Source organism: Lithobates pipiens, unplaced genomic scaffold (assembly GCF_037356315.1).
Source record: "Lithobates pipiens isolate NorthernLeopardFrog02 unplaced genomic scaffold, aLitPip1_a1.2 Scaffold_8, whole genome shotgun sequence".
NCBI lineage: Eukaryota > Metazoa > Chordata > Amphibia > Anura > Ranidae > Lithobates > Lithobates pipiens.
This window is the reverse complement of record NW_027507903.1, coordinates 258,604,735-258,853,465: the sequence shown is the minus strand read 5'-3', so window position 1 is coordinate 258,853,465 and position 248,731 is coordinate 258,604,735. Positions and strand designations below refer to the sequence as shown.

General features: G+C 44.4%; 1 protein-coding gene across 2 annotated transcripts; it reads right to left on the bottom strand.

The window, feature by feature from the left end:
- Positions 1-10,278: 10,278 nt before the first annotated feature.
- Positions 10,279-188,766, bottom strand: POC1B (POC1 centriolar protein B). Of its 2 annotated transcripts, none has more exons than XM_077471074.1 (12): positions 188,638-188,766; positions 183,231-183,315; positions 175,203-175,374; positions 169,431-169,610; positions 161,039-161,146; positions 159,255-159,370; positions 151,991-152,124; positions 143,558-143,626; positions 127,672-127,824; positions 95,347-95,433; positions 17,747-17,923; positions 10,279-14,742 (listed from the first exon to the last, which is right to left on the bottom strand). In XM_077471074.1, the coding sequence occupies exons 1-12, from the start codon at positions 188,650-188,652 to the stop codon at positions 14,638-14,640; spliced, it is 1,401 nt and encodes a 466-aa protein (XP_077327200.1). In that variant the 5' UTR covers positions 188,653-188,766; the 3' UTR covers positions 10,279-14,637. The 2 variants fall into 2 exon arrangements, with proteins under 2 accessions (XP_077327200.1, XP_077327201.1); XM_077471075.1 differs by lacking the exon at positions 188,638-188,766 and adding an exon at positions 184,113-186,756.
- Between the last annotated feature and the right edge of the window lie 59,965 nt (positions 188,767-248,731).

Here is a 248,731-nt window from a genome sequence, read left to right as displayed (position 1 = left end):
CTGGGCCTGAGCACACAACATCCAACTTATTATCTGCAATAACATTCGATATATGTAATGCCTTATTAGCAGAGCGAGTGTTCAGGAGCACTGGTCTGGCCTTCCTTGGAGTGCAATGAAGTCAGGGAATTACTAGTGAATGTAGGCTTTTGAGGTCGGCACCAGTGCAGGATGGTCTTGCAGCCCTGCATTGATAAGAAGGGATTGAGGCAGCACAGGCATTTAACCACTTAACAACTGGCCCATAGCCGAATGACAGCTACAGGGCGGTTGCTTAACTCTGGGAGGACGTACTATGACGTCCTCCCAGAATTTCGCTCTCGCACGGCCCCTGGGGCACGCGCTCGAGAACATCCGTTCGCGGTCATTTACCACGTGATCGCTCCGTAAACAAACATCCCAATCGGTACAGTGTGAGAGGGGAGAGATCGGTGACAGCAGCGCTGTGGGCTAGATCTGTAGTGTCCACAGCGCTGCTCAGTGACAATTAATACTACAATACTCTGCAATACCCAGCCAACAGTCTGCAATACCCATCAATACCCTGCCAATACTCTGCGATATACTGCAATACCCAGCCATACTCGGCGATAACCTGCAATACTCGGTGATACCCAGCCAAGCTCAGCCATACACAGCCTCTGTATGTGGCCAGGCTGTGGAATTCTCACACATGTAGTATTGTCGTACTCAGGAGCAGTAGGAGAATCTATTTTGGGATGTCCTTTTTGGTATGTACATGCTATGTGTTAGAAATATTGTATAAATGGACAACTTTGTTTTAAAAAAAAAAATGCATTTTAACCACTTCTCGCCTGCCGGCCTTCATATGACGTCCTTGACTTTGTGCGGGGATATCCGAATGATGCCTGCAGCTATAGGCATCATTCAGATATCAGCTTTTTCAGCCAGCGATTCCCTACATCATAAGAATGATCATAGTGTCTGTTTCGCTGCTTGATCGTTCTTACGGGAGGCGAGAAGGGACGTCCCCTTCCCTCCCACCACCCTCCAGTGCTTCTACTGACTCACCGCTACAATCGAAGCCTGAATCGTTTTTTGTTTTTTTTTATTTCAGGCTTCCCAGTCTAGAGGTGAGATGTGGGGTCTTATTGACCCTATATCTCAATGTAAAGAGGACCTGTCATGCCATATTCCTATTACAAGGGATGTTTACATTCCTTGTAATAGGAATAAAAGTGATCAAAAAAAATATGTTTGGGGGAAAAGAGTGTCAAACTAAAATTAAATTAAAGTAAAATGAACAAGAAAAAAAAAAAATGAAAGCGCCCCTGTCCCCATGTGCTCGCAGAAGAAGCGAACGCATACGTAAGTCCCACCCACATATGAAAACGGTGTTCAAAACACACACGTGAGGTATCGCTGTGAACATTAGAGCGAGAGCAATAATTTTGGCCCTAGGCCTCCTCTAATTCAAAACATGTAACCAGTAAAAAAAAAAAATTGAAAGCGTCGCTTATGGGGATTATTAAGTTGCGAAGTTTGGTGCCATTCCACGAGTGTGTGCAATTTTGAAGGGTGACAGGTTAGGTATCTATTTACTCGGCATAACTTCATCTTTCACATTATGCAAAAACATTGGGCTAACTTTATGGTTTAGTTTTTTTTTTAAAAGCACAAAATTTTTATTTTTTCCAAAAAAAATGCGTTTGAAAAAAAGTTGCAACGACCGCCATTGTATTTTCTAGGGTCTTTGCTAAAAAATCAAATATGTTTTGGGGTTCTATGTAATTTTCTAGCAAATAAATTATGATTTTTGATACTGGTTGCACCCCCTAGGGGTTGTGACTTTTAGGGTTGGCGACATTGGTTGTGAGTCCTTCTATTTACGCCTGTATCTCATTTTAGCCTCCGTAGCGCGGCCTGGGATCTGTAAGATCTGAGCACCTTTAAATTATGATTTTTATATGTAGGAGAGAAATGTCAGAATTGGCCTGGGTGCTCCAGAACACCTGATGTAAAAGTCTCACACATGTGGTATCGCCATACTCGGGAGTAATAGCAGAATGTGTTTTGGGGCGTAATTTGTGGTATGCGTATGCTGTGTGTGAGAAATAACCTGATAATATGACAATTTTGTGAAAAAAAAAATCTTGCAATTTTGCAATGAATTGTGGGGAAAAATGATAACTTCAAAAACCTCACCATGCCTCTTACTAAATACCTCGGAATGTCTTCTTTCCAAAAAGGGGTAATTTGGGGGGGATTTGTACTTTTCTGGCATGTTAGGGTCTCAAGAAATGAGATAGACGATCAGTACATCGGGTGTGATCAATTTTCAGATATTGGCACCATAGCTTGTGGACTCTATAACTTTCACACAGACCAAATAATATACACCAATTTGTACTTATTTTTTACCAAAGATAAGTAGTAGTATACATTTTGGCCAAAATTTATGAAGAAAAATTACTAATTTGCTAAATTTTATAACACAAACAAAGAAAAATTCATTATTTTTTTTAATTGTTACAGAATTTTCTGCCTTTTTTCTTTTATAGCACAAAAAATAAAAAACCCAGCTGTGATTAAATACCACAAAAAGAAAGCTCTATTTGTGTGGAAAAAAAAGGACAAAATGCCATATAGGTACAGTGTTGCATGACTGGGTAATTGTCATTCAAAATGTGAGAGCACCGAAAGCTGAAAATTGCTCTGGTTATTAAAGCGGGAGTCCACCGGGACTCCGCGTTTTTTTTTTTTTTTTTAAAAGCCAGCAGCTACAAATACTGCAGCTGCTGACTTTTAAATAGTGACACTTACCTGTCCAGCGCGCCCGCGATGTCGGCACCCGAAGCCGATCGCTCGCTCGTGCTGCCGCCATCTTGGGTATGGGAATCAGGAAATGGAGCCTTTCGGCTTCATTTCCCGGTTCCCTACTGCGCATGCGCGAGCCGCGCGGCGCAATCCGGACGGTCCCAGCTGCCTCTGGGAGCTGTGTGTTTCCCAGCAGGCAGCGGGGCACTTGCTGAAGGGGGCGGGCGCTTGCGGAAAGGGGCGTAACGTACGCCCCTTTCCGCAGAGAGCTAGCCCGGAAGTGGGTGCAGTTACCTGGATTATCCAGGTAACTGCACCCCCCTCCCCCCTGAAAGGTGCCGATTGTGGCGCCGGAGGGGGGGGGGGATTCCGATGAGCGGAGGTCCATTTTAGGGTGGACCTCCGCTTTAAGGGGGTTTAAGTGCCCAGTGGTCAAGTGGTTAAAAGGGAGGAGATGGTGTCCTGTGCCACGATGCATGTATCACTTTGGTTGTAAAATGGCAATATTCCGGCAGAGAGTCAAGAAATTGTTCTGTCTGAGTTGAAGTGCAGTGCTTCTGAGCAACAGGACTAAGAAATCCGGGTAGAGTAGAGGAAAAAATGTCCAGGATATTCACAGTGCAGGTCAAGGCAAGAGGTTCAGTGATCCAGGGAAGATTCAGAGATGAGTCAGCAGCAAGCTGGGGAGGATTGTGAAACTGGGAGCACTTACAGAGAAACAATCCTTCAGAATCAAGAAATATGAGAACTCAATCCAGGGAGTTTGAATTTCAGAATTTAAAGTCAGCAAAAAAGTTGAAAAGAGAAAAAAATGTTATTGGTCTGAGCAGCGGCAGCCAAACGCGTCAATCTTCCCTCCGCAACCAGGAGAGCTCCTTCCTCCTTAGAAGTCAGATTATTAATAGAGGGAACAGACCCCAAAAGGGAGCACACAGCAATGTACTAACGTTTGTCATGGTGTGCTGCCAAATATAGTACATGAACCGTTTCTTGACGGCACACTGCAATACATTTTACTGCACAGCCAAACACTGTCCTGTTCTTTAGAAATTGCGATGGGGTGCCATTCAGAATAAATGGCACCTTATCGCTCCAGTGCAATTAACGCGTGTTGCAGTACTACAAGTGTTGCTGCAAAAACATGGCATGAACAGGCCCTTAAAGCAAGAAACATGTAATTCTATATACATATTTTTTTTTGTTATTACACTTTTCACATGTATTAGTAAAAAGGACTATAGTTCCCTATAGTTCCCTTTTAAAGCAAACCTAACAAAGTGTTTGCATTGAAAATGCTAGCTATTTATTTTATTATTTGGAAAATCATAAGCTCTAAACAATTCTGCAACCAATTTTGTTACTAGAAGCCTGGTTTCCCTGGCTTCAGGTTTAAAGCTGGCCATACGCGGCTTGAATTCTGTCTGATTCTTGCTGAATAGGGCACAATTTGAGCTATCGTTGGAACTGTAGGCATCACCTGGCTCAACAAAAGTTGAGTGAAAGGATGCTGCGGCTGCTTGAATACAATAGATGGCAAGGGATATTCCTCTACCTCTTGAGCGTAAATAGGGGAATCAAATGATTTTCTCTCCCAGACTTAAAGCAGAGCTCCACCCAAAAGGGGAAGCTCTGCTTGCTAGCTCCCCCCCCCCCCCGCCACATTCAGCACCTTTCAGGGGGTGCAGGTACCTGTCTTTTAGCCCATTCCCCCCTCCTTGGGCCACTCACAAAGCGCAGCCTGCTTTGTGCATGTACAGTAGGGCATCGGTTTCCTGTACAAGGAATGGCGGCAGAAGCACCCCAGAGCCGATTGAAAAATCAGCAGGGGTGCCAAAATCGCTGGATACCTGGACAGGTAAGTGTCTTAATATTAAAAGTGAGCAGTTACAGTATTTGTAGCTGCTGATTTAATTTTTTTGGTGCTGGGACTGAAGCTCCTCTTTAACCACTTGCCGCCCGCCATATAGCAAAATTACGGCGGCAAAGTCGTTTCAACATCCTGACTGGACATCATATGACATCTTCAGGATATTAAGCTGCTGCACACCCCGGGGTGTGTGTATCGTGGCGATCGTTGTTGCAATGTGTCAGTCTAACACACCACAATTCCGATATAGGTAAAGAGTCTCTGAGGGAGACTCTTTACCACATGATCAGCCGTGTCCAATCACGACTGATCGCAATGTAAACAGGAAGAGCCGTTGATCGGCTTTTCCTCACTCGCATCTGTCAGACGCGAGTAAAGGAGAACCGATCGGCTGCTCCTCTGACAAGGGGGTCTGTGCTGATCAATTATCAGCGCAGCCCCCCTCCCCCCCAAGGATACCCACACTGGACCACCAGGGATGCTCACCTCCAGGAATGCCACCCTAGACCACCAGGGATGCAAATTAGTGCCCACAATGGGCATCACTGATTGGCAGGCATTGCTTGGCATCCATCAGTACCATAGATTACATCAGTGTCACCCATCAGTGCCCATCCATACCTATCTGTGCCACGTCATTGGTGTCTGTCAGTGCAGCCTCATCAGTGCTCATCAGTGGAGAAGAAAACTTACTTATTTAAAGTTTTGTAACAAACAAAAAAATACTTTTTTTTTCAAAATTTTCTGTCTTTTTTTAAATTTGTTTAGCAGAAAATAAAAATCCCAGAGGTGATCAAATACCACCAAAAGAAAGCTCTATTTGTGGTAACAAAATTATAAAAAATTAGTTTGAGTACAGTGTAGCATGACCGCTCAATTGTCACTCTAAGTGCGAAAGTGCTGAAAGCTGAAAATTGGTCTGGGCAGGAAGGTGTATAAGTGCCCAGTATTGAAGTGGTTAATGAGAGAAAACAAAGGATGCATGGCTAGCCTTAGACCCATCAGCTGCCAACTGCCTATCCAACGACAGCACCAATACTGTACCAATACTGGACAATGAGGTGTATGTGTATGATGGTTAGCTAATGGAAGAGAGAAGCTGGGTACACACCGCTCCCAGACTGTCTGCAATTCTCAGGATCTCAAAGTACTGTTGCGGAAACAAGACCGGGGGCCTGCCAGGGTCCGCAATCTAAGAAGTCGATACAAACGAAGAAAGAAAGCAGCACATCCAGTAATGAAAAAAAGATTAAAAACATGACACAGGGATCCACAATGTTTAGCAGATGCGTTTCACACAAAGTGCTTAATCATTACTACAATGATTAAGCACTCGTCTGCTGAACATTGTGGATCCCTCGTGTGTCATGTTTTTAATCTTTTGATTCTACAATAAACAACATGTTTCATTACTGGATGCGCCGCTGTCTTTCTTCATTTGTATGATGGTTAGCTGTCAGCATACAAAAATCCCTGTGCTAATTAAAAGAGCTAAGTTGTTTCGGGGTAACACATGTCTATGTCTAAGGTCATATTTGGAAGTAACCTCTTTCAAACAGGACCTCAAAGTGGTTAGATACACAACTTTGGGGGTCTAAAGTCTAGGACAGCAGCTGTTTGTGAGAACTGCAGCCAACAGTCCTGTTCTCCCAGCTGTTATACCTGGAGAATGTTCCACAGCAGGTTTAAACAGTACATGAATTCTCAGACACAAGAGGCTCTTGCACAAGATTAGGGGCTAATAATGACCATATAACCGTTTTAGTCTTAAAGCAGAATATATTAACTGCAATACAATATTTTTGTACACATGGAAAGATTCAATATAAATGTAGATACAAAGGGAAAAAGATGACAAAAAACTTTAATGTAACTGTAAAATCCTTTTCTGGGAGTACAGTACAAGACACAGGTCTTTCATCATACCAGATGGGACATCTCAAAGTAGTAATTGAACTAACAGGCCAGTTCCAGTGATGACCTTGACATCCACTACATCAGAGTATTCTGGGCTCTGGAAGACACACACATGGGATAATTTCCGCAAAAGGAAGGACTTGTTTCAGGTCGACAGAATGTTGTATGGTAGATGCCTAGAATGCCACTGAGCATACAGGATGTCCTCTAAAGAGGCCACCATGAAGCCCAAGACCTACTTGGATGCTATCACTGAGGGATTCGCAGTAGACCAAAGGGCCCAAGCTTGCTTCCCTAGAGAGAAAGGTTTTCCCTGTGGAAGGAACACCCCAGCAGAACAAGGCTTTAGCCATAAGAGTATTAATATTCATACAGACAGAAATACAATAAGCGATAATTAACAGCGCATCACTCATGCAGTTCAAACAGTAGAGTAAGGCTGCTGGAAACAAGTTAAATTAGTGTTGAAAGGGAGCACTATCTTTCATACCTCTGGGGTTCTTAGCCAAACGTCCAGACCATAAATTGAATGTCTGGTACACCACCATGGCAACCCCAATTGGTTGTGCTGCTTGCCCAGATAGGTGAAACTGGAGCCTTAAGCAAAGTCTCAGACCGCTTATCAACAGGATCCCTGAAAGTAGGTAAAGTTTACTGAGGCAAAGATAGCCAAGTCTACCTTGGGAAAAAAACTAATTTTCTGAGAATTCCAGGTGCAAGGGATATTTTTGTGCAAAGTGCTTAGAAAGATCATAAACGTTTTTGGGATGTTTGCAATACTAGTACAAAACATCCTTGACTAAGGTAAGAACCATAAAGTCATTAGGAGTTTTTTTTCTGTTTTCTAAAGCCCATGTTGGTCACTTTAGGACCCTCATGCACTGCAGAGGCGAACTTAAGACATTTGTGGACATCCTAAATAAACACCAAAATGGTATATTTCAGTTTTGGCAATACCATGGCAGAAGAACGAGTCAGAGGAAGAATCTGCCAGTCGAGTTCCTCCACTCCAAACTTGCTCATCCATGTCTTTATGGACCTTGTTTGTGCACTAGTGCGCAGTCATGTTGGAACAGGAAGGGGGTCATTCGCAAACTGTTCCCACAAAGTTGGTTGCATTAATGTCCAAAATGTCTTCATATGCTGACGCCTGAAGCGTTCCCTTCACTGGCACTAAGGGGCCAAGCCCAACCCCTAAAAAACAACCCTACACTATAAGCCCCTCTCCGCACACTCCTAAATCTTGTGGACAGCCTTCCCAGAAGAACTGAAGCTGTTATAGCTATATATTGGGCCAACTCAACATTGAACCCTACGGGCTAAGACTGGGATGCCATTAAAGTTCATGTAAAGGCAGGTGTCACAATACTTTTGGTAATATAGTGTATAACTTTCATATGGAAGGGAGTTAATGCTTTATATACAAGTGCATTCATATCTAGCTTTTTCAAGCATTGTTCAAGGAAAAATGTATAAATACCACTACTGAACTGCTTCAGAATTGCAAAGCATCTCCAACATGACTATTCCAACAGATCAAATCCCAATCATAACACTACATGCTTGGAGTTTGCTTGTTCTTTCTGTGCTTGCATGGGTTTCCTCCAGGTACTCTGGTGTCCTCACACATTCCAAAGACATGTTGGTAGGTTATTAAGCTCCTGTCTAAATTGGCCCTAGTATGTAGCAATACTGTAAGCTCCTTGGGACTGATAATGTACGACATGCAAATTGTCCGTGCTATATACAGTGCCTTGCAAAAGTATTCACATCCCTTGGCATTTTTAGTTTTTTTTATTATTGTGAAGCAAACAAACAGGACAAAATAACAGAAAAATTCAATGTGCATCACCCACCTAAAGTCAATACTTTGTAGAGCCACCTATTGCGGCCATCGCAGCTCCAAGTTGTTTTGGATAAGTCTCTATGAGCTTGCCACATCTTACCACTAGGATTTTTGCCCATTCCTCCTTGCAATATTGCTCCAGCTCCTTCAAGTTGGATGGTTTGCGCTTGTGAACAGCAATCTAAGTCTGACCACAGATTTTCTATTGGATTTAGGTCTGGGCTTTGACTAGGACATTCCAACACATTTACATGTTTCCCCTTAAACCACTCAAGTGTTGCTTTAGCAGTGTGCTTGGGGTCATTGTCCTGCTGAAAGGTGAACCTCTGTCCTAGCCTCAAATCACACAGAGAGGTACAGGTTTTGCTCAAGAAAATCCCTGTATTAAGGGGATTTTCTTGAGCAAAACCTGTACCTCTCTGTGTGCACATAAACTCTGACCAGTTTCCCAGTCCCAACTGCTGAAAAATATCCCCACAGCATGATGCTGCCACCACAATGTTTCCCTGTGGGGATGGCGTTCTTTGGGTGATGTTATGTGTTGGATTTGCGCCAGACATAGCGTTTTCTTTGATGGCCAAAAAGTAAAATTTTAGTCTAATCAGACCAGAGCACCTTCCTCCATACATTTTAGGAGTCTCCCACGTGCCTTTTCGCAAACTCAAAATGTGTCATTTTGTTTTTTGCTGAAAATAATGGCTTTCTTCTGGCCATAAAGCCCAACTCTATGGAGCGTATGGCTTATTGTCATCCTCCAGTTTCTGCTGTGGAACTCTGCAGCTCCTCCAGGGTTACCTTAGGTCTGTGCTGCCTCTCTGATTAATGCCCTCCTTGCCCGGTCCGTGAGTTCTAGTGTGCAGCCGTCTCTTGGCAGGTTTGCTGTTGTGCCATGTTCTTTCCATTTGGTTATGATAGATTTGATGGTGCTCCTAGGGATTAAAGAGTTGGATTTTTTTTATAACCTAACCCTGACTTGTACTTCTGAACAACATTGTCCCTTACTTGTTTGGAGAGTTCCTTGGTCTTCATGGCAGTGTTTGGTTAGGGGTGTCTCTTGCTTAGGTGTTGCAGTCTCTGGGGCCTTTCAAAAAATATGTGCATATGTGATGACAGATCATGTGACACTTAAGATTACACACAGGTGGACATAATTTCACCAATTATGTGACTTCTGAAGGTAATTGGTTGCACCAGAGCTTTTTATGGGCTTCATAACAAATGGGGTGAATACATACGCACATTTCAGTTTTTTATTTCTGAAAAATAGGTTTTGTGTATTTTTCTAATTTTACTTCACCAACTTAGACTATTGTGTTCTGATCAATCACATATAATTCAGATTAAAAAAACATTGAATTAAAGGCTGTAATGTAACAAAATAGGTATAAAGCTAAGGGGGGGGGGGGGGGTGAATACGTTTGCAAGGTACTGTAAATACCAATAATAAAAATAATAATCTTTTTCATTGCCAGGGTAGCTGTCCTCTCTGGTGGTCAACTCATAGACGCAGCTAATGCTTGAGCTTGAAAACTGTTGGAAATGATTGCTAAATCTATAAAATGTGTTTGGTCTGCCATGGTGACCTTTGTAAGTAGTTAATCAAAAAAGACTGTACTAAGTACTGTGTCAAGTAAATTTGCACGGTTAATCTGTTCTCATCTTTGATGTTCTTTTTTTTTTTTGTGCATGAACAAAAAAATTAAGACTTTTACGGCTGGTTGACAGCAGAAAAAGAATGTCTGCTTATGTGGTTTGTTATTTTTGACAGAAGAAAAAAAAAAAACTGACGACCTACAGCTGAAGCAAAAAGAGCAAGAAAAATTACTTCCTTTCCTTTTGCATACATTTTCACGATTATAAATTCTACAGATTTTTAGAGATCCATCTCATTTTATTTAAATGCATAATTCCAAACAAAAACACACATAAAAAATAATTGTGAAGTTCATCACTTTTTGTGTTTAGCCATTTCATTTGAACACTGGCAAACAACCAACAGCATCTAACGAACAAAGATACAGTTCAATTTACATATTTCAGATACATATACACCATTCAGCCATAGCACTATGACCAATGACAGGTAAAGTAAATACCATAAATTATCTTGTTACAATGGCATCTAAAAGTGGGTGGCATGTATATACAAGGCAGCAAATTAACATGTCCCCTAATCTGATGTGTTAAAAACAGAAAAATTGGTGAGGATAGACGACTGGGTAAGAACAACCCCAAAACTGCAGCTCATGGGATGTTCCTGCTCTGGAGTGGCAAGTACCTACCAAAAGTGGATCAAGGAAGGAAATGCAGCAAAAAAGGCAGTAGGGTCATGAATGCCTAAGACTCACTGATGCATGCGGGGGGGGGGGGGGGGGGGGCGAAGGCTGGCTGATGTACTCTGATCCAAAAGAAATTATATTGCAGAGCAAATTGCTGAAAATTTTAATAATGGGTTCTGATATAAAGGTGTCAAAACACACAGTGCATCACAGTTCATATGGGTCTGCATAGCTGTAGACTAGTCAGGGTGCCCATGCCGACCCATGTCCATGCCCAAAAATGCATACAATGGGCATGTGAGCATAATAACTGAACCATGGAAGAATGGAAGAAGGTGGCCTGCTCTACACCATGCGGATGGCTGGCTGAGGCTGCATTGCCGACTTGGGGAAGAGATGGCACCATGAAAAGAAAACAAGTTGACAGAGGTTTAAAGAATCTGCTACTGACAAGGTGGTATCAAATACTACAGCATATCTTCGGAGGTCTAATGGAATCCATGCTGATTGGTGTGTATTATATATATATGATATATAGTGAGTGTACAGCTTGTATACCATTAATGTCTAAACCGCTGACAACAAAAGTGAGGACATCCCTAAGTGAACGTGTCCAAATTGGCCCCAATTAGCCATTTTCCCTGCCCAGCGTCATGTTACAAGGTCTTAGGTGTGAATGGGGAGCAGGTGCATTAAATTTGGTGTTATCGCTCTCACTCTCTCATACTGGTCAACATGGCACCTCGTGGCAAAAATCTGAAGATCTGAAAAAAAGGATTGTTGCTCTACATAAAGATGGCCTAGGCTATAAGAAGATTGCCAAGACCCTGAAACTGAGCTGCAGCACGGTGGCCAAGACCATACAGCGGTTTAACAGGACAGGTTCCACTCAGAATAGGTTTTGTCATGGTTGACCAAAGAAGTTGGGTGCACATGCTCAGCATCATATCCAGAGGTTGTCTTTGGGAAATAGATGTATGAGTGTTGCCAGCATTGCTGCAGAGGGTGAAGGAATGGGGAGTCAGCCTGTCAGTGCTCAGACCATATGCCATACACTGCATCAAATTGGTCTGCATGGCTGTTGTCCCAGAAGGAAGCCTCTTCTAAAGATGATGCACCAGAAAGCCTGCAGTTTGCTGAAGACAAGCAGACTAAGGAAATGAATTGCTGGAACCATGTCCTGTGGTCGGATGAGACCAAGATAAAACTTATTTGGTTCAGATGGTGTGAAGCATGTGTGTTGGCAACCAGCTGAGGAGTACAAAGACAAGTGTGTCTTGCCTACAGTCAAGCATGGTAGTGGGAGTGTCATAGTCTGGGGCTGCCAGCACTGGGGAGCTACAGTTCATTGAGGGAACCATGAATGCTAACATGTACTGTGACATACTGAAGCAGAGCATGATCCCCTCCCCTTGGAGACTGGGCCACAGGGCAGTATTCCAACATGATAATGACCCCAAACACACCTCCAAGACTACCACTGTCTTGCTAAAGAAGCTGAGAGTAAAGGTGATGGACTGGCAAAGCATGTCCCTATTGAGCATCGGTGGGACAAAAGGAAGGTGGAGGACCGCAAGGTTGCTAACATCCACCAGCTCCATGATGTCGTCATGGAGGAGTCGAAGAGGACAGTGGCAACCTGTGAAGCTTCCAATTCGGACATTTTCACTAAGGGGTGTACTCACTGTTATTGCCAGCGGTTTAGACATTTTTGGCTGTGTGTTGAGTTATTTTAAGCGAACAGCACATCTACAGATATTCAAGCTGTACACTCACTACTTTACATTGTAGCAAAGTGTAATTTCTTCAGTGTTGTCACATGAAAAGATAGAATAAAATATTTACAAAAATTGGAGGTGAGGGGTGTACTTCACTTTTGTGAGATACTATATACCTTATTACAGACAAATGAAGCACATTATGCAACATTTGTAAAAACCAGACTGACAGGCGAATAAAAATGAACCAGCTAAAATCTTGCTTTCACAAAAATGTACAAGAAATGGGTTATTACAATTTTATTATCAAGTTGTATAGATGAATATTAAATGTGTGTTCTCAACAAAACTTGGTTGTTTTGTGCAAATGTACAATTGCAATTGCACACCATTCAAAAATGTACATTAATACGTCCTTTAGTTTTAAGTGTGTGCTCTTCATAACTATAACTGCATACAGCTACAAATAGTAGGGAATGATAGATTATATTTTGTGTAACATGTAATAAAGGATCTAAATCAGTGATTCTCAACCAGGGTTCCTCCAAAGGTTGCTAGGGGTTCCTTCAGCATTGGGCAATTTCTGCCTCTCAGATAAGTTCCCACTGACACCATTGATCTTTTTAGCTATCTGTAAGGAGGTAATTCTTCCCAATGACTACAAGTTTAAGGACCATTCTTCCCACTGACCATCACACTAATGTATCACGAGTTGTAGATTTCTAATTTTTAGCAGGGGTTCCCCAAGACTGGAGAACTATTTCAAGGGTTCCTCTGTGTTGAAAAGGTTGAGAAAGGCTGATCTAAACTATAAAGCCAAACTCTAAAAAAAAAAAAAAAAAATCTGAAACTTCTCCCTTGCATTGAGGCAGCACCTGCACTACAAAGGTCCACTGCTCATTTATTCCAGGGTGCTTCCCTATGCTCCAGCAGAGGACTGTCTAATGCAGGACTATGGACGTTAGATCTTAGACTGCTAGAGCATGGGGGAGATGATGATGCGGGACCAGTCTAGCAGTGTGGTGGAGCAGAGGGCCGGATAAATGAATCTACTTTTCATTGCTCCCTAGATCTAAAAGAGCCAATAACTATTGCATTATGGGTGCAGCTCCACTGCAAGGGAGATTTTTCAAATATCCTGGAATATGGCTTCAAGCCACTTTGTTCTTTTTTATATGGTGTTTCCCCAATAGTCATAAAATACTTCAAGGACCTTACAGACATATATTGTCACATCATATCATGCCAATATTAACTGCCTTTGCCAATTTTATTCCAATTTTTTTTTTTTTATTGTAACCCCGGGGGATGTCACATACACCCTTTCTTTACTACCCTATCATGTCCTTAGGCCACACAGAAAGCTACATAGGATGCTAACAAAATTGTTATGCCAAAAAAGTCTAAGGATAAATCTGTGCTCAAAAGATGGTAGCAAAGAACCGTATGGAAAGCCACTGTGCTGATGTACGGAGGACTGGCAGTGCAATTTAAAGTGTCACTAAACCCACATCTTAAAAAATGATCAATAAATGCTAAAATTACATGCTGTTCATACTTAGTTACTATGGGATTGTTTTTTTGTATTCTGCAAAAAAAAGAAAACTGGTTGATTCTGCTGTTCTGTATCCACCTTCTGTTTAATTGTCATGTGACAATTGTATATCAATTAGGAAAAATGTACTTTGATTTTTTTTTTTATAAAATAATTACAGTGCCATCATCCACACTAACAGTGAATATGGTTTTCGTTTTGGGAAATTGCTTATACAATTAAATTTTATAATGCCAATTAAATCGAAGTAGTTTTGAACAACTTTCATCCACTTATCGAACGAAAAAAACTGATTCATACAGGGATTCTGTTCTCTCTCTCAAAGTTACCAGTACATGCAACTTTTTGCCCTGAATTGCTAAAGTTCAGGTTCACCCAGTGACTCATTGCAGTGACTGATTGCTATGAATTATCATATTTAAAACTCTTTATACAATAAGTGTGTTAATGTACCTGGGTCATAACTTATTTGCCATCATTTTGCAAGAAATTATTTCTATTCATCTTTGGCAGCAATAGTAAAAAAATAAAAATAAAAAAAATAAAAATAAAGCGCATACCCAGTCTAAATTTCATTAAAAAAGGCACAAATATAAAACTAAAATATAATAAATACAAATTAAATATTTTATTTACAGCGGAGGAGCCAGAGAGTGAGATTAGTAGAGTGTTCTACTTCACTCCGTATCTGAAACTTGCAATGTGATATTCTGCGGATTTTCTAGGCATTCTTTCAGTTTATCTTCTGTCAATGTCAATCGACGCTCCAAGATGGAAACAGTCTGTAAAACAAAGCATATGATGTTATTCTGTACAATTGTCACTAATGGTTTCTTTCTTGTCTTTGTGAATTTTAAAAACCTTTTAAAAAACCTCTTTTAGGACTTTAACGGCAACAAACCTAATCAGTGAAAAAAAAATCTTTGCTTTTATTAACAATAAAATAACACACATACACACCTTCATGCTACAGATGTCCCCTGCTATCTAAGCCTAAGAACTGAGGGATCACAAGACCACTGATCACTCGAGTGATGACTGTCAGTCACTGCTATCTGCTCTGCCCCTTCTACATTCACTGGAGCACCAGGCTGAAGAAGGGGTGGGTGTAGCTGGCTTTGGGTCAATCAGGCAGCTGGTGGATCCCGGCATATATTCAGGATCTTTCTAAAACATGGAATGACTCCATGATGTATTTACACTCTTGTGACCCACAAAAGTATAGCCATAATAGCTTTGGCCATACTTCTCTTTGAATTAATGCAATTCTCTGATTGCAGGAAGTGGGGTGGTGGCATCACGCTATCTACCTTGTCCACTCAGAGAACACTTTGCTCTCATTCACAAAGTGCAAAGCATTCTCTAAATGGCACTCGTGCCAAGTAGCTCAACCACTTGGGTTCAGAATTCTTCAGGCCAGCAGTTCATTGCAAGACCTGGAAGCTTGGATGCAAATGAAGATCACTGGGTAGCAGTAATTTCCAGACTCCAGGAGCATCAAGCCAGGTATGGTAAATACATAGTAACTATGTAAAAAATATACTGGAATCCTTCTTTAGGCTGGGTTCACACTGCTGCGGTGACGAGATCGGATGTGATTCGCACCGCACTGCAGTGCAAATCACATCCGATCTCTGTGCGATGCGAGTTCAGCCATACAGATAGTATGGCTGAATTTGCATCACTCCCGGCCCAAACACGCACAGGACCCTTTTTTTGGTCCGCAGCAGAATCGGATCGCATGGGTGTTCACACCATGCGATCCGATTCCTGTCCGAGTTTGCAGATCGCACTGCAATATGCAAACTGACCTGGGGGTATCATTAACTTTTCACTGACACTCCCAGCAGTTCGCATAGGGCAGTGTGAACTGCCGCCGGGAGGCATGCGATGTGGGAACCCGCAGCAGTGTGAACCCAGCCTTAAAGTAGCAGGAAAGGCTAACTATAAAGCAACATTTAAGAAGTCCCTCCCCCTTTCCCCCCATGGCTCTGCATGGACACTTATCACAAATTTCTGTGTAAATACCTTACATTTTATATATACATTCTAGTACTTTAGTGGTTAATGTCGAAACTTTAGCAAAAGTGTAAATTTGGACAATGTCAAAGATCTTTAAAAACAAAAAAGTGCTGAAGCACAGGCTTCATAGTTTAAAAATAGGTGGTGATGCTGACCGTTTGATCTTACAGTATAAGATTAGGTGCACTAAAAAGTATATAAAGTACACCTTTACTAAAATGCAGGAATTACTACAGAAGAGCTGCTACTATATACAAATATTTAGTTATAGCCAAAAAGGTTTCCTTAGCTGCTCGTAGATGTAGAATTTTTATTTATTTTCTGCTGTTTATCTTGCTGACACTAGTATCTTGTATGTGTCACCTTCTGGTATTAATGTTGTGCTGGTAATACATCCTTACAGGTCTTCAAGTGTTTATTTTAGGACTTTCAAGGCCTACGTTTAACCACTTCATCCCGGACTATTTTGCTGGCTTAAGACCAGACCACTTTTTGCAATTTGGCACTGTGTCGCTTTAACTGACAATTGCGCGGCCGTGCGACGTGGCTCCCAAACAAAATTGACGTCCTTTTTTTCCCACAAATAGAGATTTCTTTTGGTGGTATTTGATCACCCCTGCTGTTTTTATTTTTTGCGCTATAAACAAAAATAGAGCGACAATTTTGAAAAAAAAAAAAAAAAACGCATAATTTTTTACTTTTTGTTATAATAAATATCCCCCAAAAATATATATTAAAAAAAAATTTCCCTCAGTTTAGGCCGATACGTATTTTTCTACATATTTTTGGTAAAAAAAAAAAAAAATCGCAATAAGCGATTATTGATTGGTTTGCGCAAAAGTTATAGCGTCTACAAAATAGGGGATAGTTTTATGGCATTTTTATTAATAATTTTTTTTTTTTTGTTACTAGTAATGGCGGCGATCAGCGATTTTTATTGTGACTGCGACATTATGGCGGACACATCGGACATTTTTGGGACCATTTATACAGCAATCACTGCTATACAAATGCAGTGATTCCTGTGTAAATGACACTGGCAGTGAAGGGGTTAACCAGTGGGTGGCAGTGTAGGGGTTAAGTGTTCCTAGGGGCGTGTTACTAACTGTTGGGGGCTGGGCTTTCTTTTGGTGAACACTGATCTCAGCTCCAATCACATGGAGCAGAGATCAGCGTCACTTTTTGCTAGGCAGAACTGGGAGGTGCCGTTTATCTCCTAGTTCAGCCGCCCCGTGAGACGTCAGTGGGACCCACGACCGGACTCACGGGGGTCCCGACCGGCACGCGAGCGCGCCGCCAGCAGCAGGCTCGCGATGGCAGGGCGGCAAATTTAAAGGGACGTACAGGTACGCCCATTTGCCTGCCCGTGCCATTCTGCGGACGTACATCGGCGTGCGCCGGTCGGGAAGTGGTTAATATACAGTGTGTATTTCTTCATATTTCTTTCACAGTAAACGCAATAACGCTGTTGTGCAAGTACTGGACATAAGGGAAGTAGAGACCTTGTTCACAGCAACCCATTTTTTTTTTACAGCTATACTGTAGATTTTCGAGTAAAAGTTTCGTTCAGGCAGAAGGATCAAGGAGTTCATACTTGATATATGAATGAACAACAGCATGGTGTGTACACAAACTTATACAATTCTTACAAAAAAAGCACAGAGATAATCTGTATAAAAATAGGTCAAAAGGGAAAAGCTTGTATTAGAATGACAGGTGTGACAAATCCCATCCGCCTATCTTAGGAGTAACAGATACGCTCACCTGAGTCAACACATTCAGTTGATCTAGTATGTGTTCCAAAGTGCTAGTCAGTGAAGGGTGGGGAACTAATTGTTCATCTGTCAGAGGCCTTCCTGCATGACCATGTTTCTTCATGCTGGTGCTTGGTAATGATAAAGGCACAGCTTCACTTCTTTGATGATTGTTACAATCTTGTTCCTGTACAAGGATACAGAAATATCAAAAAGAGACACAGTAAATATAAATATTATTTTGGAACTCTTGTGAACGTGCCAGTGATGTGGTGCAGGGATATAGCCACATAGAAACTGTATTGCTTACAGTTAGGCTGATCAGGAGTCTTCTGACCAGTTTCAGGTCCGAATCCAGACAAAAATTTGCACTTAAATCATTAAGTCTTTGCCCTGCTGTAAGACCCAAGACCTTTGACTGAGACCCAACTTTCTGACACTGGGCCCTACACATTGCACCCCCAGAATGCTTTGGTAGTCTTCAGATTTCATAAAGCCATGCACAAGATCAAGACATCCAGAGCCTGAAGCAGCATAGCAACCCCAAAACATCAGTGAACCTCCACCACGTTTGACTGTAAGGACTGTATTCTTTTCTTTAAAAGGCCCAATTTCTATTTCTGAAAACAGTAGAATGATGTGCTTTACTAACAAGCTGTAATTTTGTTTCGTCTGTCCACAGCACATTTTCCCAAATGGATTTTGGCTTCCTTAAGTTTTGACAAACTCTGATCATTTTTTCTCCTTTGTCCATGTCCAGGGAGATTGACTACAGTGCCATGGACTGTAAAAGTCTTGACAATGTTGCACACAGTGGACACAGGAGCATTAAGATCTCTGGAGATGGACTTGTAACCTTGAGATTGTCCATGCTTTTCCACAATTTCTATTCTCTAAACCTCAGATAATTATTTTCTGCTCTTTCTCTATGTTCCGAGTGGCACTCAGACATACAATAGAAAGATTGAGTCAATTTTTCACAATTTTAACTGGTTGCCGGTGTGATTCTATATGGTCAGCACCTATTAACTGATACAGGCGAGTTTAATTACAAATTGCAGGAGCATCACAAACTTAGAATGCAATTATTTCTTATAATTTTGAGACGGTGTCAATAATGGTTTTGTCTTTGTAATTTGTAATGGCAACAATTTTCTGGGCTAAGTGGTGCATTATCTGACAGAAATGCAGTGATGCCAATATTTTTGGGCATGACTGTATGCCAGTCCTGCCAGGCCACTGGATTCTAAAGACTCAGTCACGTTACTAAAATGAACTGCTAAACTACATAATGCAGGACAGCACTGTTGATCTGCGCCCTAAAGGAACACAGTAACTCTTTACTGGAAATCTAAAATGTCAATTTTATTTTTATTGTACATTGCCAGATCAATTACAATAGAATACTTTATATTTACATACTTAGAAGGTTCTTAAATGTCTCATGAAGAGTTCAGTGGAGGGCATTTCTCTGAACACAGAAATAAAATCTTATTTTGCTTATCAGAAAATCAATTACACAAAATGACACATCAGTGGAGGAAGTACACATTTATAAGATAAAAAAAAGGAAGAAAGATATGATAAAAAAACATGTATACATACATACTCATAAAATTTCCCATCAAAGAAAAAAAAAAAACACTAGATCTTTGTCATCTAGGTGCAATCTATAATCCTAATTTAACAGTTGTTTCTGTAACCCCACCTATACTCAAAGCATGGCAAAAATGGTACTCCAACCAATAATTGTTCTTTTGAATACACTGTTAAAACCTCTGCCAGGTTTTGTTGCTGTACAGTATATTCCCTACTGGGATGGATCCCCCCCCACAGGAACAAAGACAACAATATAACCCCATTTCTTTTAGGCCCACTGGACGTTTGTCCAGCTCTTTTAACCGCTAGGAGAAAAGCAGCAACAAAAAAAAAAAACACACCTTAAGCTACGTTTAGCCATGCTGAGCACTTGAGTGTTCATTAAATTTCATTGTCCAGAATATTAAATTAAATTAGCATAGAGTGTGTTTAGAAGCAAAAGAAAAAAAAGTGAAATGTCTGTAAAACAGGAGTTTTTGAGCTGCAGCATGAATAAGGCATTAGAGGGGATACAAGTTAGAACCTCTGTTTTTATTGGTTTTTATTGATGTTTGTTTGATCAGACTTTGGTTCAAGCAGCCAAAGTGTTTAAGAGAATAAGCAAGATTACATTTATTAGGCACCAGAGCCAAATTCCACATTGTGTGGGGATAATAAAAAGAACTATAACAAAGCCATATGCAAACAAGTTGGATTCAGTAGCTGGGTAGCATAGCACTGGTACACTGAAAATAGTTAATAAAGGGGAACCAGTGTTTTGTGGACCTTTTTACTTTACTATATTTTGTTAATCCAGGGCTTAACAAATCCCAGGCGCCAGATCACCATGGTGGGTATGAATTGCATCCTGATGCCTGGGCTTTTGTCATCCCATTCACTGTTGGGATCAGGCACCAATAAGACCTTCCTAACAGCCTTTTCACTGCTGTCGTCCCCTATGAACATATCTGTCTTGTGTAACATCATCCACTGCCGCGCTGCCCATGGTCAGCGGTGTGCATCTCTGCACACTTGAAACATTCATATACAGCCCTGTAAGCTGTGTAGAAGCATAATCTTTGCAAGGGCTCCTTGCCATTGGTTAGCATCTTCATGTGACAGCACTGATCAAGGAGTGTCTGCTCTTTCTTAAGACACAAAAGAAGAGACTCTTATTGGTCAGCACTGTCACATTACAATGTTAACAAATGGTCAAGAGCCCTTGGAAAGATTATGTTTCTACACAGCTTCTAGTGTTTTGTACTGTATGGATGTTTCGAGTGTATGGAGATGCACACCGGCCACCCTGGTCAATGTTACAAAAGACAGATTTTTTTTTTTTAGTTTTTTTTCCTTGGGAGAGGTTTGTTGTTTTTAGGTGTGAAGGTGGAGATACCCATTTAAATATAAAAACAAAAGAAAAGAAGAGTGGTGGGGGGGGGGGGGGATTTGAGAAGAGTGGGGAGGGGGGGTTTGTGAAGGGGAAATTTGTGAAGAGGTAAAAGCGGTGGTTGGGGGTCAGCGATCTGCATAATATTGAGTTACCCCCATAACAGAGGTTTCTATTGTCATCATTCTTTATGGCTAGCTAATAATCTTGATGCATCGGCATTACATTGGGGTTATTGGTTGGCCACTCTGCTGTAATAACTTACAAAGGTATTACAGCAGAGTGTTAGGTAAGGATGGGCAAATTTCTTGCATTGCCCCAGGCAATGACCACCTACGCTTTGATAGAAGAAAACTGCCTACATTTTTTTTTAGTTGGCTGAATTAAGTGGAAGGGTGGAAAAGAGAGAATTGGGAGCAAGATGAGCCAAAGAAACCTGGAAGATGGTGGATATAGACTAGCTCCTGAAAAAGAAAAAAAAATATGTTTAATGGACTACTATCAGGATGCAGACTACATGGCTTGCTTGCCCTGCTTCCATGCCTTCTACGATGTCTGAAAATTGTTGTTCACAAACAGAAGATGCCCAATGTACAGACTTCATATTAAGAAATCCTGTAGCCATGGCTGTATATCTGCAGTAGTAGATCTTCTAGGCACATCATGCTGACTAATCTGTAACTGGTGGCTTCATTCATTTGCCACTGACAGTGATCAGGTGAAAAAAAACCTGGCCGGCTGGTTGTATTGAAGTTAATTGATGGACGGACTTCAGTACAATCAGCCTGCCCATAGACAAATTGAAATGTGATCAGCCTATGGCCAGCTTAAAGTGGTTGTAAAGGCAGAAGTTTTTTATATATTAATTCTCTGCATTAAGATAAAGAGCCTTCCTGTGTGCAGCAACCCCCCAAATTACCTAAATAAAAATATAATTGCGCTACCAATATATCAAAGTGAAAATGTAGCAGCCAGCATCAACAACAATACAATTGTGAAAAGAAAACAAAAAAATAAAAATGCAGCGCTATATAGATTGGTAAAAAAGAGTAAACTGCGCTATTCGAAAACCCCCCCCCCCCCTATAAGCAGCAACTCTAATCGTAATACTACGATAATAAGCTATATAAAAATGGTGAGCTGTGCTAAAAAAACAAACAAAAAACTGTTCTAAATAAATAAATTCATACAGTTAAAAACATAAGTGATCAATGACAAAAAGTGAAATTAAATTAAGTGAATGTGAATATTGGATAATGCATAGTTTGAATCATATAAATATTATAAATGAATCATATGATTAATGTATGCATAGAAAAAACACAGATAGTGATCACTTGTGTCAAATCACGGTAAAACCCTACCTAGTAAGACCTATCAAGGATCTTCAAATGCAGAAGGATGAATAACACAGAATATATATATCTCCCTCGTATAATCAAACATATAACACCATAATAAAAACAAAATTTAATTTCATTTAGGGTAAAAATAAACAGGAAAAAGAAAAGAAATTAGTCCATTAAAGTCCCAAAAAGTGATGTTAATCAGCAAATAGTGTTAATTCTTTCAAAGTGGGAATGGAGAACTGACACCCACGTCACTTCGTGTGAACAGCGATCCAAGAGAAGCACCTCCACCAGTAAGGAGAAAAGAGGCCGCTTACCAGAACTTGAGAGCTCAGTGTTACGCGAGATCAGAGAGGGCATATAAGTAAAGGATCTGGCTGAACCATCACAGGAACCACTTCCGGGTCTGGCGTAAACGCGGTGACGTGCACTGGTTTTAATCTTTGCTTTTTCCATATGAATTGTGGCATTATCGCTTTACTGTTTGGAATTTACATTGAGGACAGTCCGGTGTGGTTTCTGTGATGGTTCAGCCAGACACATTTTCTACATGAAAAAAATCCTTTTAAATCCCCAGAGATGGTAACTTTTAACGGCGGATCTAATAACTTCTTAACGATCCTATCACCAATATTGGGAGCTCTTCTATAGATAAACCTGGGAGCAGTTGGTAAAACCGTGCCCAGGTATTTGTCCCTCCCCAAAATATGCCAATGCTTAGCAAAAATAGATTCTATGTCCCTATATTGGTGGTGAAAACCTGATAAGAATTTGAACTGGTGTTGTGTCTGATCACTACTTCTTATCTGGTCTTGCAAGCATGCATCCCTAGGGATATTCCCCACTTCCTCTATTATTTTATCAAGGCGGGTGCAATTATATCCCTTCTGCAGAAATCTCTCCTTCAATACACCAGATTGGGTCACAAAGTCCATATCTGTGGTGCAGTTGCGGCGGACTCTCAGAAACTGGCCTTTCGGGATATTTCTTATCCACGAGGGGTGATGTCCACTCCTCGTGGACAGGTAACTATTCCGGTCCGTAGTTTTAAAAAATACTGTCGTACTCAAATGATCCCTATCTCTTTTTATAGTGAGATCCAAAAAATTTACAGAAATTGGACTAATATTGAAGTCCAATCTTATATTATTAAGGTTGGAGTTCAATTTTTCCGCGAACATTTTGACAGTCAGCTCAGTGCCCAGCCAAATAAACAAGACATCATCAATAAATCTCCGGTAGAAGATCAACTGTTGTGGTCTATTTGAGAAGACAGCCCTATCTTCCCACTCTGCCATAAAAAGGTTGGCAAGGCTCGGGGCATATTTGGCCCCCATTGCCACGCCAACCTTCTGCGAGTAGAAGACTCCCCCATACCAAAAGTAATTATGGGACATGCAGAAGTCTAAAGCATGGCCCACAAACACCTTTTGAGCATGAGGGATATCGTCCCTCCTGCTTAAAGCCCAATTAAGGGCCAGCAGTGCATCCTGATGCTGGATGATGGTATACAGACTTGCCACATCCGCTGTTGCCAAAAAAACTTCAGCGTCAGGAGGGATTTGTATCTCGTTTAGAGCTTTTAGAAGGTCTGTGGTATCCCTTAGGTAGGCCCTTGTGTTTCTAACGCTAGGTTGGAGGACTCTATCCAGATACTCCCCCAGTCTTGCCGTGACTGAACCTATACCATTAACTATCGGCCGTGGAGGAGGGGTAATTTGGTCCTTATGTATTTTTGGTAGGGTGTAAATGACCGGTATCCTACACGCACTTGGGACCAGATATTTAGTTTCTTTATTGTTTAGAACCCCTTTACCATAGCCCCATTGGATAAGAGCCTCCAATTGGTTTTTGTAGCTATCAGTAGGGTCTACATCCAATTTCCTATATGTAGTGGTGTCGCTCAATAATGTCTTTAACTGGTTATCGTAGAAAGATCTATCCAAAATAACCACCCCCCCCCTCTCCCTTATCAGCAGGGCGTACAATAATGTCTTTTTTGTCCTCCAAGGACTTAATCCCATCCTTAAAATGACGAGCATTAACCCCTTTCTTCAGAGGTAGTGCATCCAGATCATCAAGTACCACATTTTTAAAAACTTCCACAAAATGATTACTAGGGATCTGAGGGTTGAACAAGGAGCGATTTTTTAAACCACTATCACTAGGGGTGTCAATTGAACTAATAGTAGAGCCTCTCTTGGAAGGGTGCATGAGAAAATGTTTTTTGATATTTAGAGTGCGCACATACTTCTGTACGTCCATATAAACATCAAAATTTATTCAACATTCTTCTCGGTGCACACTTCAGGCCCGTCTTTAGAATGTTTAATTCTTTGGTTTCTAATTGCACCTTACTTAAATTGAACACACCTCCATCTACATGTCCCTCATCCTTTTTCTTGGATTGTTTGTATTGTTTTCGTTTTCCCGCACGACATCCTCTCCGTTTTTGCCCATTGGCCCGCTGTATTGCGGAGGTATATTCCTCTGTCCCATATGTGTCCCTGTACCTCGACCTCTTGGGGTCCCTCCTCCACACCCTCCTCTCCCCCTCTGATTTAGAAAAGGTGGAGGAGGGGGATGGTAGGGTGGGTACATATTCTCATTGTACCTTCTCTCCGCATCCTCATGTCCCAGTGGTGCAAACCTATTGTACACTGGTAGCGAAAAACCCCTGTTGTTATCTAGTACATCTTGTGGCCATCTTTGATCTCTGAAAGGTGGGTAAGATGTTGGATGTGGATACCCCATCATCTGCGGAAGAGGTTGTTGCGAGCCATACTGTACTGGGGGAAAGACTCCTTCTCTTTCAATCTGTACTCTCCTAGGTGAAGGGTATCCGCCTTGAGATATTGGTCCCCTTTGATGGGTGACCCCATCTCTAGGTTTGACACTTTGAGATATAGGTGTTTTGTTAATGGTTTTAGTACCAGTCTTGCCCCTTCCCCCTTTAGTTTTAATGCTCTGTTTAGAGTCCTCATCTCCCCTATTAATAATCTCGGGATTCCCTTGATCATTTCTCTCAATATGAATATCGAGCTGGATGTCAATAGCTTCATCAATAACTCAGGACAATATTTTGTATTGAGGGGGTTGGCCGATTCGGTTTCCTTTTTCTTTCTCTTGCTTGGAGGGCAGTATTGTGAATATGACCTGACTATAAGCAATTTGAATTCTAACTAGGAAGATATCGCCCGCACGCATCTTGGGGAATAGTTGGATCTTATTCATTTTCATTTTTCTTTTTATCTCTATTTGCCTGTTCTAAAATGATTCTTTCTAGGATTAGATGTGTATTTGGAGGTACACTGGGACACCAATTATTAGAGTTTGGGGTCGTCTATAATGAGTGTTGTTTGACCATGTATCTCATGTTGAAATGAGTAGATGGGTTTGAGAAAAGCAGTTTATATGATAGTTAGTATTCTTACTTTTATCTTTATTTTTACTTTTCCAATTAGTGTGTCTATAGATTAGGAGAAGTTTTTTATATATATATTTTTTATATTGCTTTTTATATTGTTATGTGAACTCCTGGGCATTGGTCGCATAAGTAAGTTGTTCAATAATAAGGGTGACATTGAGCATCCTCTTTAAAGTAGTGGGGGTAAATATACATTGCTTGTAAATCCTCTGTATGTTCTCCTCCCCTGCCCGATTATATTATTTTAACATTATATTATTTTATTCTATGGTATCTTATAGTTATTACTTGCCCACATAAACACTTAAAGTCTGTGTGCACACTCATTCTGTTGCATATACACATTATTGCATGAGGGGTCAGCCTCACCATAGATGTTCAGTACTGTTTGTGGAGTTGAGGGTATCGTTAGGGTGCTATACTCAGCTTAATGGCGTGTGCATTGATATTGTTTTATTTGGGAGTATTGAAGCACTTTGCTATTAAGCAGGATTGGTTGTGACTATGTTACTTCCCTTGTTTGATTCACCGGTAATTCTGACAGGAGTGGGGCGCCGATGAGGAGGAAACCATATTCTTCTCGCCAAGACACTGTATAGTGTTTGGCGCCTGCGCAATCTACTAGTGACTCCTGGGTGCAGCAAGATGGCGCGGGTGTAGTGGGCGGTCTGTGGGAAGTACGCTAGCGCTAGGTTTACAGTGATTGGCGCGTGCGCAGTTCACGAGTGATCCCTGGGTGTAGCATGATGGCGCGGGTGGAGCGGGCGGTCCGGGGATGTACGCTAGGGTAAGCGTGATGACGGCGGCGCCCAGGTTCAGCCAATCAGTTGGCGGAGTGAACGGGCTTCCCCGGAAGTCCGCGCATGCGCGTGGACGAAATAAAACCATCCACTACTACGGGAAGGAAGCGAATGAAGAGGAAAACAATCAGAAGGGCAGGTTGGTGGGCCTCTCTGAATATGTGTGGTGTTTCACTTTCCTGATCTGGCTGAGAGCAATGTGTGGGGGAGTCATGAGTGTTTCTGCACACAGAGATGGGGAGGAGCTGGGGAGGAACTAATTATGAACCACCCACCGCAAGAGCCCAATAACCAATTGGAGGGTATAGGGGGGAGTGGTCACCTTTACTGGGAGGGACTGGTCGCTTGGGATTTTAAATAAAAGGGGGGTTGTTACAGTTGGATAGCCAAACCCATGAGGAAGTCTATTGGACGAAACATGTCGGGGCGTGGCTATACGGCGACCAGCACACACAGTAAAAGGCTAGAGAGAAGGCGGAGGAAGGAGAACACACAAGTTGAAGGACTGGATATCATTATTTGGCGCTGCTTTCAAATTGGGTTGTCTGCTGTCAGGTACCACACAGATACCTTGTTTAGAGACGGTGCTTTTTGATATGAACTTAGCTTGCTTCCAGTGTGCTCACCAATGCCTATGAGTGAAGGATCTCCTAATTGACCAGTGGAATGTCTATCTGAAGTGCCTGCTTTTAATTGGATCCATGCGAGTGTGATTTTAATCGAGTGTTTTATTGAGATTAAAAATAGTTTTGCAATTTTGCACTATGGGAAGTTTCTTTTGTCTCCCTGAGGTAACTCTGAGATATTAATTGATCACCCTCTGCTGCGAAGTTTTCACAAGAATTGGCTGGAGAAATAGTCATCATCTGTATACATTATAAGCGTTTTTTGCCTGACACGAGAGTGCTGGGCAATACTGCTGGTGAGTGTTCTAAACAAGGGGGGCACGAACACCAAGGGTGCGGTGGAGGCTTTGCGGTTTATGGACACTTGGGTACAGAACGTTCACTTGAAAAGGAGTTTTAGAACTATTGCTACCATCACAGTTATTGCTCCTCAATAATTGTGTCTGATTGAAGATCAATCTTTAAATTTATTTTGGAACTGCACATTTCCATTAGAGCACTATTTGTAGTATAAAAATTATTGTGTTTATTTGCTTTATTTATGTTTTGCCACATATTCACTGTATCACTTTTATGCGATTTTTTGATTGCGATTTTTTTTGCTATTTAATCACAATTTACTTTATTGTTTATTGGACTTATTTATGCACATGTGTTTATAATTTTCACGCTGCGCAGTTTTGGGCATTGCAGTACACTGCTATTTAACAGTGTTTATCCTTTGTAGTGCCACAAGGTGATTTTTGCATTGTGAGTGTTAGTTTTGCTTTTTTCACCTTCTGAGAGATACACTTATGTTTTTAACTGTATGAATTTATTTATTTAGAACACTTTTTTGGGGGGTTTTTTAGCGCAGCTCACCATTTTTATATAGCGCTATATAGATAAACTCACTAATAACAGTGAATAAAATACAAAATATACAAATAGTGAAAATATTTTGGAATTGGCCTGGCGCAGCCTAAACCAAAAAGAGCGACAACAATGAAGTAATCAGAAAAATTAAAATCAGTGACAATAAAAATCTGTAAAGTCCATACTAGTGAATCACATGGATGAAAATATAATGTTTTATATCCTGAACAAAGGGACAAACACTATATGGGCAATATTGTCCCTTCAACAATAGGTAACAGATCCTCCGTGGAAGATAGCCAAAACTCATAGAAGGAACTTCAAATATATAGGATGGTATAAATATGCAGACACCTCTCAACCGACATTTAAGCAAAAAACTTATTTCAAGGAGATTTTCAGGTGCACAGACTAATTCAAAAGAAAGTAATGGGTACCCTTACCCTAAGGCAGTGTTTCTCAAATCCAGTCCTCAGGCCCCCCCAACAGGTCATGTTTTCAGGTTTTCCATTATTTTTCACAGGTGATTTGATCAGTTTCACTGCCTTAGCAATTACCACAGTCGTTTCATCTGAGGGAAATCCTGAAAACATGACCTGTTGGGGGGGCCTGAGGACTGGATTTGAGAAACACTGCCCTAAGGTGTGGACCCACACACCTTGGTGATGGATCAATCAAGCATGAGGATTTATTCAGTGGCAGTCGGTCCTCCAACAAAGGTTATGGAACGCCAGAAGACACTCAATACTCTGTACAACCAGGATGTCCAGTACAAAATATCACTGTCTTGAACTCAGAGAGGAGTGCAGTCATCCACACACAGGTTGGTGTATCGAGAGAGAAAAAGATAAAGAAAAAAGCCTCCACATAGAGCAGATCACTCTGGTAAAAAAAAAGGTGATTTACTTAAAATAAAAAGATAAAAAAAAATGTTGTGGTACAAAACATCAGTGAAGATGCGTACAGACAAAATGGTTTTTAAAAAAAGCGTGGTAGATCCAGCCAGCAGGCTATGTACCCAACATGTTTTGCACAATTGTGCATCAACTGGGGCATAAGCCTTTGTTGGAGGACCGACTGCCACTGAATAAAACCTCATGCTTGATTGATCCATCACCAAGGTGTGTGGGTCCACACCTTGGGGTAAGTGTACCCATTACCTTCTTTTGAATTCGTTTGTGCACCTGAAAATCTCCTTGAAAAAAGTTTTTTGCTTAAATGTCGGTTGAGAGGTGTCTGCATCTTTATACCATCCTACATATTTGAAGTTCCTTCTTTCCACGGAGGATTTGTTACCTATTGTTGAAGGGACGATATTGCCCTAATACTTACCTGAGGTCCCTCTAGTTCCAGCAATGTTTTAGGATTGTCTCAGCTGCCCAGGACTCCCCTCATTGGCTGAGACAGCAACACAGCGCTGATTTTTGCTACACTGTGCCAGGTTCTGCTCCAAGTGGTAGGTTATTCTGTAGATCAGCCATTCTCAACCAGGGTTCCATGCAACCCTGGGGTTTCTCCAGAGGTTGCTAGGAGTTTCTTAAGCTGTGGCTGATGAACCACCCATTTGATGATGCCTACAGAGTTTAAGATTCAGCATCACTTAGCAAAGCCTGCAGCATGACACCAAATATCTTTTTAGCTGTCTTTAATGGTGGCATTGTGAACGCCACTTTAAGGGGGACATTCTTCCTATTGACCACCAATATAAGAAGCATTGTTCCTATTGAGCCCTGATGATTTGGTTTTAGTAAGGATTCCTTGAGACATGAAAATTATTTTTGGGGTAACTCTAAATTTTGCGGCCGAAGCAAGCATCCAAAGATGCGCTCACATCAAACTTGTAAAATTTAGTGAAAGTGTGAGGTCCCTGCCTTACACACCTGGGAAACAGACGCTTGATGTCGGAAAGGCTGGGAGGCACCAATTTCCCTGGTCGAATGCGCCGTGACAGGAAAGGGAGGCGCCCGTGCCCTTAAGGCATAAGCCTGAACCACGATCTGTCTAATCCACCAAGAATTGGTGGCCGACAAGACCACCAGGCCCTTCTTCGGACCAGCCACCGATACAAACAGCGAGTCCGACCTCCGAAAAGGAGCCGTAGCAGACACCCGCAGAGCACGGACCACGTCAAAGGAATGCAAAGCAACCTCTTTGGGGTGTAATGGCCAAGGACACAAGGACGGAAGCACAATGTCCTCATTTAGATGAAAGGCTGAAACAACCTTTGGAAGAAATGAAGGCTGCAAGCGCAGCACCGCCTTATCCTTGTGGAGGACCAAGTAGGGAGACTTGTATGACAAAGCCGCCAACTCAGAAACCCTCCTGGCAGATGTAATAGCCACTAGAAAGACTACTTTCTGAGAGAGTGTCAATAAGGGGATCTCAATGTTTTCAAATGGTGGTTTCTGAAGCACCAAGAGCACCAGATTCCAATCCCACGGAGGCAGCGGTGATCGAACCGGAGGGGCCACATGTCGAACCCCCCAAACAAATGTACTTACCAATGAATGAGTTGCCAGGGGTCGCTGAAAAAAAAGACAACCAAAGCTGATATCTGCCCCTTAATGGTGCTTAAGGCGAGTTTCTGATCCACTCCTCGCTTCAAAAACAGCAGGATCCTGGAAACTGTGTATGTGTGCGGACGCCACCACATCTCCTCACACATGGAGATGTAGGGCTTCCACGTACGATGATAAATCTTCCGAGAAGATGACTTCCGTGCCCTCAGCATAGTCGAGATTACTGAAGATTACTGAAGATTACTGAGAATCCAACAGACCTCAGTCCCTTAGCTCCTGGCTTTCAACAGCCATGCCGTTAAAGCCAATGGTAAAGCAAGATTAAGTATTGGACCTTGCAACAGGAGGTCCTTTCGCATCGGCAGCCATCAAGGAGCATCCACCACCATTCGTGCTATGTCGGCGTACCACAGAGGCCAAGGCCAATCTGGGGCAATCGGATCAACGGAATCCCTTTGGCCTCCACTCTGTGAAGCAGACGTGGTAGAAGTTTGAGTGGGGGGAAGGCATAAATCAGCAGATAATGCCTCCATGGAGCCATTAACGCATCTGCCGCGTCCGCCCAGGGATCTTTTGACCTGGCCACAAACCTCTGTACCTTCCGATTGAGTCGAGAATCCAGGAGATCCACATCTGGCGTTCCCCACCTTAGGCAAAGGAGCCAAAATACATCCGGATGAAGCGACCATTCCCCTTGATCCAGCATCTGACGTCTTCGTTTTCTACGCCTGGAATGTACACGGCCGACAGAGCCGGCATGCACCGCTCTGCCCACCGCAGGATGTGAGAGACCACCAGTGCTGCAGCCGAGCTCCTTATTCCTCCTTGATTGACATACGCCACCACAGTGGCGTTGTCTGACTGGATTCTGATCAGACAGCCCTGCAGCCTCTGTTACCATGTGGAGAGGCACCGTCTGATCACCCGAAGCTCCAGCACATTGATCGACAGGCGGGATTCTTCCCGCATCCAGCGACCCTAGGCCGACTGTACGCTCCAAACTCCCCCCTCAACCGGTCAGGCTGGTGTCCGTTGTGATCACCGTCCAATGAAGAGGAAGGAACAACTTCCCAGACCGAAGGGCCGATGACCTCAGGCACCAGAGCAGGGAATCCCTGACTAGCTTGCTCACCCAAATTTGACAATCCAGGGACAACAGAGATCTGTCCCATTTGGACAGGATCTCCTTTTGCAAGACTCAAGTGTGGAATTGAGCCTACGGTACCACCTCGAAAGTGGATATCACGAGATCCAGGACTCGCATGCAAAAACATAGCGACGTCCAAATGCGGGACATCAACAACTTCACCGCAGCTTGAACAGTCTGCAGCTTGTTCGAAGGGACAAAGACTCTCATCTCTGAGGAGTCCAGAAGCAAGCCCGGGTACTCCAGGCGTTGAGTCGGCACCAACACAGACATCAGAAGGTTCAGTACCCAACCAAACTCCCAAAGAGTTTGCATGGTGATTGCCACATCCTCCCTTAATTCTAAGGCGGAAGCTTCTCTCCGAAGGAGGTCGTCCAGGTAACCCACGATTGCGATCCCTTGATGCCTTAGCAAAGTTAGAATTGGGGCTAGCACCTTGGTGAAGACTCTCTGTGCCGAGGCCAGGTCAAAAGGGATAGCTACAAATTGTTAGTGCTCTTCCCCGACCGCAAATCACAGAAACCTCTGATGCTTGATGCATATGGGGAACCTTTGTACTTTCACAAAGCTGTTGAGGGCCTTGAGATCCAGGACCGGACGGACCCCTTCCTTCTTCGGGACTACAGATTGTATCCCTGAAACCTTTTCGGCATTGGTACAGGCACTAGCCCCCACGCAGCAGCAGGTCCTGTACTGCCCTGAACAGGGCTTCCCAACGAGTCGGAAGAAGATGAAAGTTGGCGAGAGTCGAGAGTCGGGTGGGGGCAAACCTTCATGCAGCAACAGATTTACTCGCAGGTTTGTTTGGCTTGCGAAACCAGGGACGCTTTTGTCCCTCAGCGGGCATCTTGTTGGACTGGGACCGCTTACCTGCCAACCCGGGCAGACGAAAAATCTGCTTCTGATCGGAACAGGGGGGCCCTTGCCTACGGCGTGGCACCTTACCATTCCTGGACTGTGGGAGTAATGTACTCTTACCCCCAGTATCATTCCCAATAATGCCATCCAATGAGGCTCCAAATAGCCTCTATCCCTGTAAGGGCAAATCCGCCAGTGCTTTCTTAGATGCCTGGTCCGCAGACCAGCATTTCAGCCAAATCAGGCAATGTAGCACTACTGCTGATACTGAAGCTCTAGATAGCAAGGGGGCCGTATCCAAGGCCACATCACAGACATACTTAAGGCCCTGCACCAACTGGTCCGCCAGCTCCATGCAGACCGGGGAAGCCTGTTGCTTCTTCAACTCACGGTGCAACAATTTAGCCCATTCAGTAAGTGTCTGACACCAGGGCCGTGGCTAACACTGGCTGCAATGCTAACCCCACCACCATAAACATGGACCGGTCAACCCCCTCGGCCCCCGTTGGGTTCCCAGGGAGGGGGGGTCAACAATCGGAGGAGATTTCTTTTCTTCTTCAGGAAACTCTTCTCAAAGGGGTAACGCACCACCATGCATCTCAGGACTGAAAAGGTCCACTGCGGGCTTTCCCACTCCTTGTAAATAAACGTATCAAAATAAGTTAGGTAAGAGAACGCCGGCTTGTGGGACCCCAAAGGGATCGAAACTTCTGTAGATGTCTCAGCCGTATCCTCCATCTTTAGGGTATCCCACACCGCTGTGATAAGTGCTCCTACAAGTGCTTTTTCCTGCGCTGAACCGGACACGTAGTCATTCTCACTGTCTGAATGGTCCTGGTCCGCATCTTCTGACATGTCAGAACAGGGGCTGCCTACAACAGCGGGACCTGAGTCTGAATCAAAGCTTTCCTCAGAAGACTGTGGGGGTGTTTACCCCCCTTGCGCCCACACACTGCTTCCACCCTGGCAACGAAGGACTCCAGGTCCGCCGACAGAGCATCCATAGGCACCACAGGTGCAGGGGAATCGGTTGCCATAACAGGGATGTCTGGGAAAGAAGCACCATGCTGACCCACACTCGCCTGCCACCACTTAGGGACCTAAGGCAAGTCACACAAAATGCCCACCCTCCTAGCTGCCGCAGACTGAGGGGCCCCCCCGCAGGACTTACCACCCTGACCCAGGTGCTGTGCTGCTGCTGTCTGCTCCCCCCCGTGTCAGCCACGAGGTGTTCAGTGCAAAAAGCGAGCTGTTCTAGAAGGAAACAAGCACCCAGCGCTAGAGGCAAAATAAGCTGAGGCTACTAGAAAATGGCCGCCTCAGCAAAAAACGTCTGAGGGAGCCGGGAACGTGGCCGCCGAACTTCCAGAAAGTGGCCGAAAGGGAAAAACTGGCTGTGGCTACAGAAAAATGGCAGCGGTCCGTGCAGCGGCCTCCCCACATGACGTACACACCAAAACACCCCACAACGGCCCAGAAACTGGGAAGAGGACAAGTGGACCCCCAACACCCAGCGCAACCCCCTGCCAGGACTCGGAGCCCACAGGAGGATCCCTGGCCACGTACGTTCACCGCACCCCCATGTGCCCAGTCACACAGCAGCCCATAGAATGGGCGTTACTGTGCAGTTTTGCCGTTTTCAACATGTTCTGCCTAGTCCTCTCCTGAAGGGGCGATATAACCTCTAAGGTCAAAATGAAGATGCTGCGTCCGTCAATGAATGAAAGAGAAATGCTCGTTTACATTAGCAATTCCTCGTTCTTTCTCTCCGTGAGACGATCACAGGTATCCTTGTGGATATCGAGTCTGCGGGACCCGTGGTTGGACTCATGGAGCGTGCGCACCTAATGTCCAAGCCTTGCGAGATTACGTACACTAACATGATTTTGCGCAGCGGAGCCAATCTGCCACAGTAAAACCGTGGTCTGCGAGCAGTTATACTCATTCACAGTAGGGACCAAAACAGTGATATGATGCTTCTAGGGGATAAGGGGGTATGTCTCTGAAAATCTTCTGAAGACATTACTAATTAACTATGGCTTTTATTTGTGCCATGTCGTGTATTAAACTTTTTTGTAGGCTTCGACTTCACACCCATTACTCCTGCTATTCCTCGAAAACCACAACCTCAGAGGTGCATGGAGTATGCAGATTATACTAGCATACGACAGATTATGCAAAATTACCCCAATTTTATTTGGAGGGTGGCACTATTAAAAACGGAACTCAGAGGAACGCAACTGCGTCTAAGCACCACAAAATGAAGACACAATCTAATTAATTTTTCATTTTCAAAGTAAATTCACCCTTGCATCCATGTCTCCGTGCTTCATTTTGTAAAGAAATCACTTTGCGTTTCTAGCTGTGGCCATCTTAAGGACGGATGATTCATGTAGCATTTACTTCCTGGAATACATTTACCCTGCGCTCAGGCTTCAAGGCAGAAGGGTGTGCAAAGAAAGCCTCTGTTCTGTTTCTCCAGATGAAAAAAAAAAATGCCCATGAAGATTCCTGGGATGTACGACATAATTTTGGCCTAGGCCAGAAACCAATTGAAGAAATGTATACAACAAAAGTTTAAAACAAGTAAATATAATATATAGTGATGCACTGAAATTTCGGCCGCCGAAACATATCGGGCGAAAATGCCCTTTTCAGCAATTTGCCGAAAGAGAAAAATGGCCGATAATGGAGCCGAAAATGGGGTGTGGCCTGGGTGGGGGCGGGGCTCTGCCCCCCGCCCCTGGTGATGCCCATCGTGGGGGGTGTATAGCGCAGGAGAGCCGCCTCCGCCGCCTATTTGATCACAGCGTCGGGAACATCACAGCTTTCATTTCAATAGCTGTGTGTTCCCGGCCGCGCGCCGTCACACGCAGCCCCTCCCCCTTGTCCGGGCACTTAGATAGACAGATCATCCGCAGGATTGGATGGATGATCTGTCTATCAAAGTGCCCGGACAAGGGGGAGGGGCTGCGTGTGACGGCGCGCGGCCGGGAACACACAGCTATTGAAATGAAAGCTGTGATGTTCCCGGCGCTGTGATCAAACAGGCGGCGGAGGCGGCTCTCTTCCCTGCACAGGCTGGCTGCAAAATGACACACAGGCTGCAATGGGACACAATGGCTACAAAATGGCACACAGGCTGCAATGGCACACACTGGCTGCAATGGGCTGCAATGGGACACACTGGCTGCAATGGGCAGCAATGGGACACACTGGCTGCAATGAGGCACACTGGCTGCAATGGGGCACACTGGCTGCAATGGGGCACACTGGCTGCAATGGGGCACACTGGCTGCAATAGGGGACACTGGCTGCAATGGGGGACACTGGCCTGCAATGGGGGATGCCTCCTGTACCACGTCCTCTGTCTCTGACCATCTCCTGTACCATGTCCCCAGTCTGACCATCTTCTTTACCATGTCCCCAGTCTCTGACCATCTCCTGTACCACGTCCTCTGTCTCTGACTATCTCCTATACCATGCATGCAGTCTCTGACCACCTCCTGTACCATGTCGCCGGTCTCTGACCACCTCCTGTACCATGTCGCCGGTCTCTGACCACCTCCTGTACCATGTCGCCGGTCTCTGACCACCTCCTGTACCATGTCGCCGGTCTCTGACCACCTCCTGTACCATGTCGCCGGTCTCTGACCACCTCCTGTACCATGTCGCCAGTCTCTGACCACCTCCTGTACCATGTCGCCAGTCTCTGACCACCTACTGTACCATGTCGCCAGTCTCTGACCACCTCCTGTACCATGTCGCCAGTCTCTGACCACCTCCTGTACCATGTCGCCAGTCTCTGACCACCTCCTGTACCATGTCGCCAGTCTCTGACCATCTCCTGTACCATGTCCCCAGTCCCTGACCATCTCCTGTACCATGTCCCCAGTCTCTGACCACCTCTTGTACCATGTCCCCAGTCTCTGACCACCTCCTGTACCATGTCCCCAGTCTCTGACCACCTCCTGTACCATGTCCCCAGTCTCTGACCACCTCCTGTACCATGTCCCCAGTCTCTGACCACCTCCTGTATAAAAATATTTTTTAAAAACAGTCATTTTCGGTATCAGTGCTGTTTCGGTATCGGTTTTTGGCCTAGTGTATTTTTCATTTTCGGTATCGGTTTCGGCACCAAAAAATCCATTCGGTGCATCCCTAAAAATTTTCCTTCCTATCCATTTACGAATGCTAGCAGCATATGAATTTAAATAGTTATTGACTTTAGAATTTAGCACCTCTTTAATGTTTGCCTTGTGACCCGAAAAAAGGGCTAGAATCATCACTGTCATTCCATTTACAATAATTTACATTAATAATAATAATTAATAATTTCCATTTACAATAATAATAAAATATAATACATAATTTCAATCTATTATGTTGATTACAAATACTCTCCTTTGTTCAAGTTTGTCTAAGCCACAGATGCACACAATTCCAGTGACAAGAAACAAAAACTTGGTAGAGCCTAAAAGACGCTGATTACAAAGAACTTATTTACCAGTTAATATGGGAAACAAGTTTTTGCATGTGCTACATAACAGTACACCACATCCTGGATGTGCAATAGTGTCACCCCAAACCACATCCCCTTACTATTAGTTAGTTCTGCCACAGAGATAACAAAAGGCTGTTGCGCTTCCTCTCAGAAGAAAATAGCTTGTGCTAAAATAATCATAAGGGTCTGAGCACTGCAAAATGTTTCTGCTTCATGGCTCTAAGCCATTTATTGTTACACACAGTATAGCATGCAAGCCCACCAATCATACTAACAATTTCACAAGATGTGCACTAGAAAGGGGACTCCAGTCTTTTTCACATGTATATGTATGTGATCAACATAATGAGAAATAATTCATCTATGTAGTTTCATTTTTGAAAGCGTTGTCTCAGAAAATAGTCCATGAAAATATCTGCCCATGTGACCAACCACATTTGCAGATGATATAGGCTCCACAGGGCAGCACAATTGTGTTTTACTGTTACTACAAAGTGCAAACAACCTTTCATTGAATTATATACTACAAGTAGTTGATGTGATTTTCTAAAAGCAACTTTTCAGCAAGGATGGTAAAGTGTAAGTTCAGCTTTATTAAAAAAAGAAAAAGCACACTAAGCTGTCCCTTATGGGTATAGCAGCATAGTGTTCTAAAACCCATCTACCAGCCAGGGCTCCCTTTCTGTTTAAACAAAAGTCCACAACTGCATTTAGAAGAAGCTTCTAAAATCTTCCACAGTCAGTGATCATCTGGGGCATGTGTTGGCACCAGAGCGCCATCCTTATCTTTTGGACTGCAAATGTGCACTGTGTACTGGCTCCTGTCTGCACATGTGCACTCGCTCCTGTCCACACATGCACACTGCGCCTGTCTGCACATGTGTACTCGCTCCTGTCTACACATGCACATTGCGCCTGTCCGCACATGTGCACTGTGTACTCGCTCCTGTCCACACATGCACATTGCGCCTGTCCGCACATGTGTACTGTGTACTGGCTCCTGTCCACACATGCACATTGCGCCTGTCTGCACATGTGCACTGTGTACTCGCTCCTGTCCACACATGCACATTGCGCCTGTCCGCACATGTGCACTCGCTCCTGTCCACACATGCACATTGCGCCTGTCCGCACATGTGCACTGTGTACTCGCTCCTGTCCACACATGCACATTGCGCCTGTCCGCACATGTGCACTGTGTACTCGCTCCTGTCCACACATGCACATTGCGCCTGTCTGCACATGCACACTGTGTACTGTGCAACGCCCCAGTGTGAAAGTAGCCAAAGGGAGCTCTGGCTAGTAGGTAGGTTTAGCACACTACACTATTCTACCCATACTGGACAGCTTTTTTGTAGCCCAGAACGCTCATTAGGGAAAAAAAAGGGGTATATGTTTTTGTTTGTTTTTTCATCTATACACAAACGTTTTGCCTTTCCTTTCTATTTAAACTGAATGGGTTATTTTACAAGGTGAGGGCTTTACAATCACTTTAATTTCCTGCTCATTGGAAAACCAATTTTCAAGACAGATTAATGTACCTAGACTAGCTGTATTTAAAAACATATAATAAACATTTTAATGAAATAAATAATTGAATAGAGATCTGTTTATTTCCCTGGAGTTCGGCCTTAACCTATGAAATACAAAGTATGCACTATGGATTCTATTGAATACATATATAGCAAGATGAACACAGGGACAATCTGTGTCCCATTGGGGAGATTTCCCATCACTTCCTGTCCCATAGCCAAAAGAGGAAGTGAGAGGAAATGCCTCCAAAGTGAGGGAATACCTGATTGCCACCTGGCTCACCAGAACTAATGTCCCCATTGGAAGATTTCCTCTCTATTACTGTTTTGAGGACAACCCAAAATTTGGTAAACAGGACAAATAGAGAGTGGGAATCTCTCTAACGGGGGCAAAGACAGCAATAAAAACCTGATAGGTGTTAACCCTCTCCACTCGATCCAACACTAAAAACAAACCTTTACTTATACTTTAGAATGTAATATATGCAATACATTTTAACCACCTCAATACAGTGCAGTTACACCCCCTTCCTGACCAGACCAATTTTCAGCTTTCAGCGCTCTCACAGTTTGAATGACAATTACTCAGTCATGCAACACTGTACCCATGTGAAACTTGCGTCCTTTTTTCCCCACAAATAGAGCTTTCTTTTAGTGGTATTTAATAACTAGTGAGCTTTTTATTTTTTGTGCTATAAATAAAATAAAACGTAAATTTTGTGAATAAAATGCCTTTTTCTTTATTTTTGTCATAAATTTTTGCTAATTAGTAATTTTTCTTCATACATTTTAGCCAAAATTTATACTGCTACATATCTTTGGTAAAAATAACCCACATTAGTATATATTATTTGGTTTTTGTGAAAGTTATAGAGTCTACAAACTATGGTGCCAATCGCTGAAAATTGATCACATCAGATCAGGCCTTCAGTACATCAGGTAAATCTCATTTCTTGAGACACTAACAAGTCAGGAAAGTACAAATACCCCCCAAATGACCCCTTTTTACAAAGTAGACATTCCAAGTATAGTAAGTAGCATGGTGAGTTTTTTTAAGTTGTCATTTTTTCCCACAATTCTTTGCAAAATGAAGATTTTTTTTATTATTCTTTTTTTTTTACAAAATTGTCATATTATCAGGTTATTTCTCACACACAACATATGCATACAACAAATTACACCCCAAAATACATTCTGCTACTCTTCCCGAGTACGGCGATACCACATGTGTGAGACTTTTACACAGTCTGGCCACATACAGAGCACCAACATTGATGTAGTACCTTGAGACGTTCTACGAGCAAAAATGACGCATCTCATTTCTCAACCACCTATTACACTTTTGAAGGCCATTGAGTACCAGGACAATGGAATTGCCCCATTTTGGAAAGCAAACACCCCAACGTATAATCTGTGAGGCATAATGAGTCTTTTGAATGGTTAAATTTTTTCCAGAAGTTTTTGGAATATGTGGAAAAAAATTAAAACGTATTTATTTTTACACAAAATTGTCAATTTATGAGATATTTCTAACACATAGCATGTATATAGCAAAAATTACACCCTAAGGCTGGGTTCACACTGCTACGGGGGGAGATCCGGATGTGATTCGCACCGCAGATAGTATGGCTGAATTCGCATCGCTCCCGCAGCAAACTCGCACGGGACCCTTTTTTTGGTCCGCAACAGAATCGGATCGCATGGGGGTTCACACCATGCGATCCGATTCCTGTGCGAGTCGGCAGATCACACTGCGATATGCGGACGGATCTGGGGGTGTCATTAACATATCATTGACACTCCCAGCCGTCCGCATAGGGCAGTGTGAACTGCCGGCGGGAGTCATGCGATGCGGGAAAACGCCGCGGATTCGCGGCGTTCCCGCATCGCAGCGGTGTGAACCCGGCCTTAAACACATTCTGCTACTCCTCCCGAGTATGGCGATACCACGTGTAGGACTTTTACACAGCCTGGCCACATAGAGAGGCCGAACATTGAAGTAGTACGTTCAGGCGTTCTAGTAGCATAAATGACACATCTTATTTCATTCCTACCTATCACACTTTTGAAGGTCCTGGACCACCAGGACAGTGAAATTACCCACAAAATGACCTCATTTTGGAAAGCAAACATCCCAACATATATTCTATGAGACATGGGCTGCAAATAGGTACTGGGGTACTCTGATGGGCTGGAGATAGGTACTCGGGTACTCTGATGGCCTGGGGACAGGTACTCGGGTACTCTGATGGCCTGGTGACAAGTACTCGGGTACTCTGATGGCCTGGTGACAGGTACTCGGGTACTCTGATGGCCTGGTGACAGGTACTCGGGTACTCTAATGGCCTGGTGACAGGTACTCGGGTACTCTGATGGCCTGGTGACAGGTACTCGGGTACTCTGATGGCCTGGTGACAGGTACTCGGGTACTCTGATGGCCTGGTGACAGGTACTCTGATGGCTTGGTGACTGGTATTTGGGTACTCTGAAGGGCAGTGACAGGTACTCATATGGACTGTGACAGGTACTCGGGTATTTAGATGAACTGTGACAGGTACTTGGGTACTCAGATGAACTGTGACAGGTACTCGGGTACTCAGATGGACTGGGACAGGTACTCGGTAACTCAGATGGACTGGGACAGCTACTCGAGTACCCTGATGGACTGTGACAGGTACTCGGGTACCCTGATGGACTGTGACAGGTACTCGGGTACCCTGATGGACTGCGACAGGTACTCGGGTACTTTGATGGGCTGCGACAGGTACTCGGGTACTTTGATGGGCTGCGACAGGTACTCGGGTACTTTGATGGGCTGTGACAGGTACTCGGGTACACTGTTAAACCGTGACAGGTACTCGGGTACCATGATGGACTGACAGGTACTCGGGTACTCAGATGAACTGTGACAGGTACTCGGGTACTCAGATGAACTGTGACAGGTACTCGGGTACTCAGATGAACTGACAGGTACTATGAGGGGTGGTGACAGGTCCTCTTTATTGGGGGGGGCGCAATCAGTGTGATTGGTGTACACTAGGCTGTAATGAGATGTTACCGCAATCTCCTCCTCACACACGATCGGTGTGTGAGGAGGAGATGTACTCGGGTACTCAGATGAACTGTGACAGGTACTCGGATACCCTGATGGACTGTGACAGGTACTCGGATACTCAGATGGACTGTGACAGGTACTCGGGTACCCTGATGTGCCGTGATAGGTACTCGGGTACTCTGATGGGCCGGGACAGGTACTCGGGTACTCTGATGGGCCGTGACAGGTACTCGGGTACTCTGATGGGCTGGGACAAGTACTCGGATGGACTGGGACAGGTACTCAAATACTCTGATGGACTGTGACAGGTACTCAAATACTCTGATGGACTGTGACAGGTACTCAAATACTCTGATGGACTGTGACAGGTACTCAAATACTCTGATGGACTGTGACAGGTACTCTGATGGACTGTGATTGACAGATACTATGAGGGGTGGTGACAGGTCCTCTTTATTGGGGGGGGCGCAATCAGTGTGATTGGTGTACACTAGGTGGTAATGAGATGTTACCGCAATCTCCTCCTCACACACGATCGGTGTGTGAGGAGGAGAACAACCCGGTAACATCTCGTTACCGCGATTTGTTTACATTTTAGTGATCGGCTGTGATCCTTTCACAGCCGATCACGTGGGTAAACAGCCGGCCAATGGCTGTTTACCAGCGTCGGTGACCAGCAGTGTTCCCGGGGAACACGCCGCCACCGACGTGCACGCACAGCGCGCTCGCAATTGCGCGCATGCGCCGTGCACAGCCGGGGTGTGACCATCTGTGATCGCCCGTGACTTCATCACGGCCGATCACATGGTAAACAGCCATAACCAATGGCTGTTCACCCCCTTCGGTGGCGAGCGGCGTCTCCGTGACACGCCGCCACCGAAGAAACAGGGATGCGTGCGCCCGATCACGTGCATTCCCTGTTTAAACGGGAGGCCGTCATATGACGGCCTCCCGCCACAATAGGTGCGCCGCCTGGCCGTCATTTGACGGCCGGCGGTCAGCATCTAGTTAATGAGATGGTTCCTTATTATTAATATTCATCGATTTTTATACAGCGGTGGGAGCCATTGGCTAGCAGAGAGGGAGCAGGGGCAAGGCAGAGCTGTGCTGCGTGTCAATGGCCACAAAGTGCGGGGTCCAGGAGCAAGCACACAAGCGGCTTGCTATGGGGGCACTTGTGGGGCGAGGGGGGGGGGCAAGGAGCACCAGCGGGGGGGACCGGAGGAGGATCAGGGCTGCTCTGTGAAAAATCAGTGTACAGAGCAGGTCAGTATAACATGTTTGTAGATTTGTTTTTGATAATCTGACCAGGTATACAAATGAATAAGTAACTTAGCAGCCATTTGGTCCAACCTAAGAGCCGGACACATTTGTGCTATATACATATATCGGTAAAAATGGAGTGCATTCCGACACCAGAGGCTTCAATATAATTATACACATGAAAATTGCCTATAGAGCCTCTCATTGTGTCTCCAGAGCTGCTTCCTGTTCAGAAAAATACTAATGTCTGAGCTGAATGTAATACATTCAGTAAAGAAATAAAAAGAGCAGGGGAGAGAAATGCATTACCTCAGTGTTCATCTGGGTCATATCTCATATAGCTAAAATATATTACATAAACCTAAGCTTTTAAGATGGGTCTCATCATTTTAGATGATCAGTAATGAGTCATTAAAATAGATACTTGCATTGTGAAATAACAGGAAAAACGTAGGTTAAACTACATAACCCTGGTAGTAAAAAGCAGAATAAAAACTCTCATTTCTTTTAAATGAAAAATTTCTGTACTTCCTTTTAGCTACACAGCAGAATAAGACTCCATGCATACAGGACACTCAAAAAAGTTGTTCTTGACATCAGATTACTGGCAGGAAAACATTGCTTTAAAAACATGATTTTATCAGCATTTTGCATTGGCGTCAATGCGCCTTTAGCCATGCTAGCTTTTAGCTGCGTTTCTCTGCCTCTATTCAAAATCAATGGTTTCCTATGGGAGCTGTGGGTGCTTTGGGGTGGGGGTTCCCCTTTAAAATCCTCAGCACACAAGTTGCACCACAAGTCGGTAAGTAGTGTTTCGACTTCTTGTGCGACTTCTATTCAACGCAATGGGCTTCCATAGGGAACCATTGATTTTGAATAGAGGCAGAGAAACGCCTGACGAGGTCTAACGCTCTGTTTAAAACAGCTTTTACCAGAGTCTGGCGTTTTTAGGACTGCTCTTGAATGCAATTTTAGGGCGCTCTGACAACAGCCCATAAACGCCTCTGCTGATAAACATCCAAAAACGTCCATGGACACATAGGATAACAGAGGAGAATTTATGGGGTGCAATGCCAAGCTACTGCTAACAAAGCAAACAGAATATTGGCATTTATTAAAAAGGGGATTAACTCCAGAGATAAAACAATAATTCTCCTGCTCTACAAGACTCTGGTCCGGCTGCACCTAGAGTATACTGTCCAGTTCTGGGCACCAGTCTTCAGGAAGGATACAAAGCTAATAAAGGATCTGGAGGATATTAGTTATGAGGAAAGGTTGCAAGCACTGAACTTATTCTCTCTGGAGAAGAGAAGCTTGAGAAGGGATATGATTTAAATGTATAAATACCATACTGGTGACCCCACAATAGGAATAAAACGTTTTCATGGAAGGGAGTTTAACAAGACATGTGGCCACTCATTAAAATTAGAAGAAAAGAGGTTTAACCTTAAACTATGTAGGGGGTTCTTTACTGTAAGAGTGGCAAAGATGTGGAATTCCCATCCACAGGTGGTGGTCTCGGGGGGGGGGGGGGGGGGGACATTGATAGTTTCAAGAAACTATTAGATAAGCACCTGAACGACCACAACATACAGGGATATACTGCAATACTGACATATAATCACACACATAGGTTGGACTTGATGGATTTGTGTCTTTTTTCGACCTCGCCTATTATGTAACTATGTAAGGTCAGATGTTTCTTGTAGTTGGTCACCAGGTTTGCACACATCTCAGAAGGGATTTTGTCCCACGCCTCTGCAGTTCCCCTCCAAATTATTGAGGTTTTGAGGCAGACATTTGGTAAATCGAACCTTTTGCTCCCTCCACATATTTTCTATGGGATTAGGGTCTGGAGACTGGCTAGGCCACTCCAGCACCCTAATGTGCTTCTTCTTGAGCCACTCCTTTGTTGCCTTGGCCATGTGTTTTGGTCATTGTCATGCTGGAATACCCATCCACAACCCATTTTCAATGTCCTGGGTGAGGGAAGGTGGCTCTCACCCAAGATTTGATGGTGCATGGCCCAGTCCATCGTCCCTTTGATGTGGTGAAGTTTTCCTGTCCCCTTAGCAGAAAAATACCCCCAAATCATAATGATTCCGCCTCCATGGTTTGACGGTGGGCAGTGTTTCTCAACCTTTTTACCGTGGAGGAACCCTTGGCAAAAAGTCTGAGAGCAAAAAAAAAAAAAAAATATTCAGATCTACAGCTCGCAGAACATTGGCTCTGATCAGCGAGCTGTAGATATAACCACACTCATTGTAGAAATACCTTTAACCATTTGCCGACTAGCCCCCATCATTTTACTGCGGCAGGTCGGCACAATCTGACGAACCGTCGTAGCTATATGTCGGCTGGCGGGATCGCAATAGCAGGCACACACGCACCTGCTGCACAGCGGGGCTTCCGATGCTCATGGCCAATGGTCGCGATGATGCGAGACACAGTACAGGGACGAGGCACTTCCCTGTTCTGAGAGGAGTGACAGATCATGTGTTCCAATTAGCTAGGAACCACGGTCCGTCACTTCCTCTAGTCAGTCCCCTCCCTCTTCAATTAGAATCACCTCCTAGGGAACACAGTTAACCCCTTGATCGCCCCCTAGTGTTAACCCCTTCACTGCCAGCGACATTTTTACAGTAATCAGTGCATTTTTATAGCACTGATGGCTGTATAAATGCCAATGGTCCCAAAAATTTGTCAAAATTGTCCGATGAGTGCACCATAACGTCGCAGTCACAATAAAAATCGCAGACTGCCGCCATTATTATAAAAAAAAAAAAAAAATGCTATAAATGCCTTGAGGCGATTCAGTTCGCATTGTGCGCTATACAAGTATTTCATTCATTCATTCATAAATCTATCCCCTATTTTGTAGACACTATAACTTTTGCGCAAACCAATCTATATACGCTTGTTGCTATTTTTTTTTTAACCAAAAACATGTAGAAGAATACATATCGGCCTAAAAATTTTTTTTTTTAAAAAAGTAAAGAAAATGGGAATATTTATTATAGCAAAAGGTACAATATTGTTTGTTTTTTTTCAAAATTATCGCTCTTTTTTGTTTATAGTGCAAAAACTAAAAACCGCAAAGGCGATCAAATGCCGCCAAAAGAAAGCTCTATTTGTGGGAAAAAAAGGACATCAATTTTGTTTGGGTGCAGCGTTGCATGACCGTGCATTTGTCAGTTAAAGCGACGCAGTGCCGAAACACAAAAAATGGCCCGGTCATTCAGCAGCCAAATCTTCCGGGGAGGAAGTGATTTAGACATAGAATAAAAATTGGAACTTACCTGACAACAACATTTTAGTGTGAACAAAGCACATAGAAATCAAATGTTTTCTTTATGTCCTTGCAGAGACCTACGTTAGAACAAGCCCAAAATATTCTAAGCAAGTCAAATTTGCACATATTTTCCATCATTTTCTTTGCACATGCTGTGAACCAGGTCTTACTGAACTTGAACACAACTCCCAAATATTGTGATCCATAAATAGGACAGCAGACTACAGGAACATTTAGGCTTTGTCCACAACATACATGCATAAGAATTGATGGAAGATGGTGCAGTGATTTGACCTGCATAGAATACTTTGGTCTTGTTCACATCATGTGCAGAGATATGCATTTTCCTAATATAGGTCTCTGCCAGGACAAAGAAAATAATGGACTCTACTATAACACACTATGTGCCTGGGTCACACCACAATGTTGGTATAATTTGAATATTTTTCTCTGCAGAAAAATGCATACATGCTGCATATTTCTGTGCACATGATACCAAGTACTGTCAATGTGCATTGATACCTGATGCCTCCTCCTTACCCTGTGAGGGTGGTGCCAGGAGTGCTGACAGTGGGAGCACATGACTGAATGTTGCTGGAGGCGAGATTCTGTGTATGGTAGCGGCTGAATGCAGACGGCAAGGGCCTGTGGCTGGATCAGGCTAAATGTAGCAGGAGATGAGATCATAATAGCATTATGTACAATTATGGCATAACAAAAATATTATAATCTCACCTCCTGCTAGTCAGCCTAATCCAGCTGTGTGCCCCAACTCTCTCTGCCCCCCCCCCCCCCCCCAACTGCCTGCATTCAGTGCTGTTATACACAGGATGTCACCTCCTGTTCTTGGCTCCCCCCACAGTCTGCATTCACCCCTTCTGTACACAGGAACTCAGCTTCCAATCCAGCCATGTGCTCCTTTTCTCTGCTCCCCCTCCACAGCGCGCATTACCGATACCATTCGGACTGATCTCACGTTTTGATCTTGGCTCCCTTCATGGCTCCTACTCGGGGCTCCCCGTCTCCATGCTTTCTATTCTCGGCTCCAGGCCTACATGCTCGGAATTCGCATCTCCCGCTCTCTGCATGTTTCCTGCCTCCGCTCTATGAGTCGGAACTACAGAGAGGGCATCAGGTATCAATGCGCTCACTATCAGCGCACATTTGGAACACTGGAAACAACATTGGGCGGAAATACATCCGCTACAATGTTGAATTGTGGCAGAACCCCTGGGGACTTCTTGTAGATCCCTGGTTGAGAAACACAGATGGTGGGGATGGTGTTCTTGGGGTCATAGGCAGCATTCCTCCTCCTCTACACATAGTAAGTTGAGTTGATGGAAAAGCACTCGATTTTGGTCTCATCTGACCACAACACTTTCACCCAGTTCTCCTCTGAATCATTCAGATGAAAACTTCAGACAGGCCTGTGCATGTGGTTTCTGGAGCAGGGGGACCTTGCGGGCAATGCAGGATTTCAGACCACCCATGATTCCACAAGCTTCTCCCATGTAGTTCTGGGCCGATTCTCTGAGAACCATTCTCATGATCATTGAAAATCCATGAGGTGAGATCATGCATGGAGCCCCAGAATGAGGGAGATTGACAGTTATTTTGTGTTTCTTCTATTTGCGAATAATCGCACCAACTTTTGTGCTCCTAATCTCAACTTGTTACCAGGGAGCCAGAAATCTTGCTGCTTGATCGGGGATCAAATACTTATGTCACTCATTAAAATGCAAATCCATTTATAACTTTTTTGAAATGTGTTTTCTGGATTATTTTTTTTTGTCATTGTCTCTCACTGGTAAAATAAACCTACTACTAAAATTATAGACTGATCATTTCTTTGTCAGTGGGCAAACAAACCAAATTACAATGGGGATACCCACATTGCATTGCACTCTCCCCCCTCCTTGAAGACCATGTAATGAACCTACCACACATTACCCTACAAAGCAACATTGCCAGTGTACACCTGAACCACACTGCATCTGACCACTACAAACCAAAAATGCTATTTAACCACTTCAGTACCGGGCACTTTTACCCCCTTGTGTCCAGGCCAATTTTCAGGTTTCAGTGCTGCCGCTCTTTGAATGACAATTGCTGTTATAACATTTTGAAAATAAGCAATTTTTCTTCTTCACTGATTTGCACTGAAAAGGCTGCACTGATAACCTGTAATGATGATCAATGCCCTGATTATCAGTGTAAACAATGTACACACAGTGCCCTGTAAGACTTGAGGATTATCAGAGATTATTGAGATTTATGTAAGGTATTACATTTTTTGTCATTCGCATTATGCTTGCCCTGATTTCATTTACTTTCCTCACAGTGGACCCTCATGGTCTTCTCCTCTGGGGGTGGTTATAATAACTTTATTGACAAGTTTAGCATCATAACAACAATAGTATTACTTACAATGTCCTTCGACCACTTGCAGTGTGTTTACTCTACACTTCAGTTTATTATTTTTATTGTTTATTATTATTTTTTTTCATTATTTTTTCTTTAAATGTAGTTTTATTTTTCTTTCCATTTCTTTTTTTTTTTTTTTTACACAAATTTTACCATTTCTATTTTTCTTTCATTTTTTCCTGTTATTTTACTTTTCAAATTATTGTTCGTTCATTTTATTCATGTCATTATTCACACTGTTTCCCTCTCACTTTTCATTTCTCATGTTGACTACCATTCGTGTAATTTTATATTCTTTAGCATTTGCATTGTCCAAATTACCAGTTTTTTTTTTTTTTTAGTTATTGTCGCCACATTGATCTGCCAGTTTATTATCATATCTGTGCCATGTTTTGTATTTATGTCTTGCTGTGGTGTCTTGTGTCCCCCCCTCCGCTGGTCCCTCTAGTCCCACAAGTGTTGTTGCACGCTTCTCCCTATATGAATCATTAGCCTGTAGTATCACCCCAGGCCTACAGAAGGAGCAGACAGCTCCAAGCACATAGCCAGTTTCTATCCAGTATTCCAGCAACTCTGTCCTCTCCTGGTGACGTCACGTCCCCCCAAGCATTCCAGGCTGGTTTGGTGTGGGCTCCCTACACACCACAGGAACTTTCATTCCCCTCCACTGCTTCCCAGGGAACCTGAACCCAGCAGACCATGCGGGAGTAAGGACTCAGAACCTTCTGGCGGTCAAGCCAGCTCACAATAAGCCTTCCTTTATTTTACTTGTTGTAAATGTTTTTAACCGTTTTAAATGTAAACCCCTTGTGATACTGCACTTAGGTGGTGCCTCCCCCTTCCCACCTTCATTTTTAATATTCAAATCAAACTCACTCATACATATTTCTGTGCTTTATTTTGCCTGAGAAATCACTTTGAAAAACACCACAAAAGTAGTGCAGGAACCTTTTAAAAGTTGCTGCAACTTTAAGCCACATAGATCCACATGGTTGCCATTGAAAACAATAGGATGCGACCCGTCATTGTCATGTTGACGCTGTGTGTCCAAAGTCGCATGTGACTGAAGCCTTACTGCAGGGGTAGGCAACCTCAGGACTCCAGCTGTGGTGAAACTACAAATCCCATCATGCCTCAGCCTCTAGTCATGCCTGATATTGTCAGGGTCTTGCAATGTCTCATGGGACGTGTAGTTTCACCACAGCTGGAGGGCCGAGGTTGCCTACCCCTGCCTTACTGCCTACTTAAAAGCTGGAATGGGTCCTTGTCCAGACTGTATACCTAATCTGCAGTCTAGTGTACTGAGAAGTCAGGAGATCAGTCTTAACTATTAGCTGGGGTTTACCAATAGCATATCCAGGTAAAACCCAAAAGATAAACTGCAAAATCTTTTACATGTGTTTACTTGAATTTGCACTTTAATCATCACTGAGCACCTCTGACTCACCTGCTATTTGCTGCAAGGCAAGCGGGGCATAGCTGAAACATGCAGGGTTCAATAAGACAGTGTTATCAGCCTACATTTGATGCAGGTACTCATATACAAATACAGGCATGCTGCTTGTACATTAAACACTGTACTGTGCCATGTCCGTTTTCCTTTTCTTTCTAGAGACAGAGCTTTGGGTAGGAAGGAAGTATCATGAAAGGGGTAAAAGAGAGGCAGTAACATTAGACAACAGTGAAATGAGAGATCACAGGAGGAAGTCTAAATTAGACATACAATCCGCAAATACTTCTAGGTTGAACTAGGTGGTCTTTTTTCAACTCGACTAACTATGCAACTTTTGCCCATTGAAGAGGTAAACTACAACCTATCAATCACTTTTAAAGCAGAACTTCATTCTCTCAAACATTGACTATTTTTGATAATCCTTACACTTTAGTAAATAGGTGGGAAAGTATATCATATTTATTGCTTTTATACCGTTTTGTTTTTTCATTTTCTTCAGCTACTTCCTGGTCTCCAGGCCCAGACAAATGATATCCTATTTCCCAGGAGTCTTCAGGAGGGGAAGTAGGGTTTTCTCAGCAAGTGATTTGTCATGGAATAAATCAGAGAGATGGATGGATGAGCCAGTTTGTTTTGAATATTAAAAATTAATCAAATGGTGTTTTTGGCTTATGGTGCTTAGAAGCAGTGTAGTTCTGCTTAAAGTGTTTGTAAACCCTTACTTATACCCAATGAAGTGACTAGCCTCAGGTGATACAAAGAGATGAAACAAATCCTCCTGCATAAGTTGTACCTGTCTATCTCAAGTATTCTCCTCTCTACATCTCTTCAAAGTCTAGAATGTATAAAGCTTGTCTGAGATGTCCGGGTAAAAAAGGCTTGGAGAGCAGAAATTACACTATGCAGAGCTCAGTGAGGAGAGCTCTGAGAGCCGATTGGAGGGAAGGGACACTCCCCCCTCCACACAGCAACAGAGAAGAGGCTGTCAATCAGCTGGAGCTCCCTCCCCTGGCACCTTTTTTTCTTTTGGTGTCAGAAAAACTTGTCAGAAGTGATTCATGCTGATAAGCAGAGAAACAAAGCAGCAGAAAGAAGTTACACTCCTTACACCTACACACACTATAGAAGGATTGCTGGGCTCATATTTCATGTCTGAGGTTTACAGCCACTTTATCCAAGTTTTAACCACTTAAGGACCGCCTCCTGTACATATACGTCGGTACTTTGAAGAGGGATATCTCGGTAACGGCAGCAGCTGCTGCCACAACCAAGATATCCCTCTTTACAGGAGGCAGCCCTGTGTGCGATAACGGTGGTCTCCGCAGCGGGTTCGCCACGAGATCACCGTTATCGGCGGCAGGAGATGTGCCACCCCCCTCCTGCGCCCTCCGCCACTTACCGGAGCCGTCGGTAGCGGCGGAGGCGATCGGGTCCTATCGATGGCTGGGTATGGAGACAAGCGAGGCTAAGATGGCCCCCACTCGTCTCTATACCATAGGAGGGCAGAAGCGACGTCAAAACGTTACTTCCGCCCATACCTCTTATGAGGTACATTTTTTTTCAATGTCATTTTTTCAAATTACATTTTATTTTTATTGCATTTAAGTCCAAATTTGAGATCTGAGGACTTTTTGACCCCAGATCTCAGATTTAAGAGGACCTGTCATACTTTTTTCTATTACAAGGGTAATAGGAATAAAAGCGATCCATTTATTTATTTTTTTAAAACAGTGTAAAAATAAAATCAAGTAAAATAAATAAGAAATATTTTTTTTAAAACACCCCGCCCCGACGAGCTTGCGCGCAGAAGTGAACGCATACGTGAGTAGCGCCCACATATGAAAATGGCGGTCAAACCTCACATGTGAGGTATCGATGCGATCAGTAGAGCGAGAGCAATAATTCTAGCCCTAGACCTCTGTAATGCAAAACATGCAACCTGTAGAATTTTTTAATTGTCGCTTATGGAGATTGAGGTTAAAAGTTTGACGCTATTCCACGAGCGGGCGCAATTTTGAAGCATGACATGTTGGGTACCAATTTACTCAGTGTAACATTATCTTTCACAATATAAAAAAAAATGGGCTAATTTTACTGCTGTCTTATTTTTTTTATTCAAAAAAGTGATTTTTTTTTTCCAAAAAAATTGTAAGACTGCTGGGCAAATACGGTGTGAAAAAAAAGTATCACAATGACCGCCATTTTATTCTCTAGGGTGTTAGAAAAAAAAAACTATAATGTTTGGGGGTTCTAAGTAATTTTCTAGCAAAAAAAAAAAAAAAAAAAAAAAACAGTTTTAAACACGTAAACACCAAATCTGAAAAAGAGGCTTGGTCCTTAAGGGGTTAAAATTTTTCTTTGAAATGAAAGCAAACATTCCTAAATCAATCCTAATAAAGTATATGTCACCTCAAGAACAAAAACTCTAATATAATGCAACTAAAGCCCCACACACACACTATCAGATTTCCTGCTGATTTTTGTCTTCAGATTTACCAAAACCATGCAGTGCAAGGTCCTGCCTGATTGCTTACAAATTGAAACTCCTAAGGTTTGACCTCATATTATATGGTTTTGGCAAATCTGAAGGAAAAAAATCTGCAGACAATCTGATAGCGTATATGGGGCTTTGCAGTCCTTATAGGTAGTGGCTGTATTCGTTTTTTAGCTTTAAATTTAATTTCAGGTAATTCTATTGCGCCGCCAATTTACGCAGCATTTTACACATATATATTGTACAGTCACATCAGTCCATGACCTCAAGGAGCTTACAATCTAAGGTCCCTAACCCACATTCGTACATCCATTTACTAGGGCCAATTTAGACAGGAGACAATTAACCTACCACCATGTCTTTGAAGTGTGGGGGAAAACCCACACAGGCACAGGAAAAATAGGCAAACTCCAGGCAGGTAGCACTGTGGTTGGGATTCGAACCAACAACCTCAGTGCTTTCAAGCAAAGAACATTTTCAGCAAGGACAGAAAATACCTGTCAGAAATGCAGTGATCTTATCACTTACATCAAATATATTCCTTCCTAGCTATCTTCAGTAAACTACCCCCACTGCTCTCCCATGTAATGGAGATGAAGAGATAAGGACATGTTTGTATTTAAGATTATGACAGCAGTCCAGGGTGAGGACCATAGATAGAGTTTAGGGGTGATGTGGCCACTCAGGAAACTTGAAGTCTGTTATTCACAGGATGGCCAGGTGAAAATAAAGCAAAAGAAGCTTAAACAAAGAAGACCAATGCAGCCGCCACAGAAAATATTGGTAAGCTGTAATATAGTCTTTTTTTTATTTTGGGTTTAGATATCTATTAAGCTGGAAAAAAAAAACACAAACCTCAACTAAACCTATTAACATAACTCCAAAATACATTACTATTGAGTAAAGCAATGTGAGCTGACTGAAGCAATTGAAAGGCTGCAGATTTCTAAAGGTGAGAAATTCCCTAACAGACAGCCAAGTCTAAATTTAACAGGCCAGGAAGGATAACACTCCAACACTTACATAAATTACAAAAACACTGAAGCACACAGTAAGTGCTAAAAATAACATTGTGAGGTGTGTGGCATAAGTAGCGCAGCCGTGTAATGGGAACTGCTTTTTACACTCTTTGCACATTTAATTAAGCTCTAGGCCAGAACAGAAAGTATGGAAAAAAGGTAAAACTGCACAACATTGATTATCAGTTATGGTCATACCCATAAACACAGCGACATCAACTATGCATGTAAGAACTAAAAATATAATTTAATTCTGTGCAAAGGGAAGAAAATCCTAATTTGCTAGATGAGGCATGAGAACATACTATTAGCCCATTTTCACATCGAATCAGAAAACCATACAACGTGTTGCCTGTCTGGCCTAAACTGTTCCATCAGCTCTTCTTGTGATTGTAATTTATTTACAAAAACTGGATTTAGATCTACTTTCTAAAGTATTTTATTTTCATCCAGAGGAAATGCTTTGTCTACTGCATGTGACTACCTTACTGCCAACTGACAAAATCCTCAGAAATGGAAAGAGTTGTTATGCATGGAGCAAACATCCAGGGCATGTGTCCTGCATCTCCTGCCGACGCTCTGGGTGCCAACGTCATGACCACCCACCACTACAACCGCCATACTACCTGCCAGGGCTGTAGATTTAAGAGCCGAGGTAAGCTGCCCCTAGGTTCCTGCTGTGGAGGGGTAGCATTTACTTGCTTGTTGAGGGATGGGGAATTAGGGCAATATTGATCTGGGAGGAATTTGTGCTCGGAGAGAACATTGGATAAAGATTTCAACTGGGAAGAGAGATTTGAGAGTGTTGAGAGGATATGTATGCTGAGAGGGAGGATTTAACCAGAAGGGATGAGATTTGAACTGGAAGGGGGAATGTTTGCATTTTTGTGCTTGGGTGGAGGGTTAAACATGCAGGTTAGTGGTTTTTTTTTGGTGTTGCTGTAAGCAGGAGGGTGGAAGGTTTTTTGGGGGGGGAATTTTTGCACTGTCCTGACCCCTATAATCTATACATTAGGTACTCCTTGACCCCTGAACTACATGAATTACACATCCTTTCACTCTCTAATATTACCAATAAATGTGGATACCTTGTAGTGTCTGCAAGAATGTGTGTTTATCTTCAGATTAGTGCCTTTGTGCCTGGACAGAACCCTAGGCCGCCGGCTGTATTTTTTGGCTTTAATTTGTCTCAATATCCTTGGCACAGGGATTAAAGCCCTCCTATATTAAAATTCTTGACTTCTCTCAAGATGTATCTTTCGTCATTTACCAAACCCTCTATTGGCCATTGAATTTCTGGAATTTGAAAACTGAATGGCACAGGGATAAGTCTTAGCTGAAGGAGGGGACAGGACTTAATTTTATCTTGAAAAATAGAATGGGCCTTCGATCCAGGGTCTTCATTGACGCAGAAGAAATTATTTGAAAGGAAGTTGCCAGTAATTACATTTTGGTGAAATGGAAGAAAAACGATAGGTTTAGCTATATATATATATATATATATATATATATATATATATATATATATATATATATATATATATATTTTTTTTTTTATTATTTATTTATTTATTTATTTTTTTTAGTGCACTGTGCTTCTATTCAGTAGTAACACACTCACTGACAATGCTTCATTGCATTCTCAATGTGAGTCTATTGTAACGGATTTATATATTCTGCAAGGATAACAATAGTTCCATATACACCCACTACTAGGAGGAAAATATCTAAAATTGGTAAATACCATTGTGAACATGGAAACATGGCAAGCAAAAATGGTAAGTCATTATTAAAAATTAATATCAAGAAAACATTACAACAATCACTAAACCTTGCCTACGTAATAAATTAGTACAAGCTGCAGTCACTCGTGCCAGCAAGAACAGTTAAAAACGAATTCTGATTGACTGGAAAAGGGTTTGTTCTTTGCTTTATGGAATAAACCTGCAAAGGTTTACTCACTGAAAACATAGTATACTTTACCTTCAAGTATTTATCGGGTTTATTTCAAATAAAGAAGACCAATGTGCAAAATGTGTTGTAAGCTATGCTGCAGGTAGTACAGGTTGGTGTTATTTGTGCATTAGTCTTTTTTCTACTAACAAAATAAATTGATCTTTGCACTGGCAACCATAAAAGACTACATTTTGGGTAAATTACAAAACTGATCACAGGGCAAAAAAGGGTTGCACTGTGTCTCTCAGGTTCTATGGGAACCAGATGTAACTGCAAATTCTGATTATATTGGTATTTGGCCTTTTATTATGTCCTTTCCCAGGACTGATCTGAACAGATCTATTAGTATGTTTTTTAGGCTGATTGGAATGGTAGGTTAAGGGTTAATTTATTCCCCTTTCACACAGGTGTTCCGTTCCTCCACTTTTCCTCCGTCCATCAACAGAAGAAAAATGGTCACCCATGTACTTCTATGGGAAAGTGGATGTTCGTGTTCATCTCTTGACACCTTCGTAACATGCGTTAACAAGCCCTATTTTTCTTCCATTTGAATAACGGAAGAGGACCTAAATGGATGTCAACGGACAAATTGTTCATTTTTTGCATCTGTTAGGAGCTGGCACCCTAACCTGACATCATTACAGGTTCCGCACTTTGGAACACAAGCTGACTCTCGTGAGCAGACCTGCAGCGAGGACACACTAAACAAGCGAATTGTATTGGTGCTGAGAACTGGGCACCTTAAAATGTGAGTGTACATTGTTATATTTTGTGGATAACCTTCTCCTTTTAAATAAATACTACACCATGAGAATCTTCATTTTTTTCTGGTGTGCATTGCCTATCCCATTGAGAGCTACAAAAAGCATTCCTGGAGATGGAGTAGAGTAGTGGATGCAATACTATCTGGAGAGAGCATATGTAAACTTTTGGATTATGCACTTTTGACCTTACCTTTAATTAGGAGGTCATTATATTGTGGCGATTGCATTGGAGTGGCACATGTGGTAGAAAACACTGTCAGATAAGAAGTGGAGGAATATCCATTTGTGTTAAGAACACTTTTTCACACACTGGTGGATGGGACTTTATTGATTCATTTGTATTTATTCTTTTGGTTTTGTTTATCTTAAAGTGATTGTAAAGTCCTTTTTCTTTTTTAGTTAAACATAACAAACATAGTATACTTACGTGCTCTGTGCAGTGGTTTGCGCAGAGCAGTCCCAATCCTCCTATTCTTGGATCCCTCTTCGATGCTCCTGGCCCTTCTGTCCTGTTGAGTGCCCACACAGCAAGCAGCTTGCTATGGGGCCATCCAGGCCGAACCACAGCTCCATGTCCATTCAGAGATGGAGTCGTGGCCTGGCCCCCTCTCTCCTCATTGGCGGACTGACTTTAATTGACAGCAGCAGAAGCCAATGGCGCTGTGCTGCTGTCTCAATGAGGGGAGTCCGGGCAGATGAGACACTCCTGCAACATCGCTGGATCTAGATGGGGCTCAGGTAAGTATTAGGGGGGCTGTTGCACACAGAAGGCTTATCATCTTAATGCATAGAGTACATAAAGATAAAAAAAACTTCTGCCTTTACAATCCCTTTAAGCTTTTTTTGGTGGTAAATCAAGAAGTTGCTTATTGATATATATTTTTATATAAAAAAATCTTAAGGTTTATGTGGAATTTTCTTTAAGTTGATAGTGCCAAACCTTACTTGTATTGTTGTAAATACTAATAACTATGTAGTGTGGGTCTCTTATGTGCTGTATCCAATCCAATACTGGCAAAATATAAAGCCTTGGTTGGGGGGGGAGGGGATGTCTTCAGCTTTCAATAGCTGAAATGCAGTTGGTGATAGATCAGAGATGTCCAAATCAATGCAGAGTACACACAATGAGAAAATCAGATGAAAAATACCTCTTTCTAAACGATCGTACGATAATCTGATCGCTAGTAAGCAGCTTTCAAGAGCCGATCACAATAGTCCAGCCAAAATTATCTTTAGAGGCAAACGCAAAAAAAATTCTTGTACGATACCAGAACAAACTATTTTTATTTTGCGTTGTCTGAAAATAATTGGAAGACCAAGACCACGCATGCTTGGAAATGAAAATACATCACTTCCGATGTTTTATTCTGTCGTACAAGAATTTTCGTAACTTTAGTAACCTATTGGTTTTTTGATAGGAGACTAGCATGCAAAATATAAAATAAAATGATCATATGTCAGATATATGTTTATTTAAACTTTTACCTCCAGCCTGGCTCATTCAAGTAAACAAAACAGGCGTTACAGGGGCAATAAGCTTCAGAGTTTAAGTAAACAAAAACAAGAGTCCTTAACAGGTGACTAAGAACCAAAAAATGATAATGGTTTTTGCCAGCGTAAACAATTAACAAAAGTTACATAACAAAGTGGTTGCATATTTTCGAAGGCGCAGAAAACAAGCTCTGGTATTTTCCATGGTGCCAGATTCAGATGGCGCATGTTCTAGGTCAGCAGGAGGCTCATTATGAATTGACAGTTCGAGCTACCAAAGCACTTTTTGTAAGTGGCACATGAATAATTTCCTGTGTGAAAGCCCTCCTGTTAGAGATGCATTCCTTAGGGTATATTTCTTATAAGAGGATGTTACTCTTCCCCAGGAAGAGAGGAAGGAACCAGTTGTTGCTGGATGTGTGGGATGATAGCTGTCGGGCATTTTTTGCATGCCTCAGTATCAGCTGTGTGAGAGTGATGGCTTGAGCTCAAGTTCCCAGCCCAGTGAGGAAAATCAAATGATGGCTGTAAAGACAGGGTCACGGTTTACAAGTACAGTGATCTCAGGAAGCTCAGAGACAGAAATAACACCTGGAACGTCTAAACCTCCAACTGCCAGGAAATTGCTCATTTAATCTCAGACCAGCACAAAGAAATAAATCATGTTGACATAAACATTACTTAAGCCTTTTACTGACATCTATGCTTTGTTGCCTTGCTACCAGTGCTCAATAAGAAAATAACATCTATATAATGTGGGTTGTGCAAGATGGAGGAAAGCTACACACCCTGCTTTTGACCTGCCAACATGATCCCCGATTAGCTTCTAAAACAATGGACATCTGCAGGCTTCCAAAAGGAAAACAGTTAAAATCCTGGCGTGTTTTCTAAATGTTAGCAAGCTGGGATTTTTTTTTTTGCAGATTTGGAAAATTGTTAGACCCCTTCAAAGCCAGAGGATTTAGGGGCCTTCAAGATGACATGGTTTTGTATATTCTGTTGGGGCTTTCCTTAGACGGCATGTTTAATCACTGTGTTTATTAGAGTGGGTATTAAGAATATAAAAGCTATAAAAAGACAAAAATCATTACTAAAAATGCACACCTTTGTATTTTTTTTCTTACACTTTCCCAGATTTAACTGGAAACCTGAAATCAAATATCAGTATTACCTATGCTCTATTTATGTAGTTAAATGTATCCTAGGTAAAATGACAAAGTAAGGAAGTATTTAACTGCCTTCTTTAGTACTCCCTACGGGGTAAAGTCAGAATCTGAGGGCAAAGAAACACATTTTCAGAATCCACAAATGTAAGGAATGAATGAAAAAACTTTAGACTACTACACATTGCTGGGATTTGGATGGACTGACAGATTAAATCCCCTTTCACAAGGGGGAGGGGGGGGCCGATTGGATCCGCCTGTCAGTTTTTTTTTTTTAGACAGACCCAAATCGGGCCATCCATTGCCCTCTATGGAGCGACATCAAATCCTGTCCACTAAAAGGAGGATCCGTTCCCCATCTGTCTGACAGATTGGATGGCAGACAGATGTAACCGGACCGCCCAAAAAGAAAAAGGGGTCGTGGCTGTGTAAGCGGAGCGGACACAAATCTGTCAGCCACCTGCTCAATGGGGATGAGCGGATTGATCCCCCGTTGAGCGGGTGGATTCACTGGCAGAGAGTACCAGTGTGAAAGGAGCCTAAAGCGTATCTTCCAGCTTTTCTTCCTTTACTTTCAAGAGGTGATCCTGCTAGTAAAACACTTCCTGTCCCCAGCAGGGTCCTTAAGTAAAATGGCTACATTAGATTTATTTTCATGCTTTTCTTCCTTAAATCCCTTGCTAACATCTGGTGTTTTGGGATCTCGTACAGAATCACACTGCAATAGTGGCAAAATGCACCATGTGTATTTGAGTGTCATTCATTTTTAAATGCAGTGCGGTTCTGCAGCGATTCTCACATCAATCGTGCTGCCTGAAGCTTGTTGTTCAAAAACAAACAGGAGCTTCTGTTGGGCAACAGGCTTTGCCACTACTACTCACACAACAATCACAGTAAAACCGCATGCAGTTAGGTACTATTGAAAATGAATGGCCCCTGAACACAGATGGTGTGTTTTGCCCTATTGCAGTGCGATTTGGGTTCACGGGGAGAATTGCAGATTCTGAATTGCAGATTCTGCCCAAAATTCTAGATGTGAATGGGGCCTTACCTTAATCCTGCCAGTAACACCCACGCAGGGACAGGAAGTGTATGTTCATACCTCCAGTGTATCTATGAAAGGAGGTGAGGTATAGCCACCCAGGCTGGACTTTTGTCTGCCCTGTGTTCATCTCCATTACATGAGGACTAAGGAAAGTAGTAGTTTACACAAAGATACCACTGCTTCCAGTTCAGGCCACAGGAAATGACAAGGGCATTTCTGGCAACATCAACAGGTATGTTCTTTGTTTGAAACATTAAGCTCATGCGGCCCCCAAATCTAAGGACTGGAAACTGCAACAACAACACGTATTTTGGTTTAGTTCAATCAGAACCTAACTGTATCTGGGCACCACAAACCAAAAATGCTATTTAATTCATTCATTATTTTTTTCATTCTATTCAAAGCCAGCTCACTCATCCATGTCTCTATTTTGTTGCTAAATCACTTGAAAAACACACCTTAGCATTTTTAGATATGACCATTTTGAGCAAGGGCAGAGGATTCCTGTGAATCAATTAACTACATCTACCTGCCTGTCGGCTGGCGGCTTGTAGTTCTCAATGAACTACCAGGGCACTGATGATAGCTCTAGATCGTTTAATGAGCTTCCCATCATTCAGTAACTGCTTGCCTGTATGGGAGGTATGGTTAGACGGTTACACTGACAGTCTGCAGGAACCTGGTATTACACCCACGACCTGCTGATCATGGGTACAATCCATAATAGGCTCCTAAGAAAAATAATACATTCATATTTTAACTTGCAAAAAATGTGCATTTATTATTTTTTGTAAAAGGTGAATTTATCCTTTAAAGTGGTTCTGCACCTAAAAAAAAAATATTAAAAGCCAGCAGCTACTAATATTGCAGCTGCTGACTTTTAATAAAATCACACTTACCTTTCCCAGGGTCCAGCGATGCCGGTGGCAGATGACGAACGACCGCTCCTCTCGCTGCTGCCCCCGCCGCCATCCTCTGTCAGGGAATCGGGAAGGGAAGCATCGTGGCTTCACTGCCCGGTTCCCTACTGCGCATGCGCGAGTCGCGCTGCGCGTCTCTTCTTGTCCCCGCTGTGTCCTGGGAACTGTGCGTTTCCCAGAACACAACGGGGGGGGGCGTCTGCGGGGGTCTGCCCGGAAGTGGGTGCAGATACCTGGATTATCCAGGTAACTGCACCCCCCTCACCCCTGAAAGGTGCCGATTGTGGCACCGGAGGGGGGGGGGGGGGATCAGATTAGCGGAACTTCCCCTTTAGGGTGAAGAACCGCTTTAAGCCTTACACATATTCTATGTTCGTGTTTGCACAAACAACAGCAGGCAAAATCATGCATTTAAGCTACTTTTCAGGTTTTACAGCATTCTTCGTGCTTAGAAAGGTGTTCTTGAGCAAAATAGGATAGTAAATATAAAAACTATGCCAACAACTTCCAAGAACATTAATTTTACAAGTCTGCTTGTATAAATTCCTAAAGTGTCACAACATGCGGTAGTATGCAAGAGTTTTATGCAGGTGTGAAGAAATGCTGTAAAGTAAGAATGCTTTCAAAAATATATATTTTAATTGTTTATTTTTAACATTTTACAAAATGCAAAGTGAACAGAATTTTTTTTTAAATTAAATCAATATATGGTGTGACTGCCCTTTGGCTTCAAACCATCATCGATTTTTACGCTTGCACACGTTGTACACTTGCACATCCAATTTTGTAGGATAAGAGTCAGGTGTATGATTAATAAAAAAAAATGGATAAAAAAAATAAAAAACCTGCACTAATAAATTACCTCATAAATAAAAAGTTTAAGCAGCAAACCTCCTGTGAGACATATACACAGTACACAAAATCTAAAAAAATATATAGGTTCGCGCTAATCAAACAAATGTAATAAATTCTGATTAAAAAATAATAAACCGTCCACAAGTGTTGTGATATTATGTTCTAAACTCCTAGTGTCGATCTCCACCATCCACCACCTTGTAGTGATCTTAAACATCAATGCCTCCAACAACAGCTGAAAAACTCACTTACCAGCTCCTATGGACCCCTCATCAAAGGGGTCGTTTGAACTTGTGGCTTTGGCCCAGCCAAAGTCGGTCTCCAGATTCAGTTACTCTCCTACACAGTATCACACCTTGGCACTGTGTTACATGTGAGGATTTCTCCAAAAAAACATGGTGTAAAATCCTTTTATAATTTATTAGAATATAAAATGTTGTACTTACAGCATCAGCTTATTACATGTGCCGGCCAACACACTAAAAGTAAGGGGGCATGTAATCAGCTGATGCTGTAAATGCAATATTTTATATTCTAATACATTTTAAAAGATTTTACACAATGTGGAGCATTCTGGTAACACAGTGCCAATGGGGTGATCCTGTGTAGGAGAATAACCAGATCTGGAGAAAGGCCTTGGCTGGGCTAAAGCCACAAGTTCAAACGACCCTTTGTAATGAGGGGTCCACAGGAGGCACTGATATTTAACCACTTAAGTACCGAGCCTCTTTCTGAGATTTCTTATTCAGTTAAACTTTTTTTTTTTTGCTAGAAAAGTGCTTAGAACCCCCAAACATAATTTTTTTCCTAACACCCTAGAGAATAAAATGGCATTAGTTGCAATACTTTCTGTCACACAGTATTTGCACAGCGGTCTTATGAGCACGATTTTTTTGGAAAAAAAAGACACTTTTTTTTAATAAAAAAAAAAAGAAACAACAATATAGTTAGTCCAATTTTTTATATATATTGTGAAAGATGTTGTTACACCGAGTAAATTGATAACCAACTTGTCATGCTTGAAAATTGCACCCGCTCGTGGAATGGCGACAAACTTTTACCCTTGAAAATCTCCATATGCGACGTTTAAAAAATTCTACAGGTTGCAGGTGACGTGCTTCCGCCCTGCAGTGATATGGAGATGGGAACCTGCCTTCCGAACTACAGAGGGGTCAAGAGGAGGCGTTCCAGGAGGCGGAGACAGTACAGGAATCACTGCCTGTTGGCAACGTACTATGGGATACGTAGTCCTTTGAATTTTAAAGGATAAGTTAATCTTAACAAAAAAATAAATATAATTGCAAATTTTTTTGCAAGTAAAAAAAAAAATAGGATTTTTGTACTCACTGTAAAATCCTTTTCTCTGAAGTTAATTGATGGACACAGCTCCTTTAAATCTTGACTGTAGGGTTATCACGCCACCTTCAGGAGAGGACTAGGCAGAACATGTAACACATTTAAAAACAGCAAGACTGCATAGCTCCACCCAGGGGGCGGTCCCGCTGGCTATAACCCCTCAGCCTGCTTCCTGCAGCTCAATAGGTCAACAAGCAGTACAACGTAAAATAGGAGGGGTGGGTGCTGTGTCCATCAATGAATTTCAGAGAAAAGGATTTTACAGTGAGTACAAAAATCGTATTTTCTCTTTCGTTCATTGACGGACACAGCTCCTTTAAATCTTGACCATAGGGACGTCCCCAAGCAGTGTCAAAACGAGGGGTGGTAATAGCAAAAAATAACTTCACCCACAACCAGAGGAATGCCTTAACGGAAGCGTTGCCATCTGAAACGGCTGCACCAGAACTTGCAACCAACGTATGCATCAAAAATGCGTTTACAACAAAATCTTAACTTTCATTAAAAAAGAAAAAAGTGTAAATTGCCAAAGCAAGCGTCTGAAGATGCGCTTACATCAACTTTGTAGAATTTTGTGAAAGTGTGAACAGACGACCAAGTTGCCGCCTTACACACCTGGGAGACAGACGCTTGATGTCGGAAAGCCCAGGAGGTTCCAATTGCCCTGGTGGAATGGGTCATGACAGGAAAGGGGGGCATCTGCCCCTTCAAAGGCGTAAGCCTGGACCACGATCGGTTTGATTCATGGGTAAATGGTGGTCGACGAGACCGCCACAGCTTTTTTCGGACCAGCAACTAAAACAGAGTCTGACTTCCGGAAGGGAGCCGTAGCAGATATACCCTCAGAGCCTGGACCACATCCAGGGAATGTAAGGCAACTTCTTTTAGATGTGTCGGCTTAGGACAAAGGGATGGTAATACAATGTCCTCATTGAGATGGAATGCCGAAACCACTTTATGAAGAAAAAAGGGTTGTGGACGTAGCACTGCCTTATCCTTGTGGATAACCAGATAGGGTGACTTGCAAGACAAGGCCGCCAACTCAGAAACCCTCCTGGCAGATGAAATAGCCACTAAAAAGTCAACTTTCTCAAAAAGAGTCAATAAGGGAATCTCCCTGATGTTCTCAAACGGTGGTTTCTGAAGCACTGATAGCACCAGGTTCAGATCCCACAGAGGTAGGGGTGGTCGAACAAGAGGGACTACATGCCAAACCCCTTGTACAAAGGTGCTTACCAATGAGTGAGATGGCAAGGGGCGCTGGGGAAAAAAAAAAGACAGCCAAGGCTGATATCTGTCCCTTGATGGTGCTTAAGGCAAGTTTCTGATCCACTCCTCATTGTAAAAACAGCAGGATGCTGGAAACCAAATAAGTGCGGACGCCACCCCATCTCCTCGCACAAGGAGATGTAGCTTTCCACGTACAATGTTAAATCTTCCGAGAAGATTTCCGTGCCCTCAGCATAGTGGAAATTACTGAGTCCGACAGACCGCGGTCCTTTAGTACCTGGTTTTTAACAGCCATGCCGTTAAAACCAGCTACGGTAAAGCATAATGGAGTATCGGGCCTTGCGATAGGAGGTCTTTTCGCATTGGCAACCGCCACCAGGCGTACTAGGTCGGCATACCAGGGATGCCGAGGCCAATCAGTATTACTGAAATCCCCTCAGCCTCCACTCTGCATAGCAGATGTGGTAACAGTTTGAGTGGAGGAAAGGCATAAATCAGCTGATACTGCTCCCATGGAGCCACCAACGTGTCTGACACGTCCACCCAGGTGTCTCTTGTCCTGGACACAAACCTCTGCACTTTTCGATTGAGCCAAAAGGCCAAGAGATCCACGTCTGGTGTGCCCCACCGCAGGCAAAGAAGCCTGAATACCTCCGGATGCAACAACCATTCTCCTGGGTCCAGCATCTGGCTGACACGTGTTGCTCTGCCCACTGGAGGATGTGAGCGACCTCCCGTGCTGCAACTGAGCTTCTTGTTCCTTCTTGATGGTTGACATATGCCACCGCTGTAGCGTTGTCCGACTGGATCCTGATCGGACGCCCCTGTACCTTGTTGACCATGTGCAGAGGCATAGCCTGATCGCCCGAAGTTCGAGCACATTGATTGGCAGCTGGGATTCTTCCCGCGACCAAAGGCCCTGGGCCAACTGTACCCCCAGCACTCCACCCTAACCGGTCAGGCTGGCGTCTGTTGTGATCACCGTCCAATGGAGAGGAAGGAACGATCTCCCGGACCGAAGGACCGGAGACCTCAGGCATCAGAGAAGAGAATCCCTGACTAACTGGCTCACTCGAATCTGACGATCCAGGGATAATGGAGATTTGTCCTATTTGGACAGGATCTCCCCCTGCAAGACTCGAGTGTGAAATTGGGCGTATGGTACCGCCTCAAAAGGAGGCTACCATGAGGCCCAGAACTCGCATGCAGAAGCGCAGCGACGACCACCTACAGTTCATCAACAACTTCATCGTGGCTCGAAGAGTCTGCAGCTTGTCTGAAGGGAGAAAAACTCTCGCTTCCATGGAGTCCAGCAATAAGCCCAGGTACTCCAGGCCTTGAGTTGGCATGAGTACCGACTTTATCAGGTTCAGCACCCAACCAAACTCCTGTAGAGTTTGCATGGTCATCACCACATCCTCCCTTAATTCTGAGGCGGAAGCTGCTCTCAGAAGGAGGTCATCTAGGTCAGTGTTTCTCAACTGCAGTCCTCAAGGCGCCCCAACAGATCATGTTTTCAGGCTTTCCATTTTGCACCGGTGATTAAAGTTTCACTGCCTTAGTAATTACCACAGCCATTTAATCTGAGGGAAATCCTGAAAACATGACCTGTTGGTGCGCCTTGAGGACTGGAGTTGAGAAACACTGATCTAGGTAACCCACGATTGCGATCCCACGTTGCCTTAACAGTGCCAGAATTGGAGCTAACATTTTGGAAAAGACTCAGGGTGCCGACGTCAGGCCAAAAGGGAGAGCTACAAATTGGTAGTGCTCTTCCCCAACTGCAAATCGCAGAAAGCCGATACCTGAGGTATATGCAAGTTTGCGTCCTGGATATCCAGAGACACCAGGAAGTCCCCCTGATGGAGCGCAGCAACCACGGAGCGAACTGATTCCATTTTGAACTTTTGTACTTTCACAAAGCAGTTGAGGGCTTTCAGGTCCAGGATTGGACGTACCCCTTCCTTTTTGGGGACTACAGATTGGAGTAGAATCCCTGAAACCTTTCCAGCTTCGGAACAGGCACCATCACCCTGCGCCTGAGCAGGTCCTTTACTGCCCCTAACAGGGCTTCCTGGTGAGCCGGGAGTAAAGGTATGCAGGAGGAAAAAAATCTGTTTGGTGAACAAAGAAATTCTAATCTTGTAGCCCAATGAAACCAATTTGCAGACCCATTGGTTGGACAGCAGTGAGGTCCACTAAGCTGCAAACTCCCGAATGCGACCCCCCATCCGAGTGTCAGGTGGGGGCAAACCTTCATGCGGTAGCATTTTTGCTCACAGGCTTGTTTGGCTTGCGAAACCAGGGACGTTTTTGGCCTCCAGCAGACGCCCTGTCGGACTGGGATCGCTTACCTGTCTTCCCGGGTGGGCGAAAAAGCCGTTTCTGAGCAGAAAAGGAGGGCCCTTGGCTACGGCGTGGCTCCTTACCCTTCCTGGACTGTGGGGGTAACGTGCTCTTCCCACCTGTAACATTCTTAATAATGTCATTCAGTAAAGCTCCAAATAGCCTCTCACCAAGGAAGTGCAAATCCGCCAGAGCTTTTTTAGATGCCTGGTCCGCAGACCAGCACTTTAGCCAAATCAGGCACCGTAGCACCACTGCTAATACTGATGTTCTAAAGAGCAGGGGAACTGTATCCAGGGCTGCATCACAGACATACTTAAGGCCATGCACTAACTGGTCTGCTAATTCTACACAGACCGGGTAGACTGTTGCTTCTCCAATTCACGGTGCAATAACTCTGCCCACTCAGTAAGCATCTGCGACACCAAGGCCGTGGCCAGTACAGGTCGTAACGCTGACCTCACTACCGTAAACATGGACCGGACCACTGCCTCATCTCTCCTGTCAGTAGGGTCCTTGAATGCAGGAGTCCCTTCTACCGCAATCGTGGTTACTTTATTTAACCTGGACACCGGGGAGTCAACGACCGGAGGAGCCGTCCATTTTTTTTAAGGAGGTTCTACTCAAAGGGGTAACACACCGCCATTCCTCTTGGGACTGAAAAGGCCCATTGCAGGCTTCCCCATTCCTTATAGATGACCTTATCAAAGGCAGGGGACTTTTTTTTACCCCTCTTGCGCCCACACGCTGCCTCCACCATGGCAACAAACGTTTCCAGGACCACCGACAAAGCGCCCATAGGCACTGCATTATTTGCAGGTGAGCCGGTTGCAATTACAGGGATGTCTGGGGAAGAAGCGCCAGCTTCTGACACCATGCTGACCCACCTCGTCTGCCACACCTGGGGACTTAGGACAAGGTACACAATCCCACCCTCCTAGCTGCTCACAGACTGAGGGGCCCTACCGCAGGACTCACCACCCTGACCAAGTGCTACGCCATGCTGCCGCTGACCACTGTGTTCTGTGTCTAGTCACAGGTGCCCAGAGAGAAAAAACGCGCTGTTCTGAGGTAAAATTACCCAGCACTGGAGGCAAAACTGCGCTGAGACTACAAGAAAATGGCCCCCGGACCTCTATAAGACGGCTGGCAGCCATGCTCTGCAAAGAAACTACAGGAAAATGGCTGTGGCCGCCGGTAACTGGCGGCAGTACAATCTGAGGTAATTTTTACACATGCACCTCACAGCAGAGAAAAAGGGGGCAGAAGACAAAACTGACCCAAACAGCCAGTGCAGCCCCTGCCAGGTTCAGAGCCCCCTGGCCCATGTACATACACCGCACCTCATACCCAGTCATGCAACGGGCCCCGCAGGGGGAGGAGGGGGAAAGGGATAGGGAGAAAGGAAAGGGACAGCGAAAGACCCCCTAATCGATCTCCGAGGGAATGCCCAGCTTCTCTATCCTGCCGAGGCAGGGAGACCTGTACTTACCCGTCCAGGCGGAATAGCTGGACGCATTCCACAACAGACCCATCTCCCGACCAGTACGGGGTGGCTGCTGGCCACGGCACACTGTGACACAGACAGCAGTAGCCTGGTCATTTGTGTGCCCCGGAGCATATAGCTCACTGGCTGCCCCTGGAGCAGAAGGGGCATGTCGTGGCCGACCCAGCACGTAGCTAGGGCCTGCTCGCGCTCAATGGCCAGGCTGGGGAGACTACGAGGATCTACATTATCCAGCTCGTCACCCAGCTGGCTGTTGACAAAAGATCATAGCATCAAAAATCAAAAATTCCCCGGACCAATGGTCCTTCGTTATAGCCAGAGGGACCGCCCCTTGGCCGGACTATGCCATCTTGCTATTTTTACATGTGTTACATGTTCTGCCTAGTCCTCTCCTGAAGGTGGCGTGATAACCCTACGGTCAAGATTTAAAGGAGCTGTGTCCGTCAATGAACGAAAGAAAATGTTAGGAGCCTGTAAAGCATTGCACCCACAATCAGCAGATTGTGAATCTGTCTGCCTACACCTCCAACATAGGCAGGCAGTTACAGGAAGAATCAATAGACTACCAGGCACTCAACAGGACCCTGGGAGTTCATGAGAGCTACAAGCCGACAGCCACAAAGGCTGTCGGAACTTGTAGTTTTCATTCACAGAACACTGAGCGGAGGCTTGGGCATCTGTAACATGTTACACCATGAATAAAGGTGCATCATGTAACAGGTTACAAAAGGAATACTTGCTCATTAAAGTAAACAGCAGAGAAGAAGCTGGAAAGCATGCAGGGAATCCAAGATGCTGTGGAAAGAGATGGGCAGCTGACAGGCACCACAAGTTATATTGGTTTGTCAAAATAACTATTGTTTGTATTGCTGTTAATTTTTCTCCTCTGAGTTTGCTTCTTAACCACCCTTCCTAACCAGACCAATTTTCAGCTTTCAGTGCTCTCACAATTTGAATGACAAGTACTCAGTCGGGCAACATGCTACCCATATGAATTGTTTGTCCTTTTCACACAAATATAGCATTCTTTTGGTGGTATTTGATCACCTTTTTTTTAATTTTTATTTATTTTTTGCGCTATAAATGAAAAAAATAAATAAAAATTTTGTAAAAAAAAAGCAATTTTTTTGTTTGGTTATAAAATTTATAAAATTTGTATTTTTTTCATACATTTTGGCCAAATTTTATATGGCCACATATCTTTGGTAAAAATAACCCAAATTAGTTTATATTATTTAGTCCGTGTGAAAGTTATAGTCTACAAGGTATGGTGCCAATCACTGAAAATTGATCTCATCTGATTACACCTGATGGCCTATCATTTCTTATGACACCGACAAGGCAGAAAAGTACAAAAAAACAAAAAACAAATGACCCCTTTTTGGAAAGTAGACAATCCATGGTAAGTAAGAGGCATTGTGAGATTTTTGAAGTTGTATTTTTTTTCCCACAATTTTTTGCAAAATGAAGATATTTTTTTTTCTTTTTGTTATTCCACAGAATTGTCATATTAAAGTGGTTGTAAACCCTCCCCTACAACTTTGTCCCATGTGAATCAGCATAAAAAAACCCTAATGAACACTGCTTGTAGATATCTCCTTACTTGCTTAGTATTGTTGTAATCCTTTTTGTTCTTTAAAATGTCACTGAGCATGCCCAGATCTCCCCTGATTTACGGCACACTCTCTAGGTCTTATCTATCTGTTATCAAGACTTCCTATGGCACATCACTAAACTCCCAAGCAGGCTGCTAATCACTCAGAGCTTCCTTATACACACCATGTGACCTCACATACAGTGTAAAACAGGGAATGGGACAGCATTAGCGCAGTCTTATCAGCTGAAGCTGATAGGACTCATACAGGCAAACACTAGGTAATCAGCACAAGTAAATACTATGAAATAAACAAGTCAGCTATGAACAGGGAAGCAGGGTTGCCATAGAAACGTTGGACTGAAAAAGGAGGCTTGGTTAACAGTACAGGAAGTGCTCAATGTAAGGGCGGAAATACACTCCACTGTGGACTCAGAAAACAATACTTAAGATGGTGCTGCCTAATCCCTGGAAACAGTAAGTAATATGCAATTTGGGCTGGATTACAGTGGCTATAGTTTGATAAATACTTATTATAATGGACTAAATGAAAAAAAGCATCAGAGTTGGAGAGTTTACTTCCTCTTTATTTCTCTCACACAGGATATGCATACCACAAATTACACCCCAAAACACATTCTACTACTCCTCCTGAGTATGGTGATACCACACGTGTGAGATTTGTACACAGCCTGGCCACATACAGAGGCCCAACATGCAGGGAGCACCGTCAGGCATTCTAGGGACATAAATTACACATTTCATTTTTTGACTACCTCTTACAATTTTGAAGGCCCTGGAGCACCAGGACAACGGAAACATCCACAAAATGACCCCATTTTGGAAACTAAACACCCCAACAAATATTCTATAAGGCATAATGAGTCTTTTGAACATGTTTTTTCCACACGTTTTTTGAAACCGTGGACAGAAAATGAAAGTGTGGGCAGAAAATGAAAACGCTTTTTTTTCACAGAAAGTTGTCCTTTTATAGAATCTTTCTAACACATAGCATGTACATAGCAAAAATGGCACCCCAAAATATATTCTGCTATTCTTCCTAAGAATGGCGATACCACATATGGGAGACTTTTTCACAGCCTGGCCACAGAGGCCCAACATGCAGGGCGCACCATCATGGACATACATTTTAAATCCAATTACACTTTTGTCAGACACTGCTGGGCACTATTGTGGCAAGGATGCAGCATGGATGAGAACAGATGTGGCATGGATGAGCATGAATGAGCACGGTGGTGGCATGGATGAGCCAGGGATGGATGGAGCACGGATGAGCCAGGGATGGATGGAGCACGGAAGAGCCAGGGATGGATGGAGCACGGAAGAGCCAGGGATGGATGGAGCACGGAAGAGCCAGGGATGGATGGAGCACGGAAGAGCCAGGGATGGATGGAGCACGGAAGAGCCAGGGATGGATGGAGCACGGAAGAGCCAGGGATGGATGGAGCACGGAAGAGCCAGGGATGGATGGAGCACGGAAGAGCCAGGGATGGATGGAGCACGGAAGAGCCAGGGATGGATGGAGCACGGAAGAGCCAGGGATGGATGGAGCACGGAAGAGCCAGGGATGGATGGAGCACGGAAGAGCCAGGGATGGATGGAGCACGGAAGAGCCAGGGATGGATGGAGCACGGAAGAGCCAGGGATGGATGGAGCACGGAAGAGCCAGGGATGGATGGAGCACGGAAGAGCCAGGGATGGATGGAGCACGGAAGAGCCAAGGATGGATGGAGCACGGAAGAGCCAGGGACGGATGGAGCACGTAGGAGCCAGGGATGGATGGAGCACAGAGGAGCCAGGGATGGATGGAGCATGGAGGAGCCAGGGATGGATGGAGCACGGAGGAGCCAGGGATGGATGGAGCACGGAGGAGCCAGGGATGGATGAAGTATAGATGGGCACATATGAGGCATGGATGAGCCAAGGATAGATGAATGGATGTAGCATGAGTGGGCACAGATCAGCACTCCAGAGACAGCCCACAGCACTGCTGCACCCGGCTCTCCCCTCTCATCGCACACTATCAATTGGTGCTGGGGAGGAGCTGCACCGGACAAGCTCAGGTTTGTTGACAAGTGATCGCTCCCAGTCACGTGATAAAGGGCTGCTGTCAGTGGCCCTTTACCCAGTTCCGTGGCGCGTTGGGTCCGGAGGACCCGACGGTCATGGACATTCCCGGGTGATTGCTTCAGGGGGGAGCACGATTCTGTAAGGACGTCCTCCCAGAATAAGCCGACCCCCCTGTAGCCGTCTTTCGGCTATGGCCCGGTCGGCATGTGGCTAAACTCACTTATGGCCGTGCTGCCAGACTTCCATTATGTTGGTGCCCCCCTGTGCCTGCCAGCACCTATGGAGTCCTACAGGAGTTTACTCTATGACCATGCTCCTGTTTGGAAATACTTACATGCAGCCAATTACAACATGCCATAAGGGCAGCACAAGAGGGGCACATACCCAAGCCACAACTCTTCACAGCAATGATTGACAGCTCGGGAGCTCTGTGACTGGCTAAATGTAACACTGAAATTACAAACAAGCGTTCTCTTGGGAGGAGACTGCTGCAGGACAGAGGGCATCAACATAACGGGAGGAGAAAAAAAATAAAAATAAGTCCATGGAAGTTTCATAACTAGAATGTCAATTAGCAACAAAAATTAATTTTATATCACTTTAACGTCAACACTTTTCAAGTCACTGATGCATGCAACACATGAAGTTAGAATGAAGAAATTAGTATGATGTGCATATTTCAGTCAGAAGCTATTGAAGCCATTGGATCATGACAGCCAGGTATCAAGCAACTTAAGGAAGAGGTCAGCAAAGATTGTGTATGTTTCTTTCAGCACAAGTTTCCTTTGAGAGACAAAATAGCTGCACTTTCCCTCTAGTGACCAGTCTACAAAATATAAATATATATAATATTAATAAAAAGTGGATTTTTTTTATAAAAAAACAAAAATATATTTTTAAAAAGGTAAAAACTTGGCACTGGAGTATAACGCAAAATGCCCACATAAAAATGCAATATCCTTTTCCAGGATGGAGAGAGAGAGACTGTGTTTTGAATCTGGGTCAGGGTGAGTGATCCAGGGAGGCTGGATAACTCATCAGGCAGAACCTCTAGTACCTCCCCCTACTTGTGGAACCTTGGAGTGGCTTCCAAAAGAATGGGAGGGAGGTTAGGAAGAGCTTCCTGGAGTACTGACGAGGGCCCCAACAAGTCCCTGGCCAAATGGGCTGGCAGGGGAAGGCACCTCTTAAATACAGGGGCAGTGGGGGGCAGTGCGAAATTCAGATGGAAGCTGGACATGGAGTGCTAAGGAGGCTGTCAGAGGCCCTTGAGGGTAGCCCCCAGCTTTGGGGGGGGGGGGGGGGGGGGGTAGGGGAGGATCCTCTTAAAACACATGGAGGAATCCTGTCCAGAGGCACGGGAGCAAGAGTGAGGACAGCAGGAGCCGGTGAGCACATCCAGGAGATCTCCAGGGAGAAGACAGCCAAGTGGCTAGTGAGTGTGGCAGTCTGGTGGACTGTGGGGATATGTTAGCCTGGAGGGTTAGTAAAAGGGGCAGCAAGTGATGTGCTGGAGGAAGAGGCCTGTACATAGAGAGTGTATATAATTGAAGTGTCCCCAAAGAGACTTTTTTTTCAGTCAAGTGGGCATCCAATAATAATCCCATCCCCATCAATGTTCAATACCCCTAATAAACTAAACAAAGTTACTGGACTGTTTCCCTGACCCGAGTATGCCTAGGTGAGCGATCCATATTTACCAGCGGCTCCTATGTGGGGTGCTCTACATTTGCATTCCCTTAGACTTCAAGAACTAAATGTATGTATCACTTGTATAACACCTACTAAAGGTTACATAAGCAAATAGTGACACAGTGTTAAAGCTTATCTGCAATCTAAAATTTGTAAACGGAGGTCTAGAAGAATTTAATTAAGACTAACTCCCTTCTGCAGAGAATGACTCACTTGTGGGTGTTCCTGTAATATAAACAGCTTAGGAAAATAATCTTAATATAGCCACCTCAATCCACGGGACAGAGATGATTTATGTTGCCGCAGAAATTATTAGCGTGTGTTTTGTACATTACGATGGCCATACACTGTTATTAAGATGGGAAGATTGTTTAACTGCCTGTTCTTGTTAGGACATGGGAGATGGCTGCGATTATCTCTGCCATCCTGGCTACAAAAAAAAGTGATACATACAGTTAAGGCTATATGTATTTGGACACAGGCACAGTTTTAGTTTTTTCAGATATTTACCAAAACATATTCAAGCTATAGTTATATAATGGATATGGGCTAAAAGTGAGGGTATGTACATCCAAATTGGAGGAGGGTTTAAAAATGACAGCTCAAGAATAGCCATCCCCTCTTTTTCAAAGGGACCAAAAGTAATTGGACAATTGAATCAAAAGCGGTTTCATGGCGAGGTGTGGGCTACTCCTCCATTATTTCTTCACCAATTAAGCAGGTAAAATGATCTGGAGTTTATTCTAAGCATGGCATTTGCATTTGGAATCTATTGCTGTGAACCTACATCATGCGTTCAAAGGAGCTGTCCATGCAAGTGAAACAAGCCATTGTAAGGGCTTCAAAAAACAAAAAATCCATCAGAGAGACAGCAGCAACATTAAGAGTGGCCAAATCAACAGTTTAGTACAAGCTGAGGAAAGAAGAAATCATTGTTGAGCTCAGCGACATAAAAGGCCTGGACATCCACGGAAGACAACAGTTTGGATGATCACAGTATCCTCTTTATGTTAAGAGAAACCCATTCACAACATCCAGATAGGTAGAGTACACTCTCCAGGAGGTGGGCGTATCATTGTCAAGTCTACAATCAAGAGAAGACTTCACGAGAGCAAACCATTCATAAGCATGAAGAATAGAAAAGCCAGATTAGACCTTGCAAAAAAAAAAAAAAAAAAAAAACATCTAAAAAAGTCAGACCAGTTCTGGAAAAGCATTCTTTGGACGGATGAAACCAAGTTTAATCTGTACCAGAATGACGGGAAGAACAAAAAAAAACGGTCAGCCCAGATTCAGCCAAATGCAGCAGTTGATTGGACGGTGCTTCATAGTACAGATGGACAATGATACAAAACACACTGCAAAAACAATCCAGGAGCTTTTGAAGGAAAAGAAGTGGAATATTCTGCAATGGCCGAGTTAATCGCCTGATCTCAACCCAATTGAGCATGCATTTCACTTGCTGAAGGCAAAACTAAAGGCAGAAAGACCCAAACAACTGAAGACAGCTGCAATTAGAGACTGGCAAAGCATCAGAAAGGAGGAAAACCCAGTCTTTGGCAATGTCCATGGGTCCCAGACTTCAGGGAGTCAATGCCAGTAAAGGATTCTCAACAAAATATATTACAAAGTTAAATTTTATTCATGTTCAATTACATTTGAGCCCCTGAAAATGAATTAAAGCTGAAAGTCTGCATTTCAAATTCATTTAGATTGTTTCATTTTAATTTTAGTTTGGTGGCATACAGAGACAAAATTATGAAAATTGTGCCAAATATATATGGACCAGACTATATATTCAGATCCCTTTCTTCTTTTCTTCCACACAAGAATTCACACAGGGGCTCCCAGCATTCAAAACATGCTCATTAAGGAGAAACTATTCATAACAAAATGATGTTAGGTTGCCATTACTGATGACTCATTCTGCAAATTTTATTTGCCTGGCTGCCATGTTGACCCCGCCTGGTTTCATTATTACTTAACCACTTCAATACCAAGCAGTTTCGCCCCTTCCTGCCCAGACCAATTTGTATCATTTTATTCCCAGAAATAGAGCTTTCTTTTGGTGGTATTTGGTCACTGCTGGGGGTTTTATTTTTTGCGCAACAAATAAAAAAAAAAGACTGAAAATGTTGAAAGTTTTTTTCTTTGTTTCAGCTATAAAATTTTGTAAATAAGTATGTTTTCGCCTTCACTGATGGGCACTGATGAAGTGGCACTGGTATGCAGCAGTACTGGTATGCAGCACTGATAGGTGGCACTGATGGGCATCACAGGAGACATCTTGCAGGCATTTGTAGTTGGCACTGACTGGCACCATTTCTGGGCATTGATTGGCATCTTTTAGGGCACTGTGTGGCATCCCTGGTCATCCATGTGTGGCATCCCTGGTGGTCCAGTGTGGGCATCCGCAGGGGGGCTGCACGATAAACAATCAGCGCAGACCCCATCAGGAGAGCTGCCAATCGGCTCTCCTCTACTTACATCCAGGGCAGCCATCAGAAATTGTGGGGCCCCTTACACAGCTTTAGGCCTGCCCCCAACATTCCCCAGGGTCCTGCCCACTGGCCGTCCCATCGAATCAGCCCACTAGCCATCCCACCAAGTCCTTCAGTGCCTCAGCCCCATTCACATCTGTACGCTCTCAGTCCCCCCTCACACCTGTATGCTCTCAGTCTCCCCTCACACCTGTACGCTGTCAGTCCCCCTCACACCTGTACGCTCTCAGTCCCCCCCTCAAACCTGTACGCTCCTAGCCCCCCCTCACACCTGTACACTCTCAGTCCCCCCCTCAAACCTGTATGCTCCTAGCCCCCCCTCACACCTGTACTCTCTCAGCCCCTCCCTCAAACCTGTACGCTCTCAGTCCCCCCTCACACCTGTACGCTTTCAGCCCCTCCTCACACCTGTACGCTCTCAGTCCCCCCCTCAAACCTGTACATGACAGAGCAGCAACCTTCCGACACACACACAGGAGCATCCAAAGAGGTCCTCTGCACCTGACCCTGCCTTTTCATATCCCTGCCAGTCAGCCGGGCCCATCCAGATACTGGGGTCCCTTACAAGTGTATGGGCTGTACCGCCTAATGGTGGCCCTGCTTGCGTATGTCAGACACGAGTGAGGATATGCCAATAAACAGCTGTTCCTGTTTACACTTTAAGCCAAAATGAACGAACTGAGTTTTTAATTATATGTGCACATGCTACAGCCATATTGGCTGTAGGAGATGGAGGTGCAGCATCGAGTCCTGCTGAAAGCAGCCTGTCAAAGTCTATGGGGCAGGCTGCGGCTGGACAGGGCTGAAGGTTGTATTGAGTGATACCAGCATTAAAGTGGTTGTAAACCCTGTACACCACTTTAACCTACAGGTAAGCTTATAATAAGGCTTACCTTTAGGTACCGTAAACATCTCCTAACCTTGCACTGTGTAGGAGATATTCACTGTATCCGCATGTGCCGACGTCAGCGGCACATGCGCACTGAAGAAACGGTTCGCTCATGCCGTTTCTTCAGGAGCCATGTCGTGATCAGTGGCTCCCGAACACATGTGTGGAAGTGACGTCATCGGGGGTCTGGCCAATCCCAGTGCTGGAGCCCACGAAGTCAGAAATAACTCCGGGAAACACGTCGCTGGTCATATCGGTGTATGGGGACCGCTGCAACAGCTTCGATCGAAGGCAAGTATTTCATAATGAGATAGTATGCGCATAGAGTTTACAACCACTTTAATGAACTTGTGCATTTTAAGAATGAAGCCAGAAGCAGAAGATTGCTTATGTTTTATAAGGTTCTATTGCAGCAGTCAAGTGGGGATGTACAGCATTAAAGGGCAACTCCACTTATTTGTGAAAAAAAATAAAAAAATATATAGCAATTAAAAAATATATATATAGAACATACAATGGCTACACAAGCCTAATTGTAATTTAAGGTTATTAAAAATTAAATTTCTCTTTCAATCTACAGCTACTGCAAATTTATGTAAAATTCAAGATAATATGGAAAACCAGAGGCATTCTGTACACTGTTGGCATACAAAACTTCCCCAGAAATGTAATTTCCTGCTTGTGGGATTGGCTCAGTGAACTGCACTATTATTTATTACAGGAACTTGTATAGTGCTGTCAATTTATGCAGCGCTTTACATATATACTGTACATTTACATCAGTCCCTGCCCTCAAAAGAGCTTACAATCGAAGGTCCCTATCTCATTCATACATATAGTAGGGAAAATAATTATTTTAACCCCTGCAGATTTTGTGAGTTTGTCCACTTACAAAGAAATGAGGGTTCTATCATTTTTATCATAGGTGTATTTTAAACGATAGAGAATATCAAAACAGAAATCCAAAAGAAAAAACAAATACAAATGTTATAAATTGAGTTGCAGTTCAGTGAGTAAAAGTATTTGATACCCAAGCAAAACATGGCTTAGTGTGCTTGGTGGAGAAACCCCTGTTGGCAAACAGAAGACATTTCTTGTAGTTGGTTACCAGTTTTGCACACACCTCAGGAGGGATTTTGGTCCACTCTTATTTATAGACCTTCTCTAAACCCTTAAGGTTTTTTGGCTGTCAATTGGCAACTCGAAGTTTAAGCTCCTTCCATAAATTTTCTATAGGATTAAGGTCTGGAGACTGGCTAGACCACTCTGACTTCAATGTGCTTCTTCTTGAGTTACCCCTTTGCTGCCTTGGAGGTATGTTTTGGGTCATGGTCACACTGGAAGACCCATCCAAGATTTTACAATACATGGCCCCATCCATAGGCCTATCAATGCAGCAAAGTCGACCTATAGCTTTAGCAGAGAAACAGCCCCAAAGCATTGTTTCCACCTCTGTGCTTGACTGTAGGAATGGTGTTCTTAGGGTCATAGTCTGCATTTTTCTTACTTAATTTTGGTCTCATCTGACCAGAGCACTTTCTCCCAATCCTTCTCTGAATCATTTAGATGTTCATTGTCAAACTTCGGACAGGCCTTCTTGAAGATGGGGACCTTGTGGGCACTGCAGAATTTCAATTCATGGCAACGTATTGTGTTACCAATGGTTTGTTTGGTAACTATGGTCCTAACTGCCTTGAGATCATTCACAAGTTTCCCCCGTTTAGTTCTGGGCTGATCCCACACTTTTCTCATGATCATCCTTACCCCATTATGTGAAATCCTGCATTGAGTTCCAGACCGAGGATGATTGATGGTTATTTTGTATTTCTTCTATTTGCGAATAATCGTGCCAACATTTGTCTCCTTTTCACCAAGCTTGTTGATGGTCTTGTAGTCCATTCCGGTTTTGTAGCCCATTTCAGCCGTGTGCAGGTCTACAATCTTGTTCCTGAGGCCCTTTGACAGCACTTTCGTCTTGCCCATGATGGTGAGGTTTGATTTGAAGAAAGAACGATTCTGTAGACAGGTGTCTTTTATATACACATAACAAGATGTTGTTCAGAGCAACTTCTTAAATTGACAGGACTAATCTGTGTACCACACAAGGACATACTGTAGCCAGTCTGTGGGAGCCAAAATTATTGTTGGCTGGAAGGGATCGAATACTTATTTTACTCACTGAACTGCAACTACACTTCATAACATTTGTATCGTGATTTTTCAGGATTTTTGGTTGATATTCTGAAGAGGAGGAGAGCAGGGGGGGGGGGGGGGGGAATTTGTATGAAGCACAAGGTAGCAACAAAATTAATTGGTGAATATGTAGGAATTTTATTGGTTGTGGCGATAATACATACATAAAATGCTGGTACATAGATCTAGTATTGGTGTAAAAAAAAAAAATTGTGTTTGGACATATTAATAACGCTGATCGAAGGTTTTAAGGCTCTCTACACACTGGATCACACGCGGTTGGGGTTCTCCTTCCCCCACGCTTCCTATGAATACAGGAGTACCTCGTTATCTCCATGCCTGCCCTGGTTGTAGCCTGTATGGGTTGCCTCTCCTGAGCTACCCACCACAGCTCCCGGCCACCCTACTACCAATTTACGTATCTGAATCTGTGCTTTACTCCTGATGAGTGGTTCAAAAACCACGAAACGCGTAGAGTTACCAATTGCTGTGTTTCTACCAACATTTATCTGAATTTCAGGCTATTAATGTACTAGCTTTATTCACAAGCCTAGGGAGGCAACAGGTCCTGCAGGCTTTACGGTGACAATTTTACCTAATTCTGTTCTTGGTGAACTCTGGAATTTTATTGTTGTTTTATTATGAGCTATCAATGTTATTAATATGCCCAAATACGAACTTAATTTTTTGACACCAATACTATATCTACAGTGGTGTGAAAAAGTGTTTGCCCCTTCCTCATTTCCTGTTCCTTTGCATGTTTGTCACACTTAAGTGTTTCGGAACATCAAACCAATTTAAACAATAGTCAAGGACAACACAAGTAAACACAAAATGCAATTTGTAAATGAAGGTGTTTATTATTAAAGGTGAAAAAAAATCCAAACCATCATGGCCCTGTGTGAAAAAGTGATTGCCCCCTAAACCTAATAACTGGTTGGGCCACCCTTAGCAGCAACAACTGCAACCAAGCGTTTGCGATAACGTGCAATGAGGCTTTTACAGCGTCCTGGAGGAATTTTGGCCCACTCATCTTTGCAGAATTGTCCTAATTCAGTTACATTAGAGGGTTTTCGAGCATGAACGGCCTTTTTAAGGTCATACCACGACATCTCAATAGGATTCAGGTCAGGACTTTGGCTAGGCCACTCCAAAGTCTTCATTTTGTTTTTCTTCAGCCATTCGGTGGTGGACTTGCTGGTGTGTTTAGGATCATTGTCCTGCTGCAGAACCCAAGTTCGTTTCAGCTTGAGTACACGAACAGATGGTCGGACATTCTCCTTCAGGATCTCTTGGTAGACAGCAGAATTCATAGTTCCTTTTATCACGGCAAGTCTTCCAGGTCCTGAAGCAGCAAAACAGCCCCAGACCATCACACTACCACCACCATATTTTACTGTTGGTATAATGTTCTTTTTATGAAATGCAGTGTTCCTTCTACGCCAGATATACTTGGACACACACCTTCCAAAGAGTTCCACTTTTGTCTCATCGGTCCACAGAATGTTGTCCCAAAAGTCTTGGGGATCATCAAGATGTGTTGTGGAGAAATTGAGATGAGCTTTGATGTTCTTTTTGCTCAGCAGTGGTTTTCTCCTTGGAACTCTGCCACGCAGGCCATTTTTGCCCAGTCTTTTCCTGATGGTGGAGGCATGAACGCTGACCTTAACTGAGGCAAGTGAGGCCTGCAGTCCCTTGGACGTTGTTGTGGGGTCTTTTGTGACCTCTTGGATGAGTCGTCGCTGCGCTCTTGGGGTAATTTTGGGCGGCCGGCCACTCCTGGGAAGGTTCACCACTGTTCCATGTCTTCGCCATTTGTGGATAATGGCTCTCACTGTGGTTCGCTGGATTCCCAAAGCTTTGTAAATGGCTTTATAACCCTTTCCAGACTGATAGATCTCAATTACTTTCTTTCTCAATTGTTCCTGAATTTCTTTGGGTCTCGGCATGATGTGTAGCTTTTAAGGATCTTCTGGTGGACCTTACTGTGTCAAGCAGCTCCTATTTAAGTGATGCCTTGATTGTGAACAGGTGTGGCAATAATCAGGCCTGGGTGTGGCTAGAGAAATTGAACTCAGGTGTGGACAACCACAGTTATAGTATGTTTTAACAAGGGGGGCAATCACTTTTTCACACAGGGCCATGATGGTTTGGATTTTTTTTCACCTTTAATAATAAACACCTTCATTTACAAATTGCATTTTGTGTTTACTTGTGTTGTCCTTGCCTATTGTTTAAATTGGTTTGATGTTCCGAAACACTTAAGTGTGACAAACATGCAAAGGAACAGGAAATGAGGAAGGGGGCAAACACTTTTTCACACCACTGTATGTACCAGCATTTTATGTATGTATTATCTCCACAACCAATAAAATTCCTACATATTCACCAATTAATTCTGTTGCTACCTTGTTCGTCATACAAAGTCCCACCCCCTCCCCCCCCTGCTCTCCTCCTCTTCAAATTAATTGGGATGGAAACGCATGACCTTACCAGACCATGGTTTCATCTGAAGTCCCCAGAGATGGAATTACAAGACCTTACCGGGACATGGCTTCGTCAAAGTCCCTAACAACCCTCATTTTGTCACTGGTTGATATTCTGTCCATCATTTAAAATACACCTATGATAAAAATTATAAACCCTTCATTTCTTTGCAAGTGGGCAAACTTACAAAATCTACAGGGGATGAAATCATTATTTTCCTCACTGTACATACACTAGGGCCATTTTAGACAGGAGCATTTTAAACCTACCAGCATCTTTGGCGTGCGGGAGTACCTGCAGGAAAACCATGAAGGCACAGGGAAAACATGCAACTCCAAGTAGGTAGTGCTGTGGTTGAGATTCAAACCAGCGACCTTAGTGCTGCTAGGCAGAAGTGTTAACCACTTAGCCACTGTGCTGCCCACTAAGGTACAAGTTCTAGGCATCTGCCCAAAGGCAGAGGATGACTACAACCTGTACAACAAAAATCAATTTTTTTTTGGTGAGATGCTCCCAAAAGGTTAATCACCTCTAAAGGGATGCCAACACTGCAACTTTCCTCATTTGAAAACAAAGTTTATCAGCTGAATAATGAAAAAGCTACCCCCATTCAAAGTCACTATGCACATTAACATAATAAAACAAAAAGCTTTTTCTTCAGGGCATAAACAGGAAGGATATACATAATTCACTCAGAGGGAATAATAATCTCAACAAAAGTAGTTACTATTAAAAGCAGCCCAGTCTTTGTAAATAGGCTGGCAATGCACTATTATTATTATGCATTATTTTTTTTATTTTTTTAAGTGTAGTGCAAAACATGCAGTGGGTGGGTTTGTTTCCCACCACAGTAACAGCGTGTTCAATTGCATGCTACCGCAACACACCTATGTGAGGAGGGCTTAAACTTTGGAAGGTCAATTCATAGATAACATACTACAAGTGGAAATCTCAGCCTGTTGGGCAGGGTCCATCCGAGATTAGAACCATTAGTGGGCAGAGTGAATGTTGGTGATTGATTAACTTGGGTACAACCAGCCTATCGGATTTTACATCCAAATACTTCAAGCGGCTATTATAGCTGTTATACAGTTATTTTCTACCCGTGGTTGCAGGAAAGAATAATTGATCTGTCTATGGCCAGCTTTAGGAACATACTGTGGAGAGAAAAAAAAAAAAAAAGAAAAAAAAAGAAGGAAATTCTGTATTCTAACATGCAAATTTGAATACTGTATTAAAAAAAAATATTTAATTGAATACCTATTGCCAGAATTGATGCAATATTAAAAGTACATTTATTTTTACCATCAACATTCAGGACAGATTAGCCAGCATTTGATATATCAGCATGCATAAATTCAGTGTAATAAACTGCAAATGCATTCCATTTAGCACTATGGTAACATGAGGATTGTATGGCTGCCCTCTTTTGGGTACTGACACTCTCAGAAATATGTTTCTCTGAGATTTATGGATTGGCTCAAGGATTATTATCTCATAAGAGCATTCTTGCGGATGTTGTAATTGGATTAACTTCATAAATGCAAAAGGATATCAAGTCATCAGCAAATAAATCTAATGGCCGAGGCAGGGACAACACATTCTGCTCCTGAACATTCTCAGGGGGATTGGGCTCACATTTTGAAACCCTAGTTAATGGACACCATAAACCTGGCACTGATAAGACACAACACCCTTTTGATGAGACAACTGTTTTGACTGCACATACATCTCTTGAAACCAGGCGCCTTGTGGCTACAAATTCACATACATGGGATGCAACAAGCAATGTAGATGCTTTTAGATTACTCTTATATGTCCCACTGACACACACTTCTGGCAGGGCAGAACACCTGATATTTCTCGGCTTTGAGCATGTCTTTGGAGTGTGGGAGGAAACCGGGGTACCTGGAGGAAACCCACGCAAGCACAAAGAGAACATACAAATTCCATACAGGTAGTGTCATGGCTGAGATTCAAACTAAGGACCCTAGAGCTGCAATACAGGAGTGCTAATTATTAAGACACTATGCTGCTTCTCGTGTTGCTGCCCCCATTTCTCTAACTGTGCAACTACCCTGTCCACACCACTTCCAGCCATACTTCTGTTCACATTCTGTCATGAGTTTTTATTAATTCCTGTATTATGGTTCCTTTAGCACAAGCAGCAGTGCATTGGGGCTCCTACAGTGCCTTGAAAAGTATTCATACCCCTTGACATTTTCCACATTTTGTCATGTTAAAACCAAAAATGTAAAATGTATTTTATTGGGTATTTATGTGATAGACCAACACAAAATGGCACATAATTGTGAAATGTAAGGAAATTAATAATTGTTCTTCAATAGTTTTTTTTTTTTTGTGTATGAAAAAGTGTGGCATGGCAATACTTTGTAGAACCACCTTTCACTGCAATTACAGCTGCAAGTCTTTTTGGGGATGTGTCTACCAGCTTTGCACATCCAAGTAGTGCCATTTTTGTTCAGTCTTCTTTTCAGAATAGCTCAAGCTCTGTCAGATTGTATGGAGAGCGTCTGAACAGCAATTTTCAATCTTGCCACAGATTCTCAATTGGATTTAGGTCTGGACTTTGACTGGGCCATTTTAACACATGAATATGCTTTGATCTAAACCATTTAATTGTAGCTCTAGCTGTATGTTTAGGGTCGTTGCCCTGCTGGAAACTGAACCTCCACCCCAGTCTCAAATCTTTTCCAGAGTCCAACGGCTTTTTTCTAAGATTGCCCTTTGTCTCTATCCATCTTCCCATCAACTCTGGTCAGCTTCCCTGCTTCAAGACAAGCCTCCCCACAACATGATGTTGGTGTGTTCAGGGAGATGTGCAGTGTTCGTTTTCTGCCACACATAGCGCTTTGCTTTTAGGCCAAAATTTTCAATTTTGGTCTCATCTGATCAGAGCTCCTTTTTCCACATATTTGCTCCCACATGGCTTCTCGCAAACTGCAAAAGGGACTTCTTATGGCTTTGTTTCAACAATGGATTTATTTTTGCCCCTCTTCCATAAAAGGCCAGATTTGTGGAGTGCACGACTAATAGTTGTCCTGTGGACAGATTCTCCCACCTGAGCTGTGGATCTCTGCAGCTCCTCCAGAGTTACCATGGGTCTCTTGGCTGCTTCTCTGATTAATTCTCTCCTTGCCCGGCCTGTCAGTTTAGGTGGACGGCTATGTCTTGGTAGGTTTGGAGTTGTGCCATATAGTTCCCTTTTTCAGAAGGTGGACTGAACAGAGCTCCGTGAGATATTCAAAGCTTGGGATAATTTTTTTATAACCTAACCCTGCTTTAAAGTTCTCCACAACTTTATTCCTGACTTGCCTGGTGTGTTCCTTGGCCTTCATGCCGCCGTTTGTTCACTAAGGTTCTCTAAAAAATATCGGAGGGCTTCACAGAACAGCTGTATTTATACTGAGATTAAATTACACACAGGTGGACTCTATTTACTAATTAGGTATCTTCTAGCAATTGGTTCCACTAGATTTTAGTTGGGGATATCAGAGTAAATGGGGCTGAATACCACACTTTCAAGAAATTTGTAAAAAAATTTGAAAACCATTTATCATGTTCCTCCCACTTCCCAATTATGGATATATGGAAAGGACCTGTACTCTGGAATCTGTCTAAATTCTTTAGTCAATCACCAAGTAACTGCTAACATGTTTCGGTGAAGATCCTTGTTCACAAGTCCTGGAGTGAAGTTACCAGTATCCGACACGCATATTTGCAGGTTTTCAGTTAGAGCGGTGCTACCCTGTGTGTATACTTCCCAATTATGTGCCACTTTGTGTTGGTCTATCATAAAATACATTTTTGTTTTTGGTTCCAACATGACAAAATGTGGAATATTTAAACGGGTGTGAATACTTTTTCAAGGACCTATACCTCTTAACCCATCCTTGTTTTGCAAGCAATTCATTGTGTAGTCCACTGGGTCTATACCTTCCTTCACATCAATGCGTGTCTTACCAAAACAGTGGATCAAAGTTTAATGCCCAACTTCGGGCAAAACATTTTTTTTCGATGCAGTGAGGCTGTGCCTGCACTACATGGGTGAGCAGAAAACTGTATACTCACTCGATCTCCCGCTCCAGCAGCAAACGGCACTCCGCCACGATCCAGAGGAGGACTGTTTCTGTCGGGCATGACAAAGTCAGGAACAGTCCACCTCATAAGACAGCTTGGGAGAGGGCTGAAGCCGCATGGACCGGTCTTGTGCTGGAAGGATCAGGCAAGTATATGTCCGCTCTCCTCTCCCTTAAAAAAAAAAAAAAGAGCAGTTAACCCGTACAGTGCGGCATAGTCCATTGCATGGGAGGGGGAAAAAACATTTGCCCGGAGGTCAGCTTTAATAACTGCTAACCTAGACTAGTAGCTTTCTCATCCTCCTTTACCTTTCCAGGTTCCCTTCACTTCATGTATATTACCATGCATTAAAAAACACCAGGAAAATACTTGATGCATACCTGTTTAATAAGTAAAATATTGCTAAACATTGATGCAATCATTTCTTAAAGACGCGTTTACACAAAACAGGTCAGCAGACTGAGTTGCTGAGGTGTCTAGTGATTCTCAGATGCTGGCGCATAGCTAATAAGATTTAGTATCCAATGCCCTAGATCCAACATCAGCACAGCAGATGGGTACAGTGAGACAAAGATTTTGTTACACATATAAGGGAAAGAGCAACCATTGCAAGCGATAAACGTGGATTGGAGTACATCCTTGGTCTCAAAAGCTGCTTTTGCCCCTTTAGCAGAAATGACTTCTTGTTGGGGCTTTGCCACCCACCAGGTTTCTGACACTGGTTCAGTGAAATTTCTGACCACTTTTCGATGCAATTCCCTTGCATGAATTGCACATTTCAAAATCCTACCATACCATTTTAATGGGATTCAAATCAGTGATTTGACTAGTCCAATCCATAACACCCTCCATTTCTTCATGTGAGAAATTCCTGGATAGATTTGCTTCAGGTAAATATTGATTTAAAAGATCAATTTTCAGTTCAGCTTTAACTTTCGGTTAGACGGCCTCACAGTCTCCACGCTTTGAGAGCATGCAAAATCCATAGCAACCACAAACCATAAATATTTCTACCAACACACAGTTGGCACAAGGCTCTTCTAAAATATTCTCTTTGGCTTTCACCATCTACTGGCTGCCAAATGAGGAATGAACGTACATGCACCTTCATTGGGTCAAATTCTATGAATTTTTTTTTAAATAAATACACTCCCCAACTGTTGCAAGAGTTACCTGCAGATCCCCCAATGAAATTTTGGGGTTCCTTATGCCTAACTTCAGCATCAAACAGTCAGCTCTTGGGCTGAATCTGCTGAGCTTGCCAGTCCTGGATAAATTAGCAATCATTTGAAATCTATGCTACTTGTAAACCTTTTCCATAAAGTGGAATTAATGACTTGAAATAATTTGCTGATCTATTTAAATCCCTAGAAAGACTTAAGCCGCGTACACACGGGCGGACTGTCTGGCCAACTTAGTCAGTCGAAAAACATTTCAGCGGACAGTCCGCTCGTGTGTGGGCTTCAGCGGACTTTTTCAGCGTGCAGTCTGGCGGACTAAGTATTTCGGAATTTCCGAAATACTGTCCGTCATACTTTGGTTTCAGCGGACAATCCGCTCGTGAGTAGGCTAGTTCGACGGACTAAGTATGGCGCATGCTCAGAAAGGATTTACACGGCGAAAGGTTGCATTGCTGTGTATTGGACTTCCTATTTCTAGTCCCGTCGTACGTGCTGTACACGTCATCGCGCAAGCTTTCGACGGACTGTTTGTGCATCCGTGTGTGGTCAAGTCCGTTCATTCGAAAGTAGGATGGACTGTCCGTCGGATTGTCTGACGGACTAAGTTGGCCATACAGTCCGCCCGTGTGTACGCGGCTTGATATTTCCTTCTTTCTGAGGTCTTTAAATAGCTCTTTTTATCTTGGCATGACACTATGCAAAGAGAACACCAGACCCTACGCATATAAGAATTCTACCTGTACACTCCTTATGGAGGTTTTATTCCCCAACACCTAATCTTGAACAACCAATTGGAATTTCAAGGATTTGATGTGGTGGCAAACGTAGGAGTGTACTTACTAATCCTAGGTAATAAATCTGCATGTTTGCCAATGTAGATTATGAGAATGAATATACCATGTCAATTGTATGTGTCATTTATGTATGATAATGTTCATCTTTAGGCATTTTTTTAATAAAGAGATCTAATAATTTGTCTGTTCCGACACAGTATGCTAAAGTCAACAATTTTCTTGTGTACTTACTATTTCAAAATGAGCAGCTTGTAATGTTTTAAAATTATGCAAGTCTCATTGTACCCTAAACACCCATTAGGGGTTTACAAAGGCCCAAGCAATTGAATGTAGACATTTTCTTGAACAGATGTAAGCTCCTGTTAAGGTACAGTATAATTTCAACTTATGCCTTCATGACATGCTAACAGATATGCAAAGCAAGCAACTAAAGGTGCAAGCACACAATTTTCAGAGCTCCTTAGGAGTCCCGTTGCCCGGGGTGCACAAATATGCAAACAGGAACTTCAGTTATTAAAGCCAAGGTTGGTCCCACATCCATCACTTAACCATGCCTTACCATCAGTCTATCTCTATGATAAAATGCCTTACTAATCAAAAGTGAAGCAGCAGAGCCACCAGCAATATCAGAACATATGCAGGGCGCAACCTAGCCTTAAAGTGTTACTAGACCCAGGACCATGCATTTGTTATATCTGATCTCCCACAGTACACAGAACATAGAAACGCAATTATTTTTGTAAATATAAACTGCCCAAAACCTTTTTTTATCAGCAGTATATAGTAGTCTTGTAAATTCTATCAGTGCCTGGTTAAAGCTTGTAGGAGGAGTTTTCCCACTGCACTGGCTGTCATATCAGGATGCATGACCCCTGACCCTCTGGACAGTGCTGATTGGCCCTGTGCTAATCACATGCACTCTCCCAAGAAAAAAAAACAAAAACTCTCTAGCAATACCTACCAAACTGAGCATGTGCAGCCCGACTCCACTAACTCTGTCTAATCCGGACATATTCTGGAGTCAGTGGAAGAAGGGATGGATCAGAGAAGAGAGGCTCAAACAGCCTTTTTACACAATGCGGAGGATTAACCCCCCTTAACTGTTGTGTGTTTAGTAACACTTTAACCACTTCCAGACCGGACCAATTTGCTGGTCAAAGACCAGACCACTTTTTGCGATTCGGCACTGCGTCGCTTTAACTGACAATTGCGCGGTCGTGCGACGTGGCTCCCAAACAAAATTAACATCCTTTTTTTCCCACAAATAGAGCTTTCTTTTGGTGGTATTTGATCACCCCTGCGGTTTTTATTTTTTGCGCTATAAACAAAAATAGAGCGATAATTTTGAAAAAAACGCATTATTTTTTACTTTTTGTAATAATAAATATCCCCCAAAAATATATAAAAAAACATTTTTTTCCCTCAGTTTAGGCCGATACCTATTCTTCTACATATTTTTGGTAAAAAAAATCGCAATAAGCGATTATTGATTGGTTTGCGCAAAAGTTATAGCGTTTACAAAATAGGGATAGTTTTATAGCATTTTTATTAATAATTTTTTATTATTTTTTTTTACTAGTAATGGCGGCGATCTGCGATTTTTATTGTGACTGCGACATTGTGGGGGACCCATCGGACATTTTTGACACATTTTTGGGACCATTGTCATTTATACAGTAATCACTGCTATATAAATGCAGTGATTCCTGTGTAAATGACACTGGCAGTGAAAGGGTTAACCAGTGGGTGGCAGTGTAGGGGTTAAGTGTTCCTAGGGGTGTGTTACTAACTGTGGGGGGGTTGGGCTTTCATTTAGTGTACACTGATCTCTGCTCCAATCACATGGAGCAGAGATCAGCGTCACTAGTTGCTAGGCAGAATGGAAAAATGTTGTTTATACAGCATTTCCTCCATTCGGCCGCTCCGTGAGACGATCGCGGGAATACCCGCGGCGATCGAGTCCGCGGGTCCCGCGACCGGACTCACGGGGGTCCCGACCAGTGCGGGAGCGCGCCGCTGGCGGCGCGCTCCCGATGGCACGGCGGCAACGAATATTGGACGTACATGTACGCCAATATGCCTGCCCGTGCCATTCTGTCGACGTACATCGTCGTGCGCTGGTCGGGAAGTGGTTAAGGGAATTTGTACAAGCTATGCGATAGTAAGAGAAACCTATCTTTTTTTTTCTTCTTAGTATAAAAATGTATGCCCATCAAATGCTTACAACTAGAGTCAGAATTTTTCAAGAATTGAAAGGGTTACACACACAGCATTCAAATTCAAAAATACCACACCATGTCCGACTGAAGAAAAAAAAAATGTCCCAGTTTCCTTGATGTTATACTCTTTGCTCTTTAACCACTTGCCGACCAGCCGCTGTCATACTGTGGCAGGTCGGCACAATCCTGCCAGCTGTCCTAGCTGTACGTCGGCTCCTTAAAGCAGGATAGCAGGCACTCGCTGCACAGCAGGGTGCCGATGCTCATGGTCAGCGGTCGCAATGACCGCAAACCATGGGCGATCGTGAGCACGAGAGGCACAACAGGGGCATGTGTGCACACAAATTCCTGTTCTGCGAGTAGAGGAGTGGCAGATTGTGAGTTCCTAATAGCTGGGAACCCCGATCTGTCATCTCCTATAGTCAGTCCGCTCCCCCCCCAGTTAGAAAACACACCCAGGGAACAGTTAATCCCTTCATCGCCCCCTAGTGTTAACACCCTTCCCTGCCAGTGTCATTTACACAGTAATCAGTGCATTTTTATAGCACTGATCGCTGTATAATTGTCAATGGTTTCAAAAATGTGTCAAAAGTATCTGCCATAATGTCGCAGTCCCAATATAAAAAAAAAAAACAACGCAGATCGCCGCCATTGCTAGTAAAAAACAAAATAAAAGTGCCATAAATCTATCCCCTATTTTGTAGACGCTATAACTTTTGCGCAAATGAATCAATATATGCTTATTGCGATATTTTTTTACCAAGAATATATAGAAAAATGCATATCGCCCTAAACTGAATAAAATATTTTCTTTTTAAAAAAAGAAAATTAGGGGTAGTTATTTTAGCAAAAAGTACAAAATATTGTTTGAGTGTTTTTTCAAAACTGTTGCTTTTTGTTTATAGTGCAAAAAATAAAAAAAAACTGAAATTATCAAATACCACCAAAAGAAAGCTCTATTAGTACGAAAAAAAGGACGTCAATTTCTTTTGGGTACAGCGTTGCACGACCGCGCAATTGTCAATTAAAGCAACACAATGCTGAATCCTAAACAAATGGTCTGGTCATTGAGCAGCCAAATCTTCCAGGGCTGAAGTGGTTAATCCTGTATATGTGCTGTGCTTTGTACTAACATAATGTAATGGGAGAGTAAAACACACACACAGCATGTAGCTGAGTCAGTTACAGTGTTTGAATATGGCTTTGCTATTGTAAGAAAAGTAGGTGAAAATGTTAATTGGTTATATTTAGTAATATCTGTGGTTCTTCATTTTGAAACCTTATCCCTTTTATTTGGAACAGAATTCTTGTAGTGATGACTACACCTAGACTTCAAAGAAAACTAAAGTCATCAAACTGGAGATAGATTTTGAAAGGTCGCATGGCTACCCTGCAGGCTGCCAATTAGGCATGAGATCGGATTGCAGACCGGACAATTAGGAGAAAAGAACTAGGTTGACATCAGTTTGCTTTACCCTTTTAATGAAAGCCAAATGAATACTGTTCATACAATAGTAGATTTCCAAATGAACATTTGCATGAAAATTTTCATCAGTACATTAGATAATGCTATCTGACTTGAAGAACGTCATTCCAAAGTATATCAAAATCTTACTTTAACATTTTGGAAAGCATGGACTTTACAGAATGAAAACCAAATTCACTGTTAGAAATTTAGCAGCTAAAGAAAATTTTCCATCCCGCTCCTTAAAATTTGCTTGTCATTGTGGTCGAAAACAAATGCCAACGTTAGAAAGTCAAACAAATGCCAACGTTAGAAAGTCAAACAAATGCCAACGTTAGAAAGTCAAACAAATGTGCTAAAAACAAAAAATTTCAGAAATTCTATTAGTGTATGGACAGCTTTAAAAAAAACATAACTGGAGACTTATTTTAAATATAGCATTAAACACACCCAAAAAAAAAACCTGTAAAACAGCCGCAGTCTATCTGTTTTGGTATGTTACTATGAAACAGCGAAGCAAATAAATCCCTTATTATGTAACATTTCATTTGTTAAAGGTCTATGGACAAGGATTATTACATTACTACACCAGACTGGCCAATACATCTGGGATTTGAATTGTGTCAGCCATGGGCTCCTGCAGAAATATACTCTCTAAATGAATCTGCAAAAGACAAGCCTTAACTATGACAGGTTCCCATGAGAGAAGGATCAGGCTCTGATGAGTAGAGCGATGTCACTTTGAAAATAACTATTTTCAGCTGTACTGTGCATAGAACCAGTGGAGAATAACTGTAGGGAAACCAACACTAGTGCTGTTGCTATTAATAACAGGCCTGCGGAAGTCTAGCTTTTCACTGCCTTACTTTCCATAGCTGGAATCTTAAGGCAGATACAATGTCCATACTGTAGCAAACCATGTCTTTAGTACATCATAAAAAGACAATGGTCTATAACGCATCTAAGCTTATGTTATTTTTATAGCAATAACCCAGAATGCAATGGGAGTGCTGTTCAATCCAGTGCTAGAAGCTACTTTTAGGAATCCAAAATATGTGCTTTGAGCAAAAATAAGAAAAAATTCCCAGGACCAATGGTCCCACCGGGAGCCAGGTCCTTTTCCTACACTAGGCATAAAAAAACTGAGCTGCTGGATGTAGTGTGAGGGGTTATAGCCAGTAGGACCGCACCCTGGGCGGTACTGTGCAGTTTTGCTGTTTTTAACACGTTCCGCCTAGTCCTCTCCTAAAGGGGCAATATAACCCTAAGGTCAAGATGAAGATACTGTGTCTGTCAATGAACGAAAGAGAAATAGTTTTTTTTGGAGTACATTACACAACACAGGCTTGAAGCCATACAGCTGAAGCTAGTACCAGCAGAGACAAGAACATTCACCTGCTAAAACTTCACGAATGTGTTAACAAAAGACTAGGTGGTGGCTTTTCAAATTTGGGAAACAGACACCTGGTGCTGAAAAGCCCAAGATGCACCAAATGAACACGTCAAATGAACGTTAACATGTAAAGAAGGACTCCTAGCCTTCAAGGCCTAAGCCTTAGTGATAACCTGCCTAATGCACCTATAATTGGCAGAACAAGAAGCAGGACAGTCCATGCAAGAGCCCACAGGTGAGGCAGAGAGATAAACTTGCACTGCAAGTACTATATATAAATAGTGTAGAGAGACCATTGGGATGCTTGGAGCAGGATAAAGAAAAGGCAGGACAATGTCCTGATTATGGTGGAAAGAGAAAGCCACCTTAAGCAGAAAGGAAGTCCAAGGCCTTAAAACCGCCAAAAAGTTACATCTGTCCCTTAATTCAAGAATATGGGTGGAGAGTCTGAACTCCCTTGATGACAATGTCCCTTGGACCATTTCCTTCCCTAAGACACCTCTCCAGCCTGGCAGGCTAGCACCCGTATACGAGACCCTATAAAGCAGGGGTCTCAAACTAGCAGCCCTCCAGCTGTTGCAAGGCTGACAGTTACAAGCATGGTCCCCCCACAGGCAGAGGCATGATGGGACTTGTAGTTTCACAACAGCTGGAGGGCTGTGAGTTTGAGAGCCCTGCTATAAAGTAATGGGAGAAGGGACTAACATAATTCCAGCACAGGGCTGGTCAGCCCACAGAGATATTCTGGCCTTGAGACATAGGTGCATGGATCTGTTGAGAGATTGAGGGAGCTTGTTTCACACATTTAGCAAATTGAGCTGTAGAGGTGTGGAATGAAACTGGACAAACATTGCTTCAAACAAAGCCACAATTAGGCTTAGTAACCCTCAAGCAAAATCTGACTGCTGGATGCTTTTTGGAGTGCAAGTTTCACACATGAGTTTAGAGGGCCAACACTAATTCCAGGGAAGAACCACCTACACATGTCTGCACCAAGTTGGATCCAACTCAGACATTTGTAGGGTTAAATCCACCCAAAGCTCTGAAATGTCCACTGCACATTGACTGCCAGGGCTGGGATGGAGTGATCCTTTAAGACAGGGGTCTCAAACTGGCGGCCATCCAGCTGTTGCAAAACTACAAATCCCATCATGCCTCTGAGTGTGGGAGTCATGCTTAAAACTGAAAGCCTTGCAAAGCCTCATGGGACTTGTAGTTTTGCAACAGCTGGAGGGCCACCAGTTTGAGACCCCTGCTTTAAGAGAAGGTCATCTAGATATCTAATAATATGGATTCCCTGACAACATAGCACTGTGAGCTCCAAAGCAAGCACCTTGGTGAGAGCCAGTCAAGGGGCAAGGGCCACAAACTGGAAATGCTGCTTGCCCACTGCAAATTGCAAGAACCTCTGATGAGGGGGGAAATGGTAATATGCATCATTGAGGTCTATAGATGCTATAAGTTTACTTTGTTGCAGAAATGCAATTACAGACTGGGCCAATTCCACAAAAAAATATTGAACCCACATCAAGGCATTGAGGACCTTCAAGTTGGAATTCTAAACAGGTTTGAAATAAAGCCTTGAAACCCTTCCACGGAAGGAACAATCAATCACTTCCAAAGAGTGAAGTTGCTACAAGGCAGTCTGAAAAGCCCACAAGCTCGGACAGGTAGGTAGATTTTAGGGACATAAAATGAGGAGGTGGAAGGGAGTAAACTCCAGCCTGTACCTCTGGGTCACACCATCCCGAACCCAAAGATCTGAATTGCCTTGAGCCCAAGTGGTCAAAAAGTCCAGTAGACTTCCCCCCCCCCCACCTCTTGTAAAAGAAACGCTGTCACCTCGCTTATGCAGGGCAAAGTGATAATAATTGTAGACCAAGAACGTTTTTATAGACCAAAAGATGAACAAAACCTCTGTTTATGAAAATAATAGCTACAGATTGATTTCATTTTTTTTTACATTAGGGCCTTGCTTCCAGTTTTTCACTGATGTGCACAATACCACAACACATGACATTACAAGTATTAGCACACTGCACATTCATTTTGAATAGCACTACAACAACACACTAAGGCAACACAGCTCTAACACACATGAATTACAATGCACCACTAAGCAAAGTAGCAGGCTACCATGAGTTGGTGTAGGAAAAATGCTGAATGACTATTGCTAGACTGTTGCATTGGCAGCCTATTCATTTTAATTTAGTGACTGTAAAGCTGTTTTTCTTTTGTTTTGTTTTTTACAAAAAAGTCATATTTATCCGTGCTATGCGGTGGTTTTGCACAGAGCAGTCCGATCCTCCTCTTTTTGGGTCCGCTGCCAGCGCTCCCAGTTCCTCTTCTTCTTGGCGTGCCACCATAGGAAGCCGTCTCCTACAGTGACACACCAGCAGGCTTGATCCTGAGTCACACTGTCTGCATCCATTGACACAGGCGGTGCAGCTCGGCCACGCCCCCTCATCACATGATTTGAATGATAGCAGAACGAGTCAATGGCTCCCGCTGCTTTCAATCAAGAGAGTGCTGGATTGAGAATGAGCTCATATAAGTACAAGGGGGAGGGGGGTTCAGGATGCACAAACAAGGTTTCTTTTTTTCCCTAATGCATAGAATGCATTAAGGTGAAAACCTTCTACACATACAACCGGTTTAAAGCTGTAATGCAACCAGCAAAAGCAAATTTGAGTTTCATAAAGGCAGAAACTGATTGTTTTATCACAAGTTAAAAAAAATCTAACTCAATCATGTTTGAATATAGACTGTCATGATGTAACCATTTTCAGTACCTGCTGTTTGGAAGATGGTTTGTGCTTTACATCGATAATTGCAGGATGTACATTTTGTGTATTTGGTACTTCAAACACTGAATTAATCTGAAAAAAGGAAATGGAAAAAAAAAAAAAAACAGGAAAAAGTTCTTGTTAAAAGATAAATATTTCACATAAGAAACGTTAGGCACACACAAACATTTTGGGCACTTGTGGGAAAAGCTGTAAAATGAGGATGCTTTCAAAAATAATAAAATGATCAAACTTTATTCTTAACCACCTTCAAAATCATATCAATATTTAGTGTGTCCATCATTTGCCTTTAAAGTAGTTGTAAAACACAGTAAACATACATTTAAATTAATAAAATGTATGCACTTGTTTTCCATCTTGCAAATGCAGGGCACATGATCTCTGTTTATTTCAGAGCGATTCACAGACGTGCCGGTGGGTGTGCACGCAGCTGGGCATTCACATCATTGTAGGAAGTAAGGCTCACCACCTGTATCAAGTGTTTCCATGGTAATGAATGCAATCTTACCCCACGGCAGAACGTCACTTCCCCCTTTCCCCAGCCACTTCACAAAGAGGAGGAGGATCGGCTGGGGAAGGCTCCTTCGATCAAAGAAAGAGGGAGGAGTGAGGCTTGGATTTACATGGACCACGGAAGATACGGGCACCCTGTGTGCTTGCACAGGGTGCCTGTATCTAACAGCAGGATGACAGGGGACGTAAACGGACCACGCTAGCATGGGTCAGCTGCCATGCTTAGCGTGGTCAATTACCAGAAAGATGGGAACTGGCAGGATCAACCAGGTATTATAGAAGCACTATGGGCAAAAATGAAATGGCAATATTAAAGAGACAGCATTTTTTTTACTTTATCTCTAAGTTTACAAACACTTAAAAACAGTTCTCCTAGGGCTCATTCTGACATGTGGCAGCCCTTGCTGCCTCTCTAAGAAAAAATCCACGGTGGATCACTTTTCATAGGGCTTTGACAGGTGGAAGGGAGGTGATATGTCACCTCACCGCTTGGTTTAACTCTAAAAAGGCTGAACCACCACATGACAACCTTGTGCCTTCTATACAGTTGCTGCAAGGCCCTATACACGGGGATGGTATTGACTAGGCTGGACAAGAGGAGAAGGAATTCTTCAGGTGTAAAAAAAAAAAAATTTAAAAAAAAATGCACATTTACAGGCATTCCCATTAACCACTTCTCTCCTTCATGTAAAAATCATAATTTTTTTTGCTAGAAAATTACTCAGAACCCCCAAACTTTATATATGTTTTTTAGCAGACACTCTAGGGAATAAAACGGCAGTCATTGCAACTTTTTATCTCATACAGTATCTGCGCAAACGCTTTTTTTTTGGAAGAAAAAAAAAAGGGTTTCATGAATTAAAAAAACAACAAAAGCGTAAAGTTGGCCCAATTTTTCTGTATAATGTGAAAGATGATGTTACGCCGAGTAAACATGTCAAGCTTTTAAATTACGCACAATCATAGAATGGCGCCAAACTTCATTACTTAAAAATCTCCATAGGTGACCTAAATTTTTTTTACAGGTTACCAGTTTAGAGATACAGAGGAGGGCTAGTGCTAGACTTGTTGTACGTGCTCTAACGCACGGGGCAATACCTCACATGTGTGGTTTGAGTGGCGATTACATATGTGGGCGGGACTTACTTTTTCGTTCCCTTCTGAGCGCGAGCTACCGGGGACAGGGGAGTTTTAAAACATTTTTTTTTTTTTTGGATCACTTTTATTCCTATTACAAGGAATGTAGACACCCCTTGTAATAGGAATCTATGTGACAGGTCTTCTTTATGGAGAGATGTGGGGTCAATAAGACAGAATATCACTTGAACATGTCATCATCATGTGGCTTTGCAGTTCTGCAACCAACACTACACAGTTCACAGGAGAAACCATACAGGAGCCCCTGCTGCCCGATGCATTATGAAGAATTTACCTTCTTCATCAGAGGAAGGTCTGGGGCTGCATTTCTGCACAGGGAGTTGAATATGTGGTCAATTACTGGCTCCTCAATGCTAAAAATGATAGTCAGATACTAGAGTTGCATGATTCTGGATAAAATGAGAATCACAATTTTTTGCTTAGAAGATCACAATTCCCTAACAATTCTCAATTCTTCACAATATACAAAGAAACTGGGCTAAACCTACTGTTTTTAGTTTTTTTGTTTTGTTTTTTCCCCACAAACTTGCATTTGAAAGACTGCTACGCAAATAGTGTGACAAAAAATATTACAAAAACCACCATTCTCTAGAGTCTAAGGTCTCTGCTAAATCTATCAATTTTCTAGCAAAAAAAAATAAAAAATGAATTAACTTGGAAGCAATAAGTGTCAGAAAAAGGCTTAGGCCGCGTACACACGCGGGGACTGTTCGCCCAACTTTGTCTGTCAAACAGTTTCGGCAAACAGTCCGCTCAAAATTAGCATGGACGGACATGGCCACACACGACGGACGAACAGTTTGCTGAAACCGTGTGCGATGACGTGAACGGCACGTACGACGGGACGAAAAATACGACGTCCTATACACTGCATTATAACTTTCGGCGTGTAAATCCTTTCTGAGCATGCGCGGAACTTAGTTTGACGAACAAGCCTACACACGAGCGGACTGTTCGCTGAAACAAGGTTTCAGCGGACAGTTTTTCGGAAATTCCGAAAAACCTTGTTCGTCAAACTGTCCGCTGAAACTGTCCGCTGAAAGCCCACACACGAGCGGACTGTCAGCCGAAACACTGTTCAGCGGACAAAGTTGGGCGAACAGTCCGCCCGTGTGTACGCGGCCTTAGTCTTTAAAGTGGACCTTCAGTAATTTTTTCAACTTTCCATCTATTAAATCTTTTGCCCTTGTTTTAAGTTTGGATAGTTGAAAAAAAAAAAAAGTGCCAGTAAATACCTTATACAGTCCACTTCCTGTTTGGTAAAAAGCCTAGGCTTATGACATCATGCACAGCGCTCTCTCTCACTTTTGAGAGATTGCCAGGAAGGGAGGGGGGGTGAGTCATAAGAGGACCAATGAGAGCTGCAGAGCTGGAGGTGTGCCTGTGTGTGTAAATGCAGGAAGTGAACAGGCAGCAGCTTCAGCTGCCCACAGTTAAAATGGTTGCAGCACAGACTAAAATGGTTGCAGCATATTTGGTAAGTACAGAATCACAGTATATATAAAATATGCAAAGTGGTTGGAGGGAAGCTTCAGAATGGCAAAGATGTTTTTATTACAAATTATTTGAGCAGACTGCAGTTCCTCTTTAAGTGGTTAAACTGCCTTCATTTACAGACCAAAGTTCACCCTTTGATCCAAAAGAACCAAATGATAAGTTTTTTTTTTTTATCTCAGCGCTGAGCAATGTTGTGATAACTTTTCCTAGCCCTCTTTTTCTTTTTTGACAATTTAAAGAATGGCTCTGCCTTGTTACATGAATCGTGGAAATTACGGATTAAGATCATGAGGGGGGGTTGAATCGAGATCACGATTTTTTTAATTTTTTTTTTTAACTATTAATCCTGTAACCCTAGCAGATACTTATTGATTACGCGGTAACATCAAGGATGAGCTTCATTCTGCAGCAGGACAAATACCTCAAGCATACAGCCACATAAGAAACTGTCTTTAGTGAAAAGAACAAGAAGTCCTTGAAATGATGGTTTAGCCCCCACAGAGCTCTGATTTTTAACATCACTAAATCTGTCAGGAAGAGAGAACTGAGACAGCCTTAATCAACAGACGTTCTTCTAGATGTTTTGAAAAACCTGCCCATTGAGATCCTAAAAAAAAATTTACAAGTATCTTGTAAAAGGGTGGACCCACCAAATACTGACTTGATTTAGATTTTTAATTGACACACTTTGAAGGCCATTACTCGATAAATAGACTACTACATTCATTTTCCAAAGAATCCTCACTTTTCTTTTACAGGTTCCTAAAGGTAGATTTAGACATGCATATAAATCTCTCTTGCCTCTGAATCCTGATCCGCGCTTGGATCGCACTCCAGAGGCTACTGACCAGCGGTGAGGAAGCAATGCCTCCTGACCACCTGTTTTAACCACCCTTTTTTTTTTATTTTTTATGACAAGTGCACTGCAACCGCATGCAATGTACATAGTTAAGGGCATTTGTGGCACTTCCCCATGGACTTGAATGTATAGCTTTTGGGGGCTTGCCATCCACTGATCGCTATGTCAGGTCTACTTGTCCGCAGGTGTGGAGCGAGCCATCGCGGCCGCGGCACATAAACACCCCCATCTCGGCAGGCAGCAAAAATGCAGCTTAACCACACTTTTTCCGCTCCCCCAACCGTAAGTCTAAAGAGACCTAAAGCTTTTGCAGAGTACTGCATATTTAGTCATATGAAAGAGAAGATATCATATATTTCACATGCTGCTACAGGTGAGATCAGTCTCCACACGCCACAATTGCATCGTAAATGCTGGCTCATCTCCATCACAGCAATAAACTGCATCAGAAACAGGAATGCCACACACAAAATTGTAACATGATCTTCCTTTATTAGTGAGCAAGAACAAGTTTCCTGCATGATAGTTTAAGAATTCTTGCCTCAGCTAACTAGTTTACTAACTGAATAATCCCATAGTAGGTCTTGATTTCAAGAAGGTTTTTTTTTTGCTTAGGATGTGACATGTTACATACAAATAAATACATTTAAAACATTTTCAGCTCTCCAGGAACTTGATTCACCTGTCGGGCAACAAAATATTGAAAGGAGATGCACTGCATCTGGTGAGTCACAGACAATTTTAACAATAGACAAAATGGAGATTATATGTGATCGTGGTTATGGGTACTTGTAGACATTGGATGGTGGTCATTTACTAGAGGTAGTTTCCAGCAGTAAGGATGACAAACTGGTTATCTTCTGTCAGTCTGGTCATTTACCAATGACCTGACTTATCTAGGAACACTTTTAGGCTGGATTCACACCTATGGCATTTTTTGTGCTTTTTGCATTTTGCAGATTTGCACTACAGATCGTGTTCCATAGGAAACCATGTTAAATGGACTGTAGTGCAAATCTGCAAAAAGCCCTAAAACTGCATAGGTGTGAATCCAGCCTTATGCAGTCATGAAAGCAAGCCTAATCATGCAAACAAAGTATTTTAAAAATGCAAAAACAAATATACTGCATTATATTGACATATAAACCTACGTATAATACATATTTATTAGCTGCTACAGTTAAAATGTATTCTAGCACATGGCCATGTGTGTCCCCTAAAAGCATGTATATATAGTCTACTCTATATCATATAATGCAATAAGGAGTTTTAATATTTATCAGTTAATAAAATCTCCTTACATGAGCACAATAGGGATGCAAAATACAAATGTCAATCACCATGTAATACATTTCAGTGCTGTATAACATTTAGGGTCCAGATAACAGCCTTAAATGGTTATTTCAGCAGCCAACTGAGCAGCTTTTTTGTGCACACTATAGAGGAGGGATTGTTCTCATTCTGCCAAGTGCATTACTGGCTGAAATCTGAACAGTTTTCATGAATCAAGACAGGATACATAGGTTTATTGAAGTTTTCACATTGAGAATAAAATCTGAAACCTTTTCAGAAAACAAACAGTGACATCTACTGTTCAGTTATGTGCGTTACAACACTTAGATCACAGAAAATTAAAGGCTCATTCTATAACACCTCTCAAATAGCAAAAAAGGATATGAAAATAAAAATGCATCAGAAATACTATCAATTCTATCTACAAAAATTAGTCTAAATGGTGGCTATGGGGAAGTTCAGTTTCCTTTTTTTGTGTTGCAAACCTAAACATTTATTTTTTCCGATGTGCAAAATATAAATTTTTGTACTTTTGTAAAATCATTTTCGAAGATTCCATTGCAAGGACACATTGTTTCACCTTTTGGGTATGCTGCCATTTTGAGGAGTATTAGACACTGAAAAAAAAACTCTAGACCAGACCGGGATATCCCTTCCAATTAAAAGCATACCTCAGTCTTGTGGCAAAGCATATAAAGAGCATGATCTTTAACCTTAAGAATGTCCAAAAGCAGTCCAACGAGGGGTGAGCAACAGAAGCAATAAATGTCAACAAGCTGAGGAAGTGGGGACTGCCTGCAGCTCAGATCTCGCAATAACTGAGGCTGAAATGTCCACCTGGTAGACTTAAGAGAAGGTGTGAACAGAAGATCAGGTGGCAGCCTTGCAAGTCTGAGAAACTGTTGCTTGATGCCGAAAAACTTAAAGTGGTATTGAACCCAGAAATAAAACATGTAACATATTACAGCTTGCCAATTCTTAAATGTTGTGGCTGCAAAGACTAAAAAAAGGAAAAAACGAAAGCAGCCACCACATCTAAGAATCAAGCTGCAAAAAAATAAATTTGTGGTTATAAGTTTAATATGACTTTAGTAAGCATTCACATATTTAAGCTCTTGTACACACGGTCGGAGATTCCGACAACCAAATCCATCGAAGTAATTCCGACGGATTAATTCCGGAAGAGGTCCCGAAGTGATGTTGCATACACACGGTTGGACTAAGTTGTCGGAAAATACGATTGTACATAACGTGATGATGTTATTTCGTTAAGACGGGACTACGTTCAGGCTAGTAGCCAAAAGCTTTGGTCTAGGAATGTGATCTGAGCATGTGTGGCACTTTGTCCGTCGGAGTAGGCTACACATGATTGGAGTATGTCCGATCGGAGCATTTTGTCGGAAAATGTTACCGGCAAGTTGGAAAAGTTGGTCCGTCGGATATTCCGGCAGAAACAGTCCGATGGAGACCACACACAGTCGGAATATCTGACAAAACGGTCCGATAGGACACATTCCGTCTGAATCTCCGACCGTGTGTACAAGGGTTAAGAGTGTCTCTTATCAAAACAGGTGGAAACTGATGTCAGACGATAACCTTGAATAATAGCTTGACAGAGCCACCCAAAAATAGTGTAATGAGATGCTGAAGCATCTATCATGGGTTCAGAGATGAATATGAGGAACCAATCTTCTGATAGAAGGATTAGCTGAGACACTCTCACAGTCAAAACCACATCCAGGCAATGAAGAGAAAGTTGCTTTGGGTGAACTGGAACTGAATATAGGGACTGAAAAATGATGTCCTGAACATGGTCCCTAGAAGAATATGGCTGCCTCGTCAAATACCTTGCAGAGATGATGGCAACAAGGAGAGGAAACGAGCCATACGCTTGTCCAGACCCAGCCAAGACTCACCCAAGTTTGCCTTTAATGTCCAGAGACAGACCTTGCATAAACTAGCTTTCCTTGCTTTTATCATAGGAATAGTCGACTGTCTCTTAAAGCTTCAACGGCCCTGGCAGTAAAGCCATCAACCATGAAGATCGTGACATGCGTTGGGCCAGTAGAAAGCAATAAGGATTACTGGAATATCCCCCATCTCTATTGTGAAGCAGATGAAAACTGGAGTTAGGCTTACCGGTAACTCCATTTACAGTAGTCTTCCAGGATAGCCCTTGAGATGTGGAGTCACTCATTACCATCAAGAGTTAAAAGGCAGTCCTCCAGGACCTCAACTCAGACTACTTTTGAACGGAAGGATGGAACTTATAAGAACACAGTAGAAAAAACCATAACATTTTAATAGGCCGGGAATCCCACTGTCCTGGCAGACTACTGGAAATACTTACCAGTAAGCCTAACACCAATTTTCACCCAGTCTTCTTCCAGGACAGCCCATGAGACGATAAGCAAAAATGTAACAGCCTACCACCGACTGGGGGACCTTCCTACCAAAACGCCTGGTCTTGACTAGATAATAAGTCAAAATGGTAATGCTTTACAAAAAGGTGGAAAATGTGGACCAAGTCGCCCTACAAATCTGCTCAGGTGTTGCACCGCCTCTCTCTTTTTAAGAGGTAGATAAAGCCCTAGTAGAGAGAGCATTAACAAAAGGTGGAGATGCTTGTATGCTCCGGTAGGCTTTGCATATGGCCTGTCTGATCCATCTGGTTAGAAAAGACTGAGGCTTGTACAGTCTTGTGGTTACCGGAAATGCACAAAATCATTAACGATTAGGGAAACAGCCATTAAGCTACAGACTCGTGGTATTATACCCCGTTGCGCTTGAGCAGGTTGTACCCTCAAGTCTCCCCTAGCGGTTTTAGAGGTTGCACAAACCTAGGAACTTTTCAGCACATATTTTGGGACTGTCCTAAATTGCTGCCCATCTGGAGGGAGGTATTGGGTATGATTGATAAAGTGTTGGGGTATTCGGTTACTTTAACTCGGCAACATTGCCTTTTGTTTCAGACTCCCCCAGATATTCCCAAACCTGGGGTGCGGCTGATTCATTCAATTTGTATTGCCATGTTCTGGACAACTGCCTTACATTGGAAATCTCCTGATGTCCCTTTTGCTCAGGTGGTTGCGCGCATTGACCAAATGATGGTAGTGGAAAAAATTGATCATACCCTCCATGATTCCATCCCAGCTTTCGATGCCAAATGGAACCCCTGGTTCTTGTTCAGGCTTTAAGACGGACCTAAACATGTTTATTGGTTTTGGTTACCTCATGTGGGGTTTTTTTCTTATTCTTTTCTTCCCTCCCCCCCCCCCCCCTTTTTTCTTTCTTTTATGTCCTCTCCTTTGCCCTCTCCCTTTCCGGCCTCTCTGTGGGTGCTGGGGAGGGGGTGGGGAGAAAGAGGAATACATCCTTCAAGAGTAACAGATGTACGCTGACCTTGTTAGTATTTCAGTGCATATTTTATAGCAGGTAATGATGGTATCCGCTTTTAAAAGTCCATTGCATTGGATGCTGTGTTTGCAATCGCTTGTTGTATTATTTATTCTGAGGGATGTTGTGTCCTAACTTTGTATGGTATTTTGACTTTCTTTAATAAAATGGTTTGAAAAAAAAAAAAAAAAGACTCATCAACCGTTTCCTCTGCAGAGGAATAATCGGCTTGTTTTTCCTCACGATTGCCTGAGGGTAATACCTCATCCTGTCCCCACTGTTCCCTTGGTAAAGGGTTTGCGTTTTCGGGATCTAGCTTGCTTCCTGTCCACATGGATGGAGGATGTGATTAAAGCCGCTAATCTTCCTTCTAAGCCCTGCAGGGCAGAGGAAAATGCATTTTCAAGCACGTATACAGGGGCTGAAGTGTGAGAAGCAGTTGCACCACCAATAGCTTCCAATGACTCACCCTGGCTTGCCATGTCTGATATCTCCGGAGAGGATGACAGTGTGGAAGCATGACTGGAGTTCCTGGTGCCCGGGGGTGGAATTTTTGGTATCTTTGTGGTAGCTCTGGAAGTCATAGTGCCAAGCAAAAAAGCAGAGACGCTTTAAGAAAAAATATATATTATTTGCTGAACAATTGTTTTAGCAAAACAATGCCACCATAAAGATCAGCTTTTAACCTCCCTGGCGGTTTTTCCCGAGCGTGGCTCGGGGTTAAATTTCAGCACCTTTAGTAGTAACCCCAAGCCACTCAGGATTGCATTGCAGGATCCTGCTGTGGTATACTTACCTTATTCCGAGGATCCTTTGATGTCCCCCAGCTGTGTTAGTGAGCTCTGTCCCGGCAGCAAATTCAAAAAAGTGAAAAATCATAATACATACAGTACCATCTTACAGATTACATTACTGTATGAAATTATTTCACATCCCTTTTGTCCCTAGTGCTTTTGTCCAATGCCCTGCATGCAGTTTTAGATTATATATACACTGTTCTTTCTGCCTGGAAACTGGAGATTGTCCATAGCAACCAAAAAGTGTCCCTTTACGTCAAAAGTGGTTTTAGACCAGCTAGAAACCAGCGATAGTAAATTAAAACACTTGCAGAATTGAGAGATAGTGAATCGTGGGGAAATTTATTTATAATTATTATAATTTACGATTTTGTCGCAAACTTCATAATACCTGGGATATCTACTAGACTCTTCGTGGACAGATTTAAGTGTTATTGCTAAGAATTACAGGCCTACAATATAAAAAGCCAAATTTCAATGCAAAATACTTGTACCACTTTGAGATGCAAAAATGTGACATAATCATACCGCCAGGGAGCTTAATGCTGAGTAAAAATTGTATTTCCTGTACTGGAAATACCTGTATACACCCCTTACGTGCCCAGCGCTTGTGTCCCTTAGTGTGTCAGACTTTGTCTCTTCAGTTATAGTGAATTCTGAAACAGAGAGCATCTGTGTTTTAAAGCCTCAGGTGAGAACCTGATTAGGCGTCCTCAGCGTCTTCCGCCCTTGGTGTGTGCACCACATGCTCCACGTGGATGCTGCGTCCAGTAAACGGAGCCGCCTACCTTTGGGGCCACACCCCTCTGTAACACTCACCCCCCTCCTTGTTCAAAAATAACACTAGTCCGCACACGGATGGCATGCAAATGCAGACCTGAAGAGGAGCAGGAGGCGCTGGCCGTCTTAGAGCCTGCAATGCCATCTGATACCTGCCAGAACGTGCTGCCTGTAATACAAGGCTGGGGCGCAATAAACCTATATGGATAGTGTTCAACAAAAGGAAAGTCTGATATATAAAACTGGAAGCCGGCACCGCGCCTCTCCAGGAGGGGAGGGGGATGGGGGAGTTTTGTCAGCAGTGAAGTTTGGCTCCTAGATAATGTTCTAGTAGGAGCCGTCTATATACATAAAATATGTGCTTATGAACTACTGCTATACCCCCACTTAGATCCCTCAGAAGAGGAAACGCCATTTGTTCAACTAAGAACCCCCCTCTGGCTGCTGGAACCACACACTCTGCTATAGCCGGACACAGAGCTGCTGAAAAGCATTGTACCAAGGTATGTGTAATTTATTGCCCTCTAGTGGAGATATTTTTAAGGCAAAGTTTTACATATATGGAAGAAAAAGGCATAGGTAGACTTTTTACAGTTACTAGGCTTCTTCCCTTACGTTATCTTTGCTGCAGGATACTGCTGTAATAGCAGATCCAAATTTCCCCCATCACGGCGGGTAGCGTTAGTAAACCTTCAAAGACCGGGTCCCTATAATAGGGGTTCCACTCCTTTGGACCTGTACAGCACCCCTCAGGAGCAACTTTAGGTAATGTAGCAAGACCAAAGAGAGTCCTGGTTCCTGGGGTCCAGCCCTCAAAGAGAAGTGTTATAGGCAAAACCTTGTTCTTCTATGCGAGGTCCGGGTACCATCCTGTGGCCTCAGTCGCGTGGATGGATCCGGTTGTGGAGGTTTTTTTTAAATCCAGCATGGATCCCTCCTGGAGCTCCTCAGAGCACATCTTCACTCGTGACCAACACCTTAGACACTGGCGAAAAAACTGAGGTACTCCTGGAAGGAGGAGTTATATAGGGGCGTGAACTTCCTGTATTGGGTATACTAGTGTAAACACCTGAAGGTGCATTAAGTTATTACTTAGGCTCTGTGTCCCATGATGTACAATAAAGAAAAGGCATTCAACAATCTGAAAGGCCTAGTAGCTTCCATGTAGGCCAAAAAATATCTTCCCATGTCCAATTAAAGTGGTTGTAAACCCTTACAAACCACTTTGACCTACAAGTAAGCCTTAATCTAGGCTTACCTGTAGGGCCAAGAAATATATCCAAGAGATATACAGCAGCGCACAGGCACACTGGGCAGGCCACAGATCACGGAGATATGCTGCTTGTGTTGGCTCCCGAGCGCATGCGACGCAATCGCTGCTCCGGCGAATCACAGCGCCGGAGCAGCGAGACCCGGAAGTCACTCCGGGATACATGGCAGCGGCGAACATGAAGACGGAGGACCGCTTCGGGGGCTTCGTTCTCGGGTAAGTTATTCATAATGCTATGCATACTAGCTCATTATGCCTTTGCCTTGCAGGTTGCTTTTTTTTTTTTTTTTTTTCAACTGCCTTTACTTCCTCTTTAAACTGAAGCTTCTTTCTCTATCTCCAATTGGGTAATTGTAAAAGGTAATATAATGTCCTTAGCTCTATGGAAGGAAAAAAAATTAATTGGGTAGAAACCATGGGTCAGTCTTTAAAGTAAGAAGCTTGATAGTAGCCTCTTCCAAAGGTTCAAAGGGAGGGAGAATAATGGTCCAAAAATCCAAGGATGTCCTATGTGATGCTAATATTTGCAAATACAGGTCTCCTCTTTTGAAAAGTCTGAAAACTGTGGGGTCCTCCAAAAGGGGTACCTGTAGAAAAACACTGATTGCTGATGCTTGAACTTTTACCTGTGGAGGGACACTATCAAATCTGCACCATCCTGAAAACATTCCAAAATTGACTGTATATTTGTGACTGGCCTCTGATGTTCCATCATCCAAGAAGTAAATCTTTTCTAAACCTTCTGACAGATGGTCCATGTTACAGGTTTGCAGCAGTTCAACAAGATCTTGACTAGTCTGAAAAAACCTCTAGATTTTATAATCTTCTCCAGAACCAAGCTGCAAGTAGCCACTCTTGGATGTTGTACTTGACCTTGAGAAACTATGCCCTCTCTCACCACTCTTGTAGTTTTTCCTTTAATATCCCTTGGAAAATTCATGGCAGATAAACTAAAGCAACATGTGGAGGCTGTGCTTGCTGTTGCATCATCCTTGCTATGACCAATTGAAATATAAGGGTCTTATCAACCGGTGAGTTTTATCTATTTGAATGACTGTATGAAGGATTAATAGACACACTTAAAACTTTTAGTTTTTTTATTATTTAACACACTAAGATTGTTCAATAGTTGGCCCTTGCAGGAATTGCACTGATCTTTTCAAGCACAGTTTTTTTTTTATAAAATGAGTAATAACTGTATAGGGGGGGGGACACAATTATTCCAGCTGCAGGTACAGTATATTTAATTGGTAGTCTTGGCGTACATGTTTTCACCCTGAGCACTGGATATTAATAATACAGTTGTGCTCATAAGTTTACATATCCTGGCAGAATTTATGATTTCTTGGTCATTTTTCAGAGAATATGAATGATAACACAAAAACATTTTTTACTCATGGTTAGTGTTTGGCTGAAGCCATTTATTATCAATCAACTGTTTACTGTTTTTAACTCGTTCACACCGCCGGCTGTCAAATGACAGCCAGGCGGCGCACCTATTGTGGCATGAGGGCGTCATATGACATCCTCCCGTTTAAACAGGGAATGCGCGTGCATTCCTGTTTTCTTCGGTGGCGGCATGTCACAGAGACACCGCTCGCCACCGAAGGGGGTGAACAGCCATTGGGTATGGCTGTTTACCATGTGATTGGCCGTGATGAAGTGATGGCCGATCACAGATGGCCACACCCCCATTGTGCATGGCGCGTGCGCGCTGTCACGCTGCGCGTGCACGTCGGTGGCGGCGTGTTCCCAGGAACACTACTCATCACCAAAGCTGGTAAACAGCCATTGGCCAGCCGTTTACCCACGTGATCGGCTGTGAACGTTTCACAGCCGATCACTAAAATGTAAACAAACCAAGGTAACGAGATGTTACCGGGTTCTCCTTCTCACACACCGATCATGTGTGAGGAGGAGATTGCGGTAACATCTCGTTACCGCTTACAGTACACACCAATCACACTGATTGCCCCCCAATAAAGAGGACCTGTCACCATCCCTCATAGTACCTGTCACTCACAGTCCATCAGAGTACCCGAGTACCTGTCACAGCCCATCAGAGTACCCGAGTACCTGTCACAGCCCATCAGAGTACCCGAATACTGTCACAGCCCATTAAAGTACCCGAGTACCTGTCACAGTCCATATGAGTACCTGAGTACCTATCACCGCCCTTCAGAGTACCCAAATACCAGTCACCAGGCCATCAGAGCACCGAGTACCTGTCACAGTCCATCAGAGCACCGGAGTACCTGTCACAGTCCATCTGAGTACCCGAGGACCTGTCACAGTTCATCCGAGTACCCGAGGACCTGTCACAGTTCATCCGAGTACCCGAGGACCTGTCACAGTCCATATGAGTACCCGAGTACCTATCACCGCCCTTCAAAGTACCCAAATACCAGTCACCAGGCCATCAGAGAACCTGTCACCAGGCCATCAGAGTACCCGAGTACCTGTCACCATGCCATCAGAGTACCCAAGTACCTGTCACCAGGCCATCAGAGTACCCGAGTACCTGTCACCAGCCCATCAGAGTACCTATCCGAAGCCAATCAGAGTACCCGAGTACCTATTTGCAGCCCATGCCTCATAGAACATATACGTTGGGGTGTTTACTTTCCAAAATGGGGTCATTTTGTGGGTAATTCCACTGTCCTGGTGCTCCAGGACCTTCTAAAGTGCGATAGGTAGGATGTGTCATTTATGCTCCTAGAACGCCTGAAGGTACTACTTCAATGGTCGGCCTCTCTATGTGACCAGGCTGTGTAAAAGTCCTACACATATGGTATCTCCATACTCGAGAGGCGTAGCAGAATGTGTTTTGGGGTGTAATTTTTGCTATATATATGCTATGTGTTAGAAATATCTTATAAATTGACAGCTTTGTGTAAAAAATAAAAAATAAAATGCGTTTTCATTTTTTTCCTCATTTTCCAAAAACTTCTGGAAAAAAAATGAACCGCTCAAAAGACTCATTATGCCTTATAGATTATACGTTGGGGTGTTTGCTTTCCAAAATGGGGTAATTTTATGGGAAATTCCATTGCCCTGGTACTCCAGGGCCTTCAAAATTGTAACAGGTGGTTGAGAAATGAGATGCGTCATTTTTGTTCGTAGAACGTCTGAAGGTGCTACTTCAATGTTGGTGCTCTGTATGTGGCCAGGCTGTGTAAAAGTCTCACACATGTGGTATCGCCCATACTTGGGAAGAGTAGCAGAATGTATCTTGGGGTGTAATTTGTTGTATGCATACGGTGTGTGTGAGAAATAACTTGATAATATGACAATTTTGTAAAAAAAAAAATCTTCATTTTGCAAAGAATTGTGGGAAAAAATTGACAACTTAAAAAAACTCACCATGCTACTTACTTAATACCTTGGAATGTCTACTTTCTAAAAAGGGGTCATTTGGGGGGTATTTGTATTTTCCTGACTAGTTAGTGTCAAGAAATGAGATACACCTGATGTACTGAAGGCCTGATAAGATCAGTGATACATTTTCAGTGATTGGCACCATAGTTTGTAGACTGTATAACTTTCACAAAGACCAAATAATATACACTAATGTGTGTTATTTTTACCAAAGATATGTAGCAGTATAAATTTTGGCCAAAATTTATGAAGAAAAATGACTAATTAGCAAAAATTTATCACAAAGAAAAAGGCATTTTTTTCACAAAATTTACATTTTATTTATAGCACAAAAAATAAAAAACCCACTAGTGATTAAATACCACTAAAAGAAAGCTCTATTTGTGTGGAAAAAAGGACGAAAGTTTCATACAGGTATAGTGTTGCATGACTGAGTAATTGTCAAACTGTGAGAGCGCTGAAAGCTGAAAATTGTTCTGGTCAGGAAGGGGGTGTAAGTGCACTGCATTGAGGTGGTTAATCATAATGGCAACAGAAACTACACAAATGATCCTGATCTACAGTGTGTGTGTGTGTGCTTGTGTGTGTGTGTGTATAAAAAAGTTTTTGGACTACTGACAGACCCTTGCATATTTTTATCCAGTAATGCACTGACGTTTCTGGATTCTGAGTCATGGTAAAAGCAAAAGAACTGTCAAAAGGATCTGTGGGAAATGTAATTGAACTGAATAAAACAGGGAAGAGATATAAGCAGTGTTGAAACTCTAATCAAGATGTGGAAAATTAGGGGTTTTGTCGAAACCAAACCACGGTCAGCAGACCAACTAAAATTTCAGGCAAAACTGCCAGGGAAATTGTTTGGGATGCAAAAAAAAAAAAAAAAAAAAAAAAACACACAAATAACTTCAGGTGAAATACAGAACTCTCTAAAAGCATGTGGTGTGGCCGTTTCAAGATGCACAATAAGAAGGCACTTGAAGAAAGATGGGCTGCATGGTCGAGTCGCCAGAAGAAAGCCATTACTATGCAAATGCCACAAAGTATCCCGCTTACAATACGCCAAACAGCACAGAGACAAGCCTCAAACCTTCTGGCACAAAGTCATTTGGAGTGACGAGACCTAAATTGAGCTTGTTGGCCACAACCATAAAACACTACATTTGGAGAGGAGTCAACAAAGCCTTCCTACTGTGAAACACAGAGGTGGATCGCTGATGTTTTGGGGATGTGTGAGCTACAAAGGCACAGGAAATTTGGTCAAAATTGATGACAAGATGAATGCATTAGGTTATCAAAAAATACTGAAGGAACATTTGCATTTATCAGCCAAGAAGCTGCGCATGGGACGTACTTGGGCATGCCAACCTGACAATGATCCAAAACACAAGGCCAAGTCGACCTGTCATTGGCTACAGCAGAATAAAGCGAAGGTCCTCTGGAGTGGCCATCTCAGTCTCCTGACCTCAATATCCTTGAGCCACTCTGGGGAGATCTCAAACATGCAGTTCATGCAAGACAGCAAAAGAATTTACAGAAACTGGAGGCTTTTTTCCCAAGAGGAATGGGCAGCTTTACCATCTGAGAAGATAAAGAGCCACATCCACAAATACCACAAAAGACTTCCAGCTGTCATTGATGTTAAATAGGGGGCAATACATTAAGAACAGGGGTATATAAACTTTTGATCAGGGTCTTTTGCATAGTTTCTGTTGTGATTATGATTTAAAAAGAGTAATCACAGTTGATAATAAATGGCTTCAGCCAAACACAAACCATAAGTGAAAGAAAAGTTTTGTCTCATTTACAGGCAATGAAAAAAGACCAAGAAATCAAATTCTGCCAGGGTATGTAAACTTATGGAGCACAACTGTATATAGGAAAACAGTTCCACCTCTGGTTGTCCTGGATGTCTACCAGAGAGGAGAAAACTTCTGGATTGAAAGACCATTTGTCTTGCAACACCTGATGACTGAGGAAATCCACTAGTGTTTTTTCCATGCCTTTCAGGTGTTTTGCCAAAATCAAAGACTGAATTGAGCTCAAGCCATAGTTATGTGGTACCCTTTGTAGAGCCAGACTCCACGTACTCCCCTGCTTGCTCATTTGAGCGACCATAGTAGTATCTGAAAGAACCTTAAAATTATAGCCCTTCACATTTTCCTAAGAAACCAAAATCTTTGCCTGATTTTGCTGGAGAGGATGACCAGGCCCCAGATACATCTTCTGTGGACTCCCTATGCATAACTTCCTCCAACGCTGGTGAAATTACAGGTGCAGAGCGCGTAGGCATTACCAGAGGCTGACAAGCAGCAACTAAAGGGGTTCTAATGCCTAACTAAAAGTACAGGTCAACACTCCTTTAAAATGGTGACATTAGTTTCCTACAGGCCATGGCCAACTTATGCTTAAAGTAGATTTCCACCCAAAAGTGGAACTTCCGCCTATCTGTCTCATTCCCTCCCCTCCGGTGCCACATTTGGCACCTTTCATGGGAAGAAACAGGTATCCTTCTCAATTTTCGGAGACGGCGTCATCCCTCAGAAGTTTGGCCCCCCTCCTCCTTCCTCTGCTGTTGCTGAGCCAAATCAGAAAGTGCAGCGTGCTTCAGGTATGCACAGTAGGTAACTGGCTGTGAAGCCTCAAGGCTTCACTGCTGGTTTCTCTTAGCAGGAATGGCGACGGCAGCACCCAACAGCTGATCCGAAACACTGACATTGCAAGAACCCTGGACAGGTAAGTGTCCTAATATTAAAAGTCAGCAGCTACAGTATTTATAGTTGTTGGCTTTACATTTTTTCATGGGGGTATGGCCGGAATACCTCTTTAACCAAACTGCCAATACCGCAGTGGCAAAAAGGGTTTGCCCCAGGAAGATGCTTATTATCTGCACAAACCACGCATTTCTTTTTGAGAACAGGGCCTGGGCCGGAAACATTTAAATAAAAAGATAGCAAACTAGCCCAGCAGCTTTCTAGCCACCGTGTGCTAAATGTCCGAAGGGTGAAGTGCACTGCCAGCCTAAGCCCAACACCAAGGAGCCCCAGATAACTGCATAGCAAAATGAATGAAAAAAAAAAAACATAGGATAAGCTGGCATGTAGACACCCCAGGCTTACATGCCAAAAGCTGGCACTGGAGGAGCCTGTATCTGCAGAAGCCTGAGGGTTAAGTGCCCAATAGCCACTATGCCTGTGCCACTCTGAGGCCTAGAACCACTGCCTCCAGTGCCCTGTGATGAAGTCAGCTGCCCAGAAATGATGCTCTGTCCCTCCACAAGGAAGCCATCCATCACTGCACTAGCACCGCTAACTATCCACAGGAGAGGCAGGCTGGCAGGAGGGAGTTGCAGACACTCACCTCCACTGAAAGCAGGGGATCCACAGCCATCACCTACCTGTACAGAGGGGGTTTCATGGATGGGCACCATAGAAAAAGGTAAAGACATTGACAGCCCAGAGCAGGTTCCAGAGGTAACATGTCTGCTTCATCCAGAGGAAACAATAAAAGTTAGGCAAGAGCCTGGTGGACTGCCATTAAACTCTTAGTGATAAAAAAAATTTTTTTTTTTAAATCGGTCCCAAGAGGAGGAGCTCTACGTCTCATGGATTCTCCTGGAAGACTGTGGGAAAAAGATGGGAATGACATAGCTCTGTGGGATGAGTACATCCTAATCCTATCAGAGCATCTACTGCGTCTGCTAAGGGATCCCTGTACCTGGAGATAAACCTGCCCAATTTATTACTGAACCTGTAAGCTAGGAGGCCCACATCCAATATCTTCCACTTGCAATGCGAATCCTAGAACTTTAGGTAGGGGCTCCCACAGGTCCAGGTGATACTAGATAAATTCTATCTGCCAACTGTCCACACCTAGGATTAACAAGGTGGACAAAGCAAGAATGTGAAGTTCTTGCCAGGAAAGGATTAGATCAACCTCTCTTGCTGCGGCAGAACTCCTGATTACTCCCTGATGGTTGATATAGCTCATCATAGTGGCATTGTCTGACCGAATTCAAATGAGATGACCCTCTAGCAGGATGGTCCAAAACTGCTAGACTAAAAAGAAAAGACTCCTCTGACAACCAAGTCTTGAAAGGCTGGCATCAGTGATGAGGATCTTTCAAAAGATAGGAAGAAAGGACATTCCCAGTACAGAGCTAGATTCTTCAGCCACCAAGCTAGGACATTGACTTTAAAAAGAAGAACTGGACTATCGAAGCTATAAGTGATGAATGAAAATTAAAATATGCATACAGCATATACAGTACATAATATACTAATGCAAAATAGCTGCTGTTTTAAGGTAAACACATTCTCCATTAGATCAGCTATTACAATATGAAACAAACCTGTTACATGTGTGGTACATGGTCACACATTACAAAAATACTTAAACCACAAAACAAAAAATAGAAGTACAATAAAATTGTGGCTCTTCCAGGTCTTCAATGTGTGTTAAATGCATTTACTGCAAGAAAAAAAATACAAGTCCAATAAAATAGTAACTGTTTTTCTTAATTTGTATCAACTGGGTGCAGAAAGATCCATCACCTGACTGTGAAAACAACTCACCAGAGATGGTTGACCCTTTAATTGCAGAAAGTCACAAAAGCAAAGAATCCCAATATTTGAGATCCAGATGCAATCTGACAACTTTTTTGCTTCAAACTTTTCCTCCAGAATCCCATAATATAGTTGCTTATAATAAACAGAAGAAAATACCATAGTAGTTCTGACTTGTTCCATAGAGACAAAGTGTTGCATTATAGAGGTGTGGAGTTAAGGCTGAACTAAAGGAATTTAATAATTTTGTATTATGTGCAGGCATACTAGGGGCATGTCACCTCCTGGACTTATTTCTTTTGTTTTTATTATGGTAGCTCATGACAGGAGTACACACTCCCAGGAGAAATGCTGTATTATCCACACAGCAGCTCTGTCTGCCCCCCCTGCGCTGCCCATTCACAGAAGGTGAAAGTTCCAATAATTGTGATTTGGCAGAAGGAGGCAAAGCAGCTGCAAGCAACTTTGCAGCTACAGGAGCTGAGACCAGAAGGTCCAACATCAGAACGCCAGGAGTATGCAATAGCATTACAACCCAAAACTCCATAAAATGGTCATTGTAAATAAGAGAAAAGTCCACCAGGTGACTTGCACCTCAATGGACTTAAGTCATAGTAAACCAGCATATATTTACAAAAGTAGCTGAATTGCTGATATTCAGCTTTAAAAATAAGCAAATGGAACTAGGTTGACCGATATATCGGCCGACCGATATATGGTGGTTTTTAATTAATAGGCATCGACCGATTGTGCTGATAAAAGGGCCAATTGTAACTTCAGCGCGACTTCTGTAATAGAAGTCATTGCAAGTTAGTAAAAATCCTGTATTTTCTGCTAGAAAATCACTTGGAACCCACAAAAATGATATATATTTTTTTAGCAGAGACCCTAGGGACTAAAATAGCGGTTGTTGCAATATTTTATGTCACACGGTATTTGCGCAGTGGTCTTTCAAAGGCAATTTTTTGGGAAAAAATACACTAATGATTTAAAAAAAAAAGCTAAAACAGTATAGTTAGCCCATTTTTTTTCGTCCAAAAGTTTTGATTACCTGTTTTTGTGTATTTAATATATATGTTTTTTTTTAATCTAAATTATACATACAAGTGAACTGATTGGAGGTTTGTTTAATAAATGTTTAAATGCAAGACATTTTCTGTATCACTTTTTAAGGCTGCTTTCACACTGGAGCAGGCAGGCGTTGACCGTAAAACACTGCTAGTTTTAGCGGTGCTATTCGGCTGCTAGCGGGGTGCTTATAACCCAGCTAGCGGCCGAGGAAGGGGTTAAATGCACTCGCCAAGTGCCGCTGCCGAAACGCATTGCAGGGAGATAAAGGAAAAATAAAAATCGGCATCATATATCTGTCACCGGCCGCCGCAATTTCTAAATATCGATATCGGCCAGAGAAAAACCCATATCGGTCGACCTATAAATGGAACTGCCTCAAATGAGACTACCATTAGACCTAAGACTCTCATAAAAGCAGAGAATTAAACTCCTGATCTGAACAAGATGAATCTGAAAACAGAGTCTGAAGTTGATTTTGTGGGGGAAAAAACACTCCAGACTGCACTGTGTTTTGAACTAGACCCAGATACTTTAAATGGGTCAGTTACAGCAATAATTTCTGAAGGCTCAGGATTTATCCAAAATTGTAAAGCCTGGACAGTTGAAGCAACTCTGTACGACTGAGCCTGCTCCAACTGTTTTCTCAGAAGGTCATTCAAGAGAGTGCAGCAGGGCACTGGGGCAGAAATCTTGGTGAATACCTGATAGACCGAGGGGCAGGGCCACAAAATGATAGCGCAGGGGTCCCAAAGCAAAGGCAAGTGTCCTTAATGTTCACTCAATCTATAAAGCCTACCTGGTGAAGAGAGGCAATGATAGTCTTGGTGGATGCAATACAGATTTTCTGAGTTTGTTCAGCTCAGGTATTGGAACGGTGAACAGGTTGGAGTAAAACACTTAACATCATTCATATGACAAAACAGGGGGGGAACTTAGTGGGACTTTATATGAAACGTATGTCAATACGTCTCTAGCCCTGATTCAGTAGAAACAAAAAAAATGTAGTCACCCACTTATACTGTATATATTCAGATATTCAATGCATTTCCCCTGAAGAGTGGATTAAAGCCGCGGAACGCGTAGGTCTTAGTCGATGCATCTCATCTCCATTGGATGGTTTAACCAGTTTCATATATACAGATTTTATTTTTGTACTGTTTCTGAGATGGTCCGTGTCATCTAGGATGGGTGTTATATATACTCTACAATGTATTATCTTGATGCAGTGGTCATATTATACAATGTATCATTTATTGTTGCCAGTTTTTTTTTTTACATACGTTTGTTACATGTTGTCATTATGGACACAAACCTATGAATGGATTTTTCTAACCCGTTATGTAATCATTATTTAGCAATAAACATTGTGTTTTTATATTGACTGCTTTTCTGTTGCCTCACATACTTCATATAAAGTCCCATTTTATTTATTTTTTGTTTCTACTTAATGCTATTCCCTCACAGAACTGAGGCAAATATGCTTTGATCTAGAAGACTCTGGATAGGCTTGATGTAGATCTGCTAATCTGGGTATCCATCTGTGGCTAATAATTTGTTTGTGTGATGGAATTCACTATATAAATACATTTAAATTGCTTTCAATATATAGGATATAAAGAGACACCTTTAGAGAGTTTTGTGATTCTGTAGAGGCCATTATAAGGTTCTATTTCAGCCAAATAGGGTATCCACCTAAACAGTCTTCTATTTATTATTCTCTAGATTTCTGTGTTTGTATCCTCTTTTGGCTCCTTGGCATGGGCTGGCCTTCGTCTTAACGGTGGCCCATCGCCCTGTTGGGAATCCTGGCAGCAAATTAATATCCCCAAAAAGTCTGAGGGAAAGCAATTGTATAATTTATTTGTACACAATTAACAGCGTATGTACTTTGGACAGTTGTCGATGTATTAGTGATAATTTTGCACTGATAAGTGTTCCTGTCTAAAGGATTTTTTTCCCCAAAATGTCTCTTTCAGACTTTAGTTATATCTGTTCTCCTACAAATATGCCTCTGAAGAAGGGAATTTCTTCCTGAATTTCTTCAGGCTCATGGAGTATATGTATATACCGTATTTATCGGCATATAAAAATGCATTTTTTTCCCCTTAAAATCAGGGGGAAATCGTGGGTGTACTGTGTACTCGGCTCTGCTCACAGTCAGGCCCAGTCCCGCCTCCTAGCCTTTACAAACCCACCATTCGACTGGAGTGGTGTCCCTCATAGGACTCAGGCCAAGGGGCGGGACGGGGGGCGTTACTGGGAGTGGAGATGAGTACACTCGGCTCGGTCTATATCGGCAGTGAGAGGAGCCGAAGATCTCGGCAACAAAGGCGGTGCTAAATTTAAAATGAAAACATGCTGCAAATTTGGGGAAGGCTGTAGGTGGACAGTGCAAGGCTGCAGGTGGACAGTGTGCAAGGTTCATGGACATTTAAAATGTAAGTTTTTTTTCCTTAAACTTCCCTCCTAAACTTGGGGTGCGTGTTACGCTGATAAATATGGTAATTAAATATACAGTCTTAACAGATTGGATTATATATGTATCCATGCATTGAGATTCCGTATGGATTATTATTTTTATGTCTGTTTATATGTGGTTTTTAAAAATCGTTTTTGAATAAATATTATTTTATAATAAAAAATGTGTTCGCTTTAAAAGTACTGGGGGGTACTGTTATCCCTACATTTAGGGATTCTTCTTAAGATCTGCTATCAAGACAGAGGAAGGCTGGAGGTGAGAAACCCCAACTCTTACGCTTCATTCCCACGAGGCGGATCTGCTGCCACGGAGTCTGCCTCTGTCCGCCAGCTCAGTGGGAGATCTCCATTTATCTCAACTGAGCTGGCGGATGACAGGTCCCTCTCTCTGCTCACTATATTTCGTTACATGTCTGGGTGCAGATCCCCCACTCACATCAGGGTCCCCAGAGAGCTGCCCCCCTTACATCAGGGTCCCCAGAGAGCCGCCCCCCCTTACATCAGGGTCCCCAGAGAGCCGCCCCCCCTTACATCAGGGTCCCCAGAGAGCCGCCCCCCCCTACATCAGGGTCCCCAGAGAGCCGCCCCCCCCTACATCAGGGTCCCCAGAGAGCCGCCCCCCCTTACATCAGGGTCCCCAGAGAGCCGCCCCCCCCTTACATCAGGGTCCCCAGAGAGCCGCCCCCCCCCTTACATCAGGGTCCCCAGAGAGCCGCCCCCCCTTACATCAGGGTCCCCAGAGAGCCGCCCCCCCCCCTTACATCAGGGTCCCCAGAGAGCCGCCCCCCCTTACATCAGGGTCCCCAGAGAGCCGCCCCCCCTTACATCAGGGTCCCCAGAGAGCCGCCCCCCCTTACATCAGGGTCCCCAGAGAGCCGCCCCCCCTTACATCAGGGTCCCCAGAGAGCCGCCCCCCCCTTACATCAGGGTCCCCCGAGAGCCGTCCCCCCCTTACATCAGGGTCCCCAGAGAGCCGCCCCCCCTTACATCAGGGTCCCCAGAGAGCCGCCCCCCCTTACATCAGGGTCCCCAGAGAGCCGCCCCCCCTTACATCAGGGTCCCCAGAGAGCCGCCCCCCCTTACATCAGGGTCCCCAGAGAGCCACCCCCCCTTACATCAGGGTCCCCAGAGAGCCGCCCCCCCCCCTTACATCAGGGTCCCCCAGAGAGCCGCCCCCCCTTACATCAGGGTCCCCCAGAGAGCTGCCCCCCTCACATCAGGGTCCCCAGAGAGCCATCCCCCCCCTTACATCAGGGTCCCCAGAGAGCCACCCCCCCCCTCACATCAGGGTCCCCCAGAGAGCCGCCCCCCCTCACATCAGGGTCCCCCAGAGAGCCGCCCCCCTCACATCAGGGTCCCCCAGAGAGCCGCTCCCCTCACATCAGGGTCCCCAGAGAGCCGTCCCCCTCACATCAGGGTCCCCAGAGAGCCGTCCCCCTCACATCAGGGTCCCCAGAGATCCGCCCCCCTCACATCAGGGTGCCCAGAGATCCGCCCCCCTCCTCACATCAGGGTCCCCCAGAGAACCGCCCCCCTCACATCAGGGTCCCCCAGAGAGCCGCCCCCCTCACATCAGGGTCTCCCAGAGAGCCGCCCCCCTCACATCAGGGTCCCCAGAGAGCCGTCCCCCTCACATCAGGGTCCCCAGAGATCCGCCCCCCTCACATCAGGGTCCCCGGAGATCCGCCCCCCTCACATCAGGGTCCCCAGAGATCCGCCCTCCTCACATTAGTGCCCCCAGAGAAGCCCCCCTCACATTAGTGTCCCCAGAGGAACCCCCCTTACATCAGTGCCTCCAGAGAAGCCCCCCCTTTCATTAGGGTCCCCAGACCGCCCCTCCCCTCCAGGGGTTCCCCATGTACCCCATGTACCCGATGGGCGGCTCTATAGTGTCCACAGGTGGTGGGATCTCCATGAGGCTAGTAGTTCTCTTCCCCAGTGTATGCAGTGGAGAGGAGAGCAGCGTCTGACCAAGCATGTATCAGTAACAGTGTACAAGCAGAGCCGACTCACTTGTACACTGAAGAGTGAAACTGCTAGATGCCCGTGTCAGAGGGCACCCCCCCCCCCTCCACTGTATAGACTCAGGAAGAGAGTTCTCTTCCCCAGTGTATGCAGTGGAGAGGGGGAGCAGCGTCTGACCAAGCATGTATCAGTAACAGTGTACAAGCAGAGCCGACTCACTTGTACACTGAAGAGTGAAACTGCTAGATGCCCGTGTCAGAGGGCCCCCCCTCCATTGTATAGACTCAGGAAGAGAGTTACAAGCCCCATGGAGATCCCGCTGCCCATGGGCAACAGAGCTGCCAATCTTCACCTCCCACCTTCCCCTCACTGCATTCTAAATGGACAACCAGAGGTGCAGGAGGAGATGCCGGGTCTTGGGCCCCCTTTCCCACAGTGGCAGAATGTGCGACTGCAAGTGCGACTGCAGCGACCCCTATAGTTCCTCCACTGATTCTGACCAAGACTAGCACACACACACTCAACAAACGTGTCTATATTTACCTGCTCTGTGTAATGGAATTGCAAAGAACAGCCATAAACCACCTATTTGGGTACCCTGCCGGTGCTCCTGGCCCTCCCTACTGTCCAGTGCCCCCATGGGAAGCTGCTTCCCATGGGGGCACTTGTGTGTGCTCACATCTAAGCCCTGCTGCTGCATCCATTGACAGACAGCAGGACTTGGACCTGACCCCCGCTTCCTTGTCGCTGGCTTTGATTGACAGAACTGGGAGCCGATTGTTTCCAGAGCCCCAGCAAAGCCAGGGAGGGGAGCGAGAGAAGAGCTGCAGACGTACACAGTGCTGGATCCAAAGAGGGCTCAGGTAAGTAAAAGGGAGGGGTGAGGGGAGATGCTGACACCTAAACATTTACCTTAATACAAAGAATGCAAGGGCAAGTTCACCTTTGTACACTTTCTTCTTCTAAATGCCAGCTCCCCTATGCACCAGTATAGCATTCTTATACTTTTTTTGAAAAAATATCAAAGCTTTCCATTAAATCTATAGTCACTTTTCTTGTGCTCATCCGTGAATATCCAGATGTTTCCATGTGTAATGTCTGTCTTCCTGATCAGACTTTAGGTCATGACACAAGAAGGAGTTGACCTCATCACACACCCTGCATCTTCCACCCTCCCATTCCCAGGTGCACTTTTTTTTTTTTTTTTTAAGAAATGTAATCAGTGATCACCCTTCTCACTAAATACACAATCAGATTGCATAGTGTATGGCCATCTTTATACAAGTACATTGGAGGGAGTGGACAAACCCTCAGCTGTCAAGCCCCATTCACAACTCTGCATAGCAGGAACTTGCATTCCAACGGGTGTTTTTCTTTTTTTGTTGGGGGCGGGGGGGGGGGGGGGGGAGCATTTTCACTCGTCACACAGGGCAGCCCATCCACCTGAATGGGCTGCCCTACACACAGCAATCGCCCAAAAGAAGCGTCAGAATTTTTTTTATTTGTAGCATGGAGCTTGGTGCATTTTTTTACTGCTACACAGATGTTAATGGAGCCTTGCTGTTCTTGTGTTACCGCACCATTTTCACTTTCAGGCCCCAGTCACATCTAGCATAGTGGGAGAAGACGTTTTGTGGCTCGTTTTTCCTGTGACACGCATAGGGCAGCCTGTTGGTTATATGAAGTGTTGCCAACCATCGGTATTTTTAATGTCAACCAGTAAAAAACAAGCAATTTTCTCCTGCCTCTAAAAGTAAAAAGTTGCCAGAAAAAAAATATGGCTGTGACGCTCGCCTTGGTCCGGAGCCGGCTGAGACCATACGAGTGCCTGCTACAGTGTGATCGAGCAGCTCTCACGAAAACGGTGCCTGAGCATGTTGTGTGATGTCAGTGCAATGGAGCCAAGCAGTGCAGCCAGAGCCTCATATGCGGCTCTCCGGTATGGGAGCAAGGCAGGCTGGGACCAGGACCATCAGTGCTGTGTGGACTGGAGGAACTACTTGGCTTGGAAAGAGACTGTCACTGACTCAGGAGGGGCCGTGTTGTGGTAGTAAGATGTCATCTGTGCTGCTGCACACTGCTGTGAGAGACACTTATGTGTGTGTGCACTGCTCATTCTAATTTCTTGCCCTCCTGTCCCTGAGCTAGTTACTTACTATATCAAAAATAAAACAAAATGTTGTTTTTTGTCTTATTATCTACCTTAATTCATATTGCTAATTGCATATTGTATTTGTAGCCTAAATACTCTAATTTGCACTTAAAACTGTAATTTTGTAACTTTTGGAAACTCCAGTAAAAACTTGACTGTGCCAGTAAATTTTGGGTGGTGTGTCAGTAAATTTCAATCTGGTAGGTTGGCAACACTGGTTACTTCTGGTAGGTTGGCAACACTGGTTACTTGTGGTTAATGAGACATTTTGGCGTTTTGTAGGTTGTGCGTTTACTGTGTATTTTGCAGCATTTGCCCCTCGTTTTTTCACATGGCAAAATGTGCGTTTGCTTGTGTGTTTGGTGTGCTGTTAACAATTAATGACACTGAAAGCACAACTAGTAATTTTAGGTGTATAAACATGGCCATACACTAAATAATCTGATTGTATAGTGTATTTAGTAAGAAGGGTAATCACGGATTGATTGCATTTCATTTAAAAAATGTGAACCTGGGAGTGGGTAGGTAGATGATGCAGGGTTTGTGCTAATGAGGTCAGTTGGTCAACTCCTTCCTTTGTCATGACCTAAAGTCTAATCAGGAATAACATTACTAATGGAAACGTCTGTATTCATGGATGAGCACAAGAAAAGTAAGTGACTGTAGATTTTATGGAAAGCTTTGAAATGTTTGCAAAAAAAAGTACATGAATGATATATTGGTGCATAGGGGAGCTGGAATTTAGAAGAAAAAAAAAAAAAAGGTGTGCAAAAGGTGAACTTACCCTTTAACCACTTGCCGACCGCCGCACGCCGATGTACGTCGGCAGAATGGCACGGGCAGGCATAAGCACATACATGTACGTGATTTGCCTCCCGCGGGTCGGGGGCCCGATCGGGCCCCCGCCCGGTGCCTGCGGCGGTCGGTTTTCGTTCGGGAGCGATCCCGGACGAGGGGACGGCCATTCATTCATGGCCACCCCCTCGCGATCGCTCCCGACGAATGGAAATCCCCGGTGACATCACTTCCTCTCCTGTAATGTAAACACAGGAGAGGAAGTGATGTATTCTCTCCTCCGTGTCGGTATTTTTCGTTCCGACACGGAGGAGAGCGGATCAGTGAGTTGCACCAACACATCCCACACACAGTAGAACATGCCAGGCACACTCACACCCCCCCTTTACCCCCCGATCACCCCCCCAATTACCCCTGCCCCCCAGTCACAGTGACACCAATGTCATTTTTTTTTTTTTTTTTTTTTTTTTTGCATTGGTGTCATTTGTGACTGTAATAACTGTTAGGGCAGTTAGGGTTAGCCCCCTTTAGTTCTAATGTACCCCCCTAACCCCCCCAATAAAGGTTTAACCCCGTGATCACCCCCCGTCGCCAGTGTCACTAAGGTTGGGTTCACATTGCAGCGGTTTATGAGAACGAATGTGATTCGCACCGCACTGCAGTGCAAATCACATCCGATCTCTGTGCGATTCGAGTTCAGCCATTCGCCGCACCCGCCGCACCCGCCGCAAATTCGCACGGGACCCTTTTTTTGGCCCGCAGCAGAATCGGATCGCATGGGTGTTCACACCATGCGATCCGAGTTTGCAGATCGCACTGCGATATGCGAACTGATCTGGGGGTGTCAGTAACATTTCACTGACACTCCCAGCAGTTCGCATAGGGCAGTGTGAACTGCCGCCGGGAGGCATGCGATGCGGGAACCCGCCGCGGATTCGCAGCGTTTCCGCATCGCTCCAGTGTGAACCCAGCCTAATAAGCGATCATTTTTCTGATCGCCGTATTAGTGTCACAGGTGACGCTAGTTAGGCAGGTAGGTATTTAGGTTCGCCGCAGCTTTTTATAGCGCTAGGGACCCCCATATACTACCGCATAAAGCCCCCTGATTGCCCCCTAGTTAACCCTTTCACCAGTGATCACCATATAACTGTTACAGGTGACGCTGGTTGGTTAGTTATTTTTTTATAGTTTCAGGGCACCCGCCATTTATTACCTAATAAAGGTTTAACCCCCTGATCACCCGGCAGGTGTCATTTGTGACTAATAACTGTTAGGGCAGTTAGGGTTAGCCCCCTTTAGTTCTAAGGTACCCCCCTAACCCCCCCAATAAAGGTTTAACCCCGTGATCACCCCCCGTCGCCAGTGTCACTAAGGCTGGGTTCACATTGCAGCGGTTTATGAGAACGGATGTGATTCGCACCGCACTGCAGTGCAAATCACATCCGATCTCTGTGCGATTCGAGTTCAGCTATACAGATAGTATGGCTGAATTCGTGTCGCACCCGCCGCACCCGCCGCAAACTCGCACGGGACCCTTTTTTTGGTCCGCAGCAGAATCGGATCGCATGGGTGTTCACACCATGCGATCCAAGTTTGCAGATCGCACTGCGATATGCGAACTGATCTGGGGGTGTCATTAACATTTCACTGACACTCCCAGCAGTTCGCATAGGGCAGTGTGAACTGCCGCCGGGAGGCATGCGATGCGGGAACCCGCCGCGCATTCGTGGCGTTCCCGCATCGCTCCAGTGTGAACCCAGCCTAATAAGCGATCGTTTTTCTGATCGCTGTATTAGTGTCACAGGTGACGCTAGTTAGGCAGGTAGGTATTTAGGTTCGCCGCAGCTTTTTATAGCGCCAGGGACCCCCATATACTACCGCATAAAGCCCCCTGATTGCCCCCTAGTTAACCCTTTCACCAGTGATCACCATATAACTGTTACAGGTGACGCTGGTTGGTTAGTTATTTTTTTATAGTTTCAGGGCACCCGCCATTTATTACCTAGTCTCACTAGTGTACCCCTAAATTTAGGGGTGTCTACTTTCTAAAATGGGGTCATTTGGGGGGGGGGGGGGGTTTGTGCCATCTTGGCATTTTATGGCCTTCAAAACTGTAACGCCCTTAGAAAGCCTGAAGGCGGTGCTTGGTTTTTGGGGCCCCGTACGCGGCTAGGCTCCCAAAAAGTCCCACATATGTGGTATCCCCGTACTCAGGAGAAGCAGCAGAATTTATTTTGGGGTGTCATTTCACATATGCCCATGGCATGCGTGAGCAATATATCATTTAGTGACAACTTTGTGAAAAAAAAAAAAGTTTGTAATTTTCCCGCAACTTGTGGCAAAATATAAAATATTCCATGGACTCAACATGCCTCTCAGCAAATAGCTTGGGGTGTCTACTTTCTAAAATGGGGTCATTTGTGGGGGTTTTGTGCCATCTTGGCATTTTATGGCCTTCAAAACTGTAATAGGTAGTGAGAAGTGAACTCAAAAAATTACGCCCTTAGAAAGCCTGAAGGCGGTGCTTGGTTTTCGGGGCCCCGTACGCGGCTAGGCTCCCAAAAAGTCCCACATATGTGGTATCCCCGTACTCAGGAGAAGCAGCAGAATTTATTTTGGGGTGTCATTTCACATATGCCCATGGCATGCATGAGCAATATATCATTTAGTGACAACTTTGTGAAAAAAAAAAAAAAAAAAAAAAAGTTTGTAATTTTCCCGCAACTTGTGGCAAAATATAAAATATTCCATGGACTCAACATGCCTCTCAGCAAATAGCTTGGGGTGTCTACTTTCTAAAATGGGGTCATTTGTGGGGGTTTTGTGCCATCTTGGCATTTTATGGCCTTCAAAACTGTAATAGGTAGTGAGGCGTGAAATCAAAAATTTACGCCCTTAGAAAGCCTGAAGGCGGTGCTTGGTTTTCGGGGCCCTGTACGCGGCTAGGCTCCCAAAAAGTCCCACATATGTGGTATCCCCGTACTCAGGAGAAGCAGCAGAATTTATTTTGGGGTGTCATTTCACATACGCCCATAGCATGTGTGAGCAATATATCATTTAGTGACAACTTTGTGTAAAAAAAAAAAAAAAATTTTTTTTTTGTCATTATTCAATCGCTTGAGGCAAAAAAATAAAATATTCAATGGGCTCAACATGCCTCTTATCAATTTCCTTAGGGGGTCTACTTTCCAAAATGGGGTCATTTGGGGGGGTTTTGTACTGCCCTGTCATTTTAGCACCTCAAGAAATGAGATAGGCAGTCGTAAACTAAAAGCTGCGTAAATTCCAGAAAACGTACCTTAGTTTGTAGATGTGACAACTTTTGCGCAAACCAATAAATATACAATTATTGACTTTTTTTTTACCAAAGACATGTGGCTGAATACATTTTGGCCTAAATGTATGACTAAAATTGAGTTTATTGGATTTTTCTAATAACAAAAAGTAGAAAATATCATTTTTTTTCAAAATTTGCGGTCTTTTTACGTTTATATCGCAAAAAATAAAAATCGCAGAGGCAATCAAATACCATCAAAAGAAAGCTCTATTTGTGGGAAGAAAAGGACGCAAATTTTGTTTGGGTACAACATTGCATGACCGCGCAATTACCAGTTAAAGCAGCGCAGTGCCAAAGTGTAAAAAGACCTCTGGTCATTTACCAGCAAAATGGTCCGGTCTGAAAGTGGTTAAGGTAAAAAATGTTTAGGCTTTACAACCACTTTAAGACTGAGATCTGAATAACAAATATAAGCTAAGGTTAACACATAAAAACAAGCAAATCATTCAAATAATGTACAATAATTTAGACCCTGGTTGGCCTTTGCTTATGCCTCCTTTCAGGAGAACGTAAACTAGATAAGTAGATTCTGTTAAAGGTGTTTGTTTGGTTTGCTTAAAATATAACTGCCCATCTAATGCAGATACACTTACACTGTAGTCTCCCAGCCTTCTGATTCTAATCACATACTTACCCAACCCTGAACCAGAGACATTGCTTACTAGAGTGTACAGTCGTTTATCAGAATCTTTCCAGATGGGCACACAAATGTTGTGCATTCTCATTCAGTGATATGGAGCTTCCAATAAAAAGCCCATACTTTGGACTTACTCTCTAGCGGAATAAAGGAGAGTGCAGAGTGCATATGCTGGCCCCACATGGGAAAATTTTGATGAACAGCTGTAATCTAGTCAGTGATATCTGGATTGAGGACAGGGGAGTATAAGACTGGTCTGAGAGGGGCCAGCATATAAATATAACTGCACCAAAGGCACAGCTACAAAAAAAAAAAAAAAAAAACACACACACCCTTGCAGTAAGTACATTTCTGGGGGAGAAGCCATCTTACCTGAATAGAATGACCAGTGCTGGTATGGAAGTGCGAAGACCGTGGATAAATATCATTTAAATGAGGCGGTACTTCAGGACACAACCTTTTCTGTTGCAGTGTCACAACTTCCTTATTGCCAAACTTGTCAAAATTTGTCCTCCAGACTAAAACCTAAACAAAAAAAAAAAAAAAAAAAAAAAAAAGTATACAGTAAATATAGATAACCGTTCTTGAAGACTTCTGCAATTAAGCAAAAGGCTATATGGATCATCTTGTTTTTGAAAGAGGCTCAAGATTACATTGAAACACATGCCAGTACCAGTAATACATTATTTCTTTTACTTAAATATTTTACCCCCAACATTTGGTGTGAGAAATCTATGCCTAATCTCCCTTGTAAACAAAGAAAAAGGGAAGTAGTGATGATTTTGTCATCAGTTCCGGAGTCACCATTTTCTGTCTGGTATGGCCAGGGGACACATATAACCAAGCCGATCTGTGCTTCATTAGATGCTGTGAATGGTAAAGGAGACATTGGGGTCTATTAGACCCCTAATGTTTCCAAAGAGTAGCTGTTACCCACCCAGTGTGAAATCAACTAAAAGAAACTAAAAATTAATAATGAGTTATCCGGGAAAATAGAGCTGGGGAGAGGGACGAGGCAGGGGTGTCCATTATCGCCCCTGCTCTTTGCGTTGGCTATAGAGCCCTTGGCATGTGCAATTAGAGCAAACCGGGAGATAGTCGGTTTTGTAAGAAAAACTGGAGAGGAAAAAATCTCACTTTATGCAGACGATATCCTATTGTTTCTGGGGGATATGAGGCACTCATTACCAAGGGCAATGGGATTGGTGCAAGGGTTTGGAGGCTTCTCAGGGCTGGAGATTAATTGGGAAAAGTCGGAATGTCTCCCTCTGGACCCAATTGGTCAGCAAACGGCCCTGGGAACCCCCCAAATGCCAACAGTGGACAAGTTGAAATATCTGGGAGTAACCTTGACAAGGGATCCTAAGCAATTTATAAGTTATAATTTAGTCCCATTATTGGTTAAGTTTAAACAAAAAATTGCTATATGGAAGCGAATGCCTCTCTCGGTGGCTGGTAGATGTAATCTGATAAAAATGATATGGATGCCCCAACTTTTATACATATTGCATAATGCCCCAATATGGATTAATAGAAGTTGGTTTAATAAAATCGAGATGTTGTTTAGGGAGTTAATATGGAAGGGAGGACAGGCTAGATTGAGATTGCGGATGCTCCAGCTACCGGGAGAGGAAGGAGGATTCGCAGTCCCTTATCCGGAGTGCTACTTCTGGGCGTCCCAATTACAACAGCTAGGGGGGATTGATGAGATGAACGGAGGAACCCCAAATGGGAGATTAGTATTAACAGGCTCCCCACATAGCAAACTGATTGAGACCTTGGAAGCGGACTCATTTCAGTGTAGATGTCCTACAGTAAAAATGATGTTAAAGCTATGGGATATAGTTAAAAAAAAAATGGGATATAGTAAAATAACAAAGTATACACCTCTTTGGAACAATAAGAAGCTACAGGAAATATGGCGGGTTGGAAAAATTTTAGAATGGGAAAAATGCGGTATTGTAAGGCTTAGCCATTTATATGGCGGCAGGGGTATCAAATCTTTTGATCAACTGCAAAAAGAATTTAAGATATCACAAAACTCGCCTGGACGGCGATGGAGTAGGTCGCAAGTGAGTTGCGCTCCGCTCCCGGTATATCCTGTACGCTTATCCTGCCCTCAGCGACTGCCTTTTTAGCACGGAGAATCGGCGGATAGGGGTCCGGTCATGCTTCCAGACATGTCTCCGTCAAAGAAGCACAGCTCGGCGGCGGCTTCCTTGGAGAAATTCCGTAGGCAGGATAGAGAGCCGGCCCAAGATGGCGCTTCCTCGCCTTCCGCAACCCCTCCGGCGGCAAATGACACGGACAAGGTGCTTGAAGCTATATCTGCCTGCCAATCTTCCCTTACAACCAAGATTGAGGAGATCAAAGTCGACATCTCTCTCATGCGGCAGGACATGTCCAAGATCAGGGATCGTGTAAAGGAGGCCGAGGACAGGCTTGGTCGGGTGGAAGACGAGCTACATCCGCTCCAGCAATCCCACGAGGAGGTGAGGCGCCAACTCCATCTTCTAGCTCAAAAGCAAGATGATCTAGAAAACAGGGCGCGCAGGTCGAACGTTCGGTTTATCGGCCTGCCGGAGGGAGCAGAGGGCCACGATCCGTCTACTTTTCTAGAGACTCTTTTGACCAACACCTACGGTCGGGAAGCATTTTCTAATACCTTCGTTGTGGAACGAGCGCATCGCATGCCAGCGAGGCGCCCGCCGGAAGGCGCACCACCACGTACGTTTATCGCCAAACTGCTCAACTTTCGGGACAGAGATGCAATTCTGCGCCTTAGCAGGGAGAAGGGCAACATTCCGTTTCAAGCAGGCCATGTTATGGCGTTTCCAGACTTCTCTGCAGAAGTGCAAAAACAGCGTGCCCGCTTCATGGAAGTTAAGAAGAGGCTGAGAATCCAACATTTGAAATATGCTATGATGTACCCAGCGCGGCTGCGAGTTCTGGGCGAAGACCGAGCTCATTTCTTTGATGACCCGGCGCAGGCGATGGACTGGTTGGAAAGGAGGGAGGCTGATAGGAACCGCCGGGTGCAGTGACTGGCCCGGTCCCCCTAATTTGGGATGTTGTCCTAGAGTCTCACCTCCCCGAAATACTTACCTATCACCGGTGAAGAGGTACTTATCTTGGAATGGCCTACCTATTACCGAACATCATACTGATGATGACTGCTACCACTGTGGGCCTTCCCCAAGGCGGCCCGTGCCTGTTTTGTTCCCATTAGACTGTTGCGAGGGCAGTAGATGACCTGCACCTATTCTGGAGTGCCCTGCCGGACTGCTTACGGCTTTTGCTTCTCCTCATTCTACCTGAAATGGACTTGAAACTTTTTACAGCGTGGCCCCGAGTTTTCCTTGGGCTGCCCTTTACCGTGGGTATTCCGTGCTGGGACGTGTGCCCCCCTCTTTCTTCCCTTCTTTTTCCTCTCCTCTTCTCTTTTCCTCCTCTTCTTTTGCTCTGTTTCTGATCGCCTTACCTCAGTTCTTCTGTCTTCTCTGTTATTGACCCCAATATTGATTTGCCTATTCCACATGTGTCGCTGATGGGATCACCCCTTTGTTTTTGTTGGCACCGGGGGCGGAGGCTGTGACCCTTGTTTTACGGCTTAGCCCGATGGGCTACTCTATGCGCCTTATGCAGCGAGTAGTCGCCCCCTGTGTAGTTAAACGCCCGACCTATCCCCGTGTGGCTGTGTGCAGTCCGAGCAGTGGAGGGAGGTTCTGCTGGCTGCATTCGCTACGGGGGATGAGGGCGAAGGTTTGGATGTTTGGGGACGTGTGCTCCAGTTCAGTTGGAAGGACTGAGAGCTGGGTGGGGGGTGGGGGGGTGGTTTGGGGGTTTGGGTTCATGTTATTTTCTTGGTTGTTGTTTTTTGGGGTTATGGTACAAAGGGAAATACTTCAATGTCTGATGATGAGATGGTGGGTGGGAAAATCGAGAGTTATGCTGGGCTCTGCACTGGGGGTCAGTCCGCCTAGCGAGTTGTATCATTTAAACGCCACTAGTAAATGGCCCCAGTTAAATTTTTGACGTGGAATGTCCGTGGGATTAGAGATAAGCTAAAGCGTACGGCTGTCTTTGCATGCCTCAAATCCTACAGAGCAGACATTATAGTGCTGGTGGAAACGCATGTAACGGGCCAGCTACAGCTGGCGCTTCGGAGGCCGTGGGTTGGCTGGACTTACCACGCTACCCACACTCCATATTCCAGAGGAGTTTCCTTATTAATAGCCAAGACAGTGCCCTTTCACCTCCTTGATTTGCGGACTGATCCCCAGGGCAGGTTTATATTTCTTAATTGCACTATTCAGGGCAGGAGGTTTCTGATTCTGGCAGTATACATACCGCCCCCATACTCGGCTGCTGTCGTGTCTGAGGGCATGTCATATATGGCCCGATACCCTGATACCCCGGCCATCTGGCTAGGGGACTTCAACCTTGCCCTTGACCCAAGCATGGATAGACTTCGGGGTGGCTCTGCCCCTGCGATCCATATGGGGTCTAGGCTGAGTCGCACCCTTCGGGAATTTGCATTGACAGATGTGTGGCGCTATAGAAACCCCACATCCCGGGTATACTCCTGTTTTTCGGCTACGCACTCTACTATGTCCCGCATAGACTATATTTTGACGTCAAATGTCCTACTCCCTCAGCTGGAGGATGCAGGGTTTCATGCGCGGTCCCTCTCAGATCACGCCCCCTGTTGGGCTACCCTGTCTCTGATGCAACAACTGGGGCCTAGGGGCTGGCGCCTGAATCCCTTCTGGCTGAAAGCGCTGGAGGAGAGAGACGACCTGTCTGGGGAATGGAGTAATTTTTTTGCAGCTAATAGGGGGACGGCTACGGGTGGACATGTTTGGGAGGCTTTTAAACTGCATGCACGATCCTTGTTGATCAGGCGGATAAATAGATTAAAATGTTCCTCTAAACTGATCCTCCGTCAGGCGGAGGAGCAGTTGGAGGTTATCACCCGGGAGTTTACGTCACATCCCACTGAGGCGAATGCCTCGGCCCTTAGGCTTCAGACCCGTGTTCTTGACCAACTACACTTTGAGCAGGCTAAACGCAAGCATTTTTTTACACGGCAGCGGATTTTTGAACAAGGCGAGAGAGCGGGTAGGCTTTTGGCTTACCTCGCCCATCAGGATGCGAGGCCACCTGTAGTGGTGTCGCTGATGGATGGGAGCGGCGCTCTTGTGTCTGAACCGGGAGCGGTGACCGAGATGTTCCGGTCTTACTTTGCTGACCTCTACGCCTCTCGTGTGGGGGTCACGGCTCAGGAAACCCAAACTTTTCTACGAGATGTTCCTTTCCCTCAATTATCGGTAGCTCAGATAGCTGATCTGGAGGCTCCGATCTCACTAGACGAGGTAGTGGTGGCGTTATCTTCCCTGGCAGCGGCCAAGGCTCCGGGACACGACGGTCTACCGCTGGATTTTTACGCGACATACTCCGACGTTCTGGCCCCTGAGCTGCTGAATTTATATAATTACTTATTTGAGTCCGCTTCCCTTCCGGAAACGCTGCGCCAAGCGACGATTATAGTCATTCCAAAACCGGGCAAAGACCCACATTGCCTAGATTCATTTCGTCCGATTTCCCTGTTACAGGTGGACATAAAGATCTTAGCCAGGATCCTGGCATCCCGATTGTGCTCCCACGTTTTGTCCCTTATCCACCCGGATCAAACCGGTTTCATGCCTGGCAAAAATACGGCCATGAATATTCGTAGACTCCACATGAATTTACAAGCCACGCACGACAATGGTGGTACCAGGGCCGTGGTGGCGTTGGACGCGGCCAAGGCGTTTGATTCGGTGGAGTGGGGATATCTGTGGGAGTGCCTTCGGCGCTTTGGATTTGGGCCTAAGTTTCTGCAATGGGTCCAGATATTATATTTTTCCCCGGAGGCGCGCGTGGCGGTGAATGGTTGCCTGTCCGAGCCCTTTCCTCTGGGGCGCGGGACCAGACAGGGGTGTCCCTTGTCGCCGCTCCTGTACGCCCTAGCAGTAGAACCACTGGCTATCTCCCTTAGGTCCAGCGTCCAAGTTGGGGGTCTTAGAGCAGGGCCCCTAACGGAAACGGTAAGCATGTACGCGGACGACATGCTTCTGTACCTTGCGGATGAGGGACCCTCCCTGAGAGCGGTCCTGGGTATTATTGAAGAGTTCGGTAGGCACTCGGGCCTCACTATAAATTGGGCAAAATCATTGATTCTTCCCATTGACCTCTCTCCGCCGGAGAGGGACACTTCGTCCCTTCCGCTGCGTAGAGTGGCCACTATTCAGTATCTGGGGGTTCAGATCACCAGGGATCCCCCCGATTATATAACCCTTAATATAGAACCACTGATCTTATATTTAAAATCCAAAACTCAATCTTGGGCTAGGCTCCCTCTAGGTGTCATGGGACGGATAAATTTAATCAAGATGATCCTCCTCCCCAAATTCCTCTACAAACTCTGGCAGGCCCCTACCCTTATCCCCCTTAAATATTTTAAAACTATAGACACAATTCTAAATTCTTTTATCTGGGGCTCTGGTAGACATAAATTAGCCTGGAATACTCTTAAAAACCCTACGGATATGGGAGGAGCTGCGCTCCCCGACTTTCGTGCCTACTACGTAGCTGCTCAGCTCTCCCACTTTTTTCACCTCCACAAGATGGACGCTTCCAGATACCAGTCGCTACTCTGTGGGGGGTCTTCTGGTAGCGCCCATTCCCCCCTGCAGGTCTTGTTTAGGGGGAGAGAGTCTAATGAGAGGAGGAGGAAATCTGCTCCATTACTGCTACAGCACAGGCGGATCTGGGGTATCGCACAAAAGATGCTGGGAGCGGACTGGATACACTCACATACACCCCTATGGTACAACTCCCAATTGAAGGAGCTCAGGGGGCTGCCGGGAGCGGACCTCTGGGCCTCCCGGGGAGTGATGTACCTATACCAGGTCGTCTCCCCACGAGGGGTGCGTGGTTTCCAGGCGCTGCAAAGAGAGTTTGAGCTCCCCGCCTATATGCTATTTCGTTATGCACAATTATCCCATGCCCTTCGGGCTCAATTCGGGGAGGGATTCCCGGATCCACAGGAATTATCGGTAGTGGGTGTTATAGTGGGAGAGGAGCCCACAAAATTAATTTCGACCCTATACAACTCCCTTAGAAGAAGATCGGTAGCTGCAATTACGGAGAATACGAGATACCGATGGGAGGAGGATGTGGGCCCGATCTCGGGGGAGGAGTGGGAGGAGATCATGACTACAGTTAAGAGAGTGTCCCCTAGGGTGCCAGATAGGTTAACTCAATTATATATCCTCCATAAGTCATATCTTACGCCGGCCCGGATCTGTAGATACAGGCCCTCCCTGGGGCCGGGGTGTCCGCGATGTGGGAGCCTCCCGTGCTCCTTTTACCATCTACTGTGGTCCTGCCCCGATATTCAGGCCTTCTGGTTACAGGTGGTACGGTTTCTGCACGATCAAATGGGCTCCCCCCTTCTGATGGATCCTAAGGCTTGTTTGTTGGGCCTGGAGCTGGGCGCCCCGGAGGCACCCTCCGATGCGACCTTTACCCAAGAAACATTGTTCAGTGCGAGGAAACTGATTGCCAGGTTGTGGATGCGGCCTGAGACTCCGACATTCGGGGCATGGGTGGCTGAGGTTAACTCTAATTTACCGCTGAAAAAAGTTATCTACACACACAGGGGGTGCCCTGGCAAATTTAATAAGATTTGGGATCGCTGGCTTAATGACCCGGATACTTGTGGGAGCTGAGTCCATGTCAGGGTTGGGTTTGATTAGATCTTATGTGCTATCATGTTTCACCTTCTGCTATTTAGTTCAATGAACTTTGCAACTCCAATATTGATGTCTGTATATCTGACTTTGTTTATATAGCTATGCTCTGGATATCTTGTTGTGCTAATACGGCATTTAGATGTTTTTTGCTGTTGACCGCTGAATGTACCATTGATTGATTGTTTATTCTTTCCTTTTTCTTTCCCTGTAACCTGTACCATTGCCCAATAAACTTGTTTTTTCAAAAAAAAAAAAAAAAAATCAAAGTTCTCTCCACCAATTAAAGAACAAAGTTCTCTCCACCAATTAAAGAACAGAGTTCTCTCCACCAGTCAAAGAACAACGTTCTCTCCACCAATAAAAAAAAAAAAAAAAGATATCACAAAACTCATTCTATGCTTATATACAAGTGAGGCATGCCTTAAAGACCCAGCTTGGAAACGTATCACTAACATGGGAAGAACTGCCCTTGCTATATCCAGTAGCACAAGTAGGACCCACTAAAGGATTAATATCTAAATTCTATGCCCAGCTGAGTGAACAGACTAACTGTGAGAGGAAAGGGAGGGTCGAGAAGGGGAAATGGGAGCATGACCTAGGCAATATAACACGGGCACAGTGGAAAAATATTCTATCAGCATGCCCAAAGGTCTCGGTTTCTCCTCCCCATAGGATTTCCCATCTGATGGTAATTAATAGAGCATATTATACTCCCCAGAAATTATTTAGATTTGGTAAGAGAACAGATGACTGTTGCCCCAGGTGTGGGGGGTCAGGGAATTTAATACATATGCTCTGGAAATGTCCCAAATTATTTAGATACTGGGAAGGAGTGGTAGAGACAATAAGTAGGGCCTTTGGGACTGTGATAGAATTAAATCCCATAGTGTGTATCTTAGGATATAGAAATGAGGAAGTAGAGAGAAAGGGAGTAACAACGGTAATTCTAAGATGCCTATTCCAAGCCAGAAGAATGATTGCTAGGAGATGGCAATCAAATCTAGCCCCCACAGTAGAGGATTGGATGAGTGCTGTAAATGAATATCTATGTAAGGAGAGAGCAGTATATGCAAAACGAAATAACTTAAAAGAGTTCAATAGAAATTGGAGAGATTGGATAGAAGAGATGCATACCCCAGTTTAAACCACGATAGGAAAAGGAAGAAGAGAGGGGGAGGGGGGATGGGTATTGGGAGAGAGCAGGGTAGAGGACATTAAAGGTATGGGAAGCATTATAACATATTCACGATACATGGTAGGATAAAAGAACAAATATATATAGAAGAGAGGGGGAGGGGGGATGGGTATTGGGAGGGAGCAGGGTAGAGGACATTAAAGGTATGGGAAGCATTATAACATATTCACGACACATGGTAGGATAAAAGCACAAATATATATACTGGAGGGGAGGGGGGGGGGGGGGTTGTATCGATAGAAAGGGTGGGAGGGAGGGGGGCGGGGTATATCATTAGGAAAAATGTAGGAATTGCAAAAATACTCGAGGAAGGATAATGGGGATTATGGTATTGACTAGATATTGTTTTTATTTTGTTAAGTAGATGTGATGTATGGATGTATTTTCATCTCCCCCCCTTCCTAGAACTTTAAAACTCAGGCCCCTGAAAGGAAGGAATATGTATTGAAATTTTGGTAATGTTATTTTAAAATGTGGTCTGTATATTGTGAAAACTTAATAAAGATTAATATAAAAAAAAAAAGAAATCAAGAAAAAAAAAAAATTGTAAAAAAATAAAATAAAAATGTATACCTGTGCAAACACAAACCTACGCTCAGTGTGCACAAGCATGTGGGAAGGCTGACCACAGGTCAGCCTGAATTTGTAGGAGTCGGGATGTATTTAAGCCCGCCCTCTAGCCTCCATTTCCGGTCGACGTTTCTCTCGTAGAGGATCGGCAGTTCTCATTTCTGGGAAAATTCCTGATGTCACTTCCATGTTTCGGCTAAACCGGGAGGTCACATGGATGCCGCTTCTCCTCGCACTTTCATTCAAGGCTGCAGATATCAGTTGGCGGCAATACGGGCAGGGGAGGGGCAGAGCTAGGTCCGCCTGCATCTTAGTGTATAATGGACAGGGGGTCGGTAGGTGATCCTTTACTCGTCTATAGGAAGGTATAGATTGTAGAGTGTTATGCTTACTGGGTGTCTCTTCTACTCCTCTACGGCTCCCCTGGTCCCCAGCTGATCAAAAGTACCCCCCAGTCCTGGTTTGGTTAATAGTAGTATTCCTCCTGATGTTGATCTCCCCCCAGTCCAGTTACGGCACTGAGCAGCAGTACTCCTCCAGTCCTGGTTTGGGTATAAATCGTATATTGGAGAGAAGTGTATTGTGTCCTGAATGGGTGCTGAGCTCCTGTCTTGGTACGATGGCCACACATTGCTGGTTCTGCTGGCTGCAGGTGCGGGGGTCCCTGCTGGACCCTGGCACCTCGGCAGGTATTGCGCTCTGGGTTATAGGTATCGAGTGGATGGACTATGGGTAGGGGAGGGGTCGCCACATCTTGGTGGGCTATGGGGGGGGGGCGGGGGCGTGAGGGGGGCAGAGCAAGGTCCGTTTCGCATGGCTCTGGAGCAGCCTGCATCCAGCCACAGGATACCTGGGGGTGGCTTAAGTGCAAGGGTACCTCCCAGTACTCAGCACCCCACATACTTAGCATGGCTTAAGGGGTCACATGTGCAAGCACTGCATTCGGACCAACCCCATCCAAGCTCACACCATCTACCACTTCTCCTTGTTTGGCTGTGGTTTCAGATAGAGGAAAAAAAACAAATAAAAATCATATCCTCACACTGTAGGTAGGCTGTCTGTTAGGTGGGGAGTCATGCAATCGGCCTACGGTCTATAGCCCCCTGTTTCGGGTACTCTTACCACAGTTCATGGCTCTAGTTGGTATCCAAGCATCTTACATAAGCTGCATCCCACACATATATCTGTTTATTTTTTTCAGGTTTCTGGTTGGAGTGTGTAGGTGATCAGCCAATCAGTATTCAGTTAGTGAGCTTAGTGTCATGTATTCAGTCATAAACGGTGTGGGTTTCTCAGATCAACATTTCTTGTGTGTTCGCGTTAGCGCACACACTTCTCCATAATGACTGTTGCATGGGTGTTAGGCGGAGGCAGGACATTGGGAACTGGTATGGGTTATTGGAGGTTGTTGTGGGGTTGGATAGAGTAAGGTAAGGTAAGGATAGAGCCTTACTGAGTCGCAGTGTCCATGTTCACGTGAGGTAGGTGTTGTTGCAGCAATTTGGATTTTATACGTTTTCAAGTCCTCAGAGCATGGCTTGTTGTCGTTGGTTGTTTGAGCCTCAGTTAGCATAAATTAGATTTTGGGGCAGCGCTGCTTACTATCTTGTTCCTACTGTCAGTGCAGCTCGCATCCCACCACGTCACTGGGGAGTAGCTAGTAAGGGCACCTGGCAGTTGTACCTAGGCATCTCACAGGTCGGTTGACAGGGGTCACTTAGTGCACGTCTTATCCAGACTCTATACTCAGGAGGCGACTCTGTGCCCACTACTCCACTAGTCATGCAATGGTTCATCGCAATGATGATTTAATGTCCAAACCTGATTTCGACAATCCATGCATCATTCCGGTGGTAGCTTCGTTAAGCTCAGGTAAGTGTTTGTTTCACCCGATGCCGGTTGCTAAGCTCATACATATCATGTGATCATTTCATGTATTAAGCCTTACAGAGTTCTACCACTGCGAGGTCCCTCATCATGTTTATGGGTGCCAACGGATTGAGAGGTTTCGCTTTTAGATGTACGTATATGGTTCATGTTATGTTTTCATGCATCATGGCATTTCACCACTCCTATAGTTGCTTGACATGTGTTCAGGTTTTCCTTAGGCCTGAGCTATGTTTTAATTTGCCTGCCATGCTTCAGGTTGCTCAGCCTCTGCATTTCAGGGGGGTGATACGTTTTCAGTACTACTCATACTCTGTATTTCAGGGTTGGCTTCGGTCACCAGGTGCAGGCCTTAAAAGGAGAGAGGAAATCTAGGTCAAAGGTAAGTTATGGTTGCTTTTGATGTAATATTTGTGCTCAGATATTGGTACTTTTGGTTCGCCACTTAATTTCCATACTTGGTACATGTTTTGCCTTCACCTTTTAAGGTCATGGCATTCGCCACTGCAGTATTACCTATCAAGTTTATAGGCAACAGTGGGTTGAGGTGATCGTTTATAATTGGCTTATGCGGTGGCAAGTCTCCTCACCCGTTTCTCATACAGTAGACGTTAGACGGTTTTCATACATTGTCGTCATTGCACTACATTTGGCCTGACACGCCTTCAGGTACGTAGGCCTGAGTTTACATTTTATTGGCCTGCTTCACCTCAGGTTACTCAGTCACTGTAATTCATATGGTGAACACTTTTAGTCATAATGCATACTTCATTTTACCCCAACACCAGGTACATTGTAACCATATAGACGGTACATGATCATAGCTTCACAATGTAGGTATTACGGCAACACTCCACTGCAGGTTTACCTATCACATTTATGGGTACCAACGGATTGAGATGATCGTTTCTAACTGACTTGTGCGGTGGCAATTCTCCTCATCCATTTCTCATACGTCATGGCCTCTCACGACTCCTATCACTTGCCTGAAACGTCTTCAGGTTTCATAGGCCCGAGTTTATGTTTTTAATTTGCCTGGTACGCCTCAGATAACTTGGCCTTGGTAGTACTCGAGACTGACACGTTTTCAGTCCTGCACAATGTATACTTTGTCATTAATTGCGATCACTGTTGGGAGGTTGTTAAATGGAAGAAAAAAAAAATAGTAAAGAGATTTTTCTTTCCTTACAGTATATTTGGGGTTCATTAGGTTATAACTCTTGCTTATGACAGTTTGTTCTCAGTTGCATAGGTCACGTCACAGGCAGCAGATATCGAAGATTTTGCCTCCATCCCTCCTCCACCGGCCAGGGGTTCTGAACAGGGTAGAACGCCCTCCTTAATGAACCTAGACGGTCCCGAGATTCATAGTGGAACTGTGATGCAGAGGTAATTCGTACCCGGCTTCGACTCGCAAAGCGGAACTATTAAAATTATTATTCCCCTGTAACCCTGTAATTCAGACTCTAATGCTGAGCAAGTTACCCTACGGACTGTTGCCTTGTCCCTTTCACAGATGCACACAACCCTGAGCTCACTGGCAACCTCCTGTCAGGATTTGTGGGACAGGGTTGAGGTTTTGGAGAGCCATTCAAGTCTGGCCCCGTCAGATCCTGCCATTCCAGGGACATCAGCAGGTTTCAGGACCCCCTTGGTATCAAGCCCCAGGCCTTTAGCTTTAGGTAAAAGCGTAAGTGCTCCCTCCATTACCCCCAGCTCACTTAATTCCTGGGAATATCAAAAAAGATATTTCAGATGGCAAAGACGTTAATTTGCCATCCCTCTTAATTGCTGCCTATGATGTAGCCGACAAGTCGTACGTTTGCGGTGACATTTCTATGGTTGTAAAGTCCGGAGACCACAGGCTCAACCGTAAGCTTTCCATCCCAGAGTTTTTCCTGGCCCTGACTCAGACTCTTGGTCAAGTTAGATTCTGCGGCTCTATCCGACTTGTGTATGTGGGGCGAGTTCCTTCAACACTAGAACGGGCTCGCCATGTTCGTCCTTGCAGAGTTGGTTTTTCCACTAAAGGTTGTGCGGCTATTTTTGGCACTCGCTGGTAGCTGGGCCATGAGGAGATCTTGGCTATTCCAGGGTTTGCGGAGATATCAGGTTTATTTGTGATTTACCCCATAGCGCTAGCAGCGCAGGCATGGGGTCACTTTTGGATAGAGGAAAACGGGTTTTCTCCACAGACAATCAGGCTACTTCAGATTATTTTTTTTTGTTAACAAGGCAGATACAGGTCTTTGCTCATTATGTCTTTTGTACGTAGGCCAATTTGGCTGTGCCTTCAATTCTATTACCACATACACTGCAAGTTCATCTGTAGTGGAGTGCATACAGCAGCAGATTCTCTGTCTCGTTTGAACTACCCGCTATTTTCTGACAGTTCCCAGACTCAGACACCTGTGTCACACTGTCCCTGCTTTTCTTGCTGCTAACAATGGACTAGATTTCCACTGGGCTGACGCAGCAGTTTTGATCAACAAGTCACTGTCAGTTAACGCCAGGAAGGCTTATGACACGGCCTGAAATACCTTCAAGGCTTTTCAGTCTAGGTATCCTAGGTGCGATTGCCCCAACATTCTACAGCTACTTGCTTTCTGCCACTCACAGCTCAAGCTATCCTACAGCACTATCAAGAAATATCTGGCAGGTGTCCGGCATTGTTGCATTGCAGGACCCTAATAGGCAGTCCATTTTTGCAGCGCATCCCATCTAGGCCATTTTCAAGGAGATTCAGAAGAGTAATCCCCCTACCCACATTAGCAGACTCTCCATTACAGGGCATATTTTCCTGAGCATGTCCGTTTTACTCTCCAGGTCTCCTTTCGGGCTGCTACCCAACTTGGTCCTCAAGGCATCCATGTATCTGGCTTTCTATGGTTTCTTCAGGCCAGGTGAGTTCACTCATACGGGGACGAGATCCCGCATACTCTTGATCTACCAGTTAGTTGGGTACACCAATCATTTCCGGTTGCATCTGGACACTTGCAAGATGCAGCAGACATGAGTCAGTACTGACATAAGATTTTTTGAGATCAGCAATATCTGGCACCCGGTCACAATTTTAGATTAGCTCATGGTGATCAATGCAGATAAACCCATGGATAGTCCCCACCTTTCCCTAGCACGCTCCTCTCCACGGCACAGTTCATGAAACATTGCGGCACCCTGCTATCAAACTTAGGTTGATTCCCAAAATGTTATTCCAGCCATTCTTTCAGGGTAAGGGCGGCTTCCACTGTTTCTCGCCAAGGGGTCCCTGTTCTCGTAATTAAGAAGTTAGGTAGGTGAAATTCTGAATGTTTCTCCATATATATCCCGGTTCCACGTGTGGAGATGTCACAGGCATTCATGTATTTGGCTGATTTATGCTGCAGATGGTGACTTTCAATAAATCTGTTTTGCTAGCTCATCCTGCGGTCTTTATTTGTGCCCCCTTTAGGCATACTGACGTGACTACGGCACACCCCAGGTCACTTCCTGTTTTCCCTTCATACCTTTCCTAAATACGGTCTGCTAGAGACTCTGAGTACACATGTAAACTGCAGTTGCATCACACATGTCACACAAGAGAAAAAAAATACTTTAGAGTGGAACTAGTTAAAGAGGAAGTAAACCCTGATGAGTTTACTTCCTCTTTGATTCCCTGCAAAGGTAAAGCATAATGGACTACTATGCATCGCATAGCCGCTAAGCAGCGATGATGTTACTCCCACGCATGCGCACGGGAGCCGCCACTCGCTGCTGTCTATGGCACATGCGCAGTAGACAGTGGTGCCTGTCTTTCGGCAAATATCAAATAAATATTTCTTGGACCTACAGGTAAGCCTTAATCTAGGCTTACCTGTAGGTCAAAGTTGGTTGTAAGGGTTTACAACCACTTTAAACTGAATGGGTTGTTTAGCAAGGTAAGGGTTCACATATACTTTAAAATACATTTCAAATATTCTACCAACATTCTAGAGGCAGTAAAAAAAGAAAATGGTTAGTAATAGGAAATTAAATGGACCAAAATGCATTTTGGCACAATCTAGAATGCATTTCTGTTACTATCCTTAAAACATTGCTTTAATAAGTTGATGATGGATGAAGAAAGCTTAGGATGAAAACATTGCTGTTGGCTCTCTCAATGTCACTTTTTTTACGTCAACAAAATAAAAATTTAAATTTACTAATGTTCACAGTTAACTCACTGCCGCCATAGTGGAGACCAGCAAAAATCAAAGCTTGGCAGTTGCACATCACAGCTCCCAGACCTTGCTTGGTCTTACAGCCAGTCATCAATATGAAAACCTTGATGTGCTCAGAAAATAAAAAAAGTGCTTTCTCCTAAGGAACATTAGGAGCAAGCGCTTTTATGTAAAAAATACGGCAAGGTTTTTGTATTGATGACTGACTGCTTGTCCCTCTTGAACTGATAAAGCCTTTGAGCAGATGAGTAGCATGAACAGATTTGTTTTGGACATTCACAGGGTTACATTTTCTAAATCACTGAGGTTAGACTGAAGCAGTTGGCATAGCAAATTTTCAAGACTCCTATAAAAAAAAAAATATATATATAGAATGATTTACTGTCACTAAAAACAAACCCACCATAGTGAGTAAGGTCCTGCTAGTTTCTAAACATTAGCCGTCTCTGATTTGACCAGCAGTTAAACATGGAGGTCACAACCTCCGATACTGTACTTCAACATGCTTCTTGTGCAACACATGGCCATAGGAATAAAGATACAGTGCTGAAATTTTCACTTTTGTTTGTGCGGTTTTACTATGGTAGTTTGTATATAGCGTAACACACCTGTGCATCCGTCCCTCCAGAGGCAAACTTTTCTCCCCCTCTAGAGAAAGCCACTGACAAAACAGGGCCCTGCAAGACAAACAACCTATTATGAGATGTTACAAATAAGCATTCTTATCTTAGTATGTTTAGACCTGTAAGTAGTACCATTTTTAGAATTGGAAAGCTATGTTTGTATACAAAAAGGTTAGGCTACATACACACAGGTAGCTTGGAAGGCAATGAATCCTGGCATTTTTGCAGACTTCTTGCATTCGGGGGACACAGTCCTAAACAAGAGTACCACCCAAGAGCATCCAGCGCTGGCTTATTTTAGTTTGTCAGATTTTGGCAGGTTGCTGGCAGCAGGGTCTATGAATGAAACATGACCTATGAATGGAGGATAGGAGTATGATTAATAGCTGCCCCCCCCCCCCTTTTTCCCCATTCATAGATCATGTGTGTCGTAGAAGTTGTAGTGCCGGCTTCTATGAATGAAGCAGGTAGGCAGAAAGACGGCATAGTAAGGCTCTTTTGGTGAGAGCCTGTGACAGCCCATTAGTAGTTTTAACTCCCATCATACTGGAATATTACAGCGGCAGGGGTGGGGTGAGGGACAGAACAGAGGAAGATTTTCAGTAACAGAATAGGAATCAGCTCAAGGGACACATCCTACTGAGTGTGAGTTATGTCCTTTGTGCTGCTTTTTGCTGCACTTAGGCTTTACATTCTAGACCCATGCTGTCCACTGGACCTAAAAATGCCCAAGTGTGTTGCTTAGCTATTTTTCTGGTGTTATTCATAGCTTTGATATGTGAATAGTTAGGTTTTTAAGAACATATGCTGTTTAAGAAGTTAAGCCTGCCCTATAAAACGGCTTGGGGGTCCGCCCAAAACCCTTACCAGACCCTTATCCGAGCACGCAGCCTGGCGCCCTGCGGCCCCCCCACCCCAAAGCACCTTGTCCCCATGTTGATGAGGACAAGGGCCTCTTCCTGACAACCCTGGCCATTGGTTGTCGGGGTCTGCGGGCGGTGGGCTTATCGGAATCCGGGAGCCCCCTTTAATAAGGGGACTCCCAGATCCCGGCCCCCCACCCTATGTGAATGAGTAAGGGGTACATCGTGCCCCTACCCATTCACCTGGGGGGGGGTGTAAAAAAAAAAAAAAAAAAACACACACAGGTTAATGTAATTTATTAATCAGCTCCGGGGGTCTTCTTCTGACTTCTGCTCGGCCTCTTCTCCCGCTCTCCGGCATCATCTCCCGGGCTCCTCCGCTATCTTTTTGAAGATCTTTTACTAGCTGAGGAGCCTGGTCTCCTCTGTCCTTCTTCCCTCTCCTTTTGATGTTGACACGACATGCTCTGCCACTGTAATGGCTTGTGCGATGACTTATATAGGTATGGGGCATGGTCACAGGGTGATGTCACACTGTGACCCCGTCCCTTATGACGTCACAGTCCCAGCATGCCCCGGGACTTGACTTCATAAGGGGCGGGGTCACCGTGTGAGACATCGCCCGGTGACCACGCCCCATACTTATATAAGCCTACACGCACGTCACACACCGCATTTCAGCAGGAGAGAGCATTATGTCAACATCGGAAGAAGAAAGAAGAGAGAAGAGGGAAGAAGGAAGGAGGAGACCGGGCTCCTCCGCTAGTAAAAGACCTGCAAGAAGATAGCGGAGGAGCCTGGGAGAAGATGCCGGAGAGCGGGAGACCACGCCCGGAGAGAGTGAGAGAAGAGGCCGGACACCGGGAGAAGAGGCTGAACAGAGGAGAAGAAGTCGGAAGACCCCCGGAGCTGATTAATAAATTACTTTAAAAACCTGTGTTTTTTTATTGACACTTTTTTCCCCAGGTGAATGGGTAGGGGTACCCCTTACTCATTAACATAGGGTGGGGGCCGGGATCTGGGGCTCCCTTATTAAAAAGGGAGCTCCCAGATTCCGATAAGCCCCCCCGCCCACAGACCCCGACAACCAACGGCCAGGGTTGTCGGGAAGAGGCCCTTGTCCTCATCAACATGGGGGGGGTGGGTGCTTTGGGGTGGGGGGCTGCAGGGCGCCCCCCTTCCCCAAAGCACCCACCACCCCATGTTGAGGGCACGCGGCCTGGTATGGTTCAGGAGGGGGGGGGCGCGCTCGCTCATCCCCACTCCCTTTCCTGACCGGCCAAGCTGCGTGCTCGGATAAGGGTTTGGTATGGATTTTGGGGCGTAGGGGGGTTCCCCTAAAATCCATACCAGACCTAAGGGCCTGGTATGCTCCTGGAGGGGGAACCCATACCGTTTTTTTATTTAAAATTTGGCGTGGAGTTCCCCCTCGAGAGCGGATTATTCTGTAAGAGAGGCGACATTGTCGCTTCAATATAGATGGAGATCAGACTAGGAGGCGACTTGCATTGAAATCAATGGGTACAAGTCGCCTAGAATTCGGATTGAAGTAGTACAGGAACCTTTTCTGAAGTCGGAGCGACTTCAGTAGTGTGCATTATGACAGCTCTCATTCACTTACATTGATTTTTACATGTAGCAAGACTTGAGGCGACTTGAAGTCGGATCCAAAGTTGCCCCTGTGTGAACGGAGTCTAAGAAGCAAGGAGCCATGAGGAGATTCCATCAATAGAATGCCCCAGTTAAGTAACTGTTTAGTATACTTTTTGCATACATATTGTACATGTTTATTTGCTAGAAAGGATAATTGGCTTGTGCAGGTTGTAGGCATATTATGTTTCCTGCAGTTGTAAGTGCAGCCTGTTCTGTTTAATAAAGCAAATATTAAATACACTACAGAGGTCTAAGCTTCCTTGGCTTATACCACAAAAAACTCAAGCTAAAACACCAAGTTAAAGTTACATCCCACAGTAAAACCCTGCCAAGTTATACATCAGATCCTAAACTGCCCACTTATGTTTTTGCACTTGATTGATAAAAGCTAGGAGATGGGGCTTGATGGAACTACAAAGTGGAACTGTATTCCAGAACATTGGTCCATTATCCAGGTTTGAGGTTCAGTCAGGTTAATTTTAAAAGACACAAAAGCAATGCCACTGCAGAGAACATGACATAAATCATTTAACAAATGGGCCATAGCAGATAACCTTAAAAAAAAAGAAGAAGCAGCTACACCTTCTAAACAGGCTTGTTTATTTGATTATGTAACTGCCTCAATAATACAAGAGACGTATTAATTGCCACATCACCAGGTGGGGGGAAAAAAGAAAAGGAATCTGATGCAGCCACCACATTTAAGGATTGGTAAGCAGCAATATAATAGTATTTGAAATACAGCTTGCCTGTAAAATGATTTTCTTGGAGTACATCACAGGACACAGAGCAGCCATAGTAATTACTATGTGGGTTATACACCACCTATAGATGAATGGACACTGGCACACCCAAAAGACAGGAAGTCCCCCTCTATAACCCCTCCCATACAGGAAGTACCTCAGATTTGTAGCAAAGCAATTTATATCCCAGCAAGAGGGGAGGGACCTCTGTGTCCCATGATGTACTCCAAGAAAAGGATTTTACAGATAAGCTGTATTAAAAATCCTATTTTCCTTATCGTACATCAGGGGACACAGAGAAACCATTGTAATTACTACGTAGGATGTCCCAAAGCAATGCCCTTGAGGGGAGGGAGAAATATCAAAGCAGGTAGCCAGACACGAGGACCTATACTGCTGCCTGCAGTACACTGTACCCAAAAGCAGCATCCTCCTGCCGCCGTACATCCATTTAGTAAATGTATGTACTGACGACCAAGTCGCGGCATTGCAAACCTGAGCGCCAGAGGCCTGGTGACACACTGTCCATGAAGCACTTACTCCCCTGGTAGAGTACGCTCTAATTTGAAAAAGGTAGAACCCTTCTTTTCAATCCATAAGCCTGAATTATAACATGACAAACCCACTGGGAAATAGTCGATTTTGAAGCTGCCTGCCCTTTTCTGGGCCCACCTGGCAGCACAAACAAAGCATCAGTCTTCCTTTTCTGAGTCGTCAACCTTAGATAGATCCTGACAGCTCTCACCACATCGAGAGAATACAACAATTTTTCTTCCGCAGAGCGAGGTTTTTGGAAAATTGAAGACAGGGAGACATCTTGGTTCAGGTGAAAACTGGACACTACCTTGGGCAAAAGGTTTGGGTGAGTGTATGGCTCTTTACAGGAAAAAGCTGCCAATTCTGACACTCTCTTTGCCGAAGTTACTGCAACCAAGAAAACCAACTTCCTTTTCAAAAGGATCAAGGGAATATGGCGCAAAAGCTCAAAAGGGTTGTCTTTGCAAGAACGATAAAACTAGATTCAAATCCCATGCGCACAATGGCCGCCTAACTGGCGGAGTTATACGAGTTACCCCTTGTATAAAAGGCCCGAATCAAAGAATGTGAAGCAAGCAGTCTTTGAAAAAATACTGCCATGGCCAAGATCTGACCCTTGATGATGCTCAAGGCTAGCTTCATCTCTACTCCCAATTGCAGGAAGTCAAGAATTCTCCCTATAACATATTTGAGGATGCCATCTTTTGGCTTTACATCAGGAAACATAGGACCTCCAGATTCTATAATAAATGGCCCTAGATGCCGGTTTCCTTGCATTAATCAATCAGGGTAGTTACCACTGAGCCAGAGAGCCCCCAATCCTATAAATTTGGGCTTCAATGGCCAAACTCTTAAATTTAGCGATTCTAAGGCATGATGGAACACCGGTCCTTGCAAAAGCAAGTCTGGACAAAAAAAAAGAAAAAAAAAAAAAAAGCAAGTCTGGACGGAATGGTCTCCACGGATTCCTTACTGTCAACCTTATGATCTCTGAATACTTCTGGGTTATGCCGGGGCTACCAATATCACTGGCTTCCCTTCCTCCTGCAGAAAAGCCGTGGTAGGAGCTGAACTCGGGGGGGGATGCATAAATCAGCGAGAACTGATCCCAAGGGGTCACTAGCACATCTGTCCCAAATGCGAGCGCATCCCTTGTCCTTGACACAAAGCTGTCCAACTTCTTGTTGAACCTGGACGCCAATAGATCTATGTCTGGGTACCCCAACCTTCGGCATATGGGGCCAAAATCTTTGTGAACACCCGGGGGGGGGGGGGGGGCAGTGGCTAACCCGAAGGGCAAGGCCACAAACTGAAAATGCTGCTGTTCCACCTCGAATCACAGAAATTTCTCGTGAGCGGGGTAGATTGGCACATGTAGATATGCATCTTTGATGTCTATTGATGCTAGAAAGTCTCCTCCTCTCAGGACGCGACTGACCAGATTGACTCCATGCGAAAAGAGCAGATGGTAAGGAATTGATTTAGATCTTTGAGATCTCGAATGGGTCCGATATCTCCATTCGGTTTTGGCATCAATTGATTAAAACCCCATACCCTGCTCCTCAGTTGGAATTTCAAGAATCACACCTTGTGATGTCAACCGGTCCAGTGCCTGGAACAAAGACTTTTTTAAACGGGTCTCTGGGGACATTCGATCTTAGAAACTGAATTGGTGGAAGCTCCCGAAACTCTAGCTTGTATCCTAGAGATACTGTAGAGGTGACCCATCTGTCCTGGATCTCTTCCCGCCAAGCTCCTGAAAACTGCAGAAGCCTTCCCCCCACTCAAGCGAGTGGGGGCGCCCCTTCATAAGGAGGCCGTAGGACTCTGCTTTGTATGCTTCTGCCCCCAGGGCTTCTTCTGGCCTTGTGCTTGACCATGGGGCTTACCTCTTGAACCCGACGGCGGAGGCCGTCAAATCTGCCTGGAGCCTGCAGCACTTGGTGTTGGAGAAGAACATTTTAATAAAGGACGGTTACTCCTTTTAAAATCGGTAAAAGGGCACCCTTACCACCTGAAATTTATTGGATATACTTATCCAAGTCATCTCCAAACAACCGTTCTCCATGAAAAGGAAAACTTGCATAGCAACTCAGCTGACCAATGCTTCAACCAGAAAATTCTGCGCACATGCACAGATAAGAGGGCAAAGCGTGACACCTCCACCGCAAACATAAGGTCCTTGGCAGCTCCGCTAACTCGCGGGCTGCTTCCCCTTGAGTAGGGGCACTTAAGGACTTGCTTGAGCTGGTCTTTTAAGGATTGATAAACCCGTATCGCTGCTACTGCAGGCTGCACAGCTAACCCATCTATATAAAAAGAGGCTTTAAGTAAAGATTCCCACTTGTCGGCTGGATCTGGCCATTGGATCTGAAAACCTGGACATAGTCTACTGGACAAGTTAGACTCCTATTTACAGATGAAATAGCAGCATCCACTGCTGGCAAACTCCACTTTTTAGTGAATTTTTCCTCCACTGGATCAAGAAGAGAAAATATCCCAAGAGGGAGAAAATGCCTATCTGGGTGATCCCAGTCTGCATAAACTAGTTGCTCCAGCAGTGGGTGTAAAGGGAAAGCATATGAGCCCTGTGAAGGCCTTGAAAGAACCCGAAGAAAAGGGGGCCTCAGCCACCCCTGCTGGGGGCAATTCATATGCCAAATGGACCAACTCCATAAGGGATTAGACCAGTATTTTTCGGATTGCGAGGCTGAGAAGGGCTCCTCTGAGATTGAGCCCTCAGAAGAGGAGTCATTTGCCTGCCCCTCTTCCCGGTCACCCAATGGCACCTCAATGTCATTTGACAATTCCTGTTTTTTCCCCAGACTTGGAGACAGACGTGATCATGTTGGCTATTTTTCCCTCCAACCCAGATAATGCTGAAGCCAAATCGTCCTTGGTGGCGTATGCAGAGGCTGAAATGTTGGATGTAGCCACTATGCTCGATAGCCTCAATGGTTCAGACTGGCCAGTTGCACCTGGCCTTTCAGGGGAGGATAGTACTGTAGAAGCATGACTAGGATCCTCAGACCCCGACAACGGTGCTCTTGCGCTCCTCCCTGCTAAATTCCCCCCACCTTTCTTTTGGGAAGACATAGTCCTAAGCACTGTACTCACAATATGCATCCACTAGTTAGCTGTAGTCCAGAAAAAAAATGCCGCTATTACTGCTCAGCCTAAGGGCCTATAGACATGCATTTACATGCCTGTATTCACACCTATACAGCGCTTACATGCCCCAGTATACTCTGTGTCCCTCCGTCAGCCACCAGACTCACAGAGTCACAAACTTTATGGCCTGCACCATGCTACGTGCACACTCGCTCCCACGTGCATGCTTGACACGCCTAAGCCATGCCCCCTGCGTCCTGCAGCAGCCTTTTCCAGCTAACCTTCGCTTGTGGACGAGGCGGTCCTGTATTATCAGGCTAGTTCAGGGGGCTGTGTATTGTGGGGAGATGCCGGCCGTCCCACTCCCCTCGTTGGAACCAATCTTTGGGGGGAGGGCTGCAGGCGGGTGGTCCCAGGGAACTGGCAAACCAGGACGAGGGGTAATGCTGTCTCCAAAGGAGCGCTGCACACAGAAAACAAGCAGGTATGTTACAATACACCCTCTAGTGGTGAAAAACAGGCAAGGCATTCGCTACTCAGAAAAAATACTTTGAAGTGAACCAAATGTGTTCCTTTCCCAGGTTTTTTTCTTATTTTTTTTTCTTTTTAACTTACCCTTCCCGCCGTAGGGTTTCCTGGAAAAACAAAAACAAAGCCAAATCCAATCTTCACCCATCACTGAGGGCCAGGTCTTTGAACGGACCTTCAAGGACCGGGTCCCTACATATTGGGATCCACACCCTTGGACCTGTGCAGCACCCTGCCAGGACAACGCTTTGGATTAGACATGTATCCAAGGGCCTGTATCCCAGGGTCCAGCCCACAAAAGAGGCGCGTTATATTTCTTCTTCCATGAGGCCCGGGTACCACCATTTTGGCCTTTCTTGCCATTTTGAATGGATCCGACTGCATAGCCCCTTCATCCTGGCCATTTTCTTCAAGAACTTCAATCCACCGTGACCATCACCTTAAAACACTGGCACAAAACTGAGGTATTCCTGTGTGGGAGGGGTTATATAGAGGGGGACTTCCTGTCTTTAGGTGTGCCAGTGTCCATTCACCTATAGGTGGCGCATAACCCACATAGTAATTACTATGGCTGCTCTGTGTCCTGTGATGTACGATAAAGAAAATATATTTTTGGATTTGCGCCTACTATCAATTGACTTTCTTGATCTGTGAACTGTCTGTGCTGTGAAGGTATATTTTTAATGTAAAGCTGTACTATTATTATTTATTACTATTATTCAGGATTTATATAGCGCCAACAGTTTGCGCAGAGCTTTACAATATGAGGGAAGACAGTACACTTACAATACAAATCAATACGGGAGGGATCAGAGGGCCCTGCTCGTTAGAGCTTACAATCTAGAAGGGAGGGTCAAGTTGAAAAAAAGGTAATAACTATGGGGGATGAGCTGAAGGAGAAAATGAAAATACAGTTGTTAGGAGTAGTTTCTGCTTACTAAAAAGTAAAAACCTTTCTTGCTGTAACTATGAGAAACAATTACCTGGTGCCCATGAAGCGTGTACAGGAGTCTTCCTTCCAGAAGATCAAGCACCTTCACAGTGCCATCATTAGATGCAGAAAGTAAGTAGTTACCAGACGGGTGAAATGACAAACTGTTGACACCTGCGCTGTGAACTAGAACATGAACAGAAACAGGTTATTATTATATTGATAGTATTTTTGCCCATTGGCAATATCCTTCCTCAACTCTCCTGCTAAAGCACCCAGGGTCTGAAACTTGTCAGTCTGTTTGCACTATGCAAGGCAATAGAGGCTTAAAGTGGAACTAAACTCGCTCAATCAACATCAACTATTTTTAATTCTCATGCTGTTAGCATTCGTAAAATAGATAGGAATGCATATTTTTTTTGTGGTTTTACACTTTATTTTTACATTTCTTCAGCCGCTTCTTGGTTTCTGGCCTAGGCCAAAAGGATGTAGCTGCTGTCGCCATTAGCCCAGAAACTAGCTGAAGAAATGTGAAAAATTTCGTGCTGGATCAAGCCCAACTACTCCAGCATGTCAGAACCAAGGCCGATTTCTGAAAGTACTGCACTCAGCTAAGCCTCTCCAGCATTTGTAACTATCTGCTGGACATTTGACACTGGTGTGTAGGTAGGCATCTTTGATATGACGCAATCGCTAACCAGGATGACCGGACTTTTTTCTTTAGGAACTTATTGAGACCAGCGAGGTCCAGAATAGGCTGACTGGCTCAGTTTGGCTTGGGAACCATGAACAGGATGGAACAAAAAGGTATGAGACTTTTCCTTTCCAAGCACAGGTGCAATGATGCCTTGGGACTAACCTTGATCGCATAAAGTGTGGAGGGGTGGAACGCAGGATACCATGGTGTGCAGCTTGTAGCCTCTGCACACCATGCTGTAGATCCAGTCGTCTGGGACTTCCTGGGTTTTAATATGTTTTTTTCAAAGACCCTCGTTTTTGGTGCCCATTCTTGGGGCCCTCCCTCTCCTCCTTGGTGCTCAGAAAATGTTGCCATTTTCCATGTGACCTCTTTGGATTAGACACCTTGATGTAGGTAAATATTTTTTTAAATATTCCTTGTAAGGCAGGGCATCTTATTTGGATGGCCACTTTTTAGTGACCACACCAGACCATATTGTGTGTGCTTTGTAATAACACCTATGTACTATGTCTATGTCTTTCTTTTGTTTTTGTTTTTTCTTCGAGTCTTCAAAAGAAAACCTTCTCCTGAAGAAGCACATCTGCAAAACACGTTGAGATACTGGCACTCCTCCACAATGCTTGACATTATTTCACTTTTTTGCTTTAGATGTTTGACATGAATACATTAAATATGAACAATTTAACCTTTATATTAGCCATAGAAATATGATTTTTATATAAGGCTGTGATCGAGCAAACACTATAAGAGGTTCCGTTTGTTTAGTTAGGTGTGTTTTCATACCATTGAAGTTTTTAACCACTTGCCGACTGCCGCACGACGATATACGTCGGCAGAATGGCACGGGCAGGCATATGGGCGTATATATAAGTCCCTGCCTTCCCGCGGGTGGGGGGCCCGATCGGGCCCCCCCCCCGGTGCCTGCGGCGGTCGGCATTCGTTCGGGAGCGATCCGGGATGAGGGGGCGGCCATTCATTCATGGCCACCCCCTCGCGATCGCTCCCGACGAATAGAAATGCTCCGTGACATCACTTCCTCTCCTCACAGGAGAGGAAGTGATGTAATCTCTCCTCCGTGTCGGTATTTTTCGTTCCGGCACCGAGGAGAGAGGATCGGTGAGTTGCACCAACACACCACACGTACAGTAGAACATGCCAGGCACACTCACACACCCCCCTTTACCCCCCGATCACCCCCCCCCCCCAATTACCCCTGCCCCCCCCCCAGTCACAGTGACACCAATTGCATTTTTTTTTTTTTTGCATTGGTGTCATTTGTGACTGTAATAACTGTTAGGGCAGTTAGGGTTAGCCCCCTTTAGTTCTAAGGTACCCCCCTAACCCCCCCAATAAAGGTTTAACCCCGTGATCACCCCCCGTCGCCAGTGTCACTAAGGCTGGGTTCACATTGCAGCGGTTTGAGAACGGATGTGATTCGCACCGCACTGCAGTGCAAATCACATCCGATCTCTGTGCGATTCGAGTTCAGCCATACAGATAGTATGGCTGAATTCGTGTCGCACCCGCCGCACCCGCCGCAAACTCGCACGGGACCCTTTTTTTGGTCCGCAGCACAATCGGATCGCATGGGTGTTCACACCATGCGATCCGAGTTTGCAGATCGCACTGCGATATGCGAACTGATCTGGGGGTGTCATTAACATTTCACTGAACTGCCGCCGGGAGGCATGCGATGCGGGAACCCGCCGCAGATTTGTGGCGTTCCTGCATCGCTCCAGTGTGAACCCAGCCTAATAAGCGATCGTTTTTCTGATCGCTGTATTAGTGTCACAGGTGACGCTAGTTAGGCAGGTAGGTATTTAGGTTCGCCGCAGCTTTTTATAGCGCCAGGGACCCCCATATACTACCGCATAAAGCCCCCTGATTGCCCCCTAGTTAACCCTTTCACCAGTGATCACCATATAATGGTTACAGGTGACGCTGGTTGGTTAGTTATTTTTTTATAGTTTCAGGGCACCCGCCATTTATTACCTAGTCTCACTAGTGTACCCCTAAATTTAGGGGTGTCTACTTTCCAAAATGGGGTCAATTGGGGGGCGTTTGTGCCATCTTGGCATTTTATGGCCTTCAAAACTGTAACGTCCTTAGAAAGCCTGAAGGCGGTGCTTGGTTTTCAGGCCCCCGTACGCGGCTAGGCTCCCAAAAAGTCCCACATATGTGGTATCCCCGTACTCAGGAGAAGCAGCAGAATTTATTTTGGGGTGTCATTTCACATATGCCCATGGCATGCGTGAGAAATATATCATTTAGTGACAACTTTGTGAAAAAAATAAATAAAAAATTAAAGTTTGTAATTTTCCCGCAACTTGTGGCAAAATATAAAATATTCCATGGACTCAACATGCCTCTCAGCAAATAGCTTGGGGTGTCTACTTTCTAAAATAGGGTCATTTGTGGGGGTTTTGTGCCATCTTGGCATTTTATGGCCTTCAAAACTGTAATAGGTAGTGAGGAGTGAAGTCAAATATTTACGCCCTTAGAAAACCTGAAGGCGGTTCTTGGCTTTCGGGGCCCCGTACGCGGCTAGGCTCCCAAAAAATCCCACACATGTGGTATCCCCGTACTCAGGAGAAGCAGCAGAATTTATTTTGGGGTGTCATTTCACATATGCCCATAGCATGTGTGAGCAATATATCATTTAGTGACAACTTTGTGTAAAAAAAAAAAAAAAATGTTTTTTTGTCATTATTCAATCGCTTGAGGCAAAAAAAAAAAATATTCAATGGGCTCAACATGCCACTTATCAATTTCCTTAGGGGGTCTACTTTCCAAAATGGGGTCATTTGGGGGGGTTTTGTACTGCCCTGCCATTTTAGCACCTCAAGAAATGAGATAGGCAGTCGTAAACTAAAAGCTGCGTAAAGTCCAGAAAACGTACCTTAGTTTGTAGATGTGACAACTTTTGCGCAAACCAATAAATATACAGTTATTGACTTTTTTTTTACCAAAGACATGTGGCTGAATACATTTTGGCCTAAATGTATGACTAAAATTGAGTTTATTGGATTTTTCTAATAACAAAATAGAAAATATCATTTTTTTCAAAATTTGCGGTTTTTTCCATTTATATCGCAAAAAATAAAAATCGCAGAGCCAATCAAATACCATCAAAAGAAAGCTCTATTTGTGGGAAGAAAAGGACGCAAATTTTGTTTGGGTACAACATTGCATGACCGCGCAATTACCAGTTAAAGCAGCGCAGTGCCAAATTGTAAAAGACCTCTGGTCATTTACCAGCAAAATGGTCCGGTCTGAAAGTGGTTAAATATTTAATTCAATGTTTTTTATTATGATCTACTTGTTGTTCATGTTGAGTCACATAGAATAAACTTTGGATTTTATATTTTATTTTGTGTTGGTTGTCATTTTCTGAGAGAGTTTTGAGCCCAAGGCTGGCTGCTTATGAAAGGAACTCTTTTATCCTTAATTTCCAAAAGGTGCACCAGTTTCTGACTAGGCTCTGTATTTCTTGGTCTTCTTTGGACTCAGGAGGCTCAGGTATTAAGCCCTTATTTGAGTCTTTCATTTTTTCACTTTTTGTTTTACTAATCCCTTTGTACTAATTTGTAAAAAATGTTGTATTATGCGCTTGGGTTTTACAAGCCATTTAATTTTGCCTGGGCGATATCTCTTTGAATTACCGTATCTATCGGCGTATAACACGCACTTTTTTTCCCCTTAAAAGCAGGGGAAAATCGTGGGTGCGTGTTATACGCCGATCCCCCGAAAATTCTGAGCCTCTGGGCAGCTTTCAGCCGCCTTCGGCTCTTCAAGGCGACTTTTGGCCGTTCGGCAGCTTTCGGCCGCCTTCGGCTGTTCTCGGCGGCCGAAAGCTGCCGAGAATGGCCGAAGGCGGCCGAAAGCTGGCGAGAAGAGCCGAAGGCACCGGAGGCCCGCCGAGAACTACTGCACGCCGCTGAGATACACATCCGGCTCTGTATCTCGGCGGCGGCATTTTTAAAAAATAAAAAACAAATAGCAAATAAAATAGACAAGGCTGCAATGGTGGACAAGGCTGCAATGGTGGACAAGGCTGCAATGGTGGACAAGGCTGCAATGGTGGACAAGGCTGCATGACAAGGCTGCAATGGTGGACAAGGCTGCATGACAAGGCTGCAATGGTGGACAAGGCTGCATGACAAGGCTGCAATGGTGGACAAGGCTGCAATGGTGGACAAGGCTGCATGACAAGGCTGCAATGGTGGACAAGGCTGCATGACAAGGCTGCAATGGTGGACAAGGCTGCATGACAAGGCTGCAATGGTGGACAAGGCTGCATGACAAGGCTGCAATGGTGGACAAGGCTGCATGACAAGGCTGCAATGGTGGACAAGGCTGCATGACAAGGCTGCAATGGTGGACAAGGCTGCATGACAAGGCTGCAATGGTGGACAAGACTGCATGACAAGGCTGCAATGGTGGACAAGGCTGTAGATGACACTGATGGGCATATAAATGTAAATTGTTTTTTTTCCCCTTAAAGTTCCCTCCTAAAAGTTTTTTTCCTTAAAATTCCCTCCTAAACTTGGGATGAGTGTTATATGCCGGCGCGTGTTATACGCCGATAAATACGGTAGTCTCTTTTATGTAATCAGAACTGTACTGGAGTCTGATCTTTTTGATTACTATGGGGGTTATTTACTAAAGGAAAATCCACTTTGCACTGCAAATGCACTTGGAAGTAAAGACGCTGTAGATCCGAGGGGGACATGCAAGGAAAATAAAAAACAGCATTTTAGCTTGCATATGATTGGATGATAAAATCAGCAGAGCTTCCACTCATTTCAGATCTACACCTTAGATTTAGAGCGACTGCACTTCCAAGTGCACTTTCAGTGCAAAGTGGATTTGCCTTTCGTAAATAACCCCCTATGTCTTTTATATGATTATAAATAAAGATTTTTCAAAGACGTCACAAGTTTGACAAGTTACCTTCGCCTTTTTCTTTAGGGAGAAGAGCATGCTTTTACCAACAGATGCCTTTTGGATGAAGGCATCCAAGGATGGCCCATTGTCCTCAAAGAGCAGCCTCTCAAATTGCTTCTTGAAGAGAAAATCTGCCGACCAACACTTCTCATATGGACAGACATGGTGCTCTTCCTTGAAAAGCACCTACCGTATATACTCGAGTATAGGTCGATCCGAATATAAGCCGAGGCCCTTAATTTACCACAAAAAAAATGGGAAAACGTATTGACTCGTGTATAAGCCGAGGGTGAGACATCCCTGTGTCCAGCCTACCTGTGTCCAGCCTACCTGTGTCCAGCCTACCTGTGTCCAGCCTACCTGTGTCCTGTGCCTCTTTGTCCTTCTGCAGCCTGTGTCCTTCTGCAGCGATCTGCATGTAAAAACATACGGCGGCCATGCCAGGATCGCCGCACTTCTTCTCCTCGTCTGTGACAGACGGCGGCCATTCCACTGTTCAAAAGCCGCGCCTCCGTCTGTGATAGGCGGAACACTCAATTTCCCAGCAGTCAGTGTTCCGCCTATCACGGACATGCTCTTATCCTCGTCCGTAGTATGAGGATGAGCGGATGTCCGTGATAGGCGGACCACTAACTGCTGGGAAATTGAGTGTTCCGCCTATCACAGACAGGGAGGCGCGGCTTTTGAATAGTGGAATGGCCGCCGTCTGTCTGTACGACACGCTGATCGGGTAGGCAGACGGCGGTGACTCGAGTATAACCCGAGGGGGGCACTTTCAGCCTAAAAAAAAGGGGCTGAAAATCTCGGCTTATACTCGAGTATATACGGTACTGAAAAAAATCAAGGCTCTAGGAAAAAAAAAAAAAACAACTTACAGAACCTGCCAAATGAAAGAATTTGCCAAGTCTGATTCACTGGAGTGAAGCATATGTTTTGCCCAGACTTTGAGAGCTTGGCAAACTCTAACCACAGCCATGGCAGTCTGAAGAGCCGCTCTTACTAGAGAGAAGGATGCATTATAGAAGGCCTCTAACCTCTTATTTTTTGTGTCTTTCAAGACCAGGACCTCATGCAATGGGATGGTTATAAAAGGGAAGGAACACAGGAACTGACAGACATTACAGGCTGTTCCTGCTCTTGCATGCAGGGTCCCTAGTACAGTCCCTCTTGGCCATTAGGCCATAGCAGCTGATCCAAAACGAAGCCTGCTTTACCCCAAAAAGGGAAGCTAGAAAAAGTACAGGATTAATCCCATGACAGGAAAATCTTCAAAGAAATCTGTAGGTACATCCATCACCTATGGACACTAGCTTAAAATATAATGGTTAACTGAGCTGGAAGGGGTTATGCCGGAGTGTGAATTCCTACTTTTTTTTGGCCAGTGTCCATTCACCTGACAGTAGTAATACAACCCAACTAGCCATGAACATCAAGTCTTGTGAAATCAACTAATTGAACCTATATCAGTATATAACTGATTTACATATAAGGCTGTGGTAGAGGTAATACTATAAGGAGTTCTGTTTTTCAAGTCCTGTGAAATCAACTATTCACCTAGTAGGACTTAACCCCATATAAACCTGCATATTTTTAAAAGTGCGGCAATACCTGAAGTTTTGCTCTTAAACCTGCCTTGTTTAGTAAACTATTTATTATGCTGCCATTTTACCTTGATAATGCTGCAGCAATTTGTTCATTCGAATATCCCACACTTTCACTGTACTATCAGCACCAGCAGAGGCTACACATGTTCCTGATGGGTTGAAGTTCACATAGTTGGAATGCCTGAAATCAAAGATATTTTGCTCTATAAAGAAAATAAGCAGTAATTTCACAATGATGTAAATAAGTAGTGAAGTCTACTATTCTGGAAACAGAATGCTACGGTAATCCTTGAAAATTACATAACACATGAGATTTAAATATCAATATCAGACACTTTTACCCCCTTCCTGCCCAGACCAATTTTCAAATTGGAGTGCGGTCGCACTTCAAATGGCGGTCGCACTTATTCAGTTTAGCCACAGCACCACAAGTGTTCTGAAAGATTCTGGCATCTCCTTTAGCCAGATTAAGGGCTCAAGGCATAACAGTCCTTGCCTATTTAGAAGATCTACTTTTAATAGATCATTTAGTCTCAGGTCTAAAACCAGAGTCTGATCACAGCCGTAACTACCGGAAAGCTCTGGGTTGGATACTCAACCTAGGAAGATTCACCTTAAAACCATCAAGGAGATTACAGTACTTAGGGGCTGGTTATAGATATAACTTTGAATGACAATTACTGCAACACTGTACCCAAATTACATATTTATCATTTTTATGAGACAGAGCTTTTCTTTGGTGGTATTAAACCACCACTGTGTTTTTTTTTGGCTATATAAGCGGGGGGGAAAAAAAAAAAAAAACACACACACACACACACACACACACACACACACCCTTCTTAGTTTGTTATAAAAGTTAGCAAAAAATACTTTTTCTTCATAAGTTTAGGCTAAAATGTATTCTGCCAAGTTCCTTTGGTAAGAATAACCCAAATCTGTGTGTATTATTACTTTCTGTGTGAAAGTTTGATTCCTGGTGTACAGACTGCCAGCTCAGTACAAGCTTCCTCCCAAAATTACCCTTTTTTTGGAAAGTAGACAGTAGTAAGAGGAATGGTGAATTTTTTGTCACTTTTTTCTTTTTCTTTTACATATTGTACAGCGTCATCATATGACAGGTGTGGCAGTGATTAGGAATTATTTTACAATTGGTTTCTTTTTTACATACTGTGACCAGAGAAGTACAGTGTTACCATGCTGACACTACTACTCTGGGGAAGTGATCAGGATTTGATAATCACTGTTATAGGCAATCATTTTTATGAATGGCATCTCCATTCACTAACAGGGTGTACTATTGTACTAGGTGTGAGTGGTCACAGCTATTGTGTGCGATCGCACTACAATAGTGTGAACCTGGCTATAAGGCAGTGAAGGCACAAGAGCAGGAGGTCTCCCTGCATCCCAAAAAAACACTAGTTTGATATGCTTGCATTTACAATTGTTTTTATCACATCAGGCCATCAAATTAGCATGAAATCTGGTCATGTACAATCACATCAATCCGAAAATTGAAAGCGTGCTATGGGTTATGATTTTACACTCAGTTTGTCATTTGCTCTGCTTTACCAAATAAGCCAGAACATAGTTTGTGGTAGGCATGTAACAGATTTGACTATCATTCACACAATAGGATACTATATACTTTTATGAAGGTGCAACATCAAACTCTAAAAAGCACAGAAAACGCAGTGCCATTTTTTGCAGCTTTTGCCCAGCATGAATGAAAATTCAGGCATGGTTAATAACACAACACAGTATGAAACTTGTATGAGAAGTAAACAATGTTATATTTTGACTACAACTCAATGGTCAAACGTTCAGTCAAGTACATGAGCTTTGTTACCCTTTGTAATCCATGAAAGTGTTAATGCAAACTCTGTTTGTTGTGTCCCAGATTCTTACAGTCTTGTCATCACTGCATGAGGTGATTAATCTTCCATCTGGGGAAAATCTGTAAATGCAGAAAGATGCAGTGAGAACATCAGAGAGGTTGATGATTAAAAAATGAGTTGTATTGTTTTTAGCACCCGAGAACAATGGAACCAGTGAGACAATACAGAACAGCAGGGCTAAAACCAAACATCATAGAAGATCAGAAAATTAGTCAAAAGTGGGTGACAGCAGGGCACATAGTCACTGAAAGAGGGAAGTTATACAAGACAAAAATATAAAAGGGCAATTACTACTAAACAACACAGTTCAAAAATGAGTTGGTAATACTACTTACATAATACAATATTTGTTATCTTATGCATACAGTACAGAACACAGGAGATGGTTCCTGAGCTATGTGTTATATGCCATTACCTTCAGGTGATTTGACACAGAGAAAGGCTTTACTGGGAGCCCCCCACCCCTTCCCAGTGTACCTATATAACCCTGCCCACTCTAAGTGGCTCCACTTCTATCAAGATCTGACAGCTTATCACATTATGGCTTACTAGCAGTTTTCAGATCAGTTAGCCTTGATGTACATCTTGGGAACTGCACCCAGATCATGCAACAGTGGGGCCAGCATGTAAGGTTTGCTTTGGGCACCAATTCCTGCTTTCATTGCTCACCATGGCAAGTGCAACATGTAAGTTAGCCACAGGAGGTTATACAGGTCCAGAGCCATTGTCCATCCCTATGGCACCCAGACCCTGAAGACCCCTTGGGGGGTATGCCTACAGAAACAGGAGAAACCTGGACCCTGTATGGGACCAGCGACAAGGACAAGGTAAAACAGGGTTTCTCTGTACCATACTTACCGGTTCCTGGCCACACATCTTGTTGCAATATAACCTGTATATGTACTAGATGCTTATCTTACAAGTCATACTGCAGTGAGAAGCACACACACATGGTTTTGAGGGCACTAGTTATAGGGTAATCTATACTTTGAGTGATTTTCCCCTATTATTCTCCATACTCAGCTTTATATATAAACGGGAGGGATTTACCAAGGCTGGAGCAGCTGTACAACCAATTAGCTTCTAGCTTTCACTTTCAAAGCTTAATTGAACAAGCTGAGTTTAGAAGCCGATTTGCTACTATGCACAGCTGCTCCAGATTCGGTTTGCTCCAGTTTTATTAAAATGGCCGCCAATGTTATTATAACATTTACCTAGCTTAAAAAATGTTTTTTTTTTTTTTTTTTTTTTTTACCACCTCACTTCTGAAGTACAACCCTGGCTAGTGACAAATTGCTGGTAAGACATCCAACTGTGCTTTTCAGGTCACTATTTCTGCCGACCACACAAGCTGATCACTTACAGCCTTCCCTGTTGCTCAATACCTCAGAGACACAGCCACAGAAACTCGGTTAGCGCCTGGGTTATTGCAAGTTCTTTATACTAAAACACGCTTAACCTCCTCAGTCCATATTCATTCTGTGAGTACCCCAAAGGGGAAAATCCTCACTAAGCAATGGTGGATAACAGGCACTCAGAAGCAAGAGCACATGGGTAAAAAAAAAAAACAGTGGAGATTCATCTACAGCAGGGGTCTCCAAACTTTCTAAGCAAAATGGCCAGTTCACTGTCCTTCAGACTTTAGAGGGGCAGGAATGTGGCCAGTGTGGAGTAGAGTATACAACACACTAAATTACATAAAGCCTGTGGGCAGTAGGAGGTATTGGTAGTAGTGGAAGGAATAGTGCCCCATCAATGGTGTCAGTGGGAGGAATAGTGCCCCATGGATGGTGTCAGTGAGAGGAATAGTGCCTTATTTTAGTGTATTAATGTCAGAAACCATGAATCAGACCGAGACAGAAGTACAGTTAAAGTGGAGCTTCCGTTCATTGAACCCTCCCCCCCTCCGGTGCCACAATTAGCACCTTTCAGGGGGGAGGGGGGTGCAGATACCTGTATAGTACATGTATTTGCACCCACTTCCGGCATAGATATCCGCAGAATCTGTGGATATTTACACCACTTCCTGCGGGTCCCCCGATGTCTGCTGGGAAACACACGGATCCCAGAGACAGCGGGGACCATCCTTATTGCGCAGCGCGACTAGCGCAGTAGGGAACCGGGACGTGAAGCCGCAAGGCTCCACTTCCTGATTCTCATACCCAAGATGGCAGTGGCAGCACCCGAGAGCCAATCGAGAGATCGGTTTCGGGTGCCGACATCGCGGGCACGCTGGGCGGGTAAGTGTCCTTATTTTAAAAGTCAGCAGCTGCAGTATTTGCAGCTGCTGACTTTAAAAAAAAAAAAAACAGCGGAACTCCCGCTTTAAATCACACTTGTTTGATAATAAAAAAAAAAAGGTAAACAAAGTAAACATAGCCAGACTTCAGGAACCGGAACGGTTAGTCAGACAAGCCTGTCAGGACTGTGCTCAGCCCTTCCTTCTCTGAGCTGGCCGCTATATCATACCTCATCGGTAAGAATGCGAATTAATGGAGACACATTGGAGCCCTTCAGACTTTTAAGGGACACTCAACAGGGGTGCCCCTTGTCGCCCCTGTTTGCCCTCACATTTGAACCCCTAGCCATCCATGTCAGAGCTTCACAAAACATTGTCGGTTTTCGCCAGGGTTCTAGGCATGATGTAATTTTTTTATATGTAGACGACACATTAATTTACCTTGGAGACACCGACAACTCTCTGAAGAACGCGATGCACTTAATAGCCTAATTCGGCAAATTGTCGGGTTTTAGTATTAACTGGAATAAATCGGTAATTTTGCCCATAGATCCCCTACCAAAACCCCTGCCCGAGTGTGCCAAAGACATACAGTGGGTGAGTTTCGCTATCTCGGCATACAGGTGACACCAGACCCCAGTCAATACCTCACCTTAAATTTGGCCCCCCTATTCCGCAATTTCAGAATGAAATGCTCAACGTGGGTGAAGCTACCCCTTTCTGTTACCGGGAGGGCGAACCTGATCAAGATGGTGTGGGCCCCACAACTTCTATATGTATTTCACAATACCCCCATATGGATCCCACACAAGTGGTTTATGCAAATTACTCAAATTGCGCTCAATTTAGAGATTTAATATGGGGTAATAAGTCTGCAAGGATTAGTTTACACTCGTTACAACTAGCGAAAGACCAAGGTGGCTTAGCAGTTCCTCACGCTAGATATTTGTAGCCTCCCAGACTCAACACCTCGGAAATTGGACGCTAGCGATCCTATTAGGTCCCTATTGATCCCTCAAGACTCCACACTCCCAGCCTTATCCCACCTGGAGGCAGGTCTCACTCATATCACAAACCCTCCCTACGATAGTGCTATTGAACACTCTGTGGAGATACATCAGGTCCATTATGAAAGTAAGAGGAGCCTGCTCGATAACTCCCGTATGGAAGAACAAATACTACAGGGAATTGTATAAAACTTACAAACTTTCATCAATGGGAGACATTAGGTGTGTGGTACATTCCCCAGCTGTTCAGAGGTACTATATTTAAATCTTTCACAGACATACAAGGGGAATTTGCAATTCCTAGAACACAGTTTTACCAATACCTGCAACTCAGGCACGCAGTGCAGAGCGAATTTGGAATATCCTCTCTTGCGACAGTGACACATCCTCTGATGACCGATGTGCTGATGTTGGAAAATAGGAAAGGCATGATCTCAAGAATATATGCCAGACTACTCCACTCAACACATGATGCCTCCAAATTACCCTGTAGAAGGGGGTGGGAAAAAGATCTGGGTCCCATTGACGGAGAAAAGTGGTAGCTATGTCTGACATCTGCCCCACTAGTTTCAGTCTCTACGTCACATAGGTTATCGCATTTATGCTCATTACACAGAATCTATAGGACTCAATCAAAACTACACAAATGGGGATTTATTGATTCCACATTATGCCCAAAATGTAACAGAGATGAAGGAGACCTATTGCATATGATGTGGAAATGCCCAAAATTTTTCAGATATTGGCAGTATGTTTTAACAACCATTTCTCAGGTATTTCAACTCCCAGTTCAGCAGGACCCAGCTGTTTGTCTCCTTGGTGCCCTGGATGTGCCCTCTCTCTCGCCGAATGGCCATACAGCAGTTTTGCGCCTACTGTACTTAGCACAAAAGGTGATACCGAGATTCTGGATAGTTCCGAGAGTACCAACGGGGAAAGGATGGGTAGAACTGGTAAACATGCTAATAAGAGAAAAAAAACTCACTTACCAACATAGAAATGTCCTTAAAAAAATTATGCAATGTGGCAGCCTTGGTTAGACACTCTGGGGCTAGGCCCAACCCAGCTAATTAAAGATAGATTACTACAGATGTAATATACTGAAGAGGTAGATATAACCAAAATAACTGCTCCTGTAAGATTTACACAATCAGTTTGCGCAGAGGGCCATGGTGAATAACTACAAAAAGAGTAGAGTATTGCTACGTTTTGTTCTTTTTTTATTTTGTTTGGTTTGGTTTTATTTCTAAACAAGGATAACGTTTCCTAAGTTTCACATATATAGATTTATTGTTAGAGGCAAAAATTTCCTGTAATAATCCTGAAGATATCTGATGAACAATCTAACATTATTGCTCAGTGTCTCCAGAAAATTAGGCAGCACCATTGTGATCAAGTTTATTATATGTAAACGGCGTATGGACCTGTCATAACTGATAACGTGTTACAACACATGTAATGATTACTGTATTGATTGTGCTTGCTGCAATGTGAATGCTTCTGATTGTATTGTTGTTTGGTTTTTCAATAAAAACTATTTTTTTCTGATAAAAAAAAAAAAAAGAGAATACCGTATATACTCGAGTATAAGCCGAGATTTTCAGCCTCTTTTTTGAGGCTGAAAGTGCCCCCTCGGCTTATACTCGAGTCACCGCTGTCTGACTGCTCGATCAGCGTATCGAGCAGACAGACGGCGGACATTAAAATTCAAAAGCCGCGCCTCCTTCTCCGCCTGTGATAGGCGGAACACTGAATTTCCCAGCAGTCAGTGTTCCGCCTATCACGGACATCCGTTCATTCTCATACTACGGACGAGTATGAGAGGATGTCCGTGATAGGCGGAACACAGGCTGCTGGGAAATTGAGTGTTCCGCCTATCACAGGCGGAGGACGGAGGCGCAGCTTTTGAATCGTAGAATGGCCGCCGAGAAGAGCGGCGATCCATCGGCACGACACGGGACGGAGGAGGCACGGGACAGAGGAGGCACGGGACAGAGGAGGCACGGGACAGAGGAGGCACGGGACAGAGGAGGCACGGGACAGAGGAGGCTCGGGACGACGGCGGCTCGGGACGGAGGCTTGGGACACAGGTAGGCTGGACACACACACAAGGCTGCACGGACACACACACACACACACACAGGGATGGATGGATGGATGGATGGATACACACACACACACACACACACACAGGGATGGATGGATGGATGAATACACACACACACACACACACACACACACACACACACACACACACAGGGATGGATGGATACACACACAGGGATGGATGGACGGACACACAGGGATGGATGGATGGATGGATGGATGGATGGACACACACACAGGGATGGATGGACGGACACACACACAGGGATGGACGGACACACAGGGATGGACAGGCATATCTCACCCTCGGCTTATACACGAGTCAATAAGTTTTCCAGTTTTTTGGGGGTAAATTGGGGGCCTCGGCTTATATTCGGGTCGGCCTATACTCGAGTATATACGGTAGTTATAGTTAGCATTAACACTTTAAAGCCTAACTGGCAGAATGCACTCATAAAAGGTGCTTTTTGTGCATGCCTTTCAAAAAGGTAAGCTCCTCTTTGGAAATTTCCTTAAGGAATAACATTAGGGCGCTACTGAAGGAAAGAAGGCTCGTACCCCACTTTCCTCAATCACACTACCCTATCCAATGGGCCTCTACTGTACAGATAAGATCTGCTCGCCCCCTCAGGGGGTCCTTCACCTTGTGGCAGACCTTTTCATTAAAGCTGACCCCACCCCTTAAAGCAGGAGTTGGAGGTGTATTGACAATTGCTCCATATTCCAGCAACAATGTCCCAGGCTTTTTATTTTACTCTGTCTTTTGGAGAAGTTTAAAAAGAAGATCTTTATTGCTGTCCTTTTTTTTTCTCTCTGCTACACTTTCTTATTTACCGCTTCACAAGGCAGATGTTTTTTCCTACACTTCCTTGAATCTTCTTTCACATTTGTGTGACTGCAAAGTCGCATTACAAGTTGTACCCCATGATTTCCAATGAGTACAATTCATATCTGTGCAACTTCAAGGTAGTCCCTACACTACTTTGGTCCAACTTTGATGCGGTCCATAAACCTCAATATTACACAGGTATTGCTTCAAGTAGTGTCAACGTTGCTGGAAAAAAAAATTGTGGCAAAATTGTGCGACTTTCAGATTGCACAAGTGTGAAAAGGGCCTTAGGATGGATTACAAGGATTATTCACTTACAATGCATGTCCCATTATGCTAAAAACGTAATTGGCAGCATGGCTTCTGCCTGGTCTTCTATATACAGTACCTATTAGTATATCTGTTATGAGAGATCCTTTAAATCTAAAAGTGATTCTAAAGGTTTTCATTTAAAAATAAACAAACATGTTATACTTTCCTGCTTTGTGCAATGGTTTTGCACAGAACAGCTCCGATCCTCTTCTTTTTGGATCCCTCGCCGTCAGTTCTGGCTCCTCCCCGCTGCCGAGTGCCCCGATAGCAATCCTATTGCAATGGGAGCATCGAGCAGGCTCGCTCCCGAGTTGCGCTCCTGTGAATGGATAATGTCCATTAACATACGAGTGGTTCGCCCCACCCCCTGCTCTCATTGGCTCACTGGCGGTGATTGACAGCAGCAGGAGCCAATGGCCTCCACTGCTGTGTGAGCCAATGAGGAGAGAGAGAGAGACCCAGAGGAGCTGCTGCTCTCATGCACGTCACTGGATTTGGGCTTAAGTATACGGGGGCTGGAGCTGCATCCAGAAGGTTGAAATGCAGTCTGCTCACACAATTTGTAAAAAAAATAAAAATAAAAAAAGATAGAACGCTCTGCATGTCATAAGCCTAGGCTAATGACCAGACAAGAAAGAGAATGTGGGTTGTATAAGGTATTTACTGGCAAGAAAAAAAATTTTACCATCCAAAGTTAAAACCAACAAGGGTAGAAGATTAAATAGATGGAAAGATGAAAAAAAACGACTGAAGGTCCGCTTGAAGATAAAAAACCTCCTGCCTTTAGAATCACTTTAATTGCAACTGAAATTTGATGGGTTTACTCCATCTATCCATGCTGTATTATAGATTTTACATTGGTAATATGATGACACCTTGTGGTGCATTATTAGACCCTTAATCAACCTCTGAGCTTTTATATCACAGGGTGCCCTGGAGATCTTTCTTTAAACGCTCCCGAGCCAAACCTCTGATCATAGGCTCAAACAGGGATGCTCTCATGTCACCTTGTGGTTAACACTGCACTTTTCTCTGTTTCCTCCCCTGACCTTGTACTGGTAAGGCTATCCGGGTCTCATCCTATCATATTTACATTTTCTTTAGCATGAAATTTTGCCAAACTTCCAGCATCTCTAACCCCGATGTTCCCCAGTTAGGCTCCTTTGAGTTCAGTGCCTCCCTTTCTTGGGGGTATGCAGATTTTATTATTTGTAATATATCATGTGAGGTAGTTCTCATCTAGTGTGACGATATTAGGAACAATATCTAGGATGAAGTTCCAAGACTCTGAAGTCATCTCTGTTGCCTAAACCAGGGGTCCCCAAACTTTCTAAATGAGGGGTGAGTTTACTGTCCTATCGGGGGGGGGGAGGGGGGGGGGATTGTGGCCAGTGGAATAGTACACCAAGGGCAAGATAAAGGCAAGCAAAGGGCCACATCCAGCCCCTGGGCTGCAGTTTGGAGACCACTGGCCTAAACATGTACAATAGCCATTACAACTCAAGTGTGTTAGGAAAACAATTATGGCTCTCTTTTAATGGATGTATTTTATTGCTTCTCTTTGTAACTCTTTGTATATGTGCATGTAAAACCATTTTCAGCATTGTATAAATCCAGAGAATGGACTGAACAGGTCCCAAAAACTTGCATCTTTAACAACCTAAGTTAGTCAATAAATGTCATAATTTCAACTCCAAAATTCTGCATTTCTCAATGGAAAACAATTTAATACTTTACTACCCTTTATTTTATTTTTTTTAAAGGAAAACATGTATTATCTAAGGTGGAAAAGTTTTCAGCATAATCAACGCTGTCACACAAAAAAAATGTAAATATTGTACAATACGTACTTGGCACATCTCACCCAGTTTGCATGCTGGCTAAGTGAAAAAAGGAAACGTTGGTGATGCACATTCCACGCTTTGATTGACTTGTCATCGGATGCAGTGATAATGGTTTGACCATCACTTGAGAAGTCAACGCATCTCACAGAAGATGTATGGGCCTTAAATATGGTTGATTCGCCTTTGCTGCATATAAGAAAAGCAAATAAATTTAGATGTTCAAATATGGATAAACCAACAAAAGGAAATTCTCCTGTAACAGAATTAAATATACTCCACTTATATATGAGGGTATGCAAGTCACGGTTGAGTTCAGATGTTTTTAAATGTCATTTTACAGCAAAGCATTCAATGGCAATCTTTTTTTTCTAAAGGGACATCTATAAAAATGTACGTAAAGCTAGATGTAACTTTTGGAAGGATTCCCAGAACACTTTCAAGCACATTGTGTTCTGAAACTAGCTTCCCATAGGTACTGTGTAAAACAAGCCATTACAATTAGTAGGCAGAAAGTATGAACTCTGTTTGAAGTGCAGTGTATATTGTTCTACTGACAAAACTAGACACATCTGAATAATTCAGTTGGCACTGGACTGCTGGCTGTAAAAGCCAAAACCTATTACCAGCACAAATCTGTAAAACAAGACCTAAGAGGGCTTGTCAAGACAAGACCAGTAAAGATCTTTTATCAGAAGGAAGAGATAAGGAAACGTCTCTTTTCATTAGTACCCAAGTTCTGCTAATTGTGTCCTACACACTTTCGGGTCCTGCTACCATCCAGAACCCTTTGCCAGAATCATGTAAGGCTGTAGATGCTTGAAATGGACTTCAACAGGAAGTGCTCATCTTTCTAGATGAGGGTTGGAAAAAACAGGCAAAAAGGCAAGCAAACAATTTTAGCTTGTGACTATTAGAAACTTGTTTTGAAAAAAAATAAGGAGGCTTCCACGGTTGATTCCTGATAGTTGCGAGTCTATCTCTAATTTAAAAGATACCCTGTAGCCAGGTCATTCATTTCAACAAAAATCTTCCCATAAGAATATCCTCCTCTTCTCAGGTCCCTCGTCGGGGCTCCTCCCTCCTGCCGAGTGCCCTCTCAGAAAGCAGCTTGCTCTGCGTGTCCATTCAGACATGGAGGTGTGGTTCAGCCCAGCCCCTTTCTCTCCCCATTGGCTAAATGACTGATTGACAGCCACCATCTGGACACGGTTATAACAGGCCAAGGCACACATCGCTGGAGGAAGATCAGGCTCAGGTAAGTATTAGGGGGACCGAGTAGCCCAGTAGATACGTGAAAGGATATATAGGGACCTGAGAGAAGGGGAAGAATAGTTTGCCTAGCACAAGAGTAAAAAGAAACTTCCTTCTCACCATTAAATCTGAGGGACGCCTTCAATTATTGGCCAGACCAGGATATACCAGCATGCCTCAGTTTTGTAGCAAAGCTGTTCTGCAGTAGGGCCTATGTCCCTCAATGAATTCCAAGAAAAGGACTTTTAACAGAAAAATTTCTCTTATTTTCTCAATTTTAGTAACATGATATTAGTACAGCAGTTTCAAACTTTCAGTAAAAATACATTAAAGTTAATTTTACTGTGCACAAATGCAATTTTTAGTAAAATATAAAAAAAAGAGGAGGTTGTGCTGAGCAGATATCCAACATGTGAAGCCCTAAAATTGTGGATGCCAATAAAACTGCAACAAACTTCAGCACCTAAAGCTTCTATTGTTGTGGACTTTAAAAGCACTTACAGGTCATTACTTTAGAGTTAACTGTGAATAGTGGCCATAGAAGTATTGCTCTAATTCTGGTGTGCACTGCAGTATGGAACCTGTATACCACAATTGATGTTTTTTGTGTGTATGGTGTTTTATGTATTTGAGTGTTTGGATGTACCTTTTCATTTTCTTTACAAGGTTTTAACTTACCTTTATTGCTTTTACATAAAGTACAAATAGTTCCCAATGTGATGGCATGTTTATAGTGACAGGTTCCATTTAGTGCGACCTCAGGGGGTTTATTAGACTGCTGGTGTTTCCTCTGACTCTGAAAAATAGATAGCTAAGAAATTCTGACTTCATTCTGCTCTAGCTTGTTTCAGCTGTATGCTTGTTCGTATTTTACTACAAAAGACCCCTTTCACCAACTTAAAGCGGGGTTCCACCTTAAAGTGGAACTTCCACTGATCGGAACCCTCCCCCCCTCTGATGTCACAATTGGCACCTTTCAGGGGGGAGGGGGGGGGGGATACCTGTGAAAGACAGGTATTTACACCCACTTCCGGGCATAGACTCCCGTGGGAGTCTATGCCTCTTCCTGTCGCGCTGTCTGCTGGGACACACACGGGTCCCAGAGACAGCGCGGACAATTCCTATTGTGCTACGCGACTCGCGCATGCACAGTAGGGAACCGGGAAGTGAAGCCGATTCGCTTCACTTCTTGATTCCCTCACCTAGAATGGTGGCGGCAGCAGCCGAGCGATTGATCTCGGCTGCCGGCATCGCTGGACCCCGGGACAGGTGAGTGTCCATTTATTAAAAGTCAGCAGCTGTAGTATTTATAGCTGCTGGCTTTTAATATTTTTGAAAAGATTTTTCTGTAAAGGTGAACTTGCCCTTTAATGCATTCTATACATTAAGATAAAAAGCCTTCTGTGTGCAGCAGCCCCCCCAATACTTACCTGAAATCCACCTAACTCCAGCAATACACAATACACTCAGTACACAATACACTCAGCTGTCGGGAACTCCCCTCCTCATTGGCTGAGACGGCAGTGTGGCGCCATTGGCTCCCACTGCTATCAAAGTCAGTGAGCCAATGAGGAGATATTTGGGCGGGGCCGGGTTGCGACTGTGTCTGAATGGACAGATGGAGCTGGGGCTCGGCTCGGGTGCCCCCACAGCAAGCTGCGTGCTGTGGGGGCACTCAGGAGGGAGGTGCCAGGAGCACCGAATAGGAATCGGGGCTGCTCTGTGCAAAACCACTATACAGAGCAGGTAAGTATAACATTTTTTTTTTTCCCCATTAAAAAATAAACACCACAAGACTTTAGTATCACTTTAAGCTTCATGCTATACTGCCACCTATGGGAGGGATGGACAATGCCAAAGAAAAAACTGTTGGTCAGCCCAGGCTAGTCCATTCTAATACCAGCATGACTCTATCTAGTGTCCTAGGAGGTTTGATGCCCTTTCCTTTCTTCAGCTCTTCCGTGTTAAATGACTAACCAATCTTTTGCTACCACTTTTCTCTTTTAAAATATTTTTACTTCAAACAAGACTCATCTCTACATCACTGCTGTAGTTTTTCTCTTTACAGTCTGGCTTTTGGAGTACAACGCCTGGACCCCAGTGCACTGGACATTGCAGGGATAGCCTGTAAGTGACCGCCAAAGGACACTGTGGGACCACGCACTGACATGTCATTTACTGGTTGGTGGTCTATACATTGCCTTACCACCATACAGTTGTAACATGTACATGTCAGATTCTTGGGGGGGGGGGGGGTCTGTTGTACTGGATGTCTCCAGCTCATTTTCTATTAATGGTTCAGCTTGCCTACTGAAGATGCCAATGTCTGCAGCCTGGAATCGTGTTATGCTTTGCTCTAAGAGGCTGTAAAGTATTCAGTCCTCTTTAGCTTTGTTTACATAAGGCTGGGTTCCTCTGCCCTATTTCAGACAAGGACTTTGCTATGGTCATGCAATATTTTAGTGGCCAGATCACTTAAGTTTTTGCAGACGGATCGCTATGGCCATAAATGTGGTACATTCTATCTGATTTTCTCACAGCCTTAAAAACGTAGTTCCACTCGTTTTTCTGTTTATTAAAAGTCAGCAGCTACAAAAAGTGTAGCTGGCCCCATATGTGCTAGAAAAAGTGGTGCAAAAATCATTTTTGGCATGTAAATCACTCAAAAGGTTGTTGTGGAATAAACAGCTGCTGGTCACAAAGGATTTGATTGGCATAAAAAAAATAAAAAATAAAGTACAGTATATTAAAAGAAAATGGTCCATATGGGTTCCCCATAATCACATATTTTCAATAGAACTATGACTATAGTAAATGAAGACTTCAAAATACAAAAAAAAATTATTTCTTTTGTAATAAAAATCTGGCAGCTTTCAAGCCAAATTTTATGAAGCATACATTCATACTCATGCTGCAGCACTATGCAGCAGACATCTCAGACTGCTAGAGACCCAGATCAATTCTGTGTGAGTGTAGCAGTCCAGGGATCTACTGAAACAGGGCAGATTAATAGAATAGTAAAGCACTAGCATATTGCAAAATGTCCATATTCTATAAAAAGGTTTACTTGGTCTTTCAATATGCTTTGGCTGTTGAGGAGTGTTGTGGTTCTTTACAAGTTGCTGTGATGATTAGGAGTAATTTTCTATTTAAAAAAATAAATAATTTTTTTTGATTATTTTTCTTTATATTGATTGAGTTTCCCTTTTTTTTTTTTTTTTTTTTATTTGAGGTTTACCATGCCTTCTAAACTTAGGTTTGTATGTGCTGCTTAACAATTTTGTTTTATCCATTATTCCTTCACCTTTTATTCAATAATATTTGATTTTCACAACCGCCTTTTTTTTTTTTCAATGTACTGGCTGGTGGATATGGTATGTTCAATGCATGTTGAATGATTTTTTATTTTTTTTTACATGTTTTTCTTGATACTTTATGGGCCTGTGTTGACTTGGTTTTGTGTCTTGTTTTCAAATGGGATTTACAATCCCATACAAGTCTTCGGGAATACAGAATCCACTTGAAACAGTTCTAATGCTGGTCAGAAAAGAGGTCCACTGAGTGTGCCAGTCAATTATACATGATCACAGAAGCATTGCAAACGGATGCCATGGATACGGACCAAAGCCTATTAACAAAAAACCCTATAGGCTCACTTACACATGTGGCATCCTTCGAAGATCAATTTATGTTCAGATCACTTTTTAGAGGGCATTTGACATGTGATGAGGGGTTATAAAACTTCCTGACAGTTTTAACCACATCTTAAATGCTTGCAGTTGTGGGGAGCCCCAATTTAGTTGGATAGGTCGACAACGGGGATAATTATCGCCATGCAACGCAAAGCACTGTCATATGATAGTGTCATATACTGTAAATGAGGCCTAATGCTGCATTTTTCAATGCAATTTATACAGTACTAAAAATGAAATTTATACTAAATGTTGTAGAACTATATAAAGAATACTTCACAGAGCTTCAGGTTTGCCCTTCCAAGGAGGATTCATTTTCATTAGTGGTAGATGCAGTTATAGACCCCTTTCACGCTGAAGTGTTTTTCCAGGCGCTAAAGGGCTAAAAATATCGCCTGTAAAATGCCTCCCCTGAAGCCCAAGTGTGAAAGCCTGAGTGGTTTCACACTGGGGCGGTGCACTTGCAAAACGTTAGAAAAAGTCCTGCAAGCAGCATCTTAAGGGCGGTAGAGGAGTGGTGTATACACCACGCCTTCACTGCCCCTGCCCATTGAAATGAATGGGAACCGCTGTTGAAGCGCCTGCAAGGTTTTTAACCCTTTCTTCGGCCGCTAGTGGGGGCACTTTTAACCTAAAACACCAGTAAATCACGATAAAACTAGTTTACCGCTAACGCGACCCACTGCCGGTGTGAAAAGGGTAATATAGTTAGCCTTGTTTTACGTCAACATCAAATATATATGTAAAAGAACCTTGTTATCAGCACAGCTGCCAAGGTGGATACATCAAGACTGAGTATAATGCACAAAAACTATTGATTTAAAATCTTACTTACATATTAGGGGTCCAGAGTCTCACTGTCCTGTCTTTAGCAGCTGATGCCACCAAGTGTCCTATGGGAGAAAACTGCACGCTCAGTACTGCCTCCTTGTGTCCAATAAACCTAAAGGCACGTGACTGAGGCTTGAAATTCCAGATCATGACAAATGTGTCTGCTGCAGATGTTGCTACAGAAGTAAAACACAATCAGTATATTTTAGCAGAGGGAATAAAATAAATGCTTTTTGTCTTATTGAAACACATATGTTAAAACAATTCAGCTAGGTGTTCGGGCTGACTAGCAAGTGTACTGGGGGATTTCTTATTGCTTTAAGTCTTTTTAAACCTACAGATATATCATTTAAAGCCAAAAGGGTGCCACAGATTTGGGTTTCTGCCTTTTCAGGAATTGTTCTCAAACTACATTCCCTTTTTAGGCTAAACATAGCTAATAGATACAAAATGTGAATATAGTTCAATTATTTTGTTATTAAATGCACACCTCTTCCAGTAATTTTAGATACAAAAAGTACTGTATGTGCCAACAAACCCATTACATGAACCAGTCTCTAAAATATTAAGACAACAGCTTCTCAAACTTGCAAACATTTTGGCTAAAATAAGGATTTCTTATTAAATAAAAAATATGTACTGTACTTCTTCACAATTCCATTTGGGGTTACCCTAATGTTAATGATATACATAGAGGCAGAATGCCAAGCTGAACATTAGCAATTTTGTAAAATGAATGAAAGTAGCCACCAGCTTTTCTACTCACTGCAAAATATTAGTGAACTATTTCTGAAATTATTATAGTTAGTTACATAGTAATTGCATTCTAAAAAAAAAAACAAAACAAAAAAAAAACACTTTTTTTCTAATTCTACAGACATACCTGCACTAAATTTTATCGTAAAGTAGAAGTCAAACCACTAGAATGAAGACACAGTTCAACAGGAAAACCCGTTACATACTGTACATACCATTTTGACTGAGTTATCTTTAACCATGCTCTCTTAGGTCCTGGTCACACGTGTGGCTACTATTGTCACCACTCTGTAAAAGTGATTGTTTTTCAGTGGGCATTTGACTGGCAGTGAAGACCCAAAATGTCGGCACAACGCACTGTAAACATGTGCATTGCAAACAGTTGTGGCACAGCCTCATTTATTTGAATGGGTCGCATTCAGCTGCTGCAAAACTTGCTGAATGTGAAACTATTTCATTTTTCATATGTCTGCGGCATGTGTACAGCCTTGGATTGGCTGCATTTCTGTGTTTACACAGACAGTAAAACTGCAGCTTGACTGCCTAATTTTACTGCTCCCTAGCCACCCATGTGAATGAACCCTTAAAAGGTATATTTATAAAGTGGGTAATCTAACATTTTCAGGTGGATCTTTCTGGAGCATATATTTTAAATGACAGTGAGCGATTAACTACCAGTGAATGCTTGATGCAAGTCATTTTCATGGCTTTATAAATATGACTCTTAGTGCAGCCGTAACTCATCAAATCAGTGTAGCGCTATCAATCCACATATACAAAAAAAAAACAATTATATATAAAATTACAATCAATATATCCAGTGTAAATAAAGTCCAAAATTGTGGTGCAATAATAACTTGTGCACCAGTGTGAACATATATTAAATTCCTCTGCCCATTCCGTGTGACCATACAACAAAATCACTGTGCAATCTATGTAAGCACTCAATAGTCCAATCTGCAATTTATGCAGAAACACTCTTCTCACGAGCAAAACAATCCTCAGATGATGCACTCCTCTCCCATATTACTCTGAACCGCTCACCTTGTGGCATTGACCTCAAAGTTACACCGAGGTCAGCAACACATGTATCCCTTTCTGGGATCATAAAATGATGATGATCTCCTCCACAGAAATCCTACAGGGACAGCAGTTCTAAGGGGTGCCTCATCCACTCAGAAGTCACTTGTGGTGATGACCTCAATGTTACACAGAGGTCAGCAAACACATATATGTCCTCTTAGGAGAGAAAAGGTACCCTTGTGAAGAAGTCCAGCACTGGACAATACACAAGGGGTAGAGTTTCTGGTCAATGACATCATCATGCTTTAATCTAGCATAGAAGATCAAGGGAGCTGGTTAGCTGTGACAGGGCTAGCAGTAGATTGGGCCCAGCAAGTGGTGAGCCACACTAGTGTCAGTCATGTGGCTGCTTTTAATTTATTCATTATTGTAAAGAATTTATGTATGTGAGCGTCCTTTTAATGGTCAGTGGGCACTACAATAGGCTTTATTTTTCATGTGACTTCCGAGTGGATGAGGCACCCCTTAGCCCCTGTACACACGGTCGGAGATTTCCACAACCAAATCCGTCGGATTTTGCCCGAAACTGTTGCATACACACGGTCGGACAAAGTTGGCGAAAAATCCGATTTTTCAGAACGTGATGACGTAATTTCGTTACGATGGGACTACATTCAGGCTAGTAGCCAATAGCTTTGATGTAGGAATTTGATCTGAGCATGCGTGGCACTTGGTCCGATCAAAATTCTCTACACATGATCGGAGTATGTCCGACCGGCCCAGTTGGTCGGGAAATATTTCCAACATGTTGGAAAATTGGGTCCGACGGATATTCAGACGGAATCAGTCCGATGCATACCTCACACAGTCGGATTATCCGACGACACGGTCCGATAGGACACATTCCGACGGATTCTCCAACCGTGTGTACAAGGGCTTAGAACTGCTTTCCCTGTAGGAGTTCTGTGGAGGAGATTATCATCATTTTATGATCCCAGGAGGGAATACATGTGTTTGCTGACTTATGCATAACTTTGAGGTCAACACCACAAGGTGAGCAGTTTGAAGTAATATGGGAGAGCAGTGTGCCACCTAAAGATTATTTTACCTGCAAGAAAAGTGTTTCTTCATGAATTGCACATTAGATTTTATTAAGTGCTTACAAATATTGCACAGCGATTTTGTTGTATCCTCACATGGAATGCACAGAGGACTTTAATGTATGTTCACATTGGGGCACACATCATTATTGCACCAGGATTTTGGACTCTAGGACATAGGTTGGGCTTGATAGACTCATGTCTTTTTTCAACCTCGCCTACTATGCTACTATGATTTTGGAGTCTAAATTTATATTGGAAATATTAATTGCACTTTTATATCTCATTGATTGTTTTTGTATAGTTGGATTTATAGCGATACACTAATTAATAAGGTATGATTTCTTTCTAGGTCAGGCGATATTACTAGTGGTGTTAGCGAACTGTCAATGGTAGTAAGACGTGTTTTTTTTTTTTTTTCCTAAAAAATACTTAGTTAGACTTACCGGTGACTGTACTTCTAAGAGCCTTTCAGGACAACCCTGGAGAGAGCGCAGCTCCGCCCATTTTAACAGGAAACACTTGCAGACCTTTAAATCCCTCCTCTTCCACCATGGCTTCAGTTATTGTGGCCTGCGGCATACTGGGAAAAAAAAAAGCACAGAAAAAACACATAACAACCACGATACATACTTATCCCAATTCTAAGCTAGAAAAAAGGGAGGGAAACTAGTGGTTGTCCTGAAAGGCTCTTAGAAATACCGTCACCGGTAAGTCTAACTAAGTCTTTCTCAAATCGCCTTTCAGGACAAACCTGAAGAGGACAACCAAGAAGCTTACCCTAGGGTGGGACTACTGCCTGCAGTACCTTCCTGCCGAAGGCCTGATCCGCAGCTGACAATAAGTCCAACCTGTAGTGTTGGAGAAAGGTCGAGTAGCTTGACCACGTGGCCGTCTTGCAGATCTGATCAGGCGTAGCACCAGCCCTCTCGGCCCAGGATACTGCCATTGCTCTTGTGGAATGAGCTGCGATCCCTGCTGGAGGTATTACTCCTTTAGCTATGTAGGCCTCTGTAATTGCACCTCTGAGCCACCTACTCAGAGTGCTTTTGGAGGCTTTTCACCCTTACGGGGGCCAGAAAAGACTATGAACAGGGCGTTCGACTTTCTGTACTCTTTGGTGACTGACAAGAATTGAAGAAGGCACCTCCTTACGTCCAAGGTATGGAAAGCTTCCTCACCTGCATTAGCAGGAGCAGAGGAGAACGTAGGCAAGACAATTTGTTGAGAATGGTGAAAATTTGAAAAGACCTTGGGAAGGAACGATGGGTCTGTTTGAAGGACTACCCGGTCCGGAAAGATTTTCAGAAAAGGCTCCGTGATTGCCAAAGCCTGAAGTTCACTGATTCGCCTTGCTGACGTAATGGCCGCCAAAAAAGATTGTTTTAAGAACTAAATTTTTCAAACAAGCATCTTGTAAGGGTTCAAACGACACCCCCATCAGACCCTGTAAAACGATAGATAAATCCCAACTGGGAAAACTTTTGACAGATACTGGCCTATTTCGTGCCAATGCTCTAAAAAAAAAAAAAAAATCGTTAAATTAGAACTTCTCTAGACAGAGTCTTTTCAAAATAAACAGAAAGAGCCGCCACCTGAGTTTTTAAGGTGCTGGCTGCCAGTCCTTTCTCCATTCCGCCATGAAGAAACTTGAGGACAGAAATTACACTCTTCACCTGAAAGCCCTTGGAGATACAGTAGGAATTAAACTTCTTCCACACCTTCTGGTATATGGCCCTAGTCACCTCTTTTCTGCTTGAGAGTAGGGTTTTTACTAACTTGTCAGATAAACCTTTTGCTTTTAGAAGATCTTCCTCAGAAGCCAAGCAGATAGGTGTAGACGGTCTGCCTCTGGATGAACCACTGATCCTTGTACTAGAAGGTCCTCCCTGAACAGTAGTTTCCAAGGAGGCTCTGAGGCCAGGTTTAGTAGTGTTGCGAACCAAGGCCTTTTTGGCCAAAACAGTGTGATTAGGATCAAACTGGTCTCCTCCTCCCTGAACTTCCTTAAGACAAACGGGATTAGAGGGAAGGGGGAAAGGCATAACACAGACGGTAACGCCATGGATGCACTAGAGCATCTATGCCTAAGGCCTGGTCTTCTCTGGGAAGAGAAAAGAACCTGGGGACCGTGGTGTTCTGTTGACTGGCGAAAAGGTCTAACTGAGGGAGCCCCCACCTCCTGGTAATCATCAGAAAAACCTCCTGATTCAAGCACCACACTGCTTCTATCAGTCCTCTTATGCTGAGCAGATCGGCTAACAGATTTTGGGAGCCCTTCAGGTGAATTGCCGATAAGGAGGCTATATTCTGTTCTGCCCAACAGAAAAGTCGATTGGCTAGATCCATGAGACCCTTGCTTCTAGTTCCCCCCTGCTTCAGGACATAAGCCACCGCAGTCATATTGTCCGAGAGGATCTGGACATGATGTCCCTTCAACAGATGGTGAAAGGCTAGAAGGGCTAGGAAAATGGCCTTGAGCTCTCGCCAGTTTGACGATCTACGGGACTCCGCCTTGGACCAAGTTCCCTGGGCCGTTAGACAATCCAGATGGGCTCCCCAACCCCAGGCGCTTGCGTCCGTTGTTAGATGTTTGTCTACCGGAAACATCCAAGGGAGGCCTCTCGTTAGATTGGCTGAATCCCTCCACCACCACAGAGCTCGTCTCACCTTTGAGGTAAGCTTGATCTTTTCCTCCAACGAAACCTGGCGAGACCAAGTTCGTAGGACACACAGCTGAAGTGGCCTGGAGTGGAACCTGGCCCACTGTACCGCTGGGATTGAGGCCATGAGAAGCCCTAACACAGCCATGGCTGAGCGGACTGAAACCGCATAATTCGTTTGAATTTGTTTTACCGCCATCTGGACTTTTTACAACTTTGCCTGCAGTAAGAAAACCTTCTGCAGGACAGAATTGATTACGTAGGCCAGAAAGGTCACTTCCCGACTCGGTTCTAGGTTTGACTTCTCCAGGTTGAGGAGCCAACCTAAATCTCTGAGGTGAACTTGAGCTACTTGCAGGTTTGTTAACAACTGCTTCCTGGAGTCTGCAAAAAAACAGAAGGTCGTCTAAATACGGAATCACAGGAATCCCTCTCAACCTTAGAGGCTCCAGAGCTTCCACCAGGATCTTTGTAAAGATCCTGGGGGACGACGAGAGCATGAAAGGCAGGGCCAACTGAAGGTGCCAGATCGACGTCCCCGGGTTGACTGCCAACCGAAGGAAACATTGGGAGGCCTGGGCAATCGGGACATGTAGATAGGCATCCCTCAGGTCTAGGGATGCCATGAAGCAGCTTGGGGTTAACAACTTTGTTATCGAATTGGATTGTGTCCAATCGAAAGTGTTTGTAGCAGATTGACCTGTTCAAGACCTTTAGGTTCAGAATCAACCGGTACTTTCCAGAAGGTTTTTTCACCAAAAAGATGTGGGAGTAAAAACCTTGCCCTTCCTGATGTCTTGGGACCTGATCTGTCTAAAAGACAGATGGACAAAGTCTTACTACCACTGTAACCTGCCATGGTGTCCAATCACCAGCACACAGAAGAAAACACCAGCCCTCAAAGCCACCAGTGCCCCCACCAGAAGACTACAGATCCAAGAAAAGAAATTACCTTGGAAAACTGTAGTGGCAGGCTCCCCAAAAAGGAGGCAACATAACACAAAAGACATACAGCCCATAAGGAGAAGAATAAAGAGCACTGTTGTGCCCCTCTTACCTGGGCCTGACCGGTGTCTGTGGTACCTGCCTCCACCGACGCTGACGAACCCTCCATCATGCAGAGAGCGCAGCAGGGACTAAGATCAACAGCCAAACTTTTAAGCTTCCCGGGTCTGACGTCACTACGCTGCCCGGAAGCGGAAAGCACCGGTCGTAAAGACCCGCCTCTGAACCCCTGCGCTCTAAATGCCCGAACAGGAAGGCAGCGTCACTGGCCGCCACGTCATCCGCCCGTCAGAGGGAATGTCCGGAAGCCTACCCGCACGAACACGTGAAAAGCAAACCGAGCTCCACACATTCGGACGCCTCGACCTCCTGTCGGCCATTGCTCCCCTGAGCTGGAAAAGGTTGGAGACTCCGGAGCGCACTCCGATCGTACAGGGTGGGAGCTAGGATAGTCGTACGAAACAACACCTCACCGAGGTAAGGCCTTTCATCTCCACCCTGGAGAGACACAGCTACATGGTTCCCGCAAGTGCTTCCACCATGACGGAGGAAACACAATAACTGAAGCCATGGTGGAAGAGGAGGGATTTAAAGGTCTGCAAGTATTTCCTGTTAAAATGGGCGGAGCTGCGCTCTCTCCAGGGTTGTCCTGAAAGGCAATTTGAGAAAAATAAAATAAAAATTAAACAGACAACCCTGGTCGAAGCCAATGTTAATGTTAGTACTGCAATTTCCCCCCAACCCCCTCCCGCCAGAACACTTCGGTCAGCGCTCTCAACCATTGGCTGAGAGTGCTGATTGGGAGCCAGTCAGCTGCTGGTTTTCCAGTATGCTCATACGATAGAAGCCGACCAAGTAGACCGGCTGACATACACACTGGCCAAATGTCAGTCACCATTCAGCCTGTGTGTACTAGGCATTAGTGTAGGCACCTATACTATTCTTTAGCCACATTGGCACTGCTAGACAATTCAATTATCATGGTTTTAAAGACCTTGTTCTGTAAAAATGTCATTATGACCAAAGTCATTTTTTAAATGACAGGTCCACATTAAGTTACATCTTATGTAACTGAAAAATGTAGATAATCATGAGCTGCAACAAAAACAGAACTGCACACGTCAAGAAGCTTACAACGTCTATTGGTCTGTACCACTCTTACAAGCAGCATCAGAACACTGGGACCTGTGTGTCTTCTGGGAGACACACAGGTCCTACAACACAGCAGGGACCAGTGAGATTGTGCTTCACTTCCTGATTCCCTTACCAAAGATAGTGGCGACTCCACCCGAGAGCCAGATCGGCTTCGGGTGAGGACATCGCAGGCGCCTTGGGGAGGTAAGCGTCCATATATTAAAAGTCAGCAGCTGCAGTATTTGTAGCATTTTTTTTTTTCGCCGGAACTCCGCTTTAAATCACAGACTCCTACCAATAATACATCTCATCTATATTTACAAGATATAGGATCATAAAAAATAAAAATACCAAGTTGTTTGTTGTCTGGACTAAAGTCAATGGATGTGACTGCATCTTTATGTCCTCTGAAATGCTGCTGCAGAGCTGGATCCTCCTGGTGAAAAAAAATAATAAAAAATACAATATTGGTATCAGTGCACTAGAATACTAATATAAGATGGGTTCCTAGAAAGATGCCTCTACGTGGGTTAATTATAGGACAGAATAGTTGATAATTAACACACGCTTAAAGTGGTTAAAAACATAGTTACACCACTTTTACCTACAGGTAAGCCTTTAATAAGGCTTACCTGTAGGTACTGGTAAGATCTCCTAAACCTGCACGGTTTAGGAGATATTTACCATATACGCTTGTGCCGATGACGGTGCAAGCGCACTGAAGAAAGGGCACGATCATGACGTTTCTAAAGGGCCCATGCCGCGACCGTCATGCAACTCTGGCCAGTCACACAGCCAGCCGCCATGGCCCAGGAAGGAAGAGGGTTAAAAGGTGGATATGGCCACCAGCGGCGACACGTGGGCTTCATTTGCAGGTGAGTGGCACATAATGGGCTACTATGTGATGCAAAAAGACAATCAGGGTTTACTTCTTCTTTAAGGGGCATATTTACAAATCAGTGAATGTGACATACATTCAGCAGCATGTTTAGTGAATGTCACATTCATTGCTTTATAAATATTCCCATTGAAGTGTATGCCTAGCCCAAACCTTTTTTAAAAGTATAACAAAAGTGTTTTGAATACAGTGGAGATGGATTAGAGCCCTTGTTAGATCTTAAAGTGGTAGTAAACTGCCACACACACCAAGAAAATAAATAAACTGGCCCACTGCAGGTTTAAGTCATAATGTACGAATATGCACCGCATTCTAGTACATTATGACAGACTTACCTGTACAAGGAACCCTCCAGCACAGCACTGTCACATCTCCCCAACACTTCCATGTTCACCCAGTCTTCCTTCTGGGTTTGTGGGCTCCGGCTGTATGAATGGCCAGGGCCACGGTGGCATGTGCACAGGAGTCCCAACACGGGTATGCCATCCCTTCAGAACCCATGTGCTGGTGATGTATCCGGCTACATCTTACAAGTTCAAAAGTGGACTTTACCACTTTAATGCAGTCTGTGCTCTGGTTAGGGAGATTCACCCTATTTATCCGCTTTATCGTTATTGAAAGAAGATCACAATTTTTTGGGGTTATCAATAGAGGAAAATCTTCCAATAGTGACTCTGGGGACAAACAGGGATTCCCTAATTTTGGTGAGATTTCTTCTCACTTCCTGTTCTGGCTATGGGACAGGGGGTAAAGGGAAATCTCCCCAATGGGACATAGATGGCAAAAAAGAAACTGACTGGGGAGGGCCTTACTCTATTTCAAATGGAAAAAAAGTTTTGTTCCAATTTAAACAGCAACAAAGGCACTTAAATTGGAACTACTAAACCCTTCTATAATTTACAAGAAATCTGCCATTTTGGCCTCTGTGTGATCTGCAGTTACCATGGTGCAGCACATGTGATCAGTTAGGACACCAGTCATTTGATGGTTTGAAAATCACTTGAAAGGGATCATTTACAGCATGCCTCAAATGCAATGGATTTGGAAAATTGGTAAACTGACAGGTTTAGTTCTGCTTTAAGCTCTGGTGCACATCGTGCTACTTTGAAATCGTGCATCTTTACCTGAAGCAGCGCGATTTCAAAGTAGCAGGTCAGCGCGATTTCAGGTGCTACGTGAAAGACATCTGTGCGGCTTCATGCAGAGATGTCAATTAAAGTTGCACCTGACAGTGCAAAAGTAGTGCAGGGCTACTTTTGCAAATTGGTGCAGCCCCGCAAAGTTGTTGTTGCACCGATTGCACCGGTGCCATTGCCTGCAATAGGCTGAAACTTATCATGCGATTCGACCTATCAAATCGCATTACAAGTCGCTCCAATGCTGAATATGCAATATAGCCCCTTGTAAACAGATGGCACAATCAGCAGACTATTGAACATTCTATGGACAGGTAGATGTAAACTACTTATGTCCATTTAAAATCTGCCTACCTCTAAGTCTATCCTGGTCCAGAAACAAATGGAAAAGGATCGTTTTCTTTTCTAAACCTAAATGTGACAAATTGGAGGTGGCCTGATGAAGTTTATATCTAGCCACACATAGAACTGATATGGGGGATAAAAGCTTCAGCTTTGGCATGGAGCATAAACACTGGGTGGACAAAAAGGGGCATATGTCCCGTTCTGCTCCAATTCATGAGTAGATCTGTTCATGGATCGCCTGCTGAACGCACAATGCTCGTGTGAAAGGGGCCTAATAGATACCATTTCACAGCTAATCTCAGGTGAACAGCCTGAGATTTACTAAAACTGGTGCACTCTGAATCTGGTGCAGCTATACATAGTAGCCAATCGGCTTCTAATTTTGGCTTGTTCAATTAAGCTTTGACAATAAGACCAGGTTCACACCGGGCCGGTTACTTTTGGCAACTTCAGGGGCGATTTAAATAGACATCTGTGCAGGAAGTCACACAGATGTCTGTCAAATCACCCCCAAACTCGGACTGTATTGCCGGTGTCTTGTCATATAACGTCCTCCATCCGATAGTGTCCGCTGCGTACTGCACATGCGCACACAGCAACACAGATTCCGAAAATTGCCAAGGACGAACGGCACCATCCAAGTGGACATAGAGTAGGAATAAAAAAGAGCCGAGTGCAGTGAGGCCGACCCCGAAGCGTGGCGAGTGAAGCTCGCCCGCGAGGGGCCCTCTAATATTCACAACCCTATGTCCGCTTGGATGGTGGGGCTAACACCTCCACTCACGGCGTGGGCGCCGTTCAGCTTCGGAGATTTTCCGAAGCTTCGTCTGCTCCGTACTGCGCATGCGCAGTACGGCCCGGACACTATTTGATGGCCGGACACTATACGGCAGAACACCGGCTTGAAATCTGGGATTGCACTGGTTCATGTATTGCATATATCTGAACTGGCACATAGCCTAGGTTCAAACTGACTGCGGGGTAAAAACTGTTCAGCTGAACTTGCAGTCAGCTTGAACTCAGGCTAAGTGCCAGTTCACATATATGCGATGTAGGGCTGCAACGATTAATTGATATTATCTATAATGAAAATCGTTGTCAACGATTTTCATTATCGATTTAGTTGGTCTGCACCTTCCTCCCTGTCCGTCCGTTAAATAAATCCTCCTCCTGTCTGTTTACAAGGTGCCACCGTATGTTACGAGGCACGTCAACACTTCTCCTCTGACGTCAGCTCCCGACTGATCGTCTCAGCCCTGCTTGCTGCTGCCTCGAGGGAACAGAGAGGTGGATGCAGCCGCGAGGAGAGCCGAGCTGGCGAGCTGCACACTGACTGTGAAAGGTAGTGGCTAATATAACAGTAGGATAAAACATACACAGCACATGAATTTTTATGACAAGTGCCCCATCTTAACACTCCTAAGTATTCCTGGGGGGGGTGCCCCATCATTGGTGTTGGGGGGGGAATAGTAGTGCCCCATCAATGGATCAATGGTTTTGCCAGGGGGGGGGGAATAGCACCCCATGGCTGGTGTTCCCTGGGGGGTTGATAGCGCCCCATCGCTGCTGTTCCGGGGGGGGGGGGGGAATAGCGCCCCATCGCTGGTGTTTCCCAGGGGGGGGGGAATAGCGCCCCATCGCTGGTGTTCCCGGGTGGGGGGTATTGGGGGGGGATTATCGCCCCATCGCTGGTGTTCCCACGGGGGGATAGCGCCCCATCATTGGTGTTCCCAGGAGGAATAACACCCCATCATTGGTGTTCCCGGGAGGAATAACACCCCATCATTGGTGTTTTATTCTGCAGTTTGAGTGCAACACTCAGTTTTTTCATTATTACTTTTAAATAAACGGAAAAATGGCATATTACTTTTTTTAATGATTTTATCTGATTAATTGAAAAAAAATAATCGGCCAATTAATTGATTATGAAAATAATCGTTAGTTGCAGCCCTAATGCAATGCATGAACCAGTGCAGGTTTCCGCATCGCATGTCACCTGCCGGCGGCTCACACTGACATCTGGGAACCATTGCAGAGAGGGTTGCCGTCTCATCCCTTTAAACCCAAACACATTAAATTACACAGGTTTTGTGGCTGATTAAGGTGGTAATTAAACTCACTCAGTGCCTTATCTGCATTAACTTGGCCTTAGACCGTGTAATTCATGTGTTCGGGTTTAAAGGGATGAGGTGGCAACTGTACCTTTAAACCTGAACACATATGAATTACACAGGTTCTGAGGCTAATTTAAAGCGATGTTCCAGCTGGAATTTGATGTCGGTCACCCCAGACCGATACGTCCATCAGATCGGGTCCCAGGGCTACCATTCGAGCTAAGGGAAACAGGCAGTGGAGCCTTGCGGCTTCACTGCCCCTTTGCTACTGTGCATGCGTGAGTCACGCAGTGCTTTGTGACTGGTTGGCTGTGTTCTGGGACATACACACAGGTCCCAGAACACAGCGCGCCCCATTCCCCAGAAGACAATGCGAGAAGAATGAGGACTACCGTGGAATTGGAAGTGGCAGATTAGGACGATCTGCCTAGCAACAGCCATTTCTAAGTAAAAAAATAAAATGTTTTTCACATTTTTATGAGCCTTTTTATGTATTTTTTTTTTTTTAGGGTGGACCTCCGCCTTGATGCAGATAATGCACCAAGGCAGTTTAATTACCAGCTCAATCAGCCACACAACCTGTGTAATCCATACGTGTTCAGTTTTATAGGGATGAGGTGACAACCCTAGTTGCAGGTGTCAATGCAAAGTTAATGACACCCCCAGATCTGTTGTGTGAACTGTCAAATGGTGCAGGAATCAGATCACATAGGTATGAACGCCCATGTGATCCCATCTCAGAGCAGAGCAAAAAACAAAAAAAAAAAAAAAAAAAAAAAAAAACAAAAAAAAAAAAGGTCCTGCACTATTTGGGTGGGAGTGCAATGCAAACTCAGCCATACAACCTGTATGGCTGAACGGGCGTCTCACAGACATGGCATGTGATCTGCACAGTTGTAGGGTGCCAATCACATGTGATGTCTGACATCACACAAGTGTCAACCCAGCCTAAAGCATAGACACCGATTGGCTACTATGCACAGCTGTACTACCAGTTACTAAATCTCCCCCAATATACCTGATATCATAGGACTAGGCACTCACTGCCATCTAAACAGACTGAACTCTGTATATGGATAGCACTAACAGCCAGGCACTGTACACAGGAGTCCTGTCTAAGCAGTCACCGGTCCATTGTCTGCCGTCCGGACTATGCAAAGAACAGCAGTCCTTTGCCACCCTACAGGGTTATCTCATATGGAAACACAGCGCCCCCAGGCGTAAATCATCGTGTTATGTCTGAAGGCCGACTGACAACGTCTCACCAGAACAGACGCCATGGAACCCAAAAGCGCCACATTCAAATCTCCGTCACAACCAGCTTCGCAGTCACGTGATCGGAGAGGGGGGGGGGTGATGCTTCCGTACCATGTGATTGCAAAGCTCGAATTAGAAAGCGACGGCGGAGCTGTTGGAAGACGCTGCGCTCATTGGTCAGGTCGGATTTCGTAGGGGGCTGAGCTTATATCAACAGCACGGTCGGTGAGGCGAAATCCTTGTGTATGGATGGAGAGCCATTTCCGAGCGTGGACGCGAGTGGCAAATCACGGAACGTAGCAGGGGCGCAAATACCACCTGAAAGCACGTTGCTTGTGCCCATCTTTGTTTGGCACACAGCATAAGTCACACCTCCCAACTTTCTGATATAAGGGAAGAGTATGTAGGCCTGGGACACACCGCCTGTCACGCCCCCTTAAAGCCCACCTGCTATTTGATCACCTCCGTGATTTTTTTATTTTTTGCGCAACAAATAAAGGCCGAACATTTAGAAAAAAAACAAGTTTTTCTTTGTTTCTGTTAAAATGTTTTGTAAATAAGTAAGTTTTCTCCTTAAGTGATGGGCACTGATAAGGCGGCACTGATGAGGTGGCGCTGATGACGGGCACTGATAGGTGGCACTTGTAGGCAGCACTGATGGGCACTCGTAGGCGGGACTGATGGGTACTTATGGGTGACACTGATAAATGGCATGGATGGGCACTGATGATGTTAAAGAGGGATTCCACCAAAAAAAAAATATTAAAAGCCAGCAGCTATAAATACTACAGCTGCTGACTTTTAATAAATGGACACTCGCCTGTCCCAGGTTCCAGCGATGCCGAGGCCGATCGATCGCTCGGCTGCTGCCGCCACCATTCTAGGTGAGGGAATCAGGAAGTGAAGCGAAACGGCTTCACTTCTCGGTTCCCTACTGCGCATGCGCGAGCCGCGCCGCGCAATAGGAAATCTCTGCGCTGTCACTGGGACCCGTTTGTGTCCCAGCAGACAGTGCGGCAGGGCAGGAAATGGCGTAGACTCCCACGGGAGTCTATGCCCGGAAGTGGGTGAAAATACCTGTCTTTGACAGGTATCTCCACCCCCCTCCCCCCTGAAAGGTGTCAATTGTGACACCGGAGGGGGGATGGATCCGATCAGCGGAGGTTCCACTTTAGGGTGGAATCCCGCTTTAATGGGTGACACTGATGGGTAGCATTGCTGAGCTTTACCGTTGTCTTTTAGTACATACTGGTGCCAATCAGTGCCCATTTGTGTACACTGGCACAGATTGGGCACTCATTTGAACATGTAGATGGCCACGGGGTACATAACTGGCCATCCCCATGTTGCCCCCTTCCCTGGTGGTCCTAGTGGCGTCCCTGGTGGTCATCCGAGGGGGGCTGCGCTAATAAACAATCACCACAGACCCCCCTGTGAGGAGAGCCGCCGATCGGCTCTCCTCTACTCCTGTCTTTCGGACATGAGTGAGGAAAAGCCGATCAACGGCTCTTCTTATTTACATCAAGATCAGCCGAAATTGGACATGGCTGATCACATGGTAAATAGTTTTACCAAGATCGGTGTAGCGATGTGTCAGACTGACACACCGCACCGATCGCCGCGATGCGCAGTGGCTGTTATCCTAAAGGACGTCATATGACGCCCAGTTAGGATAACTGAACCACCGCCCAGGCCGGGCGGGAAGTGGTTAATGATCGGGCCAATTTTAGTGATACGGCACTGTGTCACTTTGACAATTCTGCAGTCATACGACACTGTACCCAAACAGAATGTAAGTCCTTTTTTCCCCACAAATAGAGATATTTTTTGGTGGTATTTGATCACCTCTGCGGTTTTTATTTTTTGCTCTATAAAGAAAAAAAGAGCAACAATTTTGAAAAAAAAACCAGTATTTTTTTACTTTCTGCTATAATACATATCCAAAAAAAAAAAAAAATATATATATATATATATATATATATATATATATAAATTCTTCAGTTTAGGCCAATATGTATCCTTCTACATATTTTTGGTAAAAAGGTATACAAAATAGGGGATAGATTTATGGCATTTTTATTATTATTATTTTGCTAGTAATGCAATTTTTAGTGGGACTGCAACATTCCAGCGGACAGATCGGACACTTTTGACACTTTTTGGGGACCAGTGATTATTACATTGATCAGTGCTATAAAAATGCACTGATCATTGTATAAATGGCACTGGCAGGGAAGGGGTTAACACTAGGGGGCGATTAAGAGGCTAAGTGTGTCCTAAGGAGGTGTTTCTAACTGTGGGGGGAGGGGACTGCCTGGGAGTACAGAGAGATTGCTGTTCCTGATCACTAGGAACAGATGATCTCTGTTTACTCCCCTGTCGGAACGGGGATCTGCTTTGTTTACATTGGTAGATCCCCATTCTGCCCCTCTGAGAAGCGATTGCCAGAGGCCAGCGGACATCACACCTGCTGGACCCGTGCATCAACTCCCCCACCGTGAAGTGGGCATGCCCGCAGTGTCTCGTGCATGAAACAACGTACAGGTATGTTGTATATAGGTTGCGCAATAGGACCGCCCTGACACAGTATATATGTGGTGGGCCATCTTTAAGTGGTTAAAGCGAAATTAAAGGCTGCTGTATCATGATACCCCCCCCCCCCCCCCCTCCAGTGCCCGAGGCGGTCGGCATCGTTCCAGGAGCGATCCGTGCTGAAAGGGAGGCCACTGATTCGTGGCCCCCCCCCCACGAGTAGTGTAAACAGAAGCAGCGGAGGTGATGTAATTTCTCCTCGTGGAGCCTTTTTCTTCTGGCTCCCGAGGAGAGAAGACATCAAGTAAGTTTGCACCAACACTACACTAACAGTAGAGCACGCAGGTGCACTTTTCACCCCCTGATCACCCCCCTGTACCCCCTGTCACAGTGACACCAATAGCAGTTTTTTTTTTTTTTTTTTTACTGATTACTGCATTGGAGTCATTTGTGACTGTATATACAAGTTCCAGTTAAAAGTGGTAAGTGGTCAATCATCAAGGGGGACCCCAGGAACTCAGAACGGGGGGGCCACCTTCTGCAGAAAGAATACACTAAGGGGGGTGGGTTACTAATAACCCTTTATATCAGCGTCCCCTTACATTATCGTATTCACTTCCCCCTTACATCAGTGACCCCCCCCTCCCCCCGACTGGCCTGGCAGTGCTGTGACTGTCGTCCTCTCAGGTGCACTGTGCAGGGCTCAGTCAGTCGGCTCCAGCTCGGTGGCTCTGGTTTTATCCTATAGTCTCCTCTCCACAGTCCACACAAGTCTGACTTCTCCCATGACCCCCATCCTGGCGGCTCTCCCACTCTTGACTCCTCTCCAGACTCCCTCAGAGACTGCAGACATGATACAAGAGATGGTCAGAGACTGCATACTTAATGCAAGAGCTCAATGCAGCCTCACCAGTGCCCATCAAATGCAGCCTCAATGTGCCCACCAAATACAGCTTTTGTCCCACTCTGGGAAGATGCGATTAAAGCCACTAACCTTTCCTCCAATCCTATCATAGCTAAGGAAAAAAACCTCTTCAGTAATATAGACAGGGGCTGCAGTGTTGGAAACAGTTGCAACATTTGATGGCCCCGAAGGCTCACTCTGACCAACCATCTCAGATCTCTCAGGGGAGGATGCCATTGTAGAGATGAGACTAAGCTTCTTAGTGCTAGAGGGAGACACTTTTGAGCCTTTTTTTGGGGGTGTTTTTACCTCCCCTTCTGACCATAGCCCAAAGCACAAATGCAGAGGTACTACCAGAAGAAATTGCACCCACTGCTTAACCACTTCAGCCCCGGACCAATAAACACCTTAAGGACCAGAGGTCTTTTTCCAATTTCGCACTGCGCTGCTTTAACTGGTAATTGCGCGGTCATGCAATATTGCACCCAAACGAAATTTGCGTCCTTTTCTTCCCACAAATAGAGCTTTCTTTTGATGGTATTTGATTGCCTCTGCGATTTTTATTTTTTGCGATATAAATGGAAAAAGAGCGAAAATTTTGAAAAAAAATGATATTTTCTTCTTTTTGTTATAAGAAAAATCGAATAAACTAAATTTTAGTCATACATTGAGGGCAAAATTTATTCAGCCACATGTCTTTAGTAAAAAAAATGTCAATAAGCGTATATTTTTTGGTTTGCGCAAAAGTTATAGCGTCTACAAACTAGAGTACATTTTCTGGAATTTACACAGCTTTTAATTTATGACTGCCTATCTCATTTCTTGAGGTGCTAAAATGGCAGGGCAGTACAAACTACCCCCAAATGACCCCATTTTGGAAAGTAGACACCCCAAGGAAACTGCTGATGGGTATGTTGAGCCCATTGAATATTTTTTTTTTTTGTCCTAAGGGATTGAATAATGACAAAAAAAAAAAAAAAAAAAATGTACAAAAAGTTGTCACTAAATGATATATTGCTCACACATGCCATGGTTATATGTGGAATTGCACCCCAAAATATATTCCGCTACTTCTCCCGAGTACGGGGATACCACATGTGTGGGACTTTTTGGGAGTCTAGTCGCGCACGGCATCCCGAAAACCAATCACCACCTTCAGGATTTTTGATTTCACCCCTCACTACCTATCACAGTTTCGAAGGCCATAAAAAGCCAAAATAGCACAAAACCCCCCAAAATTACCCCATTTTGGAAAGTAGACACCCCAAGCTATTTACTGAGAGGCATGTTGAGTCCATGGAATATTTTATATTTTGCCACAAGTTGCGGGAATATTACAAACTTTTTTTTTTTTGCACAAAGTTGTCACTAAATGATATATTGCTCACACATGCTATGGGCATATGTGAAATGACACCCCAAAATACATTCTGCTGCTTCTCCTGAGTACAGGGATACCACATGTGTGGGACTTTTTGGGAGCCTAGCTGCGTACGGGACCCCGAAATCCAAGCACCGCCTTCAGGATTTCTAAGGGCATAATTTTTTTATTTTACTCCTCACTACCTATCACTACCTATCACAGTTTTGACGGCCATAAAATGCCAAGATGGCACAAAACCCCCCCAAATGACCCCATTTTGGAAAGTAGACACCCCAAGCTATTTGCCGAGGGCCATCTTGACACTATTGAATATTTTTTTTTTTGTCCCAAGGGATTGAATAATGACAAAAAAAAAAAAAATGTACAAAAAGTTGTCACAAAATGATATATTGCTCACACATGCCATGGTTATATGTGGAATTGCACCCCAAAATATATTCAGCTACTTCTCCCGAGTATGGGGATAGCACATGTGTGGGACTTTTTGGGAGTCTAGTCGCGTACGGCACCCCGAAAACCAATCACCACCTTCAGGATTTCTAAGGGTGCAAAGGCCATAAAATGCCAAAATAGCACAAAACCCCCCCAAATTACCCCATTTTGGAAAGTAGACACCCCAAGCTATTTACTGAGAGTCATGTTGTCTGAACGAAAAAAAAGAGATTGATCGGTGGTGTTAGGTGTGACTACTGCAAGTCACCTATTCATCAAGTTATGTTACCGTTTCCCAATTGTTATTAGAGTTCTTATCTAAGCAATGAGACACGGAAAGAAGTTCTCAGTATGTCTGCTCAGAAGGTCGCACCCAACTCCGAGGTTCTTTATTAACACAGCTCTTTTATACACTCAAAAGACAGGCGTTAGAAATGTTGAAACAAAACAACAACTTCCATAAAAGGCAATTTCTAAGTGTCTTCTGCTTTTAGAGTTGATGTGGCAGATGACCCTTACGACATGGTTTCCTCTTATGTGTACGTGACTGCACCCATCCGGACTTAAGGATGATGTGTCTTTAAGATACTGAGAATAAAACAGACGAGATAAGCATTTAGTGAAACATACTGTCAACCATCTTGGTTTCTTATACCTTGATCCTCACAATTTCCCCCTTTGACATCACCCCTCCCTCTTACCCTGGGTCCACCTGAACAAGTTCTAGTCGGCCTATGTCCAAAGTACTCTCCCTGACCGCGAGTTGTCAGAGGGGTATACACCCATCCCCCTGGATAGTACCAACATCTAAAATTCAGGAAGAGTGGCTTTTCTGAAAGATGGGTGATGTCAAGGAACCAAATCCACCTATCTTATCCAACTTATCAACTTACAAAAGTTCCATCTTTTCTACAGCATTTACCTTGGCTTTCTTGCAAAAGCACATGAGCAGTTTAAAGCACGCATAAAGAAGAAATACAAATAAAAGCACCACTATAATTGTCATCGCTGCCTTCTTAAGCCAAGAGAATAACCCTGAGAAGCTAAAAGTTCCACCAAACGGATCCCAGTCACGGCCAATATTACGGGCCTTCTCCTGTAGATCCTTTACTTCCGTGCGGTGTCGTGCAATGATGTCATAATAGTCGGGTATCTCGATGCTGGTGTTATGTATCCAAGTACAACATTCATAGTCTTCTGTAGCCTCACAGAGTCCTGTTAATGCTGCACTCATACTTTCAATTGCTAACTCATGTAATTCTATTTGTTTTGTGATGGCTCTGGTCTCTAGATTTAACTTAGTAATGTCATCAGAGTTTTTCTCCAAAATATCATTAATTATTCCAGTATAGTTATTTAGTCGCTTCATTAAGTCTATACCCCATCCTGTCCAGGACGGGAACCAAGCCCATGCCATGTCCTGCTCTAAGAATATTTCTCTCTTGCTACGATATCTAAGGGGATATCTGGGGTGCATACTAGCTTCTAGTAGGTGATCACCTCGTTCATCACCCACTACTCCCATTACTGGTACCAAACTTGCGAGGTAGCACCATCCCTGAGCCCTTCTAGGTATCCAGGTATAACACTTATCCCCACAACAGATGTATATATTGTTTCCTAGAGCTACTGATCTTGAACTGATATTATTTCTATAACGAGAGGTGTATCCATAGAGGGATAAGTTGGATACTAACCACCTAACATTATTATCCACAATGTTAGTGAGGAAGTCAGATAATGTCTGGTGTGTGCTGGAATTACTGGGGTAGAAGCTTCCATTTAATACGACAATGGACAAATTAAACTTGCTGTCTTGGCATTCTCTATTTCCTCCCGTTGTGTTCCCTAAGTTGAAACACCAGGCAGGGGGAAAGGCGAGACCATTTGATTTAAACATTACTGTCTTGCTGGTATTTGTTCCAGTTATGTTAATGCTACTGTTAGCAAGGTCAGTATAATTTATAGGAACTGCCATCAGTGGTATTTTTGCTGTACTGGGGTGTAATTTACTGCAAATCCAACATTTCTCATATCCTGACTTCCGAGCATAAGCATATTTAAACTTCAGTAATAACATTTTTTTAGAAAATCCTTCATCCTTGTGAATTTCATTCTGTGAGGTAACCAAACTATTGGTCAGGATTACTGAAACAAAAAGAATAAAAAGATACATGTTGTCATTTGCCAACTGGCTCCTTTTTACAGTGTGAAGCGTGGATCCAGGCTGCTTTACCCTCCAACTTGACCGATGTGGGAGTGGTCAGCAGTACTTGATATGGTCCTTCAAACCGTGGCTCTAAAGCTTTTCTGGTATGTTTCTTTACATAGACCCAATCTCCGGGGCTCAGCGAATGAGTACCTGCTATTGAGTTAGGGTCTGGAAGAGAAGAATACACACTTTTGTGGATCTTAGTTAGATGCTGTTGTAATTGTATCACATATGCAGTCAAACTATCACATTGCAATTGCATACTCTGTGGAAAGTATAAACCTAGTCTGGGTGCATTCCCAAAAAGTATTTCATATGGGGATAACCCTGTTTTTCCCGTTGGAGTATACCTTATGGAGAACAAAGCTAAGGGTAGGCATTCAGGCCATGGTTTATTTAACTCCTGCATAGCTTTTTGTATTTTTAACTTTATTGTCCCATTTACTCTTTCCACTGATCCTGAACTCTGTGGGTGGTAAGGGGTGTGGAAACTTTGTTGAACCCCTAACATAGCCATTACATTCTGCATGATTTCTCCTGTAAAGTGTGTTCCCCTATCTGATTTTATGGTTTCAGGAAGACCAAACCTAGGTATTAACTCTGTGATCAGTTTCTTCGCTGTGGCTTTCGCTGTAGCTGATTTCACTGGATAACTTTCTGGCCAGCCTGAAAATAAGCAGATGCACACGAGACAAAATTCAAATGGGCCGCTCTTAGGCATTTGGATATAGTCAATTTGCAGTCTCTGAAAGGGATACTGGGCCCGAACCTGATGTTTACGTGGGGTTTTCACTCTCTGTCCTGGGTTATTTAACAGACAGATTTGGCATGCAGCACAGTAGTTCCTTGCAGTACTACTGAATCCAGGGGCTAGCCATCCTTGGCTTACAATCCTATACATAGAATTGGAGCTGACATGAGTGGGCAAGTGGACAGCCGCTGCCATTGCGGGGTATAGAGAGGCGGGTAGACATATTTTGTCTCCCTCTCTCCATATATTGTCAAGGCCTGGTGCAGCTCCCTCCTTAACCCAACGGTCCTTCTCAGTAGTCCCTGCTTGTTCCTGTAGTTCGATCAGCTGCTGCCATGTGGTTTCGGGCATACTCACCTGTACCGTGGCTAAGGTCTCAGGGCTTACTTCCCCTAGAGCTGCCTTCTTTGCAGCTAAATCTGCAAATGCGTTTCCTTTTGCCTCAGTTGTTTTTGCGCTCGTGTGTGCCGCTATCTTCATAATGGCTACTCTTCTAACTTTTTGAAGATTGTTCAGGACTCTTTTGATTCCTTCACCATGTTTAACAGGTGTGCCTGCTGCTGTAAGGTAACCTCTAGCTTTCCATATGTGGCCATAATCATGTGCCACACCGTAGGCGTATGCAGAATCAGTGTAAATGTTCCCTTCTTGTCCCTCTAAGTGTTCTAAGGCTTTTTCTAAAGCTGTTAGTTCCGCTTCTTGTGCAGACATGTGTGCTGGTAGTGACTTTGCCTCAATTACCTGTGTGTCCGTTACCACAGCATAACCTGTGTGATATTTACCTTTGTCATCGGCAAATCTACTACCATCTATGTACAGTGTGTGTTCTGCATTTGCAATGGGTGTGTCTGTGACATGTGGGAACCCCGTGGTCTCTTGTTCCATAAGTTGAAAACAATCGTGTTCATCAGATGTTATGTCATGAAATGAAAGTGTGTCAGAATCCTGAGTTTCTTGTGCTGTGCCTTCACCATTACTCCCCCCTGTCAAATCTGTCTGTAAGGGTAGAAGTTGTGCTAAGTTAAAGGAAGTGCATCGCTGGAAGGTAACATTGGGAGGTAGGAGCAAGGTGCATTGCAGACGCAGCTGCCTCGCCATTGATATGTGTTTTGGCTGAACTTGTGACAAGATGGCGTGTATGTCATGTGTGGTATGTACCACTACAGGATTGTCTAAGACAATTTCTGAGGATTTGTCAATGATAATTGACACTGCTGCGACTGCTCGTACACAGGACGGTGATCCTCTAGAGACAGGATCGAGAGCCGCTGAGAAATATGCTACCGGCCTTTGTTTGATGTGTTGTTGTGTCAACACCCCTGTTGCGTGTCCCGTGATTTCAGCAATGTACAAATGAAATGTTTTGGTATAGTCAGGGATCCCGATCGCAGGTGCCGAAATTAGTAACTTTCTTAAGGTGCTAAAAGACTTATGACCTGCTTCTGTGAGTACATAGGGTACTATTTTCAAGCAATCATATAATGGCTGCATCAGAGAACTGGCATGTGGTATCCATTGTCTACAATATGATACTATTCCCAGAAACATACGAAGTTGCTTAAAGTTGCGTGGGACATTCATTTGTCTTATGGCCTGGACTCGTTCTTCAGTGAGGTGTCGGGTACCCTGGGATATACAGTGGCCCAAAAAGACAACCTTTTTCTGGCATACCTGTAACTTAGTTCTATTCACTTTGCACCCTTTTTCAGCCAGGAATTGTAACAATGATAGAGTGGCTTTTAAACAAGTATCGTTATCCAGACAACATAACAATAGGTCATCTACATATTGCAACAATACACAAGTGTCAGGTGGTTGCCATTCCCCCAACACTGTCTGTAGGGCTTGCGAGTATAGAGTTGGCGAATGCGCCATCCCTTGCGGTAGGCGTGTCCAGGTCAACTGGCGGTTTTTGAGACGGAACGCAAACCACGGTTGACATTCCTCCGCCAGGGGTACAGAAAAGAAAGCATTAGCCAAGTCTATAACAGTAAATGAGGAGCTATCTGATGGTACTTCTGAAAGTAAAGTATGCGGGTTTGGTACTAGTGGCGTTATTGGGGCCAATATTTTGTTTACCGCCCTTAGGTCTTGTACCATTCTATACTTTACTGGGCCATCCCCCAATGTCTTTTTCTTGACTGGATACAATGGGGTATTGGCTGGTGACTGTATTTCTTTTAATGCTCCACTTTTGAGTAGAGCCTCCACTTGTAGTTCTATAGCTGCTTCCTGGGGCGCACTGAGTGGGTACTGTTTCTGCTGGGGGAGAACTGCTCCTGGAATCAGCTGTAGAGTAACCGGGGGTATGGGCAAAAGCCCAACGTCTGCTGGATGTGTTTCCCATAGCCCTTCCGGAAGGCTAGACAGAATTTGATCTATTTCCGGCGAGGGTGTATTGGACGGTTCTGGCTCTTCTTCCAAACATTGTATTTTATTACAGATTTCTATACCCTCTGGGTCATCTCCTATTGCTAGGGTGACCATACCATCTGGATGATAAGTAATGTTTGCTCCTATTCTCTGAAGAATATCTGCTCCTAATAAATTAGTAGGGGCTCCTCTGGAAATCAAAAAGCGTGACAAAAACATGTGATTCCCTATTTTTACTTTTAAAGGTTTAGTCAGTGGGGCATCGGACAAAAGACCGTCATAACCACTTATGGGTATGGTGTCACGGGAGGTCATGTGTGGAGGGACTACTGAATCAGATAATAAGCTGCGTGATGCTCCTGTGTCAACTAAACAAGGAATATGTTTACCTTCCACCTTCATCAACATGTGGAGCATTTTATTCTCTGATTCAGCTAGGACTGGGGCAAGTCATGCGGTCGGATCGTCCCTATCGTTGGTACGCCTCTGTCTGTTGTCCCTCGTGTCTCTGTCCGTGTTTCCTTCCTGTTCGTCTTTTATTCTTTTCCTACAGTCTCTTTTTATATGTCCCACCTTGTTGCAGTAATAACAGGTAAGAGGTTTACGGGAGGAATTCCCTCCTTCATTGACCCGGGCAACAGTGTTAACTCCCGGTGTCCTTCTGGGTTTAGTTTCTGCTAAATCAGCCTCTATGCCTTGTGCTTTCTGCAACAATGTTCCTCTGTCCCGTATGGCTCTCCATTCGGGAGTACATGCCTTCAGTTTGTCACCTATTTGGGGTACTAGTCCTTCCATAAACTGTCGATTGAAAGCCCTAATGGTGACGGGTAAGGCTAAATCTAGACCTTCGTCAGCCATCATGCTTTCCATGTTGAGGTAAAATTCTGTAACAGTCTGACCTGGGGCCTGTTTTATGGGCGCTGTCGAACCCCTTTCCTGCTGTTTCCTTTGGCAAAATTCTCGTAACTGATTAATAAACAGGGGTCTAGAGTCTATATGACGGGGGTGTACTCCTGGTGGATTTGCCGCTGGATCCCCTTGTGGTCTATGTGGAGCAATTTCATTCATAAATTGATTAAACATCGTTAGTGTAATTTTATGTCTACACAAATCTTCCCCATCTTGCCAAGCTGCTTCATGTGTGTCTAGTAATTGTGTCACGAATCTACAGAATGCGGCAGGTTTTGCTACGGGATCAGGAGCATTCTGTATTAATGCCATAAGAGTGTCAGCCGACCAAGGTGTCCATGTCCTCAGAACGACTTGTTGAGTCACTGTAGGTGGCTGTCCTGCTTGACCCGCATTTGGATTATTTACTTGTATTACCCTAGTCCGACTGTGGACTGGAGCTACGGACTCTGGTCTTTGAGCTCCGCAATGTACACATTCCTGTGCCCAGTCTGTATTTTGGGTACCGCATACTCGGCATACCCATCCTCTTCCTCTTAAGGAAGGATAAAGTTTTGGTCTTTCGTTACCCGGTGTGGTAGTGGTATAAGGAGGTGGAGTACCTTCCGTTTTTACTCCATCCTCGGGAGCAGAAGGGAGACTCTTGCGTCGGACCTTCATGTCCCATCCACCCTGTTCATGACAATACTTCCATCCCTCCTCTTTAGCCCTGTTGGAAACCTTAATTAAACATTGTATTTGTGATACCCATCTGTTCTGCAGGACCTCTCCCTGTCTGTCTCTCTTTATATTCTCCCAACCTTCTACACTTAGCCCATTTTCTCCATCCATTCCAAATTTCTTGAGAACCCTATTCGTGCCCTGTGCCTTGTCCTTCCCATACAACATTGTAATTATGTCTTTAACAGCATAACATTTCTGAGATTCCTCCTGGGGTTTACCATGTGTCTGGCCCATTTTGACAGTCCTGCCTAGGTGGCGTTTGGATCACTTACTAAGTGTCTCGTTGCCTTCTCCTCCTAGGGTGCCAAAATACTAAAACTTTGTCTGGGGTACTTATTCTGAAACCAAACTACTTTTACACCCCAACCAGATAAATGCGACTACTAATACAACAGAAACAATAATCACAATCATCACTTGTAGGTGGCCAAACACATATGACTAGATCTCCGGGACTTTGTGGAGACCTTATTCCCTTCCCTTTAACATGGAATTTCTCAGCAATCGTTTCTTATTCCTGCTTTATTGAGGCAGTCAGGACTTATACTTTCAACCCGTTTTTAGGCTCATGAATCAAAAAGCGTATATCAAACTTAAGTGTCGGACCCCCCAAGTACTCTTACGAGTTAAGGGCGCATTCCGTTACTCATTGGGATGATATATGTTTCAATTCACACCATACAAACAGGGCTTATCTCAGTCACAACAGACAGATGACAAGGAGACAGACAAGAAACAACGGAAACATAAGTCAAATATTAAATTCAAGACTCGCTTACTACAGAGGTTGGAATTACCTGAAGAACAATACAGACAGATCGGGTGGGCACAAATCTAAGAAGCACAGAGTTTATAAGAAAATAAAGCTTTTCTTACCTGCGCAGGTTTTGTCTGTGGTTCCTGATGTGCCCGACCTCTTCGTTCCGTCCTTATGTTCGTTCGCCTCTTGTAGTTTCTTTAGCGATGTCCCTGTTCGTGCGCCAAAATGTTAGGTGTGACTACTGCAAGTCACCTATTCATCAAGTTATGTTACCGTTTCCCAATTGTTATTAGAGTTCTTATCTAAGCAATGAGACACGGAAAGAAGTTCTCAGTATGTCTGCTCAGAAGGTCGCACCCAACTCCGAGGTTCTTTATTAACACAGCTCTTTTATACACTCAAAAGACAGGCGTTAGAAATGTTGAAACAAAACAACAACTTCCATAAAAGGCAATTTCTAAGTGTCTTCTGCTTTTAGAGTTGATGTGGCAGATGACCCTTACGACATGGTTTCCTCTTATGTGTACGTGACTGCACCCATCCGGACTTAAGGATGATGTGTCTTTAAGATACTGAGAATAAAACAGACGAGATAAGCATTTAGTGAAACATACTGTCAACCATCTTGGTTTCTTATACCTTGATCCTCACAGTGGGTATGCCCACCATTAGATACCTCCCTTCATCCACCCACTTCTAATGATGGACATACATGCACCATTTATATATGCCGAAGCATGGGGGCATCCTCCCGCAAAAAAGTTATGCCGTGTACATACGTTCAAACTTTTCCATGGGCAAGCCCCCTGTCGGAATTTTGACCGTATGTACGCGGCATTAGGAGCAAAATCGCTCCTCCACCCCTTATGCCCCCATGCTTCGGCATATATGCTCTTTTTTAACTGTGGTGGTGAAATCACCGCCTACAGCACTGGAGTCACGGCTTTATGTATCGTGGGAGCAAACGCTGTTGCTGTCAAGATAAATAAATCCGCGCTGCAGCTGAATGGCGTACCTGCTAAGCAAATTATGGTTAACGTTAAAACAAAGTAACATCCCAGTAAAACCTTACCATACCATACCTGCAAAGCAATTGCCAAAAAAAACAGTAAAAAATAAAACATTTTTTAACACAACCTGTGCCTAAAATATATATATGCCGAAGCATGGGGGCATCCTCCCGCAAAAAAGTTATGCTGCGTACATACGTTCAAACTTTTCCACGGGCAAGCCCTCCGTCGGAATTTTGACCGTATGTACGCGGCATTAGGAGCAAAATCGCTCCTCCACCCCTTATGCCCCCATGCTTCGGCATATATGCTCTTTTTTAACTGTGGTGGTGAAATCAACGCCTACAGCACTGGAGTCACGGCTTTATGTATCGTGGGAGCAAACGCTGTTGCTGTCAAGATAAATAAATCCGCGCTGCAGCTGAATGGCGTACCTGCTAAGCAAATTATGGTTAACGTTAAAACAAAGTAACATCCCAGTAAAACCTTACCATACCATACCTGCAAAGCAATTGCCAAAAAAAACAGTAAAAAATAAAACATTTTTTAACACAACCTGTGCCTAAAATATATATATGCCGAAGCATGGGGGCATCCTCCCGCAAAAAAGTTATGCTGCGTACATACGTTCAAACTTTTCCACGGGCAAGCCCTCCGTCGGAATTTTGACCGTATGTACGCGGCATTAGGAGCAAAATCGCTCCTCCACCCCTTATGCCCCCATGCTTCGGCATATATGCTCTTTTTTAACTGTGGTGGTGAAATCACCTCCTACAGCACTGGAGTCGCGGCTTTATGTATCGTGGGAGCAAACGCTGTTGCTGTCAAGATAAATAAATCCACGCTGCAGCTGAATGGCGTACCTGAAAACATGAAAAATGATTAACAATAACACAGTAAACAGTAAAGTATAAAAAATTTGAGAGAAGAGAGAGAGAGAGAGAGAGAGAGAGAGAACAATAAAACGACAACTATTTTTGGTTTTTATATTTTATATTTTTTTTGGTTTTTTTATTTTACTTTTTTTTTTTTTTTTTTATACACTTTTTTTTGAACTGTAAACTGTAACTGTAACGGTTCGGGTCTCTCAAAATGCGATGGCATCTTGGGAGACCCTGTGTAAGTGTGCCTAGCCTGTGAAATGCTGTACCCTACGCTAATACTTCACTAGTTCATGGTAGCGTTCAAAACACTCACCCTGACAAAGACCAGGATTGCCAGGACAGCGTGGACAATAAGAACGGGTGTCACGCCTATATCCGCGCTTGCTACAGACACGACATCTTTTTTGGGGGGCTCGTTGGGTAGGGGTACTCGGGAGGACATAAGAATAATGCCTCTCATGCAGCCGGCTTACTGCATTTGGTTGGGAATGGTGAGGTACAGGACCCTCTGGATACAGAAGCTCTGTGACAACCTCTCTTTGGAAGAAAAGAAAGGTTAATGTTCCGCCTGAAGTTTTGTATAGCACAAAAGCATTCAGCAAAGCCAATTGAAATAAGTAAGCAGACACTTTTTTGTACCAGCGTCTGGTCTTACGGGAAGTTAGATACGGCGCCAACATCTGGTCATTGAGGTCCACCCCTCCCATATTTTTGTTATATTCGTGGACACAGAGGGGTTTCTCCACAATACCAGTCGCCGTAGAAATTTGGACCGTCGTGTCTGCATGAAGGGAGGTAAGAACGAAAACATTCTTATTATGCCTCCACTTCATAGCGAGCAAATTATTACACCGATAGCAGGCTCTCTCCCCCAGCCTAAGACGGGAATCTACAAGCCGCTGGGGAAAGCCCCGGCAATAAGGTCGCACGGTGCCACATGCTCCAATCTGATTATCAAATAAATGACTAAACAGTGGCACGCTGGTGTAATAGTTGTCCACGTACAAGTGGTACCCCTTTCCGAATAAGGGTGACACCAATTTCCACACTATCTTGCCAGCGCTTCCTATGTAATCAGGGCAGTTCTCCGGCTCTACGTAACTATCTTTACCCTCATAAACCATAAAGCTCCATGCATAGCCTGTGGCCCTGTCACAGCACTTATAGAGCTTGACCCCGTATCTGGTACGCTTGTTGGGAATGTACTGTTTGAATGACAAGCGACCAGTAAACTTAACCAGGGACTCATCAACGCAGACAACTTTTTGGGGAGTAAACAAGTCTGCAAAACGTTGGTTGAAGTGGTTTATGAGGGGCCGAATTTTGTAGAGCCGATCGTATTCAGGGTCTCCACGTGGACGACAAAGTTCATTGTCACTGAAGTGCAAGAACCGCAAGATCTGCTCGTATCGTTTCCTGGACATGGAGTTAGAGAACACGGGCATGTGGTCAGCCGGATGCGTGGACCAATAAGCCCGCATCCGCATAAATTTATGTGTGCCCATGTTGAGGGAAAGGCCCAAAAACGTCTTAAATTCGGAAACCGTAACTGGTTTCCAATCTCTGGCAAGAGACGGCAACTGGGGATTAGCGGCGATGCGTTGACCAGCATATAAATTGGTTTGGTCCACAATAGATCTATAGAGATCTTCCGTGAGATACAGAGAATAAAAATCGAGTGGCGTAAAATCATCTGTATCCACCTGAATACCGGGTTGGGCAGTGAATGGGGGAAGTACGGGTTCTGCAGAAGTGGTGGGCACCCAATTAGGATAGGCGAATTCTGCAGGAAGGGCACTATGGGTACGACGGGCCTGTCTTTGTCTTCTTCTTGGTGGCAGCGGGACACTACTTGTGCTTGCCACCTCGCCAGCTTGAACTGCACTTATGGGACTCGCCACGTCACCACGTGATACTGCAGTGCTGGATGTACGTCCAGGGTGTACTAGGGCGCTGGTGCTTGCCAGTTCACCAAAAGGATGAGCGGCGCTAGTACTGGCTCTATACTCCATACGAGGGACTTGCGGTTCCTGCACCTCAACAACATCAGAAAATTGGGGTCGGGTACGCCTGACAATAGCAGGGACCTCTTCTTCGTCGTCAGAGCTATCTGACATGGAGGTGCTGTCCTCTACAGGTTCGTATTCTGAGCCTGAATCTGACAGATCAGTGTCTTCCTCTTTACTATCTGTCATGCTCAGAAACGTGTAGGCCTCTTCACTAGTGTACCTTCGCTTTGCCATTTTGGGCTCTAAATTTAGGGGTACAGTAGTGAGACTCACAGGTAAAAAAGCACCTAGCCTGTCAGCGACTGTATAAAACGCTACAAAAAAAACCTGTTAGCGATCGCAGGGATCAGGCCTGACTCTGCGAACGCTGCAGTTATGTGTGTTGTGTTTTGTAAGTGACAGTGATCGATCGATACTGCACTTGGGTGGGCTGGGCTGGGCTGGGCAGAGGGGCAAAACGCAGGTGCTAGCAGGTATCTGGATTGATCCTGCTAACAATGCGTTTTTTTAGAACCCTAAATTGCTGGGCACGCTAGTATAGATCTGATCAGATCAGATATTGATCTGTTCGGATACTATACCACTAAGGGAGGTGTATGCTTTGCGCGTGGGTGTTAGCGGTGCTGGCACTAACCTAGCACTGCCTGGGGCGACGCAGACCCTTTCTGACCCTAAAACCAAATTTATATCACCCGCCGGGTGATCAGGGGGTTAAACCTTTATTAGGTAATAAATGGCGGGTGCCCTGATGCTATAAAAAGCGAACAACCTAACCAGCGTCACCCGTAACACTTATACGGTGATCACTGGTGAAAGGGTTAACTAAGGGCAATCAGGGGTTAAAACCTTTATTGGGTATTTATATGGGGGTACCTGAAGCTTTATAAAAACCTGACGGGGAACCTAAATAACTAAATAACTAACTGGCTAACCAGCGTCACCAGTGACACTTATGCAGCGATCGCTGGTGAAAGGGTTAACTCTAGGGGCAATCAAAGGGTTAAAACCTTTATTAGGTTATATATCGGGGTACCTAACGGTATAAAAACCTGGCGTTGAACCTAAAAAAAAACTAGCTTCCTAGCGGGACCAGTGACACTATTGCAGCGATCAGAAAAACGATCGCTTAGTGACACTGGTAAAAGAGGGTGAAAGGGTTAACTGGGAGGGCAATCAAGGGGTTAAACCTTTATTAGGGGGGGTAGGGGGCTACCCTGGACCTAAAGGGGCCTAACACTAGCTGCCCTGACACTTTTTACAGTCACAACTGACACTAAATGTAGTGATCAATAAATAAATGAACACTGCATTAGTGACACTGTGACTGGGGGGGGGGCGGGGGGGCGATCGGGGGGTGACTGGGGTGAAATGTGTGCCTGTGTGTACCTATGTGTCAGTGGACTGTTGGTGCACTTACTTGGACGTCTTCACTCCTCGCTGTCCGGTTCAAAAAGACCGCCACGAGGAGTGTGACATCACTTCCTCCTCCTGTGTTTACATTTTCACAGGGGAGGAAGTTCGTCACTGGCCAGGAGCGATCGAGAGGGGATGGCCAGAAACCAACGGCCATCCCCTCATCGCGGGTCGCTCCGGCACCGAAAGGGACCGCCGTATCTAGCGGGAGGGGGTCCGATCGGACCCCCCACCCGCTAGAAGGCATTCACGTACATCTACGTGATTGTGCCTGCCTGTGCCATTGTGTTGATGTACATTGGCAATACGGCGGTCCTGAAGTGGTTAAGCAAATAGTCCAGCAACTGCCGCTTCTAATAATGCTCAGCCTGATGCTTCAGTAAATGTGCCAAGGGAATGCCTGTGTCACCACTTACATGCCCCTTCTGCTCTTGTGTCCCTCCATCAGCTGCAGTCAGCAAAATGGAGCGTTTTAAAAGCACTCCCACACTGGCGGTGCCGCACGATAATGCCGCGCCAAGCCATGCCCCCTCTGTCTTCCCACCGTGCCCCCTCATTTCAAAAGAGTGTTTTTCCGCATGAGCACGGGCCTCCAATCTTATGGGATCAGCATGTGTGTGTGTGGGGGGGGGCAGCGAGGAGGAGAGCTGATGATAAACTTCCGTGCAGAGGCCGTGGAGAACAGAGCGGCATCCGCCGATCGTTCTGGCTACCCCCTATCTATATAAAACCCCCCCCCCCAACATCTTACTGGAGACCTGGGACTGCTAGCCGCAGGGAAGTCTGCAGCATCTGCTGACACAGAGCAGTCTAAGGAAAGCATGAACAAGGTAGTGCTCTATACAGCCCCCAGTGGTGACTTTAGGCATGACAACATTTACTTTTAAAGGAGACAAACCATAAGAAAATTTAGAATTCCTTAGAAATCTCCACTTACCTTATCCCGCTGCAGGGATTCTGTGGTAAAACCAACAGACCCAATTTTCACCCCTCACGGTGGGTTCCATTAAAAAACCTTCAGGGACTGGGGCCCCTTTTTATTGGGGGATCCACACCACTGGACCCGTAAAGCACCTCGCCAGGAAACTTTATGGCTACAAAAAACAAAGCACTGGTTCCCGGGGTCCAGCTCTCTAAAAAGAGAAGCGTTACGGGCTAAAACTTTGTTTCTTCCGCCATGAGGCCCGGGTACCATTCAATTCGGCCTGAAAAGACACTTTAAAAGGATCCGGTTGGCATAGCTTGCCCCAGCAAAGATTTCTCCAGCAGAGCTCAGCATAGCACATCTTTACTCGTGACCAACACCTAAGACACTGGTTAAAAAACCGAGGTACTCCCAATAGTGGGAGGGGTTATATAGGGATTGAAATTCCTGTCTTAGGGTGTGACAGTATCCATCACCTAAAGGTGACCTATAATCCACATAGTAACTACTATGTGTCATGGTTATGCAGTAATCTTTCTCTGTCAGCTTACCTCTCCTCATGTGTTCAGACTAAGAGGCCAGCCACTCTCACCTGGCTGTTTTTATAACCTCTCCTGTAAGCATGGCTCCACCCCAGGCCCTACCAGGGAACCCTATATTAAACTGTGCACTGCAAGCCAGCGGTCCTGATCAACCATTGTGTATTCATTGTGTGTTTGGCTTCCTGTTTCCTGCTTGCCGTGTGCTCTTCGTTTGTATCTGTTACAGACCTTGGCATGTTCTCGACTATTCCTGTCTGCTCATGACCCTGACCTTTTGGCGTGCCCCGACTATCCCTGTTTGCCTGTGACCCTGAACCTTTAGCGTGCACTCTGTTGTTCCTGTCTACTAGTCGCCCTGACCTCTGCCTTCTCCCTTACTATCCTTGTTGTTCCAGGCTGCTGCTTCCTTCTCCTGTAGTCTACTGTGAGCGTGAGCCGGGAGACCCTGGGGGCCGCGACCTGCAGCCAGACTGCAGCACAGTCCATCCTCACCACTAGAGGCTCTAGTGAACACCTGCTGGCTCTAATGCCCCGTACACACGACCAGACTTTTCAACATCAAAAGTCTGACGGAATGATTCCGGCAGACTATTCGAACGTGTGTGGGCTGCAGCGGACTTTTGATTTGCAAAAGTCTGACAGACTTTAGAAATGGAACATGTTTCAAATTTTTCCGACAGAACTCTGCCAGAACCAGAAATCCGCTCGTGTGTGTGCTAGTCTGACGGACTAAAACCGACGCTAGGGCAGCTATTGGCTACTGGCTATGAACTTCCTTATTCTAGACCAGTCATACGTCATCACGTTCGAATCCATCGGACTTTGGTGTGATTGTGTGTGGCCAAGTCCGTTCATTCGGAAAGTCCGTCAGAACTCTGTCAGAACTCCGTCAGAACTCCGTCGAAAGTCTGCCGGACTTAAGTCCTGTCGTGTGTACGCGGCATTAGACTCCACACCCTGGGGAATCTATGCTCTAGCTCCCACTGGGATATGCGTTAGTGATCCAATAGACCTGCTTCCTTAACCTCCCTGAGTACTATCCATCCTAGCAGTCAGTCCTAGGGTCCACTATCTTAGCAGTGCACTTCCGACTCCTACGGATTGCATCTGTCACCTGGTCTCAGGTGAGCTGACACTATGGCTCTGTGTCCCGTGATGTACGATAAAGAAAAACTGGCAGTGTTTACATCTGCCAGAGCCAGAAGTGATGTCATAATATCACTTGCAGCTTCCCAGGGTCATAGAGATGGCCAGGGACCACCCAGTCCTCGGCCAGCTCTGTGGTAATCCAGTGCCACCGCTGGATCAGATCTTCAGCTTTCTGATCGCACAGGAGAGTCTGGAGAGGCTTTGGCCTGGGGGAGAATGTCCCTTCCAGCTGCCTGTAAAAGCTATACAGCGGCTGATCAGCCACTAGGATGGGTTTTACATTGCAGGGAATCAGAAGCTGAAAAAAAAATATCTGGGTGATGCCTGTAGCTGCAGGCATCATCTAGATCGCTCCACTCAAAGTGCATGACAACAACATCATATGACCTCATGCGGGCGGGAAGTTGTTAAAGGAGAATTATATAAAAAAAAAAATTATTGGTGAAATACACAAGTGCTCAGGGGGTATGGTTTGATGGCAGAGCACTAATGTTCAAGCTCTGGACATGTATCAATACAAAAAAAAGTTTTAAAAACTGACGATTTTTCGGGAGCAGTGATTTTAGTAATGCTTAAAGTTGTAACAATAAAAGTGAAATATTCCTTTAAATTATGTACCTGGGGGGTGCTAAGAAAATAAAAGGCTGAACCATACCAGGGCCACCTTAGGGCAGAGCATGTACACCAGATAGGTTGGTCTACCCCACAGTGACAAATTGCCCAGGGTCTCCATTTTAATAGCTAAGTTCCTTTCTGCTGAAATCCTGCAGGTTAAGACTAGCCCTGAAGGATGCACTGTCCTCCTTATGTTACAATTGGGCCCTAACATTTTTACCTTGAGGCTGTTTGTCCCACCCCCCTTCAACGCTGATCTCCTACAGAAACTTTCTATTCTGGCTCTTGATTTACCTGGTGGCTTTTTGTGGGCAACTTTAATGCAGTGCTAGACCCTGCCAGGGATTGCTTACATGGAACAGGCAAAACTCAGCCTATGTTTCTTGATTGCATATGTATGAGCTTACTGAAGTATGGAGGTGCAAGCTCCTGGGTGCTAAACAGTTCTCTTATCATTCAGACACCTTCAAGGCAATGTCTAGAATTAACCTAGTCATTGCTACCTCCCAGACCCATCCGTTGATAGTTGATGCTATGTACCTCCCCGAGGGTATTTCAGATCAGGCTCCTTTGGCAATAACTCTTCACATTTTACCCCTGTTGGGTAGAAGTGTGTGGCCTCTCAAAGGTTTGAGGATCAGGTTGTGCTTGGTGAATATGCTAAGGGTATAACTGACTACTGGTGACTTAACAATGACACTGCTTCCCCCCCTCGAATGGGAGGCCTTTCAATCAGATTTTTTGAGGAACTTTATGAACAGATATCTTGCATAAGAATATCCATATAGTCACTGAGGAGCTTGAGTCAGCTATGCTTCAGGGGGAGAACACCTATGTTAATATTCTCTCCCCTACCACTAATGCCGACTGGCTCCATAAACGTAGAGCCTACAAACTGCACCTGTTAGATTTCACCTGCACCTGGTAAAAAAAAAAAAAAGCAACTATACACTACTCAGAAAATATCTGAACACAGTGACAAAGCCGGTTGTCTACAGGCATATCTGGGAAGACTGGACATGGCTCCCACGTCCATCCCTCATGTAGTTACACCCTCCGGCCACCTAGGTACTACACCACACCACACAAATGTCCAGGTGCCTTTATGTCCTTTTATGTTTCTCTATAAGCTTCCACTGCCAGTTATAGTACTGATCAACTATCCACTTATTTAGAAAGTGTCTCCCTCCCCTCTTTGACCCTTCAGTTGAGAGGTGATTTGGACACCCCTTGCTCCACTGATTTAATACATAAAACTCCTGGCCTCAATGGCTATCTGGCTAAATGGTATGATAAATTCAAGCACGTTAAGTCCATATCTTCATGGAACTTTTGATGCAGCATTGGAGGCAGAGATTCTCCCTCCCTCTATGAGGGATGCCCTTATAGTCCTCATTCTGAAACCGCCGAAGCACACCTACTAGATGTGAATGCCACTGACCTATCTCCCATATCAACGTAGATGCCAAGATTCGGGCAAAAGTTTTGGCAAACAGGATCAATACAGTGCTTACCCACCTGGTGGACAGTAATCAAAGGGGGCTTAATTCCTGGTAGATCCACAAAGATGATTATCCATAGATTGTTTTATAATCTCCAATTTCCGTGCACTCATTCCCGTACCCAAGTAATTGTATCTTTAGACAATTGTACATCTTTTGATAGTGTTGAATGACCCTGTCTTTTGCATGTCCTGCATTGATTTGGAACACGGATGATTGCCTGGACTCCTTTATACTGACCCAATCACCATGGTATGGAAGAATAATTATATTGCTGACCCTTTTGAAATCCACTGAGGTACCAGGCAGGGCTGCCCCCTGTCATCCCTGTTGTTTGATTTAGCAATTGAACCACTGGCTATTTGTATCCGCAACTTCCCAGACATAAAAGGCCTTACCACTGGCAATTTGAATGAGCGCAGTGCATTAGTGTCTGATGATTGGCCAAAGTATGCACCTGACCTGCAGGCTTTGGCCAATCGTAGTGTGCTCTGCAGAGAGAGCCATAATTGGCTCAGGGGAATTAAGTCCACGCCCCACACTATATAAGGCTACTTCTGTACATAGCAGCCGTGTACTGTGGACGGAGATAGATTGAGCTAGATTAGGCAGGCAGGTTAGTTAGTTAGCAGTGTATCTGAGATATATATATATATATATATATATATATATATATATATATATATATATATATATATATACACATAGAGTTGTATTTATATGTTTACATACCCTGGTAGAATTTATGATTTCTTAGCCATTTTTCAGAGAATATGAATGATAACACAAAAATATTTCTTTTACTCGTGGTTAGTGTTTGGCTGAAGCCATTTATTATCAACTTTATTTACTCTTTTTAAATCATAATGACAACAGAAACTACCCAAATGACCCTGATCAAAAGTTTACATAACCTGGTGATTGTGGCCTGAAAACATGCACACAAGTTGACACAAAGGGGTTTGAATGGCTATTAAAGGTAAACATCCTCACCTATGATCTGTTTTTTTGTAATTAGTGTGTGTGTATAAAAGGTCAATAAGTTTCTGGACTCCTGACATACCCTTGCATATTTCATCCAGTGCTGCACTGAATTTTCTGGATTCTGAGTCATGGGGAAAGCAAAAGAATTGTCAAAAGATATGTTGGAAAGGGTAGTTGAACTCTATAAAACAGGATATAAAAAGATATCCAAGAAATTGAGAATGTCAATCAGCAGTGTTCAAACTCTAATCAAGAAGTGGAAAATGAGGTGTTCTGTTGAAACCAAACCACAGTCAGGTAGACCAACTAAAATTTCAGCCACAACTGCCAGGAAAATTGTTCGGGATGCAAAGAAAAATCCACAAATAACTTCAGGTGAAATACAGCACTCTCTGAAAACATGTGGTATGGCTGTTCCAAGATGCACAATAAGGAGGCAAGACGTGAAGAAAGACGAGTCACCAGAAGAAAGCCATTACCATGCAAATGCCACAAAGCATCCCGCTTACAATACGCCAAACAGCACAGAGACGAGCCTCAAACCTTTTGTCACAGTCATTTGGAGTGATGAGACCATAATTGAGCTTTTTGGACACAACCATAAACTCTACATTTGGAGAGGAGTCAACAAGGCTTATGATGAAAGGTACACTATTCCTACTGTGAAACACAGAAGTGGATCGATCACTGATGTTTTGGGGATGTGTGACCTAGAAAGGTACAGGAAATTTGGCCAAAATTGATGGCAAGATGAATGCAGTATGTTATCAAAAAATACTGGAGGAATATTAGCATTTATCATCGGGAAAGCTACGCATGGGACGTACTTGGACATTCCAACATGACAATGATCCAAAACACAAGGCGAAGTCGACCTGTCATTAGCTGCAGCCTTTTGTCAACGACATTTTCCGTGATTACCTGGACTTGTATGTTATAGTTTATCTTGATGGCATCCAAATCTTCTCCTCTTCCCTAGCTGAGCACTGCAGGCACGTCCGTAATGTTTTAACTCGACTCAGGCAGCATGGACTTTATGCTAAGCTCGAAAAATGCGAATTCGAATTCCAGTGCATTCAATTCTTGGGCTTAGTAATTTCTGTCGAGGGCATCAAAATGGATCCTCAAAAAGTATCTGCCATCTTGGACTGGCCTGCACCCACAGATAAAAAAGCGGGTATATCAGCTTTTCCAATTTTTACCGGAAATTCATCAGGGGCTTTTCTGCGATAATTGCTCCCATCACCGAGCTGACCAGGCAAGGAACTCAATTCTGTTGGTCTCCCAAGGCACAAGCTGCCTTTGAAAAACTTAAAGAACTGTTTACCTCGGCCTCCATTCTGAAACACCCTAACCCCACTCTACCATTTTTCTTGGAAGTCAATGCCTTGGAAATTGCAGTGGGAGCTGTGTTGTTCCAGTGGCAAGGTACCAAAGCCCTTCTCTATCCAGTGACTTTTTTTTCACGCAAGCTCTCAATGTTGGAAAATAATTGTGATGTGGGGCATCGGGAACTTCTGGCCATCAAGGCTCCTTTGAAGGAGTGCCGTTACCTACTGGAGGGTGCTGCACATCCCATCTTGGTCCATTCCAACCACAAGAACTTGGAGTACTTAAGAACAGCCAAGAGATTAAGACCACGACAGGCAAGATGGACACTTTTCTTTTAATTTCATATTATCTACAAACCTGGTTCTAAAAACATCAAACCAGATGCACTCTCTCGCATGTTTCATGACTCTGAGGAAACCTGTCACGTACCTGGTGGAGGGAGCCCGGAATGCAGGGAGCGGCCTCTCGTAAGCCTCTGGCTCGAGATTCCCTGGAAGTGGGGACAGGGATTCTAGAGTTCAGAGGGCACAAGTTCCGAGCTGGTGAAGAGTAGAACTGGCCCTGGAGCTGACGGCAGACAACGGCAGGCACAGGTGGTCAGTCTGGAACAGCTGGTAGGCAGGCAGCAGCTGGCAGCGGGTACAGATGGTCAGACTGGAACAGCCGGCAGGCAGGCAACAGACAGCAGCAGGCACAGGTGGTCAGACTGGAACAGCTGGCAGGCAGGCAGGCAGCAGACAGCAGCAGGCACAGGTGGTCGGACTGACACAGCTGGCAGGCAGGCAGCAGACAACAGCAGGCTCAGGTGGTCAGACTGGAACAGCTGGCAGAAGAAGCGAGGTCAAGGTACAAGCCGGGTCGGTAACAGGCAGGCAGCAACGGTACACAGGAGAAGGCAGAAGCGTGGTCAAACAGTCCGAAGGTCAAAGGCTGGCAGCAAGCAGGAGTCGTCAGAAACAGGCCGGGTAGCAAGGAACAGGAACAATCAGGTAAGCAGGAGGCAGAGTAACCATAACGCTGTAGACTGGACAGCACAGAGGCACTGAAACGGATTCCTTAAGTAGCCCTTTGGGCGCCAAGAACGGTCGCACGGCGTGCCGTGTGAAACCGTGCAGCCGTTCGTGACCCCGCGCACCCGCGTGCGCCCGTTCGTACCATCGCGCACCCGCGTGCGCTCGTTCGCAGCATCGCACACCCGCATGCGCCCGTTCGTACCTACACGCACCCGCGTGCGTCCGTTCGCGCCAACGCGCGCCCATGGGCACCTGTTAACTCTCAACGAGGGGATTCCGTGGGTAGGCCTTCCATGAACCACTGGATTCCGGAGACGACCATTACATTGCCCCCCCCAAGGGGCAGCCTCCGGATGCCCAATTGTGCCATCTTACCCGGATGAGATCTCTCAAAGGCAAGTATCAGTCTTCTGGCGTGAATATTGGACTCAGGCTCCCAAGAATTTTCTTCAGGCCCGTACCCCTTCCATTTTACCAAAAATTGGATTTGATTGCGTCTTCGCCTGCAGTCCAGGATGGATTCCACCTCGTATTCGACTTCACCGTCGATGATTACGGGTTCAGGTGGAGCAACCCTCCGGCTGTCAAAGAGATCTGGAACGGCTGGCTTGAGTAAAGCTACGTGGAAGACAGAGTGAATCCGGAATGATTCTGGCAACTTTAGTTCATACGCCACATCATTCACCTTTTTCACAACTGGAAAGGGACCCACAAATCTTGGACCCAACTTCTTAGATGGACAGGCCATTTTTAGGTTCAGAGTGGATAGCCAAACTTGATCCCCGACCTTGAGATTAAGTTCTCCCCTCCTCCTCTTATCAAACACCTCCTTATTATACTTCTGGGTCTTTGCCATGGTTTCCTGCAGAAGCTTGTTGTTGGATCTAAGTAAGTCAAGATTTTCCTGGACCGCAGGTACTGGGCATTCTGGAAGATCGTTGGACAGGAACAGAGGATGGAAACCATAGTTTGCGAAGAATGGAGACTGTTTCGTGGCTCAGTGAACGGAGTTATTATATGCGAACTCGGCAAGAGGTAGTAAGGGGGCCCAATCATCCTGAGAGAATGAAGAGAAGCAGCGTAGGTACTGTTCCAACGTCTGGTTCGTTCGTTCAGTTTGCCCATTGGTTTGAGGATGGTAGGCAGATGAGAGACAGAGATCGATCTTCAGGACCCCACAAAGAGCTCTCCAGAACTTGGACATGAACAGAACTCCCCGATCTGAAGTGATATTCGCAGGAATGCCATGCAGTCTCACGATTTCCTTAATGAATATCTTGGCTGTTTCTGCGGCGGAGGGAGTACCCCTCATTGGTAAGAAGTGGGCCATCTTAGATAACCTATCCACAACCACAAAGATCGTGGAACAGCCTTCTGAAGGTGGCAGCTCAACGATGAAGTCCATAGAGATCATCCGCCAGGGTCTTTCTGGGACGGTAGTGGTTTTAACAGACCCCAGGCCCTGGACTTACTGCCTTTGTTCTGGATGCAGGTGACACATGCCTACACGTATTTCTTACAGTCCGACTTTAACTGCGGCCACCAGAATGTTCATTGAACCAGTTCGGAGGTCTTATGAACTCCAAAATGGCCAGCCAGCAAATGGTCATGACAAGAACTGAGGACTGGAACTCGTATTTCCTGAGGAACGAAAATCTTGTCTTTGTACCAGAAGAGTTCGTCCTTGGCCAGAAGAGTGATGTCAGGTGGTAGAACCGCACTAACGTAAGCCTGCTTGATCTGGGACAGCAGATTTCCTTGAAGCAGGAGGAAGTTCCCTGAGGGCAGAATGGTGTCCGGATGCGAGGAGATTTCGGGTTCATTAAACATGCGAGACAAAGCGTCCGGCTTAGTATTCTTTGACCCAGGCCGATAGGTTATGTGGAAGGAGAATCTGGAGAAGAAAAGTGCCCATCTGGCCTGACGTGGTCTCAATCTCTTGGCAGACTTCAAGTACTCCAGATTCTTATGGTCCGTGTAAATGAGGATTGGATGGGCTGCTCCTTCCAGCAGATAACGCCATTCTTCAAGAGCCACCTTGATGGCTAACAGTTCCCGATCTCCGACGTCATAATTGCTTTCTGCCTCGGATAGCTTGCGGGAAAAGAACACAACTGGGTGCAGAAGAGATCTTGGTCCATGTCTTTGGGAAAGTACTGCCCCAACCGCTATCTCTGAGGCATCGACCTCCAGAATGTATGGCAAGGTTGGGTCGGGGTGCTTGAGAATAGAGGCCGACACGAACAAGTCCTTCAGAGTGGTGAAGGCCTTTTGAGTCTCGGGAGACCATTGGAACCTCAGGCCCTGTTTAGTTAGTCTCGTGATGGGAGAAATGATGGTGGAAAATCCCCTAATAAATTTTCTGTAAAAGTTTGTGAATCCGATAAACCGTTGGACCCCTTTCCTGTCTGTAGGAGCGGGCCAATCTCGAATGGCAGAAATCTTCTGGGGGTCCATTTCAATACCGTCTACAGAAATTATCAGGCCAAGGAACTGAATGCTCCGTTGCTCAAAAATGCATTTTTCTGGTTTAGCGTATAGTCCATGAAGACGGAGTCGTGATAGCACGCTCCTGATGTGTTCCCAATATTCGGCCAGGGAGGGAGAAAAGATCAGGATGTCGTCTAAATAAACGATAACAAACAGATCCAGATAGTCTCTAAAAATATCGTTTATGAAATGCTGGAACGTGGCGGGGGCATTGCATAGGCCGAAGGGCATGACCAAGTACTCAAAATGCCCAAAGCGAGTGCGGAAAGCGGTCTTCCACTCGTCTCCGCTCCGAATGCGAACGAGATTATAGGCACCCCGAAGATCCAGTTTGGAAAACACCACTGCGGACCCCAGTCTCTGAAACAGTTCAGGCACAAGCGGCAAAGGGTATCGGTTTTTTATAGTAATTTTGTTAAGTGCCCGATAGTCAACACAGGGACATAAGGATTGGTCCCTCTTCTCCACGAAGAAGATTCCCGCGCCTGCCGGGGAAGTAGAGGGACGAATGAATCCCTTCCTAATGTTGTCGTCCAGATAGGTCTTCAGGGCTACCAATTCGGTTTCAGATAATGGGAAGATTCTCCCAAAAGGAATTTCTGCACCTGGAAGCAATTCTATCGGGCAATCATATGGCCTGTGAGGGGGTAAAGTCTCAGCGCCCTTTTTGCTAAAAACGTCCAAGAAGCTGTGGTAAACTGGGGGCACGGCTTGACGAGTTTCTGCGTCTATTTCCATGCAGAGCAAGGAGGAGGAAGCTTGGTTGGTCCCCGACAAACAGTGTTGGAGGCAGTAGGGTGAGAGGAACTTCATCTTTCCAGTGGACCAGTCAATTTGAGGGTTATGTGCCTTCAGCCAGGGCATGCCTTAGATTATAGGAAATGAAGGGGACGTGATGACGTCCAAACACAGTAACTCCTGGTGAATCCCGGCAATGGTGGTAAACAAAGGCAAAGTCTCTTGAGTTACTGGACCCGACTTGAGAGTTGAGCCATCGGCCAGATGTACGGAAAGTCCCTTTGCCCTGGGCAGAAGGGGAATATTATGTCTTGAGACGAAGGACTGGTCTATGAAGCCACTGCAAGCTCCCGAATCAATAATTGCACTGGTTCGGATGTTCCCTCCTGGGAGCTGCAAAAGAATGGGTACAGTCAGATGGGAAGTACTACTCGGTAAAGCAGAAGTAAGGGCAGGAGACATGGAGAGGCACTTACGTAGCTTTGCAGGGCAAGTGCGCACGAAATGTCTCGGTTCTCCGCAGTACAAACAGAGGTTCCCTGCCCGACGACGTTGGTGTTCTTCAGGTGTCAGGGAAGGTCTAAGTAAGCCCAACTGCATGGGTTCGGGAGAGTCCTGGTTCACTGCGGTGGGGGTAGAAGAGGCTGGATAGGAGGTGCTAGGTACCCGGGGTAGCATCCACACTGGACGAGAGGTCACTGAGGAGCGTTCCAAACGACGTTCTCTTATACGTCTGTCAATTTGGATAGACAAATCCACTAGAGCTTCCAAAGTCTCAGGGACGCCCACTCGGGCTAGCTCGTCCTTCAGGGGTTCCGAGAGACCCATACGGAATTAGTGACGAAGTGCTGCATTATTCCAGTTTGTGTCAGCACTCCAACGTCTGAACTCCGAAACGTAGTCCTCCACGGGTCTGCGGCCTTGCTGCAGAGTGTGCAAGGCTGCTTCAGCGGTAGCAGTTAATTGTGGGTCTTCGTATAGCCGGGACATGGCCTGAAAGAAGGTGCTCAGAGTATCGAGAGAGGGATCCTTCTTCTCCAATAGACGATGAGCCCAGGACTGGGGTTCACCTGTCAACAGGGAGATGACATATTCCACTTTGGTGGATTCAAGGGAGAAGGTCCTTGGTTGAAGGGCAAAGAAAAGCTCACAGGAGTTGCGGAAAGCCCTGAATCTTCCCCGGTGGCTTGCGAATCTTTCGGGTGTGGGTACCCTAGGTTCTGGTGGCAACATCACCATGGAAGGCGCAGCAGGAGTCCCGGAGACAGCCGGTGAGGAAGCAGACAGGGCCTGGACACGTTCCTCCAGCTGGCTATAGCCTTCTTGAAGATTCTTCACCGCTTGAGTGAGTCCTGCAAGATGGCGGCAGAGCTCGTCCATAGGAGAGGCTCCCTGCGTGGGCTCGGACATGGCTGTCCAGTACTGTCACGTACCTGGTGGAGGGAGCCCGGAATGCAGGGAGCGGCCTCTCGTAAGCCTCTGGCTCGAGATTCCCTGGAAGTGGGGACAGGGATTCTAGAGTTCAGAGGGCACAAGTGCCGAGCTGGTGAAGAGTAGAACTGGCCCTGGAGCTGACGGCAGACAACGGCAGGCACAGGTGGTCAGTCTGGAACAGCTGGTAGGCAGGCAGCAGCTGGCAGCGGGTACAGATGGTCAGACTGGAACAGCCGGCAGGCAGGCAGCAGACAGCAGCAGGCACAGGTGGTCAGACTGGAACAGCTGGCAGGCAGGCAGCAGACAGCAGCAGGCACAGGTGGTCGGACTGACACAGCTGGCAGGCAGGCAGCAGACAACAGCAGGCTCAGGTGGTCAGACTGGAACAGCTGGCAGAAGAAGCGAGGTCAAGGTACAAGCCGGGTCGGTAACAGGCGGGCAGCAACGGTACACAGGAGAAGGCAGAAGCGTGGTCAAACAGTCCGAAGGTCAAAGTCTGGCAGCAAGCAGGAGTCGTCAGGAACAGGCCGGGTAGCAAGGAACAGGAACAATCAGGTAAGCAGGAGGCAGAGTAACCAGAACGCTGTAGACTGGACAGCACAGAGGCACTGAAACGGATTCCTTAAGTAGCCCTTTGGGCGCCAAGAACGGTCGCACGGCGTGCCGTGTGAAACCGTGCAGCCGTTCGTGACCCCGCGCACCCGCGTGCGCCCGTTCGTACCATCGCGCACCCGCGTGCGCTCGTTCGCAGCATCGCGCACCTGCGTGCGCCCGTTCGTACCTACACGCACCCGCGTGCGTCCGTTCGCGCCAACGCGCGCCCATGGGCACCTGTTAACTCTCAACGAGGGGATTCCGTGGGTAGGCCTTCCATGAACCACTGGATTCTGGAGACGACCATGACAAAACCTTACCTCCTGCCACCATCCTTCCTTCCTTCTACTACTCCAAGGGGATCTCATGTCCCAACTAAGACAGGCCTCTATTCAAATGACCCCATCTGCTGAAACCAATGTAAAAGACGGCTTGTTTTGGCAAGGACAAAACTGTGGTTACTGAGGGCTTAAGGGTAGCTGTACTGGAGCTCTGCCACAACCAAAAGTTGGCTGGACATTTTGGTGCTCTGAAGACTGCTGAGCTGATACAGCGCACTCTCTGGTGGCCTCAGCTGTTTAAGGACTGCAAAAATTACGTGGAGTCGTGCAATCTTGCGCCTGAAGCAAGAATTGCCAGGCAAGAGCTTGGGGCCTACTGAACCCCCTACCTGTCCCAGAAAGACAGTGGAAAATTATCTCAATGGACTTCATCATGGAACTCCCTCTGTCGGAAGGCGTTTCCACTATCTTTGTTGTAGTGGACAGGTTGTCCAAAATGGCACACTTCCTTCCTATGAGAGGCACACCTTTGGCTAAGGAGACGGCAAAGATATTTGTCAAAGAAATAGTAAGGGTACATGGGGTCCCAGCCAGTATAATGTCCGATTGAGGTGTCCAGTTTACCTCTAGGTTTTGGAAGGCTCTCTGTGGCTCTCTAGAAATAGAGTTGGCATTCTCTTCTGCCTATCACCCCCAGACGAATGGGCAAATTGAGAAAACCAATCAGACTTTAAAGCAATACCTCAGCTGCTTCGCCTTCTCTCAGGATGGATGGGACTCTTTACTACTTGTTGCTGAGTTCTCCTACAATAATTCTCTGCATTCAGCTATCAAGCAGACGCCAATCTTTGCTAACTATGGCTTCCACCCATCCTTCCTGCCCAGTTCAATACCTGAATGTACTATTCCTGCAGTCTCCGAAACTATGGACTTTTTCTCTACTAATAATAGACTTTTGCAGGACACCATGGGCAGGACTCAGGAGTACAACAAAAAAATGTTTGATAAGAAGAAACGAGGAGAACTTATCCTGTAACCCGGCAACCAGGTATGGTTGTCCACAGTTAACTTGAAAATGGCTTGCCCTTCTAGGAAATTGGGCCCTAAATTCATGGGTCCCTTCTTGTGAATAGAAAGGATAATGATGTCACTTACGAGCTTGAATTACCCGACTCTCTAAAGATCCATCCAGTCTTTCATGTGACACTGTTGAAGCCTGTTACTCTTAATTCCTTTACTGGCCAAAGTACCTGAACCTATTGTAGTCAACAACGGGGAGGAATTTGAAGCAATTCTGGATTGCAGGAAAAGGCACAATCAAACCCAGTACCTTATTAAATGGAAAGGGTATGACCCCAGAGACAATTCTTGGCAGCCCGAGAGCAATCTACATGCCAAGGAACTTTTACAAGCTTTCAAGTGCTCCCATGCCACCATATTGGCCCAACTGGGCATCCAGAATCTGCCCTTGAGGGGGGCACTGTCAGAGCCTCCATAATCAGGGCCGCTGATAGAAATCATGGGGCCCCGTACAGCCTACCTGACGGGGCCCCCTTCAGCCTCACCCCTGGTCCCTCCTTCAGCCCCGCCCCGCCCCTATACAGAGAGGCTAGGGTATACATAAAGGCTAAATTGTGGGCGTGGCTATTTTAAAAATATGCGCTACGTGGAGCTGGAAAATGGACGTGGTTTAAATTATGCTTAATTATTAGGTGTGGTTAGTGTAAGATGACTGTGTGTAGGATGCAGATGATACTGTGCTGCATTCATAACTGCACTGTCCAATTTGTCACAGTCAAACAGTTCTACATGAAAAAGAAGAAGATGCCATGTCAGCTAAGCCCATTTAAAAAAAAAAAAATTCTAAACTTTTAATGAGAAGTAATATGTCTAAGGGAGCAGTTCACACCATGGCTGCATCTGAATTGTGAAGAAATGTGCTGTGGATTCCTGTAAAATTCAACCTGCATGCAAAATGCACTGCTTTTGTGATCTGCACCAGCTGTCAATAAAAAGTCAATGAAACCTCAAACGCAAGTTTCCAAACGTAGTGCGTTTACCCTGCCCCTGCCAGCCCTGGATTATGTGATCTGGTTGCATTGCATTTCAACCAGTTCCCGACCGGCGCACGCCGATGAACGTCGGCAGAATGGCACGGGCAGGCATATTGGCCTACAGGTACGTCCAATCTTCAATGCTGCCCTGCCATCGCGAGCGCGCCGCCGCCGGCGCGTTCGCGTGCCGGCCGGGACCCCCGAGAGTCCGGTCGCGGGTCCCGCAGACTCGATCGCCGCGGGCATACCCGCGATTGTCTCACGGGGCGGCTGAATGGAGGAAATTCTGAGGAAATTTCCTCATTCTGCCTAGCAACTAGTGACGCTGATCTCTGCTCCATGTGATTGGAGCAGAGATCAGTGTTCACTAAATGAAAGCCCAGCCCCCCCACAGTTAGTAACACACCCCTAGGAACACTTAAACCCTACACTGCCACCCACTGGTTAACCCCTTCACTGCCAGTGTCATTTACACAGGAATCACTGCATTTATATAGCAGTGATTACTGTATAAATGACAATGGTCCCAAAAATGTGTCAAAAATGTCCAATGTGTCCGTCGCAATGTCGCAGTCACAATAAAAATCGCAGATCGCTGCCATTACTAGTAAAAAACAAAATAATAAAAAATTATTAATAAAAATGCCATAAAACTATCCCTATTTTGTAAACGCTATAACTTTTGCGCAAACCAATCAATAATCGCTTATTGCGATTTTTTTTACCAAAAATATGTAGAAAAATATGTATCAGCCTAAACTGAGGGGAAAAAATGTTTTTTTATATATTTTTGCGGGATATTTATTATAACAAAAAGTAAAAAATAATGTGTTTTTTTCAAAATTGTCGCTCTATTTTTGTTTATAGCGCAAAAAATAAAAACCGCAGGGGTGATCAAATACCACCAAAAGAAAGCTCTATTTGTGGGGAAAAAAGGACGTCAATTTTGTTTGGGAGCCACGTCGCACGACCGCGCAATTGTCAGTTAAATTGATGCAGTGCCGAATCGCAAAAAGTGGTCTGGTCTTTGACCAGCAAAATGGTCCGGTCTGTAAGTGGTTAAAAAGTAGTGCATGCACTACACTACATACACTACACTACTTTTTGCATTACTATTGGTGCATTGCAATTTTAGCCCATTCAAAATGAATGAGCTTGAAATTGCACTGCACAGACCTGCATGTGAATTGCACAGGAACGCACAGTGCGTTCCTGTGTGATTCAGCTCCAGGCATGGTGTGATCCAGTGATTTAAATAGAAAAAAGTGGGGTTTGCTGTCATTGATGGCATCTCCTTTTTCATGCAGCACTTCTGTGAGAAATATGGCAGTGCAGTATAAAACCCAATTTCTCACAGTCAGGACAACTGTGCTACATGAAAAACAGACATTAGACTTTACATTGCAGTTAATGTGACTGGGCTAACCTGCAGTCCCCTGAGATTTCAGATCCACTGCCACCATAATGCAGCTCATGTGTGTACACCAGAAGAAGGCAGGAACGATCATCCTCCAAGCCGGCCACACCCCCTCCCGCCCACTCAAACTACAAGATCTCACAGTCAGGCTCCACCTTTCTGCCTCTGAGATGTTTAGCCTGTGAGTGCTCATTGAGAGCAGTTGAACAGCTGCTGAGGGAGAAGCGGACGGGGAGTTGGAGAAAGACTTTTTTTTTTCTTTCTTCTGCAATCTGTTCAGATTGCCCGGGCCCCCTGGTGGCCGGGCCCGGTATAACAGGGCCAGTTGTACTGGCTTATCAGCGGCCCTGCCCATAATGGACATGGTGCTGGCCGCTCTGGTGCACTTCAACATCTGCAGATGTGCGCATTCCTGTGCGTGCTAGTGTGTGTGCTCCTGTAGGCACTGGTGTGTGCGCTGGAGTCCGAGGGCATGTGCGCCTGTGCGCACAGCATTTTGTGCCAATCGACCTATTTAGGCTGTCAGTTCACTCTGCTCTGTCCTGTCTGATCTCAGCTTCCTGTGTCCTTGCTCCTGTTACCTGTGTTTGTATTCCTGACCTCCTGACAACCCGGCTTGCTACTTGGATTATCCCTGTCTCCTGCCTGCGCCTGATCTCGGCCTGTGTTGACTCTGCAACTGCCTGCTCCTCTGTACCCCGCTGCCCGCCTGTTGCCGAACTCTGCTTGTGCCCCGACCTGCCTGCTCCACTCCTGGGCAGTACCTGTTGCCTGTGTTCCAACTTACCAACCTGCTGCTTGGAGATACCTACCCTCCTGCATCCGGATTCTTGCCATCAGGCTCTCATACCATTCCATACTCCTGTGCCTCCTGTTTATTCTATCAGGGGCCATGAGTCGGATACATAAGGGTGGCCCCCCTCTGCCCTATCGGACTCACCAGTCAGGTACGTAGAAGTCTGACACATACGTCTATTTCCCAAAGACAACCTCTGGATATGACGCTGATCACGTGGACTCAACTTCTTTGGTCCACCATGACGAGGCCTGTTATGAGTGGAACCTGTCCTGTTAAACGGCTGTATGGTCTTGGCCACCATGCTGCAGCTCAGTTTCAGGGTCTTGGCAATCTTCTTATAGCCTAGGCCAGTGATGGCGAACCTTGGCACCCCAGATGTTTTGGAACTACATTTCCCATGATGCTCTGGCACTCTGCAGTGTAGTGGAGCATCATGGGAAATGTAGTTCCAAAACATCTGGGGTGCCAAGGTTCGCCATCACTGGCCTAGGCCATCTTTATGTAGAGCAAAAATATTTTTTTTCAGATTCTCAGAGAGTTCTTGCCATGAAGGGTCATGTTAAACTTTCAGTGAGCAGTATGAGAGAGTGAGAGCGATAACACCAAATTTAACAAACCTGTACCCCATTCACACCTGAGACCCTGTAACACTAATGGGTCATATGACACCAGGGAGGGAAATGGCTAATTGGGCCCAATTTGGACATTTTTACTTAGGGTGTGCTCGCTTTTGTTGCCAGTGGTTTAGACATTAATGGCTGTGTGTTAAGTTATTTTGAGGGGACAGAAAATTTACACTGTTATACAAGCTGTACACTCACTACTTTACACTGAAGCAAAGTGTGATTTCTTCAGTGTTGTCACATGAAAAGATAGAATAAAATATTTACAAAAATGTGAGGGGTGTACTTACTTTTGTGAGATACTTGATATATTTATAGTCGTGGCCCTATGACCGAGAAAGGTGTGGATCACATAAACATGCGACAAGACTTACAACACTAATAGACATGAAGCGTGGCTTGGTGGTCTGGTTGGTATGCCAAGAAAAGAGGGCATACCCAAGATAAGTAATGGGTAGGTTATGGAAAAGGATGTGCTGAGAAGTGCCCTGAAAAAGGGAAGGGCAGGAGGGTATCATGCACAGGAAAAGACAAAGAGCATGGGCGAGTGGGCTGCTTAAATACCCTCCGGGCTCCTCCCATAAATTCAGGCCTTCTTATAAATACTGCCCTTCTTATTTATGGTTGTGGCCCTATGACCAAGAGATATGTGGCTCACATAAACACGTGACAAGACTTACAATATAAATAGACCTGAAGTGTGCCTTGATGGTCTGGTCAGTATGCCAAGAAAAGGGGGCAAAAGATTTAGATAGGGGAATAATTCTTTATTGATTCTTGTGGTTATTGAGCCCTCTTGGTGAAGGCTTGTGCCATATCCGTCTGAGGATTTGGGACGTATGTGTCAAAGCAAGTGGACTTCCATCTGTCTAATTTATTGATTACATTTTCTGGTACTCCATGCTGGGATGCAGCTGTAGCTGCTCCAATCCAGAAGGAATGTCCAGAGAACTGACTGGGGTTGAAGCCCAAGTTGCTTAGAAGGATCCTGAAATGCCTGATAAACTGGCTGCCACTCAGAAAGGGTAGTAACGGCTACCATCAGATTGGCTGGGTAGATGGGACAGTAGCACCGTCACTAGGCACCAGGCCTTGTTAGTCTAAATGGGTTGATGTCAACCTCGGGCCTTTTTTTTTTTTGAGTCTTATAGACTGTAAGATGAAGGGTGTAATGGTTCGAAAGCGAGTCAGGTAGCGTCGGAGCAGTGTCTGACTGCCGGAGCAGTTGACGGCAAATTCACTAGATCGTAGGGAACCGTAGAAGGCCAAGTAGATGGCCGCTTGGATGACTAGACTGGGCGAAGCCCCAAATGGTGAACAAGTAAGGATTTCAGACATGACCCTTAAGATGGTACTCGTCATATGTAAGCATTTGTTACTAGCTATGGGTTGGATCTTCTGTATGCCCAGTCTGAGGGACCTGATTGCATGGCCCGAGAATACTGATGGTTTACGGGGGACCTGTAAGGACAAAAATGCTTGGACGCCGTATAGGTATAGCCTGACGATATTGTGAGAAAGGGATAGCTGCGTGTGGCAATATGATATGAAGTCTAGGACGTGTCCAACATCACCTATCGTTGCCCTGGAGCAAGAGGCCAAAAACTTGCGGTAGGTGTTACAAGCTGTGCGATAGGCCTTCAGTGTGTTGTAGGAGTGGTTGATGAGCTGGGTTGCGTTGGCGAGGTGCAATTTTTGTCCATCGTCGGCAACAACCAGGGTGGGACAGGAGTAGTCATTGGGTCAGCTCCAGGCTCGAAAAACTACTGGAAAAACAAAGTAGGGTTGAAACAGGACAGCGCATCAGCTGCGATATTGCATTGCCTGGAATATGTCTACAGAAGATATTAAACTGGTGATGGGATACAACTCGAAGAGTGATGAAGACTGGGTGAAACCAGAGATTTAACAGAATTTCTAGGGGCCAAGGTTTGGCGAACTAGTGACGGCCGAAAATGGCCACAAAACCCATGGAGGCTGAAGCATCGGTGACCAACTGTGGTGGCTCGGCTGACACTGCCAGGATGAACATTGAAATGCTATGCCAGCTGATGACGAACTTGTCCCACACAGCTACGTCTGCTACTACTACTTGGTCTAGTTTGAGAACTTGGTCTGGATCTTGCACTGGTGTGAGGAAGACTAAAACCCATGATGTAAAGAACCATCCTTGAGAAATAAATCCTCAGCAAGAAGTTCAGAATCCCTAGTAAGGATTGCAACTGCCTCATAGTGCACCCTTGTGACTGGGTGAATTAGTTGAGAACTGTCCTTGTATGGGCTAGTTTGTCGGGAGGCAGGCTAGCCTGTATGGCACACGTGTCCAGAGACACACCTAGGAAGGTAATGGAGTGTGCCGGGCCTTCCACTTTATGTTCGGTTATGGGCACGTTGAGGTAACTGAACACTATAGTTGAGTACCTAATAGGTGAGCCCAAATTGCAGAGGATGGCCTCTCTTATGCCTCCGACTCGATGCCCCTGGTAATGGAGACAGGAGCGCAGGAGTGAGGAGTAGTACGAGTGCCTGGCAGGATCAACAGTAGAAGATCAGTCCAGTAGTTCAGGAGACCCAGGTAGGAATTGGAAGTTCAGGCTGGAACCAAACTCAGCAGACAGCAATCAGAACAACTGGAACAGAAGATAGGCACCAAGGACTGGAACTGGATAAGCAGACCGGAACCAACAGCAGATAGATCAGGTAACAGGCACAGCAGACAGGTACAGCAGACTGGATGACTCAGCAGACAGCTACAGCAGACTGGATGACTCAGCAGACAGCTACAGCAGACTGGATGGCTCAGCAGACAGGTACAGCAGACTGGATGGCTCAACAGACCGGTACAGCAGACTGGATGGCTCAGCAGACAGGTACAGCAGACTGGATGAGAGTCTTGGAAGGTCAGGCAAGCTGGGTTCGGTTATCAGGCGGGCAACAGAAGAACAAGAGGAGTAGGCAGAACAATCGTCAGACAAGCTGGGGATCAGGTGCAGGTGGATAGCAGGAATAGTCTTCAGACAAGTCAGATCAAGATAGGAAAAAGATTTCAGAATATCAAGGAACACAAGGAAAGCTGCAGAATAAACAGGAACTTTTACCTGTGTCAGTCAGGTTTAAATAGCCCGCCAGGCGCTAACGGACATGCGTGCGTGTTTGGTGTGTACATGTGCATAGGTACTCACAATCGCGCACCAATAGGCCTGGATTGCCCAATACTGGCAGAATCTTCCTGACAACTATTCTCAACCTGTCTAGATCTGCCAGTGGTGTGCCTGGTTGTTCGATGAGCAGAAAGTCATCAAGGTGGTGGATAACCGTCTGACAGTGGGCCTGGTGTGACTTTTCCCGGAAATGAACTGGCCCACCCCTGTTGTGTGACTGACCCTGGCGAAGATACGAACTGTACATTCTTCCCCTCCTATTTTTATTTATTTTTTTATCTGGGGGGATAAAGTCCAACCTGGTGCCAGATGGAAACCTGAACTGACCTCAGGGAGAAAGACAGAGAAAGATGAGTGGTCCGCATGCTACTGGAGATGAATGGCCAACTGGGTGCCGCCGCGTGTTTGTGTGGCTGATTGTGTTGCACTGAGGTGTGTTTGCAAGTTATTTTGCATGCAGGTTCACACGTAGGTGTGTGCCGCAAAGTGTTTTATACTACTAGAGACAATATTGCGTGGTTGTAAGGGTCTCAGTGAGTTTCAGGTTGTTGAGGCAAAATTACGTGGTTCCAAGGGTCTCACCGCGTGTCAGGTGGCTGGGACGATATAGCGTGGTTGCAGGGGTCTCGATGAGTGTGAGGATGTGTGAGACAATATTGCGTGGTTGCAAGGGTCTCGAGGAGTATGAGGTTTGTTATGAGTACGAGGTTGTTTTGAGATAAAAATTGCATGGTTGCAAGGGTCTCAGTCTGGTTTGCTGAGCCAATATTTCATGGTCGCAAGGGTCTCAGTCTGGTTTGCTGAGACAATATTGGGTGGTCGCAAGGGTCTCGATGAGTGTCTGGCTGCTGAGATGATATTGCGTGGTTGCAAGGTCTCGATGTGTATGATGTTGGTTTTTGAGATGATATTGCGTGCTCGCAAGGGTCTCAGTCTGGTTTGCTGAGACGATATTGCGTGGTCGCAATGGTCTTGATGTGTAGGATGTTGGTTTTTGAGACGATATTGCGTGGTTGCAAGGGTCTCAGTCTGGACTGCTGAGATGATATTGCATGGTCGCAAGGATCGCAGTCTCGTTTGCTGAGACAATATTGCGTGGTCACAAGGGTCTCGATGTGTATGATGTTGGTTTTTGAGACAATATTGCGTGGCTGCAAGGGTCTCAGTCTGGACTGCTGAGAGGATATTGCATTGTCGCATGGGTCTCAGGCTGGTTTGCTGAGACAATATTGCGTGGTTGCAAGGGTCTCGATGAGTGTCTGGCTGCTGAGATGATATTGCGTGGTTGCAAGGTCTCGATGTGTATGATGTTGGTTTTTGAGATGATATTGCGTGCTCGCAAGGGTCTCGGTCTGGTTTGCTGAGACGATATTGCGTGGTCGCAATGATCTTGATGTGTAGGATGTTGGTTTTTGAGACGATATTGCGTGGTTGCAAGGGTCTCAGTCTGGACTGCTGAGATGATATTGCATGGTCGCAAGGATCGCAGTCTCGTTTGCTGAGACAATATTGCGTGGTCACAAGGGTCTCGATGTGTATGATGTTGGTTTTTGAGACAATATTGCGTGGCTGCAAGGGTCTCAGTCTGGACTGCTGAGACGATATTGCATTGTCGCATGGGTCTCAGTCTGGTTTGCTGAGACAATATTGGGTGGTTGCAAGGGTCTCGGTGAGTGTCTGGCTGCTGAGATGATATTGCGTGGTTGCAAGGTCTCGATGTGTATGATGTTGGTTTTTGAGATGATATTGCGTGCTCGCAAGGGTCTCGGTCTGGTTTGCTGAGACGATATTGCGTGGTCGCAATGGTCTTGATGTGTAGGATGTTGGTTTTTGAGACGATATTGCGTGGTTGCAAGGGTCTCAGTCTGGACTGCTGAGATGATATTGCATGGTCGCAAGGATCGCAGTCTCGTTTGCTGAGACAATATTGCGTGGTCACAAGGGTCTCGATGTGTATGATGTTGGTTTTTGAGACAATATTGCGTGGCTGCAAGGGTCTCAGTCTGGACTGCTGAGACGATATTGCATTGTCGCATGGGTCTCAGGCTGGTTTGCTGAGACAATATTGCGTGGTTGCAAAGGTCTCGATGAGTGTCTGGCTGCTGAGATGATATTGCGTGGTTGCAAGGTCTCGATGTGTATGATGTTGGTTTTTGAGATGATATTGCGTGCTCGCAAGGGTCTCGGTCTGGTTTGCTGAGACGATATTGCGTGGTCGCAATGGTCTTGATGTGTAGGATGTTGGTTTTTGAGACGATATTGCGTGGTTGCAAGGGTCTCAGTCTGGACTGCTGAGATGATATTGCATGGTCGCAAGGATCGCAGTCTCGTTTGCTGAGACAATATTGCGTGGTCACAAGGGTCTCGATGTGTATGATGTTGGTTTTTGAGACAATATTGCGTGGCTGCAAGGGTCTCAGTCTGGACTGCTGAGACGATATTGCATTGTCGCATGGGTCTCAGTCTGGTTTGCTGAGACAATATTGGGTGGTCGCAAGGGTCTCGATGAGTGTCTGGCTGCTGAGATGATATTGCGTGGTTGCAAGGTCTCGATGTGTATGATGTTGGTTTTTGAGATGATATTGCGTGCTCGCAAGGGTCTCGGTCTGGTTTGCTGAGACGATATTGCGTGGTCGCAATGGTCTTGATGTGTAGGATGTTGGTTTTTGAGACGATATTGCGTGGTTGCAAGGGTCTCAGTCTGGACTGCTGAGATGATATTGCATGGTCGCAAGGATCGCAGTCTCGTTTGCTGAGACAATATTGCGTGGTCACAAGGGTCTCGATGTGTATGATGTTGGTTTTTGAGACAATATTGCGTGGCTGCAAGGGTCTCAGTCTGGACTGCTGAGACGATATTGCATTGTCGCATGGGTCTCAGGCTGGTTTGCTGAGACAATATTGCGTGGTTGCAAGGGTCTTCTATGAGTGTCAGGCGGCTGAGACGGTATTGCATTTGCAAGGGTCTCAAATGAGTGTCCAGCTGCTGAGACAATTTTGCATGGTTGCAAGGGCCTCAACGGGTGTCGGGATGTTGGACCGAGACTGCGTAGTGGCAAGGGAGTGAGAGGTTGCTGAGACGATGTTGGGTTTTGCAAGGGTCTTAATAAGGATGTCAGGCTGCTGAGATGATTTTGAGTGGTTGCAAGGGTCTCAGTCTGGACTGCTGAGATGATATTGCATGGTCACAAGGGTCTCGGTCTGGTTTGCTTAGACAATATTGCGTGGTCGCCAGGGTCTCCTTGTGTGTGATGTTGGTTTTTGTGTAGTTGCAAGGGCCTCAGTCTGGACTGCCGAGACGATATTGCATTGTCGCAAGGGTCTCAGTCTGGTTTGCTGAGACAATATTGCGTGGTCGCCAGGGTCTCCTTGTGTGTGATGTTGGTTTTTGTGTAGTTGCAAGGGCCTCAGTCTGGACTGCCGAGACGATATTGCATTGTCGCAAGGGTCTCAGTCTGGTTTGCTGAGACCATATTGCGTGGTCGCAAGGGTCTCGATGTGTATGATGTTGGTGTAGCACTGACCCCCAAAGCAGTTCCAAAAATTCAACCCTCTACCCTGTAGTTTCCACATGTACAGTTCTTTAGTTGCGGAGGGTAATGGCAAATCCCGGATTTGAGCCTCCACATGTAGCACTGACCCCTGAAGGAGCTGCTGATTTTATTGGACTTACCGTTACCTTCTTGACAAGATGTGCATCTAGGTGTTTCCCGAGGTTGATGGCCCAAAGAATTGTAGAAACTGACACTGGATCCGCTTTAGGGATTTTTATTTGCAAAAAAGGGAATAAACAAAACACAGTCTCTCGATAAGGGTTAGAGGGTTTTAGGTGGACAGTTCAGATACTCTTGGAACTTATTCAAAGTAGGTAGTCTCTCACTATAACAATCCAAAGAATAACCATTCACAACTGGATCCTCACCACTATCGGATAGACCTCCTCTCACTAGGTCTAGCAGCCGATAGAGTGTTCAGATAAAGCAAGATTTCTGCCACAGACTTGTTGTAGAACCCTTGTAGTAACATCTCTGCCACAGACTTGTAGTAACTGAAGGATGCAGAGCAATTTAGAGAGCCCTCACATGGTACCAGTATCTTGCAGCCGGCCCGGCGATACAGTACGAGCGTAGATTCACTTGGGGTCTTTCAACTAAGCCTCCAGGCTCTTTCTGAGAAGCCAGCATGCAGCGTGGCCTTCTCCTGAAGAGTCCTCCCCTGGTTGCTTCTCCAGTTGCTGGGCCTCTCCACAGATGAGATGGCACCGGACCACCTCCGAATCCTCCCTACAGTTACTCGGCCTCTGGCTAGCCAGCCCCGAGACTTGGAATTGGATGGATCCACACCCCAGACCATGAGAGCCATGGGAGCAGGTCAGGAGGACCAGGACCAAACAGACAGAAAAATCTTCTGGACCGGAAACCCCGAAGCATGTGATCTCAGTACCTTAAGTACCCTCTCCCAGAATACACAGCAGGATGATACGCCCACTGGGTTGGTTCCGAGAAGGAATGGTACTCAATGCACCCAGCTGAACTGCGTTCTCAACCCTGCCAGTGATGACAACGCCACCTATGGCCAAGCAGAACACAGTGCAATCCAGCTAGACTGGTACTGAAACCATAATAACTTTGAGCAATATAAAACATTTAACAATAAATGCACAATCAAATTACACATCATGTAAAACACTTCCTATCTATCTGAACCACCCACTCTCCGGTAGCTTGATAGATGCTCTCCTGTAGAAAAATGCATATGAAACAATAAACACACATTGTTCTTAGAAGGCAAGTCCTAATCACATGATGAGTTCCTCTCTCCTAAACTTAAAACTTTTTGCTAGAAAGCCAGAAGACTTTGTTTTTTTTCTGCAAACCTACACCACCTAGTGAGTGACAAGAGTCATAAGTGCCAGTCTTTTCCTTCAAACGAGTATTGTGGTGCATAGAGATCTTGACACGTAGTCTCTTTGGGAACCTAACATCTAACTAACTACCCACAATCTTTGAATTCAAGTGGGAAGGAAAACTTTTTTTTTCAAAAGACACAGTTCTGATAGTTCATCTACCAGTAAAACCTGAGATCTGGCAGAGTCAATGATTTCCCCTGAGCATCCACGGTGGTTATAAAATAGACCACATTGTCCCTTCCTGGTCTACAAATGACAACTTTGTCCACATAGATGTGCCTTCCGTAGTTCCAGTGTTGGAGGCACCTAGTAAAGCGTTCATACATATCTAGGGAAAATATAGTAGCAGTAGTGGTGGTCACATCTCCCTCTAGGATGCTGACAGCAACAGGCATCGTAGCTGCGGTGGGCCTCACTAAAGGAGTATAGATTGCAGACTCCTCAGTAGCCACACGGTAGGCCTTCGGTGGCACGATGGGCTGTTCCACTTTAAACAGATATTCTCCACAGCGAAGACAGTCGACAAATGGCCGAGGGTTTGTGATCAGCCCTTCACACTTTCCGCATAACATCCCCAGGGCCTCGATGTCTACCGATGTGTATAGGATTAAACACCCTTGAGGTGCCAGACGAATCCCCGTATCGGTCAAGAAAGTTCCTGGGAGTCTTACACTCGGAGAGATCCCCACAGACGGCACTCTGGGTCCCATGGTGGGTGACCCGGAACTCTGGACATCTTTTTCTCTTCCGCTACAAAGCACAATCATTTTATTTTTTCACAAAATAGTGCAGTTCCAAAAATTCAACCCTCTACCCTGTAGTTTCCACATGTACAGTTCTTTAGTTGCGGAGGGTAACGGCAAATCCCGGATTTGAGCCTCCACATGTAGCACTGACCCCTGAAGGAGCTGCTGATTTTATTGGGCTTACCGTTACCTTCTTGACCTTGTGTGCGTCTAGGGGTTTCCCAAGGTTGATGGCCCAAAGAATTGTAGAAATTGACACTGGATCCGCTTTAGGGCTTTTTATTTGCAACAACAGTGTAGTGTGCTGTGAAAAGAAAAAAATCCCCATCATGTCCGGAAGGCCACCAAGGAGAGGCAGACGCTCACAGGCCACTGAAAAAGGGCAACCAACTTCTTCTACAGTCAACAGTGTTGGTTGTGGACATGGTGCATTCTCTGCAGGCGGCCGTGGGGCACGCTTGTCCTTTTTTCTGCTGCCGGCCGTGCAGAACATGCAGAAGAGTTTGTGGAGTGCATAATGAAGCCGTCCTCATTCTTTGCCAGCCAGGCTCATAGTAATTTGCCTTTCAGTGCAGCTGCCCAAGTGGCCTATTCCGTCGGCTCCTTGTCCACAGTTACTCCTTTCATAGCCCCACCATCATGCATATAGGAGTCCCCAGAATTATTCGACCACAGTGTTGGTTACATGCTGCTGGAGGATGCACAGCAATTTGAAGTCTCCGATGTTGGTTCCCAGGTGGAGGAAGGGAGTAACTTGAGCCTAGAGAGAGGGGGTGCCACAGAAGAACAAGAAACTGGCAGTCAGGTTCCCCAAGCTGCAGCATACTGCCATGTTTGCTCCAGTGATGAGGAGGGAGGGGATAATGAGGTCACTGACCATACTTGGGTACCTGAGAGAAGAGAGCAGGAAAGTGAGGAGGAGGAGGAGGCACAACTCCAAAGAGGCAGGATGTCCCCCAGGGGTTAGCTTAAGGGCAGCCACCCTATTACATCACACCACAGAGCAGCACAAGTATGGGGTGCTGCTAATTTCCCACTGACTTTTAAAAGTTCCTTGGTGTGGACATTTTGCCACACGTGTGCAGCAAATCGCACCATTGCTATTTGCATCCTATGTCTGAAACGGATCAAGCGTGGCCAGAACAGCAGCCACTTGGGCACCAAATGCTTGACCAGACATATGATGATCTGCCATGCAGTCCGTTGGCAACAGCACTTGAAAGACTCACATCATAGAAAAAGACGGACTTCTCCTTGCTCCTCATCTGGGATCTCTGACCCTACTATACCTCCAGTCCTCTCAAAAACCTGCACTGATAGGAATGAAGGTATAGCAATAGGTGTCCCAAGTACTTGCAGCCAATCTGCTAGCAGCACACCACCAGTTGATTTCAGCATGTAGTTTTCCCTAACCCAGATGCTGAACAATAAATAGAAATTCAGTCCCAGCCATCCACATGCTCAACGTTGGCAATGCTGCAGCAGCTACACACACAGCAGAGGGCCATCAATGATTACCTGTGCGAGTATGGCACCAGGACAGGGTCAGGAGAGCTTGGCTTCTTTTTGCTATGCCAGTGGCTACTGATCAAGGATGCATGCACTGTCCTGTCAACATTTGAGGAGGCGACAAGGGTGGTGAACAGCGACAATGCATGCATCAGCAACACTGTCCCTCTAGTCTTCCTGCTGGAGTACACGCTTCATGGAATCATGGAGAGGGCACTTGAGGCAGAACAGCGGGAGGAAGAGGACTTCCTTTCCTCTCAAGGCCCCCTTTATCCAGATAGCATTCCCGCGGGTCTGCCAAACACACAGGAAGAAGAGGAGGAGGAGGATTTTGTCAGCATGGATGTCAAGGATAACACACAGCAGTCTTCAAGGCATGGTTTTCAGTCCCCAGATACCCTAGAAGTTTATGTGGCTGGGAGGAGGTAGTTACAGATAATGTGATTCTTAGTGACCCAGAGGACTCAGAATCGAATGCCTCTGCAAACTTATGCTGCATGGCCTCCCTGATTCTAGAAAGCCTGTGAAATGACCCTAGGATTTGTGGTATTAAGGAGAGGAATCATTACTGGCTGGCAACCCTTCTTGGTCCACGTTACAAGGGTAAGGTTGCAGAACTCATCCTGCCTTCCCAGAGGGAGCAAAGGATGAAACATGTTCAGGAGGCCTTGAAGAAAAGTGTGTGTAATACATTTCCAGACCCCAGGAGTTTACCATTTTCTGGTGCTGGACAACGTGTTTCTGAGTCTTCATTTGGTCAGAGGAAGAGCGATACCTTTAAACTATTTTTCAGTCCTCAGCGCCAAGGACTGATAGGTTCCAGCAACCATCGCCAGCGTCTGCAATATTTGGTGCATAAATATGTAGGGGCAAGAGCAGACTTAGAGACATTTGCAACAGAGCATCCACTAAGTTACTGGGTCTTGAGGTTGGACCACTGGCCAGAACTTGCTCAATATGCAATTGAGCTACTGGCCTGTCCTGCATCCAGCGTGCTTTCTGAAACCATATTCAGCGATGCTGGTGGGGTTATAACGGATCAAAGAGTGCAGCTGTCCACAGACTCCGTTGATAGGCTCACAGTTATAAAAATGAATCAGTCCTGGATCAGCAGCTATCAAGCGCCTGAGGCTAATGTAATTGATTGAATTTGCTATGGATCTGGGATCCCTTGAAGACTGACTATGCTACCTATCCTATTCCTCCTCATCATGATGATGCTAGCTTCCCACAATATTTTTGGTTTAGGGCACCACCACCCAAGGTCACATTTTTCTGCCCCTGTTTAACAGGGACATGTAATTACAATTTTTGAAATAATATTTAACAGTTCCTGCACCCAACAAGAGTAACTGTGAGGGGTTAACTTGTTCTCCCACCACCAACACCTAAGGCCCAATTTCAGCAGAGTATATAGTGCAGTTCTTATAGTATATATACTGCAGTTCAGAGTATATAGTGCAGTCAGTGTATTATATATAATACAGTGCAGGGTATATAGTGCAGTGTACAATATATAATATAGTGTATTAAAATGGTTAAAGGGAGCCTTATGACAGAATTAAGAAAAAAAACGTCATGGGTTCCCCCGTCCATAACAGGCCCTTTTGGTCTGGTATAGATTTTGGGGGGACCTCCACGCCATTTTATTTTTACATTTTGGTGTGAAGTTTCCCTTAATGGGGGGGGGGGGAATCCAGGCTGTTTTTTTCAATGATTTTTTAATGTATATTGCTGGGATCTGGCAATACATTACAGCCATAAGCAATTTTAAATGACGTTTTTTCCTTTAGAAATGTCATTTTGCTGTGGTACTGTTGTAAACACGGGTAAAATGTGCTACTTTACAGGCAGACTAAGGGGACCCCTCGTGCATGATATTTAAAGGAATATTTAATTATCATTGTTTAACTTTAAGCGTTCTTAAAATCACTGCTCCTGAAAAAACGTCAGTTTTAAAACCTTTCTTTTTTGCATTGATACATATACCCTGGGGCAGGACCCGGGTCCCCAAACACTTTTTATGGCAATAACTTGCGTACAGTGCCTTGCGAAAGTATTCGGCCCCCTTGAACTTTTCAACCTTTTGCCACATTTCAGGCTTCAAACATAAAGATATAACATTTTAATTTTTTGTGAAGAATCACCAACAAGTGGGACACAATTGTGAAGTGGAACGAAATCTATTGGATATTTTAAACTTTTTTAGCAAATAAAAAGCTGAAAAGTGGTGCATGCAAAATTATTCGGCCCCTTTACTTTCAGTGCAGCAAACTCACTCCAGAAGTTCAGCGAGGATCTCTGAATGATCCAATGTTGTCCTAAATGACTGATGGTGATAAATAGAATCCATCTGTGTGTAATCAAGTCTCTGTATAAATGCACCTGCTCTGTGATAGTCTCAGGGTTCTGTTGAAAGCGCAGAGAGCGTCATGAAGACCAAGGAATACACCAGGCAGGTCCGTAATACTGTTGTGGAGAAGTTTAACGCCGGATTTGTATACAAAAAGATTTCCCAAGCTTTAAACATCCCAAGGAGCACTGTGCAAGCGATCATTTTGAAATGGAAGGAGTATCAGACCACTGCAAATCTACCAAGACCTGGCCGTCCCTCTAAACTTTCAGCTCAGACAAGGAGAAGACTGATCAGAGATGCAGCCAAGAGGCCCATGATCACTCTGGATGAACTGCAGAGAACTACAGCTGAGGTGGGAGAGTCTGTCCATAGGACAACAATCAGTCGTACACTGCACAAATCTGGCCTTTATGGAAGAGTGGCAAGAAGAAAGCTATTTCTCAAAGATATCCATAAAAAGTCTTGTCTAAAGTTTGCCACAAGCCACCTGGGAGACACACCAAACATGTGGAAGAAGGTGCTCTGGTCAGATGAAACCAAAATCGAACTTTTTGCCCACAATGCAAAACGATATGTTTGGCGTAAAAGCAACACAGCTCATCACCCTCAACACACCATCCCCACTGTCAAACATGGTGGTGGCAGCATCATGGTTTGGGCCTGCTTTTCTTCAGCAGGGACAGGGAAGATGGTTAAAATTGAGGGGAAGATGGATGCAGCCAAATACAGCACCATTCTGGATGAAAACCTGTTGGAGTCTGCAAAAGACCTGAAACTGGGACGGAGATTTATCTTCCAACAAGACAATGATCCCAAACATACAGCAAAATCTACAAAGGAATGGTTCACAAATAAACTTATCCAGGTGTTAGAATGGCCAAGTCAAAGTCCAGACCTGAATCCAATCGAGAATCAGTGGAAAGAGCTGAAAACTGCTGTTCACAAACGCTCTCCATCCAACCTCGCTGAGCTCGAGCTGTTTTGCAAGGAAGAATGGGCAAGAATTTCAGTCTCTCGATGTGCAAAACTGATAGAGACATACCCCAAGCGACTTGCAGCTGTAATCGCAGTAAAAGGTGGCTCTACAAAGTATTAACGCAAGGGGGCCGAATAATTTTGCACGTCCCACTTTTCATTTTTTTATTAGTTAAAAAAGTTTCAAAAATCCAATAGATTTCGTTCCACTTCACAATTGTGTCCCACTTGTTGGTGATTCTTCACAAAAAATTAAAATGTTATATCTTTATGTTTGAAGCCTGAAATGTGGCAAAAGGTTGAAAAGTTCAAGGGGGCCGAATACTTTCGCAAGGCACTGTATAAGCTTTCAAATTAGCACTTTTGATTTTTCATGTTTGTGTCCCATAGACTTTAAAGGTGTTCGCATGTTCGCAAGTTCTGGTGTGAACCGAACCCGGTTAACTGGGAGAAGTCCAGGCTGCTCTCTATTGATCCGGGCACTTTTTAGGTTCTTGAGATGTGCTTGCAGCTTCATCTCACTCGCTCCTTTAAATATGTTGATGTAGTGGTCCAAATACCTCTCTGTGCTTTCATTACTAATAACCAATACCCCCTGATCTCCCTGCTGCAACACAAAACTAAGCAATGGATGGACCTTCCTTTAGACCAGGGGTCTCAAACTGGCGGCCCTCCAGCTGTTGCAAAACTACAAGTCCCATCATGCCTCTGTCTGTGGGCATCAAGCTTGTTACTGTCAGCCTGGCAATGCCTCATGGAACTTGTAGTTTTGCAACAGCTGGAGGGCCGCCAGTTTGAGACCCTGCTTTAGACCTAACATGATCAAAATGAGTTTTCTACCTAAATTGCTTTAGATACTGGCTAACTGCCTCTGCAGAGTGCCCATGTCATTTTGCAAACAGATGCAATATGTACTGAATTTCTGTGGCAGAAACGCACCCCTAGGATAGCCTTAAGCGTCTGTAAGCTGCCAACCTCGAAAGGAGGACTGGCCTATCCAAATTTCAATGCTTATTAGCAAGCCTCCCAACTTGTGAATGTACATTATTGGCATAATCCTACTGCTACCAATGCCTTTACCACTAAGCCACTGAGGCTGCCATAGCTTCCTCCTTTGAGACATTGCATAATATTGTCCCTCCTCCCCCTTTGTATTAAATACTACTCTGTCCTTATTCCTCCATATTCAAAATGGTCTACCTAACCTAACTCTCCCCTCTGGTCGAATCCCTCCCTTCAGGAACTACGTACTATTCCCGATGTGCAGCGGTGGTGCTCCAAGGGTATTGAATGTTTATGCCACATATATACCCCACTGGGTTCCAATTCCTTTGATCAGTTACGCAAATAATTTTTTCGTTTTTAACTATCAACATCGCCATGCCATAAGAGCTCAATTTGGCTCCTCATTCAGCCATATAGAAGTTACTCCTCTTGAAAGGCTACTGCATAGATCTGAAACCACTGGATTAAAATCCTTGTATTATTCTGCTCTTACTAGCGATACTAATAGTAAATACTCATGGCCCAATAAAACTGTTTTTCATTTGATCTACACATTACAGACTCAAAATGGTCAGAGTTTGAAAGGACATACAAATCCTTTGTCATCTCCTCTAAAGAAAGGGTCATCCAACTACACCAAACGTGTGTCTACATAAAATGGGGGTGCACCCAAACATTTCCTGCTTCAGAGGTTTCGGAGATGTGGCTAATTTCCTCCACTGCCTTTGGACCAGCCCAGTTGTCCAGGCCTTTTGGTCTGAGGTCAACACCTTTGTCTCCTCATCCTTGGGCCTGCCCAATATTTCCCACTCTAAAATCTGTCTCCTTATATTTTCAGAGACCTGTCTACTTCCAAATATGAAAAGCGCTTAATGTGAATATTATATATTTTTTGCTAAAAAGACCCTCTTACTTACGTGGAAAGGTGTCACTGCCCCCACTACACCCATGGGGATGAACTTAATTGAGAATAGCCTCCCACTTTATAAACTCACCTATTAGCTTCGAAATAAGCATTGATTGTTCGATGATATTTCTAACCTTCTAAAGCCGGCCATAGATGGTTTTAATCTCGACCCTTTCAGCAGGGACTGGCTGAGATTCGAACCATGTATGAGCAGGCTGAATGTACACATGTTGATGGATTAATCAACTTTGGTATGACCAGCCTGTTGGATTTTAAATGTGATTACTGCTAACGGCTAATATAGCTGCTAGCAGTAATCACTGTGTTCACCCGGTGGGGACAGTTCACTGTTCCCCCTCCCGGGAAAACACAATAGCTCTGCAGTCAGTGTCGATGGGGGGAATTGAGCGATTTTCTTTGGGTTGCAGGAAAAAAAAACTGCTCTATCTATGACTGACTTTGCTCTTGTATCTGCTACTCCAGACAGTTACTAATTGTATTTCCATGCTTTTGTATTATGACCTATGCATTGATACGACTTGTGGTATTTGGTGTATAGTTTGCCCTACTACTCTAGTATGACTTTTGAAGCACTGAGAAACAGCTCAGGGTTTCTCTGTATTGGAGTTTTCTTTTCCTAGGTTGTTTTTTTTTTTTTTTATAAAACTCAACAAATATATTAAAAAAAAACACAAAAAAACAGTCAGCTCAGGTTGTATTTGTCCTTGGCTATATACATAAATGTAAAGTACAGCGCTGATAATGGGTCCTTATATGTCAAAATATGTCCAAAGCAGTACACCCCACTTGTATAAATATGTAAACATTTATCAAAAATCTATAGAAAGTGTCAAAAAGTGTTCATAACGTGCAAAACTCTGAATTAAAGTGCAAACAGTGAAAAACTAATGATCACCACCAAAAAAAGGACCTACAGTATCTTACAAATGTGAGTACACCCCTCACATTTTTGTAACTATTTTATTATATCTGTTCATGTGACAACACTGAAGAAATGACACTTTGCTACAATGTAAAATAGTGAGTGTACAGCTTGTATAACAGTGTACATTTGCTGTCCCTCAAAATAGCTCAACACACAGCCATTAATGTCTGAACCGTTAGCAACAAAAATTAGTACATCCTTAAGTGACAATGTTCAAATTGGGCGCAATTTGCCATTTTCCCTCCCCGGTGTCATGTGACTCCTTAGTGTTACAAGCTCTCAGGTGTGAATGGGGAGCGGATGTGTTAAATTTGCTGTTATCGCTCTCTCTCTCTCATACTGGTCATTGGAAGTTTAACATGGCACCTCATGGCAAAAAAACTCTCTGTGGATCTAAACAAAAAGAATTATTGCTCTACATAAAGATGACCTTTGCTATAAGAACATTGCCAAGACCCTGAAAATGAGCTGCAGCATGGTGTCCAAGACCATACAGTGGTTTAACAGGACAGGTTCCAGTCAGAACAGGTCGCTCCATGGTCAACCAAAGAAGTTGAAAATTTGCTTGCGTCATATCCAGAGGTTGTCTTAGAAAAATAGATGTATGAGTGCTACCAGAATTGCTGCAGAGGTTGAAGAGGTCAGCCTGTCAGTGCTCAGACCATACACTGCACACTGCATCAAATTAGTCTGCATTGCTGTTGTCCCAGAAGGAATCCTCTTCTAAAAATGATGCACAAGAAAGCCCCCAACAGTTTGCTGAAGACAAGCAGACTAAGGACATGGATTACTGGAACCATGTCGTGTGGTCTGATGAGACCAAGATAAACGTATTTGGATTAGATGGTGTCAAGCGTGTGGTGGCAACCAGGTGTGGAGTACAAAAATAAGTGTGTCTTGCCTACAGTCAAGCATAGTGGTGGGAATGTCATGGTCTGGGGCTGCATGAGTGCTGTTGGCACTGGGGAGTTACAATTTATTGAGGGAACCATGGATGCCAACAAGTACTGTGACATACTGAAGCAGAGCATGATCCCCTCCCCTCCCCTCAGAGACTGGGCCACAGCACAGTATTCCAAAATGATAGACCCCAAACACACCTCCAAGACAACCACTGCCTTGCTAAAGAAGCTGGGGGTAAAGGTGATGGACTGTCCATGCATGTTGAGCATCTGTGGGGCATCCTCAAATGGAGGAGCGCAAGAGTGGAAATGGCAACCTGTGAAGCTCTGGTGAACTCCATGCCCAAGGAAAATAATGGTGGCCACACAAAATATTGACACTCCGGGCCCAATTTGGACATTTTTACTTAGGGGTGTACTCACTTTTGTTGCCAGCGGTTTAGACATTAATGGCTGTGTTGAGTTATTGAGGGGACAGCAAATTTACGCTTTTATAAAAATAATAATAATAGATTTTATTTATAATGCACTTTACATCAAAAAGATCTCAAAGTGCTACAAGCTAAAATGAACAATTATTCAATAAAACAAACATCTAAAAAGAACAAAAAGCTTTGCTAAAAAGAAAAGTCTTAAGGCCTTTTTTAAAACATTCAGTAGATTGAGGAGCCCTAAGGATGTCAGGTAGGGCATTCCACAGGCGCAGGGCAGCTGCACAAAAGGCCCTGTCTCCCATTGTCCTGAGTCTAGTTCTGGGTATATGAAGAAGGTTTGCATGAGTGGAGCGGAGGGAACGTGTTGTGTTTTGTGACTTAAGAAGTTCTTTAAGATATGGGGGGGCATGTCCATAAATACATTGATGTGCAAGAAGAGAAACCTTATACTAAATCCGGGCGGAAACAGGAAGCCAGTGGAGTGAGTGGAGAATGGGGGTAATGTGCTCATGTTTCCGCACTCTGATTAGGATCCTTGCTGCGGAGTTTTGGATGTACTGAAGCCTCTGCAGACTCTTTCCAGGAATCCCAATGAGAAGTGCGTTACAGTAATCCAGTCTGGAGGAGACAAAGGCATGAACCAGTTTTTCAGCATCAGAAAAAGAAAGAATAGGACAGAGTTTAGAAATGTTATGAAGATGGTAGAAAGAAGTCTTACATAAATGATTTATATGTGTTTCAAAAGTGAGTTGAGAATCCATTTTTACACCAAGATTTGTAACTGTTGATGAGAGAGGAATGTTAGTGCCAGAAAAAGTAATGCTGGTTATAGGTGATGATTTGGTCTGGTGAGGAGTGCCAATCAAAATGGCTTCAGTTTTGGAACTGTTTAATTGAAGAAAATTGTGCTCCATCCATACCTTTGGCCACTTTCACACCGAGGTGCTTCTAAACTGCCAGTAAAAACAATGAGCGCTTTTGAAGAGCTTTCCAGGCGCTTTTGAGGAGCTTTCCATTAATTTCAATGGAGAGGGGAGTTTTTCACAGCCCTGCCAGCGCACTGCGCCAGTGTGAAAGCATTCATTGATTTTAATGGAAATGAGGCCCCTTTCACACTGGGGCGGTTTTCAGGTGCTACAGCGCTAAAAATAGCGCCTGTGTAGCGCCTCAAAAAACCGGCCCCTTTCACTCCGGTGTTTCACACTGGAGCGGTGCACTAGCAGGACGGTAAAAAAAAGTCCTGCTAGCCGCATCTTTGGAGCGGTGAAAGGAGCAGTGTTATTCACCACTCCTAAACCGCTCCTACCCATTGAAATCAATGGGACAGCGTGGCTATACCGCCGGCAAAGCGCCGCTGCAGCGGCGCTTTAACCCTTTTTTGGTCGCTAGCGGGGGTTAAAACCACCCTGCTAGCGGCCGCAGACCGCCGCTAAAACTGCACCGCCCCAGTGTGAAAGGGGCCTAAGTTTTCGTGAGCTTTTTAGGCGTTGTTTTTAGCGTGAAAGCACCTGAAAATCGCCTCAGTGTGAAAGTGGTCTTAATCTCCTCCAGACAGGTGGAGAGTACTGATAGAGATGACTGTGAAGATGGGGTTTCAACTGTTGCATTTACATATATCTGCGTATCATCAGCATAACAGCAGAATTAAATTTTATGGCGGCTGATAATTTGGCCAAGGGGGATGAGGTCGAGAATGAAAAATGAGAATGAAAAACTGTACACTCACTACTTTACATTGTAGCAAAGTGTCATTTCTTCAGTGTTATCAGATGAAAAAAGATATAATAAAATGTTTACAAAAATGTGAGAGGTGTACTCACTTTTGTGAGATACTGTATATCTTGCATCAATGTAGCTACAAAAGAGTCCATGCAGGGAATTTCCAACCACACTGGGAACATGAGCATCCCCTTATTCAGTGCTGGATGCAAAGCTGGATGCAAAGCAATAGCCAAGCCTCAATTGTAATACCCTTCACTCCACATTCAAGGTAGACTTACCAGATAGATTGTGACCACCAGTGAAAGAGTGGTCAAAAAGAGCTTGTGAATACGCATAACCTCTCCAACACCACAAGAGAGATACAGGAGACTGTCACAGTACTCCTCCCACAACCTCTTCAGAACCACCAGCTTACACAGTGATCAGCTCAATGAGACCAGCAATAAAGCCACACATGTGCAATAAAATAAACATCTTCTATAGTGTAAAACCAAAAGTAAACTAGTTTTTATTATGTCAAATACATTTACAAGTGATCATGGATAATACAGCGCTTCATACATTTAAATGTCCCAGGTTGCCAGCACCAAAGATGGCTGCCACTCATTGTGTATTCATGGTAGTATGTGCCCTGTCTTCACCCTACGCGTTTTGTCACAGTATTGTATTAAGTGCTGTATTATGCCCAGACCTAATACAGGTCACTGATCAGGGAGCCCTCTGGCTCATCTCTGGGGTGGCATAAGGAGCTTGAGTAAAACTATACCAAACCCAAGGAAAGACCAGCATCTGCAGAGAAGCTAACTTGATGGCGAGAGATTCCTTGGATGGTTTGATAACACTGGCAAGCCTAAAGGAGGAAGTATTTAAAAACCAAGTTAAGTCATTTAGAACCCTTAAAGGGAAATGCGCATGGCGATCTGTATTAGGTTTGGGCATTAAGGTGAGTGCGGAGAGTGAATGGTGGTGGAACTCACTGAAGAGTGGTCACATTGGTGTACATGGAACATTTCACAGACAAATGGTCTGGATTTCAGAAACTGTGTATTCCATTTCAAGTATTACAGTGTTGGTGGAATTTTCGTACCTGCACATTGGACTTTTGAACTTACATATTGCAATTGCGCTTTAAATTTGCATTGTAGTGGAATACTGCAATCACAGTTTATTAACCAGTTCCTGATCAGCGCACGACGATGTACGTCGGCAGAATGGCACGGGCAGGCAAACTGGCTTACAGGTACGTCCAGTTGAAATTGCTGCCCTGCCATCGCGTGCCAGTCGGGCCCCCGTGAGTCCGGTCGCGAGTCCCACAGACTCGATCGCCACGGGGATACCCGCGATCATCGCACGGGGAGGCTCAATGGGGAGATGCTGATGTAAACAGCATCTCCCCGTTCTGCCTAGCAACAAGTGACACTGTTCTCTGCTCCCTGTGATTGAAGCAGAGATCAGTGTTCACTAACACACAGCCCAGCCCCCCACAGTTAGTAACACGCCCCTAGGACACACTTAGCTCCTTTACTGCCAGTTTCATTTACACAGGAATCAGCGCATTTGTATAGCACTGATTGCTGTATAAATGACAATGGTCCCAAAAATGTGTCAAAAATGTTCGATGTGTCCACCATAATGTCGCAGTCACAATAAAAAAAAAATCGCTGATCGCCACCATTACTAGTAAAAAAAATTATTAATAAAAATGCCATAAAACTATCCCCAATTTTGTAAACGCTATAAATTTCAAGCAAACCAATTAATAATCGCTTATTGCGATTTTTTTTTTTAACCAAAAATATGTAGAAGAGTACGTATTGGCTTAAACTGAGGAAAAAAAAAGTTTTTTTATATATTTTTAGGGGATATTTATTATAGCAAAAAGTAAAAAATAATGTGTTTTTTTTTTCAAAATTGTCGCTCTTTTTTTGTTTATAGAGCAAAAAATAAAAACCGCAGGGGTGATCAAATACCACCAAAAGAAAGCTCTATTTGTGGGAAAAAAAAGTACTTCAATTTTTTTTTGGGAGCCACGTCGCACAGCCACGAAATTGTCAGTTAAAGCGACGCAGTGCCGATTCGCAAAAAGTGGTCTGGTCTTGAGCCAGCAAAATGGTCCGGTCTGAAAGTGGTTAAATGTATTTGTTCTTGTGAAATTGATCATTAAGATTTTATGAATGTAGCACAGCACTTGATAAGTTATTACCAAACAACATCTCCCCACTTTGAGAGCTGGGGAAATCCCCTTAATACGAGGAGGACCTGCTGACAGGTTTGGAGGGTTTTAGGAGTCCAAAAGTGGCCAAAGAAGTGTGCATCTCCAAATGACTTACACAAAAGAGTTTTTTTGATTTGATGTTCTGTTAAATTATCAATTAAGACTGATCCATGAGCTTTAGGGCTAATTCACACATAGTGCAGGTTTTACTCCATTGTAAAATGCCCTCCCCCACATGGACACACAGAAAACAGTTGTGTGTCCCATTCGTACTGCAACCGTGATAAAATGCAGACACACTACATGTTATTGCAGCATGCTGCTGTACAGCACCATGAATGAAGTGTACTTTTGTGTACATTTGATGAGGTGGTTTAGGGTCCTCTGGTGTGTGGGGGGAGGTTTTTGTGTAGGGGATGGTGGGCTCTGCTCCGCTTTGGTACTGTATCCTTTTTGCAAAGGTGGTTCTAGTCTGGGAGGGGTCTTTTGGGGATTCAGGTGGTTGTTAGGATTCATGGGGATAGTTTGGGTGGATATGCTTGTACTTCCCGAGTCTACTGCTCAATAAATTTGTAGTATACTAATTTTGGTGTGTAGTGTCCATTTGTTTTTTTATGTTTATCAGCAGTTATCCCCTAGACAACACCCCCCTTATTTATAGGGTGAGTACTACTCTTTTCTACCAGTGGGATTCCTGTTTTTCATTTTTTGGCATACTTTCATACATTTCAAATTACATTTGTACAAAAAAAATCAAGCTGCATGATGTGCTGAAATATGCTCCCCCTAATGGACAGCTATCAGAGAGGTAAAAAGCTGCAGCAGGAATAATCCTGATTTCATACCAGGTGTAGGTAACAATACCCTGCAGTCCGCAGACACAGGGAAACCTTTGTTGTCTATACACTGTTTTGCAAATGGTGAAATGAAAGACCTCAACCAACTTAAAGCGGACAACACCCTATCTCTACTGCCACTACTAGGTGGACATATTTCCAAATCCATAGTTATGTTAGTAACATTACCCGTAAGGGATACTTCACAAAAAACATTAGAGTTTGAGTTGGTGTGCTTGGAAGGGGCCCAAATTCAGAACTCTACCTCTATTTCCTATAGGTGGCTACAGAGCCTTCGGATATCAGGTCCGGAAAGGTTCAGGGAGAGATGGTCGCAGGAACTAAGCATGCAAATCTCAGAGCACCTGTGAGAAAGAGCCTGCATCTTATCACATAAATGCTCTCTCAGTACACGGGTGCAGGAAACTGCATACAAACGCCTGACCCATTGGTATGCCACCCCAGATAAAATTCATTAGTGGTATCCTCAGTCATCAGACCTATGCTGGAAGTGCCACAAAGAAAAGGGCACTCTGCTGCATATTTGGTGGCAGTGTGATATGATTACACCATTTTGGACCAGAGTGATCGAGACAATTTGACGAATCACGGAGACTGGGCTCAAGCTTGATGCGGCCTGTTGTTTGCTTCACATTTCAAATATCTCCCTCAAGAAATCCAAAAACTCTCT

Bases quoted from the DNA above. Each gene is read 5' to 3' on its own strand.
- POC1B (XM_077471074.1), bottom strand. The intron at 175,375-183,230 runs GTATTTTTATTT...TTACTTCTGTAG, and splicing joins TCCAGACAACAAACAACTTG to CAACATCTGCAGCAGACACA. The intron at 95,434-127,671 runs GTAAGATGGCTT...TCCTTTTTTCAG, and splicing joins GCACTGGTCATTCTATTCAG to ATTAATTCAGTGTTTGAAGT.